We start from the raw sequence: 231,474 nt of genomic DNA, 5'->3' as shown, positions 1-231,474 counted from the left end.
CGGCTCCACGACTGTCATGAAGTACCTCTCGAAGCTGGCTGCGGACTATGACAGATACTGCGTAGGCCGAGCGGGTGGTATTCATGATCGCTCGAGCACATTTTGTTCTCACAGGAAATTGTTTTCGATCGCGTAGACCCCAGGAGCAGCGCAATGCCAGGGATGGTCAGGGCGCAATCAGGGCCACTACCGTGACGGCCTGACCCCTGTGTAAACAGTGTTCCAGCCACGCCAGCAGCAACGGGGCCTTGATGTGTGGTAACTAATCTCGATTTAGCGGCAGAGCGGAGACTCTCGCAATGTCCGTACGGCCTCTCTGCAGCTTCTTCTTGCATCACAGCGTGGCGATGTCTTTCTGGTTGTTTGGCCACAGGTTACAGACGCCAATTTCAAAGGAATTTGTTAAACATTAGGTATCCCAAGCATGTCTGCATGACTTCTAACTACACTGAGATGGCAGAACTCATGGGATAGCGATATGCACATATCCATATGACGTAGGTATCGTGTACACAAGGTATAAAACGGCAGCACACTGGCGGAGCCGTCTATTGTACTCAGGTTGCTCAAACGAAGAGGCTTCTGACGTGATTACGGCCGCACTACGGGAATTGACAGACTCTGAACGCGAAATGGTAGTTCGAGCTAGACGCATACGACATTCCATTTCGGAAACCGTTAGGGAATTCAGTATTCCGAGATCCACAGTGTCAAGTGTGTGCCAAGAGTACCAAATGTCAGGCATTACCTCTCACAACGGACAACGCATTGGTCATTACTTAAAATCAAAGGCAGCGACGTTTGCATAGAGTTGTCAGTGCTAACAGACAAGCAAGTAAAATAACCGCAGAATTCAAGGTGGGACGTACGGCGAACGTATCCGTTAGGACACTGTGGTGAAATTTGGCGTTAACAGGCTATGGTAGCAGACGACTGACACGAGCGCCTTTATTAACTGTATGACATCGCCTACAGCGCCTCTCCTGGGCTAGAACCACATCGTTTGGACACTAGAAAACAGTAGCCTCGTCAGATGACTTCCAATTTCAGTTGGTAAGAGCTGGTGGTAGAGTTCGAGTGTGACGCAGACCCCACGAAACGAAGCCATGGAGCCAAGTTGTGAACAAAGCACTTTGCAAGCTTGTGATGGCGCCATAGTGATGTGGGCTGTGCGAACGTGGAGTGGAACGGGTCCTCTGGTACAAGTGAACCGATCATTGACTGGGAATGTTTATTTGTAGACATCCATGGACTTCATGTTCCCTAGCAACGTTGTCACGTATTTGGGCCGCAGTTGTTTGCGATTGGTTTGAAAGGTGTTCTGGACATTCGAGCGAATGATTTGGCGACCTACATCGCCTGGCACGAATCCCATCGAACATAATCGAGAGGTTATTTCGTGCAAAAAATCCTGCAGCGGCAACAATTTCACAATTATGGATGGCTATAGAGGCGGCAAGGCTCAATATTTTTGCAGCGAAAGTCCAGAGGCTTGTTGAGTCCGCACCACGCCGAGTTGCTGCACCACGCCGGGCAGAAAGAGGCCCGACACGGTATTGGGAGGTATCCGATGACTTTCGCCAGGTTAGTGTACATTTCTTCTGTGAAAAGTGAAACATTACGAACGAAACATGACACTGGAGTAAAACAAATAGGATACCGAAATTAATATGTACTCTGTCAAATGACAAAGAAAGTAGAGCGATAACATGTGGACTTTCAGGACTGTGCAGAGAATGAGTTACGTTATACTCAAACACATTTGAAAAAAAGGGAAGCAGGAACTTGAAGCGTAGGCTTCCAGTTGATGATGAGAACAGTGGACGCACAGCACAAGCACGGATGAACGGAAAAGGAAAAAAAATAGTCGTATCCTTTTAAAGAAACCGTCTTGATATTCACCTTAAGCAGTTAGGGATACCATGGAAATCCTAAATTTAGGTGACCGGACGGTGATTCCAATGGCATTCCCCGCAAAGAAGAGACTAGTGCTGCTGCGGCTCCTCCGTCGGTTCATATACTGGGTAACCGGAAATGAGCCGAGCAAAAGAAATATGTTTATCTTGGAAACTCCTGTTTATTACATTGTTCGGCTCTGGGACTTGTCTACACAACAGCAGAATATGCCGCACCGGTATGGCTAAACAGTAAACACACAGGCTTGATCGATGCTCAACTAAACTACACAATGAGGATGATATCAGGAACAATAAAGCCAACGCCTTTACACTGGCTACCTATACTGAGCAACATTCTCCCACCGGACCTGCGCAGAGAGAAAGCTGTCTTACGCGAGTATGGAAAAGTGCTGAACAACGAGAAACTGCCAATCCATAAGGATTTTCCTGCCCTGGAGATGAACAGATTGCGCTCCAGACACCCCTCTTTAAAAAAGGCAAAAAATACGCATCCTCTCAACCCGGATTATGGCAACCTCTGGAAAACGCGGTGGAGAGAATATGTGCCCCAAAACCTGCAGAATATGCCATGTATCAATGTCCAACCACCAGGATTCAATTTGCCAAGGAAAACTTGGACGACCTTGAATCGAATTCGGACAAATAACGGCAGATGTGCAGACAGCCTCCACGGGTGGGGTAAAATCACCTCCCCGAGATGTGACTGCGGTGCGGACCGGCAGACGATTCGTCACATCGTGGAAAATTGCCCTCTGAGACGTTTTGCAGGAGACCCCAATGAGTTTCTGACCGCGACTGAAAGTGCAATAGACTATGTCACAAATCTGGATGTTTGTTTGTGAACTTTTGTTTGTTATATACACTATTTTAAATACTTTTATATCTACAACTATATGTTATACACTGTGACTACTCTTTATTTCTGTGTATGATGATTTTTATGTCTTTTTTTATATGATGTGTTACATGCCATAAGCTAATTAATAAATAAATACATTGTTGTTTCCACAGATAATAAGAACAACTCGCAGAGTTGTAAAAGACTTTGATTTGAGAGCACTGAGTAGTGTGGACTCTGTCTAGAAGATACTCGATTTCCTGCCACACATTTGCAAGAACAAATGGTGCCATCAGTCCTATTGTAGTTCTCTACGCAGATTTACAACGTCCACACAGTGATTGATAAAGTACTGGAAAATTTTAGTTTATCTTCGAAAAAACGTGCTTTTGAAAAAGTTGTGCGACCCACACAAGAAGAGAGGCGGGAAGCAGCAGGTCGACAGGGACAGTTCTAGTGAGAACACTGATGAAATATGTCTGATTCATGTTGTACACGAACAGCTTCGTAGGTACTAACGACTGCTCAATAATCTCTTTTCCGTCACCAACCTCTTCTTGCAGGAGGTCATTTCCTGCAGCCTCCTTGGGTCATTCACCCGTTTCCTCTCTTTGTACATGTGAATTTTGCGTCTTTTACATCATAGCATTCAGTTCTTTTACTTTTACTCCATTACTTTCCCTTACTTCCTGCCCTTTTGTTACGTAATCCCTTCTATGAACCACATAAACACAAACTTCATCCTCTTCATCTCCATTATTATTATTATTATTATTATTAGTATCATCATCATCATCATCTAAGGGACCAAATTATTCTGCAATACCCGCGCTTTTGACTACAAAACATTTTTTTTTCAAGAATCTCCGCTCAGCGCTACAGCCTTATTGGGAAGACGTTTATGCCCGCATGTTACCACTGTGCTCGTCGACGTCGGAGCCAACGGCTTGCTGCACCAATAATCTCCCTATCATCCATGTACTGCCTCCTTCGGAGTACATCTACAAGTTGTTAAGGTGCGAGATCCGGGTTGTAGGGTGAATGAGGAAAAGCAGTCAGGTGAAGTTTTGTGAACTAGTCTGTGTGTGGTGTGGGGCCTTGCATTGTCGCAGAGAAGTTTGTTTGTATTTTTATGTGATGAACATGCTGAAGTCGTTTCTTCGATTTCCTGAGGGTAGTAGAATACACTTCAGAGTTGATCGTTGCACCATGGTGGAGGACATCAAACAGAATAACCCCTTCAGAGTCCCAAAAGACCATCGCCATTATTTTATCGACTGAGGGTGCGGCTTTGAATTTTTTCTTTGGAGGAGAGATAATTGGCGCCTCTCCATGCGTTACTGTTTTGTTTCCAGTTCGAAGTCATGAACGCATGTTTCATCATCGTGATGATGTTCAACAAAAAATTGTCACCACCTGCGTCGTAATGCGCGAGCAATTCCGCACAGATGGTCGTCCGTTGCTCTTTATGGTCTACTGTTAGATGGCGAGGAGTCGAGATGGTACACACCTTTGACCTCAACTGGTGGGAGACTGTGTCAGGTCTACCAACAGACACGTCCAGTTGACCAGCGACGTGTTTGATTGTGATCCATCGATCACTTCGACTGAGAGTGTCCGCACGTTCCAACATTGCAGGAGTCAATGTTCTGTGTGGCCAGTCGGCACGCGGGACATCTGACAGGTTTGCGATGATAACAGACGCCTCGCCTAACGACTCACTGTACGTCAGCTCTCCTTAGACATTCTGCGAACGGCTGCGGATATCTGCGATGCTCTGGTTTTCCGCCGAAAGAAACTCAGTGATAGCTCTCTGCTTGACACGCAGCTGCGTTGCAGACGTCATTACGATGGATACGTTTAGCGCCGCTACCTGTTGGAACTTCATGAAAAAATAGGGGCTGAAGCGCGAGTATTCCACCATGCAGCATAACAAATTCCGCACTTTTTCAGTCTCAAACTGGCCGAGAAAAAAAAAGTTTTACATTACTTATTGAACGAACCTCGTATAAGGAATATCAGAAATTATGCTAATAAGTTTCCGTGCTTATAAAATATAAGTTGTTAGGAGTTTTTATGATTTTGCTGATTAAACAGACTGCTGAGTGACATCTGCAGCTGCGGCTCGTAAGAGACACTGTCGAGTCATGTCGTGTTGCAGGCGTGGCGGCGGACCGGGCGTGCGTCGACGAGATCGAGGAATGCGAGCGCTGGGCACAGCAGGGCGAGTGCGCGACCTCCGCAGACTACATGGCCGCCTTCTGCCCAGCCGCCTGCGGCACCTGCTAGCTCCCGCCCGCATGCACCACAAACATGACGCTCTGTACATAGCCAGCTGCCGCGTTACTAGTGCAAAAATAAATTATTGGTAAAAATTGTATCTGATCTACTGCTTTCCTCTCCAGTCCAACAGCTACGGCACTCAGGTATCCATATGAGTCGAATGAATGACTGTATGACCGAGATTACAGACTATACATTTGTGGCGCAGGGTTTCAGTGGGTGTGGAATTTGGCTGGTTGTTGTACAAGCGTGGGCTCTGAAACAAGTACATTGATTTGTTAACACAGAACTTACAATGCCACAGTGCATGCATAAGTAAACACAGCAAGCATTTGTGTTCAATATACCAAATTAATCAACTTCCGATATAACAATATAAAATTGATAAAATATAATTACTCACTCACCGGATTAGAGAATTAAAACTGCAATGGAACATCAAAGAACAACTTACCCTAAGATACTTAAAGTAACTTTGCAGAGGGGAAACTGATAATTCTGCAACAACAACACTGGGTCATCAGATATTACAACAACATCCAGCTAGAACCAACACCTTAATTAAATACCAGATGCACCAACATACCCAAATAATGCATTCTACACTGACACACAAACTGTCATTTATTTCAAGCTAGAAAGGAATTAATGAGATTTACCTGTCAGTGGGAACCGAGCGACCGCTACGGTCGCAGGTTCGAATCCTGCCTCGGGCATGGATATGTTTGATGCCCTTAGGTTAGTTAGGTTTAATTAGTTCTAAGTTCTAGACGGCTGATGATCTCAGAAGAAAAGTCGCATAGTGCTCAGAACCATTTTTGAACATTTCAGTGGGCATTGATTAACATCAATGAGGACAGTTGAAAATTTGTGCCAGACTGGAATTGGAAACCGTGCCTCCTGCTGACTGGCCAAGCGGTCTGATCGCTAAGCCGTCCAGGCACAGTGGTCATCGCAACTGTGCGGACTACGCGAGCACGCCTCCCGTCAGACTCGACTTCTCGACTTATGTGTCTGCCCATAATACTCATTACTCGCGGTGTTTCGCTGAAGGTATCATTGGCCAGCCTCGCCTTAATTGTACAGAAAGTCCGGGAACACCTTCTGTTATTTATTGCACAAGAACCAAACATCGTACAGATGTCATATATATATTGCGTTTTGAAGAGAAACTCTGAAAGTTGTTTTTTTTTTTTTTTTTTTTTTTTTTTTTTTTTTTTTTTTTTTTTTTTTTTTTTTTTTTACAAACATTCGATTTGCGAACCATGAGTGACCCGGCAGACGTCAATACGCTAATCGAATTATTGCCATACCCGTCCCAGCATGGTATCGTCGACTGTGGCAGTCGCTTCCCGTATTCTCTCCCGGAGCTCTGCTACATCACTTGGTAGAGGCGGTACATACACCAGATCTTCAATGTGTCCCCCATAGAAAGAGTCACTCGGAATGAGATCTGGCAATAGGGTTTCATTTCATGAAACAGTTAACTCCAACACACAGAAAGCCCGCCACGCACATGAACTCCCCATATTTGCGACTAGCGCTGACTATCAGCAAATTAGCAAACTACGCTGTAGCGGTATACAGGAAAAAAAAACTTTCAGTGTTTCTCTTCAAAATGACATATGTATGATATCTGTACAATGTTGGTTCTTGTGCAATAAATAATTGAAAGTGTTCCCGGACATTATGTACACCCTGTGTATGGGGTGTTTGTTCTTTCGGAGCTGTTGGAAAGGACTCATACCACAATTATGGCAATTATTGACTTGCTATTCTCTTTTAGGCTTTTACCTAGATACAACACAGACCAAACGTTATTCATGAACTGGCATCAACATAGCACATTATTTGAAATGTATAACTAAGCATTATGGTGTTTTATGGGGAAAATATACATATTATATCTAAGTAGAAGAAAAAATAAATTTAAGAAAGAAATGTCTACATACACCATTTGCCCATCTCGCACAAAGATATATGTTCACCTGAAATCCAGAATCCACACGCTGTTGGTATACTACACTATGCTCACTGCTCTATCACAAATGCTGTAATTTATAATTCTGAAGTACACTACTTTACAACACTACACTACACAGCACTACTCTACACTACTACAGTTGGTATCAGAACCAAGATACATTTCTCATCTGTTTGGATGGTTAGCACTAGTGCACTCAGGTACAGTTCAAGATTCACCACCGAGCAAGGTGGTGCAGTGGCTCACACACTGGACTCGCATTCGGGAGGACGACGGTTCAGTCCCGCGTCCGGCCATCCTGATTTTGGTTTTCCGTGATTTCCCTAAATCCCTCCAGGGGAGGGCACGGCCGACTTCCTTCCCCATCCTTCCCTAATCCGATGAGACCGATGACCTCGCTGTCTGGTCTCCTCCCCCAAACCACCCCAACCCCCAACCCAACCAACGATTCACAGGGGCTGCGCTGCTGTGCCACGCAAGGTGTAGAGATGGGAAGATGACTGTCACTAATATACAGTCAACTATAAAGGTACGTAAACTGGCAACAGCCTCACTGAAGCAAATCACGAGGATACAAATGGATCACACCACGGCCCCACCAAACTTTATTAAATATAGTACAATTGTAGTACGATCGGAACTCAACACGGCCTTGCCATGCCTTTTAGATTCGAGTACAGTTTTATGAGACACTGTTCAACCAATACAGACACACAACGACTTCTGTGTGTTTCGATAATTCAACTCTCGAACAGGCATTGATGCAAGCACAAATGCTTTTACCATCACCACGCAACGGCACAAGTCACTCTTATGCCCTGCTTGCCAATCTTCATAACACAAACTCTCTTTGACGATTCCTCTACACCTTCCAGCTGTTGTATCCTCTGGGTGTACAGACGTGAACACCCTCTGCTGCTGCAGCTCAACGATCCCCTCCGTTACAGACGTCCACACCCCCAGTCGGCCGTTCTGAGTCCAGCTGCTCTGCTCCCTCCACTTCAGCACAGTTCGGTGTGTCCAGGGTGCACACACTTTCGGCGGCGTTCCCCAACTGTCACTTGGTACCGCGACCGCTTCACCCCATGGCTACAATAGCCACATGTCCTCCGACAACATGGAACCACGCCCCCTCTGAGTGCTCCACGGGGCAAACAGACTAATGAACATAAAACAGGCTTGACAGTGCACCGCCCCAGAAGGTGCACCCTGCATGTTCCTAAAGTCGAACCGAGTCTTCTCAGCCGCTACTCGCGGCGGACAAGTGCCAGTAAAAAATTGAAGTGGATTGCGGGGTGGGAGGGAATTCAAACGTGCCGTGGATTGGCTATAACACGCCACAAAAAGTGTCACACTGCGTTTGTTATCTATAGGCATTTATGGAAACTGAACAGAGACAACTTATCAAGACCTAATGGTCTATAATAGAAGCAACGGAGGTAAAAACATTGACTTCTCAATCTGGCATACAAATTAGCACCAACTCTTTGGCACTCTTAGGAACACTACTTAAAGTCTGATTTAATCCAAGTCATTGGCACATAGTTTAATGGAGGTAGCCATTAGTTGCAGGAAAAACAACCTGCACACAATATGAGTCAAAGTTGTGGGTAACTTGGTTATACCCACTTACAGCTTGGGCATGTATTTAACATCTGTTCAAAGGCCTCACTTTGGAAACTGTGAACATCATGTTTCCAGTTATATAATTATTCATCCAGCGGTTGAAGTCTTTGTATTTCGGTTCCATGCATTTACTTGTGAGCTTTTATGTAGTGTCTCTTTTTACCTGGGGTCCTCGTTACACATCCTGTGTGTTAGTAAAAAACTGGTCGTGAAACTAACGAAGCTTTGCCGTCATGTGCTGGTGACATATTTTTTATTTATGACAATTATTTTTAAGAAACTAAGGGAGTGGTTTTCGGAAGCCCATTATCCTGTATAGTTACAAATTTATTTCTAGAAGATTTTGAAGACACGACGCTGAGGACTGCGGTTTTGAAACTTAACTTTTTGTGAACATAGGTTGACAATACTTTGATGATATGGCCACATGGATTAGGCCCTCTGCACTGTTTGCTGGATCATTTTAATTACCTTCATCGCTGCATCAAGTTCACGATGATGCTCGAAATGAATAGAAAGCTTCCATTTATAGACATACAGATCTACAGAAAGGACGACGGAACTGTTTCTTAATACACTCCTGGAAATTGAAATAAGAACACCGTGAATTCATTGTCCCAGGAAGGGGAAACTTTATTGACACATTCCTGGGGTCAGATACATCACATGATCACACTGACAGAACCACAGGCACATAGATACAGGCAACAGAGCATGCACAATGTCGGCACTAGTACAGTGTATATCCATCTTTCGCAGCAATGCAGGCTGCTATTCTCCCATGGAGACGATCGTAGAGATGCTGGATGTAGTCCTGTGGAACGGCTTGCCATGCCATTTCCACCTGGCGCCTCAGTTGGACCAGCGTTCGTGCTGGACGTGCAGACCGCGTGAGACGACGCTTCATCCAGTCCCAAACATGCTCAATGGGGGACAGATCCGGAGATCTTGCTGGCCAGGGTAGTTGACTTACACCTTCTAGAGCACGTTGGGTGGCACGGGATACATGCGGACGTGCATTGTCCTGTTGGAACAGCAAGTTCCCTTGCCGGTCTAGGAATGGTAGAACGATGGGTTCGATGACGGTTTGGATGTACCGTGCACTATTCAGTGTCCCCTCGACGATCACCAGTGGTGTACGGCCAGTGTAGGAGATCGCTGCCCACACCATGATGCCGGGTGTTGGCCCTGTGTGCCTCGGTCGTATGCAGTCCTGATTGTGGCGCTCACCTGCACGGCGCCAAACACGCATACGACCATCATTGGCACCAAGGCAGAAGCGACTCTCATCGCTGAAGACGACACGTCTCCATTCGTCCCTCCATTCACGCCTGTCGCGACACCACTGGAGGCGGGCTGCACGATGTTGGGGCGTGAGCGGAAGACGGCCTAACGGTGTGCGGGACCGTAGCCCAGCTTCATGGTGACGGTTGCGAATGGTCCTCGCCGATACCCCAGGAGCAACAGTGTCCCTAATTTGCTGGGAAGTGGCGGTGCGGTCCCCTACGGCACTGCGTAGGATCCTACGGTCTTGGCGTGCATCCGTGCGTCGCTGCGGTCCGGTCCCAGGTCGACGGGCACGTGCACCTTCCGCCGACCACTGGCGACAACATCGATGCACTGTGGAGACCTCACGCCCCACGTGTTGAGCAATTCGGCGGTACGTCCACCCGGCCTCCCGCATGCCCACTATACGCCCTCGCTCAAAGTCCGTCAACTGCACATACGGTTCACGTCCACGCTGTCGCGGCATACTACCAGTGTTAAAGACTGTGATGGAGCTCCGTATGCCACGGCAAACTGGCTGACACTGACGGCGGCGGTGCACAAATGCTGCGCAGCTAGCTCCATTCGACGGCCAACACCGCGGTTCCTGGTGTGTCCGCTGTGCCGTGCGTGTGATCATTGCTTGTACAGCCCTCTCGCAGTGTCCGGAGCAAGTATGGTGGGTCTGACACACCGGTGTCAATGTGTTCTTTTTTCCATTTCCAGGAGTGTAGAAACCGGCACACGTGTACCTGTATCTGCATGCAACTATTTGCTATCCATAGTGTGAACGCGTGGTGACCTGTACAAGTTGGCAAAAAGGGGTTTAGTCATTTCAGATGCGGAAAGTTGACACACGTGTAACAGCAGAATTCCTACACAGACAGCAGATCTGTCGTGCCTTCCAGTTTGGACCTGCGGCACAGTCACTAGAAGATGCGTGTAGATCACTGGTTTTTGTAACATATACTTGGGGAAAGGCTTCAACAGTAGGAAGAATAAAAAAAGAGGAAATATCAAAAGCGTATTTCGTCCGCTAGCCAAGAACAGAGCGCTTCTTGGCTTGGTAAAAGAAGACCTTTACTCCATTCGGTGAGAGAAGAGGTCTGACAGATGGCAGCACAGTTGAAACTTCCTGGAAGATCAAACCTGTGTGCCGGACCGAGACTCGAACTCAGGACCGTCGCCTTTCACAGGCAAGTGCTCTATCAACTGAGCTACCCAACCAAGACTCACGCCCCGCCCTCACAGCTTTCCTTCTGCTTGTACCACGCCTCCTACCTTCCAAACTTTACAGAAGCTCTCATGAGAACCTTGCAGAACTAGCACTCCTGAAAGAAAGGATATTGCAAAGACATGGCTTAGCCACGGCCTGGGGTATGTTTCCAGAATGAGATTTTCACTCTACAGCGGAGTGTGCGCTGATATGAAGCTTCCTGGCGGATTGAAACTGTGTGCTGGACCGAGACTTGAACTCGGGACCTTTGCCTTTCGCAGGTAAGTGCTCTACCAACTGAGCTACCCAAGCACGACTCACGCCCCGTCCTCACAGCTTTACTTCTGCCAGTACCTCGCCTCCTACCTTCCAAACTGGGGAGGTACTGGAAGAAGTAAAGCCGTGAGGACGGGGCGTGAGTCGTGCTTGGGTAGCTCAGTTGGTAGAGCACTTGCCCGCGAAAGGGAAAGGTCCCGAGTTCGAGTCTCGGTCCGGCACACAGTTTTAATCTGCCAGGAAGTTTCATATCAGCGCACATTCCGCTGCAGAGTGAAAATCTCATTCTGGCAGCGCAGTTGCTTGTATTCGACATGGAAGTGCAGTGGCGGGGAGCGGTGTCACAGGCGCACCCCTACCAACCTTCAGTCCCGCGCCAGCCAGGGCTACAGAGCCTAACAAAGCAATCTTGTTGGCAGCACTCTACTGTGCAATGTGTTCCTCGATCACATGTTTCTTCTCTTGTGCTAGCAGTATTTGCCTCCTTACACAAACACACAAATAGATTAAATGTATTCGCAGTTGCGAATATGGGTGACCGTCAGATGTATAAAGGGATGATCACAATGAAAATCTGCTCCGGATTTCCCGCTTATCGAGAGTGGTCAGCCTTAATATTTGGCTACCTGAGCACAACTCGCGACCAGACCCAAACTTCCATATGTTGGCAACCATGTGTCTCCAACATGTGCTCTTACATCCACTATGTATATTCCCGTACAGGGGAGACATTTTACTTGAAAGTCACTTACCCAGTGTCGGGTGGGTAAATACAGTATTGCAGTACCTGTGTTATTCCGAATTATGATGCAAAGTGCCTTCGGACATGCATGTCCCCTCTGTATGGGAATATATATGATGGATGTACGAGTACAGGTTGTAGACAGACGTTTGATGACATATGGGAGTTTGGGTGTGGTCATGAGTCATGCTCAGGTAGCCAAATGCGATAAGCGGGAAATCCGAGTTCGCGTCCCGGAATGGCACAAATTTTCATTGTCGTCATTCCATTATACACCTAATAGTTGTACATATTCGCAACTACGAACGCATGTCATGTATTTTATATTGGCTGTAGTTCCCGCAGTGCTGTCGACCGCTGTGGTGCTTCAGTCGGGCACCGCACTGCTGCTACAGTTGCAGGTTCGAATCCTGCCTCGGGAATGGATGTGTGTGATGTCCTCAGGTTAGTTACGTTTAAGTAGTTCCAAGTCTAGGGGACTGATGACCTCAGATGTTAAGTCCCATAGTGCTTAGAGCCATTTGAACCATTTAGTTCCCGCAGTGCCTGTTCCTTCCGACATGCACGAATCTGCGAAGGAACTTCGCATGGTCCTTTCAAATAACACAGACACTGCAATATCATACACAGAAATAGATTTTTGACATTAAAAAGGTACAACAAAACTCAGTGGACGTTCAGCCATGATACCGTGCGGACGGGCTCGGCGCGCTGAGCAGCGCTCCGCAGGTGTTGTTTACTCGCTAGCGCGCAGTCGTGCGTCATTGTATTGACTTACAGTACCGGTACCGGTACCGACCCACCATAGCGTTATCATATCGACAAGCCACAATCAAACTAACGTTCAAAGCATCATACATCAGACCGAAGGCCCATGAAATAGAACGCTTTCTTAGAGCTGTCATGCACATAGAACCGCGAGAACTGATAGGTATCCATTTGTCTATTGTATCTAGCACAGTGTACCTCAAACTCATTGGCGAAGTGGCCTCCGACAGACTCCTCCAACGATCTAAAAACGGCTTCCGCTTCTGCGACGCTGACGGTAATGTGAGCGTGGTATCAATTGACCATGCTGGACTAGGGGTGCTTACCGTGCGCGTCTTTGAACTACCGTTCGAAATTCCCGCCAAACTTGTCGTTGACGTGCTGCAGCCTTATGGCACAGTTATGAGCCACACAGAGAAGAAATGGAATACGTTCGAAGCGTATCCTGTTGTTAACGGGGTACACCAAGTACGTATAGAACTTAAGAAGCATGTTCCATCGTATGTTTTCGTTGGCGGCTGCCATGCGATTGATACATATGATGGCCAACTGAGAACCTACTCGGTCTGCGGCCCGGAGGGCCATGTTAGAACTGAGTGTCTGAAGCACCGCCTTGTTCAGGTGCCCCGCAATGAACTTCCCCAATGATCCACGGTGACCTCTCTCCCGCTCCCGCTAACGTATGATGTGACGGATGATCAAAACCTAATATCACCTCAAGCCGCTGCAAGCTCCGTTGGAGAGTCGGCACTGACGACGACGACGCCACCGCATCCAAACGGTGCAGAGGTTTCTGCAACCTGTGCCCAACGTGACGTCAGGAGCACCCAGCTGCCATCACTCTCGGGATCGGACACAGGGATTCCCGATGACCGAGATTGGATGTCCCGGCCGCTATTGGATGTCGAATCTCGGACCGGCAGGCAAAAATCACCCAAGCGATACAAGAAGAGACCATTGTCAGCTGAAGAACGGGACAAGGGTGTTAGACTGACGGAAGACATCGACTCCATTGCCGTGTCTGAGGCTGCTGGAATCCGTTGCAACTGCAGTCACCAGAAGGCGCCTGACGGTAAGGAACACTCTCCTACACCTCGTGGACCTGAAAACGAGGTGCATTGGGTAGACTCCAAAAATGTGGGTTCCTGTGAAAGTGGCCAGCCAGCATGACCTCCTAATCCTTTCTTGGTGATTGGGCGGACGACGTGGAGACAGACGATGCACAGAAAACATCGTTTACTCCTCCGGAGCCCATGGCTGACATTGAGCCCAGAGGGCCCTGCCAGTCAAGGGGATCATACGACACAGTAATGCACGTCATGCGGTCGGTTGGCTGTGTGGTGTACGAGCTCACCATGGCCTTGAACCTGTACATTGCCTCCACTGCTTGATACGTCTCAGGCATACCTTGTGGGGACAGTCAATGTCAATTGTGTTCACTCCATTGTTAAGACCTGCATGTTACACGACATGAACAGAGTGACAGACTTGGACAATGCCCTCCTCCAAGAGGTCCATCCCGAGCTGCGTTTAGACTTGTATGGCTACAACACCTACAGCCTACCATCTAGTGATGGCGCAAGAGGAACGGCCATCCTTCTCCGAGATGTCATGGAAACGACGGGCGTAACATACTTGCCGAACACGTGAGGCATCGCTCTCACACTTAGCGCAGTCTGCCTCGTTAACGTCTACGCTCCCTCCAGTACTTTACACTGCGGTTACAGGCACGTCTTCTATTCGGAGGAGGTCGTCCCACTTTTGCAAGGAAATATGGACCATTACACAGTGGGCTGCGATTTTAACAGTGTTCTGCGGCCCAAGGACCAGATACCACATTACGTTCCATGCCCAGCTCCACAAGCACTGGTACGTGACATCGCGCTCCACGACGCATGGCTCTTACATCATGGGAACCAGCACGGACATGCGTATTTTACCGGCCACTCTGAAAGTCGTCTGGACCGGATATACGTCTCGCATGGCCTCCGCACAGCGACCCATGATGCAGAATTCTGGCCGACGGCCTTCACGGATCATTTTGCGTAAACCTGAACTATCCCCTTATCCCGACAACTCACTAGACGCATCATAGGCCCATGAATGCAAAATGTCACCCTCTTTGGCGAGGAAGTGTGTCGTCAATCAGTTAGTGACACGTGGCGTCGTCGTTTCAGGCGCCTGCCCATGTACGCTCCCACGTTGCTGTGGTGGCTGGGATGTGTCAAACCTGCACTCTGATAGACCGTGATGGGTACGGGCGTGACAGATCGAAATGGCAATGGACGACATCGGAATTTTAACGCATCAAAGCTCACGTACTTAGCATCAGGGCGGAGCAGCTGGAAGGTGTCCGCATCCGTGCTCGAGTGCAAGACTGCATCCTCAACGAAACGGCATCAGTGTATCACACTGTGCGCGAGAGGCGCCATCGCAAACGTCAGCTCATTATGGCGATAATCACGGAGGCAGGCGGCCGTACAGTGACGCAAACGGACATAGCGCACACGTTCGCCCGATGCTATGGGACCTTGTACATGGAAGATCCGCGAAACTTACGTAATTATGACGAGCTGCTGCACGATTTTCCCTCTCCTAGGGATGAGGAAGCCGATGACACTCTGCTGTTGCCCATCACATCCGACGAGCTGACATCGGCCTTGGCACGAGGAACACTGAGCAAATCGCCAGGGCCAGACGGTTTACCTCTGGAATTCTAAAGCACTTTTTGTGACCTTATGGGCGATATGTGGTCCGCCCTGATTTCACTGTCCCCACGGAATTCACAGACAGCATCTTGAGCCCAGTACCGAAACAGAGTGGTGGTTATAGGTGGCAGGACTTTCGCCCACTCCCGCATCCCGTGCGCGCGTCTGCACACTGCTATCGGGAAAGTCATCCACACCGGTCAGACATTTTAGGTGGTGCCAGCAACATTCATACAGCGTAAGGAGCATACTGCGACACAATTGCTTTGACGGCGGCCTGCAAAATACGAGGTGCCCTTGTCGCCATCTATTTTGACCACGCATTCGACAGCGTCGACCACGGCTTCCTATGCGCAGTTTTGGAATGCATCAGCCTCTCTCCAGAGTCTGCACAGGTCTGATCCACGGAGCGCGTTCCCTCATGATGGTGAATGGTTACCAGTCTGGTCACGTTGTTGTTGGACGGTCAGTGCGACAAGGAAGCCTGTTGTCGGGTATAATATTTGCAGCAGTGCTTAAACTAGCTTTGCATGGTCTACGGAGGCGATTTGCATATAGGACGCGACCTTTCGTTGTGGTGCACTCGCCGATGATGTGGTGTTCCTGGCCAGATCAGACAATGAAATGTACATGGCGCTTCAGTAGCTACGACAGTACGGTGCGGTCGCTGTGAGCATCATAAACGTGAAGACGACAAAATACATGGATGTCGGAGGGGGCATTCCCACTCGACGGCAGTGCCCTTTGACGAGGTGCCCGTGCTCAAATGTTTAGGAGTGAAGTTCTATAGCATTGTTCACCGCATGGCGGCGGCTACGTACTGCCGGCTATTACACCAGACACGTGCTCAGATACAGGACAACAAACTGCATCAAATGGACATGCTCCTACGAACACGTAATGTCAGCACCTATCTTGTCTCCAAACTGATTTTGCGTATGTCATTCCCTTGACGGTTAACGATGGCCAACAGATTTCAGGCAGCAGAAGGACATTTCGTGAGTGCCGGTCTTGTTTTTAAAGTCCGATATGCCACCCTGACACCGCCGCAGCGGGTGGCCGGTATCGGTTTAATTCAGGTCTATAACTGTGGCGATCGCGGTATCTCAACACTACATGTCGCACATAGACCTCAGCCCACGCCTGTCTGACGAGCACCCTGATAGCTGAAGTGGCACCACACTTTCTGCTTTCCCCAGTTTCTGTAGGACACATTTCACCGGCACTCGCCCACATCAGAGAGTTCTTTATTGACCTCAGCCACTTATGATCAGACCTTCCGACCACACGGATGCCCAGCACGAAAGACTATGATCGCCTTTATCAACAGCAGCTGCCTGTCAATATGGTGGCACACAGACATCCCGAAGTTGGCTGGAACACGGTGTGGCGAGCAGTACACACGTCTTTTCTACCTACGACTGTGCGCTCATTGTGGTACGTGGTTGTGAACAGGAAGTTTGCTACTCGTCAGAGGCTACATTCAATTCATCTGACGGACGACCCCTTGTGTCCGACATGCTCAATCGTTGACACGGATGCACACCACCTGACTTGTGCCACGACCAGCGACTGCTGGCTATTCACGAAGCGCATGCTGGCATTACTCTTGTGGCGATTGCCAGAGTCTATCTCCCCTGATGGTATATTGCGCCCCGACGGCGTATACTTTCCACCGACCAGGACGAATGCCGTTAACTGGCTAAAAGGCATGGCCCTTTACCACATATTTCGTGATGCTCACAAAGACACACTCGACTTTTGGCGCCTACTGATGTCGACACATGCAGGCTTCAGCCGCCACCCGAAGTACAGGACCCAACTCGCTAATTATATAAGTTAATTATTTGCAGACCCTCCTGCTCACTGTGGCGTTCCGGGTATGAGATGCTGAAACAGAAGAAGGATCTTGGACCACATTGATCCTCTACGGACGGAATAGGGGGGGAGGGGGGGGGAGAACCCCTACCAACAGACGAGAAGACGACCCGGACAGTCGGCTGCGGCACTTGTAGAATCTTTTTTTAATAAAACAAAATTCCATGTATACAAAAACAAAACAAAAAATAATATAAATAAATAAAAGTAAAATAAAGATAAATAAAACAACATAGAAAAAGTCCGCTAAATCCTCTCCCCGATCCTTCGCTTCTAGAATATGTTGCGTGGATATGGTCTCGGGTGTCCACCCCTGTCCTACCCGACATTCTGCTCCTGCAGCGGTTCCTTTAAAAAAAAAAAAAAAAAAAAAGGTAAGGGGACTGCTTGCGATAAGCGGAAAATCCGAGTTCGAGTCCCAGACTGGCACAAGTTTTCACTGTCGTCATTCCATTATACAACTAACAATTGTTCATATTCGCAACTACGAACACATGTAATGTATTTTATAACGGCTGTAGTCCCCGCAGTGCCTGTTTCTTGGGAAAAAATTTAAATTTTTCGTTTGGTCTTATGGAACCAAACTGCTAAGGTTATCGGTTCCTGAGTTTACGCACTACTTAATCTACCTTAAACTAATTGACGCTATGGACAACAAGCACATACCCATGCCCGAGCGAGGACTCGAACCTCTGTCGGCGGCAGCCGCCCGGCCTGTGACAAGACGACTAGACCGCGCGGCTACCCCGCGCGGCGTTCATTCGGACACGCACGAATCTGTGAAGGAAATTCGCATCGTTCTTCCGAATAACACAGGCATTGCAATATCTTACACGCAAATAGATTCTCGACATTAACTAGGTACAACAAAACGCTCAAATGTTACGTGTAAATATCGAATGAAGACGCTACTTCTATTTTTCGTGCGGGAGGTCGGAAACCTCAAGATAATCATCGACTGATTGATACCATCTCTTCACGACCACAGTCTTCGGCATCTTCGCTGCCGCTATTCTCATCGTCTGATTAAGAAATTACAATGGACTCTTCTCTTACGACCTCTTCTATGTTCGCCCTTGAAAATTCTATCCACACATCGTTTACAACGTTCTTCCAAATTTCTGGCGTCACTCGTGTGGCAGCCTCATTGACCAGCTCCTCTGTATTTCGCAACGTAAAGGTTTTATTTAATTCTGCGACATCTGATCTTATTTGAGCGCAGACAAGTTGGACGGCGTTCCAATGGCAGTGGTACGGTGAAAGACGTGTACCTTTGTGGCCGTGGTTCTCTTTTAACGTATCAATTAAATACTGCGTCTTCTTTGGATTTTATCGTTTCACTAGTTCCAGAAGTTGCACTTTTCGCATATCCTGTTCAATGTCTGTGTTACTGCTTTTCGACCAGCTGACTATTTCGTTTCTCCTTGCTGCCTTATTTCTTTGTGCAGAATGGCACGGAGCGTTGTGCATCAAGCAAAAACTACCAGAACTGACATTTCGTAGCAAACGAGTAACGAACTAGTCTTTAAATGTATCTGCATTTATTTGCTCGTGGTAATCGACAGTACCGGGCACAAAACCGTTCATAGAGCCAGCATGAAGAATGATTAGTCTCCTTTCCTCGCAAAGTTGGCGCACTATTGTTCCGTGGCGCGTGTCATCTGTCCACGCGACGGATCGTTCATGATGCACGTTGACACATGTTTCGTCAATGCATATTACATTCGCCGGATTCACTGCTAGCAACTCAGGTCGGAAACGACACCTTCATGCCACAATGTCTCCGTGTTCCATTAGTACCTTTCTTCCTGAGAACTTTTTCCACCGAAAGCCAGTTTTCTTTAAAAAGTGGAGAGACTTGTCGATCTGCCTGTGAACACATCACTGTCCGACAATGATACCAATTACTTTTTAAGTGTCATGTACTGCTTCCTGCTGTAGTACATGTATATATGTTGCCTGATAACACTTTTGTCAAAGTTGTCTGTTTCAGTCACACAACACGAGCTCTTCCTTGACTTTCCAGGCGCCACAATAACAGGGCTCCCAGTTGAACTGGCAGCCTCTTTATCAGTTGTGACTCTCTTCACTTTCGCTGTAGAGCTGTTCAATGCTTCTACCACCCTGTCAGTCACTTTGATTACTGTTATCAAATGCCCACTATTGTCTCTTTCCCTCTGAAAGTAAACATGCAATCTTTATATAAATTCGCATGCTTGAGATTTCAGTGTAGCTCTTTTTCCAAAAGATCACTTCTCTGTACTGCAGGACGCCATTCCCCACACATATGGCAAGAAACTCACAGAATTGGTGGAGTGCACACAAACCTGAACAAAGCACGTGGCACCACTGTCTGAAAGCAGGGACCGCCTAGCGCTATGGCAACACTGTGGAGTTGCCACGGTAACATAAACAAAAGATCATGATCTGATCGGTCGTTGTGGACGTGCAAAGCCACTTCAACTGTCTAGCCGTACAGGAGTACAGGGTTGTGGAAGCACAGTGTTTACAAAATTCTTTGCCAGTGTCGGAACTCGTGCATTGCCCTAACAATTCGCACCAGTCAACACATATGTGCTGAGCAAAATCGCCGCAGATAGTGCAGACTTAGAAATTTACGGTAGCGGAGCATTGTCTTATCGAGTGTCACAGAATGTTGTATAATAATGAGACGCGAATGGCCAATGCGTCTCACTATTGGAATGCGTTTTAAAGGAATCTATCGAAATTAGGTTGCCAGGCAGCATTATAAATAGAGGCAAGAGTTAGCCTTTAAGTAAAGTTCATAGAATTTGGAACACTGTTTCGTCTTACATTAAAAAACAATGGCCATTGACTCGGCTGGCAGAATATATTGGCAGTGGTACTCCATAGCGATTCATCGCTTCTAGCCACCTTTTACCACTGGTATGCTGTACATTCACTTGCGCTAAGGGACAGCGGCGATAATTTCTGGCGCACGGGCTCTTGGCCTTCAGCAATGTACGAGGGTTATTCCAAAAGTAAGGTCCGATTGATTGCCAAATTGAAACCACAGTGAACATCAGACATGTTTTACTTGTAACAATTAGCTACACCTTTCAGCTACTTCTCTACGTAGTCGCCGTTCTGACTTAGACTTTTGTCATAGCGTTGTACCAACTTTTCAATAGCCTCATCATAGAAGGCAGCCTTCAGTGCTTTCCGCCAATTCTCCACGCTGGCCTACACCTCGTTGTCTGTGTCAAAATGTTGTCGTCAAAGACAGCGGTTCATGTGACCAGAGATGAAACTCAGGGGGAGACAATTGCGGACTGTATTGTGGGTAATCTAACATTTCCATTTGAAAACGATGCAGGAGCATCTTCATTGCCCCTGCAGAATGCGGCTGAGAATTGTCGTGAAGACGAAACAGCACGACAGTTATGTAATGTTGGCTGCATAGCTTCAGGCGAAATTTCTCACCAGGCCCTCGTACGTGGCGGCAGACACTATTTTCTAGACATCTTTACGCACTCACTGCGAGCTCAGAAATGAGAAGAGCGACGTGATGCTAACTGGGGTTATACTAGAGACACTACCCAACACATCTGTGCAAAGCTTTATCAGATTTTCATAGTCGTTTCCATTTCGCGACCGATCGGACCTTACTTTTGGAATAACCCTCGTATAAAGTGGCCCTCATGGTATGAAGCAGTTCCGGCGAGATTAGCATACAGCATTGTCACTGCAAGATGGTGGCCAGATGGACCAGGAAGTATTACGTTTGGATGACTACATTATCCGGTTGCAGACCCGAGAAGAATATTATCAGAGAACACGCCGGCAAAGGCCATGCAGTGACAATAGGGGTCAACATCTGAGAGCGTAAGGCTGCTCCCACACATCAGTTACCGAGCGACCTCTCTCGGACACCTCCACGGAAGATCTGCCAGCACTTACGCAGTCACTGCCCTCAGAGGGCGTAGCTTTAGTGTCCGTTATTGAAGCACAGTAGAGGGAGAGGTGTAGATCTCAAGCCAAGTAACACTGGCCCAAATTGCAGTCCAGAAGCGAAGATGGAGCGATGTGAACAGCAGGGTATGAGTTCAGAGAGTAGCAAGAGTAGCGTTCGTCTACTGATGTAGGTCAGATACTTGTAACCTCCCCCTTACTAATCAGCCTATCCTGCTTGCGATATAAAAAGTGACCATGGATCGGATGTATGCCTAATGGATTTTTACTAATTGGATAAGGCTATCTTTCCCGAAGAAATAATACCGGTAAGTACGAGGAGAGTGTACGACAGACCCTTCTGTTGGAAAAGTCTACTACAAATAAAAAGTAATTAAACTGAACAGGGTTGGAAAAATAAAAGTTTTTTTGTGCATTCACTCACAAACAACACTGAACAGAAAAGGGGTACCACTGATCATGAATCCAAAAGTTACACTAATGAACGGAAAGGAAATAATTAACAGCCGCCAGCTTACTAGGGTAATTTACATCCAAAATCCTGTACAAGATGATGGGAAAGAAAAACGTGTATTATTAAACACTGACGTAGCAACTGAAGGTTGTCGCGTTTTTTTATACTAATTTTAAGTGAGTACGTAATGATACACAAAACTGAGAAGTCACTCATACATTATGTTTGTCATTAAATTTTGAAAAAAAAACAATGAAGTAATGATTTGAAAATATGTAATTAAACTGTAGGTTAGTATTAAACTTCATTACGTGAAAAATGAATTTCAGTGGCCTCTACGTAACGCCATCAAAGGAATTTAGAAAAAAAGCAAGCACTTTTACTTTGCAGTTACTTATTTTGCAAGTTGGATTTCAAATTATTGTCTGAACAACTGAGCCCTTTTTACTAACTTGAACAGAAATAAATAATAGAATACTTATCAAACCAAACAGGCATGTGCTCCAAGCTATATGTAAAATAAATAAAACTTCTGCACTCTTAATTCTTGCATTTCTTCAGATTTGGATTTTTTTCCAGCGATTGATTCTCAAACTTGAGAAATGAAATTGATTTACTTCACTCATATACCGAAGCCTCTGTTGTACAACAGTTAACTGAAAGTAGACTGAGCCTAAAATTCTTAAAAGTGACATTATTCATTATTAAACTGGCTGTAACTATTTAATTTGTATCTTATGACACTCAGTTAGCATACAAGGGAAAAAAAGGAACAAGGACCCTGCTTGGTAACAATGTTTGAAGACAATGAGGACACAATCGTCCTGAGTTTAACTGATTATTATTTAAATAAATTTTATCAATCAAATCACATTCAGTTGTGCTGCTGGGTTAGCCATTAATACTCTCTACCAATGAACAGTCTTCCTTCAGTGCTGTGCATACGACGAAACTCGGAGCCGACGACAAATCTGTGTTGGTGGAACTGCTGCTGTTTTTGAGATGGTAGCATCTTGTGGAGCACGGCTATTTACAGGGACGGGCAATCGTAATTAATACAGCCTCTTCCGCCCGTCCACTGCCCTTACTCCTGCTACTAGACATCTGGCCGACGCGCGTACATGATGCCGCCGAAATGGTACACTCCACTGCGAGGGCGTTAACAACACTTTGCAGCACACTACAAGCGCTGGAACCCTTTCTCCGCGCGCTCCGCGCAACAACTCCCTACCCAAAGATTTTACAACGCACAAGCACTGCTATTATCGTTGCTAGCCGATGCAAATAACAATTCTTTTAGCTTTTCCCCAGAGCTTATAAGTTTCACAGTAAGATACAGAAAAATACAGTGAAATTTCAACAGACTTCTACCTAAATTTGCACATACAGTGAAGCAATGTCCTTACTTATTAAAACAAAGCATTTAAATTACAAATATTTTCATACAATTCAACAAAAAAAAAGTTATACATCGGTAGCAGGTGACACGCATCCTGCATTTTCGGTGTTACATTCTGGCACTCAAAATTTCTTCCACCACCATATATAGTTCACATTGTTTAATTTCATCATTCTGCCAATACAACCGATAATGAACAGTAAAAAGAACGTTTAGGAGACGGCATCCTGTGGGCCATGATGTCATTAGATGTAGAGCACAAACTCCAATTGGGAAAGTATAGGGGAAAAAATCGGTAGTGCCGATTCAAAGGAACCATCCTGGCTTTCATCTTAATAAATTTACGGAATTCCGCGGAAAACCTGGATCTGGATGGCAGGTTGGAGATTTAGCACCTCACCATCTTCTTCTGTTGATAAGAAGAGGCTGAGCGTAAATTTTCGTTTTTTCCTGTCTTTTCTGAACGATATGGCACTACAGATAAGGGTCATTACTCACTTTCAAAACTATCGTCTTTCGAATTCTTATCCAGAATTCACTATGTCAGTCATATGTACTCCTATGAACTACTTCAGGCATACACTGGGATGGATCAGAACGGACAGCCAATTTCCTACGCTCTCCTTCCAACTACACCAAAGTTCTACTTGCAGCGATAGCAATTTTTATTGTAACACAGCGCTGCTCTAACCATTTATTTGCTTTTAAAACAGTCCTGCTGATTCGCTTTTATGTTCACGAGAAGTCTCAGAAGCCGACGGTACAGTAATCAAATGCAATGCGTTGATTCGCAAAGAAAATCATCATTCTGCGCTTAGGTTCATCGAGAGGGAGACTGTCGTTAATAATATCGAAAATATGCACTTTAGAAATTGAGAAGCAATGCCGTAAGAATAACTGGAATGTTGGTGAAGAAATCAGTCGATTAGTGAAATAGAAAAAAACTGCACTTAACTATTAGTACTGGAGAAAAAAGAACAAATCATTTTTGAAGGAAATTTGTTGTTGTTGTTGTTGTTGTGGTCTTCAGTCTTTGTTGTTGTTGTCGTTGTGGTCTTCAGTCCAGAGACTGGTTTGATGCAGCTCTCCATGCTTCTCTATCCTGTGCAAGCTTCTTAATCTCCCAGTACCTACTGCAACCTACATCCTTCTGAATCTGTTTAGTGTATTCATCTCTTGGTCTCCCTCTAAGATTTTTACCCTCCACACTGCCCTCCAATGCTAAACTGGTGATCCCTCGATGCCTCAGAATATGCCCTACCAACCGATCCCTTCTCCTAGTCTAGATGTGCCACAAACTTCTCCCCAATCCTATTCAGTACCTCCTCATTAGTTATGTGATCTACCCATCTAATCTTCAGCATTCTTCTGTAGCATCACATTTCGAAAGCTTCTATTCTCTTCTTGTCTAAACTGTTTATCGTCCACGTTTCACTTCCATACATGGCTACACTCCATACAAATACTTTCAGAAATGACTTCCTGACACTTAAATCTATACTCAATGTTAAAAATTTCTCTTCTTCAGAAACGCTTTCCTTGACATTGCCAGTCTAAATTTTATATCCTCTCTACTTTAACCATCATAAGTTATTTTGCTCCCCAAATAGCGGAACTCATTTACTACTTTAAGCGTCTCATTTCCTAATCTAATTCCCGCAGCATTACCCGATTAAATTAGACTAAATTCTATTATCCTGGTATGCGTTTCCGCTAGGGACCGTATTTTTCGAATTATTAAAAAAAATTAATACGTGGTAATTCTGCTGTTCAAATACATTAAGGTCTATATGTTTGGAAAAAAGGTGGTAACTGTCGTTTCCTCAGTGCAGGTGCTCTATCTATGAAAAGCATGCAGATGGTATATCAAGCCGATCTGATGAGAAATCCAGGCCGGCCGTCACGAAACAGCTGTACAAATGACACTATCAACCCGAGGAATGATCTATCTCTGCAGTCGGTATTATTCCTGACTCCCATCCTCGCCAAACACAGCTGTCTCTATCTCTGTGTACCTCTCGTCATGACATTCACTTCGCTCTTGAAAGCTGTGTAAACCTGCAGAGCGTCGCCCTCGTCCTAGTGTAGGGCCTATTTAGCCACCCTGAGCAACAAGCAGACAGAATAACTTTTATTTTTATTTTACAAAAGTACAGTTTATTGGGTGGCAACGAATCAAACAAACAATGTGACAGTATACCAAAACATTCTAGCTTCTAGGTAGTGTAGTTCAGCATAAAAGAATATTATAATTTGTCTAGAAGACATGTGAATCTGAATCTTTCTTTAAAAAAAAGCCAAAAATCTACTTTAGCGTTAATTCTCTGTGACGCATGGCTCAAGGTATTTTTTCGTACACCTAACATGTTTTGCTCAGCTTGACATTGTTCTGATCGGCGAAAGTTCACAAACTGTCTGTCTACAAGACGTATATTTCTTAGGCGTTCTTTTATGGATCGAGGAGAAATGATCCTCCACACAGGCGGCCTGGGTCGAATCCAAATGTGTTCACAGTTTTTACATGGTAGGAGGAATGGGGCAAGCCTCTGGAAGACAGCTGAGTATTTATGCCAAGCGTATCTAGTGGCCACGATATCGACAGCCGTCATCAACGGCCAAGAAAGCATTGATCTAATTACAGTACATTGTTTTCCAGTGTGCTTAAGCTCCAGGTATGTCGTAAAAACTCTGAACTTTAAGACTGAAAGTAATCCAGTACACAGGGTGTTAGGGGTGTAAGTGCAGATGTTGTGGTCATTGGCATTTTAATATGTACCCACTTCAGTGTCTTAGCTGTTTTTTCTCTGTGTGTATCAATCTCTCCATAAACACATCACATAATATACTGCCTGATGTTTTCTACACGGTCGTAATTGCCCCACGAGGTGGTCTTCGCCTGTCAGTATGGACTAGTTGTTCTGCGTCCAAGCCTTCACAGCTAAATACCCAACCTGCTTCCCAGGCTGACTTGCTCGTGCCACGAGGGCAAGGGGAGTTACTATCGGACCTAAAAACGTACCACTCTTAGTAGCTATAATTATTAGTCTGCAAATTAAGTAAGTACTGATATTATGTTGTTTAGTACACTGTCCACACTCGTCAATAGAAATACCTGTACTTATACCACTAACACCCTGCATATTGTTTAGGTTCTGCTCTGACTTTTAGTAAGAGTTATCAAAATGCAATGAGCTTCTCATTTGAAAAATTCTGAACTGTAACACGAATTTAACCAAATCTATGAACGTTTTCCTCTGAAAATCCTGAACTGTAACAAATAAAGTAATCTATGAAAATATAAACACCCTAACCTGTGTCAAAACTTCTCGGGTTGGTTGGTTGTTCGGGGGAAGGAACCCAACAGCGAGGTCATCGGTCCTATCAGACTGAGGAAGAAAGTCGACCGTGCCCTTTCAAAGGAGCCATCCCAGCATTTTATGAAGAGATTTAGGGAAATCACGGAAACCTTAATCAGGGTGGCTGGACGCGGGTTTGAATCGTCGTCCTCTCGAATGCGAGTCCACTGTGCTAACCACTGCGCCACCCCACTCGGTGAGTTCTCGGGAAGTAGCTTGAATAAATCGCTAGTGGTTGCTATTTCGTATAGCAAGAAAACATAACATTTGCACTCTCCTGTTAAAACAAGAAATAGCATGAAGGCCTTTCGAAATCAGGTCCCAAAGACACCCCAGCTCTATAGAGAACGATTGTGTGAGAAGCAAAGATCTGTCGTTTCGTCTCTGCACCTCGATAAGGTGACTTGAATTATAAAGAGTGGTGGTAAGTTGCAAACACAGTGCTGCTTTTCACAATGACATGAAGTTTTCAGCAGTTAACTCTCTTCAAAGTGTTGAGAAGTAAGGCAGCTTTTGAAGTATATGGAGCGAAGACTGTCAGTCGGCATAATATCAGGGACATAAGGGTGCTTGATCAGAAATTACGAGTGTAAATTATGATCGCAGTGCGGCTGGCAATATGTGACTCACAGTTTCCAATAAGTATCTTCACCTTGACACTTCAGACACACACGGTCAAGAACAAGTAATTCAACGAAGTAGGAAGCGACTTCTTCATTCGTACTCATTCAGCAGACGTGTAATGTCCCGCTTAGTTTGAGGCTTACCTGACGTAACAGTTGCTCAACGAGTTACAGGGCATAGCCTTGGATGGTACTGTTCTGAGCTGTGTGGGGTTGATCTGTTATTCTGCGCAACGTATTAATCTGAGATGTACCCTTTACCCTGTGGCTCCTGTAAGATGCAATTTCCACTCGCACACTACTACAGAAGTCAGACAGACGCTCCTAACGTTCTAAAGAGAAATGCCTGAAAATTTTTCAGCAATAAATATCTTCTGGAGTCGTCCGCTGTAAGGAAATGACACAAAAAATTCACAAAATTTCTTACGTAACTAGTGGGATACTTGGGTACTGGAGTAGTGCTGGTTAGTGTAAGAAAAACATGAAACTAACGAAAGTTATTATTTATTTTGCAAAATTTCTGAGAAATCACAATGACACTTTTAGTTATGAATTTAACAAGTTCTATCCTGGTTCTTTTCGGAATGTGAAGTTACCTTTCAAGGATAGGATTCGCTAATGAAATTTCAACACAAAGTTTAAGATGGTTGTTAACTTGGCAGAATGGCTGAGAGGCGCGCCTACTCAACTTGAATAATTATCCTTTAGAATGTTGTTAGGTACGGTCGAGGCTGTCACGTGTGAAATGCAGTGAAGTGTACTGTTGTGGAGGAAATATGGGGCTCGCAATAGCTGTAGCGCACAATACCGTAAGCTCCGATGACTGCTGTCTGTGCCGCTCACTGCTGACGAATAAGATAACTCTCGTTCTATCTGGATTGACCTTCGCCAATCAAACTCTCCCTATGCCTTGATGAAGTCAAGGATTCCTATTCGCCCCTAGTCTGACTATTAACGTGGTACACCGGTCATATAACCAGTCCACCGCGATGCCACTCAAAATTCGCTCGCAGGCGTTTAACTATAACTCTGTCCGTTCACACCGTACAATAAGTGTATCGGCCAACACAGTGAACAACGCTTAATTACAAGGACTCAATATAAAGTCTCCCTTTAATTCGCTCTCGACAGAGGTGCTCTCCCAGTGAAGTACTGAGGAGAGACTTGTTCCTCGCTTTTGCGAGTACACGTACGAGCGCGCATGCTCTCGTTACGTGTTCTCGCTCCAAGAGCGACAACAGAACGGCGCCTCTCCACGCCAGACGTGAAGGGGTATATCTTTCGGTCTCTTCCATTATTCCTTCAGCTCAAGGCGTCAGAAATTTCGTCTACCAATCAGCATTGCTCTTCTAAAACGGGAGAATGATGTTTCGTTTAAGGCGACCAATCCGGAAACTTGTAGCTTTGGCGTTTGCTGTCTCCCTGTGAAAATCTCTGAAACTGCATGCTATGTGTAAAGAATGCGTAGGCTGGTCGCTCCCCCACAATGTAGCGGAATTTTCTTTTAAGCCGAACACGGGGTTGTTCCCCCTTTCCACTCGGGCCCATGCTGTCCGCTACGGGCGATCACTGGCCGACATGGGCTGGGTCGTCTTCTGAAGGGCCTGGCATCCCATTATGCGGCCTCTCTCCCGAACTAAAAGCCTCTGTGACCGACGTGTCTGGAATGTATGTGTGCACGCCAGCCTCGAGTATTTCAACCACAGTGCGCTCACTTGTCAATTGCATATCGTTTACATGAATTTATACAACATTGACTTTATCTTATCGAGTTTGGGTTCGAATGAAGCATCTTGATGTGCGGAACATGATTGTTGAAGGTCAGGGACCACGACGTCTTACACTGTCTAAACTGTAAAATATTTCTATGAGGCAGCTGCTCGTCATCCTAAAATGCGAACATGACTAACTGTTGCAGCTCACTAATTTATACGCTGCGTCAGTTGTGAAATGCTCTCACTGCTGCTGGGGTAATGACATGAGCTGCTGTAGTGAAATGAGCAAGTGAATCAAACGTTTTACCGTTGTTTAAATACGAATGTTTTGGTTTGGGAAGTTTAGGCAGCACATCTAAGATAAATAAAAAAACTGTTTAATCATTTAGCTTTATAATATTTAGTTACCGGTTTTAAATCAAGGGAGAACCAAAATACAGGAGAATCCGGTAGTGTCTGATAAAAGGTGCATATTTTCCTTCATAAACATCAACGTGTTAAAGTTTTCAACAGAGATCAAAGCTCATTTAAGAGACAAAATGTCTTTGCCCACATAATAGTGGTTTGGCTGCAACACTCGAGGGTGTTGTGGGGGTATCATATTTGACAAATAAATTTAGTAAAACCTGTTCCCCTGGAAACAACGCATCGTTGAATGAGTCTTTTGACTTCGTGCACAGACATATTTTGACTAGACTCTGGGATTTACATTCTACAGTTGTGGTACTACTAGACTTTTATGTAGATTGTTGTGCGATTCCTTGATTTAGTTTCCACAGTCAGTCCGCTAACGGAAAGTAGTACTTAATCCGAACATATTAAACAAACAACAATAAACAGCCGACACCCAGTTATCCTCTCTCGCATTCGATTGTTTACATGAATTCCGAGCACCACGGTTTAGCTTCATACCACTACATGATCAAAAGTATCCGGACACCTAGCTGAAAATGACTTACAAGTTCGTGGTGCCCTCCATAGGTAATGTTGGAATTTAATATGGTGTTAGCCCACCCTTAGTCTTGAAGACAGCTTCCACTCTCCCAGGCATACGTTCAATCAGGTATTGTAAAGTTTCTTGGGGAATGGCAGTTCATTCTTCATGGAGTGTTGCACTGAGGAGAGGTATCGACTTCGGTCAGTGAGGCCTGGCACGAAGTCGGCGTTCCAAAACATTCCAAAGAGGTGTTCTATAGGATTCAGATCAGGACTCTGGACAGGACAGTCCATTACAGGGATGTTACTGTCGTGTAACCACTCTGTGCATTATGAACAGGTGCTCGACCATGTTGAAACATGCAATCGTCATCATCGAATTGCTCTTCAACAATATAAAGCAAGAAGGTACTTAAAACATCAATGTAGGCCTTTTTGTGATAGTGCCACACAAAACAACAAGGGGTGCAAGCCCCCTCCACGAAAAGCTCGACCACACCATACGTATATGACCCAAAACTTGTCAGAACGTGATTTTGGCGGGCGCCGCAGCGTCATTTCTTTCGTAAGTAGTAGGTACCTAACTAACGACTAACGGACTCGAAGTTAACGGAAGTTAAAGACTCAGGTAACGTTTTCTAAAATTAAGTAAATAGTTAATACTTCACTCGAAAAGTTAACTTCGTTAGTTAATGATTTAACGGTCTTGTGTCCAGCTACGACTTCCAGTAATACAGTGTGTGCGTGAGGCTAAGTCCAAATAGCGACACAGTATTTGACTGTGCTGGTTGTAATAACAAGTCCGTTGCTACTACGATGTATTCCATGATGGCGTCCCAATAAATCCACTGCAACTGAACAACTGCCGGTCACGACTCCATGATACGACTCTCTGACCTGAGCAGATCTGCAGCCTCGGTCGCGAGTTACAGAACAGCGTGGATGACTACTGTGGAGTAGCGTGATTCGCTCCTACTATCGTAGATAGAAAGTTGGTCACTGATGACCTCCCCTCTTCCACTCCCTGGCGGAATGATATCACCGTAGTCTCGGATTTGCGCTTGCTGCAGATGCGGCAAAGTAGTTCCTGCGCTGGAAGTCAGCTCTGTTGAGGAGCCGTCGCATATGCACGTTGCCTGCACGGCCTGCAACCCGGAATACAGAGATGTTAGAAGGGATGTATCGGGCAGGGGTAGCCGGAGTATCCAGTAGATTCGTTAGAAAAGCGCAGGTGCCGAGAAACATTGCTATAAATCAGACGTCAGCATCCAGAGCACCCTGTCGGAGAAACGAGCCGCTGAGTCTGCCTCCACTGGGCCTGCAGCTAAGGTGTTGGTCTTGGCTTTGATTCCCTATTGATGTTATCTCAGTGGATTAGTTTGTAAGCGATGGCGATTATTTCATGTCGCCAATCTGGATCCTCTGCTTTCTTAGCTGAGACTGTGTGTATTTGTTAATTAAATCGTTAGCCTATGTGTTTTGACTGCTTCTTTAAAGATAGTGTCACAGTACGTGAAGGCAGACGAAAGGCTCTTGCTCTCTCTGTAGTCTATAATGTGTACCATATTAAGACAGAAGAAGAAACAGGAATCAATTTAGAAGAGATAGGGGATCCAGTATTAGGATCAGAATGTAAAAGGGCTTTGGAAGACTTAAGATCAAATAAGACAGAAGAAATAGATAACATTGCATTTCTAAAATTAGTAGAGGAAGTAGCAACAAAACGACTACTCACGTTGGTGTGTGGAATCTATGAGTCTGGCCATATGCCACCTAACTTTCAGATAAATATCATCTACACAGTGGCGAAGACTGAAAGACCTGACAAGTGAGAGAATCATCTCACAATCAGATTAACATATCACTCATCCAAGTTTTTGTCAGGAATATTACACAGGAGACTGGAAAAGAAAATTGAGGATATGTTAAACGACGATCATTTAGGCTTTAGCAAAGATAAAGGCACCAAGTATGTAATTCTAATGTTTCGGGTGATAATGGAATCGTGGCTAAATAAAAATGAAGACACATTCATAGGATTTGTCGACATGGAAAAGTGTCAAATGGTGCAAGATTTTCGAAATTATTAGAAAAATAGGGGTAAGCTACAGTGAAAGACGGGTAATATACAATATGTACAAGGACCAGTAGGAAACAACAGAACTGGAAAACCAAGAAGGAAGTGCTCCGAATAAAAAAGGGTGTAAGATAGGGATTTAGTCTTTCGCCTCTATTGTTCAATGTATACATCGGAGAAGCAATGATGGAAATAAAATAAAGGTTCAGGAGTGAAATTAATATTCAAGGTGAAATTATATCAATGATAAGATTCGCTAATGACATTGCTATCCTCAGTGAAAGTGGAGAAGAATTACATGATCTGATGAATGGAATGAACAGCCTGAGTACAGAATATAGACTGAGAGTAAATCAAGGAACGAAAGTAATGAGAAGAAGGAGAAAAGAGAACAGCGAGAAACTTGACATCAGGGTTGGTGATCACTTAGTAGATGAAGTTAAGGAATCCTGCTACGCACGCAGCAAAGCAACAAATAACGGACTGAGCAACGAGGTCATAAAAAGCAGACTAGCACTGGCAAAAATGGCTTTCCTGGCCAAGAGAAGTCTACTAGTATGAAACAAAGGCTTTAATTTGAGGAAGGAACTTCTGAGAATGTACGTGTGGAGCTCAGAAAGTACTGAAACATGGAGTGTAGGATAACTGGAACAGAAGAGAATCGAAGCATTTGAGATGAGGTGCTACAGACAAATGTTGAAGATTTGGGTGGATTGTTAGGGTAAGGAATGGGGAGATCCTGCGCAGAATCGGAGAGGAAAAGAATAAGTGGAAAACACTGACAAGATGAAGGGACAGGACGATAGAAAATCTGCTAAGACATCAAGGAATAGCTCTCATAGTACTAGAGGGGGCCATAAAGGATAAAAAGTGGAGGATAACAGAGTTTGGAATGTATCCAGCAAATAATTGATGTAGCTTGCCAGTGTTACTCAGAGATAAAGAGGTTGACACAAGAGAGGATTTTGAGGCGGGCCGCATGAGACCAGCCAGAAGGCTGATGACACACGCCAAAAAAAAAGAAAAAAAAAAAGAAAAGAAGACACTGTCCAGCAATAGCAGGTTTTTCTGGCTGGCCTAGTTTATTGTAACGTTTATGTTCATAGCGTCTGTCTTAACAGTGTGAAACGTCAGATTTTCCACACTGACATAGGATCCCGTTTTTTCAGGGTCTCCTTAGATACCACTGGTCAAAAATTTTCGATTCCCATGATAAAAATTACCTACTTCTTTCAGTGTACAAACACTTCTTAGAAACTAAATGGACGAACAAAATAAATATTTTCTCTATCATTATGTACAGTACAAAACGGTATAAATTTTAGGCCTTCAAAGCATCCTCCCTTTGCCCTCAGAACAACTCAGCAAACTCTAGGCATTCTGGAGATAAGATGTTGTAGTGTTTTTACAGGTATTGCAGTCCAACGTGCCTGTAAATTACACTCCTGGAAATTGAAATAAGAACACCGTGAATTCATTGTCCCAGGAAGGGGAAACTTTATTGACACATTCCTGGGGTCAGATACATCACATGATCACACTGACAGAACCACAGGCACATAGACACAGGCAACAGAGCATGCACAATGTCGGCACTAGTACAGTGTATATCCACCTTTCGCAGCAATGCAGGCTGCTATTCTCCCATGGAGACGATCGTAGAGATGCTGGATGTAGTCCTGTGGAACGGCTTGCCATGCCATTTCAACCTGGCGCCTCAGTTGGACCAGCGTTCGTGCTGGACGTGCAGACCGCGTGAGACGACGCTTCATCCAGTCCCAAACATGCTCAATGGGGGACAGATCCGGAGATCTTGCTGGCCAGGGTAGTTGACTTACACCTTCTAGAGCACGTTGGGTGGCACGGGATACATGCGGACGTGCATTGTCCTGTTGGAATAGCAAGTTCCCTTGCCGGTCTAGGAATGGTAGAACGATGGGTTCGATGACGGTTTGGATGTACCGTGCACTATTCAGTGTCCCCTCGACGATCACCAGTGGTGTACGGCCAGTATAGGAGATCGCTCCCCACACCATGATGCCGGGTGTTGGCCCTGTGTGCCTCGGTCGTATGCAGTCCTGATTGTGGCGCTCACCTGCACGGCGCCAAACACGCATACGACCATCATTGGCACCAAGGCAGAAGCGACTCTCATCGCTCAAGACGACACGTCTCCATTCGTCCCTCCATTCACGCCTGTCGCGACACTACTGGAGGCGGGCTGCACGATGTTGGGGCGTGAGCGGAAGACGGCCTAACGGTGTGCGGGACCGTAGCCCAGCTTCATGGAGACGGTTGCGAATGGTCCTCGCCGATACCCCAGGAGCAACAGTGTCCCTAATTTGCTGGGAAGTGGCGGTGCGGTCCCCTACGGCACTGCGTAGGATCCTACGGTCTTGGCGTGCATCCGTGCGTCGCTGCGGTCCGGTCCCAGGTCGACGGGCACGTGCACCTTCCGCCGACCACTGGCGACAACATCGATGTACTGTGGAGACCTCACGCCCCACGTGTTGAGCAATTCGGCGGTACGTCCACCCGGCCTCCCGCATGCCCACTATACGCCCTCGCTCAAAGTCCGTCAACTGCACATACGGTTCACGTCCACGCTGTCGCGGCATGCTACCAGTGTTAAAGACTGCGATGGAGCTCCGTATGCCACGGCAAACTGGCTGACACTGACGTAGGTGGTGCACAAATGCTGCGCAGCTAGCGCCATTCGACGGCCAACACCGCGGTTCCTGGTGTGTCCGCTGTGCCGTGCGTGTGATCATTGCTTGTACAGCCCTCTCGTAGTGTCCGGAGCAAGTATGGTGGGTCTGACACACCGGTGTCAATGTGTTCTTTTTTCCATTTCCAGGAGTGTATTCCATACAATTTTATCATTACGTAACCTCAGTTTCAGGACCTTGTTGTCAAGTTCATCCCAGCAGTGTTCAATGAAATTTGAGTCGGGTATCTGACTTGGCCCAACCATATTCTTCATTTCCCAACGTTTCTCTCTTATACTGACATTCGCTGTGCACAATTTAGAAGCTTGTCTAGGATCATTGTCATGCTGCAGAACAAACCCACGACCGAATAAGTTGGTTGGTTTTGGGGAGGGAGACCAGACAGCGTGGTCATCGGTCTCATCGGATTAGGGAAGGATGGGGAAGGAAGGCGGCCGTGCCCTTTCAGAGGAACCATCCCGGCATTTGCCTGGAGTGATTTAGGGAAAACACGGAAAACCTAAATCAGGATGGCCGGACGCGGGATTGAACCGTCGTCCTTCCGAATGCGAGTCCAGTGTGACCGAATAAGTCTCTCGCCAGATGGAACTGCATTGTAGAACCGTATCCTATGATAACCTTTCTTCATCAGTATTCCACTAATTCTCCCTTAACACCAAAAAATATCCCTACTCCATAACCAACCATCCACTATGATTTATCGTTGGCGTCACTCACTGATTTTTCATATGTTCTCCACGAATTTGAGAAACAAACATTATACAATGGCTTACAAATACTTCAAACTTATGTTCGTTCGTGACTAGCACTTTCCGCCATTGCTGCAAGCTCCATTTTTTATGTTGCTGTGCGAATTGCAGTCTTTTCATCTTGTCTAGTTTGCGTAATAAAGGTTTTTGGACTCTATGCAACCCTTTAATCCTTGTTCACGAAGAAGGCATTGCACTGCTGAGACAGAGATTGGAGCTCCTCGCATACTATTTACTTTCTCGTGAATTTCAGGTGCAGTACGAGTCCTTTGCCGTTTACTCTGTACACATATGAATTGATCTTCTCTGTATGATGTTACTCAGGGTCTTCCACATCGCAAAACACTTACATTGGAAATTATTCCTGTGCTTCATTGGATCTGAGCACTATGCGACTTAACTTCTGAGGTCATCAGTCGCCTAGAACTTAGAACTAATTAAACCTAACTAACCTAAGGACATCACACACATCCATGCCCGAGGCAGAATTCGAACCTGCGACCGTAGTGGTTGCTCGTCTCCAGACTGTAGCGCCTAGAACCGCACGGCCACTCCGGCCGGCCTTTAAGACATTGACAAAGTAATTGACCCAGCTGTTCTAATTGTTACCATGTTTGTTTCCTTGTTGTTAAGCGATGCGTTTCAATTCGCAACATGAATGGAAGCTTCCGTTGCGTTTTAAATTCTTCACTTATTTAAAATGTCGTAAGCAGCTACTGTCATTGATCCAATGAAACGAAGAAGTGTAATTAGTTTTAAATGTGAAATCACATGAAATAGGAACAATTACCGCACTAAAAGAAAAAGAGACTTGAAGCTGTCTCTTTATCTTCCACATCAACATATCAGCACGTGAGGTATTTGGGTCCACATGTAAGTCCTAAAAGCAAAAGTAATTCCGTAATATTCATGCTACTTGTTGCATCACTCATCTCAAGAAGCAGATCATCATCAAAACAACATTTTCTTGATGCTTTAGGTAATACATAATGTACAACAGTTACTTAGCATCTTCTCTGTAGTTGTTGTGGTCTTCAGTCCTGAGACTGGTTTGATGCAGCTCTCCATGCTACTCTATCCTGTGCAAGCTTCATCATCTACCAGTACCTATCACAACCTACATCCTTCTGAATCTGCTTAGTGTATTCATCTCTTGGTCTCCCTCTACGATTTTTACCCTCCACGCTGCCCTCCAATGCTAAACTGGTGATCCCTCAATGCCTCAGAATATGCCCTACCAACCGATCCATTCTCCTAGACAAGTTGTGCCACAAACTCCTCTTCCCAATTCCATTCAACACCTCGTCATTAGTTATGTGATCTACCCATCTAATCTTCAGCATTCTTCTGTAGCACCACATTTCGAAAGCATCTATTCTCGTCTTGTCCAAACTATTTATCGTCCATGTTTCACTTGCATACATGACTATACTTCATACAAATACTTTCAGAAACGACTTCCTGACACTTAAATCTATACTCGATGTTAACAAATTTGTCTTTTTCAAAAACGCTTTCCTCACCATTGGCAGTCTGCATTTTATATCCTCCCTACTTTGATCATCATCAGTTACTTTGCTCCCCAAGTAGCAAAACTCCTTTACTACTTTAAGTGTTTCATTTCCTAATCTAATTCCCTCAGCATCACCCGACTTAATTCGACTACATTCCATTATCCTCGTTTTGCTTTTATTGATGTTCATCTTATATCCTCCTTTCAAGACACTGTCCATTCCGTTCAACTGCTCTTCAAAGTCCCTGACAGAATTAGAATGTCATAGGTAAACTTCAAAGTTTTATTTCTTTTCCATGGATTTTAATTCCTACTCCGAATTTTTCTTTTGTTTCCTTTACTGCTTGCTCAATATACAGATTGAATAACATTGGGGAGAGGCTACAACCCTGTCTCACTCCCTTCCCAACCACTGCTTCCCTTTCATCTCCCTCGACTCTTATAACTGCCACCTGGTTTCTGTATAATTGTAAATAGCCTTTCGCTCCCTGTATTTTACCCCTGCCACCTACAGAATTTGAGAGAGTATTCCAGTCAACATTGTCAAAAACTTTCTCCAAGTCTACAAATGCCAGAAACGTAGGTTTGATTTTCCCTAATCTATTTTCTAAGATAAGACGTAGGGTCAGCATTGCTTTACGTGTTCCGTCTCCTCTATTCAACTATAATTCAGTGAATATTATTGTTATGGAAATATAGGAAGGTTTCGCTAATGTTCAATAACAATACTAGAAAATTACTACTAAGACAGAGAGAGCCGAAAGTCAGATAAAAAAAACCGTATGCTGCCTCACAAACAATAGCTAAACGAAGTCAAAACTCGCGCAATGACAGCTACAGAATAGGCCCTATGCGAAATCGAAGCAAAGACTTATCTGCCTGATTTTCAAAAACTCCTAAAAAGATTTTTTTTTGTACGTAAACTCAGTTACCAAAATAGTGATATGGCCAAATGGCCATTGGTCTTGGTGGGAGCAAATCGGAAGATGAGAAACTTAGAGTTGAAATAGAATATTCTGTCTTTCGGTATTGTGTCACAGACATGGTCCCTTTGACTGCTCAGAGATGTCACTAAACCCGCCTGACGACGTAAACAACCATGCATGAGCAACGCCTATTAGACGGAGGGGTTCCGATAGCCGATCAGTTCCAGTCATTCCACCAGGAAGTGCTCTCAACAAGGGAAGCGTCCAGGCGTCTCGGAGTGAACCAAAGCGATGTTGTTCGTACATGGAGATACAGAGAGCCAGCAGGAAGTGTCGATGACATTCCTCACTCAGGCCGCCCACAGGCTACTACTGCAGTTGATGACCGCTACCTACGGATTATGGCTCGGAGGAACCCTGACAGCAACGCCACCATGTTGAATAATGCTTTTCATGCAGCCACAGGATGTCGTGTTATGACTCAAACTGTGAGCAATAGGCTGCATGATGCGCAACTTCACTCCCGAAGCCCAAGGCGAGGTCCATCTTTGCAAGCGCGGTACAGATGGGCACAGCAACATGCCGAATGGATCGCTCAGGATTGGCACCACATTCTCTTCACCGATGAGTGTCCCATATGGCTTAAACCAGACAATCGTAGGGGACGTAACCCGGTTAGGCTAATTGCCTTAGACACACTGTCCAGCGAGTGCAGCAAGGTGGAGGTTTCCTGCTGTATTGGGGTGGCACTATGTGAGGCCGACGTACGCCACTGGTGGTTGTGGAAGGCGCCGTAACAGCTGGATGATACGTAAATGCCATCCGCCGACCGATAGTGCAACCATATCGGCAGCATATTGGCGAAGCATTCGTCTTCATGGACGACAATTCGCGCCCCCATCGTGCACATCTTGTGAATAACTTCCTTCAGGATCATGACATCGCTGGACTAGAGTGGCCAGCATGTTCTCCAGACATGAACCCTATCGAACATGCCTGGGATAGATTGAAAAGGGCTGTTTATGGACGACGTCACCCTCCAACCACTCTGAGGGATCTACGCCGAATCGCCGTTGAGGAGTCGGACAATCTGGAACAACAGTGCCTTTATGAACTTATGGATAGTATGCCACGACGAATACAGGCATGCATCAATGCAACAGGACGTGCTACTGGGTATTAGAGTTACCCGTGTGTACAGAAATCTGGACCGCCACCTCTGAAGGTCTCACAGTACTGTGGTACAACATGCAATGGGTGGTTTTCGTAGGCAATGAAAATGGCGGAAATGATGTTTATATTGATCTTTATTCCAATTTTATGTACAGGTTCCGGAACTGTCTGAACCGAGGTGATACCAAACTTTTTTATGTGCGTATATCCACATGAGAGTCGTGCTAAATCGCGTATAGGCTGCAGCAAAGCCCTCAAACGGAGACTTTCTGATCGCCCCTTATAATTGACAAACAATGAGTAGAGACGGTTTGTTGTTATTAAATACTTTAACCTGTTGATTATATTGCCCGAAGAGGAACTAGGAGAAATACTGAGTGACAGAACAGAAGTAATATCTCAGCATGAGTCATTGATGGCGTGCTTCCAGGTGTTTGCCGATTTATTGTTTCAGCTTGATGGATAAAATCATTAATAGAACAGATGTTAAATTGTTCTCATAGAAGACTAGTATAATCGATGTTTAATTCGTTCTGAATATATATGGCTGGCCGGAGTGGCCGTGCGGTTCTAGGCGCTACAGTCTGGAACCGAGCGATCGCTACGGTCGCAGGTTCGAATCCTGCCTCGGGCATGGATGTGTGTGATGTCCTTAGGTTAGTTAGGTTTAATTAGTTCTAAGTTCTAGGCGACTGATGACCTCAGAAGTTAAGTCGCATAGTGCTCAGAGCCATTTGAACCATTTGAACACATATGATATTGTCAGAATAGAAGAAAGCGATCTAAACAAATAATCAGTTGTAAAACTGATATGCTAAACAGATACACTCCTGGAAATGGAAAAAAGAACACATTGACACCGGTGTGTCAGACCCACCATACTTGCTCCGGACACTGCGAGAGGGCTGTACAAGCAATGATCACACGCACGGCACAGCGGACACACCAGGAACCGCGGTGTTGGCCGTCGAATGGCGCTAGCTGCGCAGCATTTGTGCACCGCCGCCGTCAGTGTCAGACAGTTTGCCGTGGCATACGGAGCTCCATCGCAGTCTTTAACACTGGTAGCATGCCGCGACAGCGTGGACGTGAACCGTATGTGCAGTTGACGGACTTTGAGCGAGGGCGTATAGTGGGCATGCGGGAGGCCGGGTGGACGTACCGCCGAATTGCTCAACACGTGGGGCGTGAGGTCTCCACAGTACATCGATGTTGTCGCCAGTGGTCGGCGGAAGGTGCACGTGCCCGTCGACCTGGGACCGGACCGCAGCGACGCACGGATGCACGCCAAGACCGTAGGATCCTACGCAGTGCCGTAGGGGACCGCACCGCCACTTCCCAGCAAATTAGGGACACTGTTGCTCCTGGGGTATCGGCGAGGACCATTCGCAACCGTCTCCATGAAGCTGGGCTACGGTCCCGCACACCGTTAGGCCGTCTTCCGCTCACGCCCCAACATCGTACAGCCCGCCTCCAGTGGTGTCGTGACAGGCGTGAATGGAGGGACGAATGGAGACGTGTCGTCTTCAGCGATGAGAGTCGCTTCTGCCTTGGTGCCAATGATGGTCGTATGCGTGTTTGGCGCCGTGCAGGTGAGCGCCACAATCAGGACTGCATACGACCGAGGCACACAGGGCCAACACCCGGCATCATGGTGTGGGGAGCGATCTCCTACACTGGCCGTACACCACTGGTGATCGTCGAGGGGACACTGAATAGTGCACGGTACATCCAAACCGTCATCGAACCCATCGTTCTACCATTCCTAGACCGGCAAGGGAACTTGCTGTTCCAACAGGACAATGCACGTCCGCATGTATCCCGTGCCACCCAACGTGCTCTAGAAGGTGTAAGTCAACTACCCTGGCCAGCAAGATCTCCGGATCTGTCCCCCATTGAGCATGTTTGGGACTGGATGAAGCGTCGTCTCACGCGGTCTGCACGTCCAGCACGAACGCTGGTCCAACTGAGGCGCCAGGTGGAAATGGCATGGCAAGCCGTTCCACAGGACTACATCCAGCATCTCTACGATCGTCTCCATGGGAGAATAGCAGCCTGCATTGCTGCGAAAGGTGGATATACACTGTACTAGTGCCGACATTGTGCATGCTCTGTTGCCTGTGTCTATGTGCCTGTGGTTCTGTCAGTGTGATCATGTGATGTATCTGACCCCAGGAATGTGTCAATAAAGTTTCCCCTTCCTGGGACAATGAATTCACGGTGTTCTTATTTCAATTTCCAGGAGTGTAGTTATTATTCTTATTTGTTTGCCAGCGCATAATATATTTTCCTTGTATTCCTTTTAGGCCCTACATAGTGCACTTTACCTGGAGATATAGAATAAAAATGTTATGGATGATGCAATGGCCTTGTACACTGCGAGTGCACTTATAATACTAAATTTGCGATGTTAATTCCCTGTAACTTTTTTTTAAAAGTAGGCCAGTAGCAATTTTTACATACATTTGTTACTTAAGGCAATATTTCTTTGGGTATGTCTGTTCACAGACCTGAGGATAGTAGCTAAGCAATCGAAATTGCTCATCACTTTGCAAATAATTTTTTTAATGTTAACTGCGATGGAGATAATATGTAGAAGAATTTTGAAAGTTTTAAAAGGTTTTGTAGAAAGTTTTTAATATTTTTATAATTTTACAATTGAAGCGGCTGTGTGTGCCAGTCCGAGAAAGTGTGTTCTTTGTGCGTTAATACACCCATTTTTAGTAGTAATGAGTTCACAATTAATTATACACAAATGGCTCAGAACACAAAAATTCACCTCGAAACAAACGCAGATGACTTCCTCAATGTGCCGTAATTAAAACAATGCATTACGGGACAATGAAGAAGTGTCGATAGAGAAACTCTGATCGACCGTGATGCATAAAATAATAGGCAGGTGGTCCCAGGGCGCAGCCACTTGTTTATCAGTGGCGGCAGGTTGGAGCGCCGGTAGCGGCGCTGAGCACGGAGCATGCGCACTGAGGTGGAAGCCGCGCGTCCCCACAGTATGACGAGCCGCGGCCAGTGGCAGCGATAGCAACAGCGATGGCGCAGGCGGCGCTGCAGCGGGTGGCCAGGGACTACCTGGAGCAGACGTCGCTACACGGGCCGCGCTACCCCACACACCCCTGTCCAGAGAGGTGAGTCCGGCGGACAGGCAACTGTAATGTTTGCCCTGAGCCTTTTGCACGTACTTGTGGCTTTCTCTGTTCGTCGCTCCCGTTGCGAAGATACGGCTCTTCTCAGAATACTCGTATGTGTAACGGAATTGGCAGTACTATAGGTTGCCTGCCAGCTGCAGCGTACACACAGACCACGTAACAGAAAAATTAGCTATAAAACTATTACGCGAAATAGCTCTAGAGTAAGCCTATGGGGAACAGTCGGCGGGACCTGTTATCGCTGGTTATCAGCGCCCGCACAGTTGCTGCATGAGATGAATAATGTCGATGGCTAAGGAAATCAAAGGATATGGCTGCTTAAAAATCAGCTGAAAGCTCTCCGAAAATGACCGTCGCTGGTTATACATAAATGACTTTTGTTACACTCCCTTTTTTAGAAATGTCATCGAAGTACCCCCCTTGGCTATCTCAGACGGTTGCCAACCTTTCTGGAAATCACTGAAGCAAGGATGGAAATTCTAAACTGCGATGCTTGTAAGCTCGTTTCTCACAGCCCGTTGGATGTCTGCGATACCTTGATGGAATTTTGCTTTCAGTTGCCTTTTCATTCTCGGAAAAAAGATAAAATCGCTAGGTGAGAGGCTGGGAAAATATGGGATGGCAATAACAGAATGTCTGGTCAGATGCTCGGAAACAGGTAAAGCAGTATATGGGGTCTTGCACTGTCATGCAATAAGAACCAGTCCTGAGAATGCCACAAATCAGGGCGGCGACGTCGAATTGCTTGTCAGAAACGTTTCAAGACTTCGATGTAAAGAGTTTCATCACTGTGTGACCTGGAGGAACATATTCACAGTGAACTAATCTTTTACTACCAAAGAATGTGATCAAGGTTGTCCTTGTTCTCGAGGGTTGTCGCTTGACTTTTTCCGAAGCTGGTGATCCAAGACTCCGCCATTCAGACTTTGTCACTTCGTGTGAGTGTCTCACTGGTAGTACCAGCCTTCATCCCATGCAATAATCTTTAACAGAAATGTGGGATCACAACTGGCTCTATTCATTACTTTGTCAGAAATTCTTCGTCTTTCCTCTTTCTGCTCGTCTATTAGTATCTGAGCAACGAGTTTTGCATTAAGTTTCCGTTTCCCTAAATGTTATGAAACACATCACAATTCAAATGAAGTTGTTCTGACATCGGATGCAATAACTGCCTTACATGCTCCACACCTGCACCGACATGTGCTGTAGACAGTTCTGGTATCGTCTTACACTGAATCTCCGCCTTCATGAAATCTTTTGTGCCACTCGAAAACATCACTTTTTGATAGTGCCTCGCCTGCATATGCTTGATTAATCGTAGTCCGCATTTCAATAGGGGTTTTCCCGAGCTCAACGCAGAAAATATTCACTCTTTTCTCACAATCAGCATCCGTTGTGTCACCGTAATTAATGAGCCAGGAACCGAAACGGCGTGTCGCTAAGCCTAGCTCTGCCACCACCTAGTGAGTTTGTGCGGAAACATGGCCAATGTCATTTCAAGGACGCACATGTACCAGGTAACAAAAAACATTGTTACTTTTTAGTATGAAAACCTCAGAAATAAAGAACCTGTCCTGGAATTTTTCTGACAAAGGGCATATACAACCTTCTACAGAGTAAGTCAACAAATTATATTTCATAATTGATGTCAAAGAAACTTGGCACATTTTGGAGAGTGCACTAAAAGGGCATTTATAATTTGGGATAGGGTTACTCCATAAGGAAAATTCAAGACTGCGTACCTATAGGAATGCTGTTCTATTACAAGAAATAATGTTGAGATAGTCCAAATTTGAGTATAGTAATAACAATCTTGCAACTGCATTGGGACCATAATTAGCAGTTTTCAGATTTGTACGTCTTCCAGCCATATTTGACAGTCTGAACACTGCCTTCATCATATTTTTATTTGCCAACACTTCCTTTTCTTCCTAGACATCTCCTGAAAGAAATAAAAATCGACATTTTTAAGGGGGCCAATTTTCGTGTGGTCGAAATTAGGCAGAGAAATTAGGCACCTGTACCACTTAGCAGACATGACTGAACTTCCGAATCATGTAATGAATTATTGCACTTCAAAACGACTCACGAGTATCACTAAATATGACATATCACTAGTAAATAACACTAAAATACCAAACTACTTACCATGCAGCTGTCATACCTACGTTGTGTCTACAAAATATGACTTCCAAATGCAAGATATTAAGAAAAAATCAAATGCGAGCACAGAATGGCACTCTTGGCGGTTAGTAGGACACTAAAATGGCGGAGGCACAAGGAGTTCAGCTACTTCCTGAATCAGCAGCAATGTACAGGGAGCAAATATCCATATATCAAAGATTAGAGCACCGTCTGAAAACAGAGAACCTTACCCTAATGGTACTAAAGTGAAAACCGATTCAAGACGTACTATTAAAATATTGTTACCAGACCAGAATAGACATGAAACAAGAGGACTATAAAATATTGTTGGCTATTTACTTATATAATAAAACTTCCTGGCAGATTAAAACTGTGTGCCGGACCGAGACTCGAACTCGGGACCTTTGCCTTTCGCGGGCAAGTGCTCTACCAACTGAGCTACCCCAGCACGACTCATGCCCCGCCTTCACAGCCTTAATTCCGCCAGTACCCCGTCTTCTGTGAAGGTGGGGCGTGAGTCGCGCTGGGATAGCTCAGTTGGTAGAGCACTTGCCCGCGAAAGGCAAAGGTCCCGAGTTCGAGTCTCGGTCCGGCACACAGTTTTAATCTGCCAGGAAGTTTCATGTCAGCGCACACTCCGCTATAGAGTGAAAATTTCATTCTACTTATATAATAACTGGATGCTCCAACTGTTCTCTACACGTATGATCTTCTGCCCAACAGCTCAGTTAGAAGGTCAGATAAAACAAAACAAAACTCTTAGAATACTTCCCACATTCATCTCATCACCACCAAAATTGAGTGGTCTGCCAGCTAAAACAGCTTCTACCATCTCGTCATTATATAAACGATGCTCAGTTGAAATATCGCGAAGTGTAATCAGCACGCCATATGATCCACAAACGGGCGGTTCTTCACATCTGAGAAAGAAGCTGCCATCAAAGGACTGTGTCTTATCCAAAGATGAATTACGCAGACTTCAGCACTCCTAACTGGTAGGAACCAGGTGAGCCACGGTGTTATAATCCCTTTTATTAACCTGTCGTCTATCAATATCCAACACTCTTCGTCCGAGAAACACGACAGACCTTTACAGCGATGACTTCACAGCATGCAGAGGGATAGGACATTGGTCTACTTTTGGAAGGGACCATGACTCCTTGGCAGCGGCAAACTCACTGCCACGTCAGTTTGTCTGGCAAAATCAAGTACAAGAAGACCGCGAACTCCACCAACAAAATTCCAGAGGTTGTTCACAAATATTTTCTGAGTGCTTTGATACAAGTGACCCGTCGTCTTAGTTAGCTCGTTACAGATTAATAGTGTAGTTATTATATATTCGCTATCTTAATGTGATTTACCTTTGTTTATGTGAGAATGCCTTCACAACAGCGAAAAGGGCTATAATATGCAATCATCAAAAAGTACAACCTAAAACAGAAAGTAATACAACAAACAACCTTGCCAGTGCTGTGAAAACATCTCAGCATAACGTCCTTGTTTCGATCTTCGACTGCTATCAGTGACCCACACACGAGGTATATATCGCCAGCATCCCATCAGTAAACATATCTATAGTACTTCTGTGTATCACAGTTAACCACAATCACTGTCGGAAATCAGACACAAGAGAGAAACGAGTAATACTGAATGCAAGTTGGAGTGCGAAGAGTAAAATCGGCATTACTGTGGTTAACAAGAAGTACCGTGATTGAATGGAACAAGTTTGTTTCTAAATGATACAGAAAGCGCACTTTTGCACTCTTGAGCAGGTATTTCCAATACAATACAGGACAAAGACAAATGGAGGTAAGAAATCAAACGAAATGTAATTACTCTGTAATGACCCGCCGTATACCATTGGTCTCTTTTACAAATGTAATCAGAAAATATCCATGAAAAGTTTCCGAAATTTTGTCTGTGGGGCTCGGATTCTTCTGCAGAGCAGTTACACATTTTGATATCCGCCTTACAGCTCAAAATGCTTACAATTTTTAATGACTGGCTATCGAACAGGTGGTAGACACAGTTAAATAAGTCACAGGCAAAGTTGTTACGTAACATAATCAACAATCATTTAACATTAGACTGCACCCCCCCCCCCCCAAAAAAAAAAATCAGTATCACAATACCAATGATAGCGCAGTTACAAATTCCATGAATAGCACATTTACTTAAATGTTAAAGCCGGTATAACCAAGCAACCCTGTCTAAATCATTTCGATTTGAGCACCAATTCAAGAAATGGCATTGACAAAGTTAATGAAACAACATTCGTTTGATAACAATTACCTGTAATTCTTAAAGACGTACAACAATCAAGATATATAATAATTTTATATAATCAGGCACTTAAGCAATAATGATTAGCAGCAGCAGTGCAACACCGCAGTTTCTTTCTTTCTTTTAAGATGTTGCCTATTGAAATGCGGCACGAAATGAATTTAGCAATTTTATGAATTTAGTCGTCTGCATTGGCCTGACACTCCTGTAATGTTTATACTGCTGCCTCGAGTTGGCGAACTTTTTTGAATGGGTGCGAGCAGTTTTGGAAGCCAGTATGCAGCGACCTTTGTTATCCTCAAAAAATCAACCAAAATGTTGAAAACTGATCCATGACTGATTTACACTTTTTTCACTATCGCCTATGCTGTAATACCCCTTCTTTCAGCATCAGGGCCTACCTTCCCTTTTGCGATTCCTAATTCCTAGCAATGACATGGTCTGCCAATTCGGTCTTTGTCATTCAGTCTTTGGGGCTTCCACTCCTCCGAGGTACTGTGTCATATGATGGTGCATTGTTGCTGTTTCTCTCTTCTTTTTAAGTCATCAGTCTTCTGACTGGTTTAATGCGGCTCGCCACGAATTCCTCTGGTGTGCCAGCCTCTTCTCAGAGTAGCACTTGCAACCTACGTCCTCAATTATTTGCTGGGTGTATTCCAATCTCTGTCTTTCTCTACAGTTTCTGCTCTCTACAGCTCCTTCTAGTACCATGCAAATCATTCCTTGATTTCTTAACAAATGTCCTATCACTCTGTCCTTTCCCCTTGTAAGTGTTTTCCACATATCCCTTTCCTCTCCGAATCTGTGCAAAACCACCTCATTCCTTACCTTATCAGTCAAACTAATTTTCAACATTCGTCTGTAGCACCACATCTCAAATTTTTCATCCCTTTTTAATCCGAGCACTTCGTTCTTGGTCGTCCACTTTTATTACTCCCTCTCGGCTCTTGTTCATATTATACATTACCCGTTTCTACCTATAGCTCACTCCTATTTTTCTCAAAATTTCGAACATCTTGCACAATTTTACATTGTCGAACGCTTGTTCCAGGTCGACAAATCCTATGAACATATCTTGATTTTTCTTCAGTCTTGCTTCCATTCTCTCTGATGCCTTTACCTTTCCTAAAGCCAAACTGATCGTCATCCAACACATCCTCAATTTTCTTTTCCATTCTTCCACATATTATCCTTCTCAGTAACTTGGATGCATGAGCTGTTAAGCTGACTTACTCAGCGCACTTGTCAGCTCTTGCAATCTTCGGAACTGTGTAGATGATATTTTTCCGAAAATCAGATGGTATGTCGCAAGGCTCATACAGTCCACACACGAACGTGAATAGTCGTTTTGTTGCCACTTCCCCCAATAATTTTAGAAATTATGATGGAATGTTATCCATTATTTCTGCCTTGTTCTATCTCAAATCTTCCAAAGGTCTCTTAAATTGTGTTTCTAATAGGGATCCCCTATCTCCTCTAAATCGACTCCTGTTTCTTCTTCTATCTCATCAGACAAACTGCATTCCATGAACAAAAATTAAATATGACTCTGAAAATTTTATTAAAAAGGATAAAGGAAAGGGTAAAATAATTATATTTTATTTGTTGTTCATTTTGTTCTTATGTATTTATTTGTGATTCTTTTTTGTTCTATTTTTCTTTTTTCTCAGGGAGCGTCCACAGCAGCCAGATGGCGGGATGTCCTGGTCGTCTTCAAGTTCAGTGAGGGTGAAACACTCTATAATTACCTATGATGTCTCTCATCAGTCCATCATGTGCAATCTCTCAGTCTCTTCTCACACCTGGTACACCTCAATGGTCTGGAGGGCGCGTAAACAACGACCTCAAGTAATTCGCAAAGAGCATACCATATGACGCACTGCACCATAAAATCTTGTAGTTACTCGTTAAAAAAAATGGTTCAAATGGCTCTGAGCACTATGGGACTCAACTGCTGTGGTCATCAGTCCCCTAGAACTTAGAACTACTTAAACCTAACTAACCTAAGGACATTACACACACCCATGCCCGAGGCAGGATTCGAACCTGCGACCGTAGCAGCAGCGCGGCTCCGGACTGGAGCGCCTAGAACCGCGCGGCCACCGCGGCCGGTAGTTACTCGTTAAATAATGCCAGAAATCTAACAACCCTGCAATGCTCTCATTAAAAAAGTATGAAAATGCCATACCCTTAACCCACACTGTGGCGTTATGGTGAGTAGCAGGGAAGTTATGGTGAGTAGCAGGGAAGTAAGTGACGTCGGGATGGATCAACTCAATGGGCTCTACGGACTGAGGCATCCGTCGCAGCAACAATGCCAACATGCATCGTGTGAGGAGCCAGCAGTCTGTAGGCGTACCACAAATGAAATGGTGCATGTCAGTGTCTGCAGCAGCGCATCTTGGAGAGAGGATCCTTGGCAAGATGGATCATGTGTAAACATTGTCAGGTGGAGAATTTTTCAGTCGTTATCACATACCACAGCGCCCTGACCGTGGTGGGAAGGAAAGGGGAGTGCATGTTACTCCACACCTGTCTCCAGCCAACTGCTGGATGTCAATGTTCAACCACATTAGCAGGCAGCATCCGTTGAAAGTAGCGGTAGACGTCCTTAGTGCTAGGATCCCACGTGGTCCGCAAGACATCCAACAGATAACTCATGTCGACCAGATAGGTGTGAATGTGACACAGTATTGGCGTGTATGTCCAATAGGAATCAGTGGACAGAGGGACTGAGGCACCGCGTCCTGAATCAGTGTACTAGGGAGGGCGGCCTTGTCCGAAGTACGTAGGCGATGCATCATCCGCATGAAGAGAGCGCGCACCCTGTTGTGCACGTTTATCATTCCAATGTTGCCTGCGTGTGTGGGCAACGTTAGCGTCTCGTATCGGTTCTTGACCACCCTACACTCACTGACGAAATGACTGAAGGCTGCGTGGAACTTGACAGCTAATGTAGCAGCCATCGGGAGAACGTGTGTGTAATGATTAAGTTTTGGAGCGAGGTAGACGTTGAGAAAATGTACCCATATGATCAAGTGTTCGAAAGTTATGGAGATGAACTTGCGTGCGGATCACATTAAGTTGTCTGTGATATTTGTATGCTGCTGTACGCTGCACATTCGCAAGGAAGGTCACTCCCAAACACTTCATCACTGGGACTTTGATAATGGGCACTGGTGTACTCATTTGCAATCCTCTGTCCACTTCCATGTAGTGCGACTTTTGCAGGTTGATAACAGCTCCCGACCACTTCTCTGTATTGCTGAAGCCATGCGATCGCCGTACATATATCTTCTGCTGACATCGCCAAAAATACTACATCGTCCGCATAGGCACAACATTTAAAATGCACATTGCGGAAGCGAATGCCCTCCAAACGCTGTCATAGACCATGAAGTGCAGGCTCGAGAGCGACGGTGAAGAGAAATATTAAAGGGGACATCTTTGTAGCACTGATCACTCAATAGTGAAACGGTGGCGAGCAGTAGCCATTGACCACAACTGTGGAAGGGGCTCTGTGGATGAGACGGAGATCCACACCTGCCGATATTGTGGACAGTCCCATCTTCTCTAAGACAGCCTGCAAGAAATAGTGTACAACTCGGTCAAATGCATGGTCTAGGTCAACCACCACGAGGGCGCCTTCTAAGCGGCATGCCGACATGAGCGCCACCACATCTCTATAAGAACTTAACGCTGCGTGTATATTACTGCCACCTCCCAGACATGTTTGGTGGGCATGAATGGCGTCTCTGACACTATCGAGGCGGCGAGCGCAAAGAATGCAGGCGAACAGCTTGTAATTCGAATTCAATAACGTCAACGGCCGGAAGTCTTGCGGCCTGCACCCAACGTTTGGTTTTGGCACAGGGATGATCATGCCCTCAAAAAATTCGTGGGGGGGGGGGGGACGCGGAAGTCCGGATCCAGGAATTCGCAGCGCATCTGCCACCAAACTTCCCCCATCAGGTCAGAAAAGATACTGTAAAATTCAAGTGGAAGACCATCAGGTCCAGGTGATTTGTTTCTCGCGCCCCACGAGGGGCGATGCGCATTTCTTCCCACGTGATGGCCTCCAAGAATGTGACGTTGCCTTGTGCCCTACCCGAAGGTGGCAGGTCATGCAGAACGTCTTCAATGTCATTGTTACACCATTGATCTGCTAGATATAGAGTGCAGTAATAATCTGTGAGGGCACGGGACATGGTGGTGCGTGTCTCTGCGCATTGTCCGTCCGCAGAAATAACTGCCGTGATAAGTCGTCTCTTGCGGTGTCTCCATTCTCTGATGATGTGGTAAAGATAGGCACGTTCCTCTGGGATGGAATCTTGCAGTCTCGATCGAACCCGCGTGCCGTCCAATCTGTCAGCCGTGATCTGCAGAAGCTGTGCCTGTGTCTGGTGGACGGCCATTTGGCGCTCTGGTGAAGGAGGTTGAGATGCTAGTTCCCTCAAGACCGTGGATCGGAGCCAAAGCGCCCTGTTTCCTCCATATGCCATGAACGTGCGGCGAAGAGCTGGTTTGGCACAGTATGTCCAAGATTGTGTCGTGGAATCATAGGTATGACGTCGTCACTCACATTTGTGCCAGATGTCAGTGACGGCTACATGGCAAGCCTCTTCCTGGTGAATGTTAATGTTAAGAGTCCAAGATCCTCTACTGCAGCTCGTCTGTTGTCCTGGCAGAGTCACAGCGCAAATGAAGGCCTGGTGGTCTTTGAATGCAGTGGGCCACAGCTCAGCACCGACAGCTTCTGCCCGAAGACCTCGGGAGACATAAATCCTGTCCAACATGCTGTCTGAGTGGCTGGTGAAGTGTGTATATCCGCATTGGTCACTGTGGATTAGCGTCCATGTATCATGCAAAGCGAGATCTCCGACCATAGCATGTAGAGCTGGACATGGGACATGGTGAGGGATCTGATCCTCAGGGCGTAAGACACTGTTGAAGTCCCTGTCCCTACCCGCCACCAGGTGCTTCTGTACCCCTTGAAACAATGAAGCTACCTCAGTGGAGCAGCAGAGTGTTTTCTATCCACGCTTCGCAGTAACAGACGGGGTATACAGATTCACAAGGCGGACTGTGCCGATGGTGAGTGCAATGCCTCTTGCTGATGAAAAAAAAACTTAATATCCACTGATTCAATGCCATAACGTAGTAGAATGGCCATACCACCACCACCATCGGAAGTTGGACTGACGTAAGACACGTATCCATAATCATCCAGGTGCAGATCAGGCCGTACCTCTTGAAGAAACACGATTTCAATGTACGCCGCTCGAATCATGTCCTTTAATGACTGAGTTTTGATCGTGGAGCTAATGCCGTTGACATTGACTGTACCAGTCCAATACACCTGGATAGTACGACGACCTATCCTGCAGTCGTTTAAGCCAGTATGCGCCACATTGTCCGTCTGACCTTCCCTGTCACCCACACCGTGTATATTATTGATCGGCTGAGACATGATGTCCGTCCAACGATCCGCTGGCCATGGGCATCTCGTTGTCACTCAAATCTGATATTTTTTCCATCTCCATCTCGGACGCCCAATCACAAAGCTGGAGATGTGGTACATTAGGCACGCATGACATTCTTCCGATGTCTTAGCTGCAAAATCGCCAGTGAGCTGAGCATCGTCAACTTGGCTTTGTCTTTGGGCGGACATTGCCAGCAGCAAACCAGGAATCGTTGGTGTGAGGTCCACAGCCCCGGCTGCAGATGGATTTTCCTCATCCTCCTGCAACCTGTCACCGTCTCAAGAACAATTTCCTGCAGACAGCCTCCTCTTCTTTCGTTCCTTGGGCGACTTCTGCTTGCGGGAATGCGTGTCCGCATCCTGTGGTTGATGGCAAACAGCAGACACCTCTCGCATCTCTGTGTCTGAGCTTGAAACGATTTGCTGATGCTCTCCTTCCTCACATGGCTGGAATGCAGACGTGGTCGCTGCTGCCGAGCACGGCGACGGTTCCGATGGAGGCTTCATCGTCGTGGGCGCGGAAACTGGATCTGCGGGGTCGGCAACTGGAATGAAACAACATCCATGTCCGAAATGTTCCTCACTGCATCAACGTACGTAATAGGCAGCGTTGTCGGTTGCGATGTAGGCGTCGTGTCTGTACGTGGTATCTGGACTAGGCATTGCTGCAGGCATTCAGATCGTACATGCCTTTCCTGCCCGCATCCTGAACAAGTCCGCGGTTGACCGTCATAAATGACGATCTCTCGACAGCCACCAACAGTCACGTATGATGGGATGTGTTTACGCAGTTTGATTCGCACCTGTTGCACTCTATTCAGTACAGGATACGTCTCAAAGGTATGCCAATTTTCTTCCATGTGACTTAGTACTTCCCTGTAAGGCCGCAGCGCCTTCACGACAAGCGTGGCCGGAACTTCAAATGTCAGTTCAATAATTCGTATGTTCCGTACGCCGAGTCCTGCACGGTCGACAGTCACTACACCCATGTTGCCGTCCGATTGGTGGAAACGATATCCATTGGTGGAACGTCGAAGAAGTCGTTCGCACGCTGCTACATCTACAAGTTTCAGGTAAACCGTATTGGAGATGATCTAAAGATGTATACAGTACCGATAAGTTCCTGTGGATCGACGTGCATTACTTCAAGCAGGAATCACTCTAAAATTGGTTCAAATGGCTCTGAGCACTATGGGACTCAACATCTTAGGTCATAAGTCCCCTAGAACTTAGAACTACTTAAACCTAACTAACCTAAGGGCATCACACACACCCATGCCCAAGGCAGGATTCGAACCTGCGACCGTAGCAGTCCCGCGGTTCCGGACTGCAGCGCCAGAACCACACGGCCACCGCGGCCGGCAAGGAATCGCTCTACTTCATATGCCTTAGGTCATGCGTGCTGCCCATCAAAAGTTACTTTAATCGTGATCTTTCTATAAGAAAGCACCACCGCCGTTCTAGGTGATCTGTTTACACTGCAACACCACTACCCGCGCGAGTAAACATGGCCCACTTGCAGAGCGCCGCACAGAGCCCCGTGCGTGTCCGCTTCACAACACGGCTGACAGTCCACTGGCGTCTTACTAGGCAGATATGCTGACCATTACACCACCACAGCATTATGGTCAACATCGCTGCACAAACTACCCAAGTCACATGTGGTACAGCACTTCCCCATTACGTCCAACGTTGGGGTACTATTCCAATGTCGGAGAGCCCTGGTAATAGTGGCAATATAAGGGGAGATGTGAAATGGAGTTTGTGTTGGGGAGGGTATTTGTTGGATAGTTCGTGCAGCTATGTTGACCATAATGCTGTGGTGGTGTAATTGTTAGCATATCTGCCTAGTAAGCAAGAAGACCCAAGTTCGAGACCTGGCTGCAGCACAAATTTTAATTCACTTCTTCAGCATCCGACGTATTCTGGAAGTATTTGTATGAGTGTAGCCATGTACGGAAGTGAAACATGGACGTTAATTAGTTTGGAGAAGTAGAGAGTAGAGGCTTTTGAAATGTGGTGCTACAGAAGAATGCTGGTTATTAGATGGATAGATCATGTAACTGATGAGGAGGTACTGAATAAAATTGGGGAGAAGGGGAATTTGTGGCACAACTTGATTAGAAGAAGGGGTCTGTTGGCAGGACATGTTCCAAGTCATCAAGAGATCATCAATTTAGTATCGGAGGGCAGCATCAAGCGTAAAAATTGTAGAGGGAGACCAAGAGAGGAATACACTAAGCAGATTCAGAAGGATGTAGGTTGCACTACGTACTTTGAGACGATAGGATAGCATGGAGAGCTTCATAAAACTAGTCTCTGGACTGAAGACCACAACAACAACAGCCTAAGCCATGTCCCCGCATATCCTTTCTTTCAGGAGTGCTAGTTCTGCAAGGTTCGCAGGAGAGCTTCTGTAAAGTTTGGAAGGTAGGAGACGAGGTACTGGCAGAAGTAAGGCTGTGAGGACGGGGTGAGAGTCATGCTTGGGTAGCTCAGTTAGGAGAGCACTTGCCCGCAAAAGGCATAGGTCCCGAGTTCTAGTATTGGTACAGCACACAGTTTTAAACTGCCAGGAAGTTTCATATAATATGTATGGTTCCTAGGTCTACCCTCATCCTGTGTTTGACCGGCACACTTTGATACTAGATCCCTTTCTGTTCTTTCTCAAGAAACTTAAAAAACCACACAGTCAATTCCACACAGCCCCCCTTATCTGTGAAGCAAGTTCTAGTGTATAATGGACCTCTGAACTATTAAGTGGAACTCAACACCCCGAACTCCCTAAGGCGCAAGTCAAAGAATCTGCAGCAGACAGTCACAAAACCATCTGAGCCTCTGTTTCAAAACCCAAACTTGGCTCTGTACGAAAGGACCACAATTAGTTCTATTAACAATGCTACTGATAATGAGTGAACTCTGCCTTCCTCTCACAAGCAAGAATGGCAGCAGTCTTTACCAACCTTGGATGACCAGCACAACCACCCTTCCCCTCATCTCCTCCCAGCTGTTATGACCATATATGCACGGATGCACACTGAACTTCTTCCCCTCCTTGGCAGCTATATCAACACTGGAGCTCCAGCTACCAGTAATCCCACCCTCTGTGAATACCCAGATATTGCAGGCTGAGAGGCTTCCTCTGAAATAGGACAATTGACAATGTCTGGCTGAGGATCTTTATTACCCACAGACAGCACCTGAAATATGTTTGTCAGGTGAACTGGAAATGCCTTTTAATTGGACCCACTGCCATATCTTGAAATGACTTCCCATCTGACCATGGGTGCAGAGCCAACCTCAGTGTGGGTAGCAACTGGGCAGCCACAGTGGTGGACGATTGGGAGGGTGGGGGGGGGGGGGTGTACTTGGCTAATGATGGATGTCCCTTGATTTCCCACATGTGGCTCCCTGTATTGATGTCTATTGGCAGTACCCTCAGACAGACCGACAGAAGACAGCAGCACCAGGAGCTGTGAGCGAGGAGACACCAACTCAACTGTTACCTGAACACAGCAATCACAGTTACTATTCATACTAAATATGGTGGAACTATACGCTACACTGTTATTAAAACCTGAGTCTGTGCCTAGTAAATACACAAATGTGCAAGAAATTCAAGAATTAAACATCGTTCTTGTGCAATGCAGCTAGCTCTTTATTCGCACGAAGTAATGGCCGCTATCGACAGGGGATCTCAAGTTGATTCCGTATTTCTAGATTTCCGGAAAGCTTTTGACACCATTCCTCACAAGCGACTTCTAATAAAGCTGCGGGCCTATGGGGTATCGTCTCAGTTGTGCGACTGGATTCGTGATTTCCTGTCAGGAAGGTCGCAGTTCGTAGTAATAGACGGCAAATCATCGAGTAAAACTGAAGTGATATCAGGTGTTCCCCAGGAAAGCGTCCTGGGACCTCTGCTGTTCCTGATCTATATAAATGACCTGGGTGACAATCTGAGCAGTTCTTTTAGGTTGTTCGCAGATGATGCTGTAATTTACCGTCTAGTAAGGTCAGCCGAAGACCAGTATCAGTTGCAAAGCGATTTAGAAAAGATTGCTGTATGGTGTGGCAGGTGGCAGTTGACGCTAAATAACGAAAAGTGTGAGGTGATCCACATGAGTTCCAAAAGAAATCCGTTGGAATTCGATTATCCGATAAATAGTACAATTCTCAAGGCTGTCAATTCAACTTAGTACCTGAGTGTTAAAATTACGAACAACTTCAGTTGGAAAGACCACATAGATAATATTGTGGGGAAGGCGAGCCAAAGGTTGCGTTTCATTGGCAGGACACTTAGAAGATGCAACAAGTCCACTAAAGAGACAGCTTACACTACACTCGTTCGTCCTCTGTTAGAATATTGCTGCGCGGTGTGGGATCCTCACCAGGTGGGATTGACGGAGGACATAGAAAGGGTGCAAAGAAAGGGCAGCTCATTTTGTATTATCACGTAATAGGGGAGAGAGTGTGGCAGATATGATACGCGAGTTGGGATGGAAGTCATTAAAGCAAAGACGTTTTTCGTTGCGGCGAGATCTATTTATGAAATTTCAGTCACCAACTTTCTCTTCCGAATGCAAGAATATTTTGTTAAGCCCAACCTACATAGGTAGGAATTATCATCAAAATAAAATAAGAAAAATCAAAGCTCGAACAGAAAGGCTTAGGTGTTAGTTTTTCCCGCGCGCTGTTCGGGAGTGGAATGGTAGGGAGATAGTATGATTGTGGTTCGATGAACCCTCTGCCAAGCACTTAAATGTGAATTGCAGAGTAATCGTGTAGATGTAGATGTAGGTGTAGAAACTACTAAGCACACAGGTAAATGAAAGTAAGCTGCTGTCAGCTTATCTCCATCCCACAGTACAGGTGTCAAGGAGCTGTTCCCCTGGAAGACAATGGATTTGCAACCTCCCATTGGCATGATGAAGAAGGTGTCAGGATACACCAAACCATGGAGCAGTCTGCCACTATCCAGTGCCAATGGTCATGTGACCATTTCAGCCATTGTTGCTGATGCTGTGGTGCTAACTTTGGCACATGCATGTGTCATTGGCTGTGGAGGCCCATAATTAGGAGTGTTTGGTGCACTGTTTGTTCAGACACGTTTGTACTCTGCCCAGCATTGAAGTCTGTGTTAGTTCTTCCACAGTTCACTGCCTGTCCTGTTTTACCAGTCTGCTCAACCTGTGACATCTGTTATAAGGAAGGCGCCCAACCCCACGACATCTGGATGTGGTTTCAACCTGTGCTGAAGACACTCACCACAGCATTCCTTGAACGTTCAACAAGTCACAAGGTTTCTAAAATGCTCATGCCAAGCCTCTAGGCCATGAAAATCTGACCTTGGTCGAACTCAGATAGATTGCACACCTTCCCCATTCTACACATTGACAGTACAACACAGATACTGCATGCACCGTGCATGTGTCTGACTAGCAGTCATTCTTCGCCAAGTAATGCTGCTATCACTGGGACAGGTTTATATCAATGGTAGGTCAATGCTGATAATGTTCTGTTGATCAGTGTATGACGATTTTAATGAGAGGGCTGAAACTGTGGGAATTTAATTTATGCACTAGTATGTTGTACAAATGTGAAATTATTGTTTAAATTGAATGGTGGTCATTTTGTAAATATTTGTATTGAGTACAGCAGTAATCACATTATTATGAGCTTAAAGTACTACACAGAGCAGTACATGCTGCCTTTTGTTAGTGAGTTTTCAATGGAGGAGGTTGACGAGTGGCTTTGGGTGGACAGAACACCACACTGCCGAAGACAGTGTTTGTAAATATCTGATGTCTCTTAGCTGAACAATTAGAAATCTTTCAGGAATTAGAATAGTTTTGTGGGAGAGAGTTCTGAGCTTTAAATTCTGTTGGGCCTTAAAGATGTTCATGTGGCTTTCTTGTTCTTCTGTGATCACACACACTTCATTATTGTTCAGACAGTTTAAGGCTGCTGTGAACTATAATATTTCAGTGCATTTATTGTTTATAATGGTGTGATGAATTTGGTAATGATGAGTAATAAACTGTAGTTTTCAATGTTACTGAGGTTTCATGCTAATGAATTTTAAGATTTTGCTACATGTTTTGGAGAGTTAAAGTGTATCTGTATGAATATTAAACCACACATTCTACTGCACTAAATAGCCTGCATGTGTAAACATGACATTTTGCACCACTGGTTAGAGTGTTGTTCAACTGAATTATCATTTGTCCTTGTAAAGCCCTCATTTGCACATTTGAGTACATATGTTTTTAATAATAATTTGTCTTGGATTTTAAACAGTTTGATGTAGCCCACATTAGTATCCTACAGGATTTAATTAAACTCTATGTTTACATTTCAGCTATGTGTTTAATATTTTATGTTTCATTTTTGCTAACTTTTTGTTCAATAATTAAAATATTTGGAGAATATCATTACTGAGTTAATATTAGGCTTAAAATAACAGTGCACAATTGCACCTGTAGACTTCAAATGAGCCATACAAAATTTTAGATTGCATATTGCACACACCAGTTTGCCAGACTGAAACATTGTTGGGATTGTTGGTAGTGTTTCTTCTGGTTAGATGGTAGCACTGCAATTGAATTCACTCATCCAGATTTAGGTAGTACTGTTGTAATTGGATTGACTCATCCTGACATCAGAGTGTTACATTCGACAAGATTTTGTACAGGACAGTGGAATATGTACATTCCACTATTGAATGATAGCAAACAGTTGAAAATAAAAAGTCCAAAAATGCACAAGGAACATGACTACTAAAATATGCTTTCTTTTTTAGAATACGTTTAATTGGTATTTTGTCAGCCTCCTGGCCAGTCTGGGGAGTAGCACAACTTTTTATTGTTAATTCTTAATCTTTTCAATGGAATGAACACCCTTAGCTGCTTACAGGCGTTGAAATACGTCAACGGGGACAGATGAAAATGTGTGACCCGACCAGGACTCGAACCCAGGATCTCCTGCTTACATGGCAGACGCTCTGTCCGTCTGAGCCGCCGAGGACACAGAGGACGCGCGACTGCAGGGATTTATCTCTGGCATGCCTACGGTGAAACCCACATTCTCAACGTATTGTCCCGCACTACATTCATAGTGCCCCCGCCCATTATACTCATTACTCGTGGCGCGTTGCCGATTCCCGTAAGAGTTCGGGCACTGTTTGTGCTTTCGCACAGAAAAAGAAGAAGATGGTCAAGTGGCCGGTGAGCCTTATCTATATATTTACTAAGATGTCCAAAAGAACAGATACTATCTCAGTAAATATATAGGGGGCACTACGAATGTAGCGCGGGACAATACACTGAGAATGTGGGTTTCGCGGGAGGCATGCCAGAGAGAAATCCCTGCGGTCGCCCTATCCTCTGTGTCCTCAGTGGCTCAGATGAATAGAGCGTCTGCCATGTAAGCAGGAGATCCCGGGTTCGAGTCCTGGTCGGGGCACACATTTTCATCGGTCCCCGTTGACATATGTCAACGCCTGTAAGCAGCTAAGGGTGTTCATTTCATTGTAATTTCATTCTAACGAGCTGCTTGGTCACCGATGGTATCTGTTCTTTCGGACATGTCCGAAAGAACAAATACCATCTTAGCAAATACTTAATTTTTTCTACTTAAATTTACATCTTTAGTATTGAAGTAATATTTATTGTGGTCTACATGCTAAACAGAATCATCACTTCAGCAGATGATGTTTGTTTCTCTAAAATATGCTGTCCAGCAATTCCCTATGCACCATTTTTTGAACAGCCAGTAAGGAGTGTGGTGCAAGAAATTAAACCAAGAAAATTATATCTTCACAAAGCTGTGCAACACTGTTTTATTGTATGAAAGAAAGGCTGGATGTCTCAATTATAATTTTTGGTATCTTCTAAAACATTTTTGTTAAATTATTTCTCGACTATTCCGCTGCAGTGCTATACTTTAACAATATAATCCATTCTTTTTTGCAAAGAACTTATTGACCATGTGAAAAGTCTTGATGCTACACATCCTACGACAATTGCTATCACTTCTCAGACAACACTTTCTGTTACTATGGAGCAATGGAGCACAGAGTATTATGCGTTTGCTGTCAAGCAGTTTTTTTTTTTTTTTTTTTTTTTTTTTTAGAAACAATGATTCTGTGGCCATGATTCAACTTCAGTTCAACAGAAATTTTAATACTGAACATGAAGAGGGTGCACCTCAGATCGAAACAGCCTACACTGTTCAGTTGACCCATTTAGAACTACTGGCTCTGTGAAGAAGAAGAAATGGCTCTGAGCACTATGGGACTTAACATCTATGGTCATCAGTCCCCTAGAACTTAGAACTACTTAAACCTAACTAAGCTAAGGACAGCACACAACACCCAGTCATCACAAGGCAGAGAAAATCCCTGACCCCGCCGGGAATCGAACCCAGGAACCTGGGCGCGGGAAGCGAGAACGCTACCGCACGACCACGAGCTGCGGACTGTGATGAAGAAAAATCACCATGTCTTCCCCATTTAGTAAAAAGTCTGGAAAATGTAGACAGAGTGGAGCACTTCTTGCTAGTCTGAAAGGATCCACTAGGCAACAGGGTATAGAACTGGGTACATCACATTTTTGATTCATCACATCTCCATGACAATCACGAATTTCAGCCTATAAAACAATGATCATGCAGTAGCTAAGTGTTAGTTTTTTTTAGAACACTAAGAATTTTATGGCAAAACAGATGCCTTTCTTATGGAAGATGTAGACATACTAACAGCGATGAGTGATTAAGTCCATTTCCATCTGGATGGCTATGTTAATGTACAGAACTGTCTGTACTAGGTGCTGGAGAACCCATGTGAACTACACCAGAGATAAGCAGTGTGTCTTTACTTTTTTGAAGGGGGGGAGGGAGAGGAGAAGAAACCACAGTTACTGTTATATCAGTACACTACATTGAAATGCTAAACAACTTCCTGTATCTGGAACCGGAAAGGTGAAAGAGAGAAAAATATGGTTCCAACAAGATGGTCAGACAGCTGAAATGGCAAGAGCATCTGTGGAAGTGGTTCAGCAAATGTTTAACTGCATGCATAATTTCATGATTCAGCAGTGTATCTTGGCCTGTGCACTCTCCCAGTCTGTCAATTTGTGACTTCTTTTCGTGGGGTTCCCTCAAATCAGGTGTGTATGTGAACAAGCCTTGCTCAGACATTGACCTGAAAATTTCTATTAATCAAGAAATTGCAGCTGTGTCAAATGAAATGCTGGAGGAAGTCATGCAGAATTTCAAGGAGGGACTCTAAAGTTGCATCTAACAAGGAGGCTGTCATCTTAATGACATTATTTAATGAACCTAGTTAATGAACATATGTTTCAAAAAAGCAATAAAAATACTGTTAGATTGGGTAAAAGTCTTTTCTGTATGTAAAACGGTGGAAGTTATTCAGTACTGGCAACCATTCATTGTCTGTGCTTCACCCTTTTTATATCCTTCACTGATGCCACTATTCAATCTTATTACACCAATTTTGTTTCACACATTAGATTACTGATTGTAATTAATTTATATATTTTAGAAAGAGTTAATTACATACTCACTGAACTACCAAATTTAAGTGTAACAAATCAAAGATGTAGTTAGTTGTAACACAAGAATCAGTACTACTCTGGTCTTACCACACAAAAGACTAGTAAAAACAAACAATAGCCATAGCTACATGGCAGTCAAAATTTATAGCAGACTGTGTAAACATATGACAAGTATACCAATCAAATCATTTATGGGAATGGTAGCTAACCCATTTTATTCCTTAGAAGATTTTTACAAATGCCAAATACAATAACATAAATGACGTAAGTATGTATTTTGTAATATTAGTAAGTAAGTGTACAAACGAAGTGTGTTGCATGTACGAATGATGGCTGACTAGTAAATAATCTGAATCATGTCATAGATCTGATTCATCTGTCATATATTTGTAGAATGATGGCCTTTTAATGTGATTAGTTGGATATTTTGGAAAAGTAATAAATACCAGTTACAAATTTTATAATATTATTCACGCAAGATACAGAAATGAAGTGCTGTTTTTCTTACGGGGCCAGTTTTTGGATATCATTGGTGTGAATCGCTAAAATGCATTGTACTTTGACAGTCGGCTTACAGGAATCATAGTTCCCGAGCTGCTTGAAGAAATGGAAAACTGGAGGGAAAAATATAATAAATCAATAATCATGACTGAATATGGAGCTGACAGTATGGTGGGGCTTCACATGGTAAGACAAAGCATAGCAACATGAAAGTTTTCTGCTGAGAATATGAAAGTAATAATAAAACTACGAGTTTCCTCTTCTGGGCCTGTTGGCAGTATAGATATTTAATTTGTTTTCCCAGGTTTTGTGAAAAATAAGCTGTTGATATCATTCTTGTTGAGGGACAGGTCATTCTGTGGCTCTTGAAGTAGTGTAAAATCACCTTTACTGCTGTGTAGAACCAGTGTTAAAAGTGCAAAACTTATTGAATATACTCGTGTTGAGACATGAGAAGGAACAATGTGTTTTACTTGGTAAGAGAACTTTCTATATCCAAGATCATATAAATATTTCTTTATTTTCAACAAACGGTTTCAACAAACTTTGCTATTATCTTTAGGTCTGTAACATAATGCACTTAGATGGAATGTATTTCGTATTATGAATTATGACATGGTATTTGAGGAAAGGAGAAGAAAAAAAAACTTTTGTTTGACATTACAAGAAATGGAAAAGGAAACTGTACATTTACATACCTTCAAAATTTTTGCTAAAAACTGTGTCCATTGTGAGCTGGAACCTCATGCCAAGTTATCATGGTAGTGGATAAAATCAAGCGACTTATGGAAAGGTTTTTCACCAAAAAGCATTTACAATCAAAAAGCATCTTGTGTACATGACTTTGTCCATACATTTAGCACTCACAGATGATTGTTAAGTCATAAAAATCACAATATACAATAAAATGCACAGTAGCACATCTGTTTATGTTAGTTTAACTTTCCCATTAATTGCTGATCCACCTTAGATGGACTATATGGTACAACTGGAAGTCAGTGTTGCAAAGATAACATGTGTACAGTGTTGCAGCCATTAGTTGGCTCTCACATTGATATCATAAGCCCACAACATAGATTATTACATTTTCACATTTAAACTTACATACTTTCCTGAGTTGTCTTTAAACATTGTTGTCATTGTGGTCTTCAGTCCAAAGACTGATTTGATGTAGGTCTCCATGTTACTCTGTCCTGTTACTGCATTACATTACGTTTATCATTTTCCATGGATCCCTTGGAGAGGAGTCTCTGGGATGTGGAAAGAGTCAAAGATTTTTTTTTCTCAGGTACATGGATATTATACAATTCTAATGCAGACAGAGTTATGAGCTATAATCCTTGTGAAGATATTCATCAGTGGAGTAGAAGGAGTTGGCCAACAGGAAGTTCTTTAATTCACGCTGAAACCGATCTTTATCACTTACAAGACCTTTGATATGCTATGGTAAGTTATTGAATACATGAGCACCCATGTATTTGACTCCTTTTTGTACTAATGTTAAGCTTTTATAGTCCTTATACAGATTGTTTTTGGTTCTGGTAATATAATTATGTTTTGCACTGTTTTGTGTAAAAAGAGACATGTTGGAAATGACAAAGGACATCAGTGAGTATGTGTACTGAGAAGTAGTAGTTAGAATACCAAAATTCTTAAAGAGGTCTCTGCATAATGATCTAGGACTGACACCAGATATAATTCTAATGACTCGTTTCTGAATTTTGGAAGTGTTCTCTCTGAGAGAGGAGTTTCCTCAAAAGATGATTCCATAATTTATTAGTGAATCGAAGTAGGCCAAATAATCTAACTCCTTCATTTTTAAATCACCTATTTCTGCTATCTTGTGTACTGAAATGTAGCTGAAATAAGATGTTTGTTTATTTATTTTATCCATCTTTCAGCATTAACATGCAATCAATGACGTCAGAAGAATTACAGCTATTTGTACATTATGTTTTACGTAACAAAATATTACATGGTAGCAGTGTTGTACCCTATTAGCTTATAGCTGCCCTACACCCATATCTATACATAGCAGTAAGCGTTAACTTATCAATAAATTAGGTCATCTTTACAGCTATTCTGAAATTCTTCTATACTATAGAAAGCATTTTCCTTCATCCACACTTTGGTTTTAGTTTTGAAAATATCCATTGAAACCCTTTGAGCCTGTACAGGTAGTGTGCTGAATAACTCTATGCCTATGTATTCATAGCTAGATTGGGTTTTCTTAAGTCTCATTGTGGGTATATCAATCATATTTATTTGTTGAGTATTGTGTTGTTGAGCAGATTTCCTTATACTGCAGTGGTTTAAGTCTTCTTTTATGTTTAATAGGCAACAATATATGTAAAGAGATGGAACTCTGAGAATTTATAAGTCTTTAAAATAAGGTCTACATGAGGTCTAGTTGTCAGCGATTCCATAAAGACATCTTAATTGCTTTTTTTCTGTCAAGTGAAAATTTTTTTGGCTCCTGGGGAGTTACCCCATAAAAGAATGCCATATTCTAGATGGCAGTGAAAGAAGGCATAGTATGAATGAAATAATAAAACTTGTGTAACACGCGTGTAGTTTCACTAGAAGGTAGATAACTCGTGATAACTTTCGACATACATAATCTGTATGTATGTCCCACGTTAATTTCGAGTCAATGTGTATTCCTAGTAGTTTAACAGATAACAACTCAGTGTTACTGTTTGATAGACTGAAGATTATCTTGACAGTCTTTTCATGGTTCATAGTTAACTCATTAGCTATAAACCAGATATTAGATACTTTGAGACATTCTTCACGTTCCTTCTTCAATTTGTTTATATCCTTTCCGAAATTAGCTAATGTTGTGTCATCAGCATAGAGGGTAGATTTACAGGCTAAGTTACTCGGAAAGTCATTTAAAAATACTATAATTAGTATTTGTATTAGTAAATAGTGGAGGGCCAAGCACTGAGCCCTGAGGAACACCTCATTTTATACTTATTGTCTGTGACTTTTGGCCATTATGCTTTACAATTTGTTTTCTATTTCTGAGGTATGATTCAATTAGTGAGAGTTCCGAATGTTCGATTTCATAGCAACACTCTTTATCTAATAATAATTTGTGGTTAACTGAGTAAAAAGCCTTACTCAAGTCAATTTGAATAGCTTCATCAGATAATTTTGACTCGAATGAGCTTAGTACAAAAGAGATAAGGTTTTCAACTGCTTTGACTGTTGATAAGTTTGACCTAAATCAATACTGAGAATCATTTAATATATTATTGTCTGATAGGTGTATGCATATTTGCTGCAGTATGCAATATTCTATTATTTTTGAGAGAACAGGCACAAGTGAAATTGGTCTATAATTATTGATATAAGACTTGTCACCCTTTTTGTAAAATGTTATGACAAATGTCTTTTTGAGACATTCTGGAAAGTGTCAACTAGAGAGCATCCAGTTTATCAGTATGCGAAGGGGATATGATACGAGATCTACAATTCTTTTTAATTACAGTGTTTGCCAGGCCATAAACATCTTCAGATTTGGAGTATCCTAATTTAGAAGTTGCTTTAATTATATCAATTACTTGTACTTCTCTCGATTTACAAGCTGACACTATGTTTGTAATGTTTTGTTGAAAATTCCTGCCAGATGTGGGGTGAGAAATAGGTGTGTGTGTAGAATTGAATTCTGGTTGCCCTGAGTTGAGAGGCTAAGTTTGGCAGAGTTGACAAAAAAGTGATTGAAATTGTCGGCAGTGATGTTAGCAGTATTTGTGCTGTCTTTATAGTTTATATTCATACCTAGCTCTGCTTTTATTACTTTCCACGCAGCATTACATTTACTGTGTGATTTTTTAATGAAATCACCATTGCCTTACACTTGGCTATTTTAATTTCAGATCTGTATTGTCTTTCCAGGTTTTTGTAAGTGTCTTATCTACTGCTCCCTTTTTGACCTTACTGTGACAAGTAATTACCAATAGCCTCAGTTTTTGTAACTGAGGTGAAAACCACTTCTGTTAGTGGCTAGATTTCCTGACTTTTTTGTTTTTTAATGAGTGGACAGCATGTTTGGAAGATTTCAGAAATCATTTTGAGGAATGTGCTGAAGGCTTCATCAACATTTCTGGAGGGATGTATAACAGTATTCCAATCCATAGACTTAAGTTCTTCTTTATACTAGCTAATATTTCTATCTGTAAATAGTCTCACACACTGAGTTTGTTCCTGGACTTCTTTTGATTTTTCAGTAATTAGTTTCACCCGCATACCTCTATGGTCCAACAGGCAATCAACATTAAATAAGCCTAGCTCAAAATCACATTTGTATACATTTGTTAATAGACTGTCAAGACAGAAGAAATACCTTGTAGGACTTTTCATTAGCACAAACTAGATTGTGGGATCTTAACATATTTACTAAATTAACATTTCTGGCTGTCATATTCTTAATGTCAATGTTTAGATCCCCAAAAATTAATAGTTTGTATTTAGTATACTTTCGTAAACTACTCGCAAGTTTTTCTAAACATTCTATAAATTGTTCTACATCACTTTCAGGAGTGTGTTATAAAGATACAGTTATGAGCTGTATACTAAGTATAATTAAAGCAACTGCTTCAAAAACACCTTTAATGCATAAGTCACTAACTTCAAGAACAGAAAACCTTAAATCTAGATCATTGCTAACATATATGGATGAACCCCCATAAGATTCACTGGGTCTGTAGTAGTTTCATTAAGTCTAGAGTGTGAGTTTTCCAATTTAGGCTGTGGTCAATTTGTAGCCCTAAAAACTGAGGTACTAAACTGTATGTACCATGTCTTGTCAAAATTCAGTGACAATCCATTTGCTGTGACCCACCCATTGATACTTATAAATATTTCATTAGTTGATTGCTCAGTGAGATCACAGATACAGTTTTTTATACCAATACTTGTATCATCTACAAATAAGGCAAAATTTGCATTTTGTGACACTGCATATGGAAGGTCATTAATATATAATAGGAACAACAAGGGGCAAAACAATAGAGCCCTGGGGCATCCCTTGTCTGATGGTTTCATATTTTGAACCACTATTGTTATGTGGTAAGCCTGACACACTGTTTTCTATTAAAAAGACAGAATGAGAACCATGAGCCTGCTACTCCTGTTAGCCCATAATATTTTAACTTTTGTACAAGGATATCATGCTTAACACAATCAAAAGCTTTATCCAGATCACAGAATATTCCAAGTGCTAATAACCTTTGATTTATTAATTCTAATATATCAGTAAAAGTGAATAAAGCTTGATAAGTTGACAATCCTTTCTGAAATCCAAACTGATTGTGAATGAGAATATTTTTCTGTGCTAAGTGTTTATAAAGTCTATTGTACATAACCCCTGCAAAAACTTTTGAAAATATTGCCAATAATGAAATGGGATGGAAATTTTCCATCTCCTTTTTTGTGTATTGAAGCCCATCTGGAAAAGTACCACTGTGGAGGGAAACATTACATAAGTATCTCAGTATGTCACATAGTTCTGAGTACAGCAACATTTAATTATGGTATTGCTGATTTCATCATAACCAGTGGAACATTTGTTTTTCAGAGAGCTAATAATATTAGAAATCTCTTTTGGTGAGGTAGGATATAGTTAAATTTTGTCAAACTTCTGCGGAGATGCATTTTTTAAAATATTTTAAGCTGTCTTCTGAGGAATTAAGTGAACCTAAGTTGTCTGCTACTGAAAGGAAAAAGTTGTTGAAAGTGTCTTTAATTTTGGAGGTATCTGTAACAAACTAATTATTTATATAATAGAGGGAAACATTCCACGTGGGAAAAATATATCTAAAAAGAAAGATGATTAAACTTACCAAACAAAAGCGCTGGCAGGTCGATAGACACACAAACAAACACAAACATACACACAAAATTCTAGCTTTCGCAACCAATGGTTGCCTCGTCAGGAAAGAGGGAAGGAGAGGGAAAGACAAAAGGATTTGGGTTTTAAGGGAGAGGGTAAGGAGTCATTCCAATCCCGGGAGCAGAAAGACTTACCTTAGGGGGAAAAAAGGACAGGTATACACTCGCACACACACACATATCCATCCGCATATACACAGACACAAGCAGAAAAATTATTTACATTTAACATAATATCCTCATTTGCCTGATTAATATTTCCTGTTTCACTTTTTACTATATTCCATATAGTTTTTATCTTCTTATTAGAGGCAATTATTTTTTCTTGAAAATAAATACATTTTGAGGTTCTGATTACTTTGTTTAGAATTTTTCAATTTAATTTGTAATGTGATTTAGCTCTGTAGTCACCGTTTTCCCTTGACATTAAGTACAGCCTCCTTTTTGTTTTGCAAGATACTTTTATTCCATTTCTAATCCAAGGTTTTGAAACATTTAATCTGTGCAAGCCTCTTCATCTACATGTAACTACTGCAAACTACATCCTTCTGAATCTGTGTACTTAGTGCCCCTCAATGATCTCCCCCCCACCCCTCCTTTCTTCCAGCACTAAATGTGTCCCACCAACCAGTTCCTTCTAGTCAGGTTGTACCACAAATTCCTCTTTCCCCATTCCAATTCAGTACCTCCTCATTAGTTGTGTAATCTATCCATCTAATCTTCAGCATTCTTCTGCACGACCACATTTCAAATGCTTCTATTCTCTTCTTGTCTAAACTGTTTATAGTCCATGTTTCTTTTCCATACATCACTACACTCCATACAAATACTTTTGTAAAGGACTTCCTGACTCTTAAACCTATACTTGATGTTAACAAATTTCTCTTCATCAGAAATGCTTTTCATACCATAGGCAGTCTGCAATTTATATCCTCCATACTTTGACCATCATGTTACTTTGCTTCCCAAAAAGCGATATTCATCTATTACTTTAAGCGTCTCATTTCCTAACCTAATCCCCCTAGCACCACCTGACTTAATTACACTATATTCCGTCATCCTCATTTTGCTTTTGCTTATGTTCATCTTATGGCCGCATTTCAAGACACTGTCCATGCCATTCAACGGCTCTTCCAAGTCCTTTGCTGTCTCTGACAGAATTACAATGTCATCAGTGAACCTCAGAGTTTTTATTTCTTCTCCCTGGATGTTAATTCCTAATCCAATTTTTCTTTTGTTTCTATTGCTGGTTACTCAATATACAGATTGAATAACATTGGACATAGTCTACAACCCTATCTAACTCCCTTCTCAACCACTGCTTCCCTCAGCTCTCGTAACTGCCTTCTGGTTTCTGTACAAATTATAAATAGCCTTTTGCTCCCTTTATTTTACCCCTGCCACCTTTAGTGTTAAAAGAGAGTATTTTAGTCTACATCTACATCTACATCTATACTCCGCAAGCCACCTCACGATGTGTGGCGGAGGGTACCTTGAGTACCTCTATTGGTTCTCCCTTCTATTCCAGTCTCGTATTGTTCGTGGAAAGAAGGATTGTCGGTATGCCTCTGTGTGGGCTCTAATCTCTCTGACTTTATCCTCATGGTCTCTTTGCAAGATATACTAAGCAGATTCAGAAGGATGTAGGTTGCAGTAGATACTGGGAGATGAAGAAGCTTGCACAGGATAGAGTAGCATGGAGAGCTGCATCAAACCAGTCTCAGGACTGAAGACCACAACAACAACAACAACGTAGGAGGGAGCAATATACTGCTTGACTCTTCGGTGAAGGTATGTTCTCGAAACTTCAACAAAAGCCCGTAACGAGCTACTGAGCGTCTCTCCTGCAGAGTCTACCACTGGAGTTTATCTATCATCTCCGTAACGCTTTCGCGATTACTAAATGATCCTGTAATGAAGCGTGCTGCTCTCCGTTGGATCTTCTCTATATCTTCTATCAACCCTATCTGGTATGGATCCCACACTGCTGAGCAGTATTCAAGCAGTGGGCGAACAAACGTACTGTAACCTACTTCCTTTGTTTTCGGATTGCATTTCCTTAGGATTCTTCCAATGAATCTCAGTCTGGCATCTGCTTTACCGACGATCAACATTATATGATCATTCCATTTTAAATCACTCCTAATGCGTACTCCCAGATAATTTATGGTATTAACTGCTTCCAGTTGCTGACCTGCTATTTTGTAGCTAAATGATAAAGGATCTATCTTTCTGTGTATTCGCCACACATTACACTTGTCTACATTGAGATTCAATTGCCATTCCCTGCACCATGCGTCAATTTGCTGCAGATCCTCCTGCATTTCAGTACAATTTTCCATTGTTACAACCTCTCGATACACCACAGCATAATCTGCAAAAAGCCTCAGTGAACTTCTGATGTCATCCACAAGGTCATTTATGTATATTGTGAATAGCAATGGTCCTATGACACTCCCCTGCGGCACACCTGAAATCACTCTTACTTCGGAAGACTTCTCTCCGTAGAGAATGACATGCTGCATCCTGTTATCTAGGAACTCCTCAATCCAATCACACAATTGGTCTGATAGTCCATATGCTCTTACTTTGTTCATTAAACGACTGTGGGGAACTGTATCGAACGCCTTGCGGAAGTCAAGAAACACGGCATCTACCTGTGAACCCGTGTCTATGGCCCTCTGAGTCTCGTGGACGAATAGCGCGAGCTGGGTTTCACATGACCGTCTTTTTGAAACCCATGCTGATTCCTACAGAGTAGATTTCTAGTCTCCAGAAAAGTCATTATACTCTAACACAATGCGTGTTCCAACGTTGTCAAAAGCTTTCTCCAAGTCTGCAAATGCTACAAACATAGTTTGCCATTTCTTAACCTACCTTGTATGAAAAGTCATAGGGTCAGTATTGCCTCATGTGTTCCAAAATTTCTACGGAATCCAAACTGATCTTCCTCAAGATCACCTTCTACCAGTTTTGCCATTCTTCTGTAAAGGATTTGTATTAGTATTTTGCACCCATGAGTTCAGTTATTTTCACACCTGTCAGCACCTACTAAATTTTCTGATTTAAACTTACATACTTTGGTGAGTGGTCCTTAAACATTGTATTCATTACAAAACTATACTATATCTGTAAATGAAACATGTTTTGCATACATACAGGGTGTTTCAAAAATGACCGGTATATTTGAAACGGCAATAAAAACTAAACGAGCAGCGATAGAAATACACCGTTTGTTGCAATATGCTTGGGACAACAGTACATTTTCAGACAGACAAACTTTCGAAATTACAGTAGTTACAATTTTCAACAACAGATGGCGCTGCGGTCTGGGAAACTCTATAGTACGATATTTTCCACATATCCACCATGCGTAGCAATGGCGTAGTCTCTGAATGAAATTACCCGAAACCTTTGACAACGTGTCTGGCGGAATGGCTTCACATGCAGATGAGATGTACTGCTTCAGCTGTTCAATTGTTTCTGGATTCTGGCGGTACACCTGGACTTTCAAGTGTCCCCACAGAAAGAAGTCACAGGGGTTCATGTCTGGCGAATAGGGAGGCCAATCCACGCCGCCTCCTGTATGTCTCGGATAGCCCAAAGCAATCACACGATCATCGAAATATTCATTCAGGAAATTAAAGACGTCGGCCGTGCGATGTGGCCGGGCACCATCTTGCATAAACCACGAGGTGTTCGCAGTGTCGTCTAAGGCAGTTTGTACCGCCACAAATTCACGAAGAATGTCCAGATAGCGTGATGCAGTAATCGTTTCGGATCTGAAAAATGGGCCAATGATTCCTTTGGAAGAAATGGCGGCCCAGACCAATACTTTTTGAGGATGCAGGGACGATGGGACTGCAACATGGGGCTTTTCGGTTCCCCATATGCACCAGTTCTGTTTATTGACGAAGCCGTCCAGGTAAAAATAAGCTTCATCAGTAAACCAAATGCTGCCCACATGCATATCGCCGTCATCAATCCTGTGCACTATATCGTTAGCGAATGTCTCTCGTGCAGCAATGGTAGCGGCGCTGAGGGGTTGCCGCGTTTGAATTTTGTATGGATAGAGGTGTAAACTCTGGCGCATGAGACGATACGTGGACGTTGGCGTCATTTGGACCGCAGCTGCAACACGGCGAACGGAAACCCGAGGCCGCTGTTGGATCACCTGCTGCACTAGCTGTGCGCTGCCCTCTGTGGTTGCCGTACGCGGTCGCCCTACCTTTCCAGCACGTTCATCCGTCACGTTCCCTGTCCGTTGAACTTTTTCAAACAGATCCTTTATTGTATCGCTTTTCGGTCCTTTGGTTACATTAAACCTCCGTTGAAAACTTCGTCTTGTTGCAACAACACTGTGTTCTAGGCGGTGGAATTCCAACACCAGAAAAATCCTCTGTTCTAAGGAATAAACCATGTTGTCTACAGCACACTTGCACGTTGTGAACAGCACACGCTTACAGCAGAAAGACGACGTACAGAATGGCGCACCCACAGACTGCGTTGTCTTCTATATCTTTCACATCACTTGCAGCGCCATCTGTAGTTGAAAATTGTAACTACTGTAATTTCGAAAGTTTGTCCGCCTGAAAATGTACTGTTGTCCCAAGCATATTGCAACAAACCGTGTATTTCTATCGCTGCTCGTTTAGTTTTTATTGTCGTTCCAAATATACCGGTCATTTTTGAAACACCCTGTACATAGTACAGTTTCATGTACAGATGTAGCAAAGTTTTGTAATTGTTACAGTGTTTAAAGACCACTCACCAAAGTATGTAAGTTTAAATGTGAAAAGATAATAATTTACTTTCTGGTCTTAGGATAATGATGTTAGATCCATCTATTGGATGTAAAACACTGTACACCTGTTATCTTTGCAACACTGCCTTCCAGCTTTACCATACACAGCATCTAAGATGGATTAGCAATTAATGGAAAATGTCAAGCTAATATAAAAAGATGAGCTACTGTGCATTTTATTGTATATTGTGATTTTTATGACTTAACAAACGTCTGTGAGTGCTACATATATGGACATGGCCATGTACACAAGGTGCTTTTTGACTGCAAATGTTTTATTATGACAAACCTTTGTATAAGCTGCTACATTCCATCCACTAACATGACAACTTAGTGTGAAGTTCCAATTCCCAATGAACTGATTTTGTAGGAAAAATTTTGAAAGTATGTAAATGTACAGTTTCCTTTTCCATTTCCTGTGATGGCTAACAATTTTTTTTCTTTCCTCAAGTATTATGTTACAACTCATGACACGAAATATATTTCATGCATGTGTACTATGTCACAGACCTGAAGATGACAGAAAAGTCTGTTAAAACTGGTTGTTGAAAATAAAGAAATTTTTATGCGATCTTGGCCTTAGAAAGCTTTTCTTTTACCATGTTCTTATTAGTAAAATATGACTTTATTAAAAGGATATTAATTATTAGCATTATTGCCAGTTGTTGATGGAGCAATGTCATAAATCACAGACCTGCCTAAACTGAATAGAGCCAATTGGAAACACTCTTACAGTTAGGCTTTTTATCAGGTAATGGTCATGGTATCTTTTTGATGGCCTCATTTGAAAATATGCCTGTATCTCTGACTCTTTCATAAAATTATCAAAGACCTATGAATCCACAAGAACTCTAAATGTCTCATGAGTGCATGACTTTCAGCAGTTGCAGGGGCAACATTCTGGCTGATTGACTAATCTGGCCTAGTAACATTAACCAAAATGGCTTTGCTATGGTGGTACTGCAAATGGGTGAAAGTAAGGGGGAACTACAGCCATAATTTTTCCCAAGGGCATGCAGCCTTACTGTATGGTTAAAAGAGGATGGTGTCCTCTTGGGTAAAATATTCTGGAGGTAAAATAGTCCCCCATTCAGATTTCCATGCAGGCTGGCATTCTATGGATCAGAGCATGGAATGTCAGACCGTAATCATGCAGGTAGGTTAGAAAATTTAAAAAGGGAAATGGATAAGTTAAAGTTAGACGTAGTGCAAATTATTGAAGTTTGATAACAGGAGGAACAACACTTCTGGTCAGGTAAATACAGGGTTATAAATAAAGAAAATCAAATAACACTAATGTAGGAATAGGTTTAATAATGAATAAAAAATAGGAGCGTGGATAAGCAACTATGAACAGCATAGTGAATGCATTATTGTAGCCAAGATAGACATGAAGCCCATGCCTACCACTGTAGTACAATTCTATAAGCCAACTAGCCCTGCACATGATTAAGAGATTGAAGAAATGTGTGGTGTGATAAAACAAGTTATTCAGATAGTTAAGGGAGACAAAAATTTGATAGTCATGGTGAACTGGAATTCGATAGTGGGAAAAGAAAGATGAGAAAAAGTAGTAGGTGAATATGGAATGGAGGTAAGGAATGAAAGAGGAAGTTGCCTGGTAGAATTTTGCACAGAAAATAACTTAATCATAGCTAACACTTGATTTAAGAATCATGAAAGAAGGTGGTATACGTGGAAGAGGCCTGGAGACACTGGATGGTTGCAGACAGATTATATAATGGTAAGACAGAAATTTTGGAACCAGATTTTAAGTTGTAAGATATTTCCAGGAGCAGATGTGGACTTTGACTACACTTTATTGATTATGAACTGTAGATTAAAGCTGAAGAAACTGCAAAAAAATAGTCTTGTTTTCACACAGCTCAATGTTTACAATGTCACATCTCCTATACTATATGTTGTACAATGACATAATTGTGTCAGTACATTCAGTGGCACATGTGGATACTCTCTGCAAAATTTGTTGCAAATAGACTTAGTAGCAAAGAAATAAGAAATTGAGACACCACATATGATGCAGCAGTTTTTCACACATCTTAGTGTTTGTGATGTATTACCTCCTGTAGTATGTGTCACAAAATGATATAATTTTGTAGGTATGAGGGTCTTTTTAAAGTAAGAACCAGTAATGCATCACGTCCACGCATCCTGTCATAAGACATACCTTCACGGTTGGTCTCTCTTGGCCAGTCTCTCACTACACTGCCATTATGTTTCACATCTCTGTTGGTGTTAATTGCATGGTTATACTGCTTTCTTTGTTGGCAAGTCAATCAGTTATCCCACCAATTGCAAAGTATGCTGAGTTATTCAGTTCTTAAATGCAAAACAAGTTCATCCTGCTGAAATTCACTGACGTTGTCGGTGTTTATGGTGCACATGTAATGAATGATGGAAATATACATAAATGGTGTAGGCTGTTTAATGAAGGAATGACAAATGTTCACAATGAAGAATGATCTGGATGGTCTACTCCCACAAATGAAGACTTGACACAAATAGTTGATGAGGCAACTATTGACGAGGCTGCATCAGAAATTTCCACAAGTTTCAAAATCAGTCTTTCTCACTACATTACTGACCAACTTCACTACAAAAAATGTGTGTGAGATGGATGCCAAAAATGTTGAGAGAAGAACAAAAAACAAAGTGAATGGCACAATCTTTGTCAATTTTGGTGCATTGCCACAAGGATGGTGGCAAGTTCTTGAGTCACATTGTGACTGGTGATGAAACGTGGATTGCACACTACACTCCAGAGAATAAATGTGACTCCAGTGAGTGGTGTCATTCAAACTCCTTGACAGAACCATGAAAATTCAAACAAGAACCTTTCATACAGAAAATCGAGGCCATGGTTTTTTAAGATCAGAACCACACTCTTCTGTTAGACTTTTTGCTAAGAGCAATGACAGTAAATGCTGAGATATACTGTGAAATATTATTAAAGTTTACTTAGGCTATTCAAAATTGCCAGTGGGGACTGCTGTGTAGTGGCATCTTTCTGCTCCACAACAATGCTCAGCATCATGTTCTGGCAAGAACAAATATGTAACTGGACCACTTTCATTGGGAATTACTGCGTCATCCACCATACATTCCTGAGTTAGCACTATCACAATTTCATCTGTTTTCAAAACTGAAGGAATTCCTTGGTGTACAGCACTTTGAAAATGTTGATATGTTGAAAGAAACTGTTACTAACTGGTTTAACAGACAGGTGGCAAAGTTCTTTGATGCTAGGGTCCAAAATCTGGTGCCATGACTTGACAAATGTTTAAATGTTCATGGGAATTATGTTAAAATTTGCATATTGTAGTGCATAAATAAAGTTTATCTTTCTCCATTACAAATGGGTTCTTACTTTAAAAATGACCCTCATACATGTAGTGGCGTATGTGGATACTGTCTGAAACATATGTTGTAAATAGAGTTAGTAGCAAGGATGTAATAAATTTAAATATCATTATTTCCATATCATTTCTAAGAAATGTATTGGACAGGATATGTAGACTATTTAACAAGGAATATGTCTGCAAAGTTACTTCCTGTGTAAACAATGACCTAAATCAAAAATTAACTGTTTCTACCAGAACAGAACAAGAGCATTTCACAAAATCTAATGCTTAAAAAAATTAAATGTAATGACTGCCCTGACTATTATGTAGGACAGAGACTGTCCAATTTAACAGTCAGGTGGCAAAGTTCTTTGATGCTATGATCCAAAGACTGGTGCCATGACTTGACAAATGTTTGCATGTACATGGTGACTGTTAAAAAGTAAAAAAAATTGTGCATACTCTATTTGTGTAACAAATTTATGTTCATAAATAAAGTTTCTCTTTCTCCATTACAAATCAGTTCTTACTTTAAAAATGACCCGTACGTACAATTTACATTCATAAGTAAAGTTTCTCTTTTTAAAATTGATCCTTGTACATTTAGTGGCATATGTGGATACTGTCTCAAAAATAAGGGATGGATAAAGTCTGGATATTCACATGTTATGGTTTACAGTCTCTCTTCTTCTCCCACTCCCACCTCTTTGATAGGTAGGTGGTTCTTACCCACATTAATGCTTTCCAGCAGTAAGTGATGTGTGTACCAAGTTTAGTTGAGATTGGCCCAAGGCTTTAGGAGGAGACGTCGAAGATACATACACACAACTGTCCGTTTTTAGAATATGTGGGGATCCTTTTGGGTATGCTAGGCTGGTGGGTAGATGCGCACAGGTCAGGAAAGCATATTTTATAATAGCATGAATGAAGTTTCTGGCAACAATTTACTTCCTAATGTGATGAAATTAAAGAATGACATGAATGATCTACATATTCTTTTTAAAGACACCAAACTGCAGTATTTTCAGTCTAAATACAAAGCCTGTAGAAAAGCCTATAAGGAAGCACTTAAGACATTAAAGGCACAGAAGTATGCAGAACAGATGAGTCAATCCTGTAATGTTAGCAAAACAGCGTGGAATATAGTAAAGAAGGAAAGTGGGGGGAATGACAAGGCATTGTGAAACAACATAATAATAAGAGGCAATGGAAAATTGGTTAGTGACCCAAAAGAAGTATGCGAGAGATTCATAGATCAATTTAGTAAGATGAGTAAGGAGGATGTGATCAACCCACCGCAGGTGGTGTAATTCGTTCTTCCTGAGGTGTATTACAGAACAGGAAATCCTGAGAACCATTTCCAACTTCAAAGCAAGTACATCCAGTGGCTGGGATGACATCTCAGCCAAATTTCTGAAAGAATGCAGTAATGAGTTAATAAAGTCACTGCAACATTTAATAAACAGCTCTTTCAGATGGGGGTCATTTCCTGACTTGTTAAAAGTCACTGAAATAAGACCAGCGCATAAAAAGGGAAAAACTACTGATGTACAAAATTATAAGCCTATTTCATTGACATCAGAACTTAGTAAGTTGTTGGAAAGGCTATTTCTTGATCAAATGGAATTATTATTTTTCTCTAAGTACAATATATTAAAAAGTTCTCAACATGGTTTCAGGAAGGGCAAGTCTACAATAACAACCATAGCCACTTTTATTCAAGCAGTATTGAATAAACTTGATGATGGAAACAAAGTTATTGGCACCTTTCTAGACCTATCTAAGGCTTTCGATACTGTAAATCACTCCATTCTTCTACATAAGTTAGAAACTTATGGGGTCAGAGGAGTGGCATTAGATTTGGTAAGATCGTACCTTGCTGACAGGAGACAATATGTTAAGTTGTATCATACAACCGGAAGACTTCTACAAACAGTAAAATCTGTGGAGTCCCTCAGGGAAGTATTATTGGGCCTTTTCTGTTCATTGTGTACATCAACGATATAATAATTCCAAAAAATGCAGACCTTGTGAATTATGCCGACGACACCTCCTTCATAAGCTGGGCCCCACAAAACAGCTAGCAGTGCAAAATAATATGAAGAACACTAGCCTCATCACAGAATATATGACTAAAAATAAATTGGCATTAAATAAGGAAAATACAATTCTAATGGAGTTTATGCTAAATTACAAATCAAGACAAGTGGATACTAGGCCAGAGTTATCAATTGAAACAATTGATAAACATAAATTCCTGGGTATTATAGTTGATGAACATTTTACATGGAAGGAGCACATCAGCTACATGTGTAAAAATATTTTGTGTAATACCTACCTGCTAAAACGCCTTTCTAGCATAATAGCGTCACCAGTCTTAAGGCAAATCTGTTTTGGTATTATACACTCCCACCTACAATACGGTATTGAGATTTGGGGCGGGGCACCAATGGTATACATGGATATGGATTTTAGAGCCCAAAAGAGAGCAATTAGGATAATAGCGAATATTAGTTAATGTCAGTCCTGTAGAGAATACTTCATTAAGTATAATATACTAACAGTGTATTCGTTATATGTTCTAAAGACTATACTGTTTGTAAATGAAAATATGGAGCACAGTATAATAAATAGTGATATCCATAGTTATAATACAAGGAAGAAAGAGGATTACCACATAAAATTCAGAAATAAAAAAGCAACCAATCATAATCCATTTTCTGCTGGAAGATTTTTTTTACAACAGACTGCCAAATACCATAAAAATGTTAAAAGGAAACATATTTAAAATAAAATTAAAGCAGCTGTTAATTGCTAAATGTTTGTACTCCATCAAGGATTTTTAATGTTGTATGTACTTTATTTCTACTACTAAACTATTATTATTGTTCATGTATGTACTGACTGACTGTAAAAGTTATTATGAACAAATAAAGCACCACCACCACCACCATTATTATTATTATTATAATATTTGTTGTATTATTATTGTTATTATTATTATTATTAACAACTTAACCAGAACACTAGGTTTGAAGCTACTGATTTTAAATTATATTTGCTGATCATGAAAAATGCTTGTCTGAACAGTTGCTACTGATAGGCAAGTTTTTTTTTTGTAAAACATTTGCTGGAAAGTTGTAAAATCAACATCATCTGATGCTCGCTCTTCCTTCATGAGGCACTTCTTGGTTTTGCTACTTTTACAGAGATCTCATATCTGATGTATTATGTAGATTCAGTTACAATTCCTTAGCAACTGATTTAGAAGATCAAAGTCACTGGCAAAAGGAAGGAAAGAATGCTACTTGATAACAATGACCTAATAATTTGTATGTGAACTGCACTTCAGTCTTGCATGTTTTACATAATTTTTCTTTGTACATGATACATTTATGTTTCTTTTCTGACTTTATGTCATTTTCTTCTTCTGCTAAGAAATATTGTATGTCACTTCACAACATGCAATAGGTGGCAATAATCTGTAATTGCCTATGAGATAAGAGACAAGGGAAGGTATCTGTTAAATATGCATAGCAATCACCTTCTGAGCTGCCACTGACATACACAGAAAAGGCCTCAGTCTTGGACTAAGATCCTTCTTCAGAGTTATGAAACACAGGTTCCAGTTTCTCTGCTTTATGAGCTTCCTTACGAATATTATTTTGGCAATAACTCAGTTTCTTCCAACTTGTGGCAGTGGCCTTTCAGTATGAATTGATTTACTTATGAAAGGCAAAGCCAGATAAAATGAACCACAAAATAGATGTTTTCATATTTGCAAATAGCTGTCTCTTGAAAAAATTTTCATTGATAAAGAAATATACCAATTCTTATCGAATTAGTGGAATGATAACATAGTATATAAATGACAACATCTACACATCATTTTGCTAACTTATTAAATTCGCTGTCATATCAGGCACGAATTGCCAATGATGAATCAGTGATGTCATGCATAAATGCCACAATTAAGAAAAGCCTGTAGAAAAAGTATCACTGGCTCAATATTTGTGTCAATAAGAGGTAAAATTTCTGTTTTATCACAGTGCATTCTTCTCATATTTCAACAAATATTCAAGTAATGCAGTAAATTTCTAAAAGATACACTTTGGTTGAATATTTCTGCTTTCTCAATCATCTATTACAAATATAACAGTAAATAATATGTATGAAGATGAATTATTGGACTGGTTTATAGTATATGATCAAGTCTTTAAAAGCAACATACTGAAAGTGAAGTGAAATATATGCTCACATAATTCAAAAGTGATTTCCAATTTGTATCTTTTTTCAAATTGTGAATCATTGTTGAATTATATTCTTTGCAAATCTGCAGTTATTCATTAATATTGATAAACTGTCACATTCATTCACAGAACCTGAATATCTTTAGTCTGAAGAGTACCAATGGTTCTGATGTCTGAGCACTTTAAGGGTTGGGGTTGGGTTGTTTGGGGGAAGAGACCAAACAGCGAGGTCATCAGTCTCATTGGATTAGGGAAGTAAGTCAGCAGTCGTGCCCTTACAAAGGAACCATCCCTGTATTTGCCTGGAGCGATTTAAGGAAATCACGGAAAACCTAAATCAGGATGGCCAGACATGGGATTGAACCGTCGTCTACCCAAATGTGAGTCCAGTGTGCACTTTAAGGCTTTTGACACCCTCCAAGGGAGAGGTTACTTTATTGGAGAACTAATATGAACCTTTGCTGATTTCCAAACCGGTCAGTGTAAGTACAACAGCCTTATATTTCCTATTGGTATGTTATTTGTCTAATGGAACATCATCCTAATGAAATGTCATCCAGATAATGAATGCCAATGAAAATGCTATTAAGCCTAAATTATTCATTCTTAAAGCTTATAAATCTCTGGAAGAGTGAACAAACATTTTTTGTTTGTCATTTGTAATTCTGACATATAATATGTAAAAGAATTAGTTTTTGTCACTTGAGATAAATGCTAGCAAATTAGGTAAAGGACTAAGGAAAAGGCTTGGCAAATGTTTTGTCTGGAGTGTGGCACTATATGGAGCAGAAACATGGACACTGAGATGAGAGGATGAAAAAAGGTTAAAAGCATTTGAGATGTGGATGTGGAGGAGAGTGGAGAGAATAAGCTGGATGGAAAGAGTGAGTAATGAAAGAGTATTGGAAAGAGTTGGTGAGAGAAGATGTCTGCTGAAGGTTGTAAGAGAAAGGAAAAAGAACTGGTTGGGACATTCATTGAGAATGGAGTGCTTGCTAGTAGATGCTTTGGAAGGATTGGTTTGTGGGAGAAGACTGAGAGGAAGAAGGAGATACAAAGTGATAGACGACATAAAGGGAAGAGGAAATTATGCAGACCTGAAGAGGATGACAGAAGACTGGACAGCCTGGAGAACTACCACGTGAAAACCTGCCTTTAGGCAGAACACTGATGATGATGATGATGATGATAATATAAATGCTGTAAACTAAATTAGTGTATGGGTTTTTTGCTTGGTAGATACTAGATATCTCTCACTATAAACACTGCCAAGTTATGGGATAGTGTAAATTTTGATTTGTTTGTTGTACACATTTTAATTAACAATGTAGTCAAGTGTGACAGCTACAGTATTGTGCAGTTGTGAAGGATATAAAGTGTCAGTCTATTGAAACTGATAAATAAATAATAAAAATCTATTGTAATGAATGAAGGATTTATTAGGAAATAGTTCCTGACATTTACTGAAGGTACTTTAAATGTGTATGACAAACAACACCAGCAGAGTATGTTTGAAGAGTCAGTTTGGGTAAGAAGTGACTGAAGGACTGCATTAATTTTATGAACCTGCACACTTTTTCCAAAAATTTTGGTCTCTTCTTCATGAAGTTCTCAGTGTTAGATAGAAAATTTGTATTTAACCTCCTTGAGCCAAAGTAAGAAATTTGATAATGGATGTGTAACCAGGAGACTTTTCTGGGATTTTTGGAGCATGTGGAGAAGACTCAACAGCTGTTCAATCCAGTGCCATTACAAAGGAAAGAGTTAAACAAAATTATAATCATGTTTCCAATCACAGATCTGTATTCTTTAAGCAATCATGAGGTCACTGGCAATAGTTATGGACCTATAAATCAATTAATTAAAATGTCAGTGAAATTAACCCATGAATGTATGCATTAAAACCAGTTTTCCCTGGCCAGCTAAACCACTGATAGCCTGCATGAGGGGTTTGGGTTTGTGGTTTTAGGGCGCAAAACTTCTATGGTCATTAGCGCCCAGCCCGTGACTTAAGACAGTAAAAAACCGAAATTGAAAACCAGCAGCAATGGGAACAAAGTCAGAAAATTGGAGAAACTAAAAATAGAAGAATGCTTAAAAATCTGCTACAGAAAGGGGGTGGTTGTCCCCAAAAAAAGCTTCAAATGACTGACGTCATTTCACTGTCACTAATAAACTGGAGAACGCGGTCGGCTGAGCGCGTGTCATCTGCTAAAATCGACGATAAATCAGGCGATAGCTGTAGACGGGAGCGTAACGGATTAAAATAGGGGCATTCAATTAAAAGGTGTCTTACCGTCCACAGCTGAGAGCAGTGGGGACAGAGTGGGGGAGGATCGCCGCTTAAAAGATGTCGATGGCTAAAACGACAGTGCCCTATCCGGAGTCTAGCTAAAATTACCTCCTCCCGACGACGCGTTCGGGAGGAAGAGGTCCAAGCGCAAGGAAGGGCTTTCACTTCTCGCAATTTATTATGGGGAAGTGCCGACCAATGCGCATGCCATAAATGAGCAACTTGGCGACAGAAACCGCTCCGTATATCGGTGAAGGGAAGCGACTGAATAGCTGGCCGAGGAAGAGAGACTGCAGCCTTGGCCGCTATATCGGCCGCCTCATTCCCACAGATACCAGCGTGTCCCGGGAGCCAGAGGAACGCCACCGAGACGCCCCCCAGGTGGAGCAAGCGCAGACAGTCCTGAATCCGGTGGACCAGAGGGTGCACAGGGTAAAGAGCTTGGAGACTGAGGAGAGAGCTGAGAGAATCTGAGCAGATAACGTACTGTATCCGCTGATTGCGGCGGATGAAGTGGATAGCCTGGAGAACAGCGTAAAGCTCCGCAGTATAAACCGAACATTGGTCGGGAAGCCGAAAGCGATTTGGGGTGTCGCCAACAATATAGGCACTCCCTACACCTAACGATGTTTTCGAGCCGTCGGTGTAAATAAATGTGGCGTCCGTCATTTGTGCACATAGAGCAGCAAATGCCCGACGATAAACAAGTGTAGGGGTACCATCCTTGGGAAATTGACAAAGGTCACGGAGCAGGCAGATCCGGGGACGGAGCCAAGGCGGTGCTGTACCCCAAGTTGTCAAGAAGGTTTTAGGAAAGCGGAAGGAAAGAGAATGGAGCAGTTGACGGAAGCGGACTCCCGGGGTAGTAGGGAGGAGGAGCGGCCTGCATACCCTACATCAAAGGAGGCGTCGAAAAAAAGGTCGTGGGCTGGATTAGCAGGCATGGAAGACAGATGGCTAGCATAACGACTCAGGAGGACTGCTCGCCGATTGGACAGCGGAGGTTCAGCAGTCTCAGCATAAAGGCTTTCCACAGGGCTAGTGTAAAAAGCTCCAGACACTAAACGTAATCCACGGTGGTGGATAGAATCGAGACGCCGAAGAATAGACGGCCGAGCAGAGGAGTAGACTATGCTTCCATAATCCAATTTTGAGCGCACTAAGGCGCGATAGAGGCGGAGAAGGACCACTCTGTCCGCTCCCCAGGAGGTACCATTCAGGACACGGAGGGTGTTAAGCGATCGCAGACAGCGAGCCGAAAGATAGGAAACGTGGGAGGACCAGCATAGTTTTCTGTCAAACCTAAGACCCAAGAATTTAGCGACGTCTGAAAACGGAAGGTTGACAGGACCTAGATGTAAGGAGGGCGGAAGAAACTCCTTACGTCGCCAAAAATTGACACAAACGGTCTTACTGGGGGAGAAACGGAAGCCAGTTTCGATGCTCCACGAGTGGAGGCGATCGAGACATCCTTGAAGACGTCGTTCAAGAAGGCTGGTCCGTTGAGCGCTGTAGTAGATCGCAAAATCGTCCACAAAGAGGGAGCCCGAGACATCAGGAGGGAGACAATCCATAATTGGATTTATGGCGATGGCAAACAGTACAACACTCAGCACGGAACCCTGGGGTACCCCGTTTTCTTGGGAGAAAGTACGGGAGAGAGTAGTGTTCACCCGCACCCTAAATGTGCGCTCTGCCATAAATTCGCGAAGAAAAAGGGGCAGCCGGCCTCGAAAGCCCCAAGAGAACAGTGTGCGGAGGATGCCTGTCCTCCAACAGGTATCGTATGCTCTCTCCAGATCAAAAAATATTGCTACCGTTTGGCGTTTCCGGAGAAAATTGTTCATGATGTAAGTGGAGAGAGCAACAAGATGGTCAACGGCAGAACGATGCTGCCGAAATCCGCATTGGGGTGGTGTTAAAAGACTGCGGGATTCCAGCCACCAAGCTAAACGGTAATTCACCATACGCTCCAAAACCTTACAGACACTACTCGTGAGAGAAATGGGGCGATAGCTAGAGGGGAGATGTTTGTCCTTTCCAGGTTTCGGAATGAGAACAACAATAGCTTCCCGCCACCGTCTGGGAAAGGTACTGTCGGTCCAAATTCGATTATAAAGGCGAAGGAGGTAACGCAGACTATGGGTTGATAAATGCAGCAACATCTGGACATGGATTCCATCCGGTCCTGGGGCGGAGGAGCGAGAAGAAGAGAGGGCATGTTGGAGTTCCCGCATGGAGAAAACAGTATTGTAGCTTTCGTGATTTGGAGAGGAGAAAGCAAGATGTCGCACTTCTGCTGCACGTTTCTTCGGGAGAAACGCTGGCGGGTAATTTGAAGAGCTCGAAATCTCAGCAAAGTGCTGACCCAACGAGTTAGAAATTGCGACGGAGTCCACTAAGGTATCATGCGTGACAGTGAGCCCAGAGACCGGGGAGAAACTAGGCGCGCCTGAGAACCGTCGAAGCCGACTCCAAACTTCCGAGGAGGGAGTAAAGGTGTTAAATGAGCTAGTAAAGAATTTCCAGCTTGCCTTCTTGCTATCGCGGATGACACGACGGCATCGCGCATGGAGCTGCTTATAGCGGATACAGTTGGCCAAAGTAGGATGGTGACGGAAATTGCGAAGAGCACGTCGCCGCTCACGTAGTGCGTCACGGCATGCCTCGTTCCACCAAGGAACTGGGGGGCGCCGGGGCAATTCGGAGGTGCGTGGTATTGAATGTTCCGCAGCTGTAAGAATAACGTCGGTAATATGTGTGACCTCATCGTCGACGCTGGGAAAGCGACGGTCATCGAATGTCGCGAGAGACGAAAAAAGTGTCCAATCGGCTTGGGCAAATTTCCAGCGTCGCGAGCGCATATATGGCAGTGGAGACTGCAGTCTAAGGACACATGGAAAGTGGTCACTCGAGTGTGTATCATCAAGGGCGAACCATTCGAAGCGCCGAGCTAGCGGAACAGTACCGACCGCAAGGTCCAAATGAGATAAATTTGTCGTGGAGGCAGACAAAAATGTGGGGACCCCAGTGTTGAGGCAAACTAGATCCGCTTGGTAGAAGACGTCGAGCAATAGAGAGCCACGTGGACAAGGATGTGGAGATCCCCAAAGCGGGTGGTGGGCATTGAAGTCCCCAACCAGCAAATAGGGGGGTGGAAGCTGACCAAGAAGATGAAGGAGATCAGCTCGTGCCATTGGTGTGGATGATGGAATGTATACAGTACAAAGAGAGAACGTGTATCCAGAAAGGGAAAGACGGACGGCGACAGCTTGGAAGGAACTGTTTAAGGGGATTGGGTGATAATGGAGAGTATCATGGAGAAGAATCATGAGTCCTCCATGGGCTGGAGTGCCTTCAACAGAGGGGAGGTCATATCGGACCGACTGAAAGTGAGGGAGAACAAAGCGGTCATGGGGATGCAGCTTTGTTTCCTGAAGACAGAAGATGACCGGCGAGTAGGAGCGTAAGAGGACCGACAATTCATCCCGATTGGCTCGAATGCCGCGGATATTCCAGTGGATAATGGACATGGGGTGAAAAGAAAATGGAGGAATGTGACCAAAGTTGCTGTCAACTCAAAGACTGCTCGGAGCTAGCAACCGACAGCATGGAATGGCATTCAGCCGAAGGCAGAAGATCCTGATCCATAGGTTGGTCAGGAGCAGTCCCTGCCAGCAGCGATCGGCCGGTTGACCGGCCACCAGCAGTGCGCCTCGGCAACACAGAAGATGGCCGAGGGCGATTTCCGCCAGGTGGTGCTGTAGAGGGGACACGCCTTGGCGGAGAAGGAGAGGAACTGGGTTTCTTAGTAGCCTTCTTGGAAGAATGTTGTTTAGATGAAGGAGGAACCGATGGTTGTGAAGTTGCGGTACGTAAAAACTCTTCACGAGTATGCTCTTTTTTCGAAGACTTGGCGTCCGACTTTTGGGCTCGAGATTTAGCAGAACCCAACGAAGGGTGAGCCATAGAGTGGGCAGGCGAAAGTGGTGAGGTTGAACGAGCGATCTTTGCGCTGGCCGATCTGACGACCGTGGTACTAAAGGTGAGGTCGCAAGTCTGCGTGGCCGCCTCCTTTGTTGGCCGAGGAGAAGCAAGGACAGTGCTGTATTTTCCTGTCTGAGGCACGGTGGGCTTGTGACTGGCGAATAATTTTCGAGCAGCAAAGGTCGACACCTTTTCCTTCACTCTTATTTCCTGGATGAGCTTCTCGTCCTTAAAAACGGGGCAATCTTGAGAGGAAGCAGCGTGGTCACCCATACAGTTGATGCAGCGAGGGGATGGAGGTGGACAAGCACCCTCATGGGCATCCTTGCCACACGTAACACATTTGGCTGGATTGGAACAGGACTGGCTGGTGTGATTGAACCGCTGACATCGATAGCAACGCGTAGGGTTTGGGACGTAAGGGCGAACGGAAATTATCTCATAGCCTGCTTTGACTTTCGATGGGAGTTGAACTGTGTCAAATGTCAAGAAGACAGTGCGGGTTGGAATGATGTTCGTGTCAGCCCGTTTCATTACTCTATGAACTGCCGTTACGCCCTGGTCAGACAGATAGTGCTGAATTTCTTCGTCAGACAATCCATCGAGGGAGCGTGTATAAACGACTCCACGCGAGGAATTTAAGGTACGGTGCGGTTCCACCCGGACAGGGAAGGTGTGGAGCAGAGAAGTACGCAGCAATTTTTGTGCCTGGAGGGCACTGTGTGTTTCTAACAACAGGGTGCCATTCCGTAATCTGGAACAAGACTTTACAGGACCGGCAATTGCGTCGACACCTTTCTGAATAATGAAAGGGTTGACCGTGGAGAAGTCGTGACCTTCATCAGACCGAGAAACAACAAGGAACTGTGGCAACGATGGAAGAATCGTCTGTGGCTGAGACTCAGTATACTTACGTTTGTGAGCAGACATAGTGGAAGATGAGGAAACCATTGCGGAAGAATCCCCCATGATTACCGGCGTCTCCGATGGCGCGCTCCTCCCTTGTGGGGGCCCTCTCTGAGGGCACTCCCGCCTTAGGTGATTGTTCACACCTCAGGTCACACCTCCCGACAAACGGACGGAGGGACCAATCGGCATTTTCGGAAGGTATCAGCTCGGGTAATCACCCCTCCCTGGGCCTGGCCGTTACCAGGGGGTACGTACGTGTCCTACCTGTCTACCCGGGGCGGGGAATTACGCGTTACCCCGTCACCGGCTACGCACGAAAGGCGTGGGTCGGCCTTCAGACACGCACAGGGAGGAAGAAAGAGAAAGGGAAAGGAAGGAAGAGAGGTCTCAAACGCCGCAGCGGAGAAAAGGGAAAGAGAAGAGGTAAGGAAAAGAGAAGGACAAAGGAAGGAAGAAGACAGAGAAGGACAAGGGAAGGAAGAAGACATAAAAGCAAGGAAGGCGAAGAATGCAGTACATTTACGAGCGTCCGTCTCCGGACGTAGGCACAAACCATACTCCCAGATGGGGAGAAAGGGAAGGAAAGAGCCAGAGGTGAGGGGAGGAGGGGCGAAGATAGGGATGGGGAAGGATGCGGAATGGGAAGGTATGCAGCCCGGAAAGGAAGGAAGGCCACATTAGCTCGGGGTCCCGTGCTCGCTACGCACGTATCCACAAAAGAGTTGTGGACCCCCTGGGGGGGTAGCCTGCATGAGTAGTGGACTATCAAATGGTGGGGGAGGAGCAGTTTTTGGAATCATCAAACAAGTAATTAATAAAATATGCAAGATAGTGAAAATGAGTAGAAGTTCTGGGGCTCTTACTTTCACATTCTTGCCACAGCAGAACTGGTGTCACCTCATGTTCACCAACCTGAGCACTAGGGGTTTGAGATGCCTCCTTGGCTGGAAGCAATAAGAACTGTTTGTGTTAATGCCCTCAGAACAGTTGGCTACAGGAACCTTTTTCTACTGGAGGAGGCTCACTGCTGTGCTGTGTCTTAGGATACAAAATTACTGGAAGACACTCATCACCGCCATTTCATGGCATCTCTTAGAAGGTTCCGCTTCATGAGTGGCAGTGGCATGGTATTTGCCATCATTTCCTGATACATGCATTGACATGTGTCAACTTGGAAGTAACCATTTGTAGAATAAGTCAGTTCTAGTTAAAAAATTTCATTGTACAATGGTTCTCGCAACTTTTCTATTAAGCAGAAGATATGTGATTTGAACAGTGAGCATCCATCATCATAGTTCTAACAATGTTAGAGCAGTATGCTTTGCCGTGCTGACCCTGTTCATGTGCTCACATTATGTGACTCCCCGTGGTCAACTGCTTTTCTTCATGATTTTCAGTTCTCAGAATTCCTCTCTGCTTTTCTGATTATCACTCTCTCAAGGAACTGGACTAATTATTGTCATTTCTCATTTGATTCTGTATCTGTTTTAAGCACATTTGGCTTGACCTACAGCAAGCCAGTGGCTAGCCATTTACTGCAGAACTGTGAGCCAGCTAAATTCCATTCTTTGTGAGAAGACTGTCTCACATTTGTGTTTTTATCAAGAAACTAACTTATTTAATTACAGTTCTCTGCCTGCTCTTGCTCTGTAGTTTCCACTTGTTCCCATTATCAATCAAGTCATTTACCTCAGCCAATGAACTTCCTGCTGTGGGTAATATAGTCTAATGTCTCCCTGGCCCAGAGAACAGGAAATTATCAGATGAGGTCATTTTTATCTGCTGGTAGGGAAAACAGTGACAAGCAGCCACTTTTAGAGTCCAAAGTAACTTATTTGATAACCTGAACTCATGATATTGTATGGTCTGTGCTGCTGTTTCAACCATCAAATCAGAATATTATTTCATGAAATTTTCCATTTCTGTCACTTTCCTGCTATACTCTTCATTACTGAAGCTAATATCACCACTGACCTTCTTTATATAGTCATAGTTAGGCCTGTCCCTCTTGTTTTCATATGTGTCCAATCATTCTGCCTCTGCAATTCATTATGTTCTTTAACATGTTGACTGCTGCATGCTAACAATAGATGTTTCACCACCAGGCCAGACCAAGCACATGGCATTAGGTGTCAGGCTTTGCTGTGGTGAACAGGCATGTGGTTCTGCTATGGCCACCAGTGGCCATAAGACAGTTAATGTGTTAGAAGGCATTTTTTGCTTATCAACTCACTGCAGAATGTCTTCATTCCTTACTCAACAATGTATCTTATCTTGTAAATTCTCCTGGAGCATCAGATTTAAAACACTGCTGAGCCTTTCATTTCTATTCTACTCATCATCAAAGTTTTGCACCTATACAGAGCTAACCTCCAAACAGTTTCTTGTGAATATTTTTCTGGTTCCAAGGTTTGTATTTTTGCACATTTCAGCTGTCTCTTTTTATGGAAAGCCTGTTCCTTGGGCAATCTTTGCTACTATGTCATTACTGCATTTTACTTCTTTATCGATTATCCTTCTGAGATAATACAATTCTTTCATTTCTTTATGCAGTCTGCACCATACTGAATTCAAACTATCAGCTAGAAATTCATGATGATATGTCTTATCTGGGAACACATGTGCTTCTACATTTTTGTCCTTATTCATAGGATGTGTTTGGATGATTCAGTGATTTAATGGTGAGTAATTGTGCTCCACATTATCTAAAATTTTTGTCATCCTTTGTTAAGGAATGTTCCCAGGAGCCATATATTGGCCAGGGGTTAAGGAATTCCAAAATTTGGCACGAGGTAGAGTTTGCAGTTCATTCAGTACCAAGATTATTCCTCCTTCAAATTCCATAAGGTCAACTCACCTCACCATGTGGAGGGAGCCCTAGCTGTATTTACAACCTGTAAACAAACAAGTAGGACAAGCAGGACAGGTCTACACAAAGGCTAATGAAAGCTTTGATTATTATCTCTGAAAAATTGATAATGATAGTCCTCAACTGCAAATTCATCCTTCAGTGTGAAACAATTTTCAGAAAAATGTATGAATTGGCAGAGTGCTCTTGTACATCTTCATTTTTACTGTTCAGAATACCTTCCATATCAAAAATCAATTTGCCATAGTGCAGAAACATCTGCCACTGAATGACTCCCCATACAAGAAGAAGTTACTGAGCTCAATGTTTGGAGTACACAGGGGTCAAGGCGACATTTCATAGCCCAAAAAAGTAGCATGTGTGAATGTGTACTGTGCATAATGAACTGTGACACTGTCATGGAGAAAAAATACCACATCTGGATAGTTTCGCACAAAGCCTTCTCTTGACAGTCTCCTGTATCCGTATCAGAAGGTTTCAGTGGTACCATCCTTTGTCTCAGAATTGTGATGATACACCCAGCACTCAACCATGGTGATTACAAGGATAAAGAAGATAACCGGACAGGTTTTACAGAATGGCAACATTTCCTGTTCTGACCTGGTTCAGAGCACTTTTCAAATGGGAGTCGATAGTCGCAGAACAATGCAGTTGGCCTCCTTTATCATGTTTGAAATGTTATGTAATATCTTAATAACAATAATAATAATAATAATAATAATAATAGTAACAATTTATGTGGCTCACTGGTCTGGTGCAAGTCTTTCAATTGGATGTCACTTCGGTGCCTTGCATGTCCCTAACACATCCCAGTTATCCAACTGAGGAAGGGGCCTACAGTTCAATGTGGAATCGAAACCAAGTGTCATTTCTGGCAATTCTTCACACTATTGAGAGGTGAAGCCCAGGTTAAAATGCAGACTGAAAAAATCCAAGGACTGACCAGGATTGCATTCCACAACCTCTTGGTTTCCAGTGTAGGTAGCAATGTTTTTCCCTTCAGATTCAGAAAATGGCAAGCTGTACAATACTCCAGTTTATTGATGGTCAGCACCAGTTTGTTTTGGCTCCTCTAGAGGCATACTTCAGTACTGCGGTGCTACGCACTCAAAATTATTACACACGTTCACGTAAAATGAAGTGACAAATACAGGCGGTGGTGCCAGATGTTCCAGGGTGCCCCATGAATCCTTTCAGTCAATTACACAATCCATGGAAGTGTGTGATGAGGGCAGAATTGTACTGCTGTGTTACTGGATCTTAAAGAACCTGGATGTACCATTGTCCTTCCACGCATGTGCCTGGTTAGTTAGGTCCCACTGTAGTGCCTCCTCGTTGCTACGTTCAGTCATGTGGGAGGCAACAGGGAGGGCGTGTCCACATGGGGACGCCAGCCCAAAGCAGCAACACACCACCTATGTAGCCATTACTGGTGACTGGCACACCAAGTGGATGACGCACAACCACCTGAAGACATCGATCTATACCTAGCCGTCACTGCCAACTGCAATCAGCTCTGAACATACTCACGCTGTAAAATCTAAATAAATGACTATACAAAGAAAACTTCTCTTGTTCTTATGTCCACCTAAAAAGTAGTGTAGTTTATCAGCAAATTGGAAGCACAAGCACTTATATCCATCAACATCTGCATCTACACAGTATACAGGGTATCTTTAATAAAACCGACAAACTGCAAGGATGAATTCCTAACTGTAAATGGAGGAAAAAAGGTCCTGTGAATGTGTGTCTGGAAATACGTCATTGCCACAGTACATGGCGCTGATGAATGAAAGTTCCTCTGACCACATGCTGTATGTTCTATGTGTGTTGCTAGCATATTGCGAGCAGCAAAATGGTCTGGTATGCATGTTGGGAACAAGCCGAGACGATGTTTGTGTACAGCCAAGCAGATTAAAACTGTCGAGAGACAGCACAGCTATACCAAAACAAGTAGCCTCATAGGTACTAACTCCGTTACACAACATTTCAAGCCATTCTGGGCATTTGTGTGATCATGAGTCCTTTCAGCTAGCAGGGAGGGTACAGATTGTGCGTGCACCAGATTTGGGGCACTGAGTTTCCATCTGCTTAGCTGTACACAAACACCATCTCGGCTTGTTACCGACATGAACACCAGATGCTTGCAGTATGCTGTGTCAGACACACTTCACATGGTCAGAGGAACTGTCATTCGTCAGCCCCACCTACCATGGCAATGATGCATTTCCAGACACATGTTCATAGGACTTTTTTTCTCCATTTCCAGTCAGGAATCTGTCCCTATAGTCTGTCGGTTTTTTTTTTTTTTTATGTTCACCTCGTATAAAGCATATCCAGTGGACGTGGAAAACTGTGCAGTCGCTGTTGTAATGCGGAAACAGACCAATTTATCTGACGTTCAAAAGGGCATGGCCACTGGCTTTCAAGATGGCTATGTCTGTAAACTGCATTCTGCCATGGTTAGAGTATCATGTTTTATGCTCCATTGAACAGATGGCCGTTGGTGCCTATGGCATGAGATGTCTGAAAGCAAACGCCCTGCAACAATCATCGGAAGATTCCAGGTCACAGGAGGGAGAGTAATGGTCTGGGGAATGTTTTTGTATCATTCCCTGGGTGATCTCGTCATTCTGGAAGGTGCAGTGTATCAACACAAGTACGCTTCTGTTCTTGGGAACCATGTCCACCCCTACATGCAGTTTTCTTTCCAGCACGATGGCATCTACCAGGAGGACAATGCAACATGTCATGCAGCTCGCAGTGTACATACATGGTTCTAAGAGCACCAAGATGAATTTCCCATACATCCCTGGTCACCAAACTCCCCAGACTTAAACCCAGTTGAGAATCTGTTCGAGTACATCTATAGGGCTGTCTGTCCTATGGATCCTCAATTGAGAAAATTAGTGCAGCTGGCCACTGCAGTGGAGGTGGTATGAATCCACTTCCCTGTCGGTGCCTTCCAGAACATCACTGACTCTCGCCTGTCAGCAAAAGGTGGTCATTCAGGTTTTTGACAGGTGATGACATTAATGTGACTGGATACTGCATATTCTGCAAACCACTGTGAAGTGCTTGGCAGAGGTCATGTCCCATTGTACCAGTTATGAGGGCTTTTTCCCATTTGATTCACGTGCACAGTGTGGGAGAATGACACTTTAAACACCTCTGAAAAGATGAATGAAATAAGTATTAGTGTCACTGGGCTCAGGAACAGCTGAAATTGTTAAAACTGATCAAACGTCTGGGGCCCGATTGAATCCCATTCATATTCTACATTGAATTTGCGTCTGAGTTAGCCCTTCTACTGTAGATCCCTCAAACAAACAATCATGCCCAGAAGCAGGAAGAAAGCAGGGGTCACATGTTACTAGCGGGGCAGCAGAAGTGTTCCACAAACCCATTTGTTGTAGAACCTTTGAACATATTCCAAGCTCAAATGTAACAGGGTATCATAAACAGAACGACCTCCTCCATGTCAACCATACAGGATTCTGAAAAATATAGATCACGTGAGATCCAACTGGCATTTTTCTCACCTGACGTTCTGAAAGCCTTGGATCAAGATAGCCAGGTAGATACATAGATACATTTGACTCAGTATCATATCTATGCTTATTATCAAAAGTAAGATTATATGGGGTATCAAGCGAAATATGTGATTGGACTGAGGATTTTATGGCAGATAGGACACAAGTTATAGGGATGAAGAGTCACTGACATGTAGAAGTAACTTTGGGTGTGTTTCTACCTTTCCTTGTTCGTATTGTACATTAATGACCTTGTGGACAATATTAACAGAATTCTCAAACTTTTTGTAGTTGATGCAGTTATCCTTATGAAATATGAGCTGAAAGCAGCTGCACAAATATTCAGTCACACCTTGATAAAATTTCATAGTGGTGCAAAGATTGGAAATGTGCTTTAAATATTCAGAGATGTGAAACTGTGCGCTTCCCAAAAGGAAGAAATGTAGTATCCTATGACTTTATCAATGAGTCATAGCTGGAATCGGTCAACTGATGCAAATACCTGGGTGTAAAACTTAGTACCAATATGAAAAGGATGGTTCATATAGACTCAGTCATTGGTAAAGCAGGTGGCAGGGTTCAGTTTATTGATATAGCACTAGGGAAATGTTATCAGTCAACAAGGGGATTACCTGCAAATCACTTGTGCTATTCATCCTAGAGTATTGCTAAAGTGCATTGGACTCTACCAAATAAAACTAGCAGGGGATGTTGAACATGAAGAGAGAGAGGAGCAGCATGTATGGTCACAAGTTTCTTTAATGCGTGGGAGAGTGTCACAAAGATGGTGAAGAAACTGAACTGGCAGATTTAAATTGTCCTGACATGACCTTCTTGCAAACTTTCAAGAAACAGCTTTAAATGATAACTCAAGGCATAGGATCTGAGTTTCTTTTTTATTGCAACAAATAAACTACCTCCATTGTTTGATTATACTTTTCCTCAAAAATCTCACTGCTTATTAACTTAGTTTTTTAATCGACTTTGTGTATCTAGTAATTATGCAAGCTTCAGTGCTTTTTAAGGGCACTTTAGACTCCCACACTTCATTGCAGATGTTCTGGTAGGAGCATTTCTTTGGAACTTACATTGATACTTCTGGGTCTCCTAAAGCTACCATTATCTAGACTTGGTGGAGAGTTGGCTAATTTAAGAAACTCCTGTATGCATCTCACATAGAGCCAGCTACCAAGATAGCACCTCTGATGTGTAGTGCACACCTGAGCCATTCACCTTACAGTTCTCTACCCTATGGTGCTGGTCTAGGACGTTACAGCCTAGCTTGTCACAGAACCTTCACAGTCTCTTGTTCCTTATTTACAATCAACTCAAAAACAGGACCCATGATCCATTCCTGGGACAGTGCTGCAAATTGTTACGTTCGTTGGAACTCCAGGAGGAAGACTGGTATTCTCAACTTTCTCTGTCAGCCGGTGGAACGATACGATTATGACCTCGGAACCCAGACGACAGGCATCGTTAATCCCAACGTACGCCACTATCTGCAGTTGGTTGCACCCCGTTCACTAAATGGCTGCAAGAATAACCGCTTCGACATGTTGAATGAGTCCTCCCCTCCTCCCCCCGTGCCACCAGCCTATACACGCATGTTGTCCCTTCCCACCCCTTACTGTCATTTCCTGATGAGGTACCATTATTCACTGTACATTTCAACTGCTGATGATGAAGAGGCCCCTATCTGATTGTGTTTGCCTCCTCTTGATACGGGACACAGCGTGTTCCCAACAGATAAAGCGAGTCTCACTGGTTCAGTTTCAGTTTGAAACAGCACCTGAGACGTTTTGGTCAGGAGGGTAGGTATGACATCCTGAGTACTTCCTGATACCTATTTTTCATGAACAGAATGCCTAGACCTACCACAGACACACCACTCACAGTTAAGTGGATGAGGAGTGACAGATCCCGTATTTCCTGAAGAAGATAGTGTCCACAGGAGAGGGTATCTCTTGTACATGACTTACAGCAACCGTCCCAGCCCATTCATCTGCAGCAGACACCAATCACTTGAGGGTAGCCAGGGTGATTTCCAGTTGCTTTGGAACAACAACTATCTCATCCCATGCCTGAGAACACCACACAGTGGAGCTGCATTGCGCCTGGTGCATTTTTGTACTGAACAGTAAGCAAATCACTTTTAACCCTTTCAGACCTGATTTTTTTTTCTGGAGGATGGAAAATTTTTCTTTATGTGGTAATGTACGTAGCTGATTTTAATGATTTTTAGGTGCAAGGTTTATACAAAAATATGTACCCGTTTCCAAAGCAAACTTTGTACAATTGGCAGTCATTTTATGGGCTGAAACAGCTATGAAACACCCTGCTAAACCTGCAGGACAGGACAGTTAGTTTAAATCGTGGAAAGGGGACAAAATAAGCAGCTGTCAGTTACACTCGAACATACAACTTCATTTATTTGACCAAACATTACAAGAGCCAAGAAAAATTTTTAAAAAACCACAGCATTATATTTTGGAACTTAATTACTGGCTGAATGCGCCGTACAATCTCATGCCTTGAGAGCAACACCACTTTAATTTAAAATCGGCTGAAAGCCAGTAACTTAAGTTTCAAACCAAAACCAGAAATTTAACGGCAGAAGGCCTTATCTTAAATCAGTTCTTACAATTAGGCTGAAGGCCCAAACAATCTTATGCCTTAAGGGCAAAACACTCTTAATTTAAAAATCGGATTGAAGCCATACAAATACAATCAAACAAGAACAAATAAGAAAAGGCAGTACACCCAACGGTGCTCAGAAGTTTCTGAGGTTCGGCCTGGAATTCAAACACTAATGCTCACTTAGGTGAGACAGGCAGTCGGAACAACCATTCTCGATCCGACGACAACCCAACTGATACACTCCTGGAAATGGAAAAAAGAACACATTGACACCGGTGTGTCAGACCCACCATACTTGCTCCGGACACTGCGAGAGGGCTGTACAAGCAATGATCACACGCACGGCACAGCGGACACACCAGGAACCACGGTGTTGGCCGTCGAATGGCGCTAGCTGCGCAGCATTTGTGCACCGCCGCCGTCAGTGTCAGCCAGTTTGCCGTGGCATACGGAGCTCCATCGCAGTCTTTAACACTGGTAGCATGCCGCGACAGCTTGGACGTGAACCGTATGTGCAGTTGACGGACTTTGAGTGAGGGCGTATAGTGGGCATGCGGGAGGCCGGGTGGACGTACCGCCGAATTGCTCAACACGTGGGGCGTGAGGTCTCCACAGTACATCGATGTTGTCGCCAGTGGTCGGCGGAAGGTGCACGTGCCCGTCGACCTGGGACCGGACCGCAGCGACGCACGGATGCACGCCAAGACCGTAGGATCCTACGCAGTGCCGTAGGGGATCGCACAGCCACTTCCCAGCAAATTAGGGACACTGTTGCTCCTGGGGTATCGGCGAGGACCATTCGCAACCGTCTCCATGAAGCTGGGCTACGGTCCCGCACACCGTTAGGCCATCTTCCGCTCACGCCCCAACATCGTGCAGCCCGCCTCCAGTGGTGTCGCGACAGGCGTGAATGGAGGGACGAATGGAGACGTGTCGTCTTCAGCAATGAGAGTCGCTTCTGCCTTGGTGCCAATGATGGTCGTATGCATGTTTGGCGCCGTGCAGGTGAGCGCCACAATCAGGACTGCATACGACCGAGGCACACAGGGCCAACACCCGTCATCATGGTGTGGGGAGCGATCTCCTACACTGGCCGTACACCACTGGTGATCGTCGAGGGGACACTGAATAGTGCACGGTACATCCAAACCGTCATCGAACCCATCGTTCTACCATTCCTAGACCGGCAAGGGAACTTGCTATTCCAACAGGACAATGCACGTCCGCATGTATCCCGTGCCACCCAACGTGCTCTAGAAGGTGTAAGTCAACTACCCTGGCCAGCAAGATCTCCGGATCTGTCCCCCATTGAGCATGTTTGGGACTGGATGAAGCGTCGTCTCACGCGGTCTGCACGTCCAGCACGAACGCTGGTCCAACTGAGGCGCCAGGTGGAAATGGCATGGCAAGCCGTTCCACAGGACTACATCCAGCATCTCTACGATCGTCTCCATGGGAGAATAGCAGCCTGCATTGCTGCAAAAGGTGGATATACACTGTACTAGTGCCGATATTGTGCATGCTCCGTTGCCTGTGTCTATGTGCCTGTGGTTCTGTCAGTGTGATCATGTGATGTATCTGACCCCAAGAATGTGTCAATAAAGTTTCCCCTTCCTGGGACAATGAATTCACGGTGTTCTTATTTCAATTTCCAGGAGTGTAGACAGTCATCAACGGACCCACCGATAAGATAACTTCCACTCCAGCAGACCAGCACACAACAGGGAGTTGAATGAAGCAACGCAGAAGGTATTGGCACCCACAACCAATTATAAATTGAGCTGTCAAACTACACACCGTGCTGGGCAGCGACAACACGATGAGGAAAATACACTGCCTGAATTTACGTCAATGGCCAGGGTAGGTAACCGGAACGTTAACGGCCACAAGGCAGAAGATTCCGCTGGCGCACTTCAATTCAAAATAATTAAGTACAGTTATACTCCACCGGAGAGTGGCTAAAATTTGCCAACCGGAAAACACATGTTGTTGCTCACGGGAATGTCCCAACAGCTGACAACCAAATATAAACGACACAATATGAACAGTCGTGACTTGCTGGTAAATTAAGTCAAAACTCAACTTTTGTGTCCAGGATCGGTGAGCCACGGACATCGTAGCAATGAGAACAGCACCACACACTCCGACCATGCGCAGACGCTGCCAGCGGCCTCGGCCAAACTACGTGCCGCTGAGATTTCCTCGCTGCTCCACAACTGCTGCACACAGCACAGCTGGAATCTATAAGTGCCAGGCCAAGGATAGTACAAGGTGCAAATATCGATACACACCGCTGCTGAAGCTCGCGGAGAGACAGGATAACAACATAATCGCGATAACCGCAGGAGACTAAACACAGAATAGCAATCAAGGTTTTATCCAATGCACAACATGAGCCACCCACAGCTCTAGCTAATTACAAAATACTCTCTACTGCAATACAGAGTAAAATGGTGATTCAATAATTACCATGCAAAATAACAATAACAGTATTCAATTATTCAGTGGAATATAGCGAACCAAACACATCCGTCTATTCTTATGGTCATGAGTTCTTGCACTCTGCTACATTCACTTGGTGATATTTTCTTAATGATGTCCATCAGTTGGCAGCACTTGTGCATGATGAAATGGTTGAACATTCTCAAATGTACATCTTGGGTTTCTTGGGGAAAAAAATACTTGTGTTTCAGGTTGACACAGTAAAAGTCAGTGTACACTAGGGTGTCCATTTCATTTTCATTAAAAAAAGGGGACATTTAAAATAAAGTAGAGAAAAACCTGGGACAATGAACAAAACAAATGGGACATAAATATTTTATTGACTAAATTTAATACACAGACAAATTTACCTTTACAACGTTTTACGTTTCACGTTTTACAATTATTCAGCCACGCTATCACCGTTCTTTTCACTTTTATCTACTTTATCAAGAAGTGCATTTTCGTTTGAGGTTGTATCATAAAAGTCAGCACACGACACACCATTAAGGTCTGTTTTGACAATGAACAAGACCATCACTGTTTCAACTTTCATTCTGTTTTTTTTTTTTTTTTTTTTTTTTTTTTTTTTTTTTTTTTTTTTTTCATCTGACCACGAAAGCACACGTTCCACAGCAGCATTTGACCCAGGAATTGCCAGACAAAACTCCACCAAATGATCATGTTTTTCATGTTAATGTTTTTACTTTTGAAATAAGCAAATATTTTACACTACGTTGCACTAACACTTTCTTTGTCTCCTTCTTCACTTTTTGTGAAGTTCTGTGCACTTGAAAATTCATCGAACAGTTCGTCTTCATGAACAGGAAAATTTGGTACAACACTTTTAACAAAAACATAAGAGTCCTGAATATCCTTCCACTGTAGCTGCTCATTTGCAGTATTAACCCAGTCAAATGCTTTAAAAGGTGTGAAAAATGTAAAACACCATTCTTTAATATACTCAGTGCAAGAGTCATAGAAGATGTCAGCACAAATGTGAAATTGTTCTACAGTTATTTCACCCTCTTCTTGCAGCTTTCTTAGAGTCTCATGTACGAAGGATGTGAGAAATCTTTCAGATTTTCTACATTGTAATTTGCCCAATAATTTGTTTATTTCTTGATAAACTTCCACTATTGTGATTTTTTGTTTCTCAATACATTTATTATTCTGGAGAAAGGTTTTAGCTGGCTAACAAGAAAATGTATCAGAACAACAGACACAGGGTTATCAAAGAATTGTTTAAGGATAACAGGACACTTATCAAGGGAAATGAAATATGATTTCAAAGCAGGAAATATCTCTACAATTCTTTCCAATGCTGGTAGCAGAGATAGCCACCTTGTCTTGCTGTGCCCAAGTACAGTTTTGTATTCAGTTTCAATAAACTTACAGAATGACTTCAGAGATTCAATACTTACTGTATATATGTGGAAATGCTGGTAAATTTTGTTTACAATTAATTGGCAGTCGCTGAGTAGGCAATCCGAGCCAGTTTGTAAGGAATTGTGCACCACATGTGCTGGACAGCCAACACCTACTATACTATTCGCTGTGTTCTGTTGCAGTTTATAGAACAAATTGTTTTTTCTTTCCTCTGCTTACCACCAAATTTGGTGTTAGTGTTGTCTGCATAAACTGCAATCAACTTTCCCTCAAGATCATATTTCTTTAAAACCTCCAGCACATAATTATGAAGTAAATCTGTAGAGTCTCCAGCTAAATTAACCTTTCGAGCACTTTCACTGTGATGCCATTTTCAGTGTGAAAATACCTGATAAGGAGAGGAACCAACTTCAGATCCAGATGATTCGATGTATCAATCATTACAGAAATGAACTAAGCACTTTTCAGTTCATTTAAAACCTACTGAGCTGCATGCGGTGCAATAACATTTGAAATGATTGGATTACATTTTGTGTGTCCACATGTGAATTTAGGATTGAAAAGTTTTTTAACAACTGCTGCAGTACAGTCCATTGACTTAAAGCTATGGTTATGGATTGCACTGTGGTATGCAGAGGTAGCTTCTTGTGCTGCCAACTGCCTATCCATTTCTGTTACTGATTTTAAGTTAACATAGTAGTCACTCACGCATTTATTTGCTCTTTTCGTTTGATCACTCATGCGATGTTTCTTCGTCATAATGTGATTCACAGTGTCAGACCTTCCATCATTTTGATCTGCACAACGTACATTCTGCAGTTTCTCCACTAAAAGTGATAAAAGGAAACTCGCTTTTTATATTACTGTTAAAATTACACTTTCGTTTTGGCATAATGAAACAGTGATTGCACAGCGCAAAACATTAAAAGTGTGGTGACGAAAGCCAAAGAGGAAGTATCAGTGGTGTAGAGTATCTCTGGACCGAAAGGACGGATTCAGTGGATCGATTTAGAAGAGAAGAATCTTCGTTGTTATTTGTAACCTATAGTGCGTTTAAAATTACTTGCGATTTTTGACAGTTTGGTACATGTTTGGGGTATGCTGAAAGTCATCACACGCTTCCAAGTGCAAATAACTGCGCAGTTAATAGCAAGTCAAACAACCAATAGCGTAAAATACTGTAGCCAAGCGGAATCATAAAATAAACTGGACATTTGAGTGCCCCTAGAAAAACTTTCGTGATAGCGGGACATTTTGGTAAAAAACGGGACTGTCCGGGGAAAAACCGGACGAATGGACACCCTAGTGTACACATTTATAGTCTGAGAGTCTGGATTCTATTTGAACTTATGCTACAAATATTACCAGTAGTCTTTTATAACTGAAGCATTTAAGAGCCAAAACAGTGTATCTATTGAAAAAAAATAAAATATTTACACTTGCCATGAGGGCACTGCAGTTACTGGTCCTGCTCTTCCATGTGATTTATTTGGTGGCACCTGAAGATGAAAGTTTGTGCTTCGAAACCAGTCGTGGAATAAAATAAGAAATTACTGGTAACTGAAGCGGATTTTTATTCTATAAATGTTTAGTAACATTTGAAATTGTCACTAACTGGCAGTGCTTTAAGACGGCCCGTTTTCGTGACGACGACTCTGAACGCACTCGCGCTGTAAACTACAAATAAACAAGCAAACATGGAACACTACTCTTGTCCACCTGAAATAAAATATGCAAAGGGCGCTCAGCAAGTAATGCAGTACTTTTTTCTTTCTTTCTAAAAGTAGCTTGGTTTTAATCAGCTTTAGAATACACCACATTATTCCCCAATCTTTTGGATACAAAACCCAGTTTCTCAACATAATCCCCGTTCAATGGGACTGTCTTACGCCACCTTACTTGAAGGGCCTGTATGCCCACATGGTACCACTCCACCAAGCGACGTCGGAGCCAACGTCTTGCTGCTTCAATAACCTACCCCTTCATCTATGTACTTTTTCCTGTGGAGTGTATACTTCACTTGGCCACACAGATGGAAGTCGGAAGGTGCAAGATCCAGGCTGTAGGGTGGATGAGGAAGGACAGTCCAATGAAGTTTTGTGAGCTCCTCAGGTGCGCAGACTTGTGTGAGGCCCTGCTCTTAAAAGTAGAAGGTCGTTTGCATTTTTGTGGCGGCGAACACGCTGAAGTCGTTTCTTCACTTTCCTGAGGGTAGCACAATATACTTCAGAGATGACTGTTGCACCACGAGGGAAGCTATCAAACGCAATAACCCCTTCAGAGTCCCATGGGACCGTAGACATGACTTTACCGGCTAAGGTAGCAGTTTCAAACTTTTTCTAAGGAGGAGGGGTGACGTGGTGCCACTCCATAAATTGATGCTTTGTTTCCACTTGAAGTGATGAACTCATATTTCATTGCCTATGATGTTATTCGAGGAAAAATTGTCACGATCAGCCTCGTAGCACACAAACAATTCCACAAAGATGGTCCTTCATTGCTTTTTACGGTCTTCTGTCAGGCGGCGAGGAGCCCTGCTGTTGGACGAGTATGTCAGCACCACCAACAGTGACGCCCAGTTGTGCGGTGAGGTGTTTGATTGTGATCTGTCGATCAGTTCGAATGAGAGTGTCCGCACGTTCCAACATTGTAGGAGGCTCGACCGTGGGCGACCAGTCGGACGCGGGAGATCGAACAGGTTTGTGCGACCTGGTTGAGATGATGACAGACGCCTCACCAAATGACTCACCGTACTTTTATTCACTGTAAAGTCTCCATAGACATTCTGCAAACGCCTGTGACTGCAATGCTCTGGTTTTCCACGAAAATAAACTCAATTACAGCACTATACTTGGAACGGACCTCCATTACAGACACAATTTCGAAGTTATATGGAGTGCCGCAACTTACCTGAACTTCATGAAACGTTGCCGAAGTTCAACCTCCACCACAGCGTGCAATTAGAGATTTTTGACAATAATGTGAGCAAGCTCGGAGCATAGCACGAGACATGGGTGGTGGTAGCAGTGATATACAGGGGATATATTTGGAAGTGTATCATCGGCACTCGAGCACGACTGACAATGTCCTGTGGCAGCACACCTGGTGGGATGACGCTTTCAGCAGGCTCCAGCGGGTCATAGCGATGTCGTAAGCAGAGTTCAGAGGCAGTGGCGGTGAGAACACTGTGGCATAAGGGCACTCATTCATTGAACTGCCAATATATGTATTGACCGTCTCATGGCGCTTATTGACGTATTGTCAGTACTAGAAATATTGACGAGCAGTATTGATGGCCCTCATTATGTTCTTAGTATTGTCAGTACATACTAAATATGTGAGTATTGCAGACCTGACAATATTTTCCACCTCGATGTTGACTGAGGTTCGTGAACCAGCCACTATGCGTTAGTGTGCACTGCTTATATTTTTAATTTGCCTTTTTTGCAAATCATGCCTGAGATTCAACTTTTCGAGCAGTTCTATAGTACAAAACAATTTTAATAGGGCTACACCACTTTAGCACAGTAAAAGATGGATTCTGTGTGACACTACTCACTTTATTAATTTGAATATATGGTACGGTATGGATTGGCTAATAATTTAGCAGTTTGGAAAATGCTTCCAATTCGAAAAATTCATCACATGTCTGCAATGACTAGTAAAAGGTCTGCGAAATGCATATTAGTTTCACCAAATTATCACAAAACGCAAAGAAAATGTTGAACATATCATAGCTACGCTCATGTAACTGCTTTACAGATTTCCATACAGTTTTACGATTGTATTTGCGGATATTACAGAACTTAATTTCAAGCACTCGAATGACGTGCCTGTGGCCAGAAATCTCAAAGTTGCTGCAAACATCTCGTCAACAGCGACTCCTCTCTCATTAATGTACTTACTTCTCTATTTAGGTTTTCCTAGATTGCTGGGATGGTTCCTTAATCAAGGGCATGATCGACCACCTGCCTCATCCTTATGGGCTACCTGTTCTATCGCCATAAAGCAAGTAATGTACGCTGTGTTGTATATTTTGACTTACTGATTTGTATCGTATTACCTTGACGAACCATGTATCATTGTGAGAGGATCCTTGGCTGAATGAAGATAAATAAATAAATAAAACGGTTCGAAATTAATAATTTTTCGTACTATGCAGGACCGATTAGAATGTTATGAAATCTTTCAGAAAAACGAATTTGATTTCAGTCAGTAAATTAAAATACGACACGTAGCTCCAATTTTTGGGTCATTCAATGACCAATTTCCTCTCTTTCGTGGTTTTCTGTTGTTACAGCTAACATAATTGGGGAACACGCTTCATTCTGAGTGTTCAACATCTTAACCTTGTAAAATCCCAACGACAGCTGACAATACTGACAATAATATTGATGGTGTGTGGCGGTTTCCTCAATATACTGAAAATTTGAGAAACTAATGTTGTTAAAAACTAATGAACAAGTGCAGGTTCCTTTAGTGTAGGTGGGAACGTTCTGTTCGAGGTTGTAAAATAACTTTTCCTTACTGACAGAATAAAATTTGGGGAAAAAAATCTGGACTTGGTAAAAACATATGCAATGCATTTGAGAATGGTTTGTCACTGGAGTAGTACATCACAAGTGCAATGGGACGATGCAGCTATCAATGTAACAAGTTGAATTTTTGTATTTAACCTCACTGAATTACTTTTTACCATACTACTGCCATTGCGTGATTTTTCAGATCATGGCGACAGTTGTACTTTCTACATTGGTTGAAAGCATTCTTTGGCTGCGTGGATACTGTATTAATTTAAACGCAAGAACTGTATTGATAAGCATCAGTGCAGGTTCGACTTCGTACGTAAGCAAGATTTAAATGACATGACGCGGTATAGCATTCGGTAGTTTTGCTCTCAATGAGTACACAATCACACAATCCTGATACATATTCATACGAAACATAAAGAAACTGATATAACAAATTAATGTGAGCAACTAAAGGATTTTACAAATGATTTGTAAACACCTTGTAAGTATGAAGTTTACAGTTATTATTGAACAATAAGAAGAAATGAAAATCAGAAAAGCAAGACGACGCTTCCTTGCTTTTGTTTCAAAAAATGAATAACATTTAGATATAGTCTTTGGTGGTTTTCGCTATACACAATCCGTGTATAGTGGAGGGATAATGGAGCTTCTCCCGAAAACAAGGCCCCTCTGTTTAAAACAGTGCAACGTCTTTCAGTTTATTCTATACCATAGAGTAAATATCTCTGGAGTGAACACACACATGCGCAGAACAGATCTTGTGTTGTCAACATACATTGCCGGCCTGGTCACGTGATCTCGGGACGTCATGTGTTTGTTCGTATAGAGAGAGCCCTGTATATTTAGAATGCCACTACATCCCTAGTACAGACGGATTCTTTTCGTACGTGTCGTGGATTATTTATATATGTTGCGCAGACATTTTAACAGTATCCATTTGATACCGGGAATAAACCAGCAACGTAACTTTTAAGGGCAAGTGATATTACATTCAGCTTCTTTGCGATAGGTGTCATAGTTCAGATGCACTCGATTTTTTGTAGTTTTTGGTATGATACTGCACTTTATAGTATTACAGAGCCTGAAGTACATTTTTGCAGTGATAGTCCTGCAAAACGACTTGACAGTACGTTAGTACTTTCGCAAGAATTTACCACACATTAGCGATTATATCCCTGCTGATTCGTCCTTTTTTTCTTGTATTTCTGCGTATTTATTTTCTCGTTTTTGCGACCTAAAGCACAATTTTTCTTACTGGTGGCACTTTGAGGTATTTATTTAACGCATTTTAAGTACTTGCTCCCAGTTCATTAAATAAATAGTAGACTGAGTAATCTATATACATAATTGACAAGTCACTGATAAATGCAAGGAGGATAGTATTTACTGAAACAACTAACCTTTCCCTTTCCTGTTCCACTAGCAAATTTACGAGAGGAAGCGATTGTTTGTAAGATTTTGTACGAGCCGTAATATCTATTATATAGTCATAAAATCGTAGAAAAATAGGTCTACAGAATCAAGTCTTAATTATAATGCGTCTCGAAATTTTTAAACGTATACAGTGTCTCTTACTAAAATGAAAACTATAATTAGAGCTATATGGAACGTACCCATGAAAAGTTACTATCCCTCCTTTCACATATTTTTCTTTGCATCCGTAGCAACAACAGTAATTCACCATCGCTATTACACTATCAACAAACGGTGAAACACAACAAAAACTCTTGGTATTACAAACTTCAAACGCCGCAGAAAGCACACACGCACGGCGAAGTCCCGAGATCACGTGACAATCTTGGTTTAATGTTGACAACATGCGCAGAACGCAATGCTCACTCCAGAGATATTTACTCTATGTGTTATACTGCAGATAATCCGAATGAGGTTGCATGTAATATGGGTAATATCGCAGAATCTCTGGTGCACAGTATTGCATTGTGTGCTCATATTCATTTTGGCTCGTGCGACGGTGATGAGTAGTTAAGATGACAAAGCAGTAGTCCCTCAATTCTGGCTGTGCTATCAGGTGCTAATCGGAACCACACCTCAGAAATATCGACATATTCCGGAAGAACCCACAGTTGTCAGCGACAATAACTTTGCTGTTCGCCTGCTTCACAGTAATTGGAGCTGAACAATGAGGTTCCAATCTAAACACCACCTCGGAAAAACTGGCCAAGTGCGAGTAGGACTCACGTATTGAGGGTACCGTATATGTAGTTCATCTTTATTTATTTATTTATTTATTGTTCCGTGATACCAAATTAAGGAGAAGTCTCTATGGTCATGGAACTAGTTAATACATGAAATTATAACTCGATAGTAATCCTGGGAATTGAAAATCTCAATGCTTTTTGGCCGTTATCGATTTCGATCTTGTAAGGTATCGGTCGCAGGAATCCTAAGACCGTATCAAAATCTCTGTGGTAGTTACTCAACTAGCACGAGCATACAAAGAGAAGCAAATAGGTGACTTCTGTTTAAACAGGGTGAATCACCTAAAAATTGGATCGAAAATGTTGCGGAAATGGAAAGTGATGTTAATGTGCGGTTTTTACAGGATGGCCTGGTAGTCAGGGGCTCGTATTATTAGACAAATAACAGTTTGTAATAATGCTTAGAAACTGTATGTTTGTGCAAACTCACAACTTTTTCAATGGAACAACGCTTATTGACATTAGCAGACTAAAAGTAGAGTAAATTAGAATGTCAGTGGTGTTTGTTGCAGGGTTCTTAAGCGATTTGTTTGCGAGGTATCGTTTAGATTAGATTAGATTTTCTTTCATTCCAATTGATCCGTAGTGAGGAGGTCCTCCAGGATGTGGAACATGTCAGAAAAACAACAATACATGGCAAATATTTACAACTAAAACAAATAAAGCTAATGTACCATTCCACAGGTCCCAAGTGGAATGATCGTCATTTTTTAATGAACACTATATGAAAGTCATTTTACAAATACTAAAGCACTGAATTTAAAATAAAAAAGTTTTTTATTTATTTATAAGGTAATAAAATGTAATACAACTACTATAACACTTATTTACAATGAACATATTACTGCACTGAAATGGCGCAGAAGTTAGATTGTACTTACACACACACATTTACAATGAACACATCATTGCACTGAAATTGCGCAGAAGTTATATTGTACTTATATATATATATATATATATATATATATATATATATATATATACAAATCAGTTGGTTTTACTGAGAAATTCATCAATCGAGTAGGAGTTGGCCACCAATAAATCCTTTAGGCTTCTTTTAAACTGAATTTCATTGGTTGTTAAGCTTTTTATGGCTGCTGACAAGTTATTGAAAATGTGTGTTCCTGAATAATGCACACCTTTTTGTACAAGACTAAGTGACTTTAAATCCTTGTGAAGATTATTTTGGATGTTCCCACATCGACCCTTGTAGAATACTGTGGTAGTACTGGTAGCACATGCTAGTTTCGTGGATTCCGACCAGTAACGAGACAAGTGATCATCAAGGGTTGTATTCAAAATGACCACTGGAAGCCGAAATACACGCTTCATCTGGTATGGAACGGCTGCGGCAAAAGCGCTAGCGTTTCAGCGGACATGTCCAAGCTGGCTGCAGTAATATGACGTTACATAACACTAGAAACAGTCTACAGGCGTCAAATCCGGGGAATGGGCTGGCCGAGGTGCAGGTGGTCTGTGTCCAGTCCAACGATCTGGACACAATTCGTGAAGAGATGCTTTAGTACATCGTGCACTATAGACTGGACGGTCATCATGTTGGTACCCACTCTCCTAGCCTGCAGAGGAACGTCTTCTAGCACCCGTGGAAGATGATCTGTTAGGAGGCTGCATTACTCCTGCTCCCTCAGTGTTTCGCCTGTGAGAGACGGGCGTATGAGGTAATGGTTCATTATCCCACACCAGACGTTTACACTCCATGGACGTTGAAGTTCCACCTGGCGAAGCCAATGGGGACTGTCAACAGACCAATAGTGCAAGTTTAGAAGATTTACGTGGCCATGATTGGTAAATGTTGCTTCACCACTAAACAAGATACGTGATGCATCTGGAGTATCCTGCTGTAATGGCCATGTATAGAACTTCACACTATTCTTATAATCGTTTCCATGCAGCTCTTGATGGAGAGCGATGTGATAGGGACTGAACCCATGTCGATGAAGGATGCAAAGAGCACTTGCCTGACTCATGCCGCTCCCTCGCGCGATTGCGCGGGAGCTAACGTGAGGATCAACTGCAGCAGCGGCAAGAACATTAATTTCGCCCTCTTCTGCCCTCACTTGTTTCCTTCTGTTAAGTTGTCTGGGTGTTTCTCTACAACTTTCACGTAACTGGTTGAAGAGGTTGATAAATAGTTGCCGAGATAGTTGACGTCTATTGGGATATCTTGCTGCACACACCGTACAAGAACGAACTGCATTCTTCCTTCCTACACTCTCCATACACCATGAGCATGTCGCCTTTTGCCGCGTTGATAAATCGCACCTTCCGGTCATGACCTGCTGCTTGGACTGCCACACACTAACCAACTAGCAAGTCGCAGTGCCCTCAAGGAACACACAAGCACACTTTAAGCTAACATAACAGCGTACATAGCAGCTACACGAGTTGAATGGCACAGAGAAGTGTCAGTATGGAAATTTTCAAAATACGATAACTCTTAAATGCCTCCCACTAGAATCCTGCAACAAACACCACTGACATTCTAATTTACACTACTTTTAGTTTGTTAATGCCATTAGGCATCGCTCCACTTAAAAAGTGCACACCTCAAATGAATTCGCAATTGCGAATAATGACTACCATCAGCTGTAGAATGGAACGATGACAATGAAAATCTGTGTCGGACCGGGACTCAAACCCGGATTTCCCTTTTATCGCGAGCGGTTGCCTAACCATTTGGCTACCCTTGCATGACGCACGGCCAGACCCAAACTTCCATGTCGTCAACCATACGTCTACGATCTGTACCTTATGTGTATTTCTGTACAGATCAGGCGTTGTGCTTGAAAGTCGCGTCCCCGGTATTGGCAAATAAATACGATGCTTCAGTGCCTGTGTTATTCTGATGACGATGCACTGTGGCGACGACAGCCGTTACGAAACACATCAGATGAATTCACAAGTGTGGATAATGGCTGTCATCAGCTGTAGAATGGGATGACGAGTGAGTCGTGAACAGATAGCCAAATGGTAAGGCGACCGCTCGCGATAAACGGGGAATTCGGGTACGAGTCCCTGTCCCGCACAAATTTACATTGTCGTCATTCCACAGCTGATGGTAGTCATTATTCGCAATTGCGAATTCATCTGATGTGGTGTTTTTCGGCGAAAGGCATAGCCCTAATCAACTTCAAGATTAGATTAGATGTACTTTCATTCCAATTGATCTGTAGTGAGGAAGTCCTCCAGGATGTAGAACGTGTCAGAAACATTATAATACATGACAAATATTTACAACTAAAACAAATAAGCTAATGTTCCTTCCACAGGTCCCAAGTGGAATGAACACGATATGAAAGGATCATTTTACAACACTTGTTTTCTAAGATCGCATTAATGCACTGAATTTAAAATTAAAAAAATGTATTTTTATTTATAAGGTAATAAACATATAACAGAACTACTACAATACTTATTTACAATGAATGCGAATGCATTACTGCACTGAAATAGTTGGTGCAACCGAGACATTCATTAATGGAGTAGAAGGAATCGGCCACCAATAAATCCTTCAGACCTCTCTCAAACTGAATTTAATTGGCTGTTAAGCTTTTTATGATTGCTGGCAAGTTATTGAAAATGTGTGTTCCTGAATAATGCGCACCTTTTTGTACTAACTCCTGGTGAAGATTATTATTATTTCTAGTATTTATTCTATGAACTGAGCTGTTGGTTAGAAAAAATGATATATTTTTAATGACAAATTTTACTAAGAAATAAATATATTGGGGAGCACGTGGCTGTTTTACTAACGCAACCCGATAACTCATCAGACTTCGTATGGCGCAACAGATTGTACCCAACGACCTGTATCTTGGTGCCTGGATCACACTATGTTTATGTAAGCCAATTTTTAAACATGGGGAATAATATGCAAAACTTTACACAGTAAACTATGGGGCTGGCTCCATTTGAGGTCCGCTACTTTAATGATTCTTACATCAACCAGGGGTCTCGTTCACAGACTCGAACTTCCTTCATCAATGACCCTAGCTTCTCTTAATCCATCACCCGTCATATTGGTTACATTACACATACATTATAACAATAAATAGTACCTGAAAGTTACACATACTAATCTACAAAATTCATTTCACTAATTACTGACATGTCTACTATGCTGTGGTGATCATTTTTGGTTTTAATCAAAGCAAATGTCTTTAATACTACAATTTTCATCACTTTACGGTTTCTAGTTGTTACTCTTCTCCCTAGTTTTGCACCCACAGCGTAGTATCCTGAAACTTACAATTACAGTACCTTTTGTTGTCTTACGCTCCCAACTGCTCAGTGAATTCCACAGTTATCACTCAGCGTAGATATTTACATAGCCATTTTCAGCCTCAGTAAGACTGACCATGCTTCCATCTTAATTTTGTTGACACCATGACTCGTACAAAAGCCATGCATCATGTGGTAGGGGAAATGGGGTAACTATCGATAAAATTCACTGTTAATGCACTTTGATGTTAGCTGTTTTAATATAAACGTTTCAGTGTAGCACAATATAATTACACTTGAACATAAGTACTTTGGTTGGTCTTTGTTACAAGGTGTGGTTTCACTTTTCGATTGCAACACGTTGCGGGAAGCATCTTATTTGAACGAGCTTGACCAAAATAGTGCACTTAATACAGTTCCTCTTAGTAGTTGTGGCGCCATACGCAATATAGAATTCCAATTATGTGGTCATGCGCAGTTGCACTAGTCATTGCATTATTGCGCAACAACACACTTTGCCCATACATGCTCTTCTTGTTCTGCAACTTTGTGATATGTATCTTCCACGGAACCCCTCTATAAGACGTCGATTTTGGCGCTGTAATTTTAAACTATTAACAACTTTTAGTGCACTTCTTAATCAGTCTTGGCCTGCTCGCATGCGATATGTCCGCTGCCTTGTTACCCCACGGCTCAACTGCGCATTGTCCTTTTTCCCAACGACCAGCTCGGCTGTTCCGTTTTGTTTACCTGGGTGACTCCCCACGTTGATACTCTCATGAAATTAAATTGTACATTTACTTATATCCTATTTACTTTCATACATGCTTTCTCCATTAGTACATATTAATTATTTCTATTCATTGACTTATTATCTATATTCCTTAGACACTACTGAATATTTACTAGGGGGGTACGAGTCGTATAGTAAGGCTTGCAGTTTCGTTCATTTTTTGGCCGCTATAGAGCCTATATAGGGAGAGAGTGGCCAATCGACCCGTAGCCGCCATGTTTTTACCAGATCACGCGCGGGACGTGCAATTAGGTAGCGACGAAAGCAGAAAGCTAGCCACTTCACGAATAAAATAAGGCACGTGTTTGACGTATAAGACCAAAACAGATCTTCTAGCTTAATCCTCGTTACATGATTAAAACAAATGCCATTCGTCTATGTTTGTATAGGCCTAATAAATATGCGAGCAAATGGAAGTATCGTGAAGCGGTGTGTATGTCTGCCGAATTTCAACAGCTGTATTTTATGATGCTAAATAAACATTGACAACTGATTAATGAGAAAAAGAAGTTTCATTTAATGTATCTCAGAGTACTTCTGCCCTCTCGCGCCGCTCCTTTACACTAATACTACTGCTCTCAGCACTAGGAGCGTCTTGTAGGGTCACAAACAGTAGTTAGTATCCTTAGTTCATTAAACAGGCCTCTGCAGAATGTTCTTGAGTTCACACCACGTATAAATGGTATTGCATGTTTTGTGCACGTAAAACTGTAGCTTGGCTCGATGAAATACCCAAAATATAATCCCATATGAGATTATGTAGTGAAAGTAAGCATAGTATGCCAGATTTTTCATTTTTGTATCACCTATGTCTCACAGAATTCTCGTTGCAAACAGAGAGTTATTTAGATGCTACGGAAGTTCTGTGGTGTGCTCCTCCCAGATGAATTTATTATCAATTTAACACTGTCCACTTCTTCTTTCTGCTTCTCATCATATGTTAGGCATATACTCGTGGGACATCCCTTACAAGTTCTGAAATGCATGCAGTGAATTTTTTCAAAGTGACAAAGAATTGACTGCGAACCAGTGATTAATGTCCACAAATATTTTACTAGTCGATCTTTCTAAGACTACAGTTGATTTGCTCTTTATTGCAATGTTTGTATCATCGGCAAACAAAACAAACTTGGCATCTGGCAATGTTACTGATTAAAGGTCATTGATAAACACAAGAAAAAGTAAGGGCCCTAAGATGGAGCCCTGTGGGACCATATATGTAATTAGTTCCCAGTTGGATGATGCCTGATAGTTTAATACATGTCTCTTTCCCAATAACACCCTTTTTTTCCTGCCAGAGATGTAAGAGTGAACCATTTTGCAGCATTTCCTGTTACACCATAATATTCTAATTTACTTAAAAGCATACTGTGATTTACACAGTCAAATGCCTTTGACAGATCACGAAATATAAAAGTTGCCTGCAATTTTTTGTCTAATGAATGAAGGACATTTTCACTGTTAGTGTAGATAGCCTTCTCTATATCAGAACGCCTTAGAAATCCGAACTACAACTTTGACAGTATGTTATTTGTAATAAGATGGTTATAAAGCCGATTGTACATTACCTTTTCTAAAATTTTTGAGAATGCTGGCAAAAGTGAAATTGGGCGGAAATTTGACGCTATTTCTCCCAAAAGTGGCTTAACTTCGGCATATTTCAACCATTTAACGGTTGTTATTGACTATCGCCAACTTGATGCGAGACGAAATTGCCAACATCCGCGGAATATGAGACGTCACCACCACTCCTTCAGTTTAGTCGACATCTGGACCAGTTCAAGTGTTGAAAAACGGCTCTCATCATTTCACAATTTGTCGCTAAAAATCGCTTTGCAGGACAGCCAGCGAGTACAATAAGGTAAGCCTTACTACTCATTCGACCTGTACATAAAAAAGAAAGACGTCAGTTTCTCCATTTCTCGAGCATTCGGTGAAAAGGAATGTGTTCTTGAGTCTTTTGAACTTCGTCCTCTGTAACTGGCGAACGACGACGGTCAAAAAAGCTGGATGAGTTTAGTGCATATACCTGTGTGTTATGATTAAGTCAAACGGGAGGGATGTACAACTCGCTACTGAGGAAAAGATAGGTGTTGCCTATCGGAGAATTAAAGAAATATTTGGAGAAAGGAGAAGTAGCTGTAAGAATATTAACAGCTCAGATAACAAGACAGGTCTAACCAGACAAGGCAAAGCTAAAAGGTGGAAGGAATAGACAGAAGGGCTGTGCAACGGAAATGAAGTTAAAGACTTTTTGTAGTACAGAAAGAGGGATTCGATGAACATGAGTAAAACAGAAGTGATATCTACCGTTCCCCAAGGAAGCGTTATTGGCCCTCTGTTGTTTTTGAACTACTAAACGATTTAGGAGACAATCTGAGCAGCCCTCTTAGATTGTTTGCAGATGAGGGTGTCATTACCGTCTTATAAAGTCATCAGGTAATCAAAACGAGTTGCAAAACGATTTTTGCAAGATACCTGTATGGTGTGAAAAGTGGCAATTGACTCTAAATAATGAAAAGTGTGAAGTTATGCACATTAGCACTAAAAGAAATGCGCTTAATTTTGGTTACACAATAAACCACACAAATCTAACGACTGTAAATTCGATTAAATTCTTAGCGATTACAGTTACGAATAACTTCAATTGTGGGTATAGCAAACCAAAGACTGCGAGATATTGGTAGAACACTTAGAAAATGCAATAGATCGACTGAAGAGACTGCGTACACCACGTTTGTCCGCCCTCTTCTGGAGTATTGCTGTGCGGTGTAAGATCCGCATCAGATCGGACTCACGGAGGACAATGAAAAAGCTCAAAGAAGGGCACCTCGTTTCGTATTATCGTGAAATAGGGGAGAGAGTGCAACGGATATGATGCGCGAATTAGGATGGCAGCCAACATAGGTATTTCTCGTTGCGGCAGAATCTTCTCGTGAAACTTTAATCACCAACTTTCTCCTCCGAATGCGAAAATATTCTGTTGGCTCCCACCTACACAGCGAGAAATGACCATCACGATAAAATAAGAGAAGTCACAGAAAAAAATACGTGCGCGTTTCTCCCGTTTCTGTTAGAGAGTGGAGCCGTAGTGAAACAGCTTGAAGGTGGTTCGAGGAACCTTCTGCCAGGCACTAAATTGTGAGCTGCAGAGTAATAATGTAGATGTAGATGTATGTAGCATGCTTTGGGTATTTGTAGATGAAGATTTTTGCACAGTATAGAGTAGCTTGGAGAGCTGCATCAAACCGCTGTTCGGACTGAAGAGCACAACAACACACAAAAATTCCTGGCGGTGCTTTTGGTAAACTAAACAGCGACCGAAGTATCTGAAAATGATAGTTTAAAATCAGTGTGTAGTACAGGTTTTGGCATGTTCCGGTGAGATGCAGACTTAAAATATGATAACCAATCAACAACTGAGGGTTAGTCATAGACCAATGGCGAGATGGACGCTGGGCATTACTACAGGGTGGGGGAAAACGAACAAACAGATAATGGAACAGACTGGAGTGTTTGCTAGAGTACGGTAAATGGAATGGAGTTGGGGGGGGGAGGGGAAGGTGCGAGTACCCAGGCAAATAGGCGGTAGATGGACCAAGGAAAAACTTTCGGTGGATTGCGAGAGATATGGACTCACCGAGACGACGCCCTGTTGGCAGATGGATGGATGGTATCAGAAGTAGCAGAGGTTTAACACTGATGCACATTTCTGAAGACGGAAACGTATGGAAAAGCCGAGACAACGCCTTCATGCACCCATTGATGTAGAATGGCGGATGGTGGGCCAAATTTCAGACAATATCCTAGTGACGACAGTGTTATTGTGGCACCTACAACGAGTCCCCTTAGAGAGACTTATTTTTTACATTACGTTATTGCCATCCTGTGTCTGTGAACTTCATACGTTTCTTTCATTTCATCGTTTCCATGGGTAGCGTTACATACTTACCCTAAATAGACTGAAGAGAAACTGGTACACCTGCCTAATATCGTGTAGGGACCACCGCGAGCACGCAGAAGTGCCGCAACACGACGTGACATGGGATCGACTAATGTCTGAAGTAGTGCTGGAGAGAATTGACACCATGAATCCTGCAGGGCTGCGCATAAATCCGTAAGATTACGAAGGGATGGAGATCTCTTCCTACATAGGCGTTGCCAACAGCAGAACCGTATTCTTCCTGTTTACATGTCCCTGTATTGGAATATGTATGCCTATATCAGTTTCTTTGGCTCTTCAGTGTCAAACACTGTGGAGAGGCCTGGAATTTACGCAGGGACATTTTCTTTCATACCGACGGTCAAGAATCTCTTTCCTTTGTCGATGAGATTCTATTGATGAAAACAGTTTCACGACTAGGATTCGTACTTATTCGTTCGTGATGGAACGTCACCGGTTTCCAGAACGTATTCTAAGTTCTAGATGCATTTTAGGTGGAAACAAAGTAACTAAATATATATTGTGGATTACAAAAACAATGATCCTTCGAAACTCAAGTGGCGCTCTGCACGCGTGGTAGCCAAAGTTCTAAGGATAAAATGGAATCAGTCTAAAAAGGAGACAGCTGACAAAACGGTCGTGTGGCTGATCCTAGAATGATGCACAAAGTGTGTGGATTGGCACTAGATAGGATTATCATGGGATGTTGACTGTGCGCTAAAAACGGCAGCACGAATGGACTCATGCTTGTTTGACCCATGAGAGAGTGTCACGGAGGTCCAGAAAAACCTGAACTGACAGATGCTGGAGGATAGACGTCAGCTGTCCAGATTAAGTGAAGAATCTAGGAATACTGCTGTCTTCTACTTATCGCTTATGTAGTGATCGCGAAGACAAGATTAAACTAATTGCAGTGCAAGACATTTAAGAATTCTTCTCGATTTCATACGCGAGCGGACTGGGAGAAACCCTAAAACGCTCTACACTGTACAATCACATTAATGTGATCTGCTGTCAAAAGCCCGAATAACCATTTTTTGCAGCGCACACAGATACGAGACATGCAGGAAGAGAGTCATTGAGGTTCAAATGGCTCTGAGCACTATGGGACTCAACTTCTAAGGTCATCAGTCCCATAGAACTTAGAACTACTTAAACCTAACTAACCTAAGGACATCACACACATCCATGCCCGAGGCAGGATTCGAACCTGCGACCGTAGCGGTCGCGCGGTTCCAGACTGTAGCGCCTAGAACCGCTCGGCCACACTGGCCGGCAGAGTCATGGAGGTTCTGGGAGTACTGGCGGGGATGTGAAGCTGACTCGTGCCGTGACCAACTGCGCTAAGTTTGTGGGTTGAGGATCCATGACACGCGCAGCCCAATCGAGGTGATCCTACAGATTTCGACTGGGTTTAAATCTGGGTAATCTGGTGACCAAGAGAGTCCCGGTGTTTTCGAACCAAGTACGTACACTTTGAGCTGTATGACACGTTGCATTGTCCTGCTGGTAGGTGCCATCATACCAACGAAAAACAAACTGCATGTAGGAGTGGACACGGACCACAAGAATACATGCATAATTGTGGTGATCTATTGTCCCTTCCAGAATGAAGACTACACTCAGGGCGTGCCCTTCGGCCGGCACTGCTGCAGGGTGTTTGTTTTTTGGCGTTTCACGTCGTACACGCCATAGGCCATAAAATGGAGCATAAAATGTGATTCATTTGAAAAGGCCACCTGGTGCCATTCAGTGGACATCTAGTTGCAATACTGGCGTGCAAATTCCAGACTTTGCTGCCGGTGAACAGCAGTTAGCATGGTTGTTGAATGAACGAGGCGCCTGCTGTGGAAACTCATACGCAGCAACGTTTGTTGGGCGGTCGTTGGGGAACCACTGGTGGTAGCCTCTAAGTTCATTTGGGCGGTCAGTTTGTAACGCCGGAAATGCATATTCTCCTATTTCCATCTATTGTAATATAAATTTTTTTCCTTATTTTGTTACCTGAAGATATTACATTTCTGTGTCTTTATATATTGTGATTCTTTTACTACATATATATATATATATATATATATATATATATATATATATATATATATGCATTTATGTTGGTTTGTTTCGTAAATACTATTTGTATTTTTACTCTGGGTCTTGCCTAGGGAAAACTATGCTATTGAACGAATACATCGATAGGTCGTGTGGCGAACCAAAGTGTTGAGGATCTTTGGTAGTGTGAACTCGGCCGCGTGGAGCGCGGGCAGAGCGGAGTCTGGCTGGAGGAGGGCAGTGGAGCAGGTGTGTTGTGTGACGCTCCCGCGAGTTGCCGCGCTTTCGGGGTTTGGCAGCATGGAATTGCGCTCGACTTGCTATGTCAGTTTCTGACATGGTGTCGCGGACGGGAAGCGTTAGCTGGCACACATCAAGAGCCCGTTTCGGCTGGAGACCGTGTCGAGAAGAAGGCGCGCCAACATCCAGCTTCTGCAACAGCGACGGCCGACAATGAGTGACTGTCGCCACCTCCTCGATCGACGACTTTAAACCTTCAATCAACCAACAAGGAAGACTGGTAGCACGTAAAGTTTTAGAACTGTATGGCAGACCTCAGCTTTTCAAACTGTTAAATTTTTCTCACTACTTTACAGCAACGTAGCATGAAACTTTGTTGCTCATTGTCCCAATTGCATTACCAAGCAGGGTCCCTTCCTTTTCCGAAATGAACCCGAGTGTCGTTGAAATTCAAACGACAGCATTAAAGTAATACCATTCCATTTCACTGCTTTAATTTCAAAGTTCAGTTAAAGTATTCATAGCTGGCTACAATATTTAGATTACACAAGCATAAATTAAGAGTGCGAGTTTTGTTACCATATTTTAGCTTACCTGTGACTGCAGCTCAGCTTGGTACGTACTAAATTTTACTGTTGTTAATTGTTCAGAATCATTTAATTCAATTTCAAAGTTAAATCTCTTATTTCTAAATTGCGTAGATTCAAGTAGCTCTTGAGATGATTGTTGAGGTAGCCCAAGACTAACCTTATTTTATTGAATTTTGTAGTGCTTTAGAAACAAAGTTCACTATTAATTTCAGCCACTAAATTAACTTTCAATTTTCCGGTTTTATTAATTCTTTTGCTAAATTAAGTCAGAGTGTAGCGAAATTTATTACTTCTGACAAACATTCAGTTTTCACACTACACGTGTCAACCTTCAGTTGCCACGCTTTTAGTGCTAATTAAATGTGCAATAAACTTTCTTTTTCAGTTATTATAGTAGTTGTCCATAGGACTGGCGACCGTAATTTTCCCCAAATCTCAAATATCTAATTAACGCCAATTAATTGTTAACGTAACGACCGCACATTTACTTTCTTTATTAGTTTTACCCTTTTCTCAAAATTAATTTCCGCCAATTTCATTTGCATTTTTCCTTTCATTTAGATGTAACCCTTTCCTCCCTCGTTACCGACAGATTAACTTCGGTGACGATTGCTTTCCCAAATTTCCATTAGGTACACGCGGTTTAATTTTTCACTGTCATTAAGGTCGATAAGTGAGGAGGAGGTTACAAGTTGCCCAACAGTTGCACGTCTGTTCTCCCGTACACATCTACGCAGCCGTCGTTCACCCCTGTCATCTATGACCTGTGGGGAACCAAGTTCCCTTGGCGCCAGTTTTGGATAAAATATGGTAGACTTTAACCACGGCAGCATGCGAATAATTATCGGTTTCGGAAATGCTTCCCTCGTTGGTCTGAAAGCCAATGATATTGCGTCTGTGGCTGCCAGATAAATCTCTTCGTTCCCGAATTACGACAATACTGAATTGTGTTCGACGTATCCCCGACACACTTTACATAGTCGTAGTAATGCCATCTGGCGTCTGTGAATGAATATTACACGTTGACGTCGAACGTAAGCGGTGGTCATATTAATGTGACTGGATCATGTGTAATGGGAAGTATCCTCTGCCGTGCACTTCACAGTGGTGATATACACTGTTTGACAAAGAAAACTGAAGCACCCAGAAAGGGAGGAGGAAACGAAATGAAACCTAGTGGACTGATTAAGGGACGTAATGTTGTTTCGGTACTTATAATATCGAGTCGAATTTAGAAATAATTTGGCAGTGAGAGATATTCTTATGAGTATGACATTACACCTCTCTGGCCTGGATGTATGCATTGATTCAGTTGGGAAAGATGTCATATCTACATCTACATCCATACTCCGCAAGCCATCTGACGGTGTGTGGCGTAGGGTACCTTGAGTACCTCTATCGGTTCTCCCTTCTATTCCAGTCTCGTATTGGTCGTGGAAAGAAGGATTGTCGGTATGCTTCTGTGTGGGCTCTAATCTCTCTGATTTTATCCTCATGGTCTCTTCGCGAGATATACGTAAGAGGGAGCAATATACTGCTTGACTGTTCGGTGAAGGTATGTTCTCGAAACTTTAACAAAAGCCCGTACCGAGCTACTGAGCGTCTCTCCTGCAGAGTCTTCCACTGGAGTTTATCTATCATCTCCGTAACGCTTTCGCGATTACTAAATGATCCTGTAACGAAGCGCGCTGCTCTCCGTTGGATTTTCTCTATCTCTTCTATCAACCCTATCTGGTACGGATCCCACACTGCAGAGCAGTATTCAAGCAGTGGGCGAACAAGCGTACTGTAACCTACTTCCTTTGTTTTCGGATTGCATTTGCTTAGGATTCTTCCAACGAATCTCAGTCTGGCATCTCCTTTACCAACGATCAACTTTATATGATCATTCCATTTTAAATCACTCCTAATGCGTACTGCCAGATAATTTATGGAATTAACTGCTTTTAGTCGCTGACCTGCTAATTTGTAGCTAAATGATAAGGGATCTGTCTTTCTATGTATTCACAGCACATTGCACTTGTCTACATTGAGATTCAATTTCCATTCCCTGCACCATGCGTCAATTCGCTGCAGATCCTCCTGCATTTCAGTACAATTTTCCATTGTTACAACCTCTCGATACACCACAGTATCATCTGCAAGAAGCCTCAGTGAACTTCCGATGTCATCCACAAGGTCATTTATGTATATTGTGAATAGCAACGGTCTATGACACTGCCCTGCGGCACACCTGAAATCACTCTTACTTCGGAAGACTTCTCTCCATTGAGAATGACATGCTGCATTCTGTTATCTAGGAACTCTTCAATCCAATCACACAATTGGTCTGATAGTCCATATGCTCTTACTTTGTTCATTAAACGACTGTGGGGAACTGTATCGAACGCCTTGCGGAAGTCAAGAAACACGGCATCTACCTGTGAACCAGTGTCTATGGCCCTCTGAGTCTCGTGGACGAATAGCGCGAGTGGGGTCTCACACGACCGCCTTTTTCGGAACCCATGCTGATTCCTAGTCTCCAGAAAAGTCATTATACTCGAACATAACACGTGTTCCAAAATTCTGCAACTGATCGACGTTAGAGATATAGGTCGATAGTTCTGCACATCTGTTCGACGTCCCTTCTTGAAAACGGGGATGACCTGTGCCCTTTTCCAATCCTTTGGAACACTACGCTCTTCTAGAGACCTACGGTACACCGCTGCAAGAAGGGGAGCAAGTCATAAAGCCGTTGTGTACCCTCTTGAGACAAGCTGCCCCACAGATATTGTGACTGGTACTTGATACTGTGAATATTGCCACTGGGATGGAGTTGACGTTCGAGCTGGGGCAGCTCTGGTGATCTTACTGGCCACAGAAGTAGCTCAACGCATCATGTGCGGACGAGCATTGACCTGGTGGAAAATGGCGCCACTATAGTGTCACAGGAGACATAAGATATGACGACGCAGGATGTCTGTGATGTACCATTGTTCCGTCAGAGTTCCTTCAGTCATTACCAGATGTGACCTGAAGTCGTGCTCGATGGCTCCCCAGACATGATACCACGACTGACGTCAGTGTGGCTGTCCAAACTGTTGGAAAAATGGGACCTCTCCCGAGATCGCCGCCACACTCGCCGATGATAGTCGTCCAGGGAAGTAAACAACAGCGACTCGTCTCTGACAACAAAGGTGTTTTCTTTGATTTAACGAAGGCTTTTGACTGTGTTGACCACAAAATATTACTGCAGAAGTTGGACCATTATGGAGTAAGGGGAGTAGCTTACAATTGGTTCGCATCTTACTTTAAGAACAGAAAGCAGAAGGTAATTCTCCGCAATATTGAGAGTGGTAGTGATGTTCAGTCCCAATGGGGCACTGTTAAGTGGAGCGTTCCCCAAGGGTCGGTGCTGGGGCCACTGCTGTTTCTTATTTATATAAATGATATGCCTTCTAGCATTACAGGTGATTCAAAAATATTTCTGTTTGCAGATGACACCAGCTTGATAGTGAAGGATCTTGTGTGTAATATTGAAACAGTATCAAATAATGTAGTTCATGAAATAAGTTCGTGGCTTGTGGAAAATAATCTGATCCTAAATCACAGTAAGAGTCAGTTTTTACTGTTTCTAACTCACAATTCAACAAGAACCGATATTTTGATCAGACAGAATGGGCATATTATAAGCGAGACGGAACAGTTCAAGTTCCTAGGCGTTCGGATAGATAGTAAGCTGTTGTGGAAAGCCCATGTCCAGAATCTTGTTCAGAAACTAAATGCTGCTTTATTTACCATTAGAACAGTATCTGAAATAAGCGACACTTCAACACGAAAAGTAGTCTACTTCGCATATTTTCATACGCTTATGTCGTATGGTATCGTTTTTTGGGGTAATTCTTTTGATTCAAAAAGGGTATTTTTGGCTCAAAAACGGGCTGTTCGGAGCTATATGTGGTGTAAGTTCGAGAACCTCTTGTCGACCCCTATTCAATAGTCTGGGAATTCTGACGTTGCCCTCACAGTATGTATTTTCTTTAATGTCGTTTGTTGTTAGCAATATTAGCCTATTCCGAAGAGTTAGCAGCTTTCACTCAGTTAATACTAGGCAGAAATCCAAGCTGCATGTGGAATGCACCTCCTTGACTCCTGTGCAGAAAGGAATGCAGTATTCTGCTGCATCCATTTTCAATAAGCTACCACAAGAACTCAAAAATCTTACCAGTAGCCCAAACTCTTTTAAGTCTAAACTGAAGAGTTTCCTCATGGCTCACTCCTTCTATTCTGTCGAGGAGCTCCTGAAAGAGCTAAAAAATTAAGCAAATTCCAGTGTTACATTGTTGATTTTCCTTATTTAAACTTACGACTTGTCACCTGAATATGTTTTTTTATATTTCATTTTATCTGTTTCTAATATCGTGTTATAATTTCATGTATTGACTCGTTCCATGACCGTGGAGACTTCTCCTTAATTTGGTCCCACGGAACAATAAATAAATAAAAAGCCATTCATCAGAAGTCCATGTTTCTTGGTCACGGCGCCACTCCAAAAACAGCCATTTCGATTGTGGTGTAATACCAGGTTACGCATGGGTTGGTAATTTATAATCCGCTGCTGGTAGTCTCCAACCAATGGTGCAAGGTGTCACAGAACTTTACAGGCAGTCAGTTACTGTTTCTCGGGTTGCTGGCGGAGATGTGAAGGGGTAACGACAGTACCGCCATCCTTGCTTGTGGTGGTCAGGAGTGGTCGACCTGAAGCTTGGTGATGAGGATGCCTGCCCTCCCGTTCCCATGCAGTCCAACATGGAGTCACTGTAACATTCGAATGCTTCAAAAATATGGATACTGCACAATTCGACCAGCTAGACAAATGAAGACCCACAACGTAGCCTCCTTCAAACCCTGTCAGATGCTGATAACGCTCTTTCACACGAGTTCGTGGAAAGTCTGTGCTCTTCACAGTGTTCACTCACCATCTGCCGCTGTTCACGTCCCTTGTGGATCCCGCCGTACCAGGTAACAACACTAAACACTAACAACAATGTACTCGGTGGCCATTCAACCTGTCACAGAGCGTTGCAGCTCTAACAATTTACATATCTGCCTATGGCATTTAGCCCTACGTGTACGAAGTTACATTGACATCTGACCGTGTCTTCTGGGTGCTTCACTTCTTTGTCAGAGATGATAACGAGACACAAACAACGTTTCTGAACTTCTGAAACGCTTTTGAATCACAAACTAGCCGATAACTACTGAAGGGCTGGATTGAAAATTTCTTGATGTGTAGTACAGTGCACATCATTCTTGTTGCTGAGTAATCTACAAGTAAGTTATGTACTTTACGTAATCTGAAAATGTAGCAGTGAGTCACCGTTAGGAACATTCATGTCACACAAAGACAGGGAATAACAGGGAGTAGAGCTACGAACCGTCCCGAATTGGAATATTATTTTCGGATTCTGTTATGACTTGACGAAACTACCAGGTGTACCGGTATGAAATGAGCGTTAAGATACAAATGTGTCGATAGGGAACATTTGTTGTGAACGAGTCTTAATTTTTTTTGTTTGGTTGGCATGACATCTGTCAAAGATATTTAGTATACATAAAGTCATAGAAGAAGCAACATCATATGTTTTCATCGTGTTAACAATGTCGAATTTTGTACCAGACAGTGATGATTTGCGGAAAGCAAATTGAAAAAAAAAAAGTGCTGCAGAGTCGCATCAAATGCTTGTCGAGGCATATGGTGATCATGCTCTATCAGGAGCAACATGCAAAAGATGGTTTCAACGGTTCAGAAATAATGATTTTGATGTAAGAAATGAAGAACGTGGAAGACCACCAAAAAAGTTCGAAGACGCCGAGTTGCAAGCAATAATGGGTGAAGATGATACTTTGAGTCAGAAGCAATTGGCAGAAATGCTAAATGTTGCACAACAAACAATTTCTGACCATTTGAAAGCTATGGTATGGATCCAAAAGTGTGGAAAATGGGTGCCACACGAGTTGAATGAAAGACAGATGGAAAACCGAAAAACCATTGGTCAAATTTTGCTTCAAAAACATGAAAGAAAATCAATTTTGCATCGAATTGTTACTGACGATGAAAAATGGATTTATTTTAAGAACCCTAAACGGGAAAAATCATGGGTTAATCCGGGACAACCATTCAACATTGATTGCAAGACCAGATCGATGCGTGTTTGGTGGGTTCAGATAGGTGTGGTGTACCATGAGCTTCTAAAACCCGGTGAAACTGTGAATACTAATTGCTACAGACAACAAATGATCAATTTGAACTACACACTGATCGAAAAAAAACAGAATGGGCCAGAAGACATGGCAAAGTAATTTTTTTCCCGACAATGCATCTACACTCAAAGCAAAACTGGTTCAGGATACAATCAAAACACTTGGCTGGGAGCTGCTACCCCACCCGCCGTATTCACCAGACCTGGCCCCTTTCGACTACCATTTCAATGGGACACGCATTGGCTGAGGAACACTTCGATTCCTACGAAGAAGTCGAAAATTGGGTGTCTCATTAGTTTGCTTCAAACGACAAACATTTCTATTGGCGTAGTGTCCACAGATTGCCAGAAAGGTGGTCAAAACGTATAGAAAGCAATGGTCAGTACTCTGAATAAAATATTTTTACTTTTAAATTCAAAATTAGTGTTTCATATTCACAAAAAAAAACGCTCATTTCATACCGGTACACCTGGTACAATAGTCCAGCATAGCTGTGGATTTTTTGATTACTCTGAGAGATGGTGGAGCGTAACTACGACGTATCAAATATTAGTTCACTTAATTACAAAAAAAACATAAGAAGATTTACTTAACTTTGTACAATCCATTGCCAAAGCAATGTGCCGAATATTTACAAATGTCTTTGAATATTACAGCGCCACTTGGTACACACATTTACTAAGCTCATCTGCTGAAATATAAAGTTCACGAAGTTCAGAGTGACAGTTCAATTTAAGACACGAGTAACACATGTGTCCCAATTAGTCGATGTTGTCTTCTTAAGCGGGGTCACGAACTGGCCTGAGCCTCCCCGTGCTCGGCTGTACGTCAGCCTCCGTGTGGTGGCGGTGCGGAGCTGGCAGAGAGAGTGTGACGTCATCAGCGCCTTCCACTCGTCGTTGCGAAATGCAGCGAGACGTCGCTAGCTTCTGTGGTATCGCTGCGAGGTTCCGACTTCGTTCCGTCACCCCGATCTTCGACAACAGCACAGATGCCACACAAGGTCGAATTAACAAGGTATATTTAGTGCTTACTCGTACCATACTGGGCAGAGGCATACAAGCAATCGTCCATTGATCAAAGAAAGGAAAGGTAAAACGGAGTACACGGACAGTAACGATGGCGGTGACATTAAGTACTATATCTGCGGGGAAAAAAAACAACTTACAGGTACTGCTGCGTTAAGTATAGGCGCCATATTGTAATAATATATGTTTCTCAAATTAATAAAATTTTTAAAATTAATATGCGAAACCTTAACACAATAGCGAAAACAACAAGCAATTAACAGGTGGCAGTATCTGTTCTTTTAAGTGTAGCTTATATATGATTCACGCTGAACGTAATCAGTCAACCAAACCGTTCACTGACTGATTGAAATGAGCAACCAGAATCGCTATACATAATGCCAAACTATTGAATAGCACACGAATAATTTGCCACTGCCGCCCTGAGTGGCCGAGCGGTTCTAGGCGCTACAGTCTGGAACCGCGCGACCGCTACGGTCGCAGGTACGAATCCTGACTCGGGCATGGATGTGTGTGGTGTCCTTAGGTTAGTTAGGTTTAAGTAGTTCTAAGTTCTAGGGGACTGATGACCACAGCTGTTAAGTCCCATAGTGCTCAGAGCCATTTGAACCATTTGCCGCTGCTTCTGCATTTAGGAAGCGAAATCAGACCTACATCGAAATGGTGTATCGGGCAAACGTGTTCATACGGTTTACTGCATCCGATTATCAATCACCTCGCATTTCTCTTTATTGTGCTTTACTTCTGTCTCATATATACATTACTTTTTCTGAACATAATCATTAGTTGTCACCGTACGTTTTTCATGACTGTTTTGGTTCCCTTATTTTCTCAGTGTTGTGTTTCGAAACGGAATAAGAGCTTAAAGCCCGGAAATGGTACCAAGTAGGTCGTAGAACACAACGTCTCCGCCAACACACCAGCGACAAATGTTCTCACTACCTAACCCATCGGGAATATAATGATCTTGAGGTTCAAACTCTTTGTCTGTGTTTGCTTTAATAATACATATGTTTCTGGATGGGGTCCGCCTTTAGCAAATCACAATTCAGTGACACTGACAGCTCAGCACACAGAACTTCACAGTGAAGAAGATGAGAAAAAAAGAAAACGTAAGTGATGGTTCAAATGGCTCTGAGCACTATGGGACTCAACATCTTAGGTCATAAGTCCCCTAGAACTTAGAACTACTTAAACTTAACTAACCTAAGGACACCACACACACCCATGCCCGAGGCAGGATTCGAACCTGCGACCGTAGCAGTCCCGCGGTTCCGGACTGCAGCGCCAGAACCGCTAGACCACCGCGGCCGGCAAAACGTAAGTGAAACATAATGTACATAATGTAAATAGACACACACACACACACACACACACACACACACACACACATGCACAAACAATCTTTCACATAACGTTAGACGGTCGGAGTGGCCGAGCGGTTCTAGGCGCTACAGTCTGGAAACGCGCGACCGCTACGGTCGCAGGTTCGAATTCTGCCTCGGGCATGGATGTGTGTGATGTCCTTAGGTTAGTTAGGTTTAAGTAGTTCTAAGTTCTAGGGGACTGATGACCACAGCTGTTAAGTCCCATAGTACTCAGAGCCATTTGAACGTAAAGTTAATTAACGTAAAGAGGAGCCATAACAGTTCAGAAATCGCAATTTTTGCGTAAATATTTAGTCTACATTAAGAAGTATATGGTTGCAAATGACAAACTGTAAAATAGAAACAAACTCTGTAAAAACATAATACAGCAGAAAAACCACACCTTGTGCTAAAAAGGTATGAATACATAATTTTATGTGCTCATCAGAAATCTGTAGTTTACATTTAAAAACTAAAATTTATATGTGTGTAAACAGTAAAGAACATTCTTTATGTTTAACAGCCATAAAATAAAAAACCCACTGATGATGCTGCAACTGCAGTGAAACATGTTTGGGATAAAAGACAGAACTGCGTTTTGCTAAAGGCGGACCCCATTCAAAAACATATGGATTGGGAATATGTTAGGGCTCTGGCACTGGCACACAGACCGATGATCAGGATCAAAACACTACAATCCGCGCTCCTATCGTGAGCCAAATATATATATGAAAATATGTTCTTAGAAATTTGGAATTGGATATCGTTATTAGAAGCTCCACAGCATTAAATGCGAAGGTAACCTCGGTGTGGAGACGAGTTAGTACGAGACAAAAAGTGGTTTAAGTGAAAATCGCTGGCTTCTGAGTGTTCACGACTTTCCTCTACAGCCTAAGTAAAGATTACATTTGGCAATAGGAAGGGTATCGCGGGTACAGAAATGAACGTCAGCCTTTGGGCGGCCGTACTAGTGAGAATTAAGAAAGGAGAAACAGACAGAAAGAGAGAGAGAGAGAGAGAGAGAGAGAGAGAGAGAGAGAGAATTATCGGTAGAAATGGAAAGCCGAGTGTACGACGATGTAACAAAATATTCGAACGATGCAGAGCGCTGGGTCGTCCTTGTTTGCTTTACCGCAGACCGCAGTGACGGCCCAAAACGCTTGTAGCGACTTTCTCCAAGCGACATTTGATACACTATGAGGCGGCTGGAGTCTGCTTCAGGGGGGCTCCCAGTCTTCTAAATCAAGCAGCGGCCATTGTTTACAATCCACTTCCACTCCGGAGGAGGACTGCGATGTTACTTTTCAAACGTGGTGTACAAGTGCACGAGGATACGAAATGTGGTACGTGTCTTCCATTTAACGTACAGCGACGTAAAAATGAACTATAGAAATGAACACATGGCATTTGCTGCTTGTTTTACTGCGCAGTTTGTACCTCACAGCGCACCAGTATCGCTCTGCCCCTTTTGGCAGATCGTGCGCGCAAATATCGATTCAAATCTCTTTAATTTTAACGTCAAGAAACTTACGCGAGGTGTGTGTGGATGAAGTTTTATTATTATTGATTCAACTTGGAAATTATGGTCTGGAAATTATTAAATTTTAATTATAAAATAAATTACGAGAACCTTAACTATCAAGAAAAAATCTTCTCGTAAAGCATGTGTTGCTTATAGCAGCTTGTTGAGAATTTCTATGGCACTTTAGAGGTAAGTAAACAAATCTGTGGCCAGTCGTGCAGATTTTCTCTCTCTGCTCCGTTTATCTAACTTGGTCGGGGACACGCAATGGCTCACAATACTCAATAATTGGTAAATATCCTCCTTCGTGGCTAACGAAAGCTTCCTTAGGATTTTTCCAATGGATACCTCTTTGGAAACTGCCCTCCACTTCCTGCAAATATACTATCGAATGTGTCACGAAATGCGAAGACGTAAATTCCATAAACGACTGAAAATATCGAAGCGAACTTTTCATTTAGTCGCGGTACATAAAGAAAGTATCTAGTTGCCTTCTAATATATCTATTTACCGAAATCTGTGGCAGTTTGAATGAAGCGCGATACCTTTTATTAAGAGATTGAGTAGTTATAGAAACGAGAAGTTTAAAGATATTTCACTCGATAATTTTGCTGTCAAATATCTCGCTTTCATAACCAGAGAAGTGCTAAGTGTGAAGCTAGAGTCCACAAGTACACTGAACTGGTACGTACATGTAACATGAAGCGGCCTCGTGTTTAACACTCCACCCAGTTGCTTTTGAGAAATTTTTAAGTTGAAAAAATGGGGACGCGCTACATCTATAAATTTTCTTATACGGAGGTATGAACACCTATGCACACGGGAAGACTGTGAGTCCTTCCAGCTACAGATCATGGGAGGTCTTTTCAGTTGTTTACATGCGTTACAGCAGAGTTTCTTAAAACGAGAATGAACTGCTACTAATCTCCATCCAAATATTGTTCATGTAATCTCTCTTAATGTAACCACTTCGTCCAAGAACAGTCCAATAGAGCCGCTGATGTTAGCTGTACAGTCATTTATACTGGATAGTCGATAGGTGTGGAACCACCTTTCTAAAACAAAAATATGGATATACAGAAATTTAATGTCAAATAGTACGAAATTGGACAGGGAGAAATCTTATGAGCTTATGTTACCAACATGGCGGAGATTTTGAATGCGGCCATCTTGAATTAAACTTTTGATCTTCAAATGTAAGGAGACCATGTGACATATCAAATGGAGAGTTACCCCTCAAAAATAATAGTGCGTTTTATTTGAGCAAAGCTTTATTCATTCTGAGTAACTAATTAACTAACTCAACGTATCGGTGCTGTCATTATCAAAGGAATAATTTCAACAACTGCCTTAAAGGATGTAGGGGAATCAAGGAAAACATAAATGTGGATCTTAGGACTGAGATTTGAGCCTCTGAAATGCAAGTCCAATTTGTAGCTACTTTCTTCGCTCGCATACATACTCTGGTACTGCCCGTTACTGAAAGAACGTAGGTATCCGACGTAGAACTGTGTCATCCAAATACAATGTCGGAAGTTTAGCGACGGTATCTGACTGATAACATATTTTTATGTGTTAATGAGAAGTAACACCCAAAGCTGATTCTGGCGTTTATGAGATATCCCCATTTAAGTAAGGCCAGAAACAAGTTAACGCTCATTAAAAAAAACAGCCATTTTACTTTTCTACTTGTGTTCTGCCCATCATCGTCTCCAGATGAAATGTCAAATGATGACGACATTGTCATTTGACTGATGATCAGAGACGATTTCTCACCTTGTATAAAATAATTTATCATTTGAAGTGCACTTTTCGATGTTTATCATGAATTAGAGGCGTTTGTCTTTATACAATTATTTCGTTGTAATATACACATTAAGCTACAAAAACTTGTAGAAGTGTTGCAGTAAAATTTGTTCTTCTGGGCGATAAATGAATGACAAATCATCGAGTGTACGCTATTAATGGTCACAATAGTTCGAATGGAGAGATTTACTTCATAATTAAACAATAGTCGATACGATCTCTAGTTTTGCTTGGATATAGATGCTAAGAGGAGAAGTTAGAAAGTAAACCCTTCCACATGAAAAAGTCTCAACAATAGTCCGTTGCGGAGATTATGAGTCTGTTCTGGTCAGCTACTGGCATTCCTCTAACGTAGCTGCAGGCACTGAGGCGCCTTATATCGCTCCTCCCCCCATGAACCATGGACCTTGCCGTTGGTGGGGGGGCTTGCGTGCCTCAACGATACAGATAGCCGTACCGTAGGAGCAACCACAACGGAGGGGTATCTGTTGAGAGGCCAGACAAACGAGTGGTTCCTGAAGAGGGGCAGCAGCCTTTTCAGTAGTTGCAGGGGAACAGTCTGGATGATTGGCTGATCTGGCCTTGTAACACTAACCAAAACGGCCTTGCTGTGCTGGTACTGCGAACGGCTGAAAGCAAGGGGAAACTGCAGCCGTAATTTTTCCCCAGGGCATGCAGCTTTACTGTATGGTTAAATGAGGATGCATCCTCTAGGGTAAAATATTCCGGAGGTAAAATAGTCCCCCATTCGGATCTCCGGGCGGGGACTACTCAAGAGGACGTCGTTACCAGGAGAAAGAAAACTGGCGTTCTACGGATCGGAGCGTGGAATGTCAGATCCCTTAATTGGGCAGGTAGGTTAGAAAATTTAAAAAGGGAAATGCATAGGTTAATGTTATATATAGTGGGAATTAGCGAAGTTCAGTGGCAGGAGGAACAAGACTTATGGTCAGGTGAATACAGGGTTATAAATACAAAATCAAATAGGGGTAATGCAGGAGTAGGTTTAATAATGAATAAAAAAATAGGAGTGCGGGTAAGCTACTACAAACAGCATAGTGAACGCCTTATTGTAGCCAAGATAGACACGAAGCCCACATCTAATACAGTAGTACAAGTTTATATGCCAACTAGCTCTGCAGATGACGAAGAAATTGAAGAGAGATAAAAGAAATTATTCAGATAATGAAGGGAGACGAAAATTTAATAGTCATGGGTGACTGGAATTCGATGGTAGGAAAAGGAAGAGAAGGAAACGTAATAGGTGAATATGGATTGGGGGTAAGAAATGAAAGAGGAACACGCCTGGTAGAATTTTGCACAGAGCATAGCTTAATATAGCTAACACTTGGTTCAAAGAATCATAAAAGAAGGTTGTATACATGGAAGAAGCCTGGAGATACTGACAGGTTTCAGATAGATTATATAATAATAAGACAGAGATTTAGGAACCACGTTTTAAATTGTAAGACATTTCCAGGGGCAGATGTGGACTCTGACCACAATCTATTGGTTATGACCTGTAGATTAAAACTGAAGAAACTGCAAAAAGGTGGGAATTTAAGGAGATGGGACCTGGATAAACTGACTAAACCAGAGGTTGTACAGAGTTTCAGGGAGAGCGTAAGGGAACAATTGCCAGGAATGGGGGAAAGAAATACAGTAAAAGAAGAATGGGTAGCTTTGAGGTATGAAGTAGTGAAGGCAGCAGAGCATCAAGTAGGTAAAAAGACGAGGGCTAGTAGATATCCTTGAGTAACAGAAGAAATATTGAATTTAACTGATGAAAGGAGAAAATATAAAAATGCAGTAAATGAAGCAGGCAAAAAGGAAAATAAACGTCTCAAATTGAGGTCGACAGGAAGTGCAAAATGGCTAAGCAGGGATGGCTAGAGGACTAATGTAAGGATATAGAGGCTTATCTCAGTAGGCGTAAGATAGATACTGTGCACAGGAAAATTAAAGAGACCTATGGAGAAAAGAGAACCACTTGTATGAATATCAAGAGCTCAGATAGGAACCCAGTTCTAAGCAAAGAAGAGAACGCAGAAAGGTGGAAGGAGTATATAGAGGGTCTATACAAGGGCAATGTACTTGAGGACAAGAGCTCAGATAGGAACCCAGTTCTAAGCAAAGAAGGGAAAGCAGAAAGGTGGAAGGCGTATATAGAGGGTCTATACAAGGTCGATGTACTTGAGGGCAATATTATGGAAATGGAAGAGGATGTAGATGAAGATGAAATGGGAGATATGATACTGCGTGAAGAGTTTGATAGAGCACTGAAAGACCTAAGAGGAAACAAAGCCCCGGGCGTAGTCAACATTCCATTGGAACTACTGACAACCTTGGGAGAGCCAGTCCTGACAAAACTCTACCATCTGGTGAGCAAAATGTATGCGACAGGCGAAATACCCTCAGACTTCAAGAAGAATATAATAATTCGAATCCCAAAGGAAGCAGACGTTGACAGATGCGAAAATTACCGAACTATCAGTTTAATAATTCACGGCTGCAAAATACTAACACGAATTCCTTACAGACGAATGGAAAAACTGGTAGAAGCCGACCTCGGGGAAGATCAGTTCGGATTCCGTAGAAATACTGGAACCCGTAAAGCAATACTGACCATACGCCTTATCTTAGAAGCTGGATTAAGATAAGGCAAACCTACGTTTCTAGCATTTGTAGACTTAGAGATAGCTTTTGACAATGTTGACTAGAATACTCTGTTTAAAATTCTGAAGGTGGCAGGGGTAAAATACAGGGAGCGAAAGGCTATTTACAATTTGTACAGGAACCAGATGGCAGTTATAAGAGTCGAGCGGCATGAAAGGGAAGCAGTGGTTGGGAAGGGAGTGAGACAGGGTTGTAGCCTCTCCCCGATGTTATTCAATCTGTATATTGAGCAAGCACTGAAGGAAACAAAAGAAAAATTCGGAGTAGGTATTAAAATCCATGGAGAAGAAATAAAAACTTTGAGGTTCACCGATGACATTGTAATTCTGTCAGAGACAGCAAAGGACTTGGAAGAGCAGTTGAACGGAATGGACATTGTCTTGAAAGGAGGATATAAGATGAACATCAACAAAAGCAAAACGAGGATAATGGAATGTAGTCGAGTTAACTCGGGTGATGCTGAGGGAATTAGATTAGGAAATGAGACACTTAAAGTGGTAACGGAGTTTTGCTATTTGGGGAGCAAAATAACTGATGATGATCGAAGTAGAGAGGATATAAAATTTAGAATGGCAATGGGAAGGAAAGCGTTTCTGAAGAAGAGAAATTTGTTAACATCGAGTATGGATTTAAGTGTCAGGAAGTTGTTTCTGAAAGTATTTGTGGTCTTAGGCGATGCAGTCATGGACTGTGCGGCTGGTCCTGGCGGAGGTTCGAGTCCTCCCTCGGGCATGGGTGTGTGTGCTTGTCCGTAGGATAATTTAGGTTAAGTAGTGTGTTAGCTTAGGGACTGATGACCTTAGCAGTTAAGTCCCATAAGATTTCACACACATTCGAACAATCAAAGTATTTGTATGGAGTGTAGCCATGTATGGAAGTGAAACATGGACGATAAATAGTTTGGACAAGAAGAGAATAGAAGCTTTCGAAATGCGGTGCTACAGAAGAATGCTGAAGATTAGATGGGTGTATCACACAACTAATGAGGATGTATTGAATAGAATTGGGGAGAAGAGGAGTTTGTGGCACAACTTGACTAGAAGAAGGGATCGGTTTGTAGGACATGTTCTGAGGCATCAAGGGATCACCAATTTAGTATTGGAGGGCAGCGTGGAGGGTAAAAATCGTAGAGGGAGACCAAGAGATGAATACATTAAGCAGATTCAGAAGGATGTAGGCTGCAGTACGTACTGGGAGATGATGCAGCTTGCACAGGATGGAGTAGCAGGGAGAGCTGCATCAAACCAGTCTCCGGACTGAAGACCACAACAACAACAATATCGCTCCTGTCTGGAGCCTGTGTATCGGGAGAATGACTCATGCTTGCACAATGGCAAATGGTCTGAAGCGGATTCGCTCGAGTACGTAGTTCTAATTTTCATCTGCTGGAGGGCAGATGTGCACAGAGACATTCAAGAAACAGGTCAGGAGAATGTTTTTGAGAATTGTTCCGTTTATTTCTTGAAGGCTTTTTTGTTTATTTATGTTTGTACAGTTCTGTATATGCTTTTAGTAGTGTGAATGATGCGTGAATGTGGTCTGGGGTAAATATGATAAATATGTAGATCATTGTTCTAAACGCTGTACGAACTAACGTGAGAATTTTTTAAGACAGAGTGAATTCAGACGACGGGGAATTTTGTATCATAATATGTTAAGTAAGTTTATGGTGAAAGGAAAGCAAATTCGAATGCAAATGAAATTAGTTAATGATGTAAAGTGTAAACAAAATATCAGAATATATATTTATTTCGGGAAAAACTACAGGTGGAAAGTGTGTTATTTGTTGATTGGTTAGTCATGAAAAGCGCGGACTAACATGGGAGTATAATGTTTTTCTAGTGGCTTTAAAGAAAACTGACCGATCAGAACGGAGTATTCTTTGCGCGTCTTTTCTCTTGAACTAGAGAATGCTTACAGCAGTCTAAAGAGTCGGAGCTCAGCCTTTCAATGATACGGTCGTGTGTAGTATGAGCTCCGAAGGAAGTTATAATTTGTCGGTTTTAGTTTTGCTATATGTTCCAAAAGTGCTTTAAAATAAATGCATATTTGCTGGCCGAGGTGGCCGAACGGTTCTAGGCGCTTCAGTCTGGAACTCCGCGATCACTACGGTCCCAGGTTCGAATCCTGCCTCGGGCATGGATGTGTGCGATGTCCTTAGGTTAATTTGGTTTAAGTAGTTCTAAGTTCTAGGGGACTGATGACCTCAGATGTTACGTCCCATAGTGCTCAAAGCCATTTAAATTTGAAGGCATATTTATTCCGGTGTGTATTTTAGAAAGTACGGGTTTTTAAGTAATTTTGTGTATGAGAAAAGGCAATTTCGCGTGGCATATTGAGGCGATCAGTGACAACAAAGTTGAGTGCATTAGACACTGATAATCTTAACAGTATGGCGAGCATTTTCATTTAAGAACAATCCGTACTTAGTAGCTGTTCAGATTTTGGGGAATACGTTACCAAAAACTTGCTAACGTGAATGAAAGGGTTTGTGCATGACTGTGTTAGGATTAGCACGGGCTTGGCAGTGAACGTATAATCATCGTCTTCAGAATATACCAAAGTTTCGCCAGTATTTCCACCTTTAATTCAAAATTAAGACTTTTTCACGATTCTTATAATAGTTAAGTTGTATGAAGCCTGGTGCCAGTTGCAGTACGGTAGCTTTCTGCTCTGCTATCCTACCGACGATCTGCTGCAACAAGTTCACAGGTAGCTGCAGGTAAAAGGACTGTTTACTTTTGTACGTCAGCCCATTATACGAGTAGACTGCGCTGGAACTGGCACACGATTGTCGTTTGTCATCTCGCAAGTACTCCAGTGAATGAGCTGGGGAAGTCCATGGCGGTAGGTGATCTGCAGGGCATCGACCCAGGTTGACATCCTGCTGAGTAGCTAGTCCCGCTCGGTAAACAAGGAGGCTGTTAATTCTGGCGTCAGCTGCACGTCCATACAAAGCGGGATAAACACATCGTTTGGCCGTCGTTACACTCGACACATTGCATCGCATGAAAAGAGGCAAAATCATGACTAGTCGGACCACACTACATGTCCCTAGTCAGCTACCGCCCAGTTTCTGTGTTGCTGGCCGACTGAAGACGTGCAGTTACGTGAGGAGCAATGAGCAATGGCCTCTTGCGAGGTACACAGACTTCAGATGTCCACTGCATGTACTTGCCTTCTCAATATTCGCTCAGAATCGATTTGAGATGAACCAGCTTTCACTGAGAGCAGCAATTCTCACTGAGTTATCATTGACAAGTCTTGACACTCATCTCCGCTTTCTGTTGGTTTATATCTTTCTATGACCACTGTACTTACACTGAGATGACAAATGCATGGGATGGCGATATGCACATATACGGATGGCGGTAGTATCGCGTACACAAGGAATAAAAGGGCAGTGCATTGATGGAGCTGTCATTTCATTTGTCGTCAGGTGATTCATGTGAAACGGTTTCCGATGTGGTTATGGATGAACGACATGAACTAACAGATTTGAACCCGGAATAGTAGTTAGAGCTAGATGCATGGGACATTCAATTTTCTAAAATCGGTAGGGAATTCAATATTCCGAGATCCTCGCTATCAAGAGTGAGCCGAGAATACAAAATTCCAGACATTATCTCTCACCACGAACAACGAAGTGGCCGACGGCCTTCACTTAACGACTGAGAACAGTGGCGTTTGCGTAGTGCTGTCAGACAAGCAACACTGCGTGAAATAACCGCAGAAATCAATGTGGGACGTACGCTGAACGTATCTGTTAGGATAGTGCGCCGAAATTTTCCGTTAATGGGCTATGACAGCGGATTACCAAAGCGAGTGCCTTTGTTAACAGACCGACATCGCCTGCAGCGCCTCTCTTTGGACCCCAGACGACTGTAAAACCATGGCCTGGTCAGATGAATCCCGATTTCAGTTGGTGAGAACTGATGGTAGGGATCGAGTGTGGCGCACTCTACGAAGCTGTGGACCCACGTCGTCCACAAGACACTGCGCAAGCTGGTGGTGGCTCCATTATGGTGTGGGCTGTGTTTACATGGAATGACTGGCTCCTGCAGTCCAACTGAACCGATCATTGCCTGGAGTTGATTATGCTCTGCTACTTGGAGACCATTTTCAGCCACTTATGGACTTCAAGTCCCCAAACAACTATGGAATTCTTATGGATGACAGTGCGTCATGTCGCCGTACTATAACTGTTCGCGATTGGTTTGAAGAACATTCTGAACAATTCGTGTGAATGGTTTGGCCATCCAGATTTGGCCATCCAGATCGTCCGACATGAATGCCTTCTAACTATTATGAGACATAATCGAGTGGCCAGTCCGTGCACAAAATCCTGCACCGGCAACACTTTCCCAATTATGGACAGCTATAGAGGCAGCATGGCTCAATACTTCTGCATGGATCTCCCAAATACTTGCTGAGTCCACCCCACGTCGATCTGCAGCACTACGCCGGGCAAAAGGAGCTCCGACACGATACTATGAGGTGACCCATGACTTTTGTCGCCTCAGTGTGTGTCGTGCTACTTGGCTATGAGTGGAACACTATTCATTTGTATACACGCTGGGCAGTCCACATTGGTGACCCAAAGAATCAGGTACTTTCATTCACGGTGGATCTTGGGCACGAGGTATCACGACCGCTTCTTTCTGACATTTTGCCACGTCCCGGCATCAACCCACGTTAATGCGCCGATTCCATATAGCCGACTGGCACATACACACCAGTCCGCTGCTGTAACTTAAAACAGTGATCACATCACTGCCTGGTAACAAATCTGCACCACCCATTGCGCTAAAAATCCAGCAGTGTACTCCTTTAAGCAGATGTCTAATGTTTTTGTTCGGTGGGCTTAGTATAGGTCTGTTTGCAGAGTTTACATATGTTACAAACCTATTCGCTCAGACACCACTTGTAACTCTGTTATATCTTCAATGTAGCAGCCTGCGATACAGTATAAAATACTAACAGCAGAGAATAAGTTACGTTATGATCTGTAGTTCTGCATTCAGGCTGACTGGGTCACAGTGGCAAAAAGTCAAACATCAGGCAAGGAATGGCTTTATTGGTCACACGACGCATTTTGGAATTTATCCATCATCAAGTACCCAGAAGGCGCGAACGGCTTTGCCACACTGGTTCCACCGATTGCCGTCACATAACCGAAGTTAATCGCTGTCGGGTTTGGCCAGCATTTGGACCGCCCGGGTCTTGCCTGTGCACGTGCATTTAAGGGACGCTATGAGGTCTGTAGAGGTGAGTCGGTCAGTCGAGGCGAGTCAGTTGGTCAGCCGGCTCAGGGTGGGGCAGTCAGTGTCTGTCTGTCGTCGGAGTGCGAGTATGTCTGTCGTTTGGATCAACTTTAAGCCAGAAAATGAGAGTCTCTGCACTGCGCCAGTAACAGAACTCAGCTAGTGGTCGCCCGGTCAGGGCTCAGTTCCTGCATCTGATTCTGCGCGTTAGGCCGCTAGTCTGCTCGAATTGCTCGGGCAACGTTCATTGGCGGTTGGATTGGTCGGTTGGTTGGTCGCGCACTGAGAGACGAGATGACTTGTCCGCCTTGAGCGTCGGCGCATATGAGGTCCCCACGTGAGTCCAGTGGGTACCGCCGTATAGAAAGGCGTAGTGGCTTCACGGTTCACAAGAGAGCGACAGGAGCGAAACCACATCGGGCTGGCCGGCGCGAGCTGCGACGCCGTGCGACGGGAGATCGGCACACCTTCCTACGTCCGTTGAAGCGGCTGGCAGCGGACGGTTCGGGAGAGCGTTGGGGGTGCTGCGCCAGATCTTCGCCAGAAATCGCAGTTTATTAGAAGTTAAGTGATTGGAGATATGTTGTTTCATTTACTTGTTAAATTCTACTTGTTTTCTTGGTGATATCACCAGCCGCTTTGTTTTGGGGTCGTCCCACCATTCTTCTCCGTTTGCCCACCCGCGGGAAGGTGGTTATTGTGAATTGGGTAGTCCGTTTTTCCCTTGTGGAATTGGGGAGGTTTAGAGCAATCTGCGGTTCGGGTTGTTTAGTAACCCCTCTGTCAATCTGCCATACGTTAATAGCTGCCTCTGTCATGTTTGTCGGATTCGGTGTTAACGAATTTATTGCTTAAAGGCCGAATTCTAGAAATATGTTTCTATCTTGCTTATCATCTTGCGAGGTTGTATATGTGTAATGTAGAGCATGTTGTACATTTTATGTAAGTCTGCATTTTATGGGTTTTATTTAAATAGTCATTTTAGTTTATAAGTTTGCCACCCTTCCACCGTAAGAATCCTTTAAAAAAATTGCACTTTCGGTGGCAAATAATTTGAGGGTTGTACCATTTCCATTCCTCTTGCGGGGTGCATAGTTTACATGTTTGTATGAGTTGTTAAAATTTTTAGTTAAAATAATCTGGTGGGTTGCAGATTTGCACCAGTGTACTCTTTCAGAGGTTGTTGTGAGCGGTCGTGACTACGGCCGTGTTGAGAGGGAACAGGCAAGCTTCTCAGCCCGAAGGCTCCTACTGTTAATTTTGTTCTTGCCCCTAGATAAAACTGTAACTTGATATTTCGAGTGTTCTTTTCTGCTTACAAATTTTAATCTATTTTGAAAAGGCTTTTAGGAATAAAATTCACATTTGTTAAATTGTGACTTGATATTTCGAGTGTGCTTTTCTGCTTATAATTTTAAACCTGTTTTGAAAAGGCTTTTAGGAATAAAATTCAAATTTGTTAAATTGTGCCGGCCGGTGTGGCCGAGTGGTTCTAGGCGCTTCAGTTTCGAACCGCGCGAGCGCTACGGTCACAGGTTCGAATCCTGCCTCGGGCATGGATGTGTGTGATGTCCTTAGGTTAGTTAGGTTTAAGTAGTTCTAAGTTCTAGGGGACTGATGACCTCAGGTGTTAAGTCCCATAGTGCTCAGAGCCATTTGAACCATTTTTTTGTTAAATTGTGACTTGATATTTCGAGTGTGCTTTTCTGCTTATAATTTTAAAACTGCTTTTAGGAATAAATTCACATTTGTTGAAGGTAATTTTCCATCAGTTACTTCCTGGCAACTACTTCCACGCTCACCTATTGTGATTAAATGTGTCAATGTTCTTGATGAATCGCCAGTAAATAAAGTAAATTCTTTAAGAAAAGATTTTGAAAGTAAATTCACGGTTCAATGTTCCGTGAAAATATTTCACTGTGTAAGCATTTTTAAAGCTAAATCTTTGAAAACTGATATTTGGCTTTTCGGTTTCAATTTAAAAAATTCGTGGTTCAACGTTTTTGGAAATTCAACCCCCAAGGGGGTGACATAAGGCAAGACACTGACTCTTTATCAGTCCGCTAGGAACAGAAACTTGAAATGTGGAGAGGATATGGATCTTATACTGGAGGCACAGTTCTGGAGGAAGTTTTCGAAATTCAGTTCCTAAGGGGGCGAAATAGAGGATGAAAAGCTTTTTGAAAACATGTCGCTGAAAAATGTTTTTAGAAACTAAATACATAATGTGTTGTCATCACATACCCCTTCTGCTGTGCACATACCCCTCCACATGGTTTTCTTAATTCAGTACCACCTGGGTGAGGAGATTGGGCAATATTTTGCTAATTTGTCTATTAATGATAGAACTTTGAGCAAATTTTTTTAAAGACACGCAACCATCATCGTTTGGTGAAATTTTCGTGGATCAACACGATATTTGGGCGACACCAACACTGATGCACTGATTTAATTTTAATGATATTTGTAATGTTTACCGTTCAGTTGCCTCGTGAAACACTGAAAAACTACAACTCCAAAGTTGTGCCAGTCTTCAGACAACGTCTCTAGTGCTAAAATTAATCTATAATAGATAGGTAATTAGGCTATTATCGTAGTGCGGACATATTTTTAACTTACCATAACGATAGTGGACGAACCAAAATCGGTTTTCCTTTACCTTCTTGTTACAAACTTATTCATAATTAGAAGCTGTTACAACAGAACACAGCAATAAATAAATAAATAAACGCCAGCGCCTACGTTACATTTAAGCCCAAGTAAGAACTGGACTGATTATCAAAACAACAGTTGTGCTCAAATTAGGCCAACAATGTACAATAGTTGGTCTTGGGTAAAGTAGGGATGTAGATAGCCGATAGTACTATGGATATATCGTCACTTTCAATCGATAGCTTTGTTGAGTATCGATTGTGTGTATACCTTTTACGTCGTATGATTGAAAATCAAAATATCTGAATTTCACCACACAACAACTAGGTCGAGTGTAATTTTATTCAGGTGATAGGGAGGGTCCAGCCACTCCAGTCCCCCCCCCCCTCCCCCGCTTCCTTTTGCCTACGTCCTTGCGACGACGGTCTTACCGATCACTTACGCTTCGGCGCTCTCATATCCTCCCGCCGGCAGTTGTCAGCCGGACAACGTACCAGTGTCCCTCCGAGCTGTCACGGATAACGGAGGAATCAACGCGTCGCGCTCACAACCTGACGCGACTCCGGAACTGCTACCAACACTGACGACTGCTGTTCCTCTCCCGGTCGGTAACATGAACGTCACGTCGCTTATCGTCTCCGCGTCGGCCTTCATCCCGAACCGCCGCGACTAACTTCCGTCTTTCGACACAGAGGGATGGACACGCAAAGAAGGTTCACCTAAAAGATGCATGAGGAGTCGTCGCACGGTCTCGGAACGATGCAACTCACCTCCCCCTCACCAGAGGCCTGGCGATCATCATGATGGAGACGCGTATCATCAACATGTACACACGACAAAGCACGTTTCTACTCAGAAGAAACCGTCCCTTTATTTCTTGGGCGTTGTGACCATTACTTGCTTGGGCTAAATTAATTGTGTTCTGCACTCTAAGCATCAAATATCATACTTCAAAAACTGTCAATAACTGCAATTTGTCGTAGGTGATCTGTTGCTCCGCGACACTTACGAAGTTCGGCACGGCGATGTACCTGGACATACTTACCACATAGGTCACTTCGTGAGCCGCCTTGACGGGATTTACATCTCTCGGGAACTCACAACTGCACTCCAAGGCGCATAACTTTGGCCCTTTGCCTTTTCGGACCACTGTCACTACATTTTCAATATTCTCCTGCCACAACAAATGGGGTAGTGCAGTAGTGCGCCATGGGAGTTAAAAACCTCCCACCTGTATGATCCTGAATGTCGTCAATGCGTTACCAACATGTGGGGCACCTGTGAGCGTCGCTTGCCTAAGTACTGCACAACGTTGACTTGGTGGCTGGAATGTGCCAAATCCGTACCTCGATTCAGTATCGCAAGGATGTAGCTACGTGGCGCCGGCACACTACCGACTATTTCTACGCCGTTCTCCGCGACCTAGACGCGCAGTGCTCACCCGTAAAATGCAGAAGGAACGCAGCAGGATGAAGCCACTAATCGTGACACTGCCACCAGACGTCAAGAGTCGGCGGAGCAGGAACAACCCGCTATGCACCATATCCACTCCGAACGGAAACAGTAACGATGTCTCATTACTGAGACCTAGACCCGTCATACCCAGCAAGTCACTTGTCAACGACTTTGTAGACCACTATCACACAACGTACCAGGAGTACCATGGTGACAGGTTGTATTATCATATGTCACAGGCTCCCTCACCAGCAACGAATGGACGAACTGACGGGGCCTGTTACGTGGGACGAGTAGACAATGCAATCAACAAAGATGTTCTGAATAAGTCTCCTATCGTCGATGGATGCCGATAGAATTTCGTCGCTGTAGACGAAATAGTTTCATGAACAGTTGTCGACGGACAATGCCATTCCGCCAGTGTTTGTCATAGGAATTATTATGCCGATCCACGAACTGACTCCGGAAGTGAAGACAGCACATTATCGCCCCCTAACTCTGCTTAACGCTGACTATAAAATTTTTGCACGACTCCTTGCGACGCGTTACCTCAAGATGCTCCCTTGCATTATATTCCTGGCACAGATAACTCGGCGTGGCCTACTTAACATACAGACAGCCACAGGGGAATGTCGCGATTTAATCGCACTGGCAGCGGCGGGCAGATCTCGCGAAGCGGTTGTTACCGTTGACAGCCCATTCGACAAAGTGTCGCATAGTTTTTTTATTCTCCGTAATGGGCCGAATGGGTTTTTTACTCACCCTTTATTGCTATTATCCGGCACCTGTACGCAGTCTCGAATCCCTGATTCAGGTCAGTGGCCATGTGGCGGGACCATTCGCAGCTCTGTAAAGCAATGCTGTCTGCTTGCAACACAACTCTATGCCATAAACCTGGAGTCACTCAACGGGAGCCAGTCTCACGTTGCGACCGCACACTTTCCTTTGTCATGCTTATATGGATGACCTCCTCCTCCTCCTAGTCAACTAAAGGACCGAAACACAAATGGCACTCAATTTGATATCAACGTATGGACTGCATCGAATAGCACTATGAATGTGGCTAAATCCTCATCAATGCCCATTGGGCGCAGCCTCTCACATGACGACCCAGTACCCCTCCCGTGCATGCAGAACATACGATACCTCGGTATCATTTTCGCTTCCACTGTGTGTCCCTCTCCTGCCATCAAGTTTTGGCCTACTCACCAACTTTCCACAAGACAGTACACAAAGTCTCCTCCGGCGACTCGATCCTTTACAACGTGTTGAATACGTCAACTTGTCGCGTCCAAGATGGTCCATATCGCGTAGATATTCCCACCGCCATCACCTACTAGACACAGCCTCCAGGCCGCGTTCGGATACTTTCTTATGGCAGCTATGCTCTTTAAGGTCCACTACGAAATGCTCACCTTCCCCTCGCAATTGGGAGGCCTCGACCTTGTCAATGTGCAACTCCAAGTGACGTCTTTGTACATGGCCGACATGCACTTTCAATGGAACGGGAGCGCCTCCTTGATGCACAGATTGCTGAACATTCTTATACCAACGGCCATATCTCTGCCGATGCCAGTAGGCGACATCTGGCCCCATCTGGCAAACATTTCTGATTACATAGTTGACTTCAGTTACACTCACTTACCGAGCAATCACCTTCCTCAGACCAAGGACTTCTATACCCCAATAATTTGTTGCATATCCTGCAACAACGTCGAACTCAAACATTCATCGACGTGGTGGCTCACAGTTTGGCGTCATGTCCACCAGCCTTACCTTCCTTCCAACGTCTGGGCAACGTGGTACCATGAGCATGTGGAAAATTCGCCACAAGTCAATGTCTCCATGCAACCGGATTGTCCGACATTCCGCTCTGTACAGCTTGCCATTTCATGGATGATGACGCACACTACTTCACTTGTTCTACCACTAGTGATGTCTGGGAACTAGGTCAACAGTTCCTTGCCTGCTACCTCCACATTCCACCGGACTCGATTCACCCATGGACTTTCATCCATCCTGAGGATACTCATTTCCCCACTACCGAAAATCAAGCTATTGTGTGGGTCAAGGATGGACAATCACTTACCTGTATAGCGATTGCAATAAATCACTCCTTGACCTCTGGCAGTACTTGAAAACCACCCACAATGAAATCGAGCACCACCGTGCTACTGTCACTTTTTCTCTAATTACCTTCGTGTGATCTTTACGTCACCCCCGCTCAGGTTAATGGTGCCACACACGGCCGACACTCCCCACTCCCCCCCTCCCTTCCTCGGCACTACATTTCCATATCATAACCCACAATGGGGTAGGTGCATGGATACAGGCCCCTTTCTTTTATCCACTATACCAGACCAAGCTGGGCATTCTCCCAACTCTACTGTCCCCTCCTCTTTGCTTCCAGTCTCCTTTCATGCGCATGTGCCCTGTAGTGGAGCCAGGAGCACTGTGACCGGGTCTCGCATGTTGAACCCTGCCCACTCTGCCCCCATGCTCCAGCTGCCAAGCAGGTGGATACCTGTAAGTCTTATCATATCCCAGTCCCTTCTTCTCTCTTTGTCTATGCCATCACATTTCTTAGCTTACTTTCTTTTTCTCTTCATAGCTCCCACACCTCATTAATAAAGACTTTTGCATACCTTGTTTGGGTGTAGCTGGTTCCTCTGGAAGGACAGACTGTACGTTGTATTCATGCTTGTACGAATAAAGAAGTTTTGTTTAACCTGCTTCTTGATAAAAAAAAAAGTCAACAGAGCACTTGCCTGTGAAAGGTAAAGGTATCGAGTTTGGGTCTTGATCTACCACACAGTTTTAATCTGCCAGAAAGTTTTTATTTGAAAATTATTTACGCTGCGAGAAAGAAAAAAAGGCACCCTAATTCTGCAACGGCCTTATCAGAGAGGGTAGAGGAGTGTGCAGAGGTTCAGGGCACTTTTTTATTCTCCGAGTGGGAAACTTCACCTATAAGGCAGAAGTATCAGCAATGGTCCACGGCATGAGAATGCAGAAGGTAATGGAAACCACAGCATTGAAGATACACAGTGTGTATTCTCATGACTTTTTTTTTTTTTTTTTTGTCATCAGTCTACTGACTGGTTTGATGCGGTCCGCCACGAATTCCTTTCCTGTGCTAACCTCTTCATCTGTGCTAACCTCTTCATCTTTGTCTTCCTCTACAGTTTTTGCCCTCTACAGCTCCCTCTAGTACCATGGAAGTCATTCCCTCATGTCTTAGCAGATGTCCTATCATCCTGTCCCTTCTCCTTATCAGTGTTTTCCACATTTTCCTTTCCTCTCCGATTCTGCGTAGAACCTCCTCATTCCTTACCTTATCAGTCCACCTAATTTTCAACATTCGTCTACAGCACCACATCTCAAATGCTTCGATTCTCTTCTGTTCCGGTTTTCCCACAGTTCATGTTTCACTACCATACAATGCTGTACTCCAGACGTACATCCTCAGAAATTTCTTCCTCAAATTAAGGCCGGTATTTGATATTAGTAGACTTCTCTTGGCCAGAAATGCCTTTTTTGCCATAGTGAGTCTGCTTTTGATGTCCTCCTTGCTCCGTCCGTCATTGGTTATTTTACTGTCTAGGTAGCAGAATTCCTTAACTTCATTGACTTCGTGGCCATCAATCCTGATGTTAAGTTTCTCGCTGTTCTCATTTCTACTACTTCTCATTACCTTCGTCTTTCTCCGATTTACTCTCAAACCATACTGTGTACTCATTAGACTTTTCATTCCATTCAGCAGATCATTTAATTCTTCTTCACTTTCACTCAGGATATCAATGTCATCAGCGGATCGTATCATTGATATCCTTTCACCTTGTATTTTAATTCCACTCCTAAACCTTTCTTTTATTTCCATCATTGCTTCCTCGATGTACAGATTGAAGAGTAGGGGCGAAAGGCTACAGCCTAGTCTTACACCAATCTTAATATGAGCACTTCGTTCTTGATTGTCCACTCTTATTATTCCCTCTTGGTTGTTGTACATATTGTATATGACCCGTCTCTCCCTATAGCTTACCCCTACTTTTTTCAGAATCTCGAACAGCTTGCTCCATTTTATATTGTCGAACGCTTTTTCCAGGTCGACAAATCCTATGAAAGTATCTTGATTTTTCTTTAGCCTTGCTTCCATTATTAGCCGTAACGTCAGAATTGCCTCTCTCGTCCCTTTACTTTTCCTAAAGCCAAACCGATCGTCACCTAGCGCATTCTCAATTTTCTTTTCCATTCTTCTGTATATTATTCTTGTAAGCAGCTTCGATGCATGAGCTGTTAAGCTGATTGTGCGATAATTCTCGCACTTGTCAGCTCTTTCCGTCTTCGGAATTGGGTGGATGATGCTTTTCCGAAAGTCAGATGGTATATCGCCAGACTCATATATTCTCCACATCAACGTGAATAGTCGTTTTGTTGCCACTTCCCCCAATGATTTTAGAAATTCTGATGGAATGTTATCTATCCCATCTGCCTTATTTGACCGTATGTCCTCCAAAACTCTTTTTAATTCCGATTCTAATACTGGATCCCCTATCTCTTCTAAATCGACTCCTGTTTCTTCTATCACATCAGACAAATCTTCACCCTCATAGAGGCTTTCAATGTATTCTTTCCACCTATCTTCTCTCTCCTCTGCATTTAACAGTGGAATTCCCGTTGCACTCTTAATGTTACCACCGTTGCTTTTAATGTCACCAAAGGTTGGTTTGACTTTCCTGTATACTGAGTCTGTCCTTCCGACAATCATATCTTTTTCGATGTCTTCACATTTTTCCTGCAGCCATTTCGTCTTAGCTTCCCTGCACTTCCTATTTATTTCGTTCTTCAGCGACTTGTATTTCTGTATTCCTGATTGTCCCGGAACATGTTTGTACTTCCTCCTTGCATCAATCAGCTGAAGTATTTCTTCTGTTACCCGTGGTTTCTTCGCAGCTACCATCTTTGTACCTATGTTTTCCTTCCCAACTTCTGTGATGGCCCTTTTTAGAGATGTCCATTCCTCTTCAACTATACTGCCTACTGCGCTATTCATTATTGCTATATCTATAGCGTTGGAGAACTTCAAACGTATCTCGTCATTCCCTAGTACTTCCGTATCCCACTTCTTTGCGTATTGATTCTTCCTGACTAATGTCTTGAACTTCAGCCTACTCTTCATCACTACTATATTATGATCTGAGTCTATATCTGCTCTTGGGTACGCCTTACAATCCAGTATCTGATTTCGGAATCTCTGTCTGACCATGATGTAATCTAATTGAAATCTTCCCGTATCTCCCGGCCTTTTCCAAGTATACCTCCTCCACTTGTGATTCTTGAACAGGGTATTCGCTATTACTAGCTGAAACTTGTTACAGAGCTCAATTAGTCTTTCTCCTCTTTCATTCCTTGTCCCAAGCCCATATTCTCCTGTAACCTTTTCGTCTACTCCTTCCCCTACAACTGCATTCCAGTCGCCCACGACTATTAGATTTTCGTCCCCCTTTACATACTGAATTACCCTTTCAATATCCTCATACACTTTCTCTATCTGTTCATCTTCAGCTTGCGACGTCGGCATGTATACCTGAACCATCGTTGTCGGTGTTGGTCTGCTGTCGATTCTGATTAGAACAACCCGGTCACTGAACTGTTCACAGTAACACACCCTCTGCCCTACCTTCCTATTCATAACGAATCCTACACCTGTTATACCATTTTCTGCTGCTGTTGATATTACCCGATACTCATCTGACCAGAAATCCTTGTCTTCCTTCCACTTCACTTCACTGACCCCTACTATATCTAGATTGAGCCTTTGCATTTCCATTTTCAGATTTTCTAGTTTCCCTACCACGTTCAAGCTTCTGACATTCCACGCCCCGACTCGTAGAACGTTATCCTTTCGTTGATTATTCAATCTTTTTTCATGGTAACCTCCCCCTTGGCAGTCCCCTCCCGGAGATCCGAATGGGGGACTATTCCAGAATCTTTTGCCAATGGAGAGATCATCATGACACTTCTTCAAATACAGGCCACATGTCCTGTGGATACACGTTACAGTGACATATGGACTGTAATTGAAAAATTGTTATGATGATGATCTCTCCATCTGCAAAAGAGTCCAGACTAGTCCCCCATTTAGATCTCTGGGAAGGGACTGCCAGGGGGGAGGCGACCATCAAAGGATAATGTTCCACGATTCGAGGCGTGGGATGTCAGACGTTTGAAACTGGTACAGACTCTAGAAAATGTGAAAAGGAAAATGCTAAGGCTCATGATAGATGTAGTAGAGGTCAGTGAAGTAAAATAGAAAGAAGACAAGGATTTCTGGTCGGGAGAGTAAAGGGTAACATCAACAGCAGCGGAAAATTGTATAACAGCAGTAGTATTAATTGTGAGTAGGACTGTCCGGCAGAGAGTGAGTTACAGTGATAGGGTTGTTCTCATCAGAATCGACAGCAAACCAACACCGATACCAGTAGATCAGGTGTACATGCCGATGTCAGAAGCAGAAAATGGAGAGATAGAAGTGATACTGAACGGTTAATTCAGTCTGTAAAGAGAGATGAAAACCTAAAAGTCATAGTGGACTGGAATGCTGTTATCGGGGAAGGAGCAGAAGAAAAAGTTAGGGGAGAATATGGGCTTGGTGGTGGGAAAGAGAAAGAGAGAGAGAGAGAGAGAGAGAGGGAGACTAATTGAGTTCCACAATAAATTTCAGTTATAGCGAATACTCCGTTCAAGATTCACAAGACGAAGAGGTATATTTGCAAAAGGCCAGAAGATATGGGAAGATTTCAGTTATATGACATCATGGTCAGCTAGAAATTCCTAAATCAGAGGTTGGTTTGCGAGGTGTACCCAGGAGCCAATATAGACTCAGGTCATAGTTATGATGGAGAATGGGCTGAAGAGAATAGTCAGGAAGAAGCAGTGTGCAGGGAAGTGGGACATGGAGATACTAAGGAATGGAAAGGTACATTTGAAGTTCTGTGGGGTTATAGAGTCTGTGATGTCATTAGGCAGTTCAGTTGAAGAGGAATGGACATCTCTAGAAACGTAGGTAGAAAGAAGATTACTTCGAAGAGAGCACGGGTAACAGAAGAAATACTTCAGATGATCGATGAAAAAAAAAGTAGAAAAATGTTTAGGGAAATTTAGGAATACAGAGAAACAAGTCAGTTACACTATGTGATCAAAAGTATCCAGACACCCACAAAAACATACGTTTTTCATATTAGGTGCATTTTGCTACCACCTACTGTCAGGCACTCCATATCAGCGACCTCAGTAGTCATTAGACATAGTGAGAGAGCAGAATGGGGAGCTCCGCGGAACTCACGCACTTCGAAAGTGGTCAGGTGACTGGGTGTCGCTTGTGTCATACGTCTGTACACGAGATTTCCACACTCTTAAACATCCCTAGGCCCACTGTTTCCGATGTCATAGTGGAGTGGAAACGTGAAGGTACACGTACAGCACAAAAGCGTACAGGCCGACCTCGTCTGTTGACTGACAGACACCGCTGACAGTTGAAGAGGGTCGTAATGTGTAATAGGGAGATATATATCCAGACCATCGCACAAGAATTACAAACTGCATCAGGATCTACTACAAGTACTATGACAGTTAGGCGGGAGGTGAGAAAACTTGGATTTCATGGTCGAGCGGCTGCTCATAGGCCTGACATCAGACCAGTAAATGCCAAACAACGCCTCGCTTGCAGTAAGGAGCGTAAACATTGGACGATTGAACAGTGGAAAAACGTTTTGTGGAGTGACGAATCACGGTACACAATGTGGCGATCCGATGGAAGGGTGCGGGTATGGCGAATGCCCGGTGAACGTCATCTTCCAGTGTGCGTAGCGCCAACAGTAAAATTCGGAGGTGGTGGTGTTGTGGGGTGGTCGTGTTTTTCATGGTGGGGGCTTGCACCGCTTGTTGTTTTGCGTGGCACTATCACAGCACAGGCTTACATTGATGTTTTAAGCACCTTCTTGCTTCCCACTGTTGAAGAGCAATTCGGGGATGGCGATTGCATCTTTGAGCACAATCGAGCACCTGTTCATAATGCATGACCTGTGGCGGAGTGGTTACACGACAATAACATGCCTGTAATGGACTGGCCTGCACAGAGTCGTGACTTGAATCCTATAGAACACCTTTGGGATGTTGTAGAACGCAGACTTCGTGCCAGGCCTCACGGACCGACATCGATACCTCTCCCCAGTGCAGCACTCCGTGAAGAATGGTCTGCCATCCCCCAAGAAACCTTCCAGCACATGATTGAACGTATGCCTGCGAGAGTGGAAGCTGTCATCATGGCTAAGGGTGGGCCAACACCATATTGAATTCCAGCATTACCTATGGAGAGCGCAACGAACTTGTAAGTCATTTTCGCTACGGTCACAGGTTCGAATCCTGCCTCGGGCATGGATGTGTGTGATGTCCTTAGGTTAGTTAGGTTTAAGTAATTCTAAGTTCTAGGGGACTGATGACCTCAGCAGTTAAGTCCCATGGTGCTCACAAGGGAACCTACCCATCACACCCCCCTCAGATTTAGTTATAAGTTGGCACAGTGGATAGGCTTGAAAAACTGAACACAAATCAATCGAGAAAACAGGAAGAAGTTGTGTGGAACTATGAAAAAAATAAGCAAAATTTGGAAACTGAGTAGTCCATGTGCAAGATAGGTAACATCAAGGACAGTGTAAGCTCAGCAGCGCTGTGGTCCCGTGGTTTGCGTGAGCAGCTGCGGAACGAGAGGTCCTTGGTTCAAGTCTTCCCTCGAATGCAATGTTTATTTTCGCGAAGTTCGTTCATTGACGTTTTGTTCACTGTAATAAGTTTACTGTCTGTGTTTTGCGACCGCGCCGCAAACCCGTGGGATTAGTAGACGAAAGGACGTGCCTCTCCAATGGAAACCGAAAACATTTGATCGCAAGGTCATAGGTCAACCGGTTCCTCCACAGGAAAACACGTCTGATATATTCTATACGACACTGGTGACGGCATGTGCGTCACATGACAGGAATATGTTGTCGACCCACCTAACTTGTACACTTGGCGAATGGGTAAAAAGATTCTTCTACCTTGCCCGATTTAGGTTTTCTTGTGGATGTGATAATCACTCCCAAGAACGTGATGAAAACATAAGAGTTTGTCACATAAACTGCAACAAATAAATGCAACAGTTTCACAGTCGCACAGTTTTCATTGTGCTCTGTCAAAACATATGTTTTTAACGTTTTCAAATTTTTCCGTATGTAGACCGTCAAATCCTGCATATGTCCAAGCAAATCTGAACATGTCCTGGAATTTTGGAAGCCGAAGTTGGTTATATAAAAAATTAAACTTATCACTCGAGGGAAGACTTGAACCAAGGACCTCTCGCTCCGCAGCTGCTCACGCTAACCACGGGACCACGGTGCTCGTGAACTTGTAGGATCCTTGATGTTGCATATCTTGCGCATGGACTACTCAGTTTGTATATTTTGCTTTTTTTTTTCATAGTTCCACACAACTTCTTCCTGTTTTCTCGATTGATCTATGTTCAGTTTTTCAAGGCCTATCCACTGTTCAAAATGGTTCAAATGGCTCTGAGCACTATGCGACTTAACTTCTGAGGTCATCAGTCGCCTAGAACTTAGAAATAATTAAACCTAACTAACCTAAGGACAACACACACATCCATGCCCGAAGCAGGATTCGAACCTGCGACCGTAGCGGTCGCTCGGTTCCAGACTGTAGCGCCTAGAACCGCACGGCCACAACGGCCGGCTATCCACTGTGCCAACTTATAACTAAATCTGAGGGGGAGGTGCGATGGGGAGGTTCCCTTGTCAGAGCCATTTTGTAAGTCATTTTCAGCAAGGTGTCCGGATACGTTTGATCACATAGTGTAGGGAAGAAGTAAATACGAAGTGCAGGGAAGGTAATGCAAAATGGGTGCTCGAAAAATGTGAAGAAATCAAAACAATAATGATTGTCAGAAGTACTGACGCAGTGTATAGGGAAGTCAAAACAAGACAACCTTCGGTGTAATTAAAAGCATGGATGGTAACATTAATACTGCAGTTGGAATTCCGCTGTTAAATGCAGAGGAGAGAGCAGGTAGCTAGGTAGACAACACTGAATGCCTCTGTGGGATGGAGGACTGGCCTGATGTCGTGAGAGAAGGAGAAGCAGGAGTCGATAGGGAAGGGATAAACGATCCAACTGTAACGTTATGGGTATATGGGCGAGTTAGTCATCCACCTAGGCCTGGTATTGAGGAGAAATGAATTTGTTGCACGTCTGAATGCTAGCCGCCCCAGGTCACAGGGCGCGCCGCGGCCAGGCTGGCTGGTTGACGGTTTCTGGACAAAGCGTAGAGATGAGCTGTGTCACTGGAAAAGGGTACACTCCAGTGCTAGGAATTTGGACAGTTGTCACTCGCGTGGCCATTGTGCAACAGATAATGCTCCAGGAAATGGAGGAGTCTGAGACAATCATAAGGATGGCCAAGTTACAGCTTCCTGAACTTCGACAATAAGTCACAGTTACATATTAAAGCGAATCTGAATACATCTGCAGTCTGAGAAAAATGGGGCACACCCAATGACACAACCACATTTCGGTATCTTTAAAGCAACAGAAGTTAATATTTCACAGCAAATAAACATTTAATATAAACACCTCTGGATTAACAACTTTTAATTCTTCATGCGACTTCAACAAATAGTATTTCAGATGGTAGCATTGGACTATAGTTATCACCCCTGAAAGCTACGCATCTGTATCTATTTCATTTATTGATTTACAAGACATTTTATGTCTCTTTTTACTACACAAATGTTTGTCATTACATCGTATTCTCCACATTTACAAAGAAAAATGAGCGCAGCATCAGTACCTTATATTTTGTCATACTTGTGTTTTTATTTAATAAATAGATTACCATTTTGCCAGCAACTTTATTTAAATGTTGATTCCAAGTGTTATTAAAACATTGTGCCAATTTAAAAGTCTTCAATCGCATGTGCTAGCTGACACAACAATTGAAAAGAGAACTAAAAGACACTTGTTTCAAGAAGGCATGAATAATTATTTGAACAAAGTTTAGCGACAATTCGCTGTCATTTAACGTGAGCACACTTGTGCAAGTATGCTGCCTTATTTATTTATGGACAAACCTTTATTTAAATTACTGTAAAATATCTAAGTGTGATAGAATATTTATAACATTTTTTTATTTAACTATTTTTGTAATATATTAATGTGGGAAAGTGGTCAAAGTGAACAGATCATGTCTGTAGAGCTTAAGGACGGTGTATTTTTGACGGGAACAGCCTTCAGCCAGTGGAGAGGTGGATAGTAGCGGATCACTCCGGGAGTCCAGCGCAGACTGAACTTTTCAAGTGACAAGCTCAAGGTAGCCATTGTGGACACTTTCACGCGAGTTCTGGAAGAAGGAAGACCTGACTAGATCAACGGGCGCGATTCCGTCGTCTAAGTGATTGATTCTGGGCAGTGAACGGCCGCTATCACACTTTCTTTTGAAGGGATTTGTATTTCGAGAGGTATGAATGTGCTTCAGAACAGGACTCTAATTCTTTCCGCTTACATTAAGGAACTGGAGATAGACATAGTACGAGTTACTGTTCCTGGTATTGCATGTGTTAATTTTTGAACCATCATACTGAATGCTGAACTGTTTTGAGCTAGTGAATATTTCGTGCGTTGTGGTTGCTAAGGGACTTAGTTCTTGCATGTCTTTGATCACTATTTAGTCTGGGGAATTTCCTACCATTTTTTAACGCTCTCAGCGTAATTTTTCTGCAGCTGATGAAGGGTATAGACTGTCTGTATTTTAAATGAATATCGTAGGACCACGTCGAGTTTATTTGAGATGTCCTTTCTCGAATAGCTACGGTCGAAGGTTCGAATCCTGCCTCGGGCATGGATGTATTTGATGTCTTTAGGTTAGTTAGGTTTAAGTAGTTCTAAGTCTAGGGGACTGAAGACCTCAGATGTTAAGTCCCATAGTGCTTAGAGCCATCTGAACTACTTTTTTTCTCGACTAAACATTGTTCAACATAATTCTGTGCCATCTGCAGCAATTACAGGCATTAGGACAGACCCCCTTTTATTAAATTATTCATTTATCTTTATTTTCTATTTATGGGTATTTTATTAACTCGCAATCCTAGCCAATGCATAGGCTACTTGACTACAGGATCACAGGTACACGTTATTATCTGCAGTGATTCAGCTGCAGGGCATGAAAGCAGATGTGCACCGCTCGAGCCTTATGACAAAATCAAGCTATTCTTCATAAACAGAGCAGTCAATAGCCCAAGTACCTAAAGCACAAGTAAAGAGAAGCTACTCACAACTAACCGTTGGGTACCGCCGCACAGTATCAGAAGCAGAATTTAAAAGAGCTTTCGAAGACTTAAGATCGAATAAGCCAGAAGAGGTAGATAATATCCCATTGGATTTACTATAATCTGGAGAATGTGCCAACAAAACGACTATTCATGTTGGTATGAAGAATGTATGAGACTGGCGCTAACATCATGCACACTGTTCCGAAGACAGCAATAACCGACAAGTGCGAGAATTATCGCACAGTCAGCTTAACAGCTCATGCATCCAAGTCACTGACAAGACAATACCCAGAAGAGTGGAAAATGGGATCGAACAGATGACGATCAGTTTGGCTTTAGGAAAGGTAGAGGCACCAGAGAGGCAGTTCTAACGTCGCGGTTAGTAATGGAAGCAAGATTGAAGAGAAATAAAGAGATGTTCACAGGATTTGTCGACCTGGAAAAAGCTTTCGACAATATACAATGGTGCAAGATCTTTGAAATTCCGATAAAAGTAGGGGTAAACTATAGGAAAAGACGGGAGATATGTAACGTGCACAAGAACCGGGAGACGACCACAAGAGTGGGAGACCAAGAATGAGGTGCTCAGATTAAAAAGTCTGTAGGACTGGGATGTAGTCTTTCGCCCATGCTGTTCAATCTATACATCGAAGAGTCAGTGACGTAAATAAAAGAAAGATTCAACGGCAAAATTAAAATTTAGGGTGAAAGGATATCAGTCATAATATTCGCTGATGACATTGCTGTCCTCAATGAAAGTGCAAAAGAATTGAATAGACTGAACAGTGTAATGGGTACACAATATGGATTGAAAATAAACTGAAAAAAACACGAAAGTAACGACAAGTAGCAGAAACGAGAACAGCGTGATGCTTCACATCGGAATTGGGTATCATGATGTAGACGAAGTCAACGAAAGCTGCTATCTACACAGCAAAATAACCCATGACGGAGGGAGCAAGGATGACATAAAAAGCAGACCAGCACAGGTAAAAAGGGCATTCCTGGCCACGAGAAGTCTACTAGTATCAAATATAGACCTTAATTTGAGGAAGAATTTCTGAGAATGTACGTCTGGAGCACAGCGTTGTATGGTAGTGAAACATGGACTGTGGGAAAACCAGAACAGAAGAGAATGGAAGCATTTGAGATCTGGTGCTTCAGAAGAATGCTGGAAGTTAGGTGGACTGTTAGGGTAAGGAATGAGTTCATCCGAAGAATCAGCCAAGAAAGGAATATACGGAAAACACTGACAAGAAGAAGGGACAGGATTGTAGGACACCTGTTAAAACATCAGGGGAAAACATCCATGGTATTAGAGGGAGATGCAGAGAGCTGAAACTGTAGTGGAAGGCGGAGATTGTAACACATCCAGCAAATAATTGAGGACGTAGCATGCAAGTGCTACTCTGAGATGAAGAAGTTGGCACAGGCGAGGAATTCTCGAAGGGCCGCGTCAAACCAGTCAGAAGACTGGTAACTCAACGGAAAAGTCTTGTCTGTGTGTGGAATCTTTTAATTTCAGATATTTTGATGAGATCATAATAGGGAAATTGTAGTAAATTTCAGTTCCTCCTCACGTGACTCAACCAATATATATTGCTTTCTCCTATGCATATCTCGTGGAAAGACCCTGAAGATAAATCTCACACTGAGTCTTACCAGCAATAGTTCTTGCCGTGAACCTTGTGCGACTGGGACAGGAAAAGGAGGAAACAGCAGTGATGCACAAAGTACCCTCCACTACATGCCAGAAAAGAAAGAGCGTTAGTATTGCATTATCATCTAGTTTTGAGCTACCGGGTGATCAAAAAGTCAGTATAAATTTGAAAACTGAATAAATCACCGAATAATGTAGATAGAGACATACAAATTGACGCACATGCTTGGAATGACATGGGGTTTTATTAGAACCAAAAAAATACAAAAGTTCAAAAAATGTCCGACAGATGGCGATTCATCTGATCAGAATAGCAATAATTAGCATAACAAAGTTGTTGTTGTTGTGGTCTTCAGTCCTGAGACTGGTTTGATGCAGCTCTCCATGCTACTCTATCCTGTGCAAGCTTCTTCATCTCCCAGTACCTACTGCAACCTACATCCTTCTGAATCTGCTTAGTGTATTCATCTCTTGGTCTCCCTCTACGATTTTTACCCTCCACGCTGCCCTCCAATGCTAAATTTGTGATCCCTCGATGCCTCAGAACATGTCCTACCAACCGATCCCTTCTTCTAGTCAAGTTGTGCCACAAACTTCTCTTCTCCCCAATCCTATTCAATACCTCCTCATTGGTTACGTGATCTACCCACCTTATCTTCAGCATTCTTCTGTAGCACCACATTTCGAAAGCTTCTATTCTCTTCTTGTCCAAACTAGTTATCGTCCATGTCTCACTTCCATACATGGCTACACTCCATACAAATACTTTCAGAAACGGCTTCCTGACACCTAAATCTATATTCGATGTTAACAAATTTCTCTTCTTGAGAAACGCTTTCCTTGCCATTGCCAGTCTACATTTTATATCCTCTCTACTTCAACCATCATCGGTTATTTTACTCCCTAAATAGCAAAACTCCTTTACTACTTTAAGTGTCTCATTTCCTAATCTAATTCCCTCAGCATCACCCGACTTAATTTGACTACATTCCATTATCCTCGTTTTGCTTTTGTTGATGTTCATCTTATATCCTCATTTCAAGACACTGTCCATTCCGTTCAACCGCTCTTCCAAGTCCTTTGCTGTCTCTGACAGAATTACAATGTCATCGGCGAACCTCAAAGCTTTTACTTCTTCTCCATGAATTTTAATACCTACTCCGAATTTTTCTTTTGTTTCCTTTACTGCTTGCTCAATATACAGATTGAATAACATCGGGGAGAGGCTACAACCCTGTCTCACTCCTTTCCCAACCACTGCTTCCCTTTCATGCCCCTCGACTCTTATAACTGCCATCTGGTTTCTGTACAAATTGTAAATAGCCTTTCGCTCCCTGTATTTTACCCCTGCCACCTTCAGAATTTGAAAGAGAGTATTCCAGTCAACATTGTCAAAAGCTTTCTCTAAGTCTACAAATGCTAGAAATGTAGGTTTGCCTTTTCTTAATCTTTCTTCCAAGATAAGTCGTAAGGTCAGTATTGCCTCACGTGTTCCAACATTTCTACGGAATCCAAACTGATCTTCCCCGAGGTCGGCTTCTACCAGTTTTTCCATTCGTCTGTAAAGAATTCGCGTTAGTATTTTGCAGCTGTGACTTATTAAACTGATAGTTCGGTAACTTTCACATCTGTCAACACCTGGTTTCTTTGGGATTGGAATTATTATATTCTTCTTAAAGTCTGAGGGTATTTCGCCTGTCTCATACATCGTGCTCACCAGATGGTAGAGTTTTGTCATGACTGGCTCTCCCGAATGGAATGTTGTCTACTCCCGGGGCCTTGTTTTGACTCAGGTCTTTCAGTGCTCTGTCAAACTCTTCACGCAGTATCTTATCTCCCATTTCATCTTCATCTACATCCTCTTCCATTTCCATAATATTGTCCTCAAGTACATCCTCTAGCCATCCCTGCTTAGCCATTTTGCACTTCCTGTCGATTTCATTTTTGAGACGTTTGTATTCCTTTTTGCCTGCTTCATTTACTGCATTTTTGTATTTTCTCCTTTCATCAATTAAATTCAATATTTCTTCTGTTACCCAAGGATTTCTATTAGCCCGCGTCTTTTTACCTACTTGATCCTCTGCTGCCTTCACCACTTCATCCCTCAGAGCTACCCATTCTTCTTCTACTGTATTTCTTTCCCCCATTCCAGTCAATTGTTCCCTAATGCTCTCCCTGAAACTCTCTACAACCTCTGGTTCTTTCAGTTTATCCAGGTCCCATCTCCTTAAATTCCCACCTTTTTGCAGTTTCTTCAGTTTCAATCTGCAGTTCATAACCAATAGATTGTGGTCAGAATCTACATCTGCCCCAGGAAATGTCTTACAATTTAAAACCTGGTTCCTAAATCTCTGTCTTACCATTATATAATCTATCTGAAACCTGTCAGTATCTCCAGGCTTCTTCCATGTATACAGCCTCCTTTCATGATTCTTGAACCAAGTGTTAGCTATGATTAAGTTATGCTCTGTGCAAAATTCTACAAGGCGGCTTCCTCTTTCATTCCTTCCCCCCAATCCATATTCACCTACTATGTTTCCTTCTGTCCCTTTTCCTACTGACGAATTCCAGTCACCCATGACTATTAAATTTTCGTCTCCCTTCACTACCTGAATAATTTCTTTTATCTCGTCATACATTTCATCTATTTCTTCATCATCTGCAGAGCTAGTTGGCATATAAACTTGTACTACTGTAGTAGGCATGGGCTTTGTGTCTATCTTGGCCACAATAATGCGTTCACTATGCTGTTTGTAGTAGCTAACCCGCACTCCTATTTTTTTATTCATTATTAAACCTACTCCTGCATTACCCCTATTTGATTTTGTATTTATAACCCTGTAATCACCTGACCATAGGTCTTGTTCCTCCTGCCACCGAACTTTTGCCATAACAAAGTAAGACAAAGCAAAGATGATGTTCTTTAGAGGATATGCTCAATACGTCCACCATCATTCCTCAACAATAGCTGTAGTCGAGGAATAATGTTGTGAACAGCACTGTAAAGCATGTCCGGAGTTGTGGTGAGGCATTGGCGTCGGATGTTGTCTTTCAGCATCCCTAGATACATCGGTCGATCACGATACACTTGCGACTTCAGGTAACCCCAAAGCCAATAATCGCACGGACTGAGGTCCGGGGACCTGGGAGGCCAAGCATGACGAAAGTGGCGGCTGAGCACACGGTCATCACCAAACGACGCGCATCTGTCGGACATTTTGTGAGCTTTGTTTTTTTTGTTCTAATAAAACCCCATGTCAATCCAAGCATGTGTATCAATTATTACCTCTCTGTCTACATTTTTCCGTGGTTTATTAAGTTTTCAAATTTATACTGACTTTTTGATCACCCGTTATGTTCAAATTTTCTAGCTCATCGGTAAGTTAGTTTAAAATGAATTGTAACATTTTTACCGAACACACAAACAGACTAGAAAGCGACCTAATAAAAACGTGCTAAAACACTAAGCGATGAGGAAGAGCTCGTATGATTAGATGCAGTGATGTCATCGAGCGTCGGCGCTGTATTCTTGCCGCATTCGGCGCGTGTTCTGACTACTCACCTACTAGCCGCGGGGCCTGACCTGGTTCTCCGAACAACCGATTTCCGCTTATGTGAATCGTGAAGGGATTAACCGAAGTGGCGGGAGAAACACTGTGCCACACGCAGGCCTACTGAAAGGGAAAGTCCTATCGTCACAAAACGGCGGACTAGTACTCAGAAGTGGAAAATAAACGGGAATCACAGAAATCCTCATCGGAGCTGCTGTGCACAACCACATGCAATGGCGGTATGGTGACCAAACATCACAGTCATTAACCGTAAAACCACAATTGGCGAAAATGATGGTTTCCCATAGCCTGTGCTTTTTGCAGCGTATGGATCACTGTTCAAATCTACGCAGGTTAGAAGACGGATACACACCCCACACCGAACAAAACTGAAATTCGTGACATATTTCACATGCAAAATGGAATGAAACAAGAAAGGCATGGTGGGCAACAGAAGTGATAAGCTTTAGATTAATGTGTATCTTATTGGGAAACTGCAGTCTTGAAACGGGACTGCGTATTAAATGCTAGTTAAACGTGAGCTATTGAACTCAGAAGTGTAAAGGCCAAACCACATAGGAGTGTGTAACGACGTTAGGATGTACGAAGAAGGGCAGCGTGAACCAACACATTTTTTTAAGAACTGACATTTCCTGCATAGATTGGTATTAAACACATTTAATAACGATGGCGATTTTGGCTACTGTGTCGTTCTCGAGTAACAGCTCATTATGATGAACGTCAGTGCTTGCTCACTCCTCTTAAGAGAACATCGCCTTCGTCTAAACAGTGTTTATAAGCATAACAAAACAGGTTGGTTGGTTGATTGCGAGGTCATCGGTCTCATCGGATTAGGGAAGGATGGGAGAGGAAGTTGGCTGTACTCTTTCAGAGGAACTATCTTGTCATTTGCCTGAAGCGGTTTAGGAAAATCACGGAAAACTTAAATCGGGATGACCGGACGCGAGAATGAACCGTCGTCCTCCCGAATGCGAGTCCAGTGTACTAACCACTGCGCCACTTCGCTCGGTCTGTAACAGGCTTGACCATGGTTTTGTCGTGCTCAGTCTGCCATACGTCTTCACATAGTCGATAGAAGCTATTTAGCCATGTGTGTCTCATTATCAAATTCTCTTCTTTTACTTATCGGTATCTTCAAAGTGAATATATTATCCATGGTTGTTCGCCAAAATTTAAACCCACTCTGGTCTTCAGTTAAAATTGTTTTAGTTATTGATCTTTACCGTAGAGTTAAATTTTTTGCGTGTTCTTTAGATCCAGCTGTTTAAACACTTGTTTCCTTACGATTGTAGTAGTATTTTCCATCTTGTGCTTAAAAATTGAGTGCTTAAGGGGGGTAGGATGTCAAATGGACCGTCTTGGAGCAGGAGAGGCACCACAGGGCATTTTAATTTCCACTGTCTATACTTTTACTAATACATTCATAAAACTTTGTCAGCATGACCAATAAGGACTCAGGATTCACACTCATAGCACTGGAAGTTCAAAAACATAACAAAATGAATTTTTTTTACATGTGAAATTTCATCACGTTTTTCTCTTGCTATCGGCTGCATTTGTTGCTATAAGTACACTTTTCTTCACATGTGAGAGAGATTCTTAGAGGAACTTTGCACTGCATATAAACCATACTTACAAGTGTACGAAATTCAAGAATTTATTTAATTTACACTGACATTTAATTTACATTTTAAACTTCATGTTTAGAAAAAAAAATTGTAGTTAATTATCTCAATCCTTACCACAGTTTTAAGTAGATTTGGAAAATTCTAGAGTTCAAATGGTTCAAATGGCTCTAAGCACTATTGGACTTAACATCTGAGGTCATCAGTCACCTAGAACTTAGAACTACTTAAACCTAACTAACCTAAGGACATCACACACATCCATGCCCGAGGCAGGATTTGAACCTGCGACCGTAGCGGTCGCGCGGTTCCAGACTGAAGCGCCTAGAACCGCTAGGCCACAGCGGCCGGCAATTATAGAATTTCATACACATGCAAGTATAGTTTGTATGCAGTGCAAAATTCATGGAAGAATCTCTCCTACTTATGAAGAAAAGTGTACCTATAGCAACAAATGCTGCCAATAGAAAGTGAAAAATGATGAAATGTCACGTCTAAAAAAAATTATTTTGTTATGTTTCTGAACGTCCACTGCTATGAGTGTGAATCCTGAATCCTTCCTAGTCACGCTGACAAAGTCTTATGAATTTGTTTGTGAAAGTACAGACAGTGGAAATTAAAAATATGCTATGGTGCCTCTCTTGCTCCAAGTCGGCCCGTTTGACGTCCTACCCCCCCCCTCAACTGCTGGTGATCAAATTTTCGGTTTCTTGCTTTCTCCCCGCGTAAATTTAAGAAGTGTATAAGCCTTAGTTTAAAGATAATTCCGCCTTACGTAAATAACTCGCTGCTAATGACATCTATACCAGCTGACTTTCTGTTTTCACTCTGGTCAATATCACAAGAAAATAGAATTCCTCGACATTTGATATGCTCTACAAAAATGTTGCACAGTGAACCTACATTTGTAATTACAGCAGGGAACAAAATAAGTAAGAACGACATTATAACTAACCAAGGAGTCAAAGTAGTTTGCAGTCTTTCTCGTTTATTTTTTTTTAATTCAGTAAAAATGACACGATTAGAAAGAGGACTTAGCAAAAACCAGAAAACAACTAGATGAGGACCATCATATGTACGAATATTGACGTGCGATGACGACCGGACTGTAATAGCCACTTAAGAAGAATTCTTAAATCAAAGTTATAATCTCAAGATATCTCTTGAAAAGGCAAGTAACGTCATCCCGTGGTAAACAGCAGCTGTGATTAAAATTAGGGATAGAAAAGAAAGTAATGGAGCAAGTAAATACTATTGACTACCTTGGTTGCAATATGTCTGTTGATAAAGCTGAAAGTGTAAATAATAATAGGAAAGCAAAACGTCAGTAAAAAGAACATTAAATGAAAAGAAAGCTAAAGAAACGCACCTGTAATTTATAAAATACTAGCTGTCCCATTGATACTTTACAGATCCGAATCTTGGATAGCAAACAAGATAGTCGTACATCGAAGAGTGCCGTCACAAATGAAATTTCTCAGGTCAGCTAAAGGATATAATCTAGAAGATAGATTAAGAAACGAAGATATTATAAGTGAGACATCTTGCGAAAAGATATTTAGAAAAATTCGAGACTCGGTTTTGTGGGAGAAATGTAGCAGTGTCCCGTGTGAGTACAGATCTCAGAAATACTGTATTAGTCTGATGACGGCTCGCACGTGCTTCTCACCCACTATCGATGAAAGGCACAGGCCCTCACCCTAACTGGTGCCATGCAGCTCACATTTCGCTTATAGTACGGAGTACTACGAGGGACGCTGAAGAATAATGCTGCCGAATCTTTTTATACGAAAACTCAAGCTTTTTAAGTAACACAATCATTAGTAACAGTCCACATCTTTATTATCCATGTCTACATATTTATTTCTTAAGATAGTTACCCGGACGACGAACACATTCCTACCAACGAGAGACTAGTTGGTTGACAACGTCACTGTAGAATGTTTGACAGTGTTGAGGGAGCCACTTCACCTCTTCCTGCACCGCTTCATCACTATAAAAGTAAAGTTCTCGAAGGTGTTCTTTAAGTGTTGGAAACAGATGAAAATCAGATGGGGCCAAGTCGCGACTGTATCGAGCATAACCGTTGACAGACAACCCATGGCGTCAGATTGTTGCAGATGTCGCAGCTCTCCGTGTGCGGTCTCGCAATGTCGTGCTGAAGGTGGGGCTGCTCCATATGTGGACCAAGTCTTGGAATTCGAAACTCGATTACATTTCTCTAGTGCTCCGGAAATTACCTCTACATCTGTCGATTTTGTTTTGTTAAGAGCGACGTTATTCGAACCTTTCTTCTCATGGCCACCTATCCTTTGGCAGACCCCGTCAGGAGATACAAGTCGGGGAACTTTTTCAATTGCAGGAAATTTGTCCTGTACATACACATCACGTGTTTTTAATACAGTGGTTTCCATTGCGTTCTACATCATCATGCCGTTGTTTATTGTTGAGTCTTCGTCTTTCAGGAGCAGTTTTCACTCCAACCTCCGTCCGTCCTCTTTGACAAGGCCGTTGGCAGAACGAAGGTGATTTATATTATGCCGGAAGTCTTCTGCGGCCATTGCTAACTATTTTTATTCAAAAGTCAAAGAAGCTACCCGTAGGGCATGGGTCAGTACCATGATGGATGGAGCAAGAACATTAAAAGCAGACTACCACTGGAAAAAAGGGCTTTCCTGGCCAAGAGAGGGCTTTTCTTTTTTTTTTTTTGGTCATCAGTCTACTGACTGGTTTGATGCGGCCCGCCACGAATTCCTTTCCTGTGCTAACCTCTTCATCTCAGAGTAGCACTTGCAACCTACGTCCTCAATTATTTGCTTGACGTATTCCAATCTCTGTCTTCCTCTAGAGTTTTTGCCCTCTACAGCTCCCTCTAGTACCGTGGAAGTCATTCCCTCATGTCTTAGCAGATGTCCTATCATCCTGTCCCTTCTCCTTATCAGTGTTTTCCACATATTCCTTTCCTCTCCAATTCTGCGTAGAACCTCCTCATTCCTTACCTTATCAGTCCACCTAATTTTCAACGTTCGTCTATAGCACCACGTCTCAAATGCTTCGATTCTCTTCTGTTCCGGTTTTCCCACAGTCCATGTTTCACTACCATACAATGCTGTACTCCAGACGTACATCCTCAGAAATTTCTTCCTCAAATTAAGGTCGGTATTTGACGTTAGTAGACTTCTCTTGCCCAGAAATGCCTTTTTGCCATAGCGAGTCTGCTTTTGATGTCCTCCTTGCTCCGTCCGTCATTGGTTATTTTACTGCCTAGGTAGCAGAATTCCTTAACTTCATTGACTTCGTGGCCATCAATCCAGATGTTAAGTTTCTCGCTGTTCTCATTTCTACTACTTCTCATTACCTTCGTCTTTCTCCGATTTACTCTCAAACCATACTGTCTACTCATTAGACTGTTCATTCCGTTCAGCAGATCATTTAATTCTTCTTCACTTTCACTCAGGATAGCAATGTCATCAGCGAATCGTATCATTGATATCCTTTCACCTTGTATTTTAATTCCACTCCTGAACCTTTCTTTTATTTCCATCATTGCTTCCTCGATGTACAGATTGAAGAGTAGGGGCGAAAGGCTACAGCCTTGTCTTACACCGTTCTTAATACGAGCACTTCGTTCTTGATCGTCCACTCTTATTATTCCCTCTTGGTTGTTGTACATATTGTATATGACCCGTCTCTCCCTATAGCTTACCCCTACTTTTTTCAGAATCTAGAACAGCTTGCACCATTTTATATTGTCGAACGCTTTTTCCAGGTCGACAAATCCTATGAAAGTGTCTTGATTTTTCTTTAGCCTTGCTTCCATTATTAGCCGTAACGTCAGAATTGCCTCTCTCGTCCCTTTACTTTTCCTAAAGCCAAACTGATCGTCACCTAGCGCATTCTCAATTTTCTTTTCCATTCTTCTGTATATTATTCTTGTAAGCAGCTTCGATGCATGAGCTGTTAAGCTGATTGTGCGATAATTCTCGCACTTGTCAGCTCTTTCCGTCTTCGGAATTGTGTGGATGATGCTTTTCCGAAAGTCAGATGGTATATCGCCAGACTCATATATTCTCCACACCAACGTGAATAGTCGTTTTGTTGCCACTTCCCCCAATGATTTTAGAAATTCTGATGGAATGTTATCTATCCCATCTGCCTTATTTAACCGTAAGTCCTCCAAAGCTCTTTTTAATTCCGATTCTAATACTGGATCCCCTATCTCTTCTAAATCGACTCCTGTTTCTTCTTCTATCACATCAGACAAATCTTCACCCTCATAGAGGCTTTCAATGTATTCTTTCCACCTATCTGCTCTCTCCTCTGCATTTAACAGTGGAATTCCCGTTGCACTCTTAATGTTACCACCGTTGCTTTTAAAGTCACCAAAGGTTGTTTTGACTTTCCTGTATGCTGAGTCTGTCCTTCCGACAATCATATATTTTTCGATGTCTTCACATTTTTCCTGCAGCCATTTCGTCTTAGCTTCCCTGCACTTCCTATTTATTTCGTTCTTCAGCGACTTGTATTTCTATATTCCTGATTTTCCCAGAACATGTTTGTACTTCCTCCTTTCATCAATCAACTGAAGTATTTCTTCTGTTACCCATTGTTTCTTCGCAGCTACCTTCTTTGTACCTATGTTTCCCTTCCCAACTTCTGTGATGGCCCTTTTTAGAGATGTCCATTCCTCTTCAACTGTACTGCCTAGCGCTATTACTTATTGCTGTATCTATAGCGTTAGAGAACTTCAAACGTATCTCGTCATTCCTTAGTACTTCCGTATCCCACTTCTTTGCGTATTGATTTTTCCTGTCTAATGTCTTGAACTTCAGCCTACTCTTCATCACTACTATATTGTGATCTGAGTCTATATCTGCTCCTGGGTACGCCTTACAATCCAGTATCTGGTTTCGGAATCTCTGTCTGACCATGACGTAATGTAATTGAAATCTTCCCGTATCTCCCGGCCTTTTCCAAGTATACCTCCTCCTCTTGTGATTCTTGAACAGGGTATTCGCTATTACTAGCTTAAACTTGTTACAGAACTCAATTAGTCTTTCTCCTCTTTCATTCCTTGTCCCAAGCCCATATTCTCCCGTAACCTTTTCTTTTACTCCTTCCCCTTAAACTGCATTCCAGTCGACCTTTACATACTGCATTACCCTTTCAATATCCTCATACACTTTCTCTATCTGTTCATCTTCAGCTTACGACGTCGGCATGTATACCTGAACTATCGTTGTTGGTGTTGGTCTGCTGTCGATTCTGATTAGAACAATCCGGTCACTGAACTGTTCACAGTAACACACCCTCTGCCCTACCTTCCTATTCATAACGAATCCTACACCTGTTATACCATTTTCTGTTTCTGTTGATATTACCCGATACTCATCTGACCAGAAATCCTTGTCTTCCTTCCACTTCACTTCACTGACCCCTACTATATCTAGATTGAGCCTTTGCATTTCCCTTTTCAGATTTTCTAGTTTCCCTACCACGTTCAAGCTTCTGACATTCCACGCCCCGACTCGTAGAACGGACTTAATTTGGGGAGGAAATTTCTGAGAATGTACGTTTGGAGCACAGCATTGTCTGACAGTGAAACATGGGCTGTGGGAATATCCAAACAGAAGAGAATCGAAGCATTTGAGTTGCGGTGCTACAAAAGAAACTTGAAATTGTTGTTGTTGTGGTCTTCAGTCCTGAGACTGGTTTGATGCAGCTCTCCATGCTACTCTATCCTGTGCAAGCTTCTTCATCTCCCAGTATCTACTGCAAATCTACATCCTTCTGAATCTGTTTAGCGTATTCATCTCTTGGTCTCCCTCTACGATTTTAGCTGGACCGATTTGGTATGGAATGAGGAGGTTCTCCTGAGCATCGGCGAGGAAAGGAATATATGGAAAACACTGGCAAGACGCAGGGACAGGATGAGATCACGGAGTAACTTCCTCGGTACTAGAGTGAGCTGTAGAGCGTAAAAGCTGTGCGGGCAGGCAGAGATTGGAATAAATCCAACAAATAGGACGTAGGTTGTAAGTGCTACTCGAGATGAAAAGGTTGGCACAGGAGAGGAAATCGTGGAGAGCCGCGTCAAACCAGTCAGAACGAGTGATGACTCAAAAAAATCGATGTGTTGAGTTCTTTCAGCAAGGAGGTCTTCAAAACAGTTCCAACCCTATTGCGACACTCGGTAAGCATGTGATTTTTCTTACTAAGCGGCAGTGCTGCATGGTGACAAATGCATTCCTGAAATCAAGGAGCACTGCGTCAGCCTGAGCGCAGTTGTGTACAGTGCTATGGAACTCATGGACGAACAGACCTCTGTTTGCAGAATTCGTGTTGATTTTTATAGCGGAGATTTTCATTCTCCAAGAGCGTCATAATTCTTGACCATGTTTCATAATTCAGCAAAAGACTGACGTCTATCCCATAAGCCTTGCATTATGTGCATCATTCCTGCGATCCTTCTTGGAAATGGAAACGATCTACAATTTTTCGAATATCGAGCAGCAGTTTCTCGTAGGGTACCTTCGTTGCGCCATTGAACTACGATAAACTGCTGCTAGATATTCGAAAAATTGAAGGTCGTTCCCATTTCCAACAACGATCGCAGGACTGATGCACATAATACACTACTGGCCATTAAAATTGCTACATCAAGAAGAAATGCAGATGATAAGCGGCTGTTCATTGGACAAATATATTATACTAGAACTGACATGTGATTACATTTCCACGCAGTTTGGGTGCTTAGATCCTGAGAAATCAATACCCAGAACAACAACCTCTGGCCGTAATAACGGCCTTGAGACGCCTGGGCATTGAGTCAAACAGAGCTTGGATGGCGTGTACAGGTACAGCTGCCCATGCAGCTGCAACAAGATACCACAGTTCATCAAGAGTAGTGACTGGCGTATTGTGACGAGCCAGTTGCTCGGCCATCAGTGACCAGACGTTTACAATAGCTGAGAGATCTGGAGAATGTGCTGGCCAGAGCAGGAGTCGAACATTTTCTGTACCCAGAAAGGCCCGTACAGGACCTGCAACATGCGGTCGTGCATTATCCTGCTGAAATGTAGGGCTTCGCAGGGATCGAATGAAGGGTAGAGCCACGGATCGTAGTACATCTGAAATGTAACGCCCACTTTTCAAAGTGCCGTCAATGCGAACAAGAGATCAGCACGTTGTAGGTGTCGCCACCGGCGCCAACGTTGTGTGAATGCTCTGAAAAGCTTATCATTTGCATATCACAGCATCTTCTTCCTGTCGGTTACATTTCGCGTCTGTAGCACGTCATCTTCGTGGTACAGCAATTTTAGTGGCCAGTAGTGTATAACGCCTATGGGGTTGACGTCAGTCTTTTGTAGAATTTTGAGACATGTTTTGTGGTCAAGAACTGTGACGTACCTTCGTTGCGCCATTGAACTACGATGAACTGCTGCTAGAAGAGGAGGAAGTTCTTTCGTATAATCTATGTAGAATCTTACAGTTATCTTATTTGATCGTGATGCCTTTACACAACTAAGCGATTGTAGTTGCTTCCATTGTGTGAGAAATCTTGAGGACGTATTCTCCGGGGCAACTATCTAAGGCCCTCTTTGTAGTTATAGATCATGACAGCACGGGCAGCATACGGTCTTGCGTTATCTTGCTGAAAAATATCGTCACAGAGACTCTAAAATAGAGTGCACCCACTGGCCCACGGCTGCCCATATTACCGGCTATGCGAACCAGAGGTGACCGTATTGGGTACCCAGTGGAAACCCATACCCTAACTTCAGATACTGGACTCTTATGACGATGACGAATTCTATCTGGAAGCTCGAGCCTCCGCACGTGGGTAAAATCACCGTGATGCTGCATGCAGAGTGCAGACTTGCCTGAAAAGACGACGCAGGACCGCACCAGCGTTCAGTGTTGTCGTTCGGCTCACAGTTGTCTGGATATCTCTCTGCTGCCGCTGACAATCCGTGCTGCTTCAGATGCCGCCGCCCTGTCAGTGTTCATACTTGTCTAGCTGGTAACCAGGTAGGGCTGTTAGAACGTCTAATGTTGTTAGTTAAGGGGAACAGTTGCTCAGACGACAGAGTTGTCTTCAATGTTGACATAAATGTTATTTGTGTACGCATTTTTATTTAAATAGCAGTAAATTCATTCTGTTGCATTTTGAGATACATTACAGTCAGATGGATATTAATCATATTTCCGTTGTGTTTGTTTATTCAAAATTAGTCACACCTACTTAAATAATCAATAATTACTCAGATGTGCATAAATATCAAGGTTACACAGTTGTTCTTAAGTTCACTTTGTTTAAATAAGAGTAAATCAATTACAGCAATTTCATCAAACTGAACCACAATCTGTTAAATCACTGCTCGACAGTCATTTGTGTAATTGAGCAACAGCTAATGTGACATCCGAGAACAACATGAAAACCAAAGTATATGAATAACTGCTTAGGATATATCTAAAGCTTCCTGTCTGCTACCGCGTGCCAAACATACATCCTTGATGATGTTACACATTTTCAGGAATGATGGAGAAGGGTAATCTATCTGAGTTGAGGGACCTTGGTATGGAAACTACCGAGTCTAATGTTACAATCGAAAATCGTTCTCATACCTCTGTCAGTGGAACACATGTCGATACTGTCGTTACGAAGACTGTAGGGAAGGTAACTTTCAGAGGTTGTAGTATGGACACACCAATTCATCAGATATTCAAGAAGTTTGAGCCCCATGAACTAATCACTCTGTAATATTCCTAAGAGCAACCAATTGACAAAAAGAAAATATGGAACAATATTCAGTCCTGTATGAGGTGATACGTCATGACCCACAGTACAAATAGCGTGAACCAGAACTCCAGTGACAAACTTTCAGAGGTGGTGGTGTGGATCAAAATAAACAGGGGCTCTAAAACGTCTCCCTCAAGAACATGAGCACTTCTTCACCTTCGGTCCTGGTGAAGCAGCAAGCTCTTCGCTTTCCATATTTTGAGTGGTGGTAGTATGGATCAAAACAAGTGAAAAAAACCTCTAGTCAACATTGGCTCTAAAATGCATGCTTTACGACCTACGAGCCCTTGTTCATATTCGCTACTGTGGAACACATCACATTTGCGGCACAAGTGCTAATAGTTCTTAAGGTAAGCACTTTAGAGCATTTGTCTTCTGAACATTTGTCTCCTGCTTTGGTCCATACTACCACCTCTCAAAATATGGAAAGCGAAGAGCTTGCAGTAGAAGAGATTTGTTTCATAGTCTCGAAGTTCGAAATGTGCTCATAGCTCTTGAATGTATCCATTTCCGAGCCTATTTTTACTAGCCATTTTTTCTTGTCTTTGTCAGTGTTACCAGCTATAGATGTTTGTCACTGGAAGTCTGTTTCATCCACGACTTTTGAGTCATCCCGTATGATAGTGCTTCTTTTATGGAATTTCTGGTGAAGCTGTGTATTTACGAAGCAGGAATATTTTCTAAAATATTTAATAACTATACCAGGCTTGCTGATTGAGCTTTACATTACCAGTTATAATGACCAGCGATAAGATAAATAAGGTCACTGATTTACTGGGCAGTAGTCTGTTAGCCACATGTGCGATGCCTTGTACTGAGAAGGCTACTCTAATCATAATTCGAGGCATCTGTGATTAGTGGTCACCTGTTCTCTTTTTTCGATAATTTTCATGAATATGAAAACGTTTTTGCGCTATTTAACAGATCCAGCTTTGCAGACTGGCGTAGGAGGAGACTTAGGTATACACCGGACAACATTGTCACTGAGATGTCAGCCGCTGTACCTAATTGACGCACAGGTCGCATCACATGTCTCGTTCCTCTACGCATTGTTATTTGTAGCTAAGGATGGGTGTGCCGGGAACCGTCAATATGGGGACAAATGGTTAGCTGGTGTAGCAGCGCAGGCGAAGTAAACTTAAATCTATAACCGAGTAATCGAGCTAAAAAACACTGAAAATAGAGAAACTGCGTTGAGCTATGGCTCCTTGAAGCTGGTTAATATAACTGGGAATGAATTACAATTACTTCTTACAGTCTCTGTGGTTCGTGTCAGAAGTGTTTGAATGCTACTGCCAGAAAGTGTACCCAGATATCAAAGTCGCGAGAAGTTTTATTAAAAGGGAAGAATGGAATGTCGCAGTTTAACGTTTAGTCCACACCAAGAGCACTGTAAATGGAGCATTCTGTCCTTGGGATTAGATACAGGAATCAACTGAAGCATTGCTGAAGGAACTGTCCCAGCACTTGCCTGAGCGATCAAGGGACAGAATAAGAAATCTAAACGAAGGTCGCTCGGTGGGCTTACCCTCCTGCCTTTCCTGAGTTCGAATTCAGAAATTTATCATTAAATAGTTCAAATCGCTCGAAGCACTATGGGACTTAACATCTGAGGTTATCAGTTCCCTAGACTTTGAACTATTAAACCTAAGGACATCACACACATCCATTCCCGAGGCAGGATTCGAACCTGCGACCGTAGCAGCAGCGTAGTTCCGGACTGAAGCGCCTAGAACCGCTCGGCCACAGTGGCCGGCCAAATGTATCATTAACCAACGTCGGTCGGTCATAAATTTAGGCAAGGTATAGTGTTGGGAAGACAGGGACACTGTATCGGCTGTCTAAGGCGTGCACTTCGTTGCCGATAGAACTGGAACGAACAGCATCAGTTAGCTTCGAAAACAACTCGTGGAAGATAGTTACTGTCAACAGATAGTCAGACCTTACCGGTAAAGAGACAGAGCCACGGGGATTTAAACCGTCGTCCTCCCGAACGCGAGACCAGCGCGCTAGCGCCACCTCACTCGGTATATTATTCAGAACTATTCTGCTATGGAATAAGCAACCCGCCCTCCCTCACACATTTCTTGGTAATAGTACGTCACAGGCAGAGGGATTAGCACAGGCACTGGAAAAGTGGGTCTCTTCAGGAACTCATTCGGCTCTGACTTCATTTTATGGATGATGATGCACGACCCTATAGAAACAGCGTGGGTGGAGGGGCTCTGGGAACGAGAGGATGATCGGCGAAAATGCCGCAGTGCAGTTCAGTAACAGTAGGAAGATACCCTGCAGTGGAATAATGTCTGCGGTGGAACGTGGGTAGTCTACTTTCAAAAATTATGGACGGGGGAAGAAGAAAATATTGTAATCACTAAACCAGATGAGAATGTAGATCCAGTGTCCTTGGAAGAACTGGAAGATGCAAATGGGTTCACGAGAAACAGGAAGCGCCCCAGAGAAGGCAAAATAAATTCGTAGCTTATTAACTACCTCCCCCTCCCCCCCTCGATAATATTAACATTAAGCTTTTAAATTTTATAAATCTGTCCTGAAGGATTGGGTATGCTACAGTAGATTCGCAGTCCTTGAGGAAGGAAACCGAAATGACTGCAGTAGCTGTAGAGGTATGAGCCTACAGAACTGTCGGTATAATATACATGTCAAGACTCTTTCCAAAAGATTAAATTCTTTAACAGAGACTTTTCTGACAGAAGAGCAATCTAGAGGATCACGTATGGATTGTGTTTTGTCTACAAACCAGATAACAGAAAAGCGTGGAATATATGCGATTTCATTCTCGGCATATTCCACTGATGAATTCTTCTCGGGTTATCAGCCGAGTGGTGGCGTCGTATTGTCGCAACGTTTCGGTGGGTTTCGTACCCATCATCTTCTGGTGAAGATGATCTTCTTCACCAGAAGATGATGGGCACGAAACCCATTGAAACGTTGCGACAATATGACGCTACTACTCGGCTGATAACCCGAGAAGAATTCATAAGCATGGAATACTTAATCTCCCAACATACGTAGGTTTTGTGATTACGGAAATGCCTTATGAGAACTTTTAGGAGTGTATGGTGTTAACACGCTTCTCTTCCAGGCCATGAAGACTTAATGGTTGTCGACCGGCCACCGTGTCATCCTCTGCCTTTCAGTGTCATGCGGATGTGGTATGGAGGATCATGTGGTTAGCACATCATTCTTCCGACTGTTTTGCCAACTTTCCAGAACGTCTAGCCGCTACTTCTCAATCAAGTAGCTTCTCACTTGCCATCACGAGGTGAGTGCATCCCGTATCGGTCCTCTCAGCAAGGAAAAATCCCTGGCAAGAGGCCTACCGGGAATCGAACACGGGCCCTTCGTTTGGCAGCTGTCTACGCTGATCTGTCAGTTACGGAGGTGGACAGCGTCTCGAGTTCCTCAGCATTTAATAAGGCCAACTCACAATTTGATTACCGCTAGCAATATTAAGATACGTGTCGGCTCAATCGTTAGTACAGGAATGAGGTGAATAAAGCACAGATTTTATGTTTAATTAATTTTTTAATAAAACATGCATTTTCTATGTCTGGTGGGGTTGCTAATAAAGGAAAACATGAATTAAAATTTTTTATTGTATTGATTTTGGTTTTAGATGGTGGTATATATAATATACCACCATGCCACTTAGGGCCGTACCTAAAGTTTTTGAGATATCTTGGTTTGTGCTTGTAACTCACCTTTAAATTCTACTCTAAGCAGTAATAATTAGTATAATTAATGTAAAATAATTTTATTTCTGGCAATTGGTCATTTACAATACAAAATCAAATTACAAACCTTACAAATAAAATATGTTTCTTATTCCTTTTTGTGAAAATCTTGAAAGCACCTTTTTGTTTTGCTAAGGCACAAAGGCACTTTGCATTCAGCGCACATCCAGAAAGTGCGCACTTGCTTCTTTTTTGTACTGCATTTCGCACAACGTCTGGCGGTAGTACGCTCTGGCTGGTGGGATGAATTGTCGAGACGCTGGCGTGAGGAAACATATGGCTTGTTTTTCTTTACGTGGACTTGACTCTCATGAAGTCTAGATGGCCTCAATGGTGTTTTCTGGGTTACTAAGCTTTGCAGGATACTCATCCTGAAGACTTTGGCAGTCATTTTTTCTCTATCGCCTAGTTCCTTCCAAATTATATAGCTGTTGACGATACTGACATCAAGCAGGTGAAAGAATATTCGGTGCCACCACTTTTTACTTCTCCGGCTTATTTCATATGATTTTTTCAGTTGGTCGAACTTGTCGACATTGTTCATGTGTGCATTGTAATCCATCACTGCTTGAGGACAAGGTAGCTCTATGCGTGAACCATCTCTTTCACGGCGAGTCACTGTAGTAACTTCAGGACTGTGAAAATTTGAAAGGAGATGAACAGCTCTCTTATCTTTCCACTTCAAGTAGAGGATGCCACAGTTGCTGACCCTCCAGTCAAATTCACCTCTGCTTAATTCTTTGTCTGTTTTTAATTTGGGTAAATGTTTCCTTGTTGGTTGAACTGTCCCACAGGCATATATGTTTCTCTGCTGTAAACCAGCCAACAAGTTATAGCTATTGAAATAGTTGTCGAAATAAAGATAATGGCCTTTATTTACGAGTTCAGAGGACAAACTCAGCACTACATGCTCCCCAAGGCCTGTTTGCACTGTGTCACCTACTTTTCCGGTGTAAATATCAAATTTCAAGTTGTAAGAGGTCTTGTCACACAGCATCCACACTTTGTAACCACGCTTTATGGGTTTATCTCTCATGTATTGTTTCATACTGTTGCGGCCTTTGAATTTGATCATTGACTCATCAATTGCTAGGTGTTTGCTGGGTTGGTAACACTTGGAAAAAGATTCAGATAGTATCTTGATCACTGGTCGCAGCTTGTACAGTTTGTCATAACCTGGGTGTCCTTTTTCTGGATGCAATGTGTTATCATTCAGATGAATGTTCCTCAGTAACCATCCAAACCGATTTACTGCCATCAGAGATGCAATATAACGATCATGAAGTTCTGGGGCACTAGACCAGTAGTCTCTGTATGCTGGCATACGCTTTATACCCATCAAAATGTTGATTCCCAGGAAAGTTCGTATTTCATTGTCAGTTGTTGGAGTGAAAGACTTGCCAGATTGCGTCGCATATAAATTTGTTTGGAAAACGATTAGCTCAACTAGCTCTTTTGGAAATATTTTTTCGAATATATCGATAGGTTCTGGATCATCAATGTCCCTAATAAAAGCACTTGGTCCTGATTCACTGTCGAACTGCATTCCTGAGGTAGCATTGAATTGTTGTCCCCAAGTTGGCGCTGTGTCAGCAGCGCGTTTTGGCGGAGTGGACTCACTTTCTTCCTCGCTCTCTGAAACTTCGCCTTCAGACGACACAATAGCCTCCGCAACAATGCTTGCTTCATAATCAGATTCGTCATCTGTGGTGTCAACAGTGGAATCCTCGTCTGATGGAATTTCACACAATAATCGTTCGATTTCTTCATCTCGTAAGCCTCTTCTTGACATTTTCATTTTCAAACAACAGCCTGAATCCAAGTAAAGAATACGTAAGCAAAACAAAATGGAGAAAGAGCTAAAATAAGTCACAACACAATTAAAAACTAAACTTTGTAGCGGAGGATTTCGAATTTTATACTAGGAAACGAAATGCAATAGAATACTGCTACATGCACGGTGGTACAAATAATATACCACCAAAATAAATTGTATATAAATAACGGAAGATTGTGCATATGAATGTATACATGGGTTCATACCGTAGCTGTGACGTCCAAGATATGGAAAAAACACAGGCGCAACAAGAAATTCGTTATAAACCACTATTCACACGCAAAAACCATGCACAACTCAGCACGCAGCTTTCACAGTTGTAATCTATGCAATTCTTGGCGGGAACTGATTCCTTATAGGCAGTGAGTGCCATCTGTCTGATAAGTAGAGAACTAGGTGAGCATATTAGAGTGGTGGTCGTGCAGTTAAACCACTGTGCAAAGAGCCAAGAAAATTTTCAAAAGGTGGTATACTATGTATACCACCGTGCTCCAAAGAGTTACGGAGGTGGACAGCGTCTCGAGTTCCTCAGCATTTAATAAGGCCAACTCACAATTTGATTACCGCTAGCAATATTAAGATACGTGTCGGCTCAATCGTTAGTACAGGAATGAGGTGAATAAAGCAAGGAATCAAACAGAGGTGTCCTTTATCGCCCACTCCATTTAACGTATGCATATAAATTACATTATCAACAAATGACAAAAGAAAAAGGAAGACCCCCACCCACTGAGATGTACAATATTTAACTCACTCTTTTTTGCAAATGATCAGTGATACTGACGGATACGAAAGACAACATGCAAAGTGCTGTATGGTCTTACATACGATGAAAAAAGAATATAATTTAACTATACTCCCAAAGAAAACTACAGCTACGGAATTTTGTGAAAAAGAACATTTTAGAGCTGAAATCATAATCGAGGTTAACATACTGGAACAAATCAATATATTCAACCACCTGGACTGCGATATATGTCATGCCTACGATAATGATTCTGAAAAGAAACTACGTAAAAGGTTACTTGCATATCTTAGCTACGATTGTGAGAACGATTCTGAACAAAATCAGGAGATTTCTATTGTACTATTACAGTGCCTCTACTACCCTATGGATCCGAAGAATAGACCTCAACGACCAAACAATTACGGGGAGTTGAAACGGCAGAAATAAAATTTCTAAGACCTTTGGCTGGATACAGATTAGAAAACCATTAGACGGATACAGATAAGAGAGAAGCTCTATGTTGTAGGAATAGTAGGAAAGATTCAACACAACAGAGCACAAGGGCATGAACATCTACATATAGATCAAAGCTGGATACTGAGCAAAATCTATGACTACATATCCAATGGTAGGAGAAGGATAAGACGACCACGAAGAAGACGGTGCGATCAGCTTTAAATTGCCGAAAATGTACATGATGATACTGACCAAGGCTAAGTCACACGCTATTAACGTGATGTCTCCTGGTAGTGACTAATTTTTTGACCAACATGCTTAGTACATTCTAGTGTTCCTGCGCTTGATTTCTGGTATTTCACTTATGGCCACAGACTACTGAAACTGCTAGTCAACACGCATCCATGTTAATGAATGCCTTATACCGCATTGGGTCGTACGAATAAAAGAATAAAAAAAAGAACAATCTTCTGAAAAAATTCTCAGAGGAAAATAACATCCTCTGAAAAAGTTACCAATTTCATGTGACTAAAAGATTCGAAGCACATATCCTGACCAGGGACTTCTTTCTCTCTACCTACCCTCCTCCTTGAGAAAGTTTTCGGTGAGTCTGTTGGTGTGCCACGACCGGCAAAAAAATGGTTCTGAGCACTATGGGACTTAACTGCTACGGTCATCAGTCCCCTAGAACTTAGAACGACGTAAACCTAACTAACCTAAGGACAGCACACAACACCCAGCCATCACGAGGCAGAGAAAATCCCTGACCCCGCCGGGAATCGAACCCGGGAACCCGGGCGTGGGAAGCGAGAACGCTACCGCACGACCGGCAAAAAACACACGCGTTGTCTTAAATTTCATTCAACCCGGCCAAACACACAAACTATTCTGTGTACAGATATGTGTTCTGGAAGAGCTGCACTGTGTTTCGATTTTCGTCTTATGTGCGACAGTAAGTTATGAAGACGCTATGGGGATAGTTTACGAAAATTCATTTTCTGAGGATGTAGTCGAATTTTCGAGACGCGGGAAACTTTTTTGCAACTGAAGTTAGATGAACACATTGTGCGAAGTAAATGTGAATAATTCATGATATTTTCATCTACTACGAACTGGAAATTTCCCAGAGTTTTCCAACACGAGATAATTTTGCTTAAATATGATACGCATTGGTCCGCTCGCGCGTCAAATGCTAAACGGTCACCCATGTAGTTTCGTTACAAGAAACAGATCGCTAGGTTTGTAATTGAACAGTTATTAAGTTTTCTGATCCACCTATTTATTTCTAAAATAGCACAAAATAAGATTTATGCTATGAGAAGAATTTTGAATACGCCAACAGGTATTGGGGGAAAGAACAAAAGCGATTCGAGAAAACAGTGCAGCAATATTTATTTTGTGTGATACAGACTGAATTCCCGAGATGAGCTTAATTTGGAATTAATTACTTATTAATAAGGCCTTGTTATTACAATTTCAAAACTTTCGATAAAATAATTCTATGTAGATATTTACACTTATTGTAAATTACGCACTCCAAACATACCGCTGAATCTGTGTTTCATTTCTATGGTGATAATAAAAAAACTCCACGGACCTCACTCTCGTCGCTATAACTAATACTTTTGAACTATCGCTATCATCGAGACTGCAGTTATTTAATGAACTAACCAACTCCTTCACCGAATTTTCCAAAACAGCTTCATTCTGCCATGCTGAAGTGTGTTGTAAGCTCTCTCATCAGGTGTTTACAGCTTCTTGAATGGTGTCATTATCCATGGTGCTGCGTCATACCTTTCATCTTCTAAAATTAAAGCATTACATTGGTTCTCTCCTAGTATCTGGCACACATTAGAGTCTTTCATAATATCCCAGTATCATGTACAACGCAGGCCATGTAGCAAATAGCAAAGACACTAGTAAACATTTCACTGTAATCGCATGCCGCCTGGGCATTGATACTAAGAAAGCACTTTCGGTAATTATATTCCTTTATGACTGGTATGTACTTGGAATCGAGGGCCTACACCAAGCATGGAAACTAATATATTGATTGTCACCTAACTATTACTGTTTCCAGTTGTCCTACGTTTCTGGGAAATTGTGTCCATAAAGGTACTTTTTTGGTAACACGATGAAGACCTGAAAATTTCAGTGACAACGTCGCCTGGTGTGTACCTAAGTCTTCTCCTACGCCAGTCTGCAGAGCTGGGTCTGCAAAACAGAGCAAAAATGTTTTCATTATCGCTTCGTTTGGAAGGGCGCGCCTTCTTCTTACATGATATTCGAGAAGAAAGTGATTCATAAGTCAAAATGTTTTCATTGTTAAACATGTATACACTCCTACAGCTTCTCTCTTCAGAATTTCTTCCGGTTACTTACTGGAATGGTGGTTATCGCTGAAACAACCGTTTTCTTGTTATATCGTTTTTTTTTCAACGCCACTATAACCTGAGTGTGGTAACCGCTCAAATTAACCAGTTTCTTAAGTAACCGATTTTCGCTTTTTTATTCCCATTATTTCCTGTAATAAACGTAGAAATGGAACAAAGATTGAAAAGTTTTGACGTCCCCAGGGTTTTGCGATACATTTAATTAAAGTATTAAATTAATTACGAAAATAAAAAAAGAAAACTTAGTCCGTCAACTTTTCGCTGCTTTCTCTAAAAGCGATAAGAGGCTGAATACTACAAAATATCGCCAGTATTCTCCAACTGATTCCAATTTTTTTAAACCCTTCTCAAAATTCGTGTTGTAATCGAGGATAATATTACTGCTCGGCATTACGAATAGTCAGTTCTAAAGGGTGAAAACTGAGTTTGAAGAATTATATTTTTTATGTCGATTCGTCCGTTTTCAGACGCTACAAACAGGTAAAGCCATATTATGTAGACACAGGCAACAGAGCGGCTACTTTCTATTTTTATTGTAAACTATGAATGAATTATTAAGTTTTATGTCTTATTTTGATGTTGTAAGTTTGTTCGTGGCTCATCCCGTCGTTAATCTTTTAAGCCAAGTGTGGCATTGTACTTCACTGATACTGCACTTTGTAAAATAGTTCCAGACTAGGGATCTCTAATACAACTACTGTTCGACTGCAACAACGAGAAACTACCATACAGACCACGTGGGGCAAGCCTTGCACACTGCACGTATATGTGTGCCATCCAATAGGCCATGCCATGGTAACAGGTACATTATTATGTCAGCAAAGCTGTATCAATTCATATGCCATGTGTTTGTTGCTCGTTTTTGTCGGTATTATTATTAAGACAGCACTGATCGCTTTTCCTATTTTCTATAATAACGCATTATTTCAAAGCAATGGAAATTTTGCAAATAAAAATTATTCGTTTTTTTAAAAAAAGTTTTATCTAGGAACCAAATATTTTAGCACTTTTGCTACGGCTAATTGAAATTTCGTTTTCTTTAGTCGATTGTTAGTAAAAAAATACGAAGCACCTGTTATAACCTAAACAAAAAAATATCGAAAAACACTGGTTATGTAGGACCAAAATACTGGCATCGATTTAAACCCTTCGATTTTTACCATCCCTAGTTAAGCACATGTCTTTTGCCTTCCGAGGAACATAAATTCTTCCATGCAATTGCAGGCTATCTCGGAGTATTTCAGCTATGAAATCTTCTCAGGTTATCAGCCGAGGAGCGTCGTCTTCTAGTCGCAACGTTTCAATGAGTTGCGTTTCCATCATCATCAGGCGAAGTGATACGCAATCGATTGGAACATAGCGACTAGAAGACGACGCCACTCGACTTATAACCCTTGAAGATTTCACAGATAAATTCTTCCATTTTCATAACAAAAAAAAAAAAAAAGAAAAAAATCTGTAAAACTTAATCTCACTAGAACTACTCAAATAAAGTTTGCTACAGGGCCCATTTCAAAACGTGTAGAAACGTTCTGTTGTTGTGGGAACTTCTCTAGTTTTCTTCATACGAAATCGAAGAATGTTCTTCGGGAGGAACTTTCTCCACCTTTTTACTCAAGCTAAGAACATTGTCGGGTGAAGTACTATAGTTTCCGACTCGCTTTATTAATGAGAACCTGCGAATATTCTCCGTAATTCTGAGAATAAAGTACATTCTCCGCTTTATTCATACGACTCGTTGAAACGAATGTTTGAGGCTTGGCTAGGAGTGGATTGAGGGGGGGGAGAGGGGGGGGGGGTCTCGCCAGTAGCGGGAAGCCGCGGCGCGACGTGTGCGGAACCACTCGACCGGCCGGCGGCCCCTGTGCCCTGCGTGGGCGGCTGGTGTGGTGTGGTGTGTGGTGTGGTGTCTCCCGCTGTGGCGGTCCCCTATAAAGCGGCGCTCCGCCCTCGCCGCCGCACACCTGTACTGCGCGCAGATACCCAGCCAGCCAGCGTCGCACGAGGCCGAGGCGTCGCCGCGCGCACACACGTACACACACGCGCCACCGCAGCCGACGCCGACGAAACCGCCCATGACTTTACTACGCAGGTACGCGCCAGCTAATATATCTACTGGTAACCGTAGTCTCTCCTCAGTTGCACGGCTATGTGCACAGGGCTCTGAGCACTATGGGACTTAACTGCTGAGGTCATCAGTCCCCTAGAACTTGAACTACTTAAACCTAACTAACCTAAGGACATCACACATATCCATGCCCGAGGCAGGATTCGAACCTGCGACCGTAGCGGTCGCGAGGTTCCAGACTGTAGCGCCTAGAACCGCTCGGTCACTACGGCCGGTTATGTGCACAGGGGCATGTGAACATCAGCGAACGCATTGCCGTACCACATAAAGCATCGATACCTGATACTACAGACGAAAACAAAACGTACATGAAATACACTCTCATTTGCGGATATGGTCAACTGTCAGCACCGCGACTCGAACCCGAATGTCCCGCTTACCGCGGTCGCCTTACCATTACGCTGTCCGAGTACAGCTCACGGCCACATCTAAACTTCCATATGTCGTCAACCATGTGAATACAACCTGCATCGTACATTCATTATACATATTCCCGTATAGGAGAGAAATTTCCCCTGTACTTCGCTACGTTGTGCAGTTTCCGAGTTTATTTGCGTTCCAGTTAGCCAGTCGGGCCGTTGCGCGTGCAAATTCAAGCGGCCCACCGAAGACGGTGTCGCAAAACGTGTTCTTCGTTTGGTTTCCTAAAACCGAGCAAGAGAGCGACACAAACATTTGACAAGAGCGGTAGTAAGGATCGGATCCGAGCTATCATCTACGCTATGAGAACAACTAAGTGTTTATGGCTGGTCGCTCGCGTTAGCGCGCAACTGCCTATCCTGCACTCCTTTAAAAGCCTTTCAGGCTGTTTCTGACCAATCTGTATGCACCGGGTGTCCCTCCCAAGAAACGTCAGGCACATTTTCTCTGGTGTTGCGGCTCATGCAAAGTCCACTGTCGACGGAAAGCGTCGGTTTGTTTTCCATTACGAACAACTCTGTTTTTAAAGCGGAATTTTCCGCACCAGTTCGATAGAGTGGTCCCAAGTTAACCCAGTGCGATATTCGTTTTATCGGTGTATATTAACAGGGACAATAAAACACGGAGAATAAACATTACGCCAGCAGCGGTAGCAGCTACCGGGCCAGCGCACACTTCCAACGCCATGCAGCAGCGCTACTGGGGTAATGGTTTTTATCCCTGTGTGCTGTCCCTGCCAACGGCCTTGCTGCAGTGCTAACGCCGGTTCGCGTCAGGTCACCGCAGTTAAGCTGTCGGGCTGGGCTAGCTCTTGGATGGGTGACCGTCCGATCTGCCGAGCGCTGTTGGCAAGCAGGGTGCACTCAGCCCTTGTGAGGCAAACTGAGGAGCTACTTGACTGAGAAGTAGCGGCCCCGGTCTCGTAAACTTAGATACGGCTGGGAGAGCGGTGTGCTGACCACAGGCCCCTCCATATCCGCATCCAGTGACACCTTCAGGCTTCGGATGACACGGCGGACGGTCGGTACCGTTGGACCTCCATGGCCTGTTCGGGCGGAGTTTAGTTTTTAGTTTAGTTTTGCTGTCCCTGTTAATACACAATGGTAAAAAAAAATATCACTTAGGTTAATTTGGGGCCGCTCTGTCGAATGGACGCGTAAAATTCCGCTTTAAAAATCATCTTGTTTATAACTGGAAGCAAACTGACGCCTTCCGTCGACGTTGAACGTCGCATGCAAGACGCGATGAGCAGTACCTGTTTTGGCTGACTACTGCTACACACCCCAAGAACGAAATTGTAAATATATGGGGAAACACCAGAGAAAATGCGTCTGACGTCTCTTTGGAGGACACCAAGTTCAGGTTTCCTTGTAATTGCATGAACTCCAAGTGATGCCGTGATACTTGACACAGGAGCTGCAGCTATGGCCTGAAAATTTGCGATTATTGTAGCGGATGTACCCACTAAGACAGCATGGACAATTTGTCGTTGCCGGCAGACTCTTAAGGTTCACAAATGCCGTAAACATAGAATTTACACTTTCTCCGGATCGTTAGCAGTTGTATTTCAAATATTCGATGTCTTTTGAATCCTTGTAGACTTTCTGTGGAGGTAACTGTCTAATTCCAGGTACTTATTATATTCTGATTTATAATACTTTGTAATATTCGTTAGCAGGAAGTCTCAGCGCTCTAGAGCCATTACTGAGTTACTAATTTCTGCTACTCTTCTGCTGTCCTGTGACATTATTTTTCTTTTAGTAGTTTCCAAAAGATATATTGATAAGGGATTTATGAATATTCGGGTTGGCAGTGAACCAATTTAGGTGGATATTTCGTGTAAAGCATGACAGATTCATCAGGAATTCTGGTCCTTGTAGAGTTTCAGCGACTTTTCAGCATTTGTTACTGTTCATTAGGTTACCCTACATTCAGAGGATGTTGCACGCAGCGACTGTTAGTTTGACTTGTAAATAATAGATTTCAGCTATCAGTCGTCCTTCGGAATTTTTATTGGCAGATCTAGATTTCTGCTAGAAACTAGCCATTCAATGAACTGTGGACAAAGCCCGACCAACAGGCATTACATGCATTGACCAAAAATGATAGTGCATTGAGAGTGGCTAGTTTCTAGCTGAAATCTAGATCTATCAATAAAAGTTCCAAAGGACGACTGATAGCTGAAATCTATTATTTACAAGTCAAATTTGTTACTATTGTTTGCATCACTCACATTAAAGCGGTGCGATAGTCTGTGCTTCCTTAGCGAAGGACCGTTTGGCAACATGGGAAAGATTTCTGCCATCATTTGCGACTGCTGGTTCCAACTTTCAAATTATCGCCGTGTTTCTGGATACTAATACAAGTGCCATTAGCAACCTTAACACAACCAAAATTGCATAAGATTACGTGAGAGATAATGTAGCCACTGAATTTTGTTCTTCATGTAGGCCAAAACCGATGGCTTACTTAGCATCACATTAATTTTGTCCAACCGTATTGGTCGCAGTGAACAACAGAATTTCAGTGTGCTCCCGGAGAATTCTTTGGTTTCTATGGCTCTTGTTCCTCTTTTTTTCAAAAACGCCAGGTGCATTTCGAAGTGTAGTTGCGCTGCAACTTACTTGTTTACAACTAGTGGTCTTCATGTATAACATTTAGTTTCTTGGTTATTTTACATTGTTCTCTCAATGGGAGCAAATATCTTTAGCATCGAGAGTAGAATAGAGGCAGAAGCTTACTTTCTTTTCTTTGCTACAAACGAAGCGGCGAAATCGTCCAGAGACAGGAGACGCTGTCTCCCTGCACGACCAAGCAGCTTCTGTGGGAGAAAGTGGCGTCCTTCCGCGTCTCAGATGTCTACTTCTGAGCAGTGTCAGAGTTCGCTACAGCATCAAGTTCTAATGTGGCGCGACAGCACTTCATGATGTCAATAATTATTCCGGGATACTGCTGGTGTCATAGTATAAAACATCTCCATCACTTCGGCTGCTGTCGTATGAAGGGATATTAGACCAACTGTATCAAGAATTAATGTGCAGGTAAGATAACCCGTTACATGTCGTTCATTAATTTACTTTGTTACAAGTATCGCTCAACAAACTAGAGCACCTACATGCATTGTCTTGATGACAACTCATTGAAGGTATAAAGGTCCCCTCGGTTCCATCGTGAATGAACTTTGTGCTGATGATGGTACCGAGGGGAGCTCTATACCTTTAACGAATTGCCATCGTGGAAATGAAAATATGAATATGCCCTCGTCTGATAAGGGAAAGTTGTAATAAAGCAATTTAGGACATGTCCTGCGACAGTTTATCCGCACGTTAATATCGAATGGTCCTGTTTCCCCTGCTAGTGACAGCTGTGTTCGTTATTTTTGAAGAGGGCTTGAGAAAACACTACGAGGAAAGCCTTCGTAACACTCATAGTAACATGCGGCGATGTTGAAATCCTTAAATAAAAAAAAAAGCGGGAAGAGAGGGAAGGAGTTGATTCACTACATAACGGCGAATGTCGAAAGTAAATTTATTTTTGTTTAAGTCTCTCATGTAAAGTGTGTCTCATTAATCAGCGTTAATTGGAACTTATATAAAATAAAAGTATAGAAATCATAACATGTAAGCTTTCACGGCCGGGGTCTTCATTAATTAAAACTTCCGGGCTGAATTGTCGTGGTCCATATATAAAACTTCTGAGTCTTCGCCGACTCATCTCAGAAGATGAAGCCCGCAGTAGGCAACGAAACGTCAGGGAGAAGAAGAAGTTTTAAATATGGACCACGGCAATTCAGCCCGGAAGTTTTAATTAATGAAAAATATAGAAAACCATTGTTAATGAGGTAATTTTGTACAGTAACGATGCATTAATCCCTAAGAACTGTCATCTTATATTTGTTCTTCGTTGAATCAGGACTACTTCGGCTGTTGCTCTGCCATAAGTTCCGTTGCCAGTCATTCCTGTGGATTTGCGATTACTGATTCGTGCTGCTCTGTTTTTTGAGTTAGTACTGACCTTGGAGTGTACAGCTCCTTGTGTTTCATTGATGTCACAACACTCGAGAGTTGTTAAAGCGTCCTCACGATGCAGAACACCACAGCTACCGAAAGAACGAAAGGAAGATCAGAGTTTAACGTGCCGTCGACAAAAAGCTTATTATAGGTGGAGCAACGCTCGGATTACGGAAGGATGAAGAAGTAAATCGGCTGTGCCCTTTTCAAAGGAACCATCAGGGGATTTGCCCTAAGTGATTTCGGAAAATCACTACACAGCTACCGAGGGAACTGGCCCGGTGACGAAGTAGACTGTACTCATGGTCGGGCATCCAGTTTCCCGTGGTTCTTCTGTGGCCAGCATGTTTCCCTACATCTACATCTACGTGACTGCTCTGCAGTTCAAACTCAAAGTGCTTGGCAGAAGGTTTATCGAATCACTTTCACACTCTCCAATAGCAGGTGAGAAAAACGGACACTTAAATCTTTCCGTACGGACTCTGACTACCCCTATTTTATTGCGACGGTAATTTCTCCTTCGTAAGTAGCAGTCAACAAAATATTTTCGTATTCGGAGAACGTTGGGGATGAAAATTTCGTGAAATAATTTCACCGTGACGAGAAGCGCCCTTGGTTTAATGATTGCCACCGCATCTCGCCTATTATCTCCGTGTAACTATTACCTCTTTTTCATGATAATACAAAACATTGATGTCTGCAATACAACTACCACAGGGTACAACAGTTCAGAGAAATAGTTTAATGACCTCTGCCCTGCAGTTTCGCAGCTCAGTATCTGAGTATTTCACACAGCGTTTTTTATGGAAATAATATTTTTTCTTCTTATAATATTTGTTTCGAAACAGAGAGCAGGAGTACGCATAACTTACCTAGATAGTTAAATGTCATCAGTCTGAATGGTAAGGCCAATGCAGTCTCTAGAACGACTGTATTATAGGGAAAACTGCATATGTAAGTACAACCTTGCCTACGAAATGCAGGTGAATACGCCAAGAGCACCGCTACTTTATGGGAAACTTACTTTCTCGCAAATTTCTCAACTTCATTCTACGCTCTATACGGTAGCTGCAGGAGGAAACAGTGCTATTCTGTCTGACGTAGTGCATAAACATAAGCCTTTCGTATTTCTACAGCGTTGTAAGACGTCTTGGAAATATAATGATGCTATATTTGCTCTTGTTGCACTGGTGTCACAGATTTCGTTGTAACTATTTGCTACGCTGCAGTACACAGCAGATACAGTCTTTTCTGTAGAAACTATGCTTCACTGTGCGACATATTGCTCAATTGTCGGAATCCAGATAATTTGCTTCTTGGAAGATAGTGCAGAACCCACTCGTGAAAATAACGTATTACATCTCTAGATCACAAATAGACTCAAACTTTTAGTTCCTGTTAACGCAGAATGTCAGTGATCATAAAGATATTATAGCATCAGCGATTGCTGCAGGTAACAGGCATGTTAAGAAATATGTATGCTTAACTAGCGCGACAAGAAAAACATTTCTGATTCCCGGAGCAGTCAACACTATAAGCACTTCTTCTTCTTCTTCTTCTTGCCGATTATCTACGGCTGGTGCCGCTTCTCCTCCACGTTCATATTCCTTGCTTCCATTGCCTCCTCCAAATCGTTTTGCTAGTTGCGACTGGGCGACCACTTTTCTTCCATCGTACTATCCTATTTGATATCCTGTCATTCATCCTATTCACGTGGCCAAACGACAACAGCTGTTGTCACAGATATACCAATTAGTGTTCATGCTTTGTCGAATTCTTATCCTGTCCATTCTAATACAGCACGAATTTCGTCAAAAGTAATCCATTTTAATGCTCAGTGAGAAGCTTTTTTTTTCTCTCCTTACAAACCTGCACTGCGCATGCAATCTCTTCTTCGTTGCTCTTCTTATCTTTTTGTTCCACAAAACAGAGTTCATTGCTCTTGTTACCTCTCAATCTTTGTTAATCCTACCAGTGATTTCACCATTCTGTATTAAAGAATACCCCAAGATACTTTGCCTTTTCCGCATCTAAAGTTTCTTCTCCATCTACCTCCAAACTACTTACTTCTTCCGTTCCAGCGGGCAAGTACTCACATTTCTTGGTGTTCACCTTCAGGCCATCTTTCTTATCATATAACTCAGATCGTCTACATCGTCTGCTAGCACAGTCTAGAAAATGCGGCTAAATATCCTGCTATTCTCTACTGTCACTCCCATAACCTGTCATTTCCTGCGTCAAATAAGCAGGACAGCTCCTACACTCTGTAATCAAAAGTATTCCAACACTCCGAAAAAATACGTTTTTCATATTAGGTGCATTGTGCTGCCACCTACTGCCAGGTACTCCATATCAGCGACCTCAGCAGTCATTAGACATCGTGGGAAAGCAGAATGGGACGCCCTGCAGAACTCACTGCTCCGAACTTGGTCAGGTGATTGGGTGTAAATTGTGTCATTCGTGTGTACGCGAGATTTCCACATTCCTAAACATCCCTAGGTCCACTGCTTCCGAAGCAGTGAAGTGGAAACGTGAAGGGACACGTACAGCACAAAAGCGTACAGGCCGACATCGTCTGTTGACTGACAGAGACAGCCGACAGTTAAAGAGGGTCATAATGTGTAATAGGCAGATATCTATCCAGACCATCACACAGGTACTCCAAACTGCATCAGGATCCATTGAAAGTACTATGACAGTTACGCGGGAGGTGAGAAAATTAGGATTTCATGGTCGAGCGGCTGCTCATAAGCCACACATCACGCCGGTAAATGCCGAACGACGCCTCGGAGTAAGGACCGTAAACGTTGGACGATTGAACAGTGGAAAAACGTTGTATGGAGTGACGAATCACGGCACAATGTGGCGATCCGATGGCAGGGTGTGGGTATGGCGTATGCCCGGTGAACGTCATCTGCCAGTGTGTGTAGTGCCAACAGTAAAATTCGGAGGCGGTGGTGTGGTCGTATTTTTCATGGAGGGGGCTTTCACCCCTTGTTGTTTTGCGTGGCACTATCACAGCACAGGCTTACATTGATGTTTTAAGCACCTTCTTGCTTCCCACTGTTGAAGAGCAATTCGGGGATAGCGATTGCATCTTTCAACACGATCGAGCACCTGTTCATAATGGACGGCCTGTGGCGGAATGGTTACCGGAATGGCTACACGACAATAACATCCCTGTAATGGAGTGGCCTGCACAGAGTCCTGACCTGAATCCTATAGGATTGGAAAGCCGACTTTGTGCCAGGCCTCACGAACCGACATCGATACGTCTCCTCAGTGCAGCACTCCGTGAAGAATGCGCTGCCATTCCCCAAGAAACCTTCCAGCACCTGATTGAACGTATGTCTGTGAGAATGGAAGCTGTCATCAAGGCTAAGGGTGGGCCAACACCATATTGAACTCCAGCAATACCGATGGAGGGCGCCACAAACTTGTAAGTAATTTTCAGCCAGGTGTCCGGATGCTTTTGCTCACATAATGTGGATACAGCTGAAAGAGAGTCAGGAACGTCCTTGCGGCAAACCATTATTCACCTCGAATTCTTCTGTGCAGCTATTTCCAATCCTTACTTTCGCTGTGATATTTTCATATGATTTCATAACAAGCTTTAGCAGTATTTGATCCAACACTATCTTTAACTTTTCCCATAGATTGTTAGTGGGTACATTATCACATGTATTCCGTAGGTTAATCAATGCAACGTGTGTCACCAGTCCAACCTTTCTGCATTTTTCCATCTTAGGTTCATTGTGAAGATGTTGTCCATTACCGTCCTTCCTGCTCAGAACCCTGCTTGCTCTTCTTGTTTCTTGTGACTTGTTTCTTTCTCTACCAAATCATTCAGTACCTGCGAATACAGTCTTCCAACGAAAGGGACCACTGCTAATCCCCTGTAATTATTTGTGTCATTACGTGACCTTTTCCAACGCATCGGTGTTATGTAACATGTTTTCCATTCCGATGCAATACCTTCTCCATTTAATACTCTTTCATACAGCCTCCTTAGAATTTCCAACAATTTCCATGGACCAAACTTTACTGGATAAACTGTTCTATTCATAAGCACGGAGGACAGAAATTATTCAACCCCTACGCCGTATAACACTGCCTCTAACCTTAATAATGGTCTCAGTTCAGTGATGAAAAGAGAACACAAGCTTTTTAAATTATGCCATATGCACCTGAAGCCATTCATTGCTCATTAGATCCCGCAGAGCTACCAAACTGCAGAGATGTTGACTGGTAGGTTTCTCCCTCTGGTCCAAATGTTCCCAGGCATTCCCTATAGAGTTAAGGTCGGGTGACAAAGCGAGCCAGTCGAGATGAGACAGGGTACCTGAGTAGTCATCAAATGAGGAACGTGCTCGTGCATCTAGGTGAACGCTACCGCTGTCATCATAGAAGATGGGGATGTACACAGCATACTCATCATAAAGATGCACCAGAAATAGGGCAGCATTTGGTCATTAAGAAGTTGACATAAAGATTTATGCGTATTTCCAGAAAAGCTTGAATGAGTCATCGTACGGATACTACCTCCGAAACATCACAGGAGGTTTGCACTATACCCTCCACACAGTGTGGGATAAACGCCTCATCGAGCCGTCGCTGTATTTGAAGCTTTACATCGTTCAAAAATCGCAACTTGTCGGACCTCACTACACGCCAGTTTCCGTTTTGTTTGGACCACTGAAGACGTACAGCTGTATGTGCGTATGTGCCGCAGTAAGAAATGGCCTTTTGCTGGGTACCCGATGCCTAAGTCCATTCCAAGTATGTAGTTCCTGTCGTAATGTCCGCCTGGAAAACTGAATGAGATGGACTTCCATTCACTGACGGCAGTTATTCCTATCTGGTATGGAACAGATTGTCACTGAAAAGACGTGATACTCGGTTAAAATCTCTTTGCGACTACTGACGGCTGTAATAAGTCTGCGAGTGGTACTTAGTTGCTTGTAGACGTGGTGGACAGTGTGCGTTGATACAACGATGTGCAACAAATGAGGCACTCTCATTCATGATGTGGTCGTGGGCACATCCAAATTCGACATGTCCTCTCTGCCAGACTGTTATGTCTGCACGTTAACCAATCTAACTGATTACACACTAAACTTCACTTAGGTCAACGGCGGGAGGGGCCGTGGGGGGGGGTGGAGTCGGAGTGGGAGGGAGGGGGGGGGAGTAGAGGATGTCAAGCGCTGTCACCTGGCACTACCAGTTCCACACCATATGCAGCCCTGCAAAGCGAGCGAGTGCTCTTTCAAGGGGAGGGGGGGTAGACTAATATTTCGTCCATCGAGGTTATATTCATCTCCAGGGACAAAAAGTATTATAAGGGATAAATTGAACAAACAAGTGTTTGACAGGTCGCAAATATCCGCCGTGTTTCTAATTTTCATGTTAGAAAACAGTTGCGAAAGTCGATAGAGCTTTGTCATAGATCTGGACGGAGTCAGATCATTCTTGGCTACAAATGTTGAATGAAGTCTAAATGAGAGTAGGGCGAATGTTTAATAAATACATAAATAAATGTTGTCTACTGATCTGACGCAAAATCCAAAAAAACTTTTGTGTTCTGCCTTACGGCAGGTCTTGTCATGGAGGAAGCCTCGTCGGAGAGGTTCACCGCATGACTGTCTAGGGAAGTGATTCCAGTGGTGGTTTCCCGTTGCCTTCCACTGATGATGATGAAATGATAATGAGGAAAACACAACGACCAGTCCCTGAGCGGAGAAAACCTCCAACCCAGCCGGGAATCGAACCCGGGCCCCTTGGCGTGACAGATCGCCACGCTGACCACTCAGCTATAGGGGCGGACCAAAATCCAAAGAAATTTCGATTTTACATTCGGTCAGGAAAAGTATCAAAGTGCTCAGTCCAATTTCTCATTGATGATATAGTTTAAAACGCAGGGCGACAAGGAGAAAGACTTAATACTGGAGCACGTTGACGAAGTTATTTAACTGAGGCACGTCGTACTGTGATGTCTCCTTTCAATCACCACAGAAACGTCGAAGTGACCGACAATAAGTAAACAAGGAATATAAAATCGTATTTCTCGTTAGTAACCGTGAATGACCACATAAAATTAGTTACAGAGAAAGCAGATTCCAGATTGACATCCAGTGGACGGACTTAACTGAGGTAGCGATGCGTAAAACATGAATTTATACAACATAAAGTCACATAGCCTCTGCTACTCAGTTCCGTCTCTTACCTTCAACTTGGGGTCCCCGGGAACCCGAGCAACCTTGTGGAAAATTGGGTACTCAACCCCAGTGGGAAAATTGGCAGGGCAGACGAGAGCGGGACAAACGGTCCTTCGAAGAATAGGGGTTTGAGGGCATAGCTGTGGGAAGAAAGCTATTGTCGTGAATAACTTAACAGAGACGACGGACTGCCCTCGCGAAAACAAAAGAAGCTAATGAACAGGGATACGGTAGGACTCTTAAATTTGGAACGTGTAATTTCCTGCCCTCTAAGAGATCAGACGAAAGAGTAGATCAGAAATAAGGAAGCAAAATTTTGTATTATATTATTCTGAGAGAGATTATGCACAAGGAGATTATGGCGTTGGGTTCATTGTAGCAAATACCATGCCCAAATCTATCCTTGCCTTTACACCATATAGTGACGGAATATTCACCCTCAGTATAAAGGGAAGTTTTCATAATGCGCCTTTTCTAAACACATACAATCCAACAGAAGGATCAGATGAGGATGTGATGGATACATTTTACCATCAGCTACATGAAGTCTGTGAAAGGCAACGTGCACATGTTTCAAGAATAGTCCTGGGAAACTATAATTCAAAGCTTGGTAGAGAAGAAACTTTTCCACGTCCTTTCCGGTAAGGAAAGCTTGCCTGAGGAAACAAGTACTAATTGGATGAGAGTTGTCCAGTTTGCGGCTGTCAGTGATCTTGAACCAGTAAGCAAATGTTACCCAAGAAAAAATATTCACGAAGGATCCTGGAAAGTGCCTGGAAACTGACCATGTATTGGTATCCTAAAGATGGGGAAGTGACACTGAAAATGCACGCACGTTTCAGGGAGCAAATTCAGATTCTAACCACTAGCTTGTAGCTGAAAAAATGAGGCAAAGGATTTCTATGACGTGTAATATGAAAACTAGGAGAATGCTGAAATGGAATGTAGAAAAATTGGAAGACAGAAATACGGCTTTGAATATCATAATAAACAGAAACAGAAATTACAGATAGTGGCCAACACTAATGCCACAAATTAGGAATGGAAATATATTAAGAATAATGTCATAAATGTGGCAAAGGACCTAATAGGAGAACCTAGAAGACCTAGAAATGAGCGTTGGTACGATGATGAATGCAGACAGATGGTGAAACAGAAGAAAGAAGATCTGAAATCATCCAGAGTGAACGAAACATGTAAGATAATTAAAACAGTGCTATTGAGACGGAACAGTAAATCAGAATTATCTTAGAAGAAAGAATCAAGATTAAAATGTCTCTAATGATATAGGAGAATCAAACTGGCTATGTATAATATAGGATAGGAGCGGTAAGACTATGTAGAGGAAAGAAAAGAGAAGCCTTAAAAAGGAACTTAGAAGATATGAAAAAGCATTGTAGTAGGAATGAGAGTAGAAAATTTGATAAGAAATTAAAAGAAGGGACACAAGTGTATAGACCTAAAACCTTGGAAGCTGCAACGATAAAGATGGAAACCTGCTGAAAGAAAAGAGGAAAGCAATGGGCAGATCGAGAGAATATTTTTTGAAAAATGTTGGAGGGCGATCACAGTAACGGGGAGCAACGGAAATACCGTACAGCTGAACCAAAAAGCGAAGTGTCTTCTCTTGCAGAAGTATAGAACGTGGTCAATTTTATAAAAAACTACAAATCTCTGGGAAATGGTGGATTGAGTGCCGAACTTCTAAAGAGAGGCGGCACTACTTTGAATAAAGGAACACATAAACTAATGTGTTTAATCTGGAATCAAATAATAATTCTAGGAGAATGGACTACGGGTGTAATCCAGCCCATACATAGGAAAGGCGACAACGCATGTTGTTCTGACTACTGAGGGATAGCTCTGTTGATTGTCGCATACAGTGTTTTATCCGGAATCCTGTACAACAGACTAGTCCCATATGTAGAAAATATGGTGAATGATTATCAATGTGGCTTTAGGCCTAATAGATCAACTATCAACCGCATATTCGTTCTGAGACAAATACAGGAAGAAGTTTATGAATATGATATAGAACTGAACGACATCTACCTGGACTTGAAGCAGACCTTCGATAGTCTAAATAGGGAAGAAATGTTGGAAGATATAAAACCGCTTGGCATGCATTCAAATATATTTCGATTATTATGGCAATATTGGTAGGTTCCAAGGCAATGGTGACAGAGGGTGGGGAAGTAACCGACTGTTTCGATATCAATAAAGGACTTAGACAAGGTGATGCTCCTTCCTTTATGCTTTTCAATTTGCACTTAGAAGCAATTATAGAAAAACTGCAAATACCTGCGAACATAGATATAAGGACCACGCAGTTGGCTGAGTATGCTGATGCGTTGCAGTTATTAGTGATGTCAGTATAGAGAGTAGTGGTGGAACTGAAAGAAGCCACATAGCATAGGTGACTGGAAATTAACGAATCAAAAACTAAATATAAGGAACTCCATAGACAAAGTGACAGTAACATGGACAACCGATCAGCATTAGGTTTTATTTTTTAGCATGTAGGGAAACGATGGACTCCTCAGAGGCAGTCTCGTTACATTGTCATCTTCGTTTCTGGTGTGAGCAGGCATCGCGACACTGGGGGCAGAAGGTCGCGGAGACTGCTGCAAGAAGAGCGGCGTCACGCAAGTGGACCACGTAGCACATTAAATACTTTTGAAAAAAGAAATGTGAAGAAAGGCGAGTTCAGTTTGTTAAAATAAATTAAAACTCTCTGTCCGAACAGGCCTTAGAAGGCCCAACGGTACCGACCGGCCGCCGTGTCTTCCTCAGCCGAAGGCGTCACTGGATGCGGATTGGGGGGGGGGGGGTATGTGGTCAGCACACCGCTCTCCCGGCCATAAGTCAGTTCACGAGACCGGAGCCACTACATCTCAATCAAGTAGCCCTTCAGTTTGCCTCACAAGGGCTGAGTGCACCCCGCTTGCCAGCAACGCTCGGCAGACCGGATGCTCACCCATCCAAGTAGAGATGGGCAAAACTGTTCTTTTCAGAGATTGGATCAGAACTGTTCACTCCCTGAAATGAATTAGCTCTTTTTCATGACTCACCACTCATTTACAATAGAAAATAAATGGAAGGTACATTGCCCTTTAAACTTGGTTTATTCCAGTACTATACCTGTATTTTGATCTTATTTGATCCTATTTTGAAGTAACACAGATAATGAGTAAGAATTTTGTATTGTTTATTGAAATTTCCACGATATGACAAAGTTTTTGATTATTGATTTATTTTGCACTATCGTGGTTTTTCGGGTGATCGGAAAATGTTGTAACTTGAGATTTACATTAACAATATATTTGGCTATAATGTATTAAAATTTCATTAACCTCATACAAATTCATTGCAAGCCATATATTTTTGAAGTGAACGTTTCCTTCCGAAGACGCCTAAAATCGCAAAATCTGTACCAGAATAAGAAAAAAAATATAAATTTGACTGTAAAACGAAAGTGCTGCATATAGCCTTACGCAGAATAAAACGAGGAAAATATTGGTGTATCACATTTTGCGATACGTTTATCGGTTCGCTCGTAATTAAAGCGTAAATTCGAGTGTCCAAAATGAACATCCTATAGTAAGAGGAGTCATCAGGAACCTAATCTAATTAGTTTAAACAAATAAAAATAAAATAAAAACAATTAATGTATACATAACATAATAATGTAATATACATAGCGGTATTACTACGAAGAACAATATCCAGTAGGGACGAACTCCGATACAGAGGTGCTGAGTCGAGCAGGTCGAGCCGCGAGCTGTATTACTGCGTGAGCTGAGACCGCAGAGACCAGAGTGACCCCTTAGTCGCTTTGCTCAACGCTCTGGCTAGAGTCGAGACGGTGGGGTGAGCGTTGAGCGGGCGAGTTCCGAGGGTGGGGGGGAGCGGTGAACTCACCCGCTCCGAGACAAATCGTCCGTTCCCTTGCGAGCAGGTTGTTGCAAGTAGTTCCTATGTTATCCGCTAGGTGGCTCTCTGTCCTGTTGCTCGCATCAACTGCCCAGAGGGCAGGACGTGCGACTGAAACGATCGCCGACAGAGTGCGATGCGAAGTTAAGCTGCGCCAGACACTGCATGCGGCAGACGACGCACAGAGACGGCATGGCATATGTGAAACACAAAATCCAATGAGGCATTGCACAATGCAGGCAGCCAAGGTAAGAAGCAGGGCAGAAGCCGGCGCTGGCTGTGTTGTGTGGCGTGCACTGTGCTCTGACCAGCAGAGGCGCTGCTGATATGCTCCGTCTCTCTCTCTCTCTCTCTCTCTCTCTCTCTCTCTCTTTCTCTCTGCCGTGGGAAACGTTTGGAGCTACCGTTATTTTTTTCTGAATCACTGATTGTTCACTCCTTTGAAAGATTCAACTCTATGAATTAGTTCAAGAGCGGATCCCCCATCTCTACATCCAAGTGCTAGCCCAGCCCGACAGTGCTTATCTTCTGTGATCTGATGGGAGCCGGTGTTACCACTGAGGCAAGGCCGTTGGCCTTGTTAACGTTTCAATTAATGATGAAAAGACTGCCATCCTCCAGACATTCGATTACGAACTGCAGATTTTCTTCATTTATGAGTCACCCTCCTTTCCAAACGACTGATTTTGCTGCTGTACTGAGGCAAGGCCGTTGGCCTTGTTAACGTTTCAATTAATGATGAAAAGACTGCCATCCTCCAGACATTCGATTACGAACTGCAGATTTTCTTCATTTATGAGTCACCCTCCTTTCCAAACGACTGATTTTGCTGCTGTACTGCAGAACAAAGGACAGCTGAAAAATAGCAGTGACATCTCTGATGATATAGTTTAGTAAATGAATCAAATAAAAACAATTCAAGACGTTGACTTTGTCTGACTCCGCTTCAACTCTTATGTACAATTTTTAAGTAAAAAAGGAGCAACAGTCTCCAAGAAAATTTTGTTTCCCGACAGCGTCTTAGTCTGAGGCTAAAAGATTGTTTGTAAAGAATAAAAAGTTATACGATCCACAATGACGCAAAATACGTTATCAGCTTTTGGATTAGGTACCATGGAATCGACTTTGAACGTCAAATGAACTTTGATGTTATAACTCACATATTTTCCAACAAAGAAGTAGGAAAATTTCTCCATGTGCTTAGCGATCAATTATACATATAGCTAGCTCTCTTACATTCATATACAACAGTGAATATTAGTATGTTGTGTGTTATAATATATGAGAAACTGCGCATCGCCAAACCGTACTTTCCAATGCCATCCTACATACTTTTCCGATGTGGGAGTTGTTTGTTGTGCACATTTATTCGTCGAAATTGTTTTATTGCGTTCTTACAGACATTAAAAACAAAGTAACATAGATATGAAGTCAGCTAGACTTACAGATTTTGACAATGATACAAACACCGACAGCTTTGTCTTTGTCTTATTTAAAGACGCTCAGGTAACTGTGTCAAATTCTGTAACTGTATTACAGCGCGCTCTGTTTGAACTGAATTAAGTACTGGAACAGTACACTTTTAAAATCTGATTGCATTAAATATAATCTATTGCATAGTGTGGTCCATTTTGTCTACTGCAAGTAGGTTATTGGTTGGTTAGTTACATATAGCAGAGATTATTTGGACGATTCATTTATCGAAATTGTATAGAAAGAATCAGTTTACAGGATATGTATGTACGATTAGCATTAACATTAATGAACAAATTTTTATTTTAGTCATACTCATGCAATTACACGTAAAAACAATTTTTATTTTATTTTATTTCTTACTGGCTACCAGTTTTTATGTAGAAATTCATCATTGACGTAAAAGGAGTTGTTCATGAGAAACGATTTTAAGTTAGATTTAAAACTTGCTTTGTTGCCTGTTAGCCATTTTATGTTACTGGACAAATGATCAAAATTTTTTGTGCTGCATATTGAACTCCTTTCTGAGCAACTGACAGCTTTATTATGGGCAATAAAGATCATTTCCAACCAGTGCTGTAGGTATGGACATCATTGTTCTTTTCAAATTATGATGGGTTAAGACACAAAGGAATGGCTGTGAGCGGGCCTTGACTTAAGTCAATGGGTAAAGTTGAAAATTTGTGCCAGACCGAGATTCGACCCGGATTTCCTGATTCCTAGGCAGATGCGCTGTCCATAGAGCCACATTGATGCACTGCACATTTCACTAAGGACATTAGTTATTAAGTTGGGTAAAATTTTGTCTGAAATGACATCAACATCACAGGAGTTTACTTTTTTCAGAATTTTTGTAAATCTATTAATTTCAGTTAAGAATGTGTGTGTTAGTTCTAGTTGCCTACAAGTTTTGTGCAATAACTTCTAATGAATTCTCTTGCTTCTTCAACTGAACCATTTAACCCTGTTTTTCCTGCTACGTTTTAAAAGTACTTGCATCTTATGGGTTATGAGTCACATCACTGTCATTTAGTTTAAATTCTATGGTATCCTGTACACTGACTGGCTGTCCTGTCTCCCATTCGACAATATCGCTTATAGTTTTGATCTCATTATCTTCATCATTTATTTCTGTCAGGACGTGCAGACTTCTGGGCGTTTTAATAATTTTGTCTTAAAATACTACAGAATTTTTTGTACAGGATAGTATGCAAATAATATGGTAGCTTGACTTACTCTGACTTTTATATAAAGTTCCGTCTTCCTATTAAATGACATTTTAATTCCCTTGGTTATCCATCACTTACTAATTTTTAGTAGATCTTCTCAATATATGATTGGGAAAGCAACTTTTAAATTTTGACACAAAATTATTAAAGAATAAACTGGATTTAACATTAGCATCTCTTTCTATATGTACCTCATTGTGTACCACTCCTTTTAACTTACTCTTAAAACATTGCATCCCATTCTCATTAATACGCCTCAATGCATTGTATGATCCTGCCTGAGGTTTAGAAGGTGCTACATTGTTTATTTGCATTAACTGTGTATCATGATAAGGTAGTCCATTAGCAACTGGGTACACAATTGTTTCAGCCTGAACACTGTCTATTAAAATGTTGTCAATCAGTGTCCTGCTACCTTGCTGTGCATCAGTTGCAAAATTGACTTCTGGATTTATATTGAAACAACTAAATAATAATTCTAGTCAATTTTCCCTTTCCGTATCTTTTAAGAAAACTGCACTGAAATCTCTGCAGGCTACTTTTGTTGTTGTATGACAGTTGGCCCAATAATGCATCTGATTTATCATAAAAAGCCGAATATTTCCTAGGGGAATCTGCGAATGTTTCCCAGAGGGAATCTGTAGACTGTTACAATTATTATTGAAGTATTCTGCAGTAACAATTCACAAGCACATTCTTTCTAGATTAAAATTAGCACAAAAACGATTTCTTGACTTTGTGTCCAACTTTTACTTATGATGCAACTCCTCCTTTTTACATTAATAATATATCAATTAAAAATTGGGTGACCTCACCCAATTGACTTTCGTTGGTTGCACACTCTCACTTATTGATAATGAAAAGGAGATTGGAAAACATTAACAGACTCTGTGGTGTAGTAAGTAGAACACTAAGAAACAGAGAAAGGACGGAAACAATGCTAAAGTTCTTCAAGAATACGTTTGTGCCAGCTGGTTTATACGGGACTGAATTTTAGGTCCTCACTAGCGAGACAAAAGCCTCTGAAATGCGATTTCTTCGACCACTTGTAAGGTTGACAAAGAGAGGAAGAGAAATGAAGGCACACGGTAGATATTCAACATTTATAGCTTAAACGACGAAATCTTAGATTATCGTCAAAATTGGAGATATCATATACATGATTAGCAATGAATGCTGGTAAAAATCTGCCTGCAGGTAAAAGCCTAGACGATTCCAGAGTGCACATACCAAAAAAAAGGTGGAAAGGTATAGTTTGAAACTGGCAATATGTCTAAAGCCCTAATACATGAAGAAGAAAATGAAGAAGAGGAAGATAATAATAATGATGATGATGGTGATGATGATAAGTAGTTTTGTAGCCAAGTGACCGGCACTGCTGTTTTTGCTGACATTAGATGGTGTCACGAAGAAGGTAACCCGAGAGAAAAGGAGAGGTATACAGTGGACTCTGTATGATCGCCTGGAGGACCTGGACTTTGCGGACGTCATCTGCCTTCTGTCCAACATTTTCAAGGACATGAGTGAGAGCCTAGGGAATTGGAGACAGAAGCTCAGAGAGTTGGATTAAAAATAAACACGGCGAAGACTAAAGAGCTTAGGATGAATAGTAAGAACAAGAATGCACTAGCCGCCCCTCCAAAAATGGAGGGGCGACAGAAGACGTCGAAAGTACGAGGGTAATCCCAAAAGTAAGGTCCCCTATTTTTTATAAGTACATAGACATGTTTATTTCTACAATGGTTTACATCAGTTTACAGCTTGAACATTTAGCTATTTTCGACATAATCACCATTTCCGTCGATGCATTTTTGTAGACGCTGTGGCAGTTTCTGTATGCCCATGTCATACCAGCTCGCCGCCATGCTGTTCAGAAAGTTATGAACCTCTTCTTTCACCTCGTCGTCGGAGCTGAATCGCTGGGACCACAATTAGCACTGACAGGTACTGTGAGACTCTGAAAAACCTCAAACGGGCAATTCAGAACCTGAGAAGAGGAATGTTGAGCAAGGGCGTGCACATTCTCCATGACACCGCTCGCCCACACATCGCTCGGCAAAGCGTTGCTCTCCTTCAACAGTTTCAGCGGAACACATTCACCCACCCACCCTATAGTCCTGACTGGGCACCCAGGAACTATCACCTATTCCCTAGGTTAAAAGAACATTTGGCCGGAAAGTGATTCAGCTCCGACGACGAGGTGAAAGAAGAGGTTCATAACTTTCTGAACAGCGTGGCGGCGAGCTGGTATGACATGGGCATACAAAAACTGCCACAGCGTCTACAAAAATGCATCGGCAGAAAACGGAAAATAGCTAAATGTTCAAGCTGTAAATTGATGTAAACCACTGTAGAAAGGAACAGGTCTATGTACTTCCAAAAAAGTAGGAGACCTTACTTTTGGGATTACCCTCGTACTATCAAAAAAGGCAAAAGTAGCCTTTGCCCAGGAGCGACCAGTTTGGATATCTCGTGAAATATTGTTGAAGGTAAAGCTTAAAATCTTTGACTCAGATGTAAAATCTGTTCTCTTTTACGTGTGTGAGACGTGGAAGGTGACGGCTCAAATTAATACAAATGCTTGAGGACTATCCTGGTAGTACGCTGGCCAAACCAAGAACTATGGCAACGCATGCAACAATGGCAAGCCGAGATAACCGTAAAAGAAAGGAAATGGAGATGGACTGGACACACCCTGAGGAGAAACCCGCAACATATGCCAAAGCAGGCCTTAGAATGGAACCCAGAAGGAGCGAGGACGAGAGACAGACCGAGGTCGACCTGGCGCAGAACTGTTGAAGCTGAGGTGGCAGCCGTTGGCCACTTCTGGAGTTCCATCAAGAAGATGGCAACGAGCAGTGTCAGATGGAGAGCTCTAATATGTCCCCTATGCTGCACATCGGAGTAAAAGGAATTAACTAAGTCAAGACAAGGTATGACGAGATATAGCCCAGGGTCCACCGTGGCTCTCCACAGGTCGGGGCTAAGTACAGCACATGAGAGAAGAGCGCGTAAGACGCAGTGGCTTCTAGTCAGGTGGTCCAGAGAGCCAGGACAAGAGCTGCGACGTTGCGGCAGCCTAGGAGGATGACACAGCGACACGAGTGTCGCGCCGAGCGGCTCCGGCGCCCCGAGCACGTGTCCTCTTCAAGAAGCGGACGTCGAACTCTGCTCGGGGAGCGCAGTTTGCACAACTGTTTCCGAAACCCTCGAAGCACGTCCCGCTCTCGAGAAACCTAATACTCTTCCTCCCTGCGGCGCACTCCGGCGTCACTACTGGTACATCTCGACTGACGGCGCCAGGGCGGGCTACAGGCCCCGGCTCTTTCAGAAAAGCAAACAACTCCTTTGCGGTGTTCCTTGTGACCGCAGTCATCGAGTCCCACTCACTAAAAATACCACGCCGTGGTATATCGACAAATAGGAAATAGGAATGTTAAGATGCAGCTCCCTGTAAAGAAGGGGGTTCACTTCGATTTTTCATTAATGGGTTTAGTGAAGCATTTTCTACAAAGAATTGAAATAACATACCCAGCACGTGTTTCATAATGATGCATTTGATATTTTACATCTTACTATGTAAATAACTTTTTTTCGAATATTAATTCGTATCAGTAACAAAGCTCAGAGCTAAAACTAGTAACACCAAGGTCATTAGAATGGAGTAACAATGCATTGAGGAAGGAAATAACAATAATGATAATAGTAATAATAATTGGCAAAGAAAATAATTAATGTCATAAGATAATCAACACGATTTAAAGTGTGAATCTGATATCAGCGTTTGTTGCATTCAAATGTCAGAATCTTAACTATAGAACTCAAAAGTTCTACATTATTTTTGAAACACCCTTATCAAAATTCTAGATTTAAATATACTTATGAAACTTAAAATTTCCAGTATCTGGGTAAATAAAAGTGGCTCACTCGTACTGTAAGTGTCGCAAAGTGTGAAATCTTGAAGAAGCTTTTCCACAAAACAGATACCCTTAAAGTAAATTATCAGTGATAAGTGGCTAACTTATATATATATATATATATATATATATATATATATATATATATATATCAAAGCTGTTCGTGAATTACCTATTCTAGTTTCCCCATATCACTTTTATATACCCAACCTGATGGAAAGCTGCTTAAATTCGCAACTGGTACTCTTATCACTCCAATATCCAGTCGCACTAAATTAAAAGAACTTAATTAGGCTTCAGGCTACTCCTGATTTGGATTTAGTTCCATATATCACATCCTTCATTTCGAGGCGACGTCCAAGGTCTTGTTCCGGCTCTTTGTACTGGACGACTACAAAGTACTGTATCTTCTGCGTACTCCTCTGTGCTTACCCCCAGGCCGTAGCAGAACCTGGAGGGACTCTGGTTTATGTCTCACCAAACCCTCTGTCTTAGCTACGAAAGTACTTCACCATTATTTTGATCTAATTGTGGCGTTTGGACATCCAATTTTTCACTTTGTATGTTGTAGGCTTAGCATCTTTCGCAAAAACTTCGCTCAACAATTTCAGCAAGGTAAGAAACAATTTGGCGTGGTTATTTGAACACAGACGTTTTGATACTTCACAAAATTTATAAAATTAAATCTCAGCTGACTGATCATTCAAGTAATGAAGAATTTCTCTGCAAGATGTGTTAGCTACTGCCAAATCTTCTGTGTTGAACTTCATGGTCCATAAAACTTTCTCGTTCCTGATGCTGAATCCAGAGCTGCGCTGGACATCTTCGAAGGTGTTCCTTGTTCAGCTCATTCTTACCGACTGACGGGTCTGATGTACATACGTACTGTGAAGGGACGAGGTAGATGTATAGACGTGATGGGTAGACATAATCCTTGTCAGAGATAAAGCTTAACTGTCGAGCTGTCGTCTGTCAAAGATAAAACTTAGTCATTGATTCTATAGAATCAGTTTCATGGTTTCTTCTTTTCTATTAAGTTAACCCCAAGTTTATATATATATCTCTATGGACTCTCTATTGTCACTGTATATAAAATTTTGTTTTCGGAACATCTCATAATTTTTCTGTCTGAAGAGCGTGTTTCGATACAGTTGACTTTTTTACTTTCCCCAGTTGACAAAGACTTTCATGATTCTTCTGTCATGTATGTTCTTGGTGGTTTTAATGCAGACCTCATTAGAGGTATATTTATCTCGCATGTCGACAGAGGAGGGCGTCTATCCTTTACAAATCTCAGGGGTTGGCATATTTTCTTTGTTGATAAAATGAAGGGGAGGGAAACAGTCTTATTCCATTGTTGTGTTTTATTCTTGTCCTTCAGTACACTGCTCTTTGGTCGTAGAATTCTATTTACTTCTTTTCCTGAATAGCAATTTCTCTCGAGAACTTACTTCAGATGTTTTAATTCGGCGTCCAGGAGTTCCAGCGCCCAAATTCATTTCGCTCTACCGACAAGACACTCCTCTTTTGTTGTGAATGGTGGTTAGTGTTCTTACGTAGACGTTTCCCATTGCGTGTACTTAACGAAAATCTTTATATTCCGGCCTTCTGTCTCTTAACTAAAACATCCAAGAAGGCTATTTCATTTTCACTTTCCAGTTACAAGGTAAACTACATTTTCTGATTTATATTATTTAGATAACAGAAAGTTCTTCTAAGGTTTTTTTATCCTGTTACCAAGCGACAAATATATAATCCTGAAACCGATACCAATGATACAGTTTCTTATTTGCTTTTCCCAGAGCTGATTTTTCCATGTTTACCATATAACAATTGGCGATCACGGGATCTAATTTTAACACCATCAACTTGCTCATAAAATTCAACATCCCACTGGAACTGACTAGAAGTCAGGCAATATATAAAAAGAGCAGTCAAATCCCCTGGGGAAACTTGTATCATATAAACCATAACTTCGTTAACCGGATCATATAGTAAATAAGGCAACTATGTCGAAACTTAAAAGAGTATCTCCAGGAAACAAAATTTCCCTTCAAGTTTCTCGACGAAAAGGAGCGAGTCTTCCATGTATGGGCTAGTTTTCCTAATGTACGGCTGTAAACGAGTTGCCAGATATTTTGCTATTTGATATGTGGGGAAACTGACAGCACCAACAATGACTCTCAGTGGAGGATCAAATGTTCAAATGTGTGTGAATTCCTAAGGGACCAAACTGTTTAGGTCATCGGTCCTTAGACTTACACACTACTTAAACTAACTTATGCTAAGAACAACACACAGCCATGCCAGAGGGGAGACTCGAACCTCCGGCGGGAGGGAGTGGAGGATCTATTTTATGAATTTTGCGTAGAAAATTATGCCTGTGACACAAAGCTTCAGGCTTAAATAAGGGTTTTTATCTTCTTTTTGAATTGAAAGAGAACATCTGATTTCTTCAGTGCGCCAGTTGTAGGGTCTTGAGTTCTTTTCGTATAGTTCTGACGTTAAAAGATTCAAAATTTTGTTTCGATAATCTTCTTCATTCATAACAACAGTACCATTCCCTTTGTCAGCAGGAGGAAGCACTACCTCTTCATCTGTGTTTAAATCGTTGAGAACCTTTCACCTTTCGTGAAATAAGTTATGAAATGTTTACTTCGACATAATGCTCTTGGGATTTCGATTCGACTTGCATCTGCAATTTCTTTAAGGAGAATTTGTATAACTACTTCTACATTCGCGTTAAACTCAACTGAGACTTTCGTAGGTGTCATAGCACAGTTTGCTGTTTCTGCGAGGACGGAAATCTTGTCTTGAGACAACAGTGACTTACTAATAACAGTACTAGACATGACCAGATTATTTGTATTTCCTACATTACTTTGCAGTTTTTCGAAATTATTCTTACGCCGTCTAGTGGCTGTTTCCTTTATAACTTCCACAGTTCCACAGTGTTTTACTAGCAATGAATAAAAGCAACTGCAGCAAGTTGTGATTGACAGAATCCATTTTCCGTACAATGTATCCTTTCTCGGCGTAGTGCTGCTTTTGTATAAATAAATAGTAGAACTCAAGATGTCCAAATGATTCTCTTCAGTTTTAAATATATCGGTATAGAAGACGAGTCTCTACAACGTCACAAGAAAGTAAAAACACTAAGTAAAAACTCGCTCTCTTCTTAAGTAAAAATTCCAGGCGTCTGATTCATTTCCTCGTATAGTCTTTTGATCACACCGTCAAGGCTTTCACGACCAGATGTCATAGCGGCGGGTGAATCTTCCAGGTGTCGTGGAAATGAAACTTTTTCGTTCTTAACGTTTCGTCCAGAGCGGCACTATGCAGAGTAAATGATAGATATCAATTTTAAATAATATCAGTTCAGAAACGTCTTGCGATTACACACAGTTTCCGCCAACTGCGAGAAATTAAAATGATTTAGATTCTACTTATATCTGTCCTAGAGATATACGGAATCCTATTGTTCATCGGATATTCGAGTAGTTTATTTTCCGGGAGGACGGAAGTTTCTGCAAGTCATGGTCTCCGCAATGAAGCCGCAGAGCGTTGACATCAGCGAACGCGTAGTAGCAATTAGTGACTCAGTGTTTGCTCTATAGCCGCCGCTGTCGCTAGCAAATGGACGGGGGCAGGCGAGCTTTGTTTGGTGTTTACGACAGCGGCGGCGGCCCTGCACACACACAGCGCCGTGGGACATCGGGAGTGGCCCATAGCGACTTCCGCAATGCCGCGGCGCGTAGGCACCTCACATCGCCGGTGAATTTGCATTTCTTTAGTGTCGGAAATGTTACACAGGTGTCCGCCCCCCATTGTAGCGGCATCAAGCGAATACATGAGATGCAATTTTGTCATATGATGACATGTTGGACACCGTGACTGTTTTTGAAGACAAATGCTGATGGTGTTAGAACAGCAACCAGCCACAAATTTACTTTGAGTTCCTTTATTCAAAGGAAACCGTTACCGGTATCGAATCGTTGTGATTTATCATCAGACGGTTTACACGCTTTCTTTCTGACATTTAGTGTGTTTTTATAGATTAATTGTCCTAAAATATAAATAAAACATAATTATAAACACGCCACACACAGATGGCTGCGTTACAGATTTTTGTTGCATGTGACTTACGTGAAACGTCGGTTTCGAGTGATTGTTTTCATAACGTTCGTCCAATCGATGTAAATGCATTCCCACTGCATCCTCGTTGTTGTACACGTAATAGTTCTCACTGTACACTTTAGATTTGTCGCTGAGATCATTTCAACCACGCACCACATGTGGTGTAAGTCACATGCAACGAAAATCTGTAACGCAACCATCTGTGTGTGGCGTGTTTATAATTATGTTTTATTTATATTTTAGGACAATTAATCTATAAAAACACACCAAATGTCAGAAAGAAAGCGTGTAAACCGTCTGATGATGAATCACAACGATTCGAAACCGGTAACGGTTTCCTTTGAATAAAGGAACTCAAAGTAAATTTGTGGCTGGTTGCTGTCCTAACACCATCAAAATTTGAATACATGAGAGTTTCCAAGGACGAGACCGCGGCTGTTTCCTTCCCTCAGCGATGTCTAAGTTGACCTTGATGTCATTTTCTGTTCGCTTTCAATATTCGTTCTTGAATTTGGGAGATATCTAGAGCACCTCTAGTGCTGCTTCACTCCAGAAATACACTCTGTGTTACTTTCACAGTTATGAGTTGGAACGAGGAACTGTAAGTTTTTTTGGATTTTACTTTTTTATTGTACTGAAGAAGTAATGGCATGCTCTAGTCTCTCCTGCAGTAACTGTTTTAGCTACCAAGCTCCTTACCTCATCAACATACGACTGGAGCCGGCCGGGGTGGCCAAGCGGTTAAAGGCGCTACGGTCTGGAACCGCGTGACCGTTACGGTCGCAGGTTCCAATCCTGCTTCGGGCATGGATGTGTGTGATGTCCTTAGGTTAGTTAGGTTTAAGTAGTTCTAAGTTCTAGGGGACTGATGACCTTAGAAGTTAAGTCCCATAGTGCTCAGAGCCATTTGAACCATACGACTGGATAGTCCCTCTCATGACATACTCTTTCCTGTACAACCTAGAAGTAACTCTGCCGGCCGGGGTGGCCGAGTGGTTCTAGGCGCTACAGTATGGAGCCGCGCGACTGCTACGGTCGCAGGTTCGAATCCTGCCTCGGGCATGGATGTGTGTGATGTCCTTAGGTTAGCTAGGTTTAAGTAGTTCTAAGTTCTAGGGGACTGATGACCTCAGAAGTTAAGTCCCATAGTGCTCAGAGCCATTTAGAAGTAACTCTGCCAATACCTGACAAATTGCTGCACAAAGTATTACGAACAAGTTAGCCTAATGGCATTTCATCTAACTAAAAAGGATTACAGAGGAGTTTGTACCTAACGTCTCTTCGACTTTGATGTCATTGGAGACTGAATGTTAACAGAGTGTGGAAAGAAAGGAGAAGGAAACTGGCCATAGCCTTTTGAATCAAGCATCCTGGAATGTGCTTGAAACAATTTGTGAAAACCTCTAAAAAGCCGACTAGGACTGATGGACGAGAATTTGGAGACAGCCGAGCGGTTCTAGGCGCCACAGTCTGGAACCGCGCGACCGCTACGGTCGCAGGTTCGAATCCTGCCTCAGGCATGGGTGTGTGTGATGTCCTTAGGTTAGTTAGGTTTAAGTAGTTCTAAGTTCTAGGGGACTGATGACCTCAGAAGTTAAGTCCCATAGTGCTCAGAGCCATTTGAACCAATTTGGAGACACTTATACGAGTACAAACGTTTGTTTAATGTCCTGACCACTGTTTCATAGATTTGTCTGTGCTTACAAGGCCTCATTATTCACACGGAGGAAACACTTGTTTAACTGCGGTCTTGTAGCTAATAGCACACACATTATAACGTAACAATTGTAAATAGGGTAGTCATCGGGCTATCCCTTAAGGCGTCACAGCAAGAATAGGTTCTATTTTTCTCCCTTTCATTTGTGTAGTGCTCTGTTAGAGATGAAAACCACTGATAGTTCCAGCTAAAATTGTAACACTTTCCAAACAAGAATCTTTGCAAACAGACACTTCCTCACGGAGTCACCAGCCCGCACACTAGCAGTGAACCAGTGAAGGAGAGGCCGTAGTGACTGAAATGGTGGACTCGTATTCAGAAGGGTTCAGATTTAAATTCTGTCGGGCAATCCTGGCTTTGTTTATTCACAGTTTTCCTAAGGATCTACATCTATATCATACTCCGCAACGCACTTAATGGTATGTGGTGGAGGGTACTTTCGGTACCACTATATGATCCCTCCAACCCTGTTCCACTCGCGAATAGTGCGTGGGCAGAATGATTGTCGGTTAGCCTCTGTGTTGGCTCTAATTTCTCGAATTTTCTCCTTGTGGTCAATACGCGAGATGTATGTGGGGGGAAATAATTTGTTGTCTGACTCCTCCTGAAAAGTGCTCTCCCGAAATTTCAATAGAATATCTCTCCGTGATGCACCACGCCTCTCTTGTAACGTCTGCCAGTGGAGTTTGTTTAGCATCTCTGTAACGCTCTCTCGCCAGCTAAACGATCCAGTGACGAAACGCGCCACTCTTCATTGGATCTTCTCTATCTCTTCCATCAGTCCTACCTGACAGGGATCCCAGATAGATGAACAATACTCAAGAATCCAGCGAACAAGAGCCTTATAAGCCACTTCTTTTGTGGAAGAGTTACATTTCCTTAAGATTCTTCCGATCAATCTGAGTCTGGTGTCTGCTTTTTCCACTATGTGTTTTATGTGGTCATTCCACTTAAGGTCGGAAGAGTTCAGATTTAAACTCTGCCGGTTCATCGTGGCTTTGATTATTCCCAGTTTTTTTTAGGACTTGGATGCTCCAAGAAAAGCGACAGCCCATTTCCTTCATCATTCTTGTAGAGTAAGCTTTCTTTGCTTAAAAAATTCAGCTTCAGATAAATATTCAAAGTAAGATTATACTTCCTGTCGTGGTATAGTACTTACTGCTATTTATTAGTATGACGAGTAAAGATACAAGTCTAAACGTTTCAAACACTTTTAGTCGTCCCGATAGAAATGTGTTTCTTCTACATCTTTTTGACTCTCAAGTAGTAATATTTCCTCAGTATGCAGTCCGCTACAGCAAATTTATTTTTAATTTGGGTTTTGAATGTAAATGGTCCAGTTGCGTCTATGTTTCGCAGCCTTCAATTAATTGATATCGAGCTTTGGTTGAAAAGGAACAAGGGCACGAAACCATGATTAATGGCAGCAAGTAAAGCCTGCTACAGTATGCTTGCTAATAGGTTGATGGATTTCTGAAAAAAAAATCAATGTATATAGGTAAAGAGTTGAGTTAAATCACGTTAATGTTTCGGGGAGAAACTGTAACGATCGGAGTAAATCACTCGTTTGAGTACAGAAATGTGCAGCAGTAATGCACATACCCTTCCGGGCATCGACCGTGACTTGAGTACAGTGGTACTGGGAGGGCCAAAGATTTGCTGGGCATAACATGAGAAACTTTTTCATATTGCTTTTGAAGTTTTTGTGTTAATGAACAAGTAAACGGAAGGTACGTAACATGCCTGCAGATCGCTCTTGATGATTGTGTCACTAAAACTGCAAAATAAAACATGCGGTCACTTTATTTTGATAAATGCTTGTGGCCAATTTATGAAGTTATAGAGAAATAAGATCAATGTGCTGGCATAATTCAAGACGTATTTGGTTATTAGTATTGTACATATGGTTAAATAATGTCGGGGAAATTGGATTTTTTTTTTTGTTTTGTTTTGTCATCAGTCTAATGACTGGTTTGATGCGGCCCGCCACGAATTCCTTTCCTGTGCTAACCTCTTCATCTCAGAGTAGCACTTGCAAACTACGTCCTCAATTATTTTCTTGACGTATTCCAATCTCTGTCTTCCTCTACAGTTTTTGCCCTCTACAGCTCCCTCTAGTACCATGGAAGTCATTCCCTCATGTCTTAGCAGATGTCCTGTCATCCTGTCCCTTCTCCTTATCAGTGTTTTCCACATATTCCTTTCCTCTCCGATTCTACGTAGAACCTCCTCATTCCTTACCTTATCAGTCCACCTAATTTTCAACATTCGTCTATAGCACCACATCTCAAATGCTTCGATTCTCTTCTGTTCCGGTTTTCCCACAGTCCATGTTTCACTACCATACAATGCTGTACTCCAGACGTACATCCTCAGAAATTTGTTCCTCAAATTAAGACCGGTATTTGATATTAGTAGACTTCTCTTGGACAGAAATGCCTTTTTTGCCATAGCGAGTCTGCTTTTGATGTCCTCTTTTCTCCGTCCGTCATTGGTTATTTTACTGCCTAGGTAGCAGAATTCCTTAACCTCATTGACTTCGTGACCATCAATCCTGATGTTAAGTTTCTCGCTGTTCTCATTTCTACTACTTCTCATTACCTTCGTCTTTCTACGATTTACTCTCAAACCATACTGTGTACTCATTATACTGTTCATTCCGTTCAGCAGATCATTTAATTCTTCTTCACTTTCACTCGGGATAGCAATGTCATCAGCGAATCGTATCATTGATATCCTTTCACCTTGTATTTTAATTCCACTCCTGAACCTTTCTTTTATTTCCATCATTGCTTCCTCGATGTACAGATTGAAGAGTAGGGGCGAAAGGCTACAGCCTTGTCTTACACCCTTCTTAATACGAGCGCTTCGTTCTTGATCGTCCACTCTTATTATTCCCTCTTGGTTGTTGTACATATTGTATATGACCCGTCTCTCCCTATAGCTTACCCCTACTTTTTTCAGAATCTCGAACAGCTTGCTCCATTTTATATTGTCGAACGCTTTTTCCAGGTCGACAAATCCTATGAAAGTGTCTTGATTTTTCTTTAGCCTTGCTTCCATTATTAGCAGTAACGTCAGAATTGCCTCTCTCGTCCCTTTACCTGTCCTAAAGCCAAACTGATCGTCACCTAGCGCATTCTCAATTTTCTTTTCCTTTCTTGGATACAACAACTAATTATCGTAATGATGAAAATGTTGATTTGATGTTATAAGGGGTTGCTACGAAAGTTGTGAACGCACAGATGCCTGCAGTACTGATGATCTATGTAGGAATCGAAGAAGAGATCTAATTGGTTATTTGTCATCATTCGACAGTAATGATAAAGGCAAACGGGCAACGGATTAGAAAAACCCGCAAGGCAGCTTCAAAAATACTCTGGTGTGCAATTCAATTAGAGTACGAAAGCTCTCCTGTAGTCTCAGCGATTTTGAGAGTTTGGTTTGGCATAACGTCAGACGCCACGGTGGCTGTCCTAACTGTAGTTGCGCGCAGAATTTTCAAGACGCTAGACTTTAGTGCATTTGGTCACTACCATATCATTACAGACAGATCTTTGGGGCATGAGATCTGTGACACCTCGAGACACTGGGTCAGAGATCCATTGATGGTAACCAGTTGCTGGCAGGGCCGCGTGCTGGAGTCAGCAGCATGTGAATAACTTGTTCATCCGCTGAATGGGCCACAGGGGAGCGTGTCAGTCACCTGCCCATTGTTCGACAGGTCGTGCCAACGAGCATATCATCCAGCACCAGCTTTCCGTGTGTCTTTGTCTGCCTTTAAGACAAGGAACACTCATCTCCACGTCTAACTCTCCCATAACTGCCTTCGCTTCTTCAACAATATGACCATAGTGGCTATCTGCATTAGCTCTCATGCCCCCACAAGAGGGGGGGGGGGCGCCCCCCCCCCATATGTATACGCCACTGCGTGCCACCAGCTACCAACTGCAACATCTGGCACCGGCACCAATTACGAGCACTAGTGCCACTGGGTACAATAATTAGAGCGGTTGGAGGAAAAACACAATTGGAGTCTCGAAACTATCATACAGATTGGATCAACGTTCCATGGGGATGAGAGTAGTTCTCTCGTCCCTAAGATCATTTGATTTCAATCTTAATGAGGGTATCTTTGGCGCTGTCGAGAAGGATGCTACTTGCATTGAATCATATAGTCTATCATAAGTCCCAGTCGCATCAAGTTCCCTATGGAGTCTGTGCCTCGATAAGCCGCATCGCTCATCAATGTGAAAAGCTCCCTTCCTTATTAAACATCTACTTTCAATACATTTAAGAAATTATCCATGGAAGGTAGAGCTTGCATAGATCTCAGTTGTTGAAGGTGCCTTGCTAACGAGTGCAACGATAGTACAACGCCTAATATTTTCACCAGAAAGGAAGAGCTCAAGAAAGAATATTCAATTGTTGATATCTGTTGAATGATCTAATTACCCAGGGGTGCCGGATTTTTAACTTTATGAATGAGAACATTTGCTCTCCTATATTTATTGTTCGTCATGTTCTGGTTAAAATTTTCTCATAAATCAACAAAAATTAATTTTTCAATAGAAAGTTACAAGTGGGTCATAACTGATGAACACATTTACTGAAAATTCACAGTTCTAAACAAACAATACTCATGCACTGCTTCATAACATAACATGTTTGTTGTGAAAAACGACATCCCCCTGTGGCATAGACAAAAGAACTGCATACAAAGAAGTGTGTATAAACAACTGAGGACAAAGACTTAGTCTGGCGCGCCCTTTTTTTGATAGCTACATATAATTTACTATTGTCCCCAGAATCTTCTAGAAAACCTTAGCGCAAGCCGTTGTGGCCGAGCGGTTCTAGGCGCTTCATTCTGGAACTGCGCGACCGCTACGGTCGCAGGTTCGAATCCTGTCTCGGGCATGGATGTTTGTGATGTCCTCAGGTTAGTTAGGTTTAAGTAGTTCTAAATTCTAGGGGACTGATGACCTCAGATGTTAAGTCCCATAGTGCTCAGAGCCATTTGAACCAAAACCGTAGCGTCACTTCAATTATTTTAACTACATCCGGTTGTTAGGTGAATTTTAAATTGAAAATTCGCGCAGAAAAATCAAATAACTAAAATAGTGGCAGTAGTTATTTTAACTAGATTTTAAGTTCGAATGTTGCACAGTGGGAACACTATGGGTCTTTCTTTACGTATTGTTGTTACGTAATTTTCCATTAAATAAAATATTTTGTGCAAAGCCAACTGAATTTCCATAATCAAAAAGTAAATGCCGGCTGGTGAACTGGAGCTACTCACAGAGGGCTAGTGTGGGTTGTCATTATCGTATGGTAGCGAAACGTGGAACATGTTGTAATGCATTAATGCGGAACCGATTTACGCTGAAAAAAAATTTGTTCCAAATCTGGCCATCAGGTGCAAATCTGGCGCTGTGAATGCAGGAAAGACGTATAGAAATGTTTGTATGTATGATGGATTAGGAACAGGACGTGGGAAAAAAAGGTCAGACACGTAAGAAAAGCGTAATGTTGATTTTATTATTAACTTCCACTCACACAGTTATTTCAATATGAACACTGGAGACGTCGACGAGGTGCTGTACAGCGCCAGTGTACAGCGCCAGATTTTCATCTGGTGGCTAAAACTGGAACTAATTTTTTTTTCCAGAGTCAATCGGCTCTGCATTAACACCTTGCGTACCTACCAAGTTTCGTTGCCATACAATAATTACAGCCCACACCAGACCTCCATGAGTAGATGCATTTTAATTGTAAACACCCGCTATTTAGCCAACGAATAAAAATGTGTGTGAAATCTCATGGGACTTAACTGCTAAGGTCATCAGTCCCTAAGCTTACACACTACTTAACCTAAATTATCCTAAGGACAAACACACACATCCATGCCCGAGGGAGGACTCGAACCTCCGCCGGGACTAGCCGCACAACGAATAATAAATTTTGGTGTTGAATAGCTTAAATAAAATGTCATATTCTCGTAAGTTTACATAACATTCATTAACACTTCAACAGATTTAATAATTGTGAGTTATGGTGTTCCAACATAAATTGAAAATTGTGTCCTCACTTATTCTCCTGTAATTTCTCCGATGGATGTCACCGGTGTTTGTCCTTCAGCAGCCAAGAAAACAATGCGTCCTGTTTGGACGCATTTGATAATAAGGTCGCCATAGCTTATATTTCCACATTTACGGCTCACACGTCGCAAAGAGACGAATGCTGCTCTAATCCTTTGCCTACATATCGGTGCTTATATGCCCGCATCGGAGTAGTGGTATGTCTCATATACGCTGCAGCAACACTCTCAGATGGAAACTTTTTGAGTGCCCCTCATACATCTAATCTACACCAAGTGGCTAGTTCTATTGCTGTTCTACATCTATACTGCCCTGCACACACTTCAGGCCCATTGCTAAAACTATCATTATAGTACACTATCAAGTTACAGTTGTATTTTGCTTTGAAAATATTTCATAGCATTATTCTAATGTTAGTTATACCTAAAGATAAGTGTTTGATTTCTGCCAGATGTACAACAGCAGTTGTTTTCCCTTTGGTCAGAAAGCGGCGTAAGAGCGAGAGTTTGGGAGGGTGTGGTTACACTGTCACTAGCGCAGTCCTCGCTTAAAATGAAGTTATGTTGCGATCTCGACTGGAAGCTAGAGGAAACTCCAGATTATCAGGATGTAGATTATCCAGCTTGCGGGTTACCCGAGCATAGTGTGCCAATTTCTGAAAGAAATTAAAATAAAACATGAAGTATTCTGTTAGAATCCGTGCGAATATATTGGTTTGGAACACAAATATCTGGTAGCAGAAACGCAGATGACTATAAGCTCCTCGACTGGATAAATAGTGGTGTTTATGAAGCAGGATTTGAGCAACGCGGACGCAGTGAATAATGCGTATTCGGCAGACGAAGAGAGCGAAGCTGAAGCGACCGAGGGACCAGTTATGTATACTGAGGCACTGAAATGCTTTGATGTGTTATTAGAGTATGCAGGACAAAATCCCTTTGACTATACCGATGATGTAACTCTTCGAAAAATGAGGACGACCCCGTCGTCAGGAGAAAAAGTTACTGAAAATCAGAAACCGAAACAACTGGTCCATTATTTTCCGAAAGACAGATTAAAACAATCGGTCTGAAATACAGTGTCAATTTTCGCCTAGTAAATCATAAGTTCGAGGAGATTACGTGATATCGGACGCGGTTAATATTGGACAAGAGCCATTTCTAAACTCGGCCGCTATAGTCGGCTCCTGTCGCACTACTGATGTGTGAATTGTGGAGGAACGAGATATGTAACGCGATTCTGAATCAAAACAACTGTGTGCTTCGGATTTCCAACAAGTTATCTGCTTCTAGTGAATTTTTCAGTTCTTGCAGCTTTGGAGTATTGTGTTTCGCTTGATAGTATGTAATATTGCCTTTTTATCATATCTGTAGATAAAAGTGACATTATTCTCTATAGTGAAGGCTGAGAAAATATCTAATGACAGTAAGAATAATGGGAAAGCATAAATAATAGTAAAACAGTCCGATCTATTGTTTGGTAGTTATGTCAGTGTGACGCCACAGACGGCGCTGATACCAAGGACTTCCTTCATCCGCCAAACAGTTCACAGATGAATATTCTTCAGCCGACAGCAGATTTAGGTGGCCTTACCACTTCATTCGGCCAGTTCCCGTTCCTGTCATAAACGAGTCACCAACATTTGTTAACGAGTAACGTTCCATTCTCGCAGTTGATGCTTGATGTCGCAGTGTGTAGCTATGAATTGAGGCCGAACTAAATTACTGTCACCGACTGCAGTCTTTCATTGAGATCGATTAGACCAGTTCAGAGCTCTTACTTCAGTACCACGTCTTTTTGTCAAACTAAATCTGCGTCTTTGTCATCAACATCCTTTTAACGGATGAGTGTTAACTGTTTCTCATTATGTTGCCAACGTTATTTATATTGTAGTATATCGTCGCCCTGTGACTGTAGAGTTGCAGCGTATAAGGCAGAGGTGTACACATTCCGCTTTTAACTTGCCTATGCTTACCTCTTAGCCAGGCAGGCAAGATGCCGCTTGTTATCAACAGAACGGGCGGGCTGCTCTCTACTTCCATCCAAGCCGAGCTATGCCCAAACCAAGCAGGCTAAAGGAGTCTTGTTTACCCGCTCGTCTCCCACTGTTCTATGCTACCTTGCAGTTTATTCTGTACGCTTTCATTGTAGTGTTATGAGTAGGATTCGGAAGTTGATAAAAAGTCTTTCTTTACCCGAGCATCACAAGACGAGAGTACATGAAATATATATTCATTTTGTGTTATTACAGGCCAGAAAATGATGTATTTTATTTGTTCTGTTCTTTAATTCTCGGCGTATATCGTGTTTATGGATTTATTTCGGTATGAGTGGTTTTCTCTACAACTTCACGCTCTTTCGACTAGTATTAGCTAGTCTCAGTTCGAACCCCATCAGGTCACCTGCAATACATGTTTTGTATAGTAAGAATAACCATACCAAAAAGTGGATATCTTTTGGACCTAAAAACCTGAAGATTTCTGTTATAATGCAACGCTAACTAAAGCAAAGTTTTGAAAGTATAGTTTCTGCAGCCTTAGTGTGTTGCAGCCAAATATGACCGTAGTTTACCATCTTTAATTACTTTTCCAGAATGTTTATTACAGGTTCTTTTAAATCCTCATCGCTGTCTTTTATGTCATCTCATTGTCTCTATAGAGCTGTACCATGGGGACAAGGAGAGGATATTGTTTGGTGCCCAGTATCCTCTTCCTGTAACACAAACTGCACGCATATATTAACTGGGTTCTTTATTCACAAACTAAGAGATACTTAAGCTCCCATGTGCTGTGCTACAAGCTCTCCTGTATAGTCCAATCTAGCCTCAATGCTGTTGAAGTACAAAGCCCGATATGTACACTATTCTGCCTGATTCTGAGCTACAGGCTGTGACTGCGGCTCCGACTCGGTGCCATGCTGGAACTCACTCGGTGCGACAGACTCGAAATAACCGGCCCTCCGGTCAGCTGCGGCTGTCTAAATACTGGCGGCCGAGGGGGCGTTGGCGCCGCGTTTCCAGCCAGTCTCTCGTTGGCCTCGATCGATCTTTTTGTGACCTCTATCCTGCATGGTGTGCTGGCGCCAGCTTATGCTAGCGCAGGTTCTCTGAATTCATTCTACGTGGCCAAAGTAGTTCATTCTAAATTCTCCAAATGCATTTTAGTAAACACGAAATTTGTTTTCCATATTACATTAATCTGAAAAAGTACATGTCTGAAAGAAGAAGCTTTTCGTTCCAAGTAAGCATTCTTCACACTACTTCGCATACCACCAGAATGTGGTTTTTAATGTCAATTGAGCTATATTTTTTTCCTATTCCAATCAATGTTTGCCCTAAATTTTAAAAAGCCTGTATACTGCTGGATGGCCTAAAGTCCTTATCACGCAATTCCACACACTTGTCAGCCACTAAGTTTTTGTCCTCTTTCAAAATATTTATGCAGTAAAACTGTTGGTAAAATTTACAAACATATCGTAGCACACTCGTGTTTCCTGAATGAGTTTTAAGTAACTTCTTAAACAATTTTCAATGCGAGACACTTACCGATTTCAAGCAGTTTCATGAACAAAACAGAACATTTCTTTACTGGACTTGGTCTGTGTTTGATCACGAGTATATATTCCCAATTTTTAATTTCTGCTCAATCACATTTAAATTTGGTTTCTTCATTTTGTTGCTCCCACCATTAGGATAAACGAGCTGCAGTGAAATTACCTATGCAAACACATACCTTGCTAGTCATGTAGCGTTGATAGTGCAACCATTTGTCGTGTGCAACAGGCCGTACAGGTTCCGTGAAGCTTGCCAGGCTTGCCGAACCCAAAGTCAGCCTGCTTCAACCACCGTGCTTCAGTACACATGTACGCTTGTGTCTCCTTTGTGGCAGGCTGAGCTGTTTAGTTGTGACAGACATAGGGGCAGGCAGGTTGGAAGAAGAATTTTTAGATCTTTGGCTGTGAGCACGACACCTCAGTGAAGCAACAGCTTTCTATGTTACGGAGATGGCTCCTGCTACCTTTATGTTAGTCACAAAAACTGTGACTAACACAACACAATTTCATATCTGATACAACCCGCCAAAAATTTAAACATCCAAATTCAAAGGATGGAAAAAATGTTAAAAAGTCAATGAACATATATGCTAATGACACTGAGTTTTATAGTTTTTTTAATCAATGATCATAATAGTGTTTAGCGTGAGGACTGTTCCAATAAAATCTTTAAAAAAATGTAATTTAGAAAAAGCTCATGTGTCCAGTACTATCCAGGTTTCCCTTAAAGAAGAGGGCTTTCTAATGTGACATGTAACATGTTTGGATAAAACAGCAAACCAGGGGACCTGCGCGATCCTTTCTCACATTTTATAGTTGTGAATAATGACAGTATAATGTTACTTATAATCCGTCTTGATTGCAAATTTTTTTTATTCATATGACCGGTTTCGGTTTATCCTGAACCACCTTCAGATCTGATATTTCAGTTACAGGAGTAACCCGTCCAAATTCAGCAACTTTCACATGCTGCGTCACATAAAATTGGTTGGCAGAATGCACGTCATTTATATTAATTATAACATTATTACCGACATGTGGCGTCTGGTATATTTGTTACATTCCATTTGCACATATTGTATTGAGTAGATTTTTTTGATTAACTTTTATCTCCAAAAATAATTCATTAAAATCTGTAGTATGGAGAAGCCGGAAGAAGCGTACAGCGACTGGCGTTGTTGACGGGGCCCTCCTGCGCGGCCCTCTTGCCCACGGCGATGGACATCAGACAACTGAGCGGATCGCGGCACAACACCGAAATGGCGGGAGCCACGGAAGCAGACCGTAGAGGAAAACAAGTCTACACCGGCGCCATAGATATAGAAATCGACCTATGTTTTTTAGATCGTATAACATTGATAATTTTACTGTTATATAATTTTGATAAGTACAGATTTTAACCTTGACGTCTACAGATTTTAATTAAGTATTTTTGGAGATAAAAGTTAATCAAAAAATCTACTGAATACCATATGTGCAAGTGGAATGTAACAAATATACCAGACGCCACCTGTCGGTAATAGTGCTATAATTAATATAAATGACGTGCATTCTGCCAACCAATTTTATGTGACGCAGCATGTGAAAGTTGCTGGATTTGGACGGGTTACTCCTGTAACTGAAATATCAGATCTGAAGATGGTTTAGGATGAACCGAAACTGGTCATATGAATAAAAAAAAAAATTGCAATCAAGACGGATTATAAGTAACAATATACAATCACTGATTGCTGCTATCACATCAGACATTATGTCTGTTTTTGCAAATAATGACAGTATTTGGAATAAGAGTGGTCGTTGGGATAAGAGTAGTTGTGGGAATGAAGAGAAACCAACTGTAAAATGAACTGAATGACATGAGATTTTATAATAATTATTAATTTATCACACATCCATATACATATACAGGGTGTTACAAAAAGGTACGGCCAAACTTTCAGGAAACATTCCTCACACACAAATAAAGAAAAGATGTTATGTGGACATGTGTCCGGAATCGCTTAATTTCCATGTTAGAGTTCATTTTAGTTTCGTCCACCTACGCTCAATGGAGCACGTTATCATGATTTCATACGGGATACTCTACCTGTGCTGCTAGAACATGTGCCTTTACAAGTACGACACAACATGTGGTTCATGCACGATGGAGCTCCTGCACATTTCAGTCGAAGTGTTCGTACGCTTCTCAACAACAGATTCGGTGACCGATGGATTGATAGAGGCGGACCAATTCCATGGTCTCCACGCTCTCCTGACCTCAACCCTCTTGACTTTCATTTATGGGGGCATTTAAAAGCTCTTGTCTACGCAACCCCGGTACCAAATGTAGAGATTCTTCGTGCTCGTATTGTGGACGGCTGTGATACAATCCGCCATTCTCCAGGGCTGCATCAGCGCATCAGGGATTCCATGCGACGGAGGGTGGATGCATGTATACTCGCTAACGGAGGACATTTTGAACATTTCCTGTAACAAAGTGTTTGAAGTCACGCTGGTACGTTCTGTTGCTGTGTTTCCATTCCATGATTAATGTGATTTGAAGAGAAGTAATAAAATGAGCTCTAACATGGAAAGTAAGCGTTTCCGGATACATGTCCACATAAAATATTTTCTTTCTTTGTGTGTGAGGAATGTTTCTTGAAAGTTTGGCCGTACCTTTTTGTAACACCCTGTATACTGTTCCATGCATATAATTTTGGACAAACTTCTTTACAGTGCATTACAATACTCCGGTGTAAATAATATATGACGTAAGAATGTAATCTTTGTGTTCTGTTTGTTCTTCATTTTTTTTAAGAGATAAGAAACGTTAGTTCATTCAGCAACCCTTGAAAAGGCTACATACAATTGTCTGTGAGTAAAGACAGGATCTGTAGGTCTAATGCGACTCTTTGAAGTGTTTGTCCTTGCGACTTGCTCACAGTGGTCGCAAATGTTAAAATTAAGTTTTAGCGCAAAATCAGGATGCATGGTTAGAAGCCGGTTAGAAAACCTTTCTAATGATATGGTACCTCTTTCATCCGTATACGACTATTATGCATTGAGAAAAAGAGATGTTGACTTGAAAAATAATATATATGATAGCAGTTTCCGGCAAAACCATTTGTGTTGTGGATTATCCGCGCAATCTCGGATCCGTAATAACCAGGACAAGCGGGAGCCCTCTGTGTTGCGCGGCAGCTGAGGTGTGCGTTGCGGGTTGTGTGGGCGCCACCCAGCGGCGGTGCAGTGCGCCGCCAGAGTGCGCCGTGACCTTGCCCGCCCTGTCGCCGTAGGGATTGGAAACAACCGACCTGTTAATATCGACATCGATATTTTAATTCTGAATAACCGGTTTTTTGAGTATTTGTTTGGTCTCAGTTACAACAGCCTTATTTTTACACAGAGTACGCGAAGGAACTTGCCCCCCTTCTTGCAGCGGTGTACCGTAGGTCTCTAGAAGAGCGTAGCGTTCCAAAGGATTGGAAAAGGGCACAGGTCATCCCCGTTTTCAAGAAGGGACGTCGAACAGATGTGAAGAACTATAGACCTATATCTCTAACGTCGATCAGTCGTAGAATTTTGGAACACGTATTATGTTCGAGTATAATGACTTTTCTGGAGACTAGAAATCTACTCTGTAGGAATCAGCAAGGGTTTAGAAAAAGACGGTAGTGTGAAACCCAGCTCGCGCTATTCGTCCATGAGACTCAGAGGGCCATAGAAACGGGTTCACAGGTAGATGCCGTGTTTCTTGACTTCCGCAAGGCGTTCGATACAGTTCCCCACAGTCGTTTAATGAGCAAAGTAAGAGCATATGGACTATCAGACCAATTGTGTGATTGGATTAAAGAGTTCCTAGATAACAGAACGCAGCATGTCATTCTCAATGGAGAGAAGTCTTCCGAAATAAAAGTGATTTCAGGTGTGCCGCAGGGGAGTGTCGTAGGACCGTTGCTATTCACAATATACATAAATGATCTTGTGGATGACATCGGAAGTTCACTGAGGCTTTTTGCAGATGATGCTGTGTTGTATCGAGAGGTTGTAACAAAGGAAAATTGTACCGAAATGCAGGAGAATCTGCAGCGAATTGACGCATGGTGCAGGGAATGGCAATTGAATCTCAATGTAGACAAGTGTAACGTGCTGCGATTACATAGAAAGATAGATCCCTTACCATTTAGCTACAAAATAGCAGGTCAGCAACCGGAAACAGTTAATTCCATAAATTATCTGGCAGTACGCATTAGGAGTGGTTTAAAATGGAATGATCATATAAAGTTGATCGCCGGTAAAGCAGATGCTAGACTGAGATTCATTGGAAGAATCCTAAGGAAATGCAATCCGAAAACAAAGGAAGTAGGTTACAGTACGCTTATTCGCCCACTGCTTGAATACTGCTTAACAGTGTGGGATCCGTACCAGGTAGGGTTGATAGAAGAGATAGAGAAGATCCAACGGAGAGCAGCGCGCTTCGTTACAGGATCATTTAGTAATCGCGAAAGCGTTACAGAGATGATAGATAAACTCCAGTGGAAGACTCAGCAGGAGAGACGCTCAGTAGCTCGGTACGGGTTTTTGTTTAAGTTTCGAGAACATACCTTCACCGAAGAGTCAAGCAGTATATTGCACCCTCCTACGTATATCTTGCGAAGAGACCATGAGGATAAAATCAGAGAGATTAGAGCCCACACAGAAGCATACCGACAATCCTTCTTTCCACGAACAATACGAGACTGGAATAGAAGGGAGAACCGATGGAGGTACTCAAGGTACCCTCCGCCACACACCGTCAGGTGTTTTGCGGAGTATGGATGTAGATGTAGATGTAGACGGAAAAATTCGCGGCAGCAAGATGGAGTTGTGTGATATAAACGAAACTTGGTAAGTGTGATTCTGCATCTGAAACATGATGTCTATTCAGATTTCACCCCGGTGGCATAAGAGTGGTGATAGTAGCGCCATTGTGAGGATGCAAATCAGGTAAATACATGTTGCCACGGTAGCGAGCGTTAGTTATATTCGAGACTGCACGAGTTGAGTTGGTGTTAGTCAACAATGGCTTTAAGGCAACAAAGACCTCCTTGTCAACACCTCACTGAGTTTGAACGAGATCGTGCAACAGCGCTACAAGAAGCTGGATGTGCCTTCTGCGATATTGCAGAAAGATTTGGTAGGAACATAACTTCTGTACATGATGGCTGGCACCGGTGGACACGACACTGCACAGTCGCAAGAATGCTGGGCTCTGGATGTCGACTTGGCACTATCGATAGAGAAGACCATCGTGTTTGGCGTATGCTTCTGGCGTGTCGTACTGCATCTGCGGCAGTAATTTGAGCTGCAAATGGCACCACAGTCAGACGACGAACTGTTACAAATCGGATACTTAAAGAACAGCTCCGAGCCAGACGCCTCGTAGCGTGCGTTCCATTGACCCCAAACCACCACCACTTCCGACTTCAGTGGTGTCAAGCGGGAGCTCTTTGGAGGGCAGAATGGAGGTCTTTTGTGTTTTCTGATGAGAGCTGGTTCTGCCTCAGTGCCATTGATGGCCATATGTTGGTTAGAAGGATGCCTCTTGAGAGACTGCAATCAAACCGTATGTGTACCAGACACACTGGACATATACCTGGAGTTATTGTCTAGGGTGCGATATCGTATGAATACAGGAGCATTCTCGTGGTTGTCTCATACACCGTGACTACAAATTTGTACATCTGTTTGTTGATTCGACCTCTTATGCTGCCATTCATGAAAAACATGCCAAGGAGTGTTTTCCAACAGGATAACGCTCGTCCACATACCACTGTTGTAACCCAACATGCTACACACAGTGTCGGCACGTTGGTTTGTCCTGTTCGATCACAGAGCTATCTCCAATCGAGCACGTATGGGACAACTACAGCGTCATCCACAAACAGCTTCAACTGTCGCTGTACTGAGCCACGAAGTGCAAACAGGCTTGCAACTCCATCTCACAAACTGATATCTCTCACCTCTTCAACAGGATGCACGCTCGTTTGCATGCTTGCATTCAACATTCTTCTGGTCACACCAGTTATTGTTCAAATGTTCAAATATGTGTGAAATCTTATGGGACTTAACTGCTAAGGTCATCAGACCCTAATCTTACACACTACCTAATCTAAATTATCTTAAGGACAAACACTCACACCCATGCCCGAGGGAGGACTCGAACCTCCGCCGGGACCAGCCGCACCGTCCATGACTGCATCGCCCTAGACCGCTCGGACACCAGTTATTAATGAACCACCATTTCACATGTGCAATGGCTTATCTCGTGTTTAGCTTAACCTGTTATCTTGCAATGTTAACCACTCTGCATTATTCTACATTAATTATTTATCGTTTAAGATGGTCTGTGGCTTCTGAATGATTGGTTTCGTGTTCGAATGATATTTTTTATGATGAAAACTGTCAACTTACAAATCAACCCATTATAGAACGAGTGTTTATGAAGATACTGGACAGTAAATATGGGACACTGGATTAATTCATTACTCAATTTTTAACTGTTCCCATGTAATTGTTTCAGACAAATATTTTCTGTTTTCAATACTATCTAAAGTCTTCATTAACATTGTCGAAAGAGAATTCTGAATTTTGTCATCCAAAAATGAATAGTATTCAAATACATGTTTAATAGTAAGTTAATAATATGACTATAAAGCTGGCTTTTTTTGATTCAAAATAATTAAAGAAATCAAAACGCTAGAAGTTGTGCACAATAGTTTCTTAGTTGTCTGCCATTTCTAGGAAGTGATAAAAGTGTAAGGAAATTAAGGTAACAATAATACGTTAAAAATTTAAGGATTCATTTATTGTTTATAAAAAATAGGAAGTATCTGATCTGCTGCCTGTGTCTAGGTTTATCTATTTCTACCCCTTGGAAACGCACAACACTGAAGGTAGAGTTCTCAAACCTCAATTTTCATTCTTTAGCAGTAATGCCCAAATAGTATCACAATAGGCCTCCTCCTTAGGTGAGTCGTCAGTGCATCTGACTGCCACGCAGCGGACTCGGGTGGGATCCTGGCTGGGTCAGAGATTTTTGTCATCAATGCATTCGACTATTTCATTTCAATATTATGAGCCTCGATTTTTGAGCAGACTTTCAGAAAGTTAGAGTCACGAGACGATACTGCTGATTTACATACATCAAAAAAAGTTTTGCATCATCCCAGTTACCAGAACTCCTGAAGATATACATTGACTGTGGATATTGTATGGCAGACTCAGTTCCTTCGACTGTTCAGAGATGTAACTAAACCCGCCCATAGGTGTAAACAACCATGCATGAGCAGCGCCTATTAGACTAAGGGGGTCCAACAGTCGATCAGTTCGTCATTCCACAAGGGAGGAGATACACAGCTTGTGTTGTCTGTAGTTCAACCATGCCTAGACGGTCAATACCGCGATCCGATCGCGTCCGCATTGCTACTTTGTGCCAGGAAGAGCTCTCAACAAGGGAAGTGTCCAAGTGCCTCGGAGTGAACCAAAGCGATGTTGTTCGGACATGGATGAGATACAGAAAGCCAGGAACTGCCGATAACATTCCTCGCTCAGGCCGCCCAAGGGCTACTACTGCAGTGGATGACCGCTACTTACGGATTATGGCTCGGGGGAACCCTGAGAGCAACGCCATTATGTTGAATAATGCTTTTCGTACAGCCACGTGTTAAACTATGCGCAATAGGCTGCATCATGCGCATCTTCACTCCTGAGGCCAAGGGCGAGGTCTACCTTTGCAACCACGACACCATGCAGCTCCGTACAGACGGGTCCAGCAACATGCCGAATGGACCGCTCAGGATTGGCATCACGTTCTCTTCACCAATGAGTGTCGCATATGCATTCAACCAGACAATTGTCGGAGACGTGTTTGGAGACAACCCGGTCGGACTGAACGCCTGTCCAGTGAGTGCAGCAAGGTGGAGGTACTCCGCTGTTTTGGGGTGGCATTATGTGGGGCCGACGTACGCTGCTGGTGGTCAGGGAAGGCGCCGTAACCGCTGTACGATACGTGAATGCCATACTCCGACCGATAGTGCAACCATATGTGTAGCGTATTGGCGAGGCATTCGTCTTCATGGACGTCAATTCGCGCTGTCATCGTGCACATCTTGTGAATGTCTTCCTTAATGATAACGACATCGCTCGACCAGAGTGGCCAGCATGTTCTCCAGACATGAACCCCATCCAACATGCCTGGGATACATTGAAAGGACTGTTTATGGACGACGTGACCCACCGACCACTCTGAGGGATCTACGCGGAATCGCCGTTGAGGAGTGGGACAATCTGGACCAACAGTGCCTTTATGAACTTGTGGATAGTATGCCACGACGAACACACGCATGCATCAATGCAAGAGGACGTGCTATTGGGTATTAGAGGTACTGTTGTGTACAGCAATCTTGTCCACCATCTCTGAAGGTCTCATTGTATGGTGGAACAACATGCAATGTGTGGTTCTCATGAGCAATAAAAAGGGCGGAAATGATGTTTAGGTTGATATCTATTCCAATTTTCTGTATAGGTTCCGGAACTCTCGGAACCCGGGGGGAGGGGGGGGGGGGGGGAGGGTGCTGCAAAACTATTTTCGATGTGTGTATTACAGTACAGTATTCAACCCCTGATTACTTGTCGAGATCAACAACGAACTGTGTACGGACTAAGTTTTGTTTTGTTTAACTGTTTTTTTGACATTTTGATTCGAGGTACCTTTAAACTTATAATGCAGATGTATGAGGAAGTCTTAGAAATTTTTGTCATTGTTGGATGTGTATGCCTGTTACCGGAAATAATAGCAATAAGAAACCGGTAATTGGTTATTTAAGTAACTAGTTATTTTGAGCGGTTTTAAGAGTCAGGTTACGGCGCCCCTGTGTTGCAGGCCGCTGCCGTGCCCGTGGCTGGCGCTCTCCCTGTTGGCCGCCGCCGCCGCAGCCGCCGCCTTCGACCTGCCTCTCGGCGTTCCCGACCAGGTCAGTCACACCGGACTCCACGCCTTCCAGCCAGACAACTTGTTGCTAAAAAGTATCACTCTAAGTAATCCAGCATTCACGCACCACGAGGTGCAATACTGAAGATACCGAAAGCCCATATAAATCTATTCTGTTTCTCTACTTACTCCACACGACAGGTAGCGTTCTTGTCTTCTGTATCAAACTCACTGTTAAATTTAGTTATCGTTTCCGATATTATAGAGGACTCACGTTTCTGCAGGCCCTGTCTCAAAGATTCCCATCCCTCACTATCTGATTCATCTTGGCATCGTTACCTTGTAAATTGTCTGTCTCTTCTTAGATTTAAAAAAAATGACGTCCGACACAACAGATACCACTGGTGTTACAGCGACCATATAGAACCAACGCTTAAGAGAAGTCGCAACAAGCCGTTTACAGGTACTGAAATAAATCAACGGTGAAGGTTAAAAATTTATGCCGGACCCGGCTTCGAACCCGGCTGCTCTGATTCGCTATAACGGTTGGCTTAACCGTCTTCTTCTTTTTTATTTTCGGTATTGTTCGTTGTGTTTGGTCTGGGCAGACGTCGCAAGACATCCGTTCGAGTTGATCGTTGATTCCCTTACTTAGTTTTTTATTACAGAGGGCTAGCAGCCCTCTGACCGAACAAGCTGAGCTGCCTTGCTGGCACCGCCTCGGACACCTGGAAACGCTTCCCGTCTGACCAAATTCTGAATCTGTCACGCGCAAGTAGACCCCTTATCCTTTAGCATCATTGCACCACTGCTCGCAGCATCCGCTAAGTCTCGCAGGGTTCTGAATGTATCATGGCGTATCCACACTAAAAGTACCAACAGCCATCCTTACGCACAGATATACATGTGTGGTACCTTTTCTGTCGGTCATGTCCGACCACACGTCTGTCTATACGAGTCAGGGAGGGTGTTGGTACTTTCAGTGCAGATACACTGTATACTTCGTACCCTTGCGGGATTTAACGAATGCTGAGAGCAGCGGGGCTAATGGATAGGGGAGCTACGTGACAGGTTAAGGATTTGGGCCAACGGTGAAGAATGTGCAGACGGCCGAGGCGGTTAAGGCAACCGTTCTAGAGAAGCAGAGCAGCCGGGTTCGTAGCCCGGTTCGGCACAAATTTTCAGCCGTCACTGTTGATTCGCTTTAATGCATGTAGACGGCCAAATGTCCTGATTTCTCTTAATTATGTATACTAATTTGTGTTAGTACGTTGCTTGTACACTTTCTGATCTAATTTATCCAGACACGCCTATGTAATGAGGAACTGATAACTAGGTATCACCAGAGGTGCACCTGCCAGTATGAAAGGAGTTGGGGTTTTTTGCCTGTACAGGAGCAGTAGCTCAATGGCTTCCAGCGTGGACGAGGCAGTGAATGCCACCTGAGAAACTAATCCATAAGACAAGATTCAGCCCTTCCAGAGCTGCCCAAGTCGACTCTTGGTGATGTGATTGTGAAGTGGAAAGACGAAAAAACAGGCACAGCTACACCATGTCCTGACAGACCTCATACAATAAGGGATAGGAACCTTCGGCACTCCAAACAGTCGTTGTAAAGTATCTCAGAAAATCAGCGAAAGGATCACTCGCGAGTTCCAAGGTGCTACCATCGGTCCAGCTAGGACAATGACTGTGCATAGGGAGTTAAATAGAGTGGGGTATTGTGGTCGAGCAGCTCCTCATAAGCCACGTTACCTGCCGACGTGCGTAGCGCCATTAGTGAACGATGGTGTGCTGCGGTATGGGGAAGTTTTTCTTGATTATGGCGTGGTCCCCTTATTGTGGTTATGAATAAACTAAATGCGGAGTAGTATGGGCACACTTTACTTCATTGTGCCCTGTGTACAGCAGAGGAACAGTTCGGAGACAACGACTGATTGTATCGCCAAGGCAATGCATCATGGCGCACGGCCTAGGGCGCCTTGCCACGGTTCGCGCGGCTTCCCCCGTCGGAGGTTCGAGTTCTCCCTCGGGCATCGGGCATGAGTGTGCGTGTGTTGTCCTTAGCGTCAGTTAGTTTAAGTTAGATTAAGTAAGGTGTAAGCCTAGGGACCGATGACATCAGCGGCTTGGTCCCATAGGAACTTACCACCTCCACTACCACCACAGTGCACCACGTCATAAAGCAGCTTCTGTGAGGAAATCGTTTCTGGACAATAACGTTCATGATTGCCCTGCCTAGACTGTCGACCTGAAACCAATGAAAGACACTTCAGAAACTTGTTTCCTCTTGCTTCGGCTCTTGAGGAAAAATGAGCTGCCATTGCTCTGCAGACATTCAAACAACTCATTGAAGGTGTCCTCAGCAAACCTCAAGCAGTAACAAAGGCGATCCCTGCTATGTGTCCGGATACTTTTGATCAGATACGTTAGGAAATCTCACCTTTCTGAATGGTCTTTGCCTTCGTTATCCAGTCTTACGTCTTACCTTCTTCACATATTGTTTTGAATATTCCGTAATTTAGATACCTATACTGATCTTCCGTCTGCATTACGGTAGCAAGAATAATCTAGAAAGGTAGTGATAGAAGCCGATACAAAGCGTTGCTCACGCTCTCTTCCTCACCAGCTTCTTCCGGAGCGCGACACCTTTTCTTCAGATGAAACTGTTGAAGCTCAGAAAGAGCCGTTACCGACAGAGCCGACACGCATACCTTCCAAAAGCGAGTCGGTGACAATGTGGTTTCACCTTCACCACTGTGCAGAAAGAAGTGCAGAGGTTACTGTCAAAACAACTCAACGTGCACTGTGACGCTGATGAACTGTCAACAGTGTCGCATTATTAGAAGCTACGAGTTATATGAAAGGAAGCTCTCCATCCTCGTAAATAGGCCGAGATCACACTTCGTGGCGAAACGTCCCTAGTACGAAAGTATTAAGCGAACCCTGGATCTTGACTTCTAGATCGGCACGCTGATAGGTCGGATATTATCTGTTCCCACCATCTCCAACGAACTTTTTTACATCAGATAAATACACTTCTGAATCCGTGAATTATTAAGTGAAGGACTCATTTCAGCTACCATGGCTCAACAGGATGCCCGTAAACATTACCTGATACTCATAAACACTGTGACCTGAGGCCACGAAATGTGTGGCAGTACCACGTACCAGCTGTGAACGGAATAAACAGAGAGGAGGAGGGTTCGTGATACGC

At 42.7% G+C, this 231,474-nt stretch overlaps 1 protein-coding gene and 1 non-coding gene across 2 annotated transcripts; one reads left to right on the top strand and one right to left on the bottom strand.

The window, feature by feature from the left end:
* Positions 1 to 44,918: 44,918 nt before the first annotated feature.
* Positions 44,919 to 44,991, top strand: Trnas-cga (transfer RNA serine (anticodon CGA)). The gene has a single exon. It is a non-coding gene; the product is annotated as a tRNA-Ser (tRNA).
* Positions 44,992 to 52,440: 7,449 nt separating this feature from the next.
* LOC126108501 (piggyBac transposable element-derived protein 4-like) lies at positions 52,441 to 176,857 on the bottom strand. The gene is made up of 2 exons (XM_049913799.1): positions 175,552 to 176,857; positions 52,441 to 52,706 (listed from the first exon to the last, which is right to left on the bottom strand). Exons 1-2 carry the CDS (start codon positions 176,855 to 176,857, stop codon positions 52,441 to 52,443), a joined length of 1,572 nt encoding a protein of 523 aa, XP_049769756.1.
* Positions 176,858 to 231,474: the final 54,617 nt, after the last annotated feature.

This window comes from Schistocerca cancellata, chromosome 1 (assembly GCF_023864275.1).
Source record: "Schistocerca cancellata isolate TAMUIC-IGC-003103 chromosome 1, iqSchCanc2.1, whole genome shotgun sequence".
Classification (NCBI taxonomy): domain Eukaryota; kingdom Metazoa; phylum Arthropoda; class Insecta; order Orthoptera; family Acrididae; genus Schistocerca; species Schistocerca cancellata.
The sequence above is the reverse complement of the archived record's forward strand: the minus strand, read 5'-3'. Positions and strand labels throughout refer to the sequence as shown.

Excerpts from the sequence above, each read along its gene's own strand:
- LOC126108501 (XM_049913799.1), bottom strand. The coding sequence starts at position 176,857 with ATGTCAAGAAGAGGCTTACGAGATGAAGAAATCGAACGATTATTGTGT. Across the intron at positions 52,707-175,551 it reads ATATGAAATAAGCCGGAGAA|TTGCCGACCCCGCAGATCCA; the intron begins GTAAAAAGTGGT and ends GTTTCATTCCAG.